This window comes from Pteropus medius, unplaced genomic scaffold (genome assembly GCF_902729225.1).
Source record: "Pteropus medius unplaced genomic scaffold, Ma_sr-lr_union100, whole genome shotgun sequence".
In the NCBI taxonomy this organism is placed as follows: domain Eukaryota; kingdom Metazoa; phylum Chordata; class Mammalia; order Chiroptera; family Pteropodidae; genus Pteropus; species Pteropus medius.
The window spans coordinates 7,177,321-7,429,368 of record NW_024343733.1 but is presented as its reverse complement, the minus strand read 5'-3'; the positions used below and the strand labels follow the sequence as shown (position 1 = coordinate 7,429,368).

Genomic DNA, 252,048 nt, shown 5'->3' with positions numbered 1-252,048 from the left:
ATTTTTAAGTGTACGATTCAGTAGTATTAAGCATATTGACATTGTTGTGCAGCCATCACCATCATTCATTTCCAGAACGTTTTCATCTTACAAAACTGAAACTCTGTCCCCATTAAACAACTCCCCATTCCTCCCTCTGCCCAGCTCCTGATAACCTGTATTCTATTTTCTCTCTCCACAAATTTGACTATTCTAGGAACCTCTTGTAAGTAGAATCATTCAGTATTTGTCCTTTTTAAAGTGCTTTTTAAAATAGGAAGTGCTCTATGCATAAAACATATAGAAGATTATTATTATTATTACTACTAATACTACTACCAGTTAGCCCACTTGACGTGGCTTGGGAAAAATCAGTAGCCATTAAGCAATAAATGAATCCCTGGTAATATTTCAACTGCCACTTTTCGAATGTTCGGTTGCAACTCATAGAGGCTGTGAAGTCGATTCAGTCAGTTGCAACCAGCGTTTTGCAATAGTTGAGTAGCCTAGGGCAGACAGGAGAATGAGAGCATCCTTTGCAATCGGAAGGACAGTGATGGTTCATGGGGTTTTGTTTCATTTATCTAGATACGTAGATATGCTCTGGATAATGACAGGAGGTGTATTTCTCACTGAAAGTTTTGATGAAAAAAATTTTGGCAAATGTCCTGAGGCACACTGGTCCAGTTGTGCATACAAGACAAAGTTCATTGTCAAATCCACCCTCGCCCTTCACAGTTGGCTGACTTGGAGTTCATGTTTGAAACCGCCCCTTGATTTATATCCTCTTTGTCCCAGTGTGTCCTGGGGCAGTGTCATCCTAATGGCTCATCCATCTCTGTGGGGCTCTCCCCAGGGTCCCCCAGAGTGAATTTCATGAACACCGCATGCCCTGGTAGAGTCGGGCCATCCCAGACATCCTGTTGGTGTCTATTTTACTATGGTCATGGGATGCTGTTACAGATAGACTGACTTCCAGATATTGCAGGGTATGAAGGAGCCCCTGGAGGGGCTTCTCCCCATTGAGGTACTTGGCCCACTCCTGCCTCTGGCCTGGGCTACTCAAACTTTGTGGGCTTGAGCAGGGTCCGTTCTGGGTGGGGGGTCCAAACTGAAACTGCTCCCTTCCAGAACCCTGTGTGGATGTGACTCTTACCTACTGCCCACGGCCTAGAAGCCGTGGTTCCTCTGGGGACTGCCCAAGGTCTTGGGGAGAAGGGGCTATCCCTAAACTCAGTGATCCCAGCTGCTCCCCCTACCTTTGCCTCTACACCTGCCACTACAGACCCCATCCTCCTGTGGTGGCCACTGTCAGAAATCCATGTCTGGCTGGATGCTAGGGACCCTGGAGGCATGGGCTAGGCCTTCCCAGCTGATGCAACTGAAGTTCTGGTCCGCTCAGGCCTGCTACCCCCAACTCCCAAACTGAAATGTGCCTAAAACTAGATTCAGGCTGAGTTAGAAAGTCTGGGTCCAGTTGTCTGGCTGTCCTGTGCCCTGCCTGCCCCAGCCCTTCTCTCTTGGAGCAGAGGGTCATGACCCTGTCCAGTCGCTTCTGCCCTGCTCCTTGTCAAAGGCGATCCTCACTTCTGCCCCCTGCTGGTCAGTCTCCCCTCCACTCTCCATCCCACATGCTCAAGAGACTGCCTGCAGCTACCGTGGACTCCTCTCTCCCAGGCCATCTTCAAAACAGGTAGATGGACCCCTTTCCTGAGGTCTCAGGTACAAATTTTCTAAAAAATCCCAGGTTCTCAGGGTCACTAGACTTGCTGTATGGCTCCAGAGCCTCCCTCTGGGATGGCTTCTGCTATTTTGGAAGATTCAAAACATTCTCCAAAGCCCAGGGGTTTCATTCAACACAAGGTGATGATATAGCTGCCTTTGTTTATTTAAGGCCATTGAGATGGTTAATTTAGTGTCAACTTGGCTGGCCACAGGGCCCAGATATTTGATCAAACATCATCTGGATGTTTCTGTGAGGGTGTTTTTGGATGATATTAACATTTAAATAGGTGGATTAACATTAAATCAATGCTTTGAATAAAGCAGATTGCTCTTCCTATGATGAGTGGGCCTCATTCAATCAGCTGAAGGCCTGGATAGAACAAAGACAGACCTCCCCTAACCTAGAAGGCATTCTGCCAGCAGATGGACTCAAACTGCAACTCATCCTGGGGGCTCTGTCCTGCCCACGTACTCTGTAGATTTTGGACTCACATCTCCACAATCATAAGCCAATTCATTAAAATAAATCTCTCTTTATCTCTCTCTCTCTATTTATATATACAGATAAATATTCTCTTGGTTCTGTTTTCTGGAGAGCCCTGACTCACACAGCTAGCTATGTCTCTTTATAATAACTCTGTGGAGTGGTCATCATGATCCCCATTTCACAGATGGGGACACTGATATTTAGGGGCTTATTTAAGTGCTGTGACTTGCCGGAGATCACAGAGTTGGGAAGGTATAGAGCCCTCTAGATCCGAGGACGGGAAGCATTTTATGGACTGCGGATATCTCTGACAATGTGGCAACAGCCACAGAATTTCTCCCCAGAAAAAGGCTCATTTTCCCAACCATATACAATGTTGACTATAATTCGTGGACCCCATGGTTAAGAATACATTCAATAGACTTGGAACACGGAGAGTGGACAGTGCTTCTCCCATTCACTATTGCATCCCTGGTGTCTAGCACTGAGCCTGGCACACTGCAGTACTCCATAAGGCTTTTGAGAGGGCGTATGAATGAATGAACAAGATTACATCCCAGGTCTGTCTACCTGCTAAGCCTCTCCTTTTCCTCTATGCCAGTGGCCCCTCTATATCAGAGCTCTCTGGGCTGGAGCGGGGCATGCCTATATGAGGGTTCTCTAGCACAGGTCCCTGGGTCTCCTGTCTTAAGGGAAAGGCAACCACAGGGTGTCAGTTCACCGTGATGTCATCCACCCCGATACAGGCCCTGAGGCCTCACATCTATGTGACAATTAGAACTTCTCTTCCTATGACTATCTCCCTTGCTGGTGTCAGGAGCTCAGCACCCAGGGGTGGCCAGAGAGGTGTGTCTTCTGTCTCTGATTCCATGGAGTCATTTTCATGACGGAGCATCTTGGATCTGGACTGAGCTCTGTGATACTGAAGCCGATCACAGCCGCCATGCTGGTTAGTCCTCATGCAGCTTTGAGGCCAGGGGTTGCTGTCCCCAGGGGACAGAGCAGAAGCTGAGGCCTAGCTGAGGATGATTAACTTGGTGAGAACTAGAATCCTCACCCAAAGCTCCGGACCCTTCTGTCCAGCATGGAGGTGGCAGGGGGAAGGACAATGAGCATCAGGCCAGGGCAGGCAGGTTTGTACCTCATGTCCCCATCTGTCTGTGCCACTATGAGTCACTGATAGCTCCTCCAAGTGCCATAGGAGATGGCACAGTTGTAGTCAGCCTCATCATCAGCCCAGGCCCCGCTAATGGTCAAGGTGGCTGTGTTCCCCGAGTTGGAGCCTGAGAATCGGTCAGGGATCCCCAAGGACTGGATGTTATCATAATAGATGACCAGCACAGGGGCCTGGCCTGGCTTCTGCTGGTACCAAGATGCATATCTATCCCTGAGGTTATCTGCAGTGCAGCTAATCCTAGCCATCTCTTCCAGGGCCTCTGCATCAGGTCATAGGAGAAGAGAGGGGACTTGAGGATGAAGGGACCATTCCCAGGGGTCTTAACCTGAAGCTGTGCCAAGGTCAAGCTCAGGGTGCATGGGGCTGAGCCTGCAGGCAGGGCGTGGAGGGCTGCACCTGTGCAGAGAGTGAGGAGGGGGAGCAGGAGAGGGTCCAGGTCATGGTGATAACACCTTGAGCTCCGCCTCCTGAGCCTGCTGCTGGGCAGGGCTCTCCCAGGACCTCTTATTGTTGGCTCCTGTCTCTTGCAGTGAGCTCCCTGTGCATCCGAGTGGCTGGTTCCAAGAAAAGCAGTTAGGAGCAGGGCCTTCTCCCGGGGCTCTCCACGCACCACAGAGCTTCTCCTGCCTCAGGGAGGGTGAGCTCTGCCTTTGGATCTTAGATGAAATCAGGACCCCAGAACTTTCATCGCCACCATAATAATGGCACTGCCTTTGGTTCCAGCTGCCCTGGCCCCAGCGCTGAGCCAAGCACTTCTGACAAGTGTTGGATTTGGCGGATCCACATACCTGCCTGCTGTGGACACCCTCTGTCAGCCAGGCTCAGAGCCATCAGAGCAGAATTAGGAACATGAGTCCTTCTCCTCTTTCAGATTGCTTGCCTTCGATGCCTCCAACACTGTCATCTGGCCCCAAATCACATTTCTTTTGGGACATTCATCCCATTTATTGAAGGTCATTTGCATTTCAGGTATTTTTTAAGCCTTGGTCTAAACAGACTAATAGGAAACAAAACCAATTTTCTTCATGTTGTCCTTGCAGCAGACAGTTTAACCAAGGAAGAGAGGTCACAGGCAGCATCACATTCCTCTCTGTGTCCCTGGGCAGCAAAGCGTAGAGTGAGGGGTGGTCCATGGGATTGAGGACACTAAGGGGGATGGCAACAGCCCAGCCAGGGGGAGATCTCCATATACGGCACTGTGCACTCACCACCAAAAGTGTAGTTTCCTTCCGTCACCATGTTTGACTCCCTTTACCCCCAAATACCTTGTAATTTAGGTGTGATGGCAGTAGGGGCAGAGGAGAGAAAGACATCCTCACCTGGTTGAGACCATGCGGATATCAGGAATACTGACTAAAGGTCCAAACCCTAAACTGAGTCAAACTAAGGTTATCACATTAATTAAAAACTGACCAGCAACAACGAAAGATGGCGATTCACAGAGCGATTTGGCAAATAACAGAAAGAAAAGCTATCCAAATTGAAAAGGAAGAAGTAAAATTATCTCTGTTCACAGAGGACGTGCTCTTATATAGAGAAAATCTTAAAGATTCCACACAAAAAAATATGTTAGAACTAATAAATTCAACAAAGGGGAGAAGGTGGGGGAATGCTTCCACCATGGCCAAGCCCTCCCCTTCCCCTCAGCTTAGGGAACAGGCTCCCTGGGTAAAGAGCCTCTCTCGTCTGCCGTCCCCTTTCTCATTGCTGCACCCTCCGCCCACTTGAAGGAGTCTGTCTGAGTCCCATATCCCTCATCCTCCCCCATTTCCAGTAGCTCTGGAAGAGCTTTTTCAGGAGGAGGACAAAGATGATTTCCCTGGAGGCCGATTGGATCCATGGGAGCAGCTCTGCAGGACTCCAGTGACCCAAAGGGTCAGAAGGGCAAACGCCCCCAGTTGACCAGCCCTGGCCACTTCTCCCGGCCCTGCCAGCACCATTAGAAAGACAAAACTGCAGCCCACTGCCCACCTAATGGCCCTTGACAGATGCTGGCTGTGACCAAAAGCACAGTACCCAAGGGACAGCCTTTGAAAAGACATCTGTGTTCAATGCGGTACAAATAAGATTCCTCCAAGATACAGATTGTGAGCAAAGCTCTTAAAAATATTTATCTCGGAAACCACTAGAACACACACAAACCTGACATGTGCATACAAAGGGGGGGGAGGGGCGGCGGTGCTTGGATTGTGCGGACTCCTCTTCCTGATTCTCTCCCTTTCCTGCACCCCAGGGGTTCTCCCCCAGGGTTGACCACCACCAAGTTCGTATAGGTAGTACCTTCAACTGGAGTGCAATTTCAATTTTAAAAAGAAAAGAAAAAATTTGAGCACTAAAAACAGAAACAAATAAACAAACAAAAAACAAAACAAAACAGCCTTGTGGTGGCCTCTCCACTCACTCCGGGAAAAGGCCAAAGTCCTTACAGGGGCTTCTCAGGCCCCTCAGCCCGCCCACCACCTCCTTCTTCCCGCTCCCAGAACTCACTGATGCTCAGAGAACATTTATGTTCTGAGTGTGCTCCCGCCTGAGGTCACGTACACTAGATACTCCTCCGCTGGTTCGCCTGGCTCACATTCGCCCTGCTGTGGCTTTAGCTTAAGTGTCATCTCCAGAAAGGCCCGTCTTGCCCTCTGTCCTGACCCTGTTATATTTCTCTGCAAAGCTTCGTCACCACCTTATTGATGATGTTAGTTGCTTAGTTGTTCAGTTTTTGTCTCCTTACACCAGAGTGTAAGATCCCCAAAGAGATACCGTTAAAATGTACAGCTGAAACTTATCGGATTTTGTCAACTGATGTCACCATAAAAAAATAAATAAATTTATTTTAAAAAAAGGTCCCCAAGGGAAATTGTATGCTGACAACTGCCGCGTCCCCAAGGCTGGACATGCTTGTCAGCCAACACTTGCTTAATGTTGAATGAAGGAGTAAAGCTCTTGTCCATTAGGGAAGATAATAAGGGGGTGGGGAGGTATGGGAAATGGGTGAAGTGGACAAAATGTGCAAACTTCCAGCTATAAGATAAATAAATCCTAGGGAGGTGCTGGACAGTATGATGACTGTAGTTAATAATATTGTGTTGTATATCCGAGAGTTGCTAAGAGAGTAGATCTTTGCAGTTCTCATCACAAGAAAAAAATTGTAATTATGTGTGGTGATAGATGTTAACTAAACTTATTACGGTGATCATTTTGTAATATATACATATATCAAGTCATCATGTCATATACCTGAAACTAATATGATGTTATATGTTAATTATCTGTCTATATGTATCTATCTTCATACTTCATGTAGAAAGTGGGAAGATATTTCAAATATTAAAAAATAAAATTCAGGATTCTGTTAATTTTTGGATATCTATATTTATCTTGATGTACAACTTCTTGGATGATAGATACATGGCTGATTTTCCCAGAACATGTGGTAATATTTTGCCCTTTAATTAAGCTGTAAGAAGTCGATACATTCTAATCTTCTTAATAGCAAAAATAACTTAAAAGTGTTTTATTTATCTCAGTCAATAAGAGATGCATATCAGATTGAACGTTAATAATGTAATTGTTTGTTTTCTAAACAAATAAGATTAGAAAAGACTCATCATTCCCTGAAAGAGTGAAATTCCAAGCACGATATGTAGTGATCACAAACATGTATGTAATTATTTTGTTATTAAGCCTTACCAGAACTTGCCACATTAAAAAAAATGCAATACCCACCTCCTCTGTATGCAAAGATATACTTCGGATATATTGAATAGATGAAAGCAAAGCAAAATAAACAGAAACAAAAAGAAGTGCATTATTAAACCTAGAGTTAGGGAGAGTTATGTAACAAGATGCAGGAGCCAAGAAAGAAATTCATCCAGGTCACCCCATCTCTTACAGCAGCGTTGGCAGAGAGCAGACATGACTCGGATGCCGGGTCTTGGGTAGCAGAAGAAACCCCTCAGGGAGAGACGGAAGTTTGGCTTGTGGCCAGCAGGGAGCGCTGTGGGCTTGCCCTGGGATGTCTGCACACGCTCAGCTCATAGCAGCCTTCTGCTCTGGGGATTGGGCTTCACATTCACCGACGCGAGACTCAGTGGCAGAGTCCGCTGCACCTGGACTTATGTATTTTCTCAACTGCTTCTTCCTCCTTGTCCCAACCAGCCTGGTATCCCGAATCAGTGCCGATTTCGACGAATGCTCCTCTGCTTCACCTTCTTCCCAGCCTACAGCTGCTGCCACCACCTATGTGTTCACATTCTTCAGATTGTTATGTTCCCATTTGACTCCCTTATATGCCTCACAACCTTGCAAAACATAAAGTGAAATAAACTTATTACCAGATTTCTCTAGAATAGTTTTCTTCTCTTCAGTCACTTTGTGGTGGTGGCATTGTAATGTTTCTGCTGAGCTCAGCTGAGCTATGTTTTCAGAATTCTCTTCCCTGCATGGTTTGGCGAGGGTGGGGCACAAGAGAACCATTATGTAAGATCTGGAAGGTGCATGTAACGCTGCAAGCCATCGTTTCTGTGCCAACTTCTTCCATTATCACCCCAGCACAGGGTTAAAGTGGGAGAGACGGGGTTTCAGTTGTCCGTGTTCTGGTCCATACCTGGCTACGAATCTGAATGGCCTAGAGTGAGTGCAGGCTCAACACCAGAAGAGAGGCAGTAGCCTGCCCAGACTGCTCCACCGGCCCACTCCACGCTGTAAGGTCCGTCCTTATAACAATCCCGTGTTCTGCACCCGCACACAGCTATGGCTCTTCTCTGGTCAGTTCTACCTGGCATTCACCTACACTAGTACCCTTGGTCTACACATCAGGACTCTCTGCCTCCCTCCAGCGTCTTTCAAATTAACATATTCTTCTTGGTCTCCATTGCTAGTGCTTTTATTCAGACTCTGGATATTGTAGGAGACGCTGTCAGAGACCCGTCCATATCTCTTCAACACTTGTATTTCCATTTGACTTTTAGGTGCTGTCACCTGGGTACCTCTGGCCACCAGCTCCATCTATGCCTGTGTGCAGGGTAGGACAAAAGTGTAAGAAACGAACTCCTCCCAGGAGCAGCTCTTGACCAATAATGGATGAGAGTTGGTGAATAAACACCCCAGTTCTCTGACCCTTCCAGAGGGATGTCGCTGAAGTGTGTGTTCTAGAATATTTGCCAGGGGTCCCCAGTGGGATTAAACTCCAGTTGGCCAAAGTGGTAACTTGTTTTCTGCCCTCCTTCCCTTCCCTCTCCATGTTTCCCTAGGATCTCCCCTCAAATGAACTACTTGCACTTGATTCAGGATTCAATTCTTAAGAAACCCAAATTAAGAAGCTGTTCCTGACAAAGAGGTCTTAAGAAGCAGAGCAGGTCTTCACCATGAGATACTGGAATTGGATGGCTCATCAGACAAATCGACGTAAGGAACCCACTGCTGGTGTTACTGAGTAGAGTGGCGATGGCTCTAGAGTGCTGGGTACTCCAAGTAATGACTTTTACCTAATACGACCTCACAGGTAATGAGCATGTTGCGTTTAAGTGGAAGGGGTTGCACAGACTAATGCAATATCTCTAGCATTTGAGTGATAGGATGGAAATCGTCATTATAAAACTGTGAAGTGTGTTAGTTGTTGCTAAATGCCAATGGAGCCCTGGAAGAAGAAAATGACAGGCTCAGGAAATCCAATTGATATGGGAGTTAGATGGCGTCCACGGCAGAACTCAGAGACCTTCATAATCTGTGGCTGGAGGGCAGACCAGGATCCTGAGGGTGAGAGTAATGGAGAAAACGAGGTGATCGACCTCACGGCCCCAGTAAGACTGACACCAAAGTCAGGGCTGTGATAGGAAGGGTGTGGGACCTGAGACTAGAGTTTGTGGGGTGACACTCGGGCACTTTTCAGATGCCCTGTAGCCCAATCACCAATCGCCCAATGGTTTTAGCATCCATATATGATCCTTGCCTTAATAATCACTATTATCACAGTGAGGGCTGCAAAAATAATAATTTTCTCATTATACTACCCTTTCTCCATATGTAAACTCTTTCTCCATTCAGTGTGCTATTAATCATTATCCTTTCAAGAATTAGCTGGTGTTTTTGCCTAAATTTTTCAAATACTGAAATCAAAATTGAATGTACTATTTTTGACACATCGACACGCTCTTGGTGAGAGACGAATTTGAACAGGTTTGTACTGGCCAAAGATAGAAAAAGTTATAATAATTGCAATGGATTTAAATACCTCAAATATGCTTATGCTCATGAACTTCTAATGATACTAACACAGTAAAGTTGGATGATGCTGGCACACTGACTTGTTATTTTTATAGTTGGTAAGTAAAGGGGAGTAAAATAAAATGTTTATTCTGCCTTTACTATACGAATAGTCCCTCAGGTGACTAAGTCATTGATAAAGGGAAGTTTCTTTCACAGAAATTTTATAGCTAATGAATGAAGAAGGAATGCTAGAATGAAGATATCCCCATTTTGCATCCCATAATGAATGAATGGATTTAGGCATTGTGCATACATTACAAAAATGCATCTTAGAATGAAATACAAGTGACTGTGTCATCATTCCACCTTCCTTTTTTATGGGGGGCCGCCTCCTCTGGTTCATCTTGCCAAATCATGTCAAAACCACACTGGCCTTATGTAGGTACAGAGAACCTTTGCATTTCACTCTGTTTAATACGGCACATTCCATCTTCCAAGACCCCTGCCTCTCCCTCAGATCCCCTCCACCAGGGTCTCAGGGTCTAATGTACGTCAGAATGTTGGGGTTCCTTCTCTTCAGTTCCACTGGTGACAAGTCCAAGCCCATTGAGATCTGTGTTTCTGTGTCAAACCTGGGAGTTACATCAAGCATTTTTATGCATGAGCCAACAGTTCTTAGCACCCCACACTCTCGTTCTATATCACCTCTGGAGCCCTGTTGGCATCTGGGGATAGGGGTGGGGGTTGAGAACTCTGCTGTACCAGGCAGCAGATCCTACGGTCTCGGAATCTCACCTTCTCCAATACCTCTCTCCTCTAGTACCAATTCAGAAAGTTTTCCAAGTGTTCCCTTCTCTACATTGGCTTATTTCAACCTTTTCTTTTCCACACAGCTCCTGGATATAATCACTGGCTTCATATGCCGGGCATCAGAAGGTGTACGTGTGTGTGTGTGTGTGTGTGTGTGTGAGAGAGAGAGACAGACAGACAGACAGACAGACAGACAGACAGACGGGTGGATGGACAGACAGACAGACAGAATGTGGCCAGTCACTAATGCGACAGAGCTTTCCCTTCTTAGAAAATCATAATGACCTCAGCTATCTAATGAGATGCTGGAATGGCAGGGTCTCTGGAACCCAAGAATTCACTCAGTCATGTATTCATTTACTCAATCATCTATTCACCCAACTCTGTTATCACCTAGTATTTATCACGCACATAAAATGAGTTGAACAGATCTTGCCCACTGAGAATTTGCAGATTAGTAGATGAGAGAGACTCGTGAAATAAATTCAGAGCTGTGTGGTAGGTGCTAAATATAGTTAGGAAAACAAGTGTTTGCACGTTGCAGGAAGTTAGTAACTGCATAAAGCAGTCGAGGAAATCTTGACCCAGGAATGAGATTTGAAATAATTGTGGAACCCTGAGTTGGTGCAGCCAGCTGGAAGATACCGCAAAGGTACAGAAAGTAGCCAGCTTGGGCAAAGGTTTGGAGGCAACAAAATGAATCAGGTGTCAGATCAATTGTAAATGGCTTAATATGACACAGACAGTGAGGGGGGGGTGTACAAGACATGGGACTTGGGACAGAGCCTAGGCCAGCCTCCAAAGAGTATGTCATAATAAGGAGTCGGAATTTTCTCCCTTCAACCTGTACTGTCTTGTCACAGTCCATAAGCAGCTGTTGCTCACTGGGAATGTGACTGGTCCAAATTGAGATGAAGCACAACAGATGTCAAAGATTTAGAAAACAAGAGTTTAAACCATTTGATAACTGATTTTTATACTGACTGCATGTTGACATGATAGTATATGGAATGAACGAGGTTAAATAAGATATATTATTGAAAATCATTTCACCTGTTTAGTTTTACCTTTTTTAAAAAAAATGTAGCCACCAGAAAATTAAAAATGACAGATTTGGCTTGCCTATGTGCCTTTGAGGGTGAGAGATAATCCAAGGTTAGAGGAGAGGCACAGGCAAGGCTGGATGTGGCAGGAATGAAGATGAGGGGTGCAGGGTACAGACTGCAGCAGGGGCACACGCAAGAGGCCAGATAATGGTCAAGATGAGAAATGACTCAAACTAAGTGAAAGGATTGGATAAGGGAGAAGGCCAGGGCAGGTGACTGATGAAGAAATAATGATACTACTATTTTGCTGAGCACCCATTACAATTAAGCGCAGGTAAGCACTTTATATAAATTAATTGGGCTCTTATTATATTCATTACATACAACGTTGGAAATGTTGGCTTAGAATTCAAGCGACCCTTCTAAGGCTGACCAGAGCTAAGACTCACACTCTGACTGGCTCGAGGCCCGAATCCAGGGTCTCACCCTCCAGGAATCTGGTGGGGCAGGGGCGTGAGGATGTTGGAGGAGCCCCGTCTGTTTCCTGCTTTCTGGGCTTCTTGTCAGAATCCCGGAATCAAGAAGGATAAAAGCAGGAGAAGGGTAGGCTATAGGCAGAAGACAGAATTCCTTTGGAAACACCTAGCTGGCCTTTAGAAACGTGGGCCTGGAGTCTCCTCTTCAGGGGCAAAGGCCTGATGCCATAAGAACTCTGTGCTTTTGAGGAAGTGGGAGCTCAGAGGGTACCTGGAACATGACATGAGCTGAGATCGTTATTTTACAAAAGAGAGGCCGCATGTGGACGGGCCATTACGAAAACGTCTCCCACTCCCGGGGGGCCCACTCGGAGTCTTTTCTGCTATGATAAATGGACATTCTCAGCCATGTTTGGTCACAGGGGAAATGGTTTGCCTGTGCTGTGGGCCAGGGTGGCAGGAATCCACCTGTTCCTTCTTCACCCAACAAACCCATTGATTGGTAAGGTCGCACCCCTCCGGCCTCCAGGTCTTTCCATGGATCCAGAGGTTTAGTATCCCTGGGCTCATCAGGCAGGAGGAGTGGAGGATGACCTTGATTAGCCCACCAAGCATGGCTTGGTTGAAACCTGGAGGCCATAACTGGGGTCTCGGAGCAGGGGTTGGCAAACTGTGGTTGGAGTGCCATATTCGGCCTAGCCTTCTCTGTTTCTGTAAATGAAGTTAAGTAGAAACAGCCATACTTATCTCTTTACATATTGTCTGTCTATGGCTGCTTTCATGCTATAAAGACAGAATTTAGTAGTTGAGAAAAAGATCATATGGCCTGGAAAAATTATTTACAATCTGGTCCTTTACAGAAAAATTATTTACAATCTGGTCCTTTACAGAAAATATAATTGCTAGTACTGCCACTCTCTTGCACAGAAGAGTATATGTATTTCTCTCACCTGGACTAGTAGTTTTCATTTAGGGGACATCGAGCAATGCCTGAAGACATTTTGATTTGTCATAATTAGGGGTGGAAATGTGCAGATACTGGCTTTTAGTGCACAGAGGCCAGGGATGCTGCTCAATGTCTTACAATGCACAGGACAGGTCCCCCAACAAAGAACTGTCTAGTTCCAAATATTAATAGTACCGAGGTAGAGCATCTGCTCTAAACAGTTACCTGGCACCCACTCTCCTCCCCAGAGGCCCAGTAAAGGCATTTCTATGCTTGTTTACCCTGTAACTCCTGCAAATAATTAGGTGACAGCAGAAGGTCCTGTCCTGGGCCAGAGCAGTCTCCCAAGGTGCTTATGTCAGCCCCATGCCTCCCATAACCCGCAAGCGCAGGGGCTCCAGTGAAGCAGACCATGACCAGCCAGTCTCCTGGGAATTTTGTTCTACATTGGTTCTTGGATACGTCCCACCCATTCTGAGCAGCTGGGGCCTACTCAGTACAATTCAGCACACCAGTCAGACGAAACACAGCAAAACAACTTCTTAAGATACAAGCAGCTTTAATCCCCCAATCTAGCCTCCAACAGGGCCTAGCTAGACAAGGAGCATCGCCTCTGCTTTGCACACCATACCACCCTTCCTCCTCCTTGCTCCCTCCACGGGGATGCGTGTCCCTTCTGTCTTTAGTTCATGGTAAGCATGTCCGGGGGTGCCTGGGACACTGAACCATCAGGCCCCTTTTCTTCTTTCCTCTCCCTCTCCATCTCCTTCTCCTTCTCTAAGCTCTGGGCCCCCACAGCACAGTAATACACAGCCTCGTCCTCAGGCTGCAGCTCAGAGATGCTCAAATACCCGGTATTCTCGGCCTCGTCTTTGAACCCAGAGAAGCGCAGGGGGATATTGGGACCCAGTTTCTTATTTGAATGGGAGAAATATCTCAGCAAGAATCTTGGAGGGTGGCCAGGCTTCTGCTGGTACCAGAAGATGCTATAAATGCTGACATCATGGTCGCTGCTCAGGGTGCAGGCCAGATGGATTGTTGTTCCGAGGGACGAGGACACGGACGGTGGCTGATTCAGCACGGGCTGAGGGCCACAACCTGGGGAGACAGAAGCACGTGGGCACTTGGAGCAGGGCAATGAAGGGCAAGGAAAGGGGTCAGGAGCTGCAAGATTTGGGGTGTTCTTACCTGTGCAGTGAACAAGAAGCACCAGCAGAACAGGAGCCCAGGACATGGTGCAGACATAGAGCTCTGCCTCCTGAATTGTGCAGTCACAGCTCCTGGAGCTCTCTCAGGGGAGAGGGGCTGGGCAGCATCCTCCTCCCCTCTCCTAGGGGTGGGGCTATAGCACACCCAGTTCCAGCCACCACCATTCTGAATTTTCTTGAGTTTACAGCATCAGTTAGGGGAACGGTCCCATGGTGGCCTTTGCGGCTCTTGCCTTGGCCCCATGGAAGTATTTGGGAGGAAGCACCTGCTGGAAGCTTGTGGGCCAGTGCCCAGGCGACCAGCCTACAGGCTCAGGTCCCAGAGGGAGAGTGACCTCAGCATCTTCCTGAGGAAGCCTAGACCCACAAAAATAAGGTTCGTGTCCAAATTTACATGTTTGGTGAACAGGAAATAGAGATACATCATGAGGGTGGTGAAAACACCTGCTTTGTGCAGCAGAGAATGTTGGGTCCCTGAGGTGAGTGGGACACTCTGTCTCCATCCATACTCCCAGTACTCCCTCCCTCTAAACCTAGAGCAGCACCCCCAGCCCTCCTGACCCCTTCTCTTCGTGGTGGTCTTCCCAGGGAATGGCTGTGGCAGAGCCCTGGGCCCACTCCTTGACTGGACTCCGCACCTGCAGAGGTTCTGTTTGCCCTGCCCCAGCCCTGCCTGGGTTTGATCCCATCAGCAAGCACTTCCAGGAGGCCCAGGGCCTGCTTTCCGCTCAGTGCTGCCCACACAGCCATGCAGGTTGTGCAGCTGGAGGCTGTCCGGGGGCTCAGACAGAGACTCCTGCATTAGTCAGGGCTTGCCAGAGAAACAGAACCAATAGGATATATATATACACTCTATGTATATACATCATATATATATATATATTATATATATATATTATATATATATTATATATATATATTATATATATATATAATATGTAGATATTATATGTAGACACACAATTTATTATGAAGAATTGTCTCACATGATTATGTGGACTGAGAAGTCTCATAAGCGGCTGTCAACAAGCTGGAGGCCCAGAAAAGCTGGTGGTGTAATTCAGCTTGAGTCCGAAGTCTGGGGAATCAGGGGAGCTGATGTTGTGAATCCCAGTCCAAGGGCAGGGGAAGATAAGAGGAGATGTCTCAGCTCAGTGGGCAGACAGAGAGCAGAAAGGGGCTAATTCCTCCTTTCTCCCAGTTTCTGTTCTACTCAGGGCCTCAGTGGATTGGATGACGCCCTCCACATAGGGGAAGGTCGATGGCTTTACTGAGTCCATTGGTCAAATGCTAATCTCATCCGGAAACACATTCACAAACATGCCCAGAAACAACATTTAATCAGGGCACCCTCTAACCCAGTCAATTTGACACAGAAAATTAACCATCACACTCCATCATCAATTCCCTCCTCTTGGCATTCTAGAACTTTCTCAGCAAAGTGCAGTCACACAGGAAAGCCCAGGAAGTGAAGTGTGCCCTCAGTTTTCAGTAGGCTCCAAGGCAAGGCCTCTCTCTAGGTAGAGGTTAAAAAAAAAAAGGGTCACATTAGGGGGATGGACCATCTGAGCTGTCATTTCTACTCATGTGGCATGAGCAGAAGTAGCCACTGAGATGAGAACACATCTTTAATCCTAGATGGGCTGCAAGGAGATCCATACCTGCAATAATTCCAGGGCAGAGGATGGGGAAACACCTGGCTGTGACTCAGTCTCCCTGTGGGGCTGGCAGACTGACAGCTGGCTTCCTCTGGTGACTGTGCTGAAGGTCCTTTGGGTCACCAATAGTGAGGACCCAATGAGCTCCCAGCCCAAGTCAAAGAAATCCTATTTCAGGAAAGGAAGGGGAGAAGGGGCTGCCCACCAGCCACATGCCCACCCGTACCCCACAATCACAGAGAAAACATCTTCCATCTGAAAGCAAGACTCCCATTGCCACCACAGGCTAGACCCTGTCCCAGGCTCCTAGGTGATGGCTGACACTTCTGAGCTACAGCAGTGACTAGTGTGGAGCCACCCTCAGTACCGTAAATGAGGTGCTGTGCAGGGAGCATGCGTGTTGTATAATAAAGAATCTGGCTGCTCTTTGTTCCTGGTTTCTGGGAGGGAGCCTCTAAATCCTTAGTATTTCCCGAGTGATAGGAGTGTCTTCGTTATCCATGGGCGGGGCCTGGACTGTATCTGAGTTTATGCTAGTGAGATGATTCAGGATAGGGGCTGGCCATGGAGAAAGACCAACCATGTGATTAGAGAATTTGGGCTTTGAACCATGTGATATCGGCCGGACCTCCAGGGAGGGGAGAGGAGCTGGAGATTGAGTTTAGTGAAACCCCAGTGAAACCCCAGTGAAAACTGTGGACACAGATTTAGGGAGACCTCCAAGGCTGGTGAACACATCCCTGTGCCAGGATGGTGATGTATCCTGAGGATACAGAAGCTTCCCACCTGAGATAACTTCCCTTCTCAGACCTCCCCTCATGCATCTCTTCATTTGACTGGTCCTGATTTGTATCCTCTATAGTAAAATTGTATAATCATAAGTATGGAGCTTTCATGAGTTCAGTGAGTAATTCTAATAAATTATTGAGCCTGAGGGGATTTTGAGGAATTCCCCCAAATTTATGGCCAGTTTATCAGAAGTACAGGTGGCCTGAGAATTTCTGAGCTTACATCTGGTGTCTGAACCAACCCTGATGGCAAATGGATCTTGAACTTCTAGCCTGTAGAACATTGAGAAAGTTAATCTTTGTTTGTTTAAGCCATTGAGTTCATGGTATTTTTAATAGTAATGTCTTTTTATTTTTTATTTTTTAATTAATTATTTTTTTAATGATGACATTGGTTAACAAAATCCAATAAATTTCAGTCTTGACCTCCATCTTCACATAGCTGTCTTCCCTTTGTGTCTGTCTGTGTCCAAATTTTTCTTATAAGAACACTAGCCATATTTGAGTAGGGGCCATCCTAATCAAGTATGACCTCATATTAATCTGATTATATCTGCAAAGACTCTATTTCCAAATTAGGTTATATTTACACGTATCGAGAATAAGGATGTCAATAAGGATATATTCTGGGGGGACACAATTCAATCCCTAACAGAAAATGTCATCTTAGCAACATAAATCTTCCAATTCATGAATGTGGGACACCTTTCTATTTCTTTAGGTCTTCTTTAATTTATTTCTGTTTTGTAATTTTGTGATTTTCAGTGTGCAGATCTGTCATCTACATGGTTTAGTTTCTTCATAAGTAATTTATTCTTTTTGATGCTTTTGTAAATGGAATTGTTGTTCTTAATTTTTTTTGGATGGTTTGTTGCTAGTGCATAGAAATACAAGTGATTTTTATTTGTTGATTTTATATCCTACAACTTTACTGAGCCTGTGTAGATTCTAAAGGGTTCCCTATATATAAGATCATGTCATTTGTGAGCAGGTATAATTTTATTTCTTCCTTTCCAATTTGGATGCCTTTTATTTCTTTTACTTGCCTAATTATTCTGCCTAGAATAAAAGTGGTGAGAGCGGACATCCTTGTCTTGTTCATGATCTTAGGGGAGAAGCTTTAACCATTGAGTACAGTGTTACCTGTGGGATTTTCTTATAGACCTTTATTATGTTGAGGTAGTTTGTTTCTATTCCTAGGCATTAACTGTTTTTTTAAATCATAAAATTGCCTTGAATTTTGTCAAATACTTTTTCGCATCAACTGAGGCGAGCAAGTGGTTTTCTTCTTCATTATACTAATGTGGTATATTATATTGATTGATTTTCAAACGTTGAATCATTCTCATTCTGGGGATAAACTCCACTTGGTTGTGATGTATAATCATTTAAAAATGCCATCGAATTGCATTTGCTAGTATTTTTTGAGGATTTTAGCATCAATAATCGTGAAGGACATTGGACTGTAGTTTTCCTTTTTCGAGTGTCTGTCTTCCATAGGTATTAGAATAGTGCTTACCTCATAGCATGTGTTAGAAAGTTCTTCCTTCTCTTCAGTTTTTTGGAAGCATTTGTGAAGCATCGGTGTTAATTCTTTAAATATTTGGTAGAATTTGCCAGTGAAGTCATTTGATCCTGGCTTTTCTGTTGCTGGAAGTTTTTCTGATTACTGTTTCAATCTTTTAGAAAGATTATAGGTCTATTCAGAATTTCAGATTCTTTGTGATTTGGTCTTGGTAGGTTTTGTGTTTCTAGGAATTTTCCCATTTCATCTAGGTTATCTAATTTGTTGTTGTATAATTGTTCATAGTAGTACTTTCTTACCACTATTTTTCTTTTTAAAAAACAGCTTTACTGAGATATTGTTGACATATAAAATTTATATATATATATATATATGGTGTACATCTTGATGTTTTGATATACGTGTATATTGTGAAATGATGACCATAATCATATTAATTAATATATTTATTACTTCTACATAGGTAACGTGTGGGTGTGTAGGTGTGGTGAGAACATTTAAGATCTATCCTCTTAGCAAATTATAAGTATAAAATACACTATTGTTAAGTATCGACACCATGAAGTACATTAGATCTCCAGAAATTATTACTTTTGTATAACGAAAAACTTTGTACCTTTGACCAACATCACCCTATTTTCCCCTTCCCCCAGTCCCTGGCAACCACCATTCTACTCTCTGCTTCAATGAATTTGACTATTTTAGATTGCACATAAGAGGGAGATCATTCAGTATATCTTTTTCTGTGTCTTGCTTATTTTGCTTAACATAGTATTCTCCAGCTCCATCCTTATTGCAAATGGCAGGATTTCCTATGTAAGCCTAATATTTCATCATATATGTATATAGCCATTGTATACGAATAAAGGAATTTTTTTATATCCATTCATCCATCAACAGACATTTATGTTATTTCTACACCTGGAATAATGCTGCGGTGAACCTGGGAGGGAAGATATCTCTTTGCTATCCTGTTTTCTTTTTTTTAATTGCAGGTGGCATGTGATATTATATTAATTTCAGGTGTACAACATAGTGATTAGACATTTATATTCCTTACAAAGATATCATCCTGATAAATCCAGTACCCATCTGACACCATACATAGTTATTACAATATTGCTGGCTGTATTCCTTATGCTATACTCTACATCCCCATAACTATTTCGTAACTGCCAATTTGTATTTCTTAATCCCTTCCCCTTATTCACCCACCCCCAAACTCTCTTCCCATCTGGAAACCATCAAAACATTTTCTGTATCTATGAGTTTGTTTCTGTCCTGCTTGTTTGTTTATTTTGTTCTTTAGATTCCACACGTAAGTGAAATTATATGGCATTTGTCTTTCTCTATCTCACCTAATCCACTCAGCACCCTCTAGGTCTATCCATGTTGCGGCAGATGGCAAGATTTCATTCTTTTTATAGCTGAGTAATATTCCATTGTACATATGTACCACCTCTTCTTTATCCATTCATCCATCGATGGACACCCAGGTATCCTCCATATCTTGACTATTGTAAATAATACTGCAATGAACATATGAATTCACATGTCCCTTTGAAGCAGTGTTTTGGATTTCTTTGGATAAATACCCAGAAGGGGGATAACCGAGTCCTTCTTTATCTCTCGTTATAGCCTTTGTTTTAAAGTCTCTTTTGTCTGGTGTAAGTATTGTTACTCTGGCTTTTTTGGCTGATGTACTTTGTGTAGTGGCAGAGACACAGAGGCATAGATAGCACCATGCGGATATTGCCAAAGGCAACCATTGTGGCCAGTGCCACAACTGGTCTACCTGAGCCACACTTGGCATGGCCAAGGAGCACAACTCTGGGCAAAGGGCATTGACTTCTTGTGGGCCTTCTTTTGATATTGTTTTGATGATCTCTGGATTGCCTTGCCGGATAGAGGAATCATGCTTCCATTGCCTGGAACAGTGGTTACTGGCTTTTGTTTAGATGGCTGAGTAATCTCTTATCAAATGGTAGTTCAGCAGCAGCCTTAAAGTTCTCTCCAGAACAGGACACTTCATTCTTTACAATATGGATAGTCTATAATTTTTCAAAATATTTAAGTTCAACTTCCTTTCTGATGAACGGTTCTGCTTCTAAGTTATTTTATTCTACTTGCATTTTAATGTAAGCAGTCAAGAGAAACCAGACCACTCCTTCAGCATTTTAGTTAGATATTTCATCAGTCAAATAACTAATTTCATTTCTCACAAGTTTTAACTTCCATAAAACACCAGGACAGGAACACAACTCAGCCACAGTCTTTGACAGTTTATAACAAGGATAGCATTTCCTCTATTGTCCAATAAAGTGTTTCTCATTTCCGTTTGAGACCTCATCAGAATGGCCTTTCCCATCCATATTTCTACCCATATTCTGTTCAGGACTACTTAAGTATTTTCTTAAAAGATTGAAGCTTTCTCTACAGCTCTCCCTTTTTTTTGGTGGGGGGGTCCTCACTAGAGTCATCATTAATGGGCCATTCACAGCAATGCAGGCTTTTTCTAGCATGAATCTAAAAACTCCTCCAGCTGCTTGCTATCCCTTCTCCAGTTCCAAAGCTGCTTCCACATTTTTAGGTATTTATGGAATACCTAAAACTTCAGGTATTTGCAGCACGCACATTTCTCTGTACTAGCATTCTTAGTTCAGGGGGCTATAATAAAGTACAGTCGTGTCACTTAACGACAGGGATATGTTCTGAGAAATGCATCATTAGGTGATTTCATGATTGTGTGAACCTGCATGGTATAGCCTACTACACACTTAGGCTGTATGGTATAACCTCTCTCCTCGGTTCTTGATACTGTCATAGAGTTGTAATCCTTTCGGAAGGGATAGTAGCTGGCAAAGGTCATCCTCAGGTAGTAGGCCTTAAAAACTGCTATAACTCCTTGATCAAAGAGGTGGTGTTTGGAGGGAGAAACACCACTTTGATCAATATCACCAATATTTTTATTGGTGAAGATCACCAATAAAAAGAGGATGTCCAGGTGAATTATCAACAATACACGAAATCTTGAAAGGTGTGTTATTCTTCAAACTACTCAATTTTGCTGGCATAACAATTCAAGAGGGCATTTTGGAAGAGGAGCTGGATCACCCTTGATTTCTTATTGTTCCTGTAGTACACTGGCAGTGTGTGCTTATTGATAGGCTTGAAGGCTCTGGGGTTATCTCTGCCAGATCACAAAGGGTTTCAATATGCAGCCTGCAGCATTGCCCCCAAGCAATATGTTTAACCTGTCCTTAAAAGCCTTGAAACCTGGCATTGACTTGGCCTCCCTTTGGATGAAAGTCCTTTTAGGACTCCATTCCCAGAATAGGGAGGTCTCGTCTGTAGTGAATATTTTCTCCGGCAAGTAATTTTCCTCCACAATCAGCTTATCTAGAGTTTCTAAAAATTCTTCAGCTGTCTTTACATCAGCAGTCACAGACTCACCACTCACTTTCAAATTATGTAATAAATAACAATTCTTGAATTATTTTAACCACAATTTATCAGTCAAGCCCTCCTTCCCCTGGAAACTGCAAGCCTTATAATAGACTTCTGAGTTCTGAAATAGTTACTTGAGACAGGTTCTGCCTACATATAATTGCCTAGGGAGAACAACTGATTCTTGTTTCTTTCTAAATTGTTGTCACCTGTTTGGTTCCTTGTTATAATTTCGATCTCTTTATTGCTATTTTCATTTTTTTCATACATTGGTTTTCTGATTTATTTTGGTTTTTGTTCATGGTTTTTCTAGCTCATTGAACATATTTGTAAACTTGAGAACTGGACATCCTAAATATTAAGCTGTGTAACTCTGGAGAACTAATTCTCCCATTTTGAGAGATTGCCAATTTTTGTTTGGGGCCGAAGCCAGCCATTTATGACTTCCAAACTGTTATTGTGAGGTGTGTATTCCATGTTACATGTAGTTACTGAAGTTCCTGTCCCATTATCTCTGGGGTCAGCCAGTGACCTGACAAAGAGTTTCATTAATGTCAAAAAAGTAAGAAAAAAATACTGTTCCTTTAAATCTCCTGATGGATGTCACTGGGGGAAGCCACTGTAGCCGAGAGATCCCCAAATAGGCAGATGGCTGCACCCATCCTTCAGGGAATTACTACCATATACAAAAATGTACATCCCCAGATTTTTGAAGGACAGGTCCCAATTGCTCAGTTGGTACTGGGCAGCCACTCTGGCAATGTAGACCACTAGCCTCACAGTGCAGTGAAGATACTTCATTATTCTTGCAGCAGTCACTGTATTTCTCTCTCATTTAAGTATTTTAAAGTATTTTTATCGTGCCCTCACATTCGTTTGAAGAAATGAGCTTTGATATAAGAAGGGCTGCTTTATCTTCTGTATAGAGTAGTATAGAGCTTTTTTCCTATCTCCTTCCCTCCTTCCCTCGCCCCCACCTCTAGGGGGCTTAAAATTCACATAACATAAAATTTACCATCTTAAACATTTTTAAGTGTACAGTTCAGTGGATTAACACACTCATATTATGCAACCAACTTTCATCTCCAGAACACTTTTTCATCTTGCAAAACTGAAACTCTATGCCTCTTAAACAACCATATTTCTTTCTCCCAACCAGCCCCTGAAAACCATCATTCTGTCTCCATAGATTTAACTCTTCTAGGCACCTCATGGAAGTGAAATCGTGCAGTATTTCTCTTTTAGTGACTGGCTTATTTCACTTAGCATAATGTCCTCAAGGTTTACCCATATTGTAAAATTTCAAAATTTCCTTCCTTTTTAAGGCTAAGTAATATTTCATCGCATGTGTGTGCCACATTTTGCTCATCCATTCACTTGAGTTGCTTCTACCTCTGGCTGTTATAAATAATGCTGCAGTGAACACAAAGTGTACAGTATCTCTTCAAAACCTTGCTTTCAAATATTTGGGGTATATACATGGGGTGGAATGCTGGATCATATGGTAACTCTTATTTTTAATTTTCAAGAAATTACCATACTAATTTCCAAAGTGGCTCCAACATTTTAAAATCCAACCAACAATTCACGAGAGTTGCAATTTTTTCCCAACCTCGCCAACAGTTATTTTCCACTTGTTTGTTTTTTTTAAAGTGGCAGTCCAAATGGATGTGAGGTCGTACCTCATTGTGGTTTTGATTAGCATTTTCCTAATGATTAATGATGTTGAACATTTTAGTATGTGCTTACAGACCATTTGTATTTCTTCTTTGGTGAAATGTCTATTCAAGTCCTCTGTCCATTTTTAACCACGTTGTTTGCTTTTTGTGGGATTTTAGGAGTTCTCCATATCTGAACATTAATCTTTTATCAGATAATGATTTATAAATATTTTCTCCCATTCTGTGGATTGCCTTTTTACTCTATCGATAGTATCTTTTGATGCACAATTTTTTTAATTTTCATGAAATCCAATTTGTCTATTTTGTGGCCTGTGCTTTAGGCGTTATATCTGAGGAGTAATTGCCAAATCGAATGTCACGGTTCTATAATTTTAGCTCTGTTTAGGTCTTTGAGTCTTACTGAGTTAATTTTTGTACATTGGGTTGGGTAAGGCTCTAACTTCATTCTTTTGCATGCAGATAACCATTTTTCCCCAGCACCATTTGTTTAAAAAACAGTCCTTTCCCCACTGAATAGTCTCGTCACCCTTGTCCAAGATCACTTGATCATATGTGTGAGAGTCTATTTCTGGGCTCAGTTCAGTTCCATTTGGTCTATATTTCTGTCTTTATGCCAGTATCACACTGTTTTTCTTATTGTAACTTTGTAGTAAGTTTTGAAAATAATAAGTGTGAGTCCTCCGATTTTATTTCTTTTTCAAGATTGTTTTGGCTACTCAAAGTCCCTTGAGATCCCATATGAATTTTGGGATGTTTTCTTCTTTTTGGGAAAAAATGTTGAGATTTTGATGGGTATTGCATTTAATCTTTAGGTTGCTTTGTGTGGTATGGGCATTTTAACAGCAGTATTAAGTCTTCCAATCCATGAGTATGAGGTATGTTTCCATTTGTTTGTTCCTTCTTTCAGCAATGTTTTGTGGTTTTCATTGTACAAGTCTATACCTCCTTGATAAAGTTTATTCCTATGTATTTTATACTTTTTGATGCTATCGTAAATGGAATTGTTTTCTTAATTTCATTTTTCTGATTGTTCATTGTTAGCATATAGAAATACAGTTGATTTTTTATGTTGGTTTTCAACCTGCAGTTTTGCTGAATTTAATTTTAACATTTTTTTGTGGAAGCTTTGGGGTTTTCTGTGTATAAAATCATACCATCCACAAATGGGTAATTTTACTTTTTCCTTTCAAATTTGCCTTTTCTTTCTTTCTTTTTTTTTTTTTCCTAATTGCTCTTGCTAAGACTTCTGGTACTATGTTGAATAGAAGTGGTGAGAGTGAGCATCCTTATCTATTCCTGATGTTAGAGGAAAAGTTTCAGTTTTTCACTCTTGATCATTATGTTAGTGGTGCAGTTTTCATATATGGTCTTATTATATTAAGGTAGTGTCTTAGTCCACTTGGCCTGCCATAACAAAATACCATAGACTGAGTGCCAAAGCAACAGAAATTTATTTTTTCATAGTGCTGGAGGCTGAAAGTATGAGATCAGGGTGCTAGTAGTCAGGTTTCTGTAAGGGCTCTTTCTTGCTTGCAGACTGCCACCTTCTCATTGTGTCCTTACATGGTAGAGACAGAGGGAGAGAGGCAAGAAGGGAGGAGGGAGAGAGTCTCTAGTCTCTTTTTATAAGGGCACTATTACTTTCAGACCAAGGTCCCATCCTCATGATTTAATTGCCTCCCTAAAGCCCCATCTCCAAGTACCATCACATTGGAGGTTAGAGATTGAACGTATGAATTTGAGACTGACACAAATATTCAGTCCAAAACATGTTGTTCCTTTGTTTTATCGTGAAAAGAAATTGTTTTGTCAAATACTTTTTCTGCAACAATTGAAATCATTGTGTCATTTTTGCACTTTTTTCCGTTAATGTATGTTACATTGATTGATTTTCATATATTTGACAATCTTTGCATTTCAGGAATAAATCCTACTTGGTCATAATGTGTAATGCTTTTCATGTCCTGTTAAATTCAACGTGCTACTATTTCAGTGAGGATTTTTGCATCAATATTCATCACAGATATTAGTCTATAATTTTCTTCTAGTGTCTGGCTTTGGTCACAGTAATGCTGTCCTCAGAGAATGAGCTTGAAAGTTATCTTTCCTCTTCATTATTGTTGAAAGATCATGAAAAGAATTGGTATTAATTCTTCAAATGTTTGTTAGAAATCTCCAATGAAGCCATGTGACTCTGGGTTTTTCTTTGTTGAAAGGTTTTTGGTTACTGGTTCAGTCTCCTTCCCAGTTATAGTTCTGTTCAAATTTTTTTATTTTTTCATGATTCAGTTTGAGTGGGTTGTATGTTTCTCTGAATAGACCCATTTCTCTTAGGTTATAAATTTTGTTGGTGTATAGTTGTTCATAGCATTCTCATATAATCCCTTTTATTTCTGTGACATCAGTTTTAATTTCTCTTTCTGATTTTAATTATCCGAGTCTTGTTTTTCTTAATCTAGCTACAGAAAATCAACTCTTACTTTCATTGCTTTTCTATTGTTTTTCAATTCTCTATTTCATTTAACTCTGCTCTAAGCTTTACTATTATCTTCCTTCTACCGTCCTTCGGTTTAATTTGTTCTTTTTCTAATTTTTTGAAGTGTGAAGATAGGTTGTTGATTTCAGTCTTCTATTTTAATGCACATTTACCATTATAAATGACTTCCCTCTTAGGACTGCTTTTTATGAATCCTGTAAGTTTTGGGCTGTTATGTTTTTCATTTTCATTTGTCTCGAGATATTTTCTGATTTCCCTTGTGATTTCTTCTTTGGCCTATTGATTGTTTAAGAGAGTGTTAACTTTCACATATTCGTAGATTTTCCAGTTTTCCTTTTACTATTGATTTCTAGTTTCTCATTCATTGTGGTAAGAAAAAAAAAACTTTGTATGATTTTAATCTTCCTAATCTTTTCAGTACTTGTTTTGAGGCCTAACATATAGTCTACGCTGGATATTATTCCACATGCACTTAAGAAGAATGTGTATTTTGTTGTTGGTTAAAGTGCTCTGTATATGTATTTTAGGTACATTTGGTTTATAGTGTTGTTCAATTTCTGTTTCCTTATTGATCTTTTTCATGGTTATTACATTTATGATTGAAAGTGGGATGTTGAAGTAACCATTGTGTTTCCATCTTTCTCTCCTTTCAATTCTGTCAATGCTTGCTTCATGTATTTGGGAATTCTGCTATTAGGTGCATATATACTTATAATTGTTATATCTTCCTGATAAATTGACCCTTTTATCATTATATCATGTCCTTTTTTTTTCCTCTGTGACAATTTTTGACTTAAAGTCTATTTTGTCCAAGTATTGTGCCATCTCTGCTCCTGTTTGGTCGCCATTTACATGGAATATCTTTTTCCATCCTTTCACTTTCAGCCGATGTGTCTCTTTAAAGTGACTCTGTTCAGACAGCATGTAGTTGGATTTTGTCGGTGCTCCAGGTCATGTGAGACAGAAACCAGTCCTTTGGGCATCTCCACAAAAAACCAGAACACTGTATCCATGATCCACTCCTCTTTCATTCCCAAGGGAGAAGCCCAGACTTGGGATTTTTCTCTCAATAGCACTGTGTTGCTCCAGGGAGGGTGAGGGGATAAGGCAGGCAAAATACAACAAATTTTCGGTCAAATAATAAAAGTAAAACAATTTAGTAACGAGTTTGATGTCCTTTATTGAAGGGAAAGAAATTCATGGATTGGGGGAGTACAATGCCTCACAAACAGTGGAGTGCTCTGGATTTGGGGCAAGAGCAAGTTTTATAGAGTATTAGATGTGGCAATATGGAAAACAGCACATGATTGGCTAGGATTGCATATCTGACCTTATTTAGAAAGATCGAAGAACAAGGAGGTAAGTATAGAGCCCAGAGTTGGTTTGGTGTTTGAGAATTGGCTGACCAGATATACTTTGTTTCTGGTCAAATGAAACATTTGCTGACATGGCACCCTAGACAGGAACAGCTCCATTTTTGGCTTAGAAATTTATTTAAACATTTTCTGCCATTTTGATGCAGCTCTTATTGGCTTTATTCACTTACATGCTTCAACCTCAGAATCTTTTTGGATTTCTTACAAAGTCAGTTTGGTTCATATATTGTTGTTAAGTTGGTTTCTCTTGGGGGAATGAAGGCCTAGAGCTTCCTATTCTACCATCTTGCAGATGTTACGTGTTGAGGATTTTGGCATCAGTGTTCATAAAGAATATTGGTCATTAGTCTCTTTGCAGTGTGTTTGTCTAGCTTTAATATCAGGGTAATATTGGCTTCTTAGAATGAACCAGTAAATACCTCGAAGATATTGCAGGTTTTGTTACAGATCACCACGATAAAGCAAGTATTGCAATAAGGAGAGTCATAATCTTTTTTCTCTACATTCAATTAGGTCATTTTGTCTATGGTATATTTACATAAGCACTTAATGCTATTAATGCCCTTCTAAGCACTGGTCTAGCTGTGTCCCATGAATGGCAATATATAGTATTTTTTTCTTTTCACTTAAAATATTTTTAAATTTTCCTTGTGACTTCTTCTGACTTTTCTTTGTTTAATCGTTAAATATTTGGAGATTTTCTAGATATCCTTTTTAAGTGATTTCTAGTTTAATTTGATTTTGTTCAAAACCTACTTTGTGTATGATTTTTAAATTTTCTTCAATTTGTTAAAGCTAGTTTTACAGCCTAAGATATAGTGTCTCTCAGTGAATGTTTCATGTACTTGGAAAGAATGTGTTATTCTACTGTTGTTGGATGGAGAGTTCTGTAAATGTCAGTTAGGTCGAATTTCTTGATATTGTATCTCTATACTTAAAGTAGATTTCTTATAGGTGGCATATAGTTGAGTCTTTTTTTAAAATACAATCTGAGAGTCTGCTTCTTAATTGATGGGTTTAAGCCATATGTATTTAATGTAATTAGTAGTAGGGTTGGATTCATGTCTGTGGTGGTATAATAAAAAAATAAATATTCAGTCTTTGGGTCCCTGGCATAGAGCTCCTAAAGCCTTTTGTACTCTTTTGTATGCTAATGAGGCAGGGGGTAGGTGCCTAGGTAACTTCAGAATGTGAGTTGGTAGTCAGAGAAACAACCAACCATAAGATTGGAAGTTTAGAGCTTTCAGCCTCACCCTAAACTCCCTGGAGGGGAGAGGGGTCAGAGATTAAATTCAAGCACCAATGGCCAATGATTTAATCGACCATGCCTGAGTAATAAAATCTCCATAAAAACCCCTAAAACAATGGTTTTAGAGAGGTTCTGTGTTAATAAACACGTCAATGTGCTGGTATACCTGGAGAGGGCAGAGAAGCTCTGCTCCCCACCCCTTTATACCTTGTCCTGTGCATCTCTTCAATTTGGCTATTACCGCATTGTATCCTCTATAACAAAATAGTTGTAATGTAGGGAGGAGGCAAGAGAACTAAAATGTCAAATCAACTATATTCAGAGACTGCAATATGCAGATCAGCCCTGTAGCTATACCAGGAGAAAACCTGTAGAACAAAGGAAGGTTTCTGCTGAGATTGCTAACAACCCATTTCCCACACCTATGAAGGAAAAACAGGAAAACAGACTTTAAGTCACGCCCTACACAAAATAAAATCATTTATTCTCTATGGCTAAAACCACAGAGAACCTATGAATCAAAGGGCGGGAGTGGAGGGGGATATTTGGGGGGGAAATTGCCAGCAGGCCTTTCAGGCTACATAGTCTTACCTTTTCATGCTGCATACTCTTATCCTTTTACTCTGTGTGCCCATATCATCAAAAGAAAATGGGCAAACAAAGTCTTTGAACTGTAATTCAAAGAAACTAAAGAATGATATATAACCTGAATTCTCCAAGCACTCAGGGTCCCTCTCAGTGTCTTCGTCTTGGTGCCTCTCAGTGTCTTTCAGTTCTCATTGTCTTTACTCTGCCCCTCTCATTGTCTGTCTGTCTGTCTCTCTGTCCTTCTGAGTCTCTCTTAAGCTCTCTCACTCTCTCCCTCTGAGAGGAGACCACACTCTGTCTATGGAGCATTTCCCCTTCTCTAATAAACTTCCCTTTAGACTTTAACTTTGGTATGTATTTAAATTCTTTCTTGCACTCAAAGAACGCTTCTCTCTCTCTCTCTCTCTCTCTCTCTCTCCCCCTCTGTCTCTCTCTCTCTCTCTCTCTCCCTCTCCTGGGGCAGGCCCACTTGGGGGAAATTTGCCCTGCCCTGCATCAGTTGTAAGTAAAGTAAAGCTGTCCTGAGTTCTGTGAGTCATTACCAAACCTGAGGGAGTTGTGGGAACCTCAAAATTTATAGGGAGTAGGAAAGAGGTGTGGGTCCCTTGGGCACCCCATTTGTGGCTGGCCTCTGAAGTGGACATTGTCTTGTGGAACAGAGCCCTTTAACTTGTGGGATCTGATGCTGACTCTAGGTAGATAGTGTCATTATTGAGTTGAATTTTGGGACACCCAGTCTGTGTCAGAGAATTGGTTGGTGCGAAAAACATACATTTTGTATCAGAGGAAAAAGACTATATATGTAGTATCAGAAAACGCCACCCATTCTTCCATTTTATTGTTTGTCTTCTGTTTGTTCCCTCCAATTTTCTATTCCTCTTTCCCTTTCCTGCCTTTTTTTCTTGTCCTGTGCTCATTGTTCCTGGCACTACCTGCCCAGGATGGGGAGAAGTCAGGAGGAGTGACTTCGGCTGAGGTCTCAGGCAGAGAATTCTGGTTTCCCTGTTCAGGTTCCTCAGATTCTGCCTCCCCACTCCCCCATCTCAAAACCCTTCTCCTTGTAGTGCTACATACTATAGACTCTTCTGTTGCATTCCTCAGACCTTCTCAGGACTCCATGCATCTTTTCATTTTGAACAGTCCCTGGACGCTTTGCCCCTCAACAGATACAGCTCAATTCAGTTGCTAGAAAGCACCTCTCCCTCTGCTGCATTAATCTAACCAACATTTTTGAGTACCTGATCTAGAAAGGCCCGTCTATCTGTGATGAATTGGGAACGTTATATCTACAGAGACCTCCCCAGCACCATGGAGGACAGATGACTCTATCTACAGTGAGCCCCATTGACCTTTGATGTTGCCACTGATCCCTCCGCCTATGCTCACTTATGTATAAGATCTAAATCTTAAGAGAGTCACTAGGAAAACATACTGGAGGCAGGCCCATCCTATTTGGGTCGATGGGTTTATTTTTTAGCTTTCTTCTCATCCTGATCTCTTGATAATGACCAATCCCCTGCATTTTATGGAATGTGGGCTCCTTATGGGGGTTGTGAAATAGGTCACCATGTAGATAGGCCTCAGCCCTCAGACTCAGAAGGGAAAGTCAATGACCACGAGTACACATTCATGTTCAATTGCTGTTCCTATGATATTATGGGATAGCATGGAACTTCAAAACAGATTTTCAATGCCATTACTTACCACTTTGATTTCAGGAGCATCTTGAGGTCAGCACATACAGAATGAGAGCAGCTGGAAACAGCACAGAACAGTTTGTAGAAGAAACAGGAAGTAGAACCATGAAAGGAGGGGATGATTCTATGAAGACAAGAGCTTAGAGGGATGTCCAGAGTGAAAGATCATGTGGCTAGGAGTAAACACTGCATTTGGTGTATAAGGAAGTACATGTGTATTGTGGATAATTGTTTCCTGAACTAGGGAGTCTCTGATCTGGCTTGTGAATTCAGTCAATCAAAAAGAACACTTTGATCTTATAAAGCCAGCTTAAAGGACCACTGCCCCTCAGTTTTTTAAGAAAAGTTGGTAATGGGTGACTCTCAGAAGATAACTAGAGTCTAGATACATAGTGCCACTGTGCCCCGACAAAGCTGAATAGTCTCTCCTGGTCTGGCACCCTGGTCCTTCATGAGACCCAGGACACAAATACATTTCATAGATCAGGGTCATCACGGTCTGCACTGTCCCTGTTTCTCTTCCGCCCTGAGCTCCTCCTTCTGACTCTCAGAGCAGCAGCAATTTCCAAGGTTTCAGTCTCCTCCCAAAGTCACTGTGGGGGTGTTTCTCTGATTCTACACAAAGCACTACTCCTGGAACACAGTGCACTGCAGCTGCTCTGAGGCAGATGTTTGGGAGCCAGGAAGGCAGCTCTCTACTTGCCTCCTCCAAGGGCAGGAGCCACCCAGTTGTGAGACTTCTCATGAGTCTCCCGCTGGAAACAGAATTTGAACCTCTGACATAGGCCAGATCTGCTGGAGACAGGACGGCTCTGTTGACTGCTTGTCACTCTCAGGAAATTGGTCTTCTCTCAAGGGACAGCTCAATGCCTCCAGTATTGGTGAGTTTTGTTTCAGTACCACAGGTACGAAAATAATGGCTCATCCCTGATTGGAGGATTCCATTTCAGGGTGCTCTTGAGAGTCAACCTTCTGGGTTCTCAAACATATTTAATGAGTACGAATTCATGTTCAATTGCTGTTCCTATGACAATTTAAAAGTTATTTTAACCAAAAGAGTCCCAGTACTCAGAACCTGTGAAGCCTAGTCCCTCTGTGTTATAATTATATTATTATTCCAGAACTGGCTGGAGTCAGATATGAGCAGATGCCTGGTACCAGCATCTTTGAGACCAAAACAGCAACTGATGACCCAGTGCCTTCTCCAGTCTCTCCCTGAGCACTGCCTTAGGCCTGAGCTGAGGGCCTGTGGAAAAGTGGTCTCAGAGGGATGTGTATGCTATTCGTTATTTGACATTTCAGAAGTACATAAATAAATGACCACTTATGACACCACTACCCAAAGAAAGTGTCAGTGCTTTGGTGGACTTTCTCCCATTCATTTTCCTGAACCCATTATATAATTGTAAATTATTTCCCATATGTAAAAAAACGTATGCCTACTGTGGGGCAAAGGAATGACTGAAGACCAGACTGAGACCCTGTCGGCTTCAATTAGCTAAAGTGGGGGAGGGGGGGAGTGGATGAACCCTAGGGTGGGAAAAACCACAGACAGTTACTTCCCACCCCAATAAATAACTACTCGGGTCTAATCTTCAGCTTTTTCCTCTGGAGAAGCAACATTAGAAGAGACTTTTATACTGTAACTACCCAGCTCTGTGTATTTGGAGGTAGAAATACAGGAAAGCAACTTCCCTGAGATCAGTCTCCACTTGTTCTCACCTCAGCACAAGCCAGGACCGAGGCAACTGCCTTGATTTTATACCTGAATATACCTAGTTCAGAGTACAGGTTTGCGAATAGTTTGTCTCAAGGCAATGAAACTCTAGCAGTTCCCTATTTTGTCCTCTAACAGGCAAACTAGAGACAATGTCGAACTTTACCTAAGCCCTGTGCTCCCAGAAAATAGCCATAGTTAGAAAATCCTCTCAACCATCAGTGTTCTGAAAAGCTGTGTTTTAGGAAACAGCTTACCTCAGAGAAGTACCTTTCTCTACATAACTTAGATAAGACTCATTGTCCCCTCCCACGGTTTACCTGTGGCAAGGCCAGACACAGACCATTTTGCCTCAACCTGCTGACAAAAGCTAGACGCAGACATTTTCAAATTCCCATTCTTTGAGTGACTGAGATTAGAAGTATTTGTCCCCTTAAACTAGCTAACTACAGAGAAAAATGTTTGCTGTTGAGATAACTGGCTGAGACTTCCCCTACTTACAAACAATCTCATCTATGACTTGTTTACCCCTCACTATAAAAGTCTAAGGCAATCTACTCTGCTGAGACACCAGATCTTTGGATGCTCTCCCTATTGCAATAGCCTGAATAAAATCTTCCCCTTAATTGTCCATTGTAATTTTCTCTTTGATACTAAGCTACCTCCTGCTCCAGCCAAAGCGACCATTTTACACCTCTTCCTTCCTTTCTTCACCCATTGCCACATTTTTCTCCATTTCCCTTCTCTAATCCTACCAGAGTTGACCTCGAGGCTAGTATCTTGATTGGTATTACTTCGAACAAACAAACAAAAATTACCATCTAGTCATAAGACTTCCTTTTGCTAAGCTAAGCCTATCATCCTGAATAAATTATTTCATCTTAGAAGAGAATCATTAAAAACAAATGCAATACCTCTCTCCTAGCCTCTCCATCTCAAGCAGAAAAAATTCCAAGAGAAAATTCCTGTTAGAAGAGACCATTGGTCAGACACGTTCAATTTTGCTCTCTGCAGAGTTTCCCCTGCTTTTTTGAAAGACTTATCCTAATGGTGGGCAGGCGAAGGGACAGTACACCAGGTACACAAATAAATATGTAATATGACAGATATTAGATATTATGAAGGAAATTGGGAAAGAGGAAGAAATAGTGTCTGAGGCAGACTAATACCAAATCTATACATTGCATTTTAAAAATTACTTTGCATTTTTAAAAGACTAAATCTATAGATTAAAAAAGATTGAAAAACTATATCACCCAATCACAATGTGAACCTTATTTGGATCCTGATTTAAATAAACAATTCGAGATGACTGGAAATTTGAGCAGACTAGCTATTTGATGGTATTTTGGAATTATTAAATACTTTATATGTGGCATAATGATGTTGGGGTTTTATTTTACACTTTGGAAATAAATGCTGAAATATTTGCAGATGGAGTAATGTGATATTGAAATTTGCTTCCAAGGTATACAGAAGGCAGGAGAAGGGTGTGGGTATGGATACAAGGAGATTGGCCAAGAGATGATGATTACTGAAGCTGAGTGATGTGTACATAGGATCTACTGAACTATTTTTTTCTACTTTTGTGTCCCCATAAAAAGAGGTTTTTTATCAAAGTAATGCTATTATGGATTGAATTGTGCCCCTCTCCAAAATTCATATGTTGAAGTCCTCACCCCCTAGTATCTCAGAATATGGCTATTTAGAGATAAGGCCTTTAGAGAGGTAATTAAGGTACAATGAGGTCATATGCGTGGGCACTTATCTCGTATCGTATGACTGGTGTCTTTATAAGAAACGGAGATTAGGGTCCACGGGGGAGCACGTATACACACAGAAAACCTATGTGAGGACACGACGAGAAGTCAGCCACCTGCGAGCCAAGAAGAGAGGCCTCTACCCTGCTGACACCTTGATCTTAGACTTCTAGCCTCCAGAACTGTGAGAAAATTCTGTTGTTTAAGCCACCTAGTCTGCGGTATTTTGTTATGTATGGCAGCCCTAATAAATTAATGCAAATGAATTCAAGAAATAAATGGATAAACTAGCAAATTTAAATTAATGCCAGGCAAGTTCACTAAGTACAGCTTTCTTATTCCATAATACAGTAGCCCCCCTTTATCTGTGGGGGATACATTACAAGACCCCCAGTCCATGCCTGAAACTGTGGATAGTACCAAACTCTATATATACTATGGTTTTCCTATACATACCTACCTTTTCACTTAAAGGATGCATTTACAGCTTCTCTTTGGCATATCCAAACTGCCAGCATCATTACTCTTATGCTTTGGGGCCATTATTTAGTACAATAATTCTTGAACCCAAGCACCGTGATAACCACAGCAGTTGATCTGATAACCAAGACAGCTACTAAATGACTAATGGGCAGGTAGTATATACAGCGTGGAGATGCTGGACAAAAGAATGTTTCTTGAGAATAACCGGCTCAATTTAAAATAATCAATATTCCAAAAATCACATTTTAGGGTGGCAAACTCTGCTTTCCCTCAGTTCTCTGGCTCATTCATGTTTGGTCCTGTGATGGATATGAAAGTCTTGAGGCTTCCATGTTGGCCTGAGAGGGATGCTGAGCAACAGCTCTTCCGAGGATTTCTACCTTATTCTGCACCGGGTTCATGGGGTTGAGCAATCTGGCCATACGCAAGCTCTTAGAACTTGCAGCCCACAGCCTGCTGAGCAATGAGGCTTCGCCCATGTTTGCTTTGGAAGAGTTCGCAGTCAACCTCTTCCCACCACTGCTCACTGCTGCATTTGCCAGGGGTCACAAGAAGGCTCTCAAAGCCCTGGTGCAGGCCTGGCCCTTCCCCTTTCTCCGTCTGGGCTCTCTGATAGTGCAGTGGCCCAACCAAGACAGCTTGCAAACTGCTGGATGGGCTGGAGGCCTTCCCTTCCCACAGAGTTTGTCTCAAGTAATGGGGATGCTGGAACCAAGGCAGGGGCACAGAGGGAAATGCTTCCTTCCAAGACAGAGAGAGAGCCAGGAGGAAAGGGAGGGAGCGTTAATAGCAGCTAGGGCAAGGAATGGAGAACCTCTAGGTTTCTAGGTTAAGTGGTTGATGATGCCCCTGAAGGGCATCAAGGAATAGGCTTCTAGGGGTTGTGGTAGAGGTCATGTGAGGAATAGGGACTGAGCAGAAGCCAAGTGAGGAGAGAAAAGCCCATTACAGAGGGGAGGACAGGTGGGCTGGTGCTGGGATCGGGGACCGAGGACCAGGCTCCGCAGTGGCCCAGGGCTGCTGCTGCTGCTCTGACCCTAGACCCTGCTCGGCTACCCAGGTGCCAGCATCTCATCACACCTCCTTCATCCCTACAGGAGGTCAGAACTGAGGGTGCTGGGTTTGACCCTGGACTTTGAGCAGGTTCAGAGTAAAGGTGCCTCTGAGGCCTTGGCCAGGTTCCCTTCTTGGTTACCATCAACAATCAAGAAGGAGATTCCCCAAGCCACAGCCAGGACTAGATCAGCAGAGGACACAAGAAAAGGACCGAGGTAGTCATGGGAGCCAGTGGAATTACACAGTGATCTTTTCCTGCGAGGCCCCTTCAAGTCAGATATGTTCCTTTCTGGCCTCGTGGAACAGAGTTATGAATCTCTATGTCTCTGCTGTAGGAAGTTGCATATTGAGGAAATGCCTTTTAACAGCCTTGAAGGATCCTAGAGCTGGAGGTATTCGACTGGTTCTGGGCACTCTCAGAGGACAGCTTGTTTGCCACCCAGCTGAGAAGGATCTGCAACCTGCACAGCCTCAAGCTGGCCTACTACCACTGGGCCTTCTCCCCAGACAGTGAGGCGTCCTCCAGCTACTTCCTCTCCCAGCTCAGCATGCTGGGCCACCTCCAGAAGCTCCACCTATCTTACTCCTACCTCTCTGGCAACCTTTGTGAAGTGCACAGGTGAGTGCCTGGGCAGGGTCCTCCAAAGAGTCCCCAGAATTCCCCCAAGTCAAGTCAGGGCACGGAGCAAGATAGGAAGTGGTGCCCGTTCTTACCTGCTTATGGTATCACAAGTGCAGTCTGAGAAGCTGGGCCTCGGCTGCAGCTGATGGCTGGGATCTGCTTCAGAAGACAAAGATCTCATGGGGATAGATACATGCTTTTGTATACGCAACCACCTTTTCGGGCACTCCTGAGTGCTGCCACTGTGCTGGGCCCAGAGAGAAGAGCCAGATGACTTAGGTCAGGCCTCTCCTCTCGGAGACTGTGCTGCCCCAGAGAGGGGTGTGCAAGGCTCCAGGGAATGACCGTGGGAAGGAAGCATTTCCCTCTGTGCATGTCCTCTAGAAATTTCTGGGTAGGGACATTCTGTTTCCCCTCCTCGGGGCCCAGCTTCTCCAAATCCAAACCCAAGTAATGGTTCATCCTGTGGATTTCTTATCACCAAATAACTCTTTCCAAATGTTTCCTATCAGCGGCCGTACTGGGGATGTATAATGTGGATCTCCACTCCATCCGAGAGACACTTAGAGTCAGAGGGGTTAGGAGAGGACTTAGTAGGTAGGTCTGTTGAGACAGAGCCAGTTCTTGGACACCAAAGAATATGCTCCTGAACCCTCCAGTAAAGAGCTGCTCAGAGGAGTTGGCCTTAGGAGGGCCTGGGTCCTCCCCTGAGAGAGCTGCACCTTCTCCCCTCAGCTGCCTGCAGACACCACTGCTCACCCTGGAGATCGGCTCCCGAGCATTTCTGGACACTGATATCACCTACTTGTCCCAGAACTTTCATGCCACCTGCCTGAAGAAGTAGGATCTGAGTGGCAACCTGTCCCACGTGGTCCCTGGGCCCTTAGAAACCCCGCTGGAAGAGGTCTCGGGGACACTGCAGCCCCTGGACCTGAACCACTGCCGGATGAAGGATGCCCACCTCAGTGCCATCCTGCCAGCCCTATGTCACTGCTCCCATCTCAGCTCCCTGGGCCTCTCTGATAACCCTGTGTCCAGACCCAGCCTGCTGAGCCTGCTGGAGCACATGGCAGGGCTGATGGAGCTGAAGCAGGTGCTCTACCTCATCCCCGTCGAGGGCTGCGTGTACCTGCATGGCCTCTTTTGGGACCCCGTCAACAAAGGGAAGCTGTACCAGATGCAAGCTGAGCTGCAGAAGCTGCTGCAGGCCATGCAGCGGACCGACAGGCACTAGAACCCCCCATTGCTCTCACCCTTGCCCATGAGGCTGATGCAGCTTAACCGAGGAGCTTAACTGTGGTCGGAGAGGGCAGCTGGAGGCACAGGTGGGGCCACAGACTTTCTGTGTCCTATGTCATTTGAAGGAGAAACATAAAGAAGATTTCCAGGGAGCTGTCTGGTGCTTTCTCTTTTCTATATCAATGTCCTTCCTCGGTCCATACATCAAGGCTCTACTGTGAGTATGCAGGTACCAACTGAGGTACTGGGGATGGAAAGACACCAGAGGCCAGGCCCTCCTTGGGGAGCACTTCCTTTACTCAGTTTACTCTTCCAGCTGGTTGCTCTCTTTCTCTTTCTTGTCTTTTGCTTCTGAGTAGAATAAAAATTGGGCCTTCGCTGATCTCCCCAACTTTGCATCCTCCTCTGTGCTGAGGGTCAGAGCAGCTCAGGGATGTGCTGGGAGACTGGAACCAGGTGCACGCACACATGGCACTCAACCCAGGAATGTGTCTATCAGCTGGCCATCACTGAGCGAGCGAATACTGGGTACCAGGGGCCTCTGTCTTCAGAGGAACATACAGAAGACGCAAGACAGTTCTCACTGATAGCAAGGACACGGCCATTCAGGAAGTCCATACAACAGGGCAAAGTCAGAGAAAAACTAGGTGGGGCTCTTTCAGCCAGTGAGGTACCTCTGGGTAAGAGACATTGAGCCAAGGCTGGAACCTGCTGAAAGATTTGGAGCAAGGCATCCTGGGAAAGGCACAACAAGTGCAGTGGCTGAGCTTTGGACCTGCACTTGGCCAGAGCGGACTAGGGGCTGGGAACGCGACGAGAGGTCAGAGGTGCCCAGACCCCCAGCACCACATGGGTAGAATGTAATGAAGGCTGATGTGGATGGAGCCCTGAGAAAAAGGCAGGGAAACTCATGAGTGCCCAAGACACGTGCAGGGGGTACACCAGATGACCTGGTCAAACTGACATGCAGGGCCAGAAAGTGCCAGAGAGTTATAGCTGGGCAGCTACACAGCCTGCTCCCCAGTATGCTGGGAAGGAATGGACCTTCGATTCATTCCTCTGGCGTGTTTGTGACTTCCTGTCTTCCTCTCCTTCATGAAGCTCCATTGTGAGCATTCTGGCACTGCCCACGCAACCCCTGGAGCCAAAGATGGATAGCAAAGAAGCCACATGCAGTGGAGAGGGTCTCAATGCATCTCTTGCTATGTGCTTCTTCCACCCAAATGAGGGAAGTTTGTCCTGGTCCCCTGTGCCCAGCTGCCCTGAACCCACTTTTTATGTTTTAAGAAATCATTTCCTACCTTAAGTCAGAAGGATATTTGTCTATGTTTTCCAATAAAAGGTTTAAAGTTTTACTTTTGGTACATCTAATTTTCTTTCATCAAAAGACAATTTTTAAAAAGTGAAGAGAAAGCTTTTGAGCAGTGGCAGTATCATAGCCAATGAGATTTATCTGAGGTGCAATTATTGCTAACTAAAAAGTGAAGAGATAAGGTAAACTACAAACTGGGAGAAGATATTAGCAATGCATAAAATTGAAAAAGGATTAGTAGCCAGAATATGAAAGCACTCCAGCAAATAAGCAAGAAAAAGACAAAATGGAAAAATGGGCAAAAGACATGAATAGACATTTCACAGAAAAGGAATTATGCATGGCCAATAAACAAGAAATGTGCAACCTCATTAATAAATAGAGAAATGTAAAATCAAGATCACAAAACAGTTAATTGACAAATCGACAGGATCTGAAGAGATCAACAGGATCTCATACATTGCTGGTTGGAAAACAGTGTGGCATTTATCTTATAAAATTAAATATTTAGATACCTTTAACTGCTCAGTTTTACTTCTACATATAAATCTGGGGCAAATTCTTGGTATATACACCAAGAAATGTACTAGTATGTTCAGAGAAGCAGTTAGTATTAACCCAAACCTGGAAACGGCCCAAAGGCACATAGATGAGAATGAATGAATGAATGTATTGTGGTATAATTCCCATGATGAAATGTTATAAAGCAGTAAAAATGAATAATACAAAGCAACAACAGATAAGAATCTTAGTAATGCAATGTTGAGTGAAAGAAGCATAAACACATCCTGATACTTTTTTTATAAAGTTCCAATATAATTAAAACTAAGCAATGAATTATGCCATTTAGGGAAACATATTGCTACAGTCTGAATGTTTGTGTCCCTCCCAAATCCATATGTTAAAATCCTAACCCCCAAAGATGATCGTGTTAGGAGGCAGGCCTTTGGGAGGTACTTGGATCATGAGGATGGAGTCTTCATGAATGCCATCAGTGCCTTGTAAAAGAGGCTCTGGAGAGATCCTAGTCCCTTCCACCATGTGAGGACAGAGTGAGAAGGTGCCAGCTATGAACCAGGAAGAGGGCTCTCACCATGATGGTGCCTTGATCTTGGACTTCCTAGCCTCCAGAACTATGAGCAAAAAATTCTGTCAGGTACACAACATAGTGATTAGACATTTATAGAATTTATGGAGTGAACACCCTGATAAATCTAGTACCCATCTGAAACCATGCATAGTTATTACAATATCATTAACTATAGTCCCTATGCTATACTTTGCAACCCCATAACTATTTTTTAACTATCAATTTGTACTTCTCAATCCCGTCCCATTTTTCACCCATTTCCCCAACGCCCCTCTGATCTGACGACCATCGAAATGTCCTCCGTATCTATGAGTTTGTTTTTGTTTTGTTTGTTCATTTATTTTGTTCTTTAGATTCCACATATAAGTGAAATCATATGGCACTTGTCTTTCTCCGACTTACTCAATGTAGTTTTGATTCGCATTTCCTTGATGACTAATGATGCCGAACATCTTTTTATGTGCTTCTATTTGTGTATCTTCTTTGGAGAAAGGTACTTTATCTTTTGTTGCTTGTACCTTTAGTATCATATCTAAGAAATCATTGTCTAATTCAAGGTCACAAAAATGTACCCCTTTTGTTTTCTTCTAAGAGTTTTATAGTTGTTACTTTTACATTTAGATCTTGATTTATTTTGAGGAAATTTTGATATGGTGAGGGTCCAACTTTATTCTTTTGTGTATAGATATCTAATTATCCCAATCATTTATTCAAAAGACTACAATCATGCACTGCTTAGCAATGAGGATACATTCTGAGAAATTTGTTGCTAGGCAATTTTGTTGCGCAAACATCATACAGTGTACTTACACAAACCTAGGTAAGCCTACTACACACATAGGCAGTATGGTAAAGCCTATCGCTCCTGGGCTATAAGCCTGTACAGCATGTTACTGTACAAAACAACACAAGATTAAATCAAGCACAAGAGAAAAGGGCGCAATCAAGAGATGCTGCTGCTGGTGTAACACAACATAATGTTTTACAATGAACTTTTTAAAAAATTTAAGTAGAAAGAGTACATTCTAACAATAAAAAGTAAATATATAGACCAGTCAGTAGTCATTTATTATCATTATCAAGTATTATGTACTTTACATAATTGTATGTGCTATACTTTTATATGACTGGCAGTGAAGTATGTTTCTTTACACCAGCATCACCACAAACACGTGAGTAATCTGTTGCACTTTGTTTCAATGGTTATGACGTCACTAGGTAATAGAAATTTTTCAGCTTCATTATAATCTTATGGGACCACTGTCATATATGCCATCTGTCATTGACAGAAACATCCTTATGCAGCACATGACTATATTAGAAAATCCATTAGGTTGCACTAAGTGAAATTGTGTTTGGTCAAAAGTGGTCGAATATCAGCAATTTTATATTGCTCTAATATCAGTGTCATTTACCAAATAAGCATATGAAAGAAGAAAGCCATATTATCATCTCATTAGAGGTAGAAAAAGCATTTGGTAAAATTCAACACCCAGTGTATCTAGTAAGAGATGTCGATCGTCCTCAAATTCATCTACGACAGAGTCAATGCAATGTCTATCTAAGTCCCAGCTGGCTTCTTTGCAGAAATTGACAAGCTGATCCTAAAATTCATATTGAAATCCAAAAAACTGAGACTAGTCAAAACAGTTTTGGAAAAGAACAATGCTGGAAGACTCACTTCCTGATTTCAAAGTTTGCTACAAAACTAGAGTAATTGAGACAGTATAGTACTGGCATAAGGATAGACATATTTAGATCAATCGATAGAATTAAGATTCCAGAAATAAATCTTCACATTTATGATCAGTTGATTTTCAACAAGGTTGCCAAGATAATTAATTCAATGGAAGAAAGAATACTATTAAAATACATTGCTAGAATGGACCTAATCTGATCATGATGTTGTCCTTTTAATACTCTTGGATTTGGTTTGTTAGTTTAGTTTCAGACTTCGTATATACCTTCATTATGTGATATACGTAATCGATACAGCTGTATTAATTGCCCACCATGATGGGGGAAGGGGATAAGTAGCAGGGCTGGGCAAGTGACTAAGCATCTGGAGAGAGGACAGGTGGTTGCATCCCCATCTGACCTGAGAAGGCTGTGGAGACTACAGGAAGTAGCTGGTACAAATACAAAGAGAAATATGAATCTTGAGCTATGAGGGCAAGCCTGGGCCAGATAAATATCTGGGAAGTCCTTACTACACTCAAGGCCATGTAAGCTGTTTCTGGACTCTGCAATTGTTTGCTTTGATTTTTTCTGTTTCTGATAAGATGATTTCTTCTTCCTGTTTGTACCTTTGGGTGTGGGACTAACATGTTCTAAGACTTCCCCCAACCTTGCCCCTGCTGTACCTAGGAAAAACCCCAGACCCCCTTCCAGGGGCTGTTTCTCCTCTTCCTTCATTTCTCAGTAGAGCCATGTCAGGAGCACAGATCAGCAACACCTTCTGCACCTTTCAGGGACATGCCAGCAGTGCCCTCTGCTGCTTCTGAGGATATATTACAGATGCTGCCCTCTTAACTCCAGCCTTCACCCAGCCTGAATCCACACTACACACACACACACACACACACACACACACACACACACACGAGGGCGAGTACACAGGCATTCAACCTTTAACAGAAGAGTTTGGGAGGGCGTAATAACTGGGAGAGCAACTAGGAAGCCTTCTGGTATGTTGGAAATGTTCCTTGTCTTGATCTGGGTGATGGTAACATGGGTGTTTGCATGTGAATGGAATCCGCAAGTGTATATTTATGATAACTGCACGTTTCTGTTTATATAAGTTTCACATCAACTTTTTTTCAGTCCACGGGTTTGTGCATGAGAAACAAAGAAAAAATTGACACTGTGGGTTCAGTTTTTTGACAATTTGGGGAGCCTTAGCTTAGAATTACTGTTATATATTATTTTGATTTAAGGGGAAAAAACTGCTAAGTAACTAGTAAAACAATAATTTTTTAGTTATAGAGGAATAAAATCATAGTTCCATTAAGGAGCCTGTCACCTAAGGAACTATCTCTCCTCATTTATGGGAAGTATAGGCAAAATAGGTATAATGGGTAAAGTAATGGATAGCAGCAGACACCAGAAGAGTATGAGGTAGAAGTTGAGGTTTATTTGTTTCAAGCACCGTTTACTGAAAAGACTTTCCTGTCTCCTATTAAATTGCCATGGTGCCTTTGTCAAAAACCAGTTGATATTATATATGCCTGTCCTTTACTCAAAGGTCTATTACATTTTCTTGATCTCTTTCTCCTTATGCCAGCACCACTCTGTTTGATGACTGCATTATAGGAAGGTTTGAGATCATGTCATCTAAGTCTTTCAACCTTTTTTTTTTCTTTCCAGTATATAAAATAAACAAAACAGTATTGAGTAAAGTTATAGGTTTAGAAGATAGGCAAAAAAATCAATACACATATAATAAGAGATCCCAAAAAGGAAAACCAAAACAAGAGAATAGTACAAATTCAAGTATAAATAGTGCAGAGGCAAGAAAACTTTCCTGAAATTAGCAAAATTTTTTTTGAAAAACTATATATTTGGAAAGAAACTATGAAATTGAGAAAATTGATCACAGTGACAAACACCAAGATGTAATGTAGTAAAATTATTAAACTTAAAAGAAAAAAAGACATACTTCGGGCATCCAGGCAAAAAAACGAATCACTCACAAAGGTAAGAAAACCAGATTATCATCAGGCTTTTTGAGGGCAATATTTTATGCCAGAAAAAGTTGGAGTGATATATTTAAGATATTCAAGGAACGAAAATGCAAGCCAGGGATTTTAGGTCCAGCCAAACTGACTTCTGAGCATAAGGGCCACAGATGAATGGTTATCAATACATCATAGTCAGCCATAAAACAAAGACATGCAGGGAGCTGATATAAATAATACGTGAGTACAAGAAACACAAAAATGCCAGAATTGATTTATAAACCATTTCAGTAACAAGAAAGAGTAAAATTTACCCAGTAGACAACGTCATAGGTGTGCTAGAGGAAACTGGGAGGTATGTGTCTCATTTCCCCTGGAGTCTGGAGTTCTGATTCATGCAGGCTTAACTGTGGTGTCATAAGAGTGACAGTAACAACTAGGCTTGTCGGGAAGGCCATGTTGTCCAACTTAGAGCCAGGGAACTGAGTCAGGACCCTTGAGTTCTTGTAGATGAGGACTTTGGAAACCTGGCAGATGCTTATACCAGTTTGGGGCATACCTGATGCTGTTGCTTCCTGTGAAGGATGTGGTGACCATAGCTCCCAGGGACCTAACACTGAGGCTGACTGAATCATCACAGACTGGACCCTGGAGCCTGGAAAGATAAAGAATGAGAAAGCAGTGAGAAGCCCTGTAGCCAGTGGTTGAGAACTTGGATTCTGGAACCAAGCTACCCAGTTTTGAAACCTGCCTCTTCCATTTACATCTGTGTGACCTGTTTTCTTATGTGTGGAATAAGGATAATAATAATAATTATAATTATTATTATTATTATTACTAAATGTTATTATTAATGTTGTAATGGGAATTAAATGTGTTAATAATAGAAAAGCACCTAGAGTGGAGTAAGCACTGAGTGGGTGATAATTATTAACAGTATTAGCAAAACCGTGGCCCAGGTTATGCCCAACCAGAGAAAAGAGAGACTCAGGAGCTCTCAGGTATCCCATCGACCACAATCAGACATCTTTGCATTAAGTGAGGATAGTCAAAGAGTTCCTCTGAAGGGTGAAGAAGTCATAGGGTTCCTCTAAATCTAGGTCATTTGTCAACCTGGTCCACAGGGGGGCCTGACCCACCACTCCTGGGTAGGTCTGTGTGGAGGGCTCAGCTGCACGGTTCTTCTGGCAGAAAGCACCAGCAGAGCTGAGAACCCTCTTTAGACCCTCAGGCCTCCAGAGTGGAGCACTCAGCACTCCCTTCTGGGCCCAAGCTTCAGGTCCTTCCTCGTATTCTGCAGAATGAACCCTTGAGCTGGATTAATTGAGCAGTAGGGTTCTGGTTCTGCCTCTCTGTCAATTGGTCACACCACCCAGATCCAGCCTTAGCTCTGGTGGCTACAACTCAAGGCTGTGTGAAGAACAGACCGTAGGGCAGCAGGATAGCGGCAAGGGAGGAGATGGGGCTTGGATCAGTGTGATGGCAGGCAAGGAGAGAAAACTGATTGGATCTTAAATATATTTTGAAGACAGTGATGGATAATGAGTGAGAGAAAGAAAGGAAGCCAGGATGCTTTCAAGGCATTGGGCTTGAGCAACCAGAAAGATAGAGTTACCATTTTGGAGATGGAGAGCCTGCCAGTGAGTGGGTTTGGAATCAGGGCTTCTATTTTGAAAATGAAATCTCACTGTGACTCTTAAGTTTTGGCTTTTCCCAGTGTTAGTTTGACCATAGAACTTTTCTATTTCCAGAGCATGGATCAGGCCTAGTATTCCAATAAAGGCAAGTTGGGAAATTGTCTACAGGGCCCAAAAGAAATGTATGCTTTTAAAAGATATTAAAATATGGTCATGAAAATTATTTTAAACCTTCCATAACCCTAATACTCTAACACAAAAAATAGTAATAAAATTACTTTTATTTTCCAATTCATCTTCCAGATATATTTTACATTTCATTCATTCCACAAATATTTTTATAGCATTGAACAAAGCCTGCTATATACACATCCGTAGTTTTAATTATTTTAATTATTACCAGCATATATGTTTTCATGCTTAACATTCAATTTTTCATAATTATTGTAATGATCATCGTCATTATTGCCTCTCCGGGGCGGAGAAGAATTGGTACCACCTGCAGATTGCGGCATGCGGGGCCGCGCTGCCGGAACGCGCGAGGTGCGGAACCTGTAGTGGGAGACGTGAGGGTGCCGGAGGGCAGACGCGGTGACAACAGCAGCTGCCGGACCCGGAAGTAGGGGTTGCCAGTGGCCGCCCCGGGAGCGGGAGCTGAAACGGGATCCTCGGTGGGGCTGCGGGTGAGAGGCAGGCGGCGGGTGTTGCGCTGGGCGGCTCAGGGATATGGGAAGGGTAGGCCTTTCTCGGGCACATTTCCAGAATGCTGACCGAGCCCCGAGGGGCTCTAGTCCCGCGACTGGGGAAGAGGGTCCCGGGCTGGGCTCTTTGCATTTTCGCCGCCTCTTCCCTGAAGGGATTGGACCCCACTCCCACCCCAACCCCCCGGCACACACACCCCCTAGGATTTGTTGTTGAGGGTTCAGGGAGGTGGAGGGAGCCAGCGCTTAGCTAAGTGTCTGGAAGTATCAGGGGCTTTAGGTAATACTCTTCATCGAATCCTCCTGCAGTTCTTTGAGATGTGGTCTGTTGTCCGGATCTGTTGTCACGGGTAGGGAAACTGAGGTTCAAGGACACCGTGCAGCGGTCGGGCCAGGGTTGGGCCCAGATTGTCGAGGCTCCACGTTAAGGCAGGTTTCACTCTCAACTGTCTGGGCGCCAGCTCAATCATGAGGGCGTCCTGGCATTTCTCTGAGTTGTTGATGTAGATGAGGGAGGCTACTTTTGTGAACAAATTAACTGGAATCCAGGCGAAGTAATTTCTTACAGAGGCAAAAAGGAAGATAATGGCCTCGTCTTTATCCCTCAGCCTTTGAGAACAGGATATGAGAAGTCAGGCCAACGTGGGGTTCCTACCTGGAGTCTTTGCAAAGGTCATCTGACACTAATCTGAACCTCAGTTTACTCATAGTTTAAAAAATTGCACCACCAGCCTTGTAGTGTTGTTGGGCAATATTAAATAGTGTTTTTAGCTTTAGCACGCCTAGTACAGAGGAAGAGCTTAAGTAATGGTTGTTTCCCTCTTTTCCTGGCTCCACAGGCGTTCGGTAAAGTTACTAAGGTGGGAAATCCTAGGGCTCTAAATGCTGATCAGACCACTGCTAGATCTCCACTGCCAAGCTAAATCCAGTATCTCCCAGAGGACACATCCTATTGTAGTATTGCTGGTGAGAGTTGACAATGTGTAACAGGCTAACCTGCTGCTCCCTTTCACTTTCAGCCCTCCTAATTACAATCTCAATTTGGAGTGTTTGCTGTCAAGGCTCCCTTATCTTGAGATAAGTGGACAAACTTCAGTGGCAGAGCTTTGGCGGGCAACAAGATCAAAGTTGATGATACACCATGTAGGTTACCAGAAAGAATCTAGTCTGGCCATTGATTACAGGCTTTCAGTTTCTATGAGACTATAAAATTTCTCCTTTTAATATGTATTTAAACTTTTTTAAAAAGCAACTCTTGAGTTGAATAACAGTGTTGGTAGGGCAAAAGCGTTAAGGTGGTATATAAATGAACTTTGCAAACCATTGCTTTCAGCTTTTATTCTCATTGGCTTCCATTTGAAATTGGAGACGTGCCTTAATGGAAAAATAGTGATTTCCTAAAGTTAATCGGAAAATTAATCACAGTTACGACTGCAGTTTTTTTAAGAGGTAGAAGGAACCTGATGCAGTTTTTTCAAAGAACGTACCCAGCTGGAAGTAAGGAAACGTGAGTTTCCTGCCCCCCACCCCCAACTCAACTGACTTCCTGGGTTGCCTTTGGAAAATCCTTTTTCTGAGTCTTCCTCCTTGAGGTGGTTGTACCAGATCACCACCAAGACTCTTTCCTTAGGATTCCATGATTCCACATGCTTAAAAGAAGCTCTTAGCACAGGGCCAGGCACCCTTGGTCATTCACTCATTCAGTAAGCATTTAATGAGTGCTGGGTGCCACATATACAACAGTGAACTAGATGCCATCCATGAGGGTGAGGGGAACACAGCAATGATGCCAGGTGTGGTTTTCAGGGAGAGGCCTGGGGGTCAGAGCCAATAGGCATCTCAGGAAAAATGATCCTGGGTGGAGACCTGAGGACAGGAATAACCATGACACACAGGGGGAGGGAAGAGGCAGCTTTTGGGAGGACGGGAGCGGGGGCATACAGCAGGGCAGTAGGTCATGTGGCCTGAGCGATTCTTGGGTTGGTAAGCTCCTCTGTAGACTGTTGGGCTGTCATTCCAGGACTTCTCAGCTTTTTGTCTCTGGGATGGTTGTTTATTTAGGAGGGGCATCCAAGTATTTCTTTTGAGAGAAAAAGGCAAATTATTCTTTCATTCGGGGCAGCTTTCTCATAAAGAATGTCAATTTCACTGAGATCATCCAGTGTCTTGCAGCAAAGGACAGCCCAAGGGGGACCCTGGGCCGCTTCCCCTGAGCAGTGTGAAGGGTGACAGAAGCCCCCACAGAGGAGGTGGTTTCCTTAACATTCTTTCTGAAGGCTGCCCTTTCAGCCCTTCTTTATTCTTCTGGTTTTATCTTATTTTGTCTTTAGTTTTAAATTCATTGTCTTAGTTCTTTTGACCAGTTACATTTGTCCACAGCACTAAATGTAAAAGGCAGAAGAGGCAATGTGGTGAGCAGGAGGTCCCCCCCACCCCAACCCCAACCTTCAGACCCTAACCCCACCCCTCTAATCATTTGCTTTAATCATTTGTTTTCCTAAATGTGTGTGTGTCCCCACAGATGGCAGCACTCTACACACCTTCATGCACCCAACTATTTTCATGTCATTTCTCTTGGTGATCTGATCCATGTTGGTATTTACCTAGTGGATGCCACCTGGTGCTCTACTGTTTAGGCACACCATACTTTTATTTAACGATTCTATCAACCTATACTAGATTGTTTCTAATTTTCTATTATGAATGATAATGCTGCAGAGAATTCCCTCAGTGTTTTCATCAGAGGTACCCCCATGTCCTGCTTCTTTGGGACTCAATGTCCACATAGACAGTCTTGCAGTGTCTGATGCTCCCTTCCATGGCCTCCTCTCCCCCTGTGACCTCACTCACCCCCATCAGGCTCCACCCCACTGCCTGAGCCCCATCAAGCACCTTGCCCTTTGACCTTGCTCCCATTGACTCCCAATTGTAGGAGCCTCTAGAGCATACCCCGTGTGGACCCTTCCCATGTCCCCACCTCCTCCTCGTCCTTCTTAGGAAGTCACTCCCCTTAACCCCAGCCCCTCTCCCTCATACGCACCCGGCAAATGCAACCCTGCTAAATCCAGCTCTCCCCTGCCATCAGCCTGTCCTCAGTGCCATCTCCTCACCACGTTCACATCCAGGGGCAGGCTTTGGCTGACCCACTGCCTCTCACCCAGAGACCTCTCACCTGCACCTTCTTTTCCCTCTACTAGACCAGTTCCATCTATGTGCAAACACACTGGCACATCTTCTATCTTAAATGAAATGAAACAGTGACCCATTCCCCTTCCTTCCTCCAAGCTTTCCTGAGTTCACTCCACTCAGGCTTCGCCTCTGTCACAGCCATCAAACAACTCCCATCAAGGACACCAGGGACCTTCATATTGCCAGACCTGTGGTCAGTCTCAACTGTCACCTCACCTAGCCTGCCGGTAGCCTTTGACAGGGCAGTGTCTCCCCCTGAAGTGCCTTTTTCCTTGGCTTTCGGGACCCGACCTCTCTTGACTCACCTCATCTCCCAGACCCCCACCTGAGTTCCTTTCCTGCTCTGCTGGCTCCATATGCCACTGCCTCCTCAGCCCTCCTGGCTTTCTAATGGGCAGCTCACACTTAACGAGCCTGAAACATGGCTCCTGCCTCCCCAACCTGAACCACTCCTTCCTTGATATTTCCCATCTCAGCAAGTGGGGATCTCATCCTTTAGCCGACTAAGCCAAGAGCCTTGACATCCTTGAGTCACCTCCCTTTCCTTCATCTCAGTCCTGTTGGCTCTGCCTTCAGAATCAGCCCAGACTCCCCTCACTGCCGCCCCTCCCTCCGCCACTGCCTCTCAGAGCCCAGTCACTCCCTTCCGCGGGGCAGCCAGAGGGTCCCTTCAACACGTGAAGTCAGATCATCCTGCTCCTGCACTGCTTCCCAGCTCTGTCAGAGCAAACCCATAGTCCATGGCTGAGGCCCGTGTTCCTGCCTCCTCCCCCCAGCTCCCCCACTTCCTCACTGTCCCTCCACTCTGCCCTGGTCCTTCAGCTGGACTCTCCCCCTAGACACCACATGTCTCACTCTTGTCCCCTGCCTTGTGCTGCTTTGCCTCATGTGGCACACAGGGCATAAATCCCAGAGGACAGGCCCGGAGTTGCCCAGTGTTATGTTCTTTGCACCCAGGACTGGGCCAAGCATGTAGTGGGTGTTCAGTAAATACCTGTGGGATAATCGAATCTATTCCTGGTAGTGCAGTTGCTGGAGATGTGCACTCATAATTTGAGAGATACCGTCAAATCACTCCATGTAGAGGTTCCATTTGAACTTGCGTCGCCCTACGTTTGAGTTTGCCTGTCCCTACTCCCTCACCCACACATGTGCTCAGTCCTACTATCATTGCTGGTGAGATAAGCACAAGCTCATTCTCGCTCTAATTTGCTTTGGTGGGCCTTGTTGGACATCATATCACAAAGGGCTAATTACCTCATTATACAAACAACTCCTAAAAATAAGGAAACAGCAATCCAGTTGACTGAAATTGATAAAACTATGAATCAACAGTTCACAGAAAAAGAAACTAAATGCTTTTAAACATGAAGAGGTGTGCTTCAGAGCTTTGAAGTACTTAGGAGTTTTTCTTTTTCTGAAAAACAGAAAAACTCATGTTTTTCTAGTATTTTTCTGATTTCATTCTTTTACTTAAATCTTAGCTAAATCTGGAATCTGTTTTGGTGGAAATTATAAAGTAAGTCTAACTTTATTTTTCTTCCCAGAAGGTTGACTAGTTGTCTCAGTACAAGTCTTTTTATATATAGTGTTATGTTTATCAATGTTGATGTCATATTTATAATGATTGAAATGACAGAAAGGGTTCGTATGTTTCTTTTACTCCGCCAGCAGGTATTAAATGTCCTGTATCAGGAACAGAACCAGCTGTTGCATTTGCCAACAGTGATTCAGACAGCAAACCACTCATGTGCTAGTGGGGACATGAGGCAGTAACTAACTGTCGCATGATGTGCAGTGTGTTATAAGGGACCTGGGACAGGAGGAAATGATCCATCCTGCCAGTGGATGTTAGGAGAGTTCTTTAAAAAAGAGTTAGCGCTTGAATTGGGCCTTCAGACAGTTGAGTAGCATGCTCCAGGCTTGGAGGAACATTGTAAGCAAAAGAAATAGAAGCTTGAAAGTGTGTTTTTTTCTTTAGATAATGGTGTCCAATTTAATCGGCCAGAGCACAGCCTGCAATGCAAGAGGTAGGGTAGGGAAGGCAAGAAACTAGATTGGAACCTGTCATGAAGGGCCTCGAGAGCTCTGCTGGGGACTGGAGGTTCTGGCCAGTGGGTTTCAGGCTAGGTTGTGGGTCCGAAGGACTTGGGGAGCCCAGCCTGGGTATCTGCATTTTGAAAATGTCTCAAAGCTCAGCCAAGGTGGAGGTGCCACTCTGAGCACCAGAGAGAACACAGAACTGTAGCCCAGAAGGAAGGCCAGGCATCCACCCTGCCCTGGCCCATCAGCCCAGGTCTAGGTCTAAAGGCCCGAGGTTCATCCTAACATAAGTTTGGGGACAAAATTCAACTGAGGTCATGGGGTCATCTCAGCTTCTCCAAACGAAGCCAAATTCTCAGTGCCATCTCTGAGTTAGATCAGTTTCCTGGGCAGTTGTTTGTCTGTCAGTTGTCTTCAAGTTTCTCTAATTTTTCTTCTTCTTTCCTGGGTTTTTTTTGGTCTTTTTAGAGTCAGTTTCCTCGCTAGCGAGCAGTCTAGGTTCCATTGGAAGCATAGTTATTTTCTTTGTGTCTTTTCTTCTTTTTAGGAGTCAGTGTTGAAAGCAGTGTTGCACTACAGAAGAACCGTTTCTGAACATCTTCATTGCCATTTCCCTGACACTGAAGCCTGAAGGGCCGAGGGCCCGGACAACTATAAGACAAGATGAAGACCGTGCTCATGGTTGCAGAAAAGCCATCCTTGGCTCAGTCCATTGCCAAAATCCTCTCTCGAGGTAGGAAAGACCAACCTGGCATCTCTCTGGCTTTGATCTGTCAGCATTGTCATGCCCATGTTACACGTCGTTTCTTTTTCTGAAGTGCAACTCCAGCCCCCTGGAGTGGACTCAGTTCAGGACAGCAAGGTGTTCATGAAGCACCTTGATAGGTCACTGTAGGATGCACTTACTGCCATAGCCAGCGTGAGCTAGGGCTGGGACTCCCAAAAGACACAGGCATTGCTCACAGCATGGTGGCAGGTGTGGACAGGCCAACATGAAAGTTCTATGCTGGTCAGGGTTGTTGGTCATAAGGAGCAGAAACCAGCCCTGGTAACTTACACAGAAAGGGAATTCACTAGAAGGAGGAAGACACAGCCAGGACCCCACCCCTGTCTAAGTTTGACGAGACCATGCTACAGGACCGAGGCCATGCCGCAGGACCCGTGCCACTGCCCTTGATCCCTGACTGCTGCAGATGCAGCCCACACGATTTGTGTTATCAAGAGCAGCCACTAGGCTGAGCCTCGGCCATGGCCGTCCTGAGACACCAGAGCACTGGGAAAGGAAACATCTGCCCCCGCCCCATTCTGGCCACTGGACTGGTTGCTGGAGTGCTGCTTCCCCTCCGGTCTCTGAATTCCCTCCAGATAGGAAGGGTACTTGGTTGCCGGGGACCCAGAAATGGCAGCAGTCTATCTTGACTTCCCCCTGGTCTCACAGCTAAGGGAGGAAGAGACCCTGAGATAGTGGGCTGAGAAGTCATGGTCCAAGGGGAGGGGAAACTCCAGAATTTCCTGATTCCCAGAGGCCAAGAAAGTTTGGTTAAGGGGCCATTAGTAGGGAACGTGAGAAGACACCACGGGATCCAATAATTAGGAGATCCCTGGGGACCTTCGCTTAAAATTTGGCAGAAGTGAGACAGAAATCAAATTCAAGCGTGAACACAGAAATGCAGAGAAAGCATGAGAGTATCTGCTCTTGAGAGAGTTCAGAGGGGGGCGCTCCTGGCCCCCCACCGACCTGAGGCTCTGCATGGCAAGCATACTACGCGGGGGTCACGGATGGTATTTTCCCTGAGAACCGTGAGACCTCTCGGCACCCAGTTCGCTGCAGTAGCCTGAGGAACGTTATCACTGACTGCCCTGGGAAAGGGAGACTCTGGCCCTCTGAGAGGCAGCACTGGGGCCTGGGGCTTCTGCCACAGCTGCAGCTCACTAGAGCAGCCATCACTGTGCTTCTTTGCAGGGAGCATGTCCTCACACAAAGGGCTGAACGGAACCTGCTCAGTGCATGAGTACACCGGAACCTTCGCTGGCCAGCCAGTCCGCTTCAAGATGACATCTGTCTGTGGTCACGTAATGACCCTAGACTTCCTGGGTGAGTCCCCCTGCCTCCTGCTCGCCCTCCACCCCACTGGGGAAGCCCTCCACGGTGCTGCCCAGGGACCAGTTGGAGCCAGGGAAGGGCTCCAGGCAGACAAGTCCAGAACCCCTGAGTCCTGAGGCCAGCAGATGTAGAAAGGTGACTGGGGGTCCCTGGGTGAGACACCCAGAACTCAAGCTTTGAAGCTCAGTACCCATGGGTCCCCATTCCAACAGCACCCTCAGGTAGAGTGCTTAGCACAGGGCCAGGCACTGTGTGCCCTGTGCACCTTCCTATACAGACTGGAGGCAGTAGTGCCCACCTCAGGAGGGCCTGGCCTGAGCAGGTGCTTGGGAGAGGGCTGCTGCTCCTGCTGAATGTCACTGTTGTCCGGCAGTCACTCAATGGCTATCATCATCATCCTCATATTGTTATCTATCATCTTGGAATGGCCAGCATTGGTGATGCACCGGGGTGAGGTGCAGGGCTGTATGGTTGATGAGAATCCAGCCCCAGCTCTGACCCACACTCCACCGGCTCACAGGCTGAGACTGGGGCAGTGACTGGACCTCACTGAGTTTCTGCCGCTCATGTATGAAATGGGTCTTATGACAGCCATCCACTTCCCAGGACGGTCTGTGGACTCAGTGTGACAGTGAAGGTAGAGTGCTTAGCATAAGGCCAGACCCACAGCAAAGCCTCAGTACTTCTTGTTGCTCGGCGATGACGGTGACATCAAGTCAGTTATGTGGCTGAGCGTTCAAACCCTGAGCTTTACTACCAGCTGGCAGGTGGGGAGCCAGGATTTGAACTTAGCTCTATCTGACCCCATTCCCCCAGGCTGCAAGAAATGGAGCATAAAAGAAAGCTAGAGCATTGAGAATGCGAGCACTGAGCTCTGAGTAGAGAAGGAGGTGGATGTGCCCGACACGATGCCGAGATTGATTTCCCAGGGGTATCAACAGAACATCTGTTGTGTACCCGGTCAAGTGCTAGGTCGAGGGGAGAGGGTTACAGAATTCAGGGAAGAAAACAAAGGCATGAGTGGCATGATTCAGTGCTGCGGCAAAGTGAGCCAGCCCAGGGGTGGTGCTTCCAGCCACAGGGACTGTTCTGGAAGCAAGGCTAGAGCTGCATCCTTGCCCATTGGTGGCTCCCATGGGAGGCTGAGGTATAGGGTCAGCTCAGTAGCCAGGAGGAGGAACGCTGCTGAGGGAGGGCTCTGCCTCCAACTGTTGGGGTTACCTTGGGCCAATCATTCTCCAAGCCTTCCTCTCCCTATTTATGAGATGAGACCACCACTGTCCTCCCGGGGCTATGACAGTCACAGAGGCCAAGCTCTGAAATGTGATTCAGCTGTATTGTGCCTGTGGTTTGTAGGAAAGTACAACAAATGGGATAAGGTGGACCCCGCAGAGCTGTTCAGCCAAGCCCCAACGGAGAAGAAGGAAGCTAACCCCAAGCTGAACATGGTGAAGTTCCTGCAGGTGCGCAAGGCACAGGCAGTCAGGAAGAGTGCTTAGCACAGGGCCAGGCACTGCGTGCCCTGTGCACCTTCCTATACAGACTGCCCGCCCCCATCCCAGGAGGTATTTGCCCCCAGCCTGGGCTGGCCTCACAGCTCTTTCTGTGAGCGCCCCACCCTGCTTGCCCAGGAGGCCCCTTTCAGGCTTGTTCCTCCCCCACTACACAGTCAGCCACCTGAATTCTGCTTTTAAAATTGTATAGTCATGATGGTGGTTTTTCTAATTTTAAAACAAATGCCGAACTATGTGCAGTGAACTCACAATGCAAAATATATATGAATTACTGTCATATTACACACTTGAAACTTACTGGCTTTCGTTAACCAGTGTCACCACAAAAAATAAATTTACCATCTTAACCATTTTTAAGTTAAAAAAAAAATAAATGCGTACACATTATGTAAAACTGCACTATATAAATAGAAAGAAGAAAAAATTATTTATAATCACACTACCCATGAAAACCACTATTAACATTTAGGGTTATTTTATTTCAGTTCTTTTTCTACACATTTTTAGGGGTTAAGATCTTATTGCATTAACATTTTTTGTCCACAAAACAACAGTTCTGAAGAAAATTATTTTCTGAGTGGCTAAGCCAGTCTAACTAACTAGCTCCTCTACTTAGGTTATGGGGAGCATGGGGAGACACGGGTTTTCCTAAACAGCTGCGGGGAGGGGGTGGGTCTGCTCCCAAGCATGGTGGAAACACCATGGGTGGGCACTTCAGTGGGGGACCAGGCTGTGACAGGTACAAGTCACTGTATCCTGTGTGGCAGGTGGAAGGCAAAGGCTGTGACTACATCGTGCTGTGGCTGGACTGCGACAAAGAAGGGGAGAACATCTGCTTTGAGGTGAGGCTAGACCCCACTGTGATCCTCATTCTTGGACTTCCCGGCACTTGCCCCAGCCATTTCTGGGGCCACAGTAGGGAGTCAGCTACTTTGCTGACTCCGTACTCAAAACGCCTTTCGTTCGCCTTTATTTTGGAAATTCTCTAGACACTTTACAATGCATAGACTCTGCTAAAGGTAATAGAGTGTTACTTCACCTGCTGGGGCACATTGTGTGAGCGAAGGTAAAGGCAGAATTTGCTAGATGGATTGGGTTTCAAAATGGGGCAGTCTTGAAGAGAGAGGAGGTTTTCAGCATCCCAGCCCACTCAACACCTTTCAGGGACATTAGATGCATGCCAATTGACACCCAGCCATCTTCTTCACTCCTTTCACTTGCCTCATTTTTCTTCTGCCCTCAGGAATCCTCTCCCCACCCAGGATACCCTCCCATGACTCCCTCACTGTAGTGTCCTAGGACTGGTGTGACTATAGGTTTCACCTGGTGCCCCTCAGGCTGTGACTCCGTACAGGTCACTTTCCTGACTCTGTACCTCTAGCCCTCATCAGGGCCTGGCACACCTCAGGGCTCAGGAAATGCTTCCAACACTACAGGGGAACTCAGGGCACCCCGCATTCTAGTGCAGCAGCCTAGCAAAGTCGATCTCACTCTATCCCTTCCCAGACAAACCTCTCCTGTCCCCTCCCCTACAAGGCTGTTCCTCCCCAGGGGGGCCTTTGTGGCTGGGGGTAGAGAACAGTGGCAGCTCATGGGGTTCTCTCCCTTCAAAGCCGCTTCTTCCTGTGGAGAAGCTGCATGGCTAGGCTCCAGCAAGGCTCCCCTCCCACTTCGCGGCCTTCTCAGTGACCTTGGCTCCAGGACACCCACTGGGCTTTAGCCCTGAGCTGCACAGTTCCCCCAGAGTGGGGGTCGCCCAGGCCTTCTCACTGCTGCCCATTCTTCATTCTTTTCCTCTTCGCTCTTTTTCTCTCCTCTCTTTTTTCCAGCCTCTCAAAAGTTCTACCCCTCCCCTTCCTAACACTCCCCCCTCTAGAAGAAGGAGAAATGGGTCAAGTGGGGTGGATCTGGGGACTCTGAGTTCCTGTGTATCCATGGCAGTATCATTTCCTGTTTTGGTGGGGATGGAAGAAGTTAAGAGAGAGGGTGACAGCCTGCAGGACGGTAGTAAGAAGATGGTGTTTGAATAAATTTGTAGACAGAAGGAAAAAAAGCCATGTGGAGAGACTGAGGCTTCCGGAAGGGAAGGGAGATGGAGGAGGGTCCGGCAAGAGACAGCCAGCTGCCTCCCCCAGGTCCTGGATGCTGTACTGCCCGTCATGAATCCGGCCCACGGCAGCGAGAAGACAGTGTTCCGGGCCAGGTTCAGCTCCATCACGGACACAGACATCTGCAACGCCATGGCCCACCTGGGCGAGCCTGACCACAATGAGGCGCTCTCGGTGGATGCCCGGCAGGAGCTGGACCTGCGCATCGGCTGCGCCTTCACCAGGTGCTGGTCGCCCTACCTTTAGCCAGACCCCCTGCCCTTACTGATCTCCATCTGTGGCCTCTGGGCCCAATCAGCACCCCCTGATTGCCAACATTTTAAAAACCCTGAAGAAACTGTCTTTTCAGCTAAAATAGACTACATAGGCCACCTCTTGAAAACCTGTGTTCGTCCACATTGTGCAGGTCTTGAGGAGAGAGTGGAGGGGACGGAATATCATAAAAGGTCTTCCTGGCCCAGCATGGTCCGAACCTCTGCTCCTCTCTCGCACTCTCTCTATTACGAGCACACACCCCCTCCCTGCTGAGCACATCCTCTTACCCTGTCTTCTGAGCGGGGAGCAGCTGCCTTGGCCTCCTCGCTGCACTCACCTGCTAGCCCATCCCGGATTCCCAGAGGTGGTTAATGGTGCTATCTTGAGCAAATGCATGACCGAAATATCTTTCTCTCCCCCACCGCAACCCCACCCCTCCTTGTAGGTTTCAGACTAAGTATTTCCAGGGGAAATACGGTGATTTAGACAGCTCCCTCATCTCCTTTGGGCCGTGTCAAACCCCTACCCTGGGGTTCTGCGTGGAGAGACATGACAAAATCCAGTCCTTCAAACCAGAGACCTACTGGGTGCTGCAGGCCAAGGTTTGCTTTCCCTTCTCTATTCCCACTGGGTGTTTCTTGGTTGGGGCATGGATTCTGAGAGTTTCTCATCATCATAGTGCTGCAGGCCTCCGAAGCCAAGGGCACAAGTGTGGCCACTGGTAGAGAGGAGGGAGGCCAGAGAGGGATCTGCAGGGTACCCAGGGAAGGCACCTCAGACTTCATGGAGAGGCAGAATAAGGCTTGATCTGGATGCATCGAATTTGGATAAGCGGGAATGAACTCAGCTTTGGTAGTGTGGGGTGAGGTCACCCCTTGGGGCCAGCAGCTGCCAGTCAGGTCCAAGGACTGACTTTAAAACTTTTTTAAGGTCTTGGAACCCTTTCTCCAAATAAAAGCCTCCATAGAAGCTTCTCCTAAGATTTAGAACATAGTAGCAAGCTGCTCCAGTCAACACAGGGCATTAAGGGGTGGGCAGAGATGGCATGAGAGGTGGAGGCTCTGATGCTCCTTAAGAACACATCAGTTTTGGCTTTCAGCACCCCTTATGAGACCATCTGCCTCATTTCGGGGAGGACAGCTGTCAGAACAGCCCTAGCTTGAGGAGGGGCTGTATATCTGCACATCTGGTATCTACATACCTATGTACCCTCACAGGTACAGCTACGAGACTTTAGAGCTGGAACTATTTTGCTCACAGACAAGGATAAGCTTCATCTGCCCCACTTCTCTTCCCTGGCAACAGGCTCACCTGGATACATTCTCTCCTGTGTTCTCCTTTTGTTCTTCCTGCAGGTTAACACCGATAAAGACAGATCTCTCCTTTTGGACTGGGACCGAGTGCGAGTGTTTGACCGGGAAATAGCACAGATGTTTTTAAACATGACCAAGATGGAGAAGGAAGCCCAGGTGGGCCTACTGTATCCACATCTGTCATCTTTTCTTGTGTGGGGGTAGGCATGGGAAGCCTCTGGCTAGAGGAATAGCTTTTGATCCTGATTCATGTCTTTCTCCCCGTTTCTGAAACACAGATATCTTTTGGAAAGAAGAATAGTTACTCATACATCTGCTCCTACTGAGATAGTTCCGCCCATCATAGTAACTGCAGCATGTTGCATATCTGCTCTGTCTCAGGCACCATCCCACTTCCATGACCCACCAGACCCCTTCCATGCTCCTTTTTCCACGGTACCCCGTGCATGAACCTGCCCAAGGTCACACAGCTAGCACAGATGGGTCTGGGATCCCAAGTTCAGTCAGCTTTCATGGCCTTTGTGATGCTGTATTTCTTATTCAGGGTTTTATGAATTGGAAGGACATGCTGCTCAGCCATTACTGAGAAGGTGTGCAACCTGGCAAGGGGCTGACTGCCTGGGGTAGGGGAGCCCTGAGGCCATCGCAGCAAATGCACTGAAGCTGTGACAGCTACCAGAGGCACTGAGGCACCTTCGGTTATCTTTCTCGAGTCTTCCTTGGGCGCCCTCTTGCCCACCGTGCAGTTAACTCAGGCTTCCAGAACTTCTTCTAAAACTGCTCCATGCTTTTATACTTGATCACATTCCTGCAGAGATGCCATCACTGCTATCCCCTGATTCTTCCCCATTCCTCCAGTTTTTCTCTTTCCCTAGAAAATGATTTTCTTGTTTTTTCCTTCCTGGCCCTGAATCAATATTACTTTAAATCTGGAGACCATTGCAAGGAATGAATTTGCGAAGCAGGGAGCCCAAATGACTGAAACCAGACCCTTTGCCCACACATCGTGATTCTGTTATGGTATCTTTCCCGCCATGCCCCCACCCCCCAAATCACTGAATCTGTCTGTCTTCTAGGTGGAGGCCACAAGCAAGAAAGAGAAAGCCAAGCAGAGGCCTCTGGCCCTGAACACTGTGGAGATGCTGCGTGTGGCAAGCTCTTCTCTGGGTATGAGGGGCTTTTCTCTAAACCCTCCAAAAGATTTCTTGCGGCAGGCATGCAGCAACCTCGTTCAACCCCATTGTAGCACCTGGGGGTACAGGGCAGTGCCAATGTTCTTACCTCTACAAGCATTCTCCCTGCATGCTCACCTGTGCTATGCACCCCCTTGCATGCTCACCTCTGCCAGCACCCACCCCCGTGCTCACCTGTACCAGTACATCCCCAGCCCATGCTCACCTGTGCTGCATACCCCCCTTTCATTCTAACCTTTCCCAACACTCACTCTTGATTACCTTTGCCAGTACCCCCTTTTTGTGCTCACCTGTGCCATGCACCCCCTGTCCATACCTGAGGCTTAGAGGAAATCTGAGCCTCATGCAGATTTCATTTCTCTTAAATTATAGAGTGGAAACAAGTAAAAACAAACAGGAGGGGCGATTCCATGTCATGGGGTTGTTGGTTGGTACTCAACAGCTTCTTTGAATGTATGTGGTGGAAATGCAGACCATTGTGTATTACTGTCTGAGCAACCCCTGCCAGGACTGAACACATGGAAGGCTGTTGGCAGGGCCCACCCACAAGACAGGCCCTCTCAGAGGCATTTAACTGTGGAGTTGAAGCTCTAAAGCCAAAGTCTGCTTTAAATCCCAGCTCAGCCACTTCCTTCCTTGTCCGAGAGCCTTGGTTTCCTCATGAGAAAAGACGGGGATAATAGTACCCATCTCTCTGGGTTGTAAGGATTATCTGATTGAAACTACGCATCCTAACAATAGCAATGGAAATGATTGCCCCTGCCTGAGAGAGACAGCCTGACATTAGTGCTCCGGAGCAGCTTCCTTGGTGCAGGGGAGAGCTCAAGGCCCATATCTCCTGCCCAGGACAGATATGACATAGCCCCTCTGAGCCTTGTTTTCACAGAGGCAAGAGGAGGTTGGGCTGGAAAGTTGGCAGTCTCTGATGATATTGGCCTCTAGGCATTGGTGGCCCCTTCGGTGGCCTTGGAGAATCAAGGGCTTTGTCCTCTCGGAGCAGCACATCCAGGGATCCTCGGAGGGCAACAATGACATTGAGTGACCAGTAGCTGAGTGCCAGCCTATGCTGGGTCAGAGAGAAACAGGAAGATGAGCCCTCCCTCAGTGGTCCTGAAGCATTGTGAGGACAGAAACACCCAAGGGGCTCAGAACAGAGGGCATGTGCTAATTCTGCTGTCATAGTGGAGTGTCAGCAGACTCTAAGGCATGATTATGGCTCCATGCCAGAGAATGAGAGGCAGGCGCTCTGAAGGCCACATTTAGTCAATACAGTTACCAAGGTCATAAGGGTGACACTGGAGCATCCCTATCCTGGGTCCACCCTCATAGATTGAGGACCTCAGCCTTGGATAAGGCTGTGTGGGCACAAGCACCTGGCCAGCAGCTCTTCTTTGGGCCATGCCTACTCAGAGTCACCATCACCCACCTCAGAAGGCCTCATCCACCTTTGAGGGAGCCTAAGTGTCAGTGCCCGTGAGCAAGCACCTGGCCGTCCCTGGCATTCCGGGCCAGCTGAGCCTCATGTCTCTCACAGGCATGGGGCCACAGCATGCCATGCAGACTGCCGAGCGGCTCTATACACAAGGCTACATCAGCTACCCACGGACCGAGACCACCCACTATCCCGAGAACTTTGACCTGAAGGGCCTTCTGCGGCAGCAGGCCAACCACCCCTACTGGGCCGACACGGTAAGCAGAGCTGGGCCCTTGTGGCCAAGGCCTAGGGAACAGCTCAGGCACTGGCCAAATCTAGGACCAGCAGTGCCTCCCTCCAGATGAGAGCACAACCAGGCTCAAACTCACACCGTTTTGTCTTCTCTCCCTCAGGTGAAGCAGTTGTTATCAGAAGGTATCAACCGCCCACGGAAAGGTCACGATGCTGGTGACCATCCGCCCATCACCCCCATGAGGTCTGCCACAGAGGCTGAATTAGGTATCAGGTGCTTCCCCTACCTTTCTCTCTCTCTCTCTCTCTCTCTCTCTCACACACACACACACACACACACACACTTACACACATGTACATACACCTCATGCTTCCCTAGAGGGAAGGGCGAGAAGCAACAGCAATGTGGCACCTTTGCATGATGTCCCCACTGGCAGTATGGGGCCTCCCTCCTGCCCCTGGCTTTGGCAAAGGTCACCTGAAAGTTGCGCTCCCTCACCATGGGACGAGACAGGAGTGAAGTGGTGATGACAGATGTGTGATGGTGTGCCGTAGTGCAGGGTGCAGGCAGCTGCTCATGGGAAGCCATATATACAATAGAGAAGGCCAGACAGGAGGTGGGAGGGTAAGGAGAGTGAGCAGGTGGCCATGGACAGACGGAACGAGACTGAGACAGAGAGCGACAGGCTCAATCATAGGGCGCATCTCCTACCTGGTCCGGGTGGTACCAGTGACCGCATGCTGGGAGAAGGCAGAGGAAGGGAGAACCGTGCGGGTGGAGACGGGCTGCTTGTGCACAGCCCATCTGGAGTGATGGTGGCATGTCACTAGACAAGGACAGACCGGGCACCTGATGAGCAGTCTCACCTGGAAGCAGGGTGGGAGATGGGAGCCGTAGCTGTGAAGGAGCCATCAGGGTGCAGGAGACTTGCTTTCCTTGCTGTGCATTTCCTCCTCGGACTTGGAGTAGGCCAGCCTGGGCATTCTGTGGCCCTGCTGCTTGAGCAGGAATGCCAGGGGGGCCTTCGAGCCAGAGTCCCCGGCTGGTGACCAGAGTCTGTGCCTGCTGCAGGAGGCGAGGCCTGGTGGCTCTATGAGTACATCACCAGGCACTTCATCGCCACGGTTAGCTACGACTGCAAGTACCTCCAGAGCACCATTTCCTTCAGGATTGGGCCTGAGCACTTCACCTGCACAGGGAAGACTGTCATCTCACCAGGTAAAATTTTGGGGCCCAGCTTTGCTCTTCTCCTCACCTTATAGATGGATGGAACATTCTGCACTGGACCTGGGGACAGGAGGCCCAGGGTCTCAGGTGACGCCTTGTCTCTCCAGGCTTCACGGAGATCATGCCCTGGCAGAGCATACCCCTGGAGGAGAGCCTGCCTACCTGCCAGAGGGGTGACACCTTCCCCGTGGGTGAGATGAAGATGCTGGAGAAGCAGACAAGCCCACCCGACTACCTGACAGAGGCTGAGCTCATCACACTCATGGAGAAGCATGGCATTGGTAGGTGCACCTGCCAGCTGCCCTTGGGTTCCCATCCTGGGACTGGGCACCAAGAGGCAGTGCTTCCAGAGCTGCCCAGTGACCCTTCCATGCCCAGCACCTGGTAACTGGGGCCCAGGGTGTGGCCAGCTGAGCCAGACAGGGTGGCAGTGGGCTGCACCTTGCCAAGGTGTCCACGTCAGGACTTGCCCTTGCCCGTAAAGGCCGAGATGTTCCCTCGTGTACACTAACACCCAGGATGCCGAATGATGCATTTATAGGAAAAACACAAAAGTCAGATCAGAGTCGTCCCGAAGGCTAACCGGGGATTGTCCTGGAATCAGGTGATGGGGAATTCGCAAGCGCTGCTTCCCTGTGAGGGACGCAGAGAGCCCAAACAGGGTCCGAAGCTCCTGCACAATAACCAGAGGTTTCCAGTGAGAGTGGGCAGCCCAGGGCAGCTTGCCAACTCAGAAGTATAGTCGCTGATGCATGTACCTCACAGGCAAGATGGTATTGCCCAGTCCCCAGGCTCAGGGGCTGTGACCAATGTCCTCACTTTTGGGATTGGCCTCACTGTTGGAGCCTTCTCCCCAGGCACTGTTTGCTCTAATGGCTGCTGCATGGTCCCTGATGCACTGTCCTGGCCAACCAGCCCCCTCCTGGTTGACAGGCTCTGGTGGGCCATGGGACAGACCAGGTCACTGACTATACCTGGGCTCGGCTCCATCTCTGACAGTCCTACAGGTGACCGCCAGGGAGCAGCTCACCTGAGTCTGGGGTCCTGGTGACAGTAGTGACCTCAGCAAGAGAGCTGAGCCTGCTTCTGAGGACCTATGGCAGGTCCTGCCATGGTGGTCCTCAGCCTGCTCTGCAGTGCAGGCACTGCCCACCCGGGATCCTCTGCTCCTTCCTGTCGATGGGACACCCATGGCTTCTGGCAGCCATACACTGGACAGCAGCCCAGACCCCATGATCAAATTGGATTTGCAGCAGTGGAGAGGGCTTTTGTGACCTGAATGAGACAGCAGTCAGGGGCAGCCCTATCACTAGGGGCCCCCAGTACTATATAAAGGGCCTGGCGAGAGCTACCGCTCAGACTGTGGTGAGAATGCATCAGGGAGCATACTGGGATCCCTGCTCAGCCCCCATGGGTGCCTAGCAGGCACAAGCAGCAGTAGGCACAGTACCACTCAGAGTCTGCCACATGAGATTCAGATCCTGTTCTCGGCCTCATCCTGCAAGTGTGGGACCTCAGCGGGCTTCTTAGCCTCCAAACACCAGCTAAGGAGGCTTCTTAGCACAGAGGAACCGTAATGACAGCATCTGGCAGTGCCAAATGACCTTGAAGTGCCTTGGGGCTGTCTGTTCCGGAACCAGGAGTCTGCTCTGGAGACACATAACCAAGAAGTGGGCAAAATAGGATAGGTTTTAGAGGGGCAATTTGTCAGTGAGCATGTTCAGGGGTCTGCGGCTCAGGGAGCTGGGACTCTGGCTCTGGAATGGGATGGGTTCCACAGGATGGAGACAGGAGAGTCCAAGGAGGTCGCACTTACCAGCTGTGAGGGACAGGTTGAACAAGTTCTGTGACCCTGACAGAGTTCCTTAACCCCTCTGAGCCTCTGTCAAATAGGAATAAACACCCAGCACTGAGAGCATCATCCTCAGGTTCACAAGACGGTGCATGAACAGCCCCTAGTATGGTGCCTACATAGTGCTGGCTGGGAGCAGCACCAGAAGGGCCAAGAACCAGGTGCCCATGATAGGTGGGGGTGAAGGGGAGCCCACAGTCTGATGAGAAGTGTCAGGCAGGCCAAGGGACACCAGGGCCTTGTGCATTGCAGGGACAGATGCCAGTATTCCTGTGCATATAAATAACATCTGCCAGCGCAACTATGTTGTCGTGGAGAGCGGGCGCCGGCTCAAGCCCACCAACCTTGGCATTGTCCTGGTGCATGGCTACTACAAGATCGGTAAGGCCAGCTGACCAGCACTCCCTGCCACTGTCACCTCCAACAGGCCCTGCAGTGAGCCCCCAGCTCCCATTGCAAGGGTAATCAGTGGCAACCCCAGGACCTGCCCCAGCAGAGGTTCGGCATGGTGTATCATGAACCAACAAGTGCAAAGGATCCAAAAGGGGAGGTGAGGGCTCTCCACACACCAGCTCTCTGCCAGGCCTGGGTCCTGTCTTCAGTGCTATTTTGTCCCTTTGAGGTCCTGAGGAGCATAGACATGGCCCAAGGACTGCCAGGAACCCATCTGTGATGCAGCCCTAGACACAGATGTCTCTGGCAGCTCCACACGGGATTTTCTGGATGGGAGATCAGAAAGGACTGGGTGTGTGGGAGCCAGCCTAGGGCCTTCCAACTCTGGCCAGAGCTGCCCCAGTGACCAAAGCCCCTCGGGTACGAGTACTCACAGCAGCATCCCCGCGCCCATAGATGCGGAGCTGGTGCTTCCCACTATCCGCAGCGCCGTGGAGAAGCAGCTGAACCTGATTGCCCAGGGCAAGGCTGACTACCGCCAAGTCCTGGGCCACACCCTGGATGTCTTCAAGAGGAAGTTCCACTACTTTGTTGACTCCATCGCTGGTAAGGTCTGCCTCTACCCTATTCTTAGGTCAGGACTGCCACCGCTCAGGGCGCCAGAGGCCCCATGTGAGACCAGCCCCCAGATCTGGGCTTCAGGCTCCAGGCCTCTGTTGGGAGGATGGGGTGACGGTAGGTCATCACTGGGCCATTTACTCTCAGGGCACACGGCTTGTCTGACAAATGGGGCTGCAGCTGTGTTCCCCTTGCTGGCTTGGAAGCCCCACCACCCTTGGGGTGAGGGATGTATTCACTCACAGATCTCCTACCTCGTGTGGTAGCCTCCCCTCCAGCCCTCCTGGTTACACTGTCCACGTGCCAGGGAGGTGGACTGCTGCATGCCATGACTCTCCTACACCGCTTGCTTTCAGGCATGGACGAATTGATGGAGGTGTCATTTTCACCTCTGGCGGCCACAGGCAAGCCCCTCTCCCGCTGTGGGAAGTGCCACCGGTTCATGAAGTACATCCAGGTAATTGGGGGTTGAAGGGCTAACACTGCCCCTTCTGACCCATAGAGCCTTTGTGCACAGATTCAGGCAAGTCTTATCACCTCTATAGGCTTCCACCTTGTCCTCAGTCATACAGGAATATATTCTTTGTCCCAGTTGTTATAGAAGAATAACAGAAGCCTGAAGCAGCCTTGCCAACAAACACCCAGTGTCCGCATGACCCCAGGAACACATAAACTGTTAGGCCACTTAAACACATGTCGTCCACTGTTTCCAGCAGCACATTCCTTGCTATCGTGAGCGTTAAGGTATATGCCAGGATTTTAGAATTGCCTTTCTTCATGCATGGAGCAAGTGTCCTAAGACTCATGGCAGGATCCTTACCTGAGAGGTCCTTGCCCGGCACCATATTACCTATTATATGTTATATGTCATATATTATGTATCGCATATTATGTATTACATGTTACATATTCTTTACATGTATTAAATATGATGTACTGCATATTACAGATGTATTTACATATTCTGTACACATGTAAGCATATGTATTAGTATTATACAATATATATTACATGTTACATATTATGTATTACATAGGACTTATTGTGTGTTATATATCACGTATTACATGTTATGTACTAAAACTTACATGTTATGTATTCTGTGTTATGGGGAGAATGAGGGCAGGCGAGTCAGGTGGCCCTAGCAACTCTGTGCCTCTCCCCTGGCATTGCTACAGGCCAAGCCAAGCCGCCTGCACTGCTCCCACTGTGATGAGACCTACACACTCCCCCAGAATGGCACCATCAAGCTCTACAAGGAACTCCGGTGCCCACTGGATGACTTCGAGCTGGTCCTGTGGTCATCAGGCTCTCGAGGCAAGAGCTACCCGCTGTGCCCCTATTGCTACAACCACCCGCCCTTCCGGGACATGAAGAAAGGTGAGCACCTTCTCCCTGGACTTCGGCTGTTCCATCCCAAGCTGGGCTGCCTTCATCCCCTCTGGGTATCTGTGGTCTCTGTTCAGCACTAGCCCCTGCCCAACACCACGCTGGACTCTGAAGGGATCCCTCCCCCAGCCCTTCCCGTGCTGCTGCTACTAACATAGGAGACCCTATGTTAGTACCTAAGTGTACTTGGGCACTGCGTAGGTGTCGGCTGGCCTGTCTGACACTTTGTCCGGTCATATTTGGACGGGTGACTATAGTCAGGTCACTCGGGATCTGGGCAATAGCTGTGCTACACTCCTTCCTGGGGTGGGGTGAGTGAGAGGGGCAGCAGCTAGGGGCGTGCCCTCAGCGTCCACTGCCATTCTCCGTCCTCCTGTTTATTACTGGAGAACATATGAGGCTGAGAAACGTAACTAGGAGTTTGAAGAGGGCCAGGGCCCAGAGTGCTCACCTTCAGCTATGCTGTCTCCTTTGTACCCAGCAGAGCCCCTGGGGTGTCATCACCCCATATTACAAACAGGAACGAGATGCAGCAAGAGTGAGGCATCTGCCCACATTCCCAGGGGACCTGGGGAGCCCTCAAGGGTCTCGGTTTACCCCTCCTGATTCAAGCCTTTCCCTTGAGCAGATAGTCTGCACTGTGCTTCCAGGGGCATTGAGGTCCATCCCTGCCCTGCAGCAGCTTCCAGGGTAGCCAGTGGCCAATGTGGCCCACTGGAATGAGGGCCACACAGAGCTGCCTATAACAAGGTGTGGAAGCAAAGTGAAGGCCTTATGGACTTGGCTGGAGGCCACCAAGAAGGCCTTCTGGAAATGATGTGCGCTCAGGGAGAGGGTGCCTCAAAGCATGAGGAGGTTTCAGATGAGCAGAGAATGGGGACTCCAGAGCCAAGGGCCAATGCACACAAAGCAGAGGAGCACTTTCTGCTGGGACGAGGGACCCTTGACTGTGAGGCACTGGAAGAGGCCCCAGGAGTGGGGTGGAAGATGCTGCACTGGGTGGGTGGGACAGGTGTGCCTCATGGGTTGCCCCCCCCTTACCAGGTATGGGCTGCAACGAGTGCACGCACCCCACCTGCCAGCACTCGCTGAGCATGCTGGGCATCGGTCAGTGTGTGGAATGCGAGAATGGGGTGCTGGTGCTGGACCCCACCTCGGGCCCCAAGTGGAAGATGGCCTGTAACAAGTGCAACGTGGTGGCACACTGCTTCGAGAATGCCCATCGTGTGCGGGTGTCCTCTGAGACCTGCAGCTCCTGTGAGGCTGCCCTGCTCGATGTGGACTTCAACAAGGCCAAGTCCCCACTCCCAGGTGACGAGACGCAGCACACGGGCTGTGTCTTTTGTGACCCTGTCTTCCAGGAGCTGGTGGAGCTGAAGCACGCAGCCTCCTGCCACCCCATGCACCGCAATGGGCCGGGGAGGCGGCAGGGCCGAGGGCGGGCCCGGGGCCGGCGGCCTGCAGGGAAGCCCAATGCCAGGCGGCCGAAGGACAAGATGTCAGCGCTGGCTGCCTACTTTGTATGATGGCCCTGCCATCCTCACCTTGGCTCCAGGTGGTTGTCCTTTGGGCCATGGAAATCATTAAAACATATTTTGTCTCCTCCAGAGCAAGTATCTGGGGACCTTTTGCTGGTGTCAGAGGGTTACTGTGTCCTCCCCACCCATTTCCTCATTGCACCTCCCGTCCCTATCTCCCTACATCTCCCTTCATTCTACACACACCTAAATGCCTGCTCTCCCCACACCCCAGTGGTGCCTGCAGGGAGCCCACCAAGTGTGAAAGTGGTAGCTGTGTCACCCCAGGCACCAAGTGTGAAAGTGGTAGCTGTGTCACCCAGGCAGATGTCACAGGAGGGAGGCCTGGTGGAGGGAGTGGGGCTGAGAGAAGTGCTTTCTGTCCCCAGTGCTCACTGCAGCTCACCATTCAGGGTCAGACCCCACACTCCCCACTCAGCGTCTCTGAGCAGGTCCGCGCCACTGGCAGCCTCCCAGGGCCTGTTCTGATTGTCGTTCCCAGACAAGCCCTTATCGTCTCATACAGAGACAGCCCATACCTTACAGCAGGGAGCTCAACGAGGGTGCCATAGTAAGCCGTTCACATGCCAGGTTTAGAAAATAGCCTTTCAGCCACAGCAGCCTGTGGTGGCGGGGTGTAAGCCATGGCTGCCTGCCCACCTGTCCTTCCTGAATTCTATCCGGCCTGGAGGAGCATCCACCTTAGGCAGCCATATGTTGTCTGAGCTTTGGAAACTCCACCCCCAGTAAAGCAGCTTTCCAGGCTATTCAGTGGAACACTTGTACGAGGAGCCGATCAGAGATGTTGTGCACCGGGACCCCCCTATCTTGACAATAGATTCACAGTGTGCACTAGAACATAGAAGGCTCTGAGAAGAGCCACCATCAATAAACCCATGGCTTCACCTGGCATTCCACATAGGCACTGCACCCACCAGGCTCCCACTTCCTGGAGGCCCCATGTTCCCTGGAACACGGTTTGGGAAACTTCTCTGGAAGCTTTTAAAAGGCTTCTCCTGAGAACAGGCTCCCTGGGGAGCTGTGCTGCAGCGGCTTGGAAGATGTCTCAGAGGAGGGGGCATTCTCAGGTTCGTGCTCCTTTCCCACTCCCTGCCTGCTCTGGTCAGATTCTGGGGCACTGACAAAGCCACATCTGGTAGTGGGTCAGGTCCGAGGCACGGGGTCACCACGATGGCCCAATCACATATTGAGCAAACCCAGAGCCTTCTCACCTTATGTTCTAGGACCTCTCCAGTGAGGCAGCAAAGGTAGAGGCTCAGTTTGGGCTTTGAGGGCAGAGACTACATTTCTTACCAGGGTTCTGCACTGTGTTCTCAGCCTCAAACAAGGCTAATAAAGGATTCATTTCTTTTTTTCTGCAATTGTCCTTTGTTCATGAATCTTAAGGCTCTTGGCTTTCAAAGCTGAACTCTGTTCTGGGTCCCTTCACTTCATCTATCCAACTGCATCCAAATGCCGCTGTTACTTGCAACATAGCTACAAGGGCAAGGAAGAGTAGAGGCCCACTTTAAGCCAGAACTGTCTGCTGTGCTCCTTGGCACTGCACCTTCTGCCCTTGAGGCAGATGAGGTGAATGGCTGCAGGCTGGCCTGCTCTGAGGAGGGCACAGGGCAGGACCCCTGCAGACCAGACCTCCCATCTTTGCAAATGGCTCACAGCAACAAGGCCTGATTGTCCCGCTGAATTGGCTGGACATACTGTTGTCCTTGACAAACCCCATCCCTATCACCTTGAGACCCTGGCACACATTGATACTGTGTGTCCCAGGTGTGTTTGCTCAGATGAGTGTAGCAGCCCTTTCCAGGGCTGCTGAACAGAAGGTACCACAGACCTGCAGATATGAACCCATTCCCTCTCCACCTGCATGGGTCAGATTCTTGAAGACCTGAAGATACCAGTAGCCAAGGGAGATCCCAGGGCCCCCTTTAGAAGGCAGCACTGCTATAGACAGGAAGCCAGGTGGATGCCCCATTGTAAGTGGCCTGGAAAGTCAGAGGCGAGGGTTCGCACTTCCTTTCCAAGGTCACAGCATCAATGATGGTTTGAAAGCTCAAGACCAATATGAAACCCTCTCTATGATAAGTCCAGCAATGTGTGAAGGCATGGGGACAGGAAGAGCTGAGGAGGGAGGTGTTATAACCATCTGCATGGTAGGGGAGCAGAGGGCTCAGAGGGGGGGTTCCAAAACAGGAGGCATTTGGGGACCAGGAGAGAGTTCAGTCAGAGGGGGGCAGAGATGGGAAGAAAACCCAGGCTGAGCTCTTTGGGAGCCCTTGGTGCTCCTCCACCTCGACGGGGGCACAGCCTTGTGACAGAAGCAGAGTCTCTAGCTGGGCGACATTAAGAAATTCCTTTTACAGGAGTGAAAGCCAAAGCCAGGCTGAGACATGATAGAATGCAGACAGGGAAGGGTTGACAGAAGCCACAGGACACTAGTAATCTCACAGGCATGTCCTTGGCCCAGTGCCCATGAGAGACAAGCTCCTGGCCAAGTAGAAGTACCTCACTTTGCCGTCATTTCCTTGAATGGAATCAGTGCTCCAAAAAATGTGGGCCCCAACTGCGGAAGCCTCAGCTCTCACGGACACTCCACTTTACAGTATGGGAAGTCCTGTCTCATGCACCACCTCATCTTCACTGTGATTCTCAAACTTCACCCACGGTCATTCTGATACAGGTGGTCCCAGACACACTTTGAAAAATACTGACACAGCTTCTCACAACAATCCTATGAGATAGATCGGTTACTACTGTCACCATTTTCCAGGTAGGGAGACTGAGGCTTGCAGGGGCTAAAGAACTTCTCCAAAGTCATAGGTTATAAGAAGTAGCCTCAGGCCTTGCTCGGATCACCACATTGACAAGGGGTTTCAGGATCTAGGAAGGCATGAGTAGGAGAATGAGATGAGTCACCACCCTTTCCACCCTGCTTTCTCTGCCCAGACACCCCCTGCTTTCCAGACCCACTCCCACCGCTAATGTGTGTTTTTTGTTTTTTGGTTTTTTTTATTCAGGCAACTGCTAGTTCTCCAGGTTCCCAAACCCTCCTGTTAGTGAAGCACCTCAGAGCCTTAATTCCTAGGAAGGAAGGACACAGGTGGGCAGGGCCACACAGGACTTTTGAGGGTTCCTTCCTCCATAAAATAGATTTTTTAAAATTATACTTTACAACTACACTGATATAAAGATAAGTATACTAATATTATACATGAAAACATTTTCTTTGACCTAAAACTTCATTTATTTTTTCTGACATTAAAAGAAAACATTTTTGTGGGCCTCTATGGTGGCAGAAAAATGGTCACCAAAGATGTCTACATCCTCCTGGCCCCTGTGCCAACACTGGATTACTTTGCAAAGGGTAATCGGGGCTGCAGATGGAATTAAGATCGCTCATCATCTGAATTTAAAATACGGAGATTATCCTGAATTATCTGGATCATCCAATGTCATCACAAGAGTCTTTATGTTTCTGGCTTTGAAGATGGAAAGGGCCACAAGCAAGGAGTGGGGCAGTCTTTAGAACCTGGAAAAGACAAGGGAACAGATTCCTGCTAGAGGCCCCAGAAAGGAACACACCTGCTGACACCTTGAATTTAGTCCATTGAGACCTTGGGGACTCACAACTATTAATAAATTTGTGTAAGTATATAGTCCCTAAAAGTATGGTGGCCCTGGCACTGTGCCTCCTTGCCTGATGGGTGGTGAGACCTTGGCATTCTGGGTGTGCATCCCTGCTCTGCCATTTAACAGTTGACTGCACAAGTTGCTTAATTTCTGGGCGCTGCTAGATGGGGGATTGCTTTCCCCCATCTACCCACCCACCCGAGGCTGAGAAATGAAGCGAGTCGCGGGTGAGCGGCTCCAGACCCAGGATGAAGGCCGCGTGTGAGCCGTGACCCTCCAGGTTAAGCGCAGCTCTCTTCGCCACCTGAAAGAGTCTCAGTCACCAGTCGGGAGGCCGCCAGGGGGCAACAGAAGCCCGACCGCACCCGACGGGAGCCCGGCTGCGCCTGCGCGGAGCCCGCGGAGGCTGGGGACGGGAAGTGGGCGGGGCCGGCCAGGAGCCGCTCACCCCGAGCCAAGCGGCAGAGTGGCAGGTGAGGCCCTCCGGGACCTGGTGGTGAGGAAGCCCGAGCAGCGGGACCGGAGAACGGACGGCGCCGGGGTGAAGCTCAGGTGAAGGCCCAAAGTGTGCAGGGGTGAAACGGGGCGCTGAGGATCCGGAGAGGGTGTAATATGTGGGCTGAGGAGGCAGGGAGGCCGAGGTGCGGCTACTCAAGGGGTTCGGGGGCCGAGTGGGAGCCGAATAACGGGGAGAGAACCTAGGGACATGAGGAACCTGATACTGGGATTTGGGGGGCTGGAGAGCCATGGGTGTAGAGCTAGGGGGCCGTTGGCCCGGCGGGGGTGTGGCCCGGCCAAGGCCAGATGCGGACCGAGGGTTCTGTGAAGTGGAATAGGGTACTGAGGGGTGACGGGCCCCCATTTGCTCCAGGTTTGGCCCCTCCCCATCCCATCCCCAGCGGCATCTGGCAGGGCCCACTGCCTGACCCCTACCCCACCAGCCACTGCGCCTTTGCAGGACTGCCCGAGTGCCCCCACCCCATGGCCTGCTTCCACCCTGAAGAATACTTAAGGTGAGAGTTTTAAAGCAAGTGCTTGGGCTACAGCAGCTTTAGCAGGACATATATGAGATAGAACCTCAGGCAGGAAGGCCATGGGCTACACCACTTGCTTGATTGAGCTGTGCGACCTCAGGCAAGACCCTTAACCTCTGTGGAATAGAGAGAAATGGCACCTTGAGTGTAGGGATTTTAAAGCAGGGCCTAGCACATAGTGGGGCCTGGTGGCTGGTGATGGACTCCTCCCTTGAAGCTTTCCACCCAGCCGGACATATGTCCTAGGTGACATGCCCTCATGGCATTCCCTGGGGCAAGTTCTGTGGGCTGAGCTATGCTCCCACGGTGGGAGATAGACTCTGAAATCTGCACTCTGAGGTCATCTCCAGCTCACTTCTGGCCTTTATGTTCATATCCAGCCTGTTGTCAGATTTCACTCTTTTTGTCCTGCAACTGAGGTAGAACTGACAAAAGCATCCCAAGATCCTGTTTGACTCCGGCTTTGCCATTTCCTACCTTTGTGACGTTAGGCAGGTTGCTTACTGTCCCCAAGCCTAGTTCTTCATCTGCAGTGTGACCTAGTAGCACGTAGTAGTGAGAGGTAAACAAAAGGAATACCACTTTGAAAGCTGAAAACTTCCACACAAGTGCATTTGCAGAATTCCTTTGAGATATCACCTAAAGCCAACCCTGTCTTTAAAACCTTTCTCTGCTGTCCAGTGTGCTCCACAGAGTGTCTTAGCTTCCTCATTCAAGGTCCAGTCCAGGTGGTGGGAGGAAGCTGGCCCCTTCCCTCTGCCATCACAGTTGCCAGCTGCCTTGCACAAAGGCCCGTGTTATACCCGTGAGGACAGGGATAGGCTCCCTGACCTCAGGGAACTTATAATCTAGTGAGAAAGTCAAGCCTGCAAAAACTGGTGATTGTACAACAATATGACTGTGCTTAATGCCAGAGAACTGTACACTTAAAAATGGGTGGAATGATAAATTGTATGTTACATATATTTTACCATACATTTTTTAAAAGAAAAAAATACATATGTAGAAAGAGAACTGGATGGATTTACAAACTCTTTCCAGTGCTTATTCACAAATAACTAAGATTCTCCATTTGTAGGAAAAAAAATTAATATAATACTTTTGTAATAATGACACAGTTTCCTTTTCTAAAGATTGCTATTTTTTTTCTTCACCCAGAATCTGAAGTGAGCAGGACTCAACAAGTATTTTGTCCAGACTTAGAAAAATGCAGTTGTACAAATATGCGTTAGTTGAGCTTATGAGTCAAAACTGGTAAACTAGAGGAACATAAATATTTTAAATGGAATAAAATGGACTTTTTACCAATCAGGTATCAGTAAAAGTGCTCTAGAGCCGTGGAAGGCCGAGAGCTGGACCCCAAAGCTGTGACAATTTTAGCAGAGCTTGGATCAGAGAGGTTTCAAGGCAAAATGGAATGCCATAAGCAAGGCACAAGGGCACGGAGATGAGGGGCTGTGCCAGGGCAGGGGGCACAGAGAGGAGGAATCCAGGGTTAGTGACTCATGCAGGGTGAGCGGGTTTCCATCACAGGAGCCAGACATGAACCTCACTGAGGGACAGTGGGCAAATTACTTGGCCCTTATGCTGCAGTCCCCCTCTGTAAAGTGAGGATAACAACAGGTTTTGGGGAGGTGAAAAGAGGTGATCCAGGAAGAGTGCTCAGAGTGGTGATGGCACCCATGGGCCTCTGGTGCATGTTAGCTGGCAGCACCATCTTTCCTGCCACTTTGGCTGCCTGCTGATGAGCAGCTCATTCCAGGAGCCAAGAGGATGTGGAGGCCACGTTTAGCCGGACTGGTCAAGTCAGGTAGCGAGGGGGGCTGGGGCCCACTGTCCCTCAGGTCCTTGGTTATTTGCACAGACTCATGCATAAGTCCCTCTTAAGCCCTTCACCAGCATCACCAGTCAGTACACCCCTGCATTAGGCTCAGCTCCACCTCATCTCACACTCCCTGGGTCCTGCTGCCCGCCTGCTGGCCACCACATTGCTTCTGAGACACCTCAGTCAGCCCTGTGAGAGCTCAGGGCCACAGCATTGCCACCTGTCCCTCCTGACACTCCCAGGGCCGCCTCTGGGCCCCTCTTTGCGTTAGGATTCCTTCCTCCCTCAGTCTTTGTACCTTTATCTCTAGGCCCAGGCTTCTGAGAGTAAGGATTGTCTTGCTCATATCCGTGTGGCTCCATCACAGAGTTGGGAGTTTGTTGAAAAAAGGAAGGGCAGGGAAGGAAATTACTCGTATGTCATAAACTAGCTAGGCCTCAGAGAACGGAAGCCATGACATGGTTCCTCTCCTCACCCCTCGCCTCCTCTAGGTAATGCAGAAACAAGCCCAGCTGGTCCTCAGCACACAGGGTGGCTCTGGGCCACTGGCTGGTCTAGCGAAGGAGGGCGGCTGGCACGGGCCCTGAGAGTAAGCCAGCCCACACCCCAGGATGCAAGCTGAGCCTGTGCAAGAGCGCTGTCACACCTGTGCTGCCTCACCCCCCAGACCCCCTCAGCGTACGTTGCAGGCTGCCAGACCCTGGGCTTGGGCCAGTGGGCATAGGGCACATGACCACTGCTTGGTGAGCAGGGGCATAGCAGAGACTGGGTCTGCAGTGCAGAGAGGAGGATCCCCCAACCCCCAGGGAAACAGACCCCAGGCACAGGAAATAGCACCCCAAGGCCGGGAGGCAAGAAGAAGGCTCCTGCATTCCAAAATGTCCAATAGCGCCACCATTAGCAATTGATGTTGAAAGTGAAGGACCTTGAACTCTGGCCAGGGTTCTCAAACTGGGACCCTCCTATATATTCTGGGGCGTTCAGGGAGTACACTGTTCTCTCATCGGATCCTAACCACTCATGTACATGAGGCCGAGATTTCAATGCCTGTAGGAGTATCTGTTTCTGGGCTCAGCATTCCCCAACCCCGAGGCCGCCCACCGTTGCTTGGGGCAGCTCTGCATTACTCACATTTCTCTCCTGTAAGCAACAGGGGGCCTGAGCGTTTGAATGCAGAGGAGGGGAAAGCAGAGGAGGCCTCTTTCTCTGCTCAAGGGTGTCCAGGCCTGCTGGGAAATTCTCACTGTCTTGTTGTTTTCATTGGCTTGATTCTTGTATCTTCAGGAGCTGGTGTGGCCTGGCTGGCCTCTGCCCCAGCTGATCCTCACCACCCCCATGGGGTTCCCAGCCTTTCCTGATCACCCCATTTCACAGTCTCACCCTGGTGGTTAGAGTGCAGTTGTCCATCCTGCTCACATTCTGGTCTCCCTTCTTTATTTTACATTCTTGACTTGTTTACCTGTTTGCCTTTGTAACCGGAGCCGCATGGTGTTTACTTCTAGTGATGAGTAAATGAAAAGATAACAACGAACTAAGTCTGTTCCGTAACCTACCATCACAAGGGACCGACCCCGTTTCCAGATTATTTCTGCATGTCTACTTTAAAAATTAACTTTCAATTCCTGCCTCTGGAAGAAGAGCGTGGTTTTGTGTGTTTTCTTTTTCTAATTGACCACCATTTGCCCTTTGCCCTCTGAATCCTTTGCTGATTAGACATTTAACTCTCCCTCTCCCCTCTACCTCCGTATCGCCTTCTATTTTCCTGTTTTCTTATTCTTCCAGAGGTCTTGTACTAAGTTAGTTCTTGATAAAGACAGCTCTTCCCCCAGCTGTGTTCTTCAGTGGGCTGTGAGCTGCCTTCATCCTCCAGCTTCGAACCCCTGCCCACAGCTGCCTTTTGGTAAAATTTGCAGATGTGGCCTGTAAATATTCTAAGACTGATGATTCCTGTGCTCCTGCCTTCTCCATTCACTCGTCAGAACCTGGAAGGCTTCGGGAAGGAGATGGACTATGAACTGCTCCCCAGATTCTCTTCCTAGAACTTGGGGTGCTGTTTGGACTCTCAAGTCAATTTGTTACCATCAAGGAACACTGTCTATTTCCCTGGGGGATAAGCTTGTGGGATTCATTCCCGAAGAAGGTTTCCCAGCCCGGATGCTATGGAGAGTAAGAGAGAAAGGGGCAAGAACAAGGGGCTGGTGCTGAGCAGGTGGTGGGGAGGTGACATACTCAGGTGTGTGTGTAGAAAGTGGGGCCTGGAGAGGGCAGGGCTACAGCCCCCGAATGGGATTGGGGGAGGGTGGGGGCAGAGGCTAACTCTTAGGGTGATAGAAGGAAGTTGCTATGGGACCGTTTGGGTCTGGAGGGCTATGAGTGGGAGGCCGGAGCCCAGTGGGCCCTTGGGGCCATCAAGGTGTCTGATAGATGGGGCCTTCACTAGTACATGAACAGAAGAGGTGAGCAGGCTGGGGAAAAGGGGATGGGTGTGAGGCAGAGAGGGTGGGCTGGCAGTACCTCAGTGGTCCTGAGCTACGGGAGAGGAGCCGGAGGCCCACCTTGGGTTATAGGATGGGGGGTGAGTGACACTTTCCAGGCGTAAGAGGAGTTGGGTAAAGAAAAGGAGATGACAAGCTTGGGCTCCAAAGTCCCTCCAAAGTCCATTTTCAGGCAAAGGACTGCCCTTCTCCAGTCCTCAATGTTCCCATCTGCGAAATGGGGGCTCATCATGGCTCCCAGGGGTGTTTCGGGTAATGCACAGGGCCTGGCAGCTACTAAGCCCTCCACCTCCCTAAGGTTGTAGGGAGGAAGAGCCCTCAATGCTGGGCAGTAGGGTTGGTGACCTGTGCGTCCACAGCGCCTCTCCTCCAGTCAGGCCTTAGGAGGCCCTGGACTCCTGTCGGAGAGGCTTGACTATGTTTCAGATGCCTCTGTCCTGGGTTAACCCTCTCTTCCCTCCTGCCCACACCCTGGGGCGCCCCACAGCCTCTAGGGAGACCTTCCCGCTCCCCCTCTGGTCAGTCTCCAAACAGCCCAGGGCACTGCATGTGGGCCCTGGTGCTGTCCCGTCCAGGCCCTTCTCTTCCTTCCCCCAATAGGTGTCCCTTCTCCCCTCTGGGTACCACTTCAAGGCTCACAGACCTGGTGGCATCACTTCCTCACCTCCTAGCTGCCCAGGTCCCAGGTCACCTGCCACATTTACCTACCCCAGTGGCCTGGTCCTGGGGTCCCTCTCCTGCCTGCTTCTGGCCACTCCAACCATCTCTGCCAGGCACATGCCTTCCTTCTCCTTCAGGACATCTGTGCAGCAACTGCCCCGGCTCTGTCTCTTGAAGTGGCTTCTCTAGGCTCCTTTGTGTCCCCTCTCAGACCTGCATTGAGACATCAGGGTTGTCCCTCCCAATTCAGGGGCCCCCTGAACAACAAACTGTGTATTAGGCCAGGCGATCCTGTCCATCTGCCTTGAGCCCTAGGCTTGGTTCAGCACCTGCCGTGTGAAGCTTGGAGGTGCAGGAGAGAGCAGGGCACTGGACACTTAGCACTGCAGGGCGAGGGTGCAGTGACCCCAGAGAAGGGCACTGAGCGCCCTATGTTTTTGCTAACCCTCACGTCTCTCTCCAGAGTGAAGCCTGACTGGAGCCCCGGCAGCAGGCCCCCCGGGATGCTCTGGGCATGGCCTCTAGAGCCCCACAGCAGAGCAGCCAGATGGCAGAGGAGACCCCCGGCTTCCTGGATGCCCTCCTCCACGACTTCCCAGCCCCGCTGAACCCGGAGAGCCCTTTGCCGTGGAAGGTCCCAGGGACAGTGCTGAGCCAAGAGGAAGTAGAGGGCGAGCTGATCGAGCTGGCGATGGGCTTCCTGAGCAGCAGGTAGGCCATACACCCACTGAGAGGGGACAGCATGGGACGGAAGTAAGGGGCACGGCATGGGCTACATTCCAACCTTGACTCTGGCGACCCTTAACACATCCTGCCCTGTGCTGGTTATATTCCCTGCATGAATCCCTGTGACAGTGCTGTTTGTTTCCCAGGGTAGCTGTAACAAAGCACCACAGGCTGGGTGGCTTAGGGCAACAGAATTGTATTGTCTCAGCTCTGGAGGCTGGAAGTCGGAGATCAATGTGTCAGCAGGGCCGTGCTCTCAGACAAAGGCTGTCGAGGAGAATCTGTTCCAGGCCCTTCTCTCAGCTTCTGGTATCGTCAGCAGTCCTTAGTGTGCCTGGGCCTGGAGACGCACCCCTCCAATCTGGCCTTCCTTGTCACATGGCGTCCTCCCACTGTTTTTCTTCACATCTCCCGTTGTCTTTCTTCACGTGGCGTTTCTTCCCTCTGTGTCTCTTCTCTTGTAAGGATGCCGGTCCTATTGGATATGGGTCCCACCCTGTTACACTATGAATTCATTTTATACCAAATAAGGTCACATTCTGAGCCACTACAGGTTAGGACTTCAACGTATCTTTTGGAGGAACATAATTCAACCTATGATAGGCGCTTAGCAGAAGGTCCCATTTCTGTCTCGTTTCACACATGGGAGGCAGAAGCCAAGGGGTTAGGAGACTGGCCAAGGCCTCAACGCTGGGCCAGGGCAGAGCCTGGCTACGTGCCTAGTATGCAGGCCGTGCTGTCCCCGCCACTGCCCCTGGCCACCACGACCTAAGAGGTGATGGTACTTTCCTTGTTTCACAGATGAAGAAGTGGAGGCACAGAGAGGGGACACAACCAACTTAGCAGGTTTTGAGGGAGATAGAAAGTTTGTGCCTGCCAGTAGCCCACCTGAGGAGGCTCATAGCATGTGGGCTGGGGCCACGCCCATGGTTCTTAGTCACTGCATCACCCCTAAAATCAGACAGCCCTGGTCTCAGTGTGCTTCCTTTGCAGTAGGTCAGCTCCATTCCCACATATCCACCGAGGGCCTGCTTGGAAGAACCCCGAGGCCCCAGCAGAGTCACCGACTCTTGCATGCGCAGCTGCAGTGTGGGAGCCTGTGTCACTGAGCACAAAGGCTGCTGGTTGTGGGCCTGCTCCAGGGCCATGTCCACCCCAGCATCCCCCATGGCCCCACAGCGCTCGGGAGGAAATGCCTAGTGTCTGTGTCTCTCAGGGTGTGGCATGTGTAGAGGGGGTTTGTTTGGCTTTGAGGAAATATTTTAGAGACAGGTGGGGCAGAGTGGGCCTGTGGCCTGATGATGCCATGTCAGGGATGCTGGATGGGTGCTGAGGGGTGCAGGAGGAGAGGATGAGGGAGGGCTCTCAGAGTTCTGCCTCCCTTAACCTAGAGCACGAAGGATGGGAGGAGAGAGAACTGGCCAGGTATAGAGGCCACACTCAGGGGAGAAAGGAAGTTGAGGGGCACGACGTTGCCGGGTCCATCCTCCCAGCAGCCACTGGGCTTCTGTGGGGGCTCAGGGACTATGAGAGGAAAGGCAGGCCCAGGAAGGTTGGCACCCCTGCCGCCCAGGGCTTAAGAAAAGCAAAAGGACCCCCAGCACACTGCCATGCAAAGGATGATGTATCCATGGGACAGAGAGGAAGAGCTGGGGACCGAGGTGGGAAAGCTGGCCTGGGTGACAGCAGAGCCCCAGGTTAATCAGGCCTCTGGGCAAGCGGCACAGCATCAGAGGAGGGACAAGCCACAGCTTGGGGTCTGTGAGGGGCACCAGCTTGAGGGTCAGTCCCCAGGTTGGGGGAAGGCTCCAGGACAGTGGGGCTGGTTTTGCTTCACAGCAGTGGAAGTGGGAGGAGGTGGTAGAGAGGAGGGTGGCCAGGTAGGAGTAGGTGACTGCCTTCCTGCCTAGGGGAACCTGAGCTGGAGAAGTCAGGGGTCAGTTGGAAGAATCTGTGGGGCGCAGGGCCTTGGGGGAGGAGTTTTATGGGGGAGTTTTATGGGGGAGGGCAGGTGTCTCAAGCTAAAGTAGGGAAAAGCAGGACTTGTTTGAGGTGGAGCGGAGCTCTGCAAGGCCCTGGCTCAGCTGTTAATTGGGCACCCCACCTTAATTAGCAGGATGACAGAGCAAGCCTGAGACCATTAGTGATAGGAGAGGCCAGGGTTCATAGCCCCCTGGCCTGAGGCTGGAGGGGGCAATGCAGGCCTCTGCAGAGCTTCCCGCCAGCCACCTCAGCCCCGCCCACTGCCATGAACCCACCTTAAAGCACTTTAAAATGTAATGTGTTTAAAGTTTTACATTTTCCAGCCATCTTAATGGACCTATTTTTAGTTATTTTTATCCTTTTTTAGTAGTTCTTTTCTATGTAGACGCAGTTGTTCACACGTTGTCTGCACCATAACTGACTGTTGAAAGCGCCCCACGCAGGTTCCCACCAGGTGGGTGCACATCCCTGGAGCTCAAGCTTGAGGGCTCTCGGGTGTAAGGGGTGCAGAGCATATTGGTCCATGGAGTTTTGTCAGATTATAAATGGTACCTTTTACGAGGCCGTCCAGAAGTCAGATCGCTGAGTTCAAGGGTATGATGATTTATGTCCTGTCTTCCTCCTTGTTGTTAGCAGTTCCGTGTCACATCTATGGTCCCCAAGCAGTGTACACCTTACGCTATGTTTTTATGTGTATTTTCATCTCTGCTACTTAACTGGAAACTCCTCGGAAAGCCCTGAGGTGGATGGGACTGGAGTGTTTCTCGGGTCCCTGTGTCTTATACACACACCTTTTCTCATTCATTGCAGCGTCTTCTGGTCATGTTAGGAGCCCCAATGATGCAGGTCCTGAGTACCTTGAGGGTGTGTCAGGTGGGAACCCTGGGCGAGGCGGGAAGGGCGTCCAGGAAGCATGCCTGTGGCCCACAGCCAGGCATTGTGTGGGTCCCTGCAGCCGGAAGCTGCCTTCCTGCCCTCAGTGGCCTCAGCAGCAGGGTTTCAGAGGGCCTGCAGGAAACCACAGCGCAACCTCACCACTGGGATTAAGGAGAACAGGCGCCCCTTCTCCCTGCTGTGACAAAGGAAAACTCAGCAGTTGGCAGGATATCCCCAAATGACAGAGGAACTCATTTCTCATGTCTTGGCTGGTTGTTTTTCAAAGGCAGGTCCAGAGGCTTCTCCCCTGAGTCACCCTCTCATTCATCCTAGTAGATTCCTAAGATCCGTCTATCGACATACCACAAATGCTCAGCCCCAAAGGGCCGTGACCCATCATCCGCCAGGCTGGTGGGAGGTACTTTCCCTCAGGGTGAAGCCGAATGTGTCAGCCCAGCAGAGAAGCACAGACTTGCCGGCCCTGGGCCTTGGTGCCCGCCTTCAGGGAAAATCACATGTGGATGAATACTGCGAGGGGATCTCCCACTGGTGGGAAGGCAGATTATGGGGTCAGAATGCATCCTAGAAGCTGTAGGGGCACCAAGAGGGGTGACCCCTATGTCTGGGGGAGCCAGGGAGGGCTTCCCAGGGACATGGTACAGGAGCCGGCCCCAAGGCTGGGGACTGGGCAGGCAGGCCTGGGAGCCCATGGCAAAATGCATGTGTGGCAGAATTTCCACTAGTTCTTCCCCCTGGCCTCACTTTCTCCATCCCCAGGACTTCTTGGGAGCTACCCTTCACCCCTCTTCTCCTGCCTTCAAAGTTCCTGTTCCCTCCCTCTTCTCCTGCCTTCAAAGTTCCTGTTCCCTCGCTCCATTTGCTTTCCTACTCCTGCCTATGCCGACCCCAGCTCTGTTCTGGGCAGCTATGACCTTCGAATCTCACTTCCTGGAATTGTTCCTCCCCGGCCCTGTGCGGCCACTTCTGCAGTCATCTCACTTCTTCCATCACTGCTGACCCCTGGGCTGTAGGCCCCACCCCCATTCATTCTAGGCCCCATCTTCAATCCAGACCACACACCCATTGGCCCCAGGCCTTTAGACCTAAGCAGAACCTGAGACTCACCGTGGACCATTCAGTCCCCTGCCCAGCACCTTCTCTGTCCCCTCCTGTCCACCTCCAGGCTTTGGCCTCCCCACAGCATGTAACCTTTTGTCCACTCTCCATGGTGAAGCCAGAGAGAGACTGATCCCATCATGTCACATCCCTCTTCAGAATACACCAGGGGCATGGCTCCCCATTGCCCTGACACTTGCCACCCTCCGCCCAGCATCCCTTTATATCAGCTGTCCCAATAGACCAGAGTCCCCATTGGCCCTGCACAGCCCAGCCTTCCAGATGTAGCCTAGGGGTCCTTTGCTCCCTAGATTTGTTTCTTGAGGGGGCTGTGACAGGCTGGGTGCCTTAAACAACAGAAATGTATTGTCTCAGAGCTCTGGAAGCTGGCAGTCTGAGATTAAGGTATCAGAAGGGCTGCTTCCCTCTGGTGGTTGCTGGTGTCTTTAGCTTATAGGCTCATTACTCCAGCCTCTGCCTTCATCTGTCATCACTCATCACTCGTTCCTTCTGTGTGTGTCTGTGTCTGAATTCCCCCTTTCAATAAGGACACCAGTGTTATTGGATTAGGGGACCAACCTACTCCAGAGTGACCAATTTTTAACTAATTAAATCTGCAACCACTCTATTTTCAAATAAGGTCACATCTGAAGCATTGGAGGTTAGAACTTCAACATATGAATTTGTAGAGGACACAATTCAACCCATAAGACTCCCCAACACCCAGGGGTCCCCAGCCAGTGTTGGTGACCAGGTGCTGTCATCAGACTGGGCACTTGGCAGCTTGTCTGGCCATAGCTCACATACCTGTGACACCCCCTCCCCACCAGCCCCAGCCCACGTCTGGTGCAGTGTAGGCCCCAGTAAATGTCGTTGTGTAGACATTTGTCCAGCTCCTCAAGGACCAGAGGCCAGCTCCTCAAGGACCTCACTCATCATGGCCCCATGTTAGGGTGTGAGCAGTCATCACTACCTCCAGACAGGCCTGCCTAGGTGGAAGGGGGCCTGAAGTCTCCCTCTGGAGGGTTTGGGCAGGTGCAAGGCGCTTCTGCTGAGGAGCTGTCCCCAATTCATTTCTTGTTCCTGTCCCAGGAACGCTCTGCCACCACTTGCTTCATCTCTGGCTCATGAAGCAGTTTCCCAGCTGCTGCAGACAGACCTTTCTGAGTTCAGGAAGCTGCCCAGGCAGGAGGTGGAGGACAACGAGGAAGAGGAGGAGAAGACCCCCGTGACCCGTGAGTTCTCCCTCTCTGGGCCCCAGACTTAGTAGGTGACAGACTTGGCAGCCAGACAAGGGACAGGTTGCTAGGGAGCGCCAGTGTGGGAGAAGGCAGGGCTCACCTGGCCTCCACCTCCTTTCCCATTTTGCTGGTGGAAGGATGGTTATGGCAGCATGTGGCTGATGGCTGCGAAGGGGCAGTGCCGGGCGCACATGCTCTTGACAGGGTGGCAGGACCAGGATGCGGAGAAAGCGCTCGCAGCAGGAAGGCAGCAGGGGGAGCACAGCAGCTGCCCACTGGGCTTCAGAACAGCCAGGGAATGAATAGCGTGCATTTCATTTTACACGGTAGGACACCAAGGTGCTCTCAGCCTCACTCTTGCTCTTCTGCCTCAACTGACATCACCCCATGGTGACATCACCCTGTAGTGAAGTGGGAGTTGGGAGAGTGATATGGGATGAGTTCCCAGAGGTGGCCTTGATGTCCAGCTGGTAGAAAATGCGAGAGCTCAGCCCTTGGCCTGGGCTGACCCGACCCCGTCAGGTGGAGACTCAGTAGTGTCCATGAGAGCTTGGGCACGCAATATGCTCCTGGGACAGCAGAGTGGTCCCAAGCTGTGCCACCAGAGAAACCCAGAAACAGGGAGTGAGCCTCACCCTAAAAAGGCAGGTCTCTTATTTTGTATGTCTTCCTTTCACTTTCCTAGTAATTCCTTTCTCTCATATTTCACCCAAGCGTCGGTTCGTATCATCCCAGAGCTACAGTGAGCAACAGCCTCTCGGCCGTGGCCCATGGCAGAGTGTGCAGTGGGCCCAGGCCGGCAGCTGGCGCTCATTCGCTCCATGTTCTCTGGTGAAAGGTGCTCCCCAGGCCACAGGCGGGGCTGCAGGTCAGTCAGGATGCAGAGGGCAGAATGGGTCCTGGGAGCCTCAGCAGATTCTCCTGCCTTTGCGATTTTCTTTCTGACTACATTACTTTATTCTTATTTTTTAATTGAGATATAATTGACGTGATATTGTGTAAGTTAAAGGTGTACAATTTGTTGATTTAGTTCATTTATATATTACATATCATTTCCACCTTAGTGTTCCCTAACACCTCCCTCATGTCCCTTAATTACAGGCATACCTCAGAGTATTGTAGGTTTGGTTCCAGGCCACCCAGTAAAGCAAGTGGTAATCTTTTTGCAGGGGGTGGGGGAGCGGCTGGGAGGAGTCTTGCCTTCGGTTTGTAAGAAAACACATCTGTCAAGCACAATAAATCAAAACATAATAAATGAGGTATGCCTGTTTTATCTGACTGTCTCAGCATTAGTGCAAGCATTGAGGGTAAAGTGAGAAACAGGTGGGGAGAAGAGAAGAAAAACATGCAGCCTCTCCTTGTAGGAGGTTCCCGGCCCCTGCCCTTTTCCCCAGTTCCCTGCCTGCGTTCCATCCCAACACAGCCTCATGTCCCCAAAGCCTGGGAGGTGCAGGAAACAGGGGCTCAGTGACAGGCAGCCATCGTCCTCTGCAAAACCCACACGCTGGCAGCCCTGCCAAGGAAGTGCCCACTAGCCCCACCTGGCCTGCCTTCCCAACAGGAGATTGGCGCCACCTGCTGGCGGGAAGAAGCAGTGCAGCAAATGACAGTGGCAGAGCCCTCCACTTGGCTCCCTGCTGAGAAGGGAAAGACCCAGGCAAGAGAAAGTCGCAGCCTGCCCCTGTCCTCCGTGCAGGCCCGGGCTCCCAGCCTGGTTCAGCTCGCCCCTGTCATGGGAGTGGAGCGTAGTAAGGGCCATCGGTTGGTGTTATGAGAATCACTGCCCAAGGGCAGAGATGTGACTAAGACCTCTATGCCACTCGGCAGCTCCCCGACCAGTGAGCAGTTTCCGTGGGTGCCAGGAAAGCAGGCGTGTCATATGAGTTGTATCAAGAGTGTGTGGGCCAGGTGATCCTCCCACAGCTTATTCTCACTGGTAATTGCCCTTTGCTGGAGCCGAGATTCAAGTTTAAACACATTGACAAAAACAATACTCTCTTAAGGCAAGAGAGTAAATGGTGCCATGTGCTTCCCTGGGTGTTTCAGGCCAGATAAAACCCAGTTCTTGCCAAATGTCTGAAGGGCCACTGAATCCTGGATGTGATAGCAGCAGCCAATTCTAGACACCCCACCTTGATGCGTGAATGCCCTCGGACGTGTCTTTCCAGGGCCACTTGTGCTTACAGACAAAGGAGCTCTTCCTTCTCCAACTCCCCAAGCCCTTCGAGTGTGGCCTCTGACACTTCTGAGTCTGTTCTGTTTCCAGTTACTTGCCCTGGGGCCCCACTCTTAGGTGACCAGCCTGTACCTGCCTTCTGCACCTGGGCCAGCAGGGGTCCCGGGAGGGGTTTGTGCATCGAAATGAACTGAGTCTCTGAGGTGCAGCCTCAGAGGTTTCCTTGGGACCAGTTCTTCATTAATCTTTTCTTTAGAGCCAGGTTTAGGTAGGTTTTCAGTTTTTCTTTTAAAATCCATGTTGTTGGGTGGTATTACCTATTGCTGCATAGTAAATTGCCCTGAATTTTAGTGGCTTAAAACAGTAAACATTTATTATCCCACAGTTTCTGTGAGTCTGGAATTTGGGAGCAGCTGAGCTGGCGGTTCTGGCCCAGGGTCTCTCATGAGGTCAGACAAAGGCCAGGGGGGCAGAGGCTCCACTTCCAAGATGGTTCAATCGCATGGCTGTTGGCAAGAGGCCTCAGTTCCACACCATGTGGACTCTCCCCAGGCTGCTTGAGCATCTTCATGGCATGGTAACTGGCATCCCTCAGAGCCAGTGATTCAGAGGGAGAGACAGAGACAGTGAGAAAGACAGAGAGCACATAAGGTAGAAGCCACAGCACCTCTTAGGACCTAGTGTCTGAAGCCACTCATGGTCACTTCCATTTTATTCTGTTTATCAGAAGCAGGTTACTAAGGCTACTAAGTTGCACAGACAAGGGAGGGAATTGAGCTCCCGCCCTTGAAAGGAGAAGTATCAAAGAATTTATGGATGTATTTTAAAACCATCACCTGGGACTAACACTTATAATAGAAAATTAGGAAAGCACTAAAAAAGTATACTTGAGAAAAAAACATCACCTATAAACCACCACCTGTAAACACCCACTGCTGACATTGTGGTTTCATGCCTTCCCTGCCTTTTATTTCCTGGGTCCAGGTGGTTGAAAGCTTTATCATGTACTCCTGATTAAACCATATGTGGAATTTCCATCCTCCTTTTTTCATGACATTTTTTTTTTTAATATCAGTGTTTTTCCTTAATATCATGACATAAGTGTTTCACGTGCTTGCCAACTCTGTAAAAGATCATTTCTGTTTTACCCTTTAGTTTTCTTAATTAAACTCTATTTTGAGAGAACCATAGCCTCACATACAGTTATTATAACACATCAGAATCCCGGGCATTTTTAAACCAATTCCCTTACGAAACTATAGTGAAATATCACAACCAAGATCCTGACATAGCCAAGATACAGAACCATTTCATCCCACAAGGTTCCCTCATGTTCCTCTGTATGGCCACTCCAGCACCACCCCCAACCCCTGACAACCACTAATCTCTATTTCTATAATTTTGTCATTTCAAGAATGCACATAAATGGAATCACACAGCATGTAACTTTTGGAGATTAGCTTTTTCCACTCAGCGTAATTCCCTGGAGATTCACCAGATTTCTGCACGTGTCAGTAGATACTTCCTTTCTCTTGCTAAGTGATGTTTATGGCACAATGTACCCATGTTTGTTTAACTGTTTGTGTGTTGAAGGATGTCTGGGCCAATTCTGGTTTTCGTCTATTACAGATTAAGCTACCGTGAGCATTCTGGCACAGGTTTTTATATGAACGTAGTCTGAATTCCTATGCCTGGGGATGCAGTTGCCAGGCTATATGACAGTTACATGTTAAGTTCCGAAAATGATTTTAATAGCAGCTTAATTCTTCATCAAGAGAATAGACCATAATTTACTGTATTATGGATATGTATTATTTCTAATTACTGCATAATTATAAGTGATTCTGTAGTTTGTCCTCAAATCATCTTTACATTTCCAGCTTTCTTTGGGGTGGGCTGCCGTGAGTGGAGGTCCCTGGTTCATATTGCCAAACTGGACATTTCTCAAGCTGATGACACAGCCTGTCACACATAGTTTATTAGGCCGGTGTGCCCCGGGGAGTGACGGGCTGATGGCGCCTGTGCAGGCCTGTGATGGGACCGTCTGGAGAGCTGCAGAGGCCACAGGAAGTGGGGACAGGGAGAGTGAGCGGAGCGTCAGCTGGCTGGCATTGGTGCTTCCCTAACAGCCCTCGATCTTGCCCAGCAGTGCTGGATGCCAAGGGCCTGGCGCGGAGCTTCTTTAACCAGCTCTGGGAAGTGTGCAGCCAGTGGCAGAAGCAGGTGCCCTTGGCTGCCCGAGTGCCACAGCGGCAGTGGCTGGTCTCCATCCACGCCATCCGGAACACTCGCCGCAAGATGGAGGACCGGCACGTGTGCCTTCCCACCTTCAACCAGCTCTTCGGCTTGTCCGTGAGTGCTCCACCTCCCCGTTCCCGGGGCATGAAGCCAGTGTCCCCAATCAGGACAGTCTAGGAGGGCTTGCACAAATGGTGGGGGTTACCCTGGGTGCCAAGCAGAGCTTTCAGCCAGAGCCAAAATAGGGGTGATGCCTATAGCTGCTGTCTGAAGGCCGAGGTGCTGGACAGCTCTCAAAGCACTTCCTTCCCAGAGGTTTAGGAGGCCCAACTCATTGTCCTTGTGTTTCTAGACCAGGGCAGCCACTAGCCGCCTCCTCTTCCAGCTGAGGGACTGGGGCAAGGGATGGTTTCCCCAAGTCTGTAGTAAGCAGAGGCCCCGGGCACCACGTTCAGCCGGAGTCATGACTGCTGAGCCCTGCTCTGTCTCAAGTACTGGGAGCCACCTGATACATCTTCCTCATCTTCTGACTCCAGCAACTCAGTAAAGAAGGTGAAACAGAAGGTCGTCTGATGGGGAAGGCCATGCTGAATCTTCCAGACCCTTCCTGACCCTTCTAGTCAGCCCCCGGGCTCCACCCACAGACAAGAGCCTCTGGCCGGTTCACAGCCTCTGTCAGGCATGAGACCAGCAGGGCGGTGACCCCCACTGCATTCCCCACCAGGACGCTGTGGACCGCGCCTACTTTGCCGTGTTCGACGGTCATGGAGGTGTGGACGCTGCGAGGTATGCCGCTGTGCACGTACACGCCAACACTGCCCGCCAGCCAGAGCTGCCCACAGACCCCGCGGGAGCCCTAAGAGAAGCCTTCCGGCGCACCGATGAGATGTTCCTCTGGAAAGCCAAGCGAGAGGTGAGAACCTGCACACAGGCCTCCCGTGCAGTTTGGGGGCCAGGAACCATTAGCAGAAGGATAGAAATTGAAGTGGTTGGTAGTATCAGAAGGTCTTCACTAAAGGCTGCTGGCAGTCATGTCATTTCATTCTTACAAAGGGGGCTTGTTTCTCATTTAAATGGAAGCAGCATAAAACTCGCCCCTGATCCAGCATGCCTGGTCCTGCAGCAGCATGGACCTGCCCTGTAGCAGAGGGTGTGCAGGCCTCACAGGAGGGGGCAGACTGTGTTAAGATGTGCCCAGGGTTTTGTTTTAGTCAAGCATGGTAGGATGACAGATGCAGAGACAGCCGCCCTGAAAAAGGAGTTTATTACTTATAGTTCCCAAGCAGAGCCACACAGGGAAGCACCAGGTCCCTCAGGAGGCAGAGGGAGAGAGGAAGCCATGGCCAGAGCGTTCACTGTGGCCTCCACAGGAAGGCGCGGGTGAGGCAGGACCAGCAAGTCACAGCAAATTTAGGATTGGATGGTGAGAATCACCTCTATGGGCTCTGAGCTACAGGGGTGATCCCCAGCCATCCAGTCCAGGGGGAGCACTGGAGATGGTCAAGAACATGGGCTCCTGACCAGCTAGCTTGTGCATGAAAGGTGCTCGTAGGGGAGATGTTTGCTCTCTTTAGGAATTAACTGGCCCTGGGGGAGAGGGAGGGGCATTCTTTCTAGGATTAGCAAGGCCCCCAATTTGTCAAAACATCATAAATACAGAAAAGAAAACTCATGATCAGTACACAGCCCCATTTGCCCTTGCTCTCCTGGGCAGGGTCTCAGCAGGTGCTGGTGTTCACTGGGAGTCAGAGCCACAGAGGGAGGAGGCATCTGTTCCTGAAAGAAGGATGAATGTACCCCTCGCCCCCCGCAAGAACCTTCCTCCACTGAACTTCACCTGTGTTCTCTTCAGTGGGTCCTCCCACAGCCCTGCGGGCTAGATACTAAGTTTGTGTCCATTTTATACATTGGGAAACTGAGGCTCAGAGAGTAAAAGACATGCACCAGGCAACATGGCTGGTGAGGAGACTTGGGGTGAGGGCTACACTGTCATCAGACGCTCTGAGCACTCAACGCAAATCAGCAATGCTGGACTTAACAGGAAACCATACAGCATCTAAAACTATAAGGTGGGAACCAGTGAAAAGCTGACATGCTTCAGCCCTCCTGGCCACTGTCACCCCGAGGAGATAAAAAAGGTCTCCAAGCTCAGGGCTGCCTCTCAGAGACGAGAAACGATTCTCTGGGGCAGGTGTTTAGTTTGGTATTATTTTTAAACAGCTTTATTGAGATATAACTGACACATAATTAATTGCACATATTTAAAGTGTACTGTTTGATAGGTTTGGACATGTCTACACCTGTGAAACTCTTACAACAACAGACATATTCATCACCCCCAGAAGTTTCTTCTGCCCTGTCGTCCCGTCCTCCTGCCCACCTGCCTCCCAGACAACCACTTGTCTGCTTTCTGACACAACAGACGATTGCGTGTGCGTTTTCCAGTTTCATATAAATGGGCTCACACAGGACGTGCTCTCTTTCCACGTAGCATAATCCTGTGACATTCACAGGGCCTGATGTGCATCAGCAGTCCGTTCCTTTTTCTGGCTGAGCGCTTTGCCAGCAGTTGTTCAGTCTGGATCGTGTGTGCCTGTGGGGCAGGCGCCCACCCTCACCCTCACCCTCACCCTCACGGTCTTCTCTCCCTGCAGCGGCTGCAGAGTGGCAGCACAGGTGTATGCGCACTCATCGCGGGAAAGACGCTGCACATCGCCTGGCTCGGGGACTCCCAGGTCATCCTGGTGCAGCAGGGGCAGGTGGTGAAGCTGATGGAGCCTCACAAACCTGAGCGACAGGTAAGGGGCTCCCTCTACCCACAGGGGACATCCCAGGCCCAATCATGCTGGGCCCATCAGGGAAGCGGATGGTCAGAGAGTCCTGGCCGGGGTTGGTGGGGCAAATTAGGAAGTAATAGGGGCCTTGGACCATCTTCCAGGAAACTTCTGGTGCTCCTCCACAGAGGGGGCTCCCTTGCCTGACTCAAGTGGCTAGAGAGTCCCCTAATGTTTGGGATATTAACAGCCAGAGGTCCCAAGTAAATTCAGTAAATGGGGTCAACATTCAGGGTCCTGTCCTGCCCACAGCAAGGAGCAGCCGAACACCTGGGCTGTGGGGGAGGAGGGCTGCATGGAGGAGGTGACACTGGGCCCGGAGGAAGCAGGCTTGGGGCTTCATTGGGTGGAGGCTACGTTGGGACCCTGAGGTCACTCGCCTGTCTGATCCTCGGGGTACTGACCTGGACAGGAGGATGACATTCCTCCCTGGACCACATCTCACAGAAGCGTCCAGTCTATCTCCTGCAGGGCTAATGGAGTTCCATTATTCCTGTCTCTCCGCTGAGATCTTTTCAGTCTTTTTGGCACTAAAAACAAGATAGCAATAAATAACTTAGTTCGGCATTTCATTGTTCAGGGTCAGGTATCGTTGAAACACTGGGGCACACTCCTAGAAGTGCGAAAGCTGGTCAGGGTGCATAGCTTTGCCAAACTGTCCCCTCAGGTCATGCGGGGGCCCTGCCCTCTGAGAGGTGAGAAGGCCTTGGTTCAATTCGCATTTCTCTTACAGAGCAAGCTTGAGCATCTTTTCAAAAGCTAAAGCTCATTTGTCCCCCTTCCTGAGAACACTCCAATCCTGTCCTTTGCCCATTTTTCTCCTAAGCTGTTGCTATTTTTCTTATCAGTCTATAGGCATCTTATATACTGTTAGGAAGCTTGGCTCCCTGTGATTTGCAAATTCTCTTTTGTCTTTATGGGCTTTTCCATGTGGAAGTGTTGGTTTTATGTAATTGTTTGGAACTGCCTGCTTTTGTGGCTTCTAGAAAACACGGCAGAAAGTATCAGGCACTGATGGCATAACAGCCAAGAATGACAGCGTCCTGGCTCCACCCCTGCTAAGCCTCAGGCTCATCATCTGTGAAATAGCAGGGCTGTTGTTGTCACCCTTCAGGCAGTGGACTCGTGGCTGGAAACCTCTCCTTCAGGGGAATGTATAGGACCAAAGAGATTTTTAGGACTCATGGCTGGACTGGGCCTCTGTCCTGTCCTCTCAGGCCTGGAGCACCACAGTCCTCTGGGGAGCCGGGTGGTTCCTGGGTGGAGGAAAAGAACGAGGACGCAGGGGCACAGGGCTCATCCAAGGCCTGATTCAGGTTTCATCCAGTCCTGCCAGGTGGCCACATGTAGCACTCGCTTGGTCTCATTGTCCCAGCAGCAGCTTAGAAGGAAGGGACAGTGTCTTGTGTGAAATGTGAGGCAGCTGAGGGTCCTGCCATCTGTCTAGGGCTTGTGCTCTTTCTGCTGCCTCGTGAGCATCTCCCTGATCCTGAGATGCTACTCAGGGACTGGCTGTTGGTTGGTGGCTGTAGGCAACCTGTCTGTATTTGCACCATAACCTATTTAGCCCTTCTTGCAAATGAAATACAATTAGGAAATTATAAATAATTTCTCGCTCCGTTACCGATGCCTCATTTAAGCATCATTCAAGAACTGTGGCTCCCAGTGTTGTCTCAGAAACCAGCTTGTCTCTACCCAAGTGGCAGCACTGGTCACCCTGCCCCACCAGTGTGCCCAGGCCCCTACTCTGGCTGTTTCCCACAGGACGAGAAGGAGCGCATTGAAGCGCTGGGTGGCTTCGTGTCTCATATGGACTGCTGGAGAGTCAACGGGACCCTAGCTGTCTCCAGAGCCATAGGTAAGGGTGGTGGGTAGGGCAAGAAAGAAAGGCTGCCCAAGGCCAAGGCCTCTGGACCCCTCAAGGCCCACAGGCTCACTCGGCTGTTGGGAACAGCAGTATCATGTGCTGAAAAGGTACCTGTGGTCTGTAGGGTTGTGTTATCAGTCAGACTGTGGAGGGACTGGGGACTTTAGAGAGTACAGCCACAGACGCCTGAGAAACTTCCATCTCACACAAATAATTTCAGTTTAAGTTATGTCATTATCTAATTGTTGAAACACTTCCTCAAAAAAGTAGGAAACGCTTGGCTACCTGGAAGATAATTTTTAAATATTCCATACGTGAAGTTTATTTCCCCCTACCCCGTCGTGTTGATGATTGTTGTTCTGTCTTAAAATCTGAAGTAAAAGCCACCCCCCGACACACTCCCCACACCCTGTCCTATTTTCTCAGCATCCCAAGCCTCAGTCTGGGGCTCAGCAGCCACACCTCCCCTCCAAGTACTTAGAAATCGCTCACTTCCTGCAGGGGCATCAGTCCCTCCAGCCTCCTGAAACATCTGTCCCTCTCGCCAAACGTGCTGCCTTCCTTATAGCCCTTCTCCTTGTGGTCTCTGCTGTTCTGTCTCTGGACACCCCAGGGCATGGAGGCCAGGGGGCCAGGCTCCCTCCCAAGGAGTGAGGAGCTCTGGGTGTTTCTGGGTAATAGATGACGTGGTCTAGTTCACGCCTCGTGGAGAAGTGGCTGTCAGGGTAAACGCAGAAGAAGGGGGACCAGCTGGAAGCTCTGTGGGTTCTGGGTGAGGTGTGAGCTGTGGAAACAAGAAGGGGAGGTGGGTTCTAGCTGCATTTTGAAGGTAAAGCAAATAGGACTCGCTAACAGATTGGATGTGGGACGTGCGAGAGAATTAGAGGGGACCCCCAGGTTTGGGCATAAGGACCTGGGGATTATGGCGCCGGTTTCCATGATAGGGAGACTGGGAGAGCGGGCGTGATAGAGAAAAAGTGAGCATTTGGACACGCTTAGTTGAGTGCCTCTCAGGTGTCCAAGGGGAGCCATCAGGAGCCCAGGAGGGCCAGGCCTAGGGCCACAGCCCATGCAGTGTCCTGGGCCGCTCACTCTGGGCCCTGCTCCACAGGGAATAAGAAAACGACTTTGTGGAGCTGAGCTCTGGCCCTGCTAGATTTTGATTCTGTCCTCAAGAACACCAGAATGAACCTGTCACCTCACCCTCCATGTGAAGTTATCTTTTTACACTGTGTCCTCGCCTGTGAGCACAGGTGTTGGAGGGGGGTGGCCTCAGTGAGCCTGGGCCTGATGGGATGGGACGGGACAGAACAGCAGACAGAACGATCCTCTAACACCAGACACTTCTTTCCTGTGCCCAGGGGATGTCTTCCAGAAGCCCTACGTGTCTGGGGAGGCAGACTCAGCCTCCCGGGAGCTGACCGGCTCCGAGGACTACCTGCTGCTGGCCTGTGATGGTTTCTTCGATGTTGTCCCCCACCAGGAAGTGGCTGGCCTTGTCCAGAGCCACCTGGTCAGGCAGCAGGGCAGTGGGCTGCACGTCGCCGAGTTGCTGGTGGCTGCAGCCCGGGAGCGAGGCTCCCATGACAACATCACAGTCATGGTAGTCTTCCTCAGGGATCCCCAACAGCTGCTGGAGAGTGGGGCCCAGGGAGCAGGGGACTCCCCAGTAGATGAGAGAAGCCGAGGCTTGCCCTCTGACCTCTCAGAGCCAATGAACCAAACTCCACGGAGAAGCTAGGAGGTCTAGGCCCCCGGCCCCCACCCTGCGACCCTCCCCTTCAGATGCCTTAGGACCTGACAGGCAGCGGTGGGCAGGCAGGTGCAGCCCGAGCAGCACTTTCCCCTGGGACCCCTGAGCGCCTTGTGCTGCTTACGTCAGCCCACCCTGGTGGCTGCAGAACTACATTGGGCAGTGGGTGCCACACTTTGCCTGTAACAGGCAGTTCGGATAGCTGGGTGCTCTGAAGGAAGCCTCACCAAAGAGAAGATGACTTGGAAACTGGACTGGCTCTTGCTCCCACGGGCACTGGCTACAGCCAGACCAAAGATGGTGGCCATGTGCATGGGGCAGCAGGACAGACTTAGGAGCCACGGCATTTGCAGGCACGTCCTGGGCACCCAGCACAGGTTTCTCATCTATTCCTCACAGGCCACATCTGGGAGGGCTCTTAGCCACAGATGTGCCTCAAGGGGCCTGGCTGGCTGAGTCCACTTCCCATAGAGGAGAGAGAATCTGAGATCTGGCCCGCAGAGGTCACCTGCCTGCTTCATGGCAGCTGTGACATGTGTGGCCCTGGCCTCCCTGGACCCTTGTCCCCCAAGTACCCAGGGAGAGGAAGCTCAGAGGCACCACGCTTGTCTTTTGTTTGTGGTCTTTTTTTTTTCCCAGGGAAAAGTCTAATTCAGAAGCAGTATTTCAGGTTTTGTCTTTGTTCTGTCAGTGCCAAGGTGACCTGTTGTGTCATATAACTTAAGCAGAGCTTAGCATTTATTTTATTTCTTAGAAAACTTAAGTATTGATTTTTTTTTTAATGGGAAACTTCTTTTGCAGTATTACTAAGTTTTTTTTCCTTAAGATTGAAACAAAAACCTTTTCAGGTAGTGTTAATAAGCCATTCAAGTGCCTTACACAGCTTTAGAGAAGGCTAGATCAGCCAGGCATATAATGGGTTCTAATAGGCATGTTTAAGTTTTCACAAAAGCAAGATTTATTTTGTTGCAGTGGCATGACTCCGGCTATGATTCTTCCTAGAAGAGTATTTTTTGTCTCTTTGTGATGCGCTGCTGACAGTTAGCAGAGTGGCCCCTGAGAGCATGGACTGTGCTGTGCGGCCCGACCTCAGGGCTCTCGGAGCTCAGGGTGACTGTGGCACCTGCCGCCTTGCCACCCACCTTGACCCTGCTGCTTGGTATCTGGCTGGACCCCAGGGCGAGGGCCCAAGCTCTGTGAGCAGACAGGTCCTTGCTGCTGTTTAGAATGTTCCAGAATGTCTTGTGTGTTGGTAGTTGAATTGGTTTCATTGGGAAACACATAAGAGGCTCTGGCAAGCCCAGTGTAGCTTGTGGGTCTGTTTGGAGGCAGCGGGGATGCGACGGGGAGTCTCTCCCACCCACTGGGCTGCAGCCCCTCTTTCTGCCCATGGCTGGCGGCCTCTGATGCCTCGTTCTGCCCCTAGCCTGAAAGCTTGTGAAAGAGCTTGTGTCCCCTCCTGCCCCGGGAAGGTGAAGCTCAGGTGACTTCATTTGCTCTTATCAAGTGGGGCAGATAAAAATCCCATGTGGAGTTGGCTAGACAAGGGCTCTAGGTAGAAGTTAAGCCCTGGGGTAGGTCAGGTCTCTGGTAGGAGCCCCGGGGCTCGCAGTGGTGGGCAATGTTGCTGTAGGCAGAGGCTGGCAGGTCTGAGAAGGGAGTGGCTGCAGGATAATGTCTGGGGGTGTGGGGCTGGGCAGTGGGAGGAAGCTTAGTGCAAGGTCCCTGAGGCCAGGAGGTCCTATGGAGACATTCAGAGTCCACCCACAATAGCAGGGCCCCAGGAAAGCCTGCACAGGGAGCCCCCTGATCCCAGTGGCACTGAGAGGAGCCCCGGGAAAGGAGTGGCTGGTAAAATCCACCTCTCCTGAGGCTGGTGGGCTGTCCAGCAGGAAGGGAGGGAACCATGGGCCACCACTTGTAGGCTCCACATTAACCCCACTCCCACAGCAGGATGAAGATGCTGAGGCCATGTGGTCAATGCCTTTCTCAAGACCTCATGATAAAAAGCATCTTAAACATGGTCACTGTAATTTAGAGAATGTTTGGCAGCCAACACGTCCAGGTGTTACCCCATTTCACTTCAAGGCCCTGCTGCCTTCTGGGGGCCAGAGGCCCTTCTCATCGGCCCCGCCCTTCTCTACCATGGGCATGACCTTAGTGGAGGGAGGGAGCAACAGGCTTCTGTTTTTCTCTTTTCTTTGCTAATCTTATTCTGTTGATTGCTACCAAGAGAGGAGCTTCACCTTGTGGAGTCTGGATCACACCACTTGGTGACCTGATTCATGCCCCGGCCCAAGGCTCCACCAGGATATCTCTCCAGGTTTGTCTTGGCATCTCCCCCACCCCTAGCCAAGGTCAAAGCCCCCTCCCCCTCCACAGCAGAGGCCTTTGCTATCTGGTGACCCTGGCAGCTGAGGGAACCTTTGTTCTCCTGCTGCACTGGGTCCGGCCTGTGTAAGCACCAAGGCACAGAGTCAGTCTCTTCCATCCTGACTTGGCTGCACTGAGAGCCTTGGGCAGTCTTCAGCCTCCCAGCATTCTGGTCCATGTCCTCTTCAGGCCACAGTCCCAACAGGGCCCCTAGCTGGGACGCTGGTCTGGACACCTCAGTCTCCTTCTCGAGTCCCAGGTCTGCCACTAGCTCATTAGTGAGCTGAGTAAGTTGTCATCCCTCCCTGTGCCTCATTTTCCACTTTGTAGGGCACAGGGTTGCACTGAGTCTGTGTAGTAGCTTCTGGAAATCTGGAGGTGCAGAGGTCACTTGGGGCAAACCCAGCCACGTCCTGGGGTGATGCTACCAGTGCTGCGGGCTCATCCCGCACCACCAACGGGGAGGGGTGATTAAGTATTATTAGTGTCTATTCTTAAAATTAAGTGGGTTGGAAAAGAATCAAGCTACTAATGCTAGCGCCTTATATGGAATACAAAAGCTGGAGAAATCCAACCCTGCTTTTACAGGTAGGGCTGATACCCAGCCAGCAGGGGTGGGAGAGGCGCAGGCAGCCACTGGAAGAGGGGCTGGCACAGCTGGGGTGGTTAGTCCAGATCCCAACCCGCTGAAATCCTGGAGGTGAATGAATGCATGGGCTCCTGACACAGCCCATCCTCAGCATCCAGGACTAGGAAATGGCTGTGTTTTGGGGAGAGAGCAATAGGGGTGGGCCCCAGAGAGGAGCACAGGCTCTCTGAGGTCCTGGGTCAGCTTTGGACCAGCCCTGCCTTTGGCAGCAGTCCTGTCCCCTTCCACCCTCCCCAGGCCAGCACGTAGTCCCTGGCCTCACTCCTTCCCCAGCTACTTCAGCAGTATTCCTGGGGCCAAGGGCACAGTTCTGACAGCTCATAAGCCTGGCCCCCGTCCCAGCTAAACTGAAACCAGGTGGGTCTGTGTAAAATAAGCTCTTTTGATTTGATTCTGGCCGTTGTCCAAAGGGAGCAGCCCCAGGGGCTTGCACTTTTCCAAGGCTCCACAGCTTTGCCAAATTTGCCAAGCTTGCCATTCACATGCCGTGCTGGCCTTGCCAAGGGTTTATCTGTGTACTTCTCAGTGGGGTTCCTGGGAGTGATGTTCTGTGATGGGGGGTCTTGTTCCAAGACAGGATGGCTGTTTTTCCATGTCTGTAGGGACAAGTCCTAGGGTGAAAGGCCAGAAAGGCGTTCTCCTCCCAGGGCCTTTATGCTCAAGTGTCAATAAATCCTGAGTTTTGAAACCTGTCTCAAGTCCTGAGTCCTGCTTTTTCTCACCTCTGAGCTCCCGGTTCCCCTGATGTCCAGGGTGGCTGGAAACTGCTGGGGTACAGGGGGGTCATCTGCAAATATCTTTGCAAGAAGAGCAGCCAAATTTTGGAGGGATTTTGCCCCTCCAAACCAGCCTGCCTGGCCTGGTTCTCATTCTTGTGCTCCCAGCCCACCCACACCAGCAGCTGTGAGCCTTTGCAGGGGTCATGGGATAGTAGGGAGGCCCCTGGGGAGCCCGCAGGAGTCCTTAGTGTCCTTAGGCCATCAAGGAGTAGGTCTCCTCCTACTCCTCCCTTCCCGTACAACACTCAGCCAGGGGGCCGTTCCTTGTGCTCCTGGCTAAACTCAGACCTCAAGGGAATAGAGACATCAAAAATGCCTCCATGCAGAAGCTGCTGAGCCATGGCCACAAAATGCTACCTGAACTTCTCCCAAAAACATGGAATATGGTAGCTTGTGCTTTCAGTTAGTTGAGGCCAGCTAGCTGGGGATTGCTGCGCCCCACCTCCATCCCCACCAGACCCTGCCCCCAGAAGCCCTCCCTTTGCCCACTCCCCTTGCCTGTGGGACCCTCTTGCCCACTCTCGAGCCTTGCCAGCCTAATTTCTCCTACTCCTTACCAAATCATCCCTGAGAGCTTTCAGTGCCCTCTCTTGTTCCACGCAGCCCCGGACAGCGGACTCCCACCCTCCAGGCCACATTGTAAGGGAGGCAGCTTGATTTCTCTCCATCCTGTCACTGAGGGGAAGGCTGGGGCTTCCAACCAGACCCTGCCCCCCCAGCCCCACCTACGCACCCATCTGCTTTCCCCTCCCCTGCCCCCTCCGCCCCCTCCGCCCCCTCTGCCTCCTCCTAAGCTCCCGCTGAATCTGCTCAGCAGATTTTTGGTCTTAAGTATATGCTGTCTTGATTGTTCCCTAATGAGTTGCCTCACGTGTCTGAATCTCATCACTACAGCCAGATGGTGGCTCCGCACTACCCCCACCACCACAGGGGAGCTTGGCACCTGGGAGACCATTCTCCCTGGGGCTACTGGGTAGGGGCAGAGGGAGGCCTGCGGAACCAGGCACACAGGGCAGGCAGAGGCTGAGTGGCCCCTGCCAGACAAGGCCATAGTGATGGCAAGTGGGGCTGGGGACCAGGCCCTCAGCCAGCAAGGGGACAAAACTGGACCCAGATGTCAAGTCTGGCACAGACAACTGAGGGCACAGGGTCTGCCTGGGGGAGGGGCCATGGGGACTGGGTCTCATGCCCACTAGGTGCCTAGGGAAGCAGCCATCCAGGTTCCCAAGGCCAGGACTACAGGGAAGAGGAAACAGAGCTGGGGAAACAGAGGTATGAAGCCTGCCTGGGAAAGATGATGGCTAGCCCATCCCGAGTTCCCCTCAGAGGGTCCCAGGCCCCACCACCACCACCCCAGCTGCTCCTTCTGGTCCTGCATGGCCCTCCCATCCTCATCAGGCTGGTCTGGGGCAGAGGCAGGTTCTGAACTAGTCAAGGACAGGGCCTCACTAGGTCCGCACATGAAGCCACACTTCATCTTGGGTCTGCTTCCTGGGATTGCACTGGGGGAGTCCAGGACACCTGGGTACCCAAGGCCAAGGAGTGGGCATGGCCTCCTTAGAGCAGCTTTGAGGATTGCTCCAACCCCAGGAGATGGTCCTAGGCAGGTGCCAGCTCCGGGTGCAGTGCAGGGGGCTGTGGGGGCTCCACTGCCCACCCCAGGCAGGCCTCTTCTCAGACCACTGTCTCCATTAGTCATTCTGGCTATGGCAAGGGAGACCACCTCTTTCTCCCTCACCTCCTCCCCCACTTCTCCCCCACCCTCCTCACCCCCTCTACCTCCTTTCTTAAATTAGGAAAGCAATATGACAATGTGACAAAATTTGGAAAAGAGAGGAGAGGAAAAACAATTTGATTTCAGGTGTGGAACAAAATAACCAAGGTAAGTGTTTAGAAATGCAGCTTAAAAAAGAAAACCTCTTGAAATAAAAGGCACCTTTTTGCCCAGAGAGACTAAAACAATGTAAAGTCACTGAAGACGAAACAAATTATATATAAAAGCTATACATTTTAAAGTCAGAACTATATGTACTTATTTCCTTGGCAAAAATGAGCTGCAATTTGGTACATTTAATGTCTGTCTGCATCATCATGTTCGAGAATTGAAACCTCGCTTCATGAAGCCGGTTCTTAGCAACAACTGCTGAAGTTCAGGAGGGCTGGACCTCAGCAGAAGAACGCTTCCCTTTCACAGCAGCTTCTTATCAGCCTCCCAGCTCAGCCAGGGTGACAGACGCAGGCTGCCCAGCCCTGCTTTGTGCCATCCATCTCTCCATGTCTGATCCTGACAGTGTGGCACACCTGGGCGGATTCTTCTATTTTTAAAATATGAAGTATCTGACATAAAACACATTGAGAATCAATATCATAGGTCAGATGTGAAGCATAATAATTACCAACCAACCAACCTCAAAACAGCACTTGGCCAACAACATCGAAGCTTTCTGTGTGTGCCTTTGAGAACCCACCTTCCACGTCATCTTTAAAGGTGATTTCTTTATGATTTACCACATATGTATATCTCCTTACACACCATTATTTCATCTTGCTTATCTTTTAAAGAAAAGATATGAAAGTAAAATGAAAATGAAAAGACTATTTTTTGCTGTATGTATTCTACTTCATATTTTCATCACTTAACATTGTTTTTCGGATTCATCCATGCCATGTGAGTTTCTGGCTTTTTGTAGAAACAGCTCCTATGAACATTCTCAGCAGGGCTTCCAGCACCCAGATACAAGAGTTTCTTGGGAATATACCAAGGAGTGAAACCACTGGAAGGAACTGGCTGTGGAATTTACAAGGCTCAGTGCAAATCAAAACATGGGCCCCTTGATAAATTATTAGGAATTTCAGGACAGCTGTGGTAGAGTACTGTGCTAGGTGCAGGCCCCTGTGACTGCACAGGTGCACAGCCAGGAGGCCAGCTGCCACTGCGTCCTTACCCACCCGACTGGGTCATACAAAGGGCTTATGCCTTGCGGATGGCAGTGCAGAGTGTCCGCTATTCTCCATCCTCGCCAACACTTGCTTCCTTTAGACTTTTTAATTTTTAATTTTAATTTTTGTCAATGTAATTCAGTTTGCATTTGGTCATTCAAGAGAGTGAGCAATTTAGGTGATGCTGACTTTGGGTGACCTTTTTTTTCCAAGGAAGAGGGAACAGTGGGCTTGGGTAAGTCACTCCCCTCCTGGGGCCTCATTTTTCTCATCTGAACAATAGAGACATGCTGCTTTGTAGTTCTGCCATTAGGTTATAACCCCTTAGGTCTGGGGCCATGTTCTCTTCAACTTTCTATCTTCAGCCCATGGTCTGTTCCCAAGATGGTGTCATCATGTGTCTGTCACATTTACTGAATGAAGGCTGTAATTCACCAGGTGGTTCTATAAAAGTGTCAACAAAGGGGCATAGGAGGGGGACTTCCCTCTGAAGTAGGCAATGTGGTAGGCAGAGGAGCAGAAAGCAAAGACCTGAATTAAAGTTGGCCTCTGCCAACCTCTGTGACCTTGGGCAAAGGAACGTCACCTCTCTCTGAGCTTCTGTTTTCTCATCTGCAAATGGGAAGGATGACATCTCCCTCCTAGGGTTACCATGAGGATAGATTTGGAATTGGTGGTTATTCTTTCTACTCTTGAATTCTAGGATGTATTCCTTAGACCTGACCTTGACCTTCAAGGGTAGCTCCTCTCTGGGCCCCAGATCCTTCCTCTATCAGTGAGAGTGGGCCCGTCACTCATTCTCCACAGATGGGCCCCAGAGCTACTGACTGAGACAGAGGTTTGAGGTTAGAAAAGGTAAACTCTGTCAAGCTGGAGCTTCAGCTGAGATGGTTACCATGCACCTCCTGTCCCCCAGCACCACCACTTTTGAACTGAGGTACAATTTGCAACAGCACTGCATTTCATTGTTGACCATCTGAGACCTGTGTGTGTGATAAGCTTAGGGGGGCAAGATCATGAAAAATTGTCAGAAACTGTGGTCCCTCCCCCTCCTCCCCACCGGTTCACTGATGCCTTAACATAGGCATTGCTGAAATGCTTGGATGACTTCACCCTTCCACCAAGCTGCTGAGTGACCCCAGGAAAGCAAGAGCGGGAGTCACCAGCACCTCTTCACACACCAAGTAACCTCTGGTGTCAAGGACTGCATCTCCAGATACCTCCCAGATGATGTCCCTGGAAAGTGACATGGACACTTCTGATTCAATGTGTCCAAAACTCGCTGCATTCCCACTAAGCTCGACCTTGTCCTAGGGATTGGCGTTGTCATCCTTCACCCAGGTGCCCACAACAGAATCCAGGAGCCACCTCCACCCTCCTCTCCCACACCCTGACAACCACTTATCATCTCCGGGTACCTCTGAGCCCTCTTAAGGAGGGTCAATGTAATCTATTGTTCAACAATAACCTTTGAGAGTAAGCAAGGGCCAAAACAGTTCCTTAATGATTGACCTGGGACAACAAGCAAACACCAGGACATCTGGTCACTGTACATAACAAGAAGCATGGACAATGAATAAGGAAGGTGGTTATCCTGGAATAACCATGGTAGTCAACAACAGAATAGAGCCTAGATCTCCACCAGCTGGAGTCATTCATGGGCTGGAATCTTACTCAACATTTGCAAATGCTGTTCCCAAATAATTTTAGGAAGTTTAAATAGAAATAGAAAGAAAAATTAGGAAATATAAATAATTAGAAAATATAAAAATCAGAGGAAAAACTTAAGATAAATGATGTTAAATGACAAAAGCAAAATATGAAAGCATAAATGTATAAATATGCAAAGAAATGCATATATTCTACACAGACAGGAAAAGCTGAAAGGAATCACTATAATTGGAATCATAATTATCTCTGGGTGGTTGGATTTTTATTTTGGTTTTTACATTTTTATAATTTTTGTTTTTTCCAAAATTTCAATAATGATTGTTTTACTTTTAAAATCAGGATTAAACAAAAAAAGGCTTTAATATCATTTCAAGACAGCAAATGCTTGCTAGCCCACTTTTCTGGACTTTGGAGTGGGGAGCTGGCGGACCGAGGCCCCTTCTCCAGGGAGCTCTGCTGCTGGCAAGGCAAGGCATCTGTAGTGAGTGGGAGGACCAAGCAGGTGGGCAGAGGCCTAGAGGCCTGGCTATTTGGTGACACCTTCTGATTAGAGGGAGGCAGGCCTGAGGAGACCTGGAGATGGGGTGGGAGGGTTGTGGATTGGGGACAATGGCCAGGTGGCCACAGAGGGAGGAATCAGACAGACCACAAGGCTTGGTGACCTATGACATTCCGAGTGCAGCTGGAAGTTGCTGGATGGGTCTAGGCCCAGCACTGGCTAGATTGATGCTTTTCAGAGCTCTCTTTGGTTTCTATTGGAGAACAGGAGGGGAAGCCATGAACCAGGGTCCTCAGGAGCCAGAGTGGCCCACTCCCAGAGAGGGATTCCTGGAGCCTGGAGCTGGGGGTGGCAGGGAGATAGCAGGGAGAAGGCAGGTGCTTTTAGGAGTCCTGGGTGTACTAGTGCTGGTAACTGTCTCTTCTACCCACACTTTTAACAAATGTCTATTTGTACTGAGTCTATAGATAAGACTTGAGATAGATGGGCATGGAAACTAAGGAATTCTGGGCAGAACAAGGGGTGGGAACATCTTAGATGGCTTAAACACTTGCAAAGAGTACATAGTGTCTCATGGTTGGAAAGGGGAGAAACAGCCTTCCAGGCAGAGGGAAAGCTAAGCCAAACTTTATTGTAGGGTAGGTCTACAGGTAATGAACTCCCTCTGCTTAAGTTTATCTTGAAGTATCTTATTTTCTCCTTCATTCTTTAAGAATAATTTTGCTGTATATAGAATTCTTAGTTGGCAGGGTATTTTTTTCTTTTAGGGCTTTAAATTTGTCATTCCATTGCCTTCTGGCCTCGATGATTTCTGACAAGAAATCAGCTGTTGATATTATTGAGAATTCCTTGTAAATAACAAGTCATTTCTCTCTTGCTTTCAAAAAACTTTTTTTTGTCTTTGAGTTTCCACAATTTGAATTTAATATATCTCTGTGAATTTCTTCAAGCTTATCCTGCTTAGAATTCCTTGAGCTTCTTGGATATGTTTTTCATCAGATATGGGACATTTTCAGCCATTATTCCTCAAATAGTTTTTTACTGCCCCTTTCTCTCTTCTCCTTGGATTCCTATGATGGATATGTTGGTATGCTTGATGGTATCCTCTAGATCTCTAGGTCTATTTATTTTTCTTCATTCTTTTTTCTTTCTGCTCTTCAGACTAGATACTTTCAAGTATCTTATCTTCATGTTCATTGATCCTTTCTCCTGCCTACTCAAATGTTCCTTTTATAATTTCTCTTTATTGATATTACTATTTTGTTCAGACATTATTTTCCTGATTTCCTTTACTTCTTTTCCATGGTTTCCTTTAGTTCATTGAACATATTTAAGGTAGCTAATTTAATGTCTTTGAGTTATAATTCCAAGGTCTGAGCTTCCTTAGGGATGGTTTCTGTCAAATTATTTTTTTCTTGTGAATTGGCCATTTTCCTGTTTCTTTGTATGTTTTATAATTTTTTGTTCAGAACTGGACATTCGGAATATCATGTTGTGGTAGCTCCAAAGATCTAATTCTCCCACTCTTTAGAGATAGTTAGTTTTTGCTTGCCGATGGCTAAAGCCATCTTTTTGTGACTTTTCCAAACAATTTTTGCAAAATGTGTTTTCCTTGTTGTGTATGTTCACTGAAGTTTCTCTTCCATTGTTTCTAAGGTCAGCTAGTGACATGATGAAATTTCCTTAAGTGTCTGGCTCCCAAGAGAGAAAAATACATCCTAAATAAATAAATAGGTTTTAAATAAAAAGTTAAATCCTCTTATGGCTAGAAAGCTGCTTCTCCCTGTGAGGCTGAAACAATGGCCAATCTCTGTGCCCAGTGATGGAAAGCAGCAACCAGCAATCAGAAGCTACCACCTTGATTTTGGGAGGACAAGGTCCTTGTTGCTCATTCTGAGCCCAAAAAGCAGTGCCAGCATGTGGGCTGCAGTCCCAATAGGTGCCTGCCACCAGGATGGAGAATAAAGATAGTAGCTACTACCACATTAAAACCAATTGACCATCTTCTTCACTGAACCCTCCACTTGTTGCTGCAAGTGTTCTATAAGACTCCAAAATAGTTGCTTCAGGCAGTTCCTGACAGTTCAACTGTTGTTTCCAGTGATGGCTGGAGTCCTAGACCTTTCCACTCTGTTTATTCCTTGATGTAACCTCTTTTCAATTGTTTTTTGACAAAGCTGCGGACGCAATTTAATGGAGAAAGGATAATCTTTTCAACAATTGGAACAATTGAACCTCCGTAGGCAAAAAACAAAACAAACAAAAAACTCAATCTAAGTCTCACACCTTATGCAAAAATTAACTCAAAAGCAGCAGTTAGCAACCAGAACCCACAACCTTGATTTTGGGAGGACAAGATCCTTGTCCTCCAGATCTAAATGTAAAACTATAAAACTTTTAGAAGAAAACATAAAAGATACCCCTACACATCTATTAGAATGGCCAAAATAAAAAATATTTAACATACATATGCTGGCAAGGATGTAAAGTAACTGAACATCTCCTAAGAAGGAGACACGCAAAGAGGCAAACCCTTTCTGTCTTTGAATGGTGTGGCGCCATGTGTGGTCTGAACTGCTGCAGCCATCTTCCTACTTGCCTGAGCATAATGCCCAGAAAAGGGCAGAGCCTAGAAAAGGGCAGAGAAGAAGAGCAAGAGATTTACCTGTGGGGTTATTGTTAGGTGAGAAAGCATGAGTCTTAACTGCTTGCAGGGCCAGGGCTAAGGTGAGGCAATTCAGACACTTAGGATGCAATATTTAAGGAGGTGCTCACTCTCAGATGTTGATGCTGCAGTTGCATGACCCTGAGAGTGACTGTTTTCTTAAATGTTGCACCCTAGGTGCCTCACTTGCCTTATCCTACTCCTGGCCCTGTTTGATTCAAGGTTTTCTGGACTTAAGCTGAAAGTTTCTAACTGGCAAGTGGAGAACACTGAAATTTAAGGTATAGAAAAGAGGAACCCAGAAAAGGAGGTGAGAATCAGCTGCTCTGTTTGGGTCAGAGCGATGGTATGTAATAATGGTGCCAACAGCCAGCCCAGCTTTCAATCTAATATTAAAGAAATTGCCTTTCAAGTGTTCAGCAGTAGTCATCTTATTTTCAAGATTTTCTAGAGCATTTTACTGTGTTCATATTTCCTTCCTGACTGGAATATTATTTAATAGAGTGTTTGTTAATTTCCCACTGGTTGGGGATTTTTGAAATCTAAATTTGTGTGATTTGTTAAATTGTTCTGTGATCAGATTTGACCTGAACAATACTTGCCTGAATTTATCAAAACTGTGGTCCACTATAGCATACCTTTTTGTATTTTATGTAAATGTAGAACTCAACTGTATTTTTATGCCTTATTCTGTTAACTAATGTTTATTTTTGTTTATTTTATATATCACAGTCTGATAGTGGTATGTAATATATTTTACTATAACTGTTTCTATTGATTGTATTTCTAAAGGTTTTTGTTTCCAGGTTTGTGTTGCTATATCATTTGGTACATTTGATTTCACAATGCCTTTTTATACTACATGTATTTTTGGCACATCTTTTTTTTAACAAGAGTATACATTCAGAGTTTGCCCTTTGATCTGATCTGAGATTTTCATATTTTTATATAGAAATTATAGTTTACATTTTCTTCCTTATTTACATTTTCCTTGTTACACCTAGTCTTACTTTCTATTATGAAATTTTCTGGTGCTTTGATACTGTTTTTATGATTCTTTGTGATTTCTTTTCCATTTACAATGTGAAGAAAGTGTCTAGTACACTTCTTGACACAGGACTGTTGATTTTTTGCTGTGTAAATTATATTTTCTCCTTTGCCTCCTGTAATAATTTATAACGTAGACATAAAGCTTTTTATGCCACAAAAAGCTTCTTACAATGAAAAAATACATAACATTATACTATTTTTAAAATAACTTTTATCTCTATTTTATGTAAAACAAGACCTAGTGCCTGGCATTTTCTACCCTCTCTCTCCCTTTCTGGTTTTCATTGCGTTAATCCGAAGTTAAAAACCCTGCTATTTTAAAAAATCCTCCTTCTCTTCTTTTGCATTTTGTGTTACCATAGTAACAATTATTTCAACTTATCAGCATCAAACAGTCTATACTGAGTGGTGTTTTTATTCAGTTACCTCTCTATCTTTAGCTAGTTTCAAGGCTCATTGCCAGTTCTTTTCTCTCATTTCATCATTCATGAGTTTCTGATTCATGTCTTGGTGATTTATTATACAATTCTGAGCAATTTTTGCAGAAAAGAGAGTTAATTGGGTAGGGTATTAGTCAGAAACTCTGTGGTTTCAAGTGACAGAAATCTAACTCAAATTGACTTCAGTAAAAAAAAAAAAAATAGAGAGACTATATTAGCTCATGAACTTGTAATGTCCAGGCTGAGCTGAATACGGCCTCAAACTATGTCATAGGAAATCATCTCCAAATCTGGACTCTGCTTTTCCTGTATCACTTTCATTTTCAGAGAGTATTTCTCACATCATGGCATGTTTGGTCCTAGACTTGTACTCACTGCCCTACCACACCAGCGGAAAGGGAGCACTGTCCTGGATCAGGTCATGTACTCATCCTTTGAACTAACATCTGTGACTCTGATTGGGGAGCCCTGGGTCACATGCTTACTCATGAGTGCAGAAGAGACAGTTTACCAATGGAAAATTAGGTTGTGCTACCAGGAGGAGTTGATGTAAGCAAAAATGACAGATGTCCATTGTTTTCTAAGACTACAGATATGTGAACTGTTAGCACTCTAGAGTGACAATAAGAAAGACATTCAGGCGGACTGTTAGTCATTTGAGTAGGGTCTTATGCTTTAATAGTGGCTTAGTTTGGTTTTAGTGTTCCAGAGTCTAGTTCTCAGCTTTGTGTTTCCAGAAGTTTGTTGTTGTCACTGTGGCTAGATCAAGAGTCCCCAACTCCCAGGCTGCAGATCAGTACAGGTCCAGGCCACACAGCAGGAGGTGAGCAGCCAGCCAGCGAGCAAAGCCTCCTCTGTATTTGCAGCCGCTACCAAGTCCTAGCATTACCACCTCAGCTCCACCTCAAATCATCAGGCATTACATTCTCATAGGAGCACCACTGCTTGGTGTCTAAAAGGCTGGGGACCGCTGGATAATTTTTCCCTGTGGACTTGGTTCATGCTAATCTGACTCAGCAGAGACTGATATATAACTAAACCCCACCTTAGAATGAATAGTAATTACGACAGGACCTGAATAGTGCTGTCCTCTGGTCAGTGCACTCTACCTGTCAGAAAACCACAAGTGAAGCCAAGCCAGTCTCTAATCGTAAGACTGCTTAGTGCCCATGGAACCAGGCAAAAGTTCTCTGGAGAATATCAGTGATGGAATACATCATGCCATGATAGTGTGGTGGCTTTAAAAAGTCCACAAATGGGGTGGTTCCACAGAGTAATGGTTAGCACGTCTGCTTTACATGCAGAAGATCCTGGGTTTGAGACCCAGCAGAGCCACGGCCCATACCACGGGTGCGCCAGGCCCTGGGCGCACCAGGCCCCCTGGGTGTGCCAGGCCCCAGGTGTGTGCCGTGAGTGTGTGGGAGGAGACGCCCCACCTTCAGAGATCCAGTTCTTAAGGGGAGACAGCAACCTCCGTAGGTCAGGGGTGGAAGTGGGGGTGAGGGGAGGAATTAAAAAAAAAAGTCCACAAATATTGGAAAAGTGGAGAGATCAGTACAGGCTAAGACTCAAAGACAAGAGAGAACTGAGGGTAGTCCAGTCTGTCTGGAACATGGAAGGTAAAGGAGGACGGAGTAAAAAGAGTTGGGGTAGAGGGATAGTCAGCATAGACCTTGCTCTGAGTGCAATGGGGAGCCACTGATTTGTTTTGAGAAGGGGAGTGACATGGTCAATTTTGTTATGGAAAGACTGACTGGGTATAAAAGAAGCCATTGGAGATGGGTGACACTGACAGCAGAAGAATTTATGCTACTGTACTAGCCTAGGTGAGAGAGTTGAAACAGTAGGCTTTAAGCAATAGAATGGCAGTGGGAATAAAGTAGATACATTTAAAATAGAGCTTTTCAAAGTTGAATATGCCTATGAATCACCTGGATCTTATTAAAATGGAGATCGTGATTCAGTAGGTCTGAAGTAGGGCCTGAGATGCTGCATTTCTAACAAATTCCCATTTAATGCTGATGCTGCTCGTCTGAAGACATTCTGAGTAGCGACGACTGCCGAAATATTAAAGAAATAAGATTTACAGGTGTTTGTGATCGGTTGACTGGGAGGAGGGGTTGGGGCGGAGGTAAAATGAGTTGTTAAAGATCATACCCAATATTCCAGCTTGAGTATCTGGGTGAAGGTGATGCTATGCAGATACAAGATGAACAGGTTTGGGTGTGGTAGATAATAACAACAGATAGCATGTATTGGATACTTACTATGTGCCAGGTGCTTTATATATGTCGTCTTACTTACTCTGTACAACAAACTTATGAGGTAGGTACTACTGTGATCTTCATCTGAAGAGTTAGGAAACTGAGGCCAAGGTCATACAGGTAGTAGGTGGAACAGCCAAGATTCAAACCCTCGGGCAGCAAGAGTGCAGAACACGTGCAGTTGACTATTGGCAGTTTGGATATGTGGAGTTGAAGCACCTATGGGATGTCATTTGCAGCTTTCCAGGGGACATGCTTACTTGGAGTTCAAGAGAGATATTCTGAGTGATGGTTAAAGATCTGGGAGGAATAAAGTCATCGGAGGGAATGAAACCATCCAAGGAGGATTACAACCTATCCTCTCAGAGTGCTGTCAATCTCGTTCCATTTTCCTTTAGGCATTAAATTATTATAGAGGAGGAATCTGAAGAAAACCAGTTGTTAACTTTTTTGTAAATAATCTTTTTCTTTCTGACCAGATACTGTTAGTGCTTGATCTTTATCCTTGAAATTTAAGAATTTTTCTAGATTAAGTCTTGAAGTTGGTTTCTGTTTATTAATTTTTCTAGATCCCAGTGAACTCACTCCACCTCCACCTCAGATCTTTTTAGACCTAAGGAAAGTTTTCTTTTATTATAACTTTAATTATTGCCTCTAATTGATCTGCTCTGTCTCCTCTTGGAGGATGCCTATAGTTTGAATCTGCATGATGTTTCTCCTATCCATTTTTCTCTCTCTTAAAGAATTCCATCACTTTGAATTTTCCTTATGTTTATCTTCTATATTGCTTATTTGCTCTTTTGCAATGTCTAATCTGCTTTTTACTGCTTTGACCAATGAATTTTACTTGTTATTGTGGTTTTAATTTCATATTACCTTCCATTATTCTTGGTCTATTTTTAAAAGATGCAATGACCTCTTATAACTGAGAATAAGAATTAGGTGTTTTGTAAACTGGATTCTGCTTCATGGACTAAATATACTTCAAAAAAGTAATTTTTGGCTCTAGTATCTTCTTTTCTCATGCACCACATATGTTTTCCCCACAGGGCTTTTTAAAAAGTTGCTTATTCACCTTTGAGATTGACTAGTTGATCTTTGCTGATGTCTGGAAGTTAAGAGTTGGCTGCTTTCAAGATCACAGTGTTGGACAACCAGGACTTTCGCCTTTTCTCCCCTTCCAAAGATGGTATAGGAAATGGTTGAGAAGCAGTGGCTGGATCGTTTTATCTTGTCTTAGCTATTCTTGGCATTCAACTGCTTTCAGATTCATTTTTATTTTTCAACCTCTGTTGTCTGTGACTATTTTTTAGCTTCAGTGTTTATGTCTCATTTTCCCGAGATCTTGACGCTTTGGTTTAGCGTTTCCATCTTTGCATTTATATTTCAGTATGTCCTCTAAGTTTGTCCCTCTGTACCAATCCAGGTCTCAGTCTCTGAATCTCAGTGTCTTTCTCTAGTATCTCAACCTACTTCAGCAGGTCCTCAAATAACACGGATTATAAAGGTTGATAAGCTGCCATATGAATTTAACTTATTTATATTAATTAGCCTGTGGTAAATTGGTTTCCTTATACCTTCTTTCACTTTCAGAATCTTTCCACGAGAGTGAGGACTTACTGTACTCCCTAACCCATACTCTGCTTTAAATATAATGATTTGTCCATCTCCTCTCTCTAGAATGTAAATTCTGTGAGGGTGGATGCCTACGAAATTTGGAGGTGGTCAACAAACACTTGTTGAGTGAACCTCTGTCTGATTAGCTGATCCTCCCATCTTTGTGTTTCACACTTTCTCAGTATGCAAATGTCTTTCTCAGTCTCGGTCATGCCTTTTGGTTTCTGTCCTGGTATCGAGGCCTCTTAAGTTTGTGTGCGGGCCACAGTCTCACAAAGGCCCAGGCTGGCAGCCAGTTTGTGGCGGGTCGTCGCCCCTCACGCGCTGTCCCGGGTCGCTCTCAGGCTTGATCGGGACCCGCTCAGGGGCTTTACCTACCTCTTGCCGTTTCCCATTATCAGTCCTGTGGGTTCTGTCCCGAAGCCTCGGAGACCTCCCGCCTTTCAAACACCACCTCCCGCGCAGACTCCTGCCAGTGCACGTGACCGTACAGGGCGGTGCCGCGGGGCTTGGCGCCGCCGCCGCCGCCGCCGCCGCCGCCGCCGCCGTCGCCGCCGCCGCCGCCGCCGCCGCCGTCGCCTCTCTCTGCCCAGAGCTCACCGCTTCCTCCAGCCCCGCAACTCCGCCCTTAGGCCTCAGAGAGCCAATCCGCGTGCACGCCTGCTTGGCCCCGCCTCGGCGCCCTCCTCGGCGCGCGCCCCTCCCTCCGCCTGCCGGCCCGCCCGTCAGTCAGTCAGGCAGACAGTCGGTCCGAGAAGCACTCTGCTCTCCAGCTCTTCTGAGCGGTGTCCTTGCTCCTTCCCGGTCAGCGGCGGCAGCTGCAGCAGCGGCGGCGCGATCCCTCCCGGAGGCGCGGCATAAGCCAAGCGGCGGCCGCGGAGCGTCGAGCTCAGCCCAGCGCGGCAGAGGCGGCGGCGGCGGCGGCCCGGCAGCCAACATGGCGGCGGCGGCGGCGGGCGCGGGCCCGGAGATGGTCCGCGGGCAGGTGTTCGACGTGGGGCCGCGCTACACCAACCTCTCATACATCGGCGAGGGCGCTTACGGCATGGTGTGGTGAGTGTCCGCGCCCGCCCGCAGGCCCGGCCGCGCCCGCCCACCCCATCTTTCGGGGCCGCAGCGGACGCAAACGCGGCCTCTTCTGCGTCTGGGCCTCCCGCGCTGCCGCGCCCCCGACCCCAGGCTTCATCGCGACCAGCGCGCCTGGGGCTTCGGGCGGGGCCCCGGGGCTGGTCGAGGTTTGAATGTAGCTCGCTGCACTTCGCTGGCGGGCCCTTGCAAGCTGCGGGGAGGGGCGCGGGGGGCGGAGGCCAGGACTCAAGGTTCCCCGGACCCGGGCGCACCGCGGATTTTAGATCCAGGACCCCCCGGAAGGGAACGAAAACTCTCCCCTCCCGCCCCTCCCCCCCAATTTACCAGCATGGTGGTCTTCTTTTTGACATCTGATGATAAAGCCGGAATTCCTTCGGATGCCTGTCGTTGGTGGCGATAGCTGTGATCGTCTGCGCGGTTCGCTTCATCTTGTATGTAGAACAGCGAAATGATAATGTTTTCCTCCTCTTGCCTGTTTTCCACAAACGGCTTTCATTAAACATCTCGGTGCTAATGGTACTCTCCTGAGCAGGCTTTCTAAAAAGCATTAGTGACACCAGTGTTAGTTGTGGAATATTTCAATCTTGAAGTCTTTAAATGGATTTTAATATCCTACTGTTTGAGTTTCATGAAGGATAATCCAGCATCGCTCTCCTGATTTATTAAAGAGTCGTTTGGAGTTGGGCCTAATTTGACATTTTTTTTTCTTTACCCCGAGTGAGCTCTCTTACCAGCGTAAATGTGTCCAGACGTTATATAGCAGAATTACTGTGGTCTTTTCCTGTTAATGTATTAGTTGTCAATATATATGCAGCCTCAGTGGGGGTCTTGCTAGGTCCACTTTCTCATTTTATTTGAACAGCCACTTGGAGGGAGGGGAGGGAAAGGTGGTGATATCCCTCTTTCAGGTGAGAAGGTATTTTGAGGTGGAGCCATTTCCTAGGTCAAACAGCTAAAGAGTCAGACTTGAGATTGTAGAATGAAATCCTAATTCAAATGCTGCAGCTCTTTCCATTACACCCTACTATGGAATAGTGTTACTAATAATTTTAGATTTTAGCACATTTTACTATTGTAAGCAAATCTATTTCAGACATATATTAAAATTTAAATGGTCATATTTTTAGAAATATCATAGAGGGCATATTTTACCAAGTGTATTAGCTAGATAGACTACTTAGAATTCTTTTTTTAAAAAAAAGACTACTTGAATCTTGAGTTTTCTCATTCTCTTCAGGAGCAAACGCTTCACAGCATACAACTGTGAAAATTAACGTGAACACAGAGGCTTAGGAGCCAACAGAGAAATTATGTCAGGCCTAAAAGAAATAAAAGTCCTAGAAAGTAACAGAGAAAGTACTGCTTGCAGTATCACTTCTCTTACATACATCCGATTGCTGTTGCACCTTATGGTTAAATATGCCAGTAAACATATCTTCCAGTTGCCCTCACATCCTTCGGGTCTTTTAAAAAAATTAACATCTAAAATATGGACTGAAAAAATCTTAGGTTTAGGACATTTCATTTGAAGATTTTTTTCCTTATCTGATAGGATTTTTACTAGTCTGAAGATGATTTAGATCTGATAACTATTTCTATCATTGCTTTAGACTTTCTAAGTCTCTATCAGGTGAAATGCCAAAGTAATTTTCCTTTCCTAAATGAATCCAAATTATAGATACAATTGGAATTAGAATCCTGGGTCTAGATTATCGTTTTCTATCTTCAGGTTGATGATATACTCTAGTAAGAATTTAAGGTAGCTGAAGGAAAACTGGACTTTGGGTGATGAACACACAATAGAATATACAGATGTCAAATGATAATGTACACCTGAAAATTATATGATTATATTAACCAACGTTACCCCAGTAAACTTAATTAAAAAAATAATGATTTAATGCTACATTGTACATTAGCATTTAATAGATATTGATTAACAGTGCTGGTTTCATGGAGGGCTTCTTCATGGAAATGTTAATATTTGAATAGCAACATTTTTTAAAACGTGATGCTTCCAGAAAGATTTAAGGATATTCAGGCATTGTTTTTTCATTTCCTGAATTAGTTCATTAGGAATTTTGCCTTTTCTGTGCACAGTTCTTTCCTAATCATTATGTGGATGATATGAAAGATGAAGAATGGAGTTTGAATTAGGCCTTTAAGAGTGGGTGTGAATTTGATAGACAGATAATAGGCACAAGAGACAGTGTGAGCTGTGGAATCTAATCCTGGATAAGTACTTAGGTGCCAAACTAGAGGACTCTAAAGGCAAAATTGAGTTTCATTGTATATTTGTGCAGTGGAGAAACATCAGTGTTTGTGAAAAGGCAGTCATCTGGTTAGTTTTGAAATGTTGGAGGATAATAACATGGTGAAAATGATAAAAAAAACTGAGGTAGGGGAATCAAGCTGTTGTAACTAGAGGTGAAGTAATATAGTGGCAGTGGAAGGTAGCAAATGGAGGCTTTATAGAGCTAGAATTAGTAATGGACTCTTGTTAGAAAAGTAATAGAAGACTTAATAATCATGGTAAGTATGGGAAGAAGGAAATGATGTGATCTTAAAGAGTAAGGAGGCTGAGAGGTGGGATTTGAATTCTAGAGGGATTTCTGAGACAGGGTTTTGTGGTTGATTGGGTGTGAGCATAATTGTTAATTCCAGGGCTTGTAGCTTAGGAGCCTGGAAGATTGTGCCATTATCGAGGAGGAATACTGTAGGCAGAGCAGATTTGTTAGGGAGAAATAGTGAACTGTGTTTCGTATTAAGTTTGTGGTGCCTGTAGGCCATTTAAGCTATAACCAGAAGGCATCTTGAAATTTATAACAGGGAAGTAGAACCTGGAGATGGAAATTTGTGTAAGTGGTAGTCTTGCATGGATGAGCACAGATTCTTATTTGAGATTATAGGTTAGGTGAAATTGCAAGCAGATGTTTATGTCCATCTGTTTAGTAGACAATCCATAGCATTCAGTAGATTTTCAAAGGGTTCATTATCCCAAAAAAGTTAAGAGCCACTGAAGTAGAATAAATAGACCAAAGCGGTAACTCTGGCAAATATTTTAAGAGGTAGGCAAAGGAAGAGGAACCTGAGGACTAGTGAGATGTAAAAGAATCAGGAAAAAAGAAATAAGGACATGAGAGGAGAAATTAAAACTGTATGTTGATCATTGGATAAGTTTGAAACACTTTTTGAATGTAACTTAGAGGTTATAATGTCATCTCCCTAGAGATACTAATTGAAGTGGACAAGTGAGAAAACATATGTCAGAACAGAGCCAAGGAATGTCTGACTATATGTCAATAGTGGGCAAGCAACTGAAGACAACAGAGGAAGTGTGGTCAGAGACTAGAGAACAGGAGTACATATTATCAAAGGAGCCAAGGGAGATAGTGGTCACTAAGGGATTGGTACTGAATATTAGACAAGCTATTGTATTTGTTGATTTTCAACTCCTAAAAAACAGATGGTTCCAACCAAAATTTTATTGTGATCATATTCCTCATGGTACAGTATCCTGTCTTATTAAGGTTTTTGTGATTATGACAGGCTAGTAGAACTATCATTTAGTCAGCATTTTCTGTTGTGTGTTTTTTTTTTTTTAACATACATTAGTTAATCCTCATAACCACACTCCCAAGGTGGTTACTTTGTAAGTGAGGAAACAAGATAAAGAGAGGTTATTTAACCTTCCCAAGGACACACAGCTAGGAAGTGAGAGCGTCCCAGTCTGTCTGGTTCCTGAGTGACACTCAACCAAAGAGTTGAGTTGAAAAAATATATGCTTTCAATAAGAGAAAATAGCCGTTGTCTGCTTATGCTTCTATCACTCTTTAGTCTTTTTAAAAACTAAGTCATTCACTCAGAAGACATTTATTAAGCACCTTTTATGTGCCAGGATTCACATGATCCCTTAGAACAAATTGTGGGATGGAGTTGGGTAATATCAGTGCTGTACAGAAGGAATATGTGAAATGCTGTGAGGAAAAAAAGAGACCTGAGTGCCGTGGGGCTGTCTTTGTATGATTTCACAGACTTTTGAACTGAGGATTGATGTATGACTAGGAGTTTGCTTTGAGAAGTACATTCTAGGTAGAGCAAAATGGACATGCAAAGGCACAGAAATTTGAAAACAGCACATCAGATCAGGAGTATAGAGTGCCTTAAGGAGGAAGCTGTAGTTGAGACAGCTGGGATGAACAGGGCCAAATACTGAATCACATTGTTTACTAAGGAGTTCGGACTTGATTTTGTAGGTGAGAGTCATTGAAGGATGGCACTCTATGCCATCTCATCAAATTTTGTGAATTGTGTTCTCCTTTTTGTCTCATGTTTTCTACTCATTGTGCTTACTCCTTTTCTTTCTGCTTATCTAGGAGTACTCTGGGTGTGTTTTTTAAAAGCGTATGTGGCCTTTTTGTTGTTGTTACATTGATTGGGGGTTGTTATTGGCCTTTGAGGGGAGTATGTCTGGTGGAGGCAGGCATGCTATACAACTTACAGTGCATGGTACAGTCCCTCCACTGGAGAATCATCCTGTCAAGATGCTAGTAAAACATCCCTCCAATCTATGCCCCACCCCCAACCCCAGAAACACTGGGCCCTATTCAAGTCCTGCCTTCTTTCCTCTAAGGCTCATCTCCTCCATAAACTTGCCCTCATTACTCTCTGCCGTAGCACTCCCTCCCTCCTTGGAACTCTGCTAGGTTATTTGTACCACTTGTTTGAAAGGCAGGACCAGCAGTAGTATGTCTCATCTATAAAAGCTCCAGACCTGGGAACAGATCTGGATTCAGAGTCTTAATTTTGCTTGTTAACTGTTAATTCAGTTTTTACTAAAGTAGTCCCTTGTACACTTTTTGGAGCTCAAAGATGTGAGGAGACCGACTTATGTGAGCAACAGAAAATCCAGTGCTTCCAAGCAGAGTTTTGCGTGCAAATAAAACTCAGAAAAGAATTAATTTTGATATTTATAACATCCCTGATAATGTGCTCCTGGTGCTTAGCTATAACTGATACACCATTCCCATGAATTTAATTTGCATATTCTCAATTCTCAAGTATTTATAAAAAGATTTTTATGAAAAGCATCTGAGTTGAGTCTACCAAGGAACCATATATAATTTATTTCTCACCTTGCTCATATTAATGTACATTAATGTACCAAGTAAAAAAAAGGGGGAGGGGATTCTCCAGTAAACACCCAGAGCTACTTCACACTGCATCCAGCCTACTCCATCCACCCACCCGCCTAACTCTTGAGATGCTTTTTCTCCCTTTTAGCTTCTCTTTTCTCATTCACTTCTTGGGGTTCCTGCATATTGGAAAGCCAACAGGATGGATGTTTTCCAAGGTCCCGCTCAGATTTTCTTAGTCTTAGAGTGGAATTTGGATTCTAAACCCAGGAGGAGCTGGCAAAGTGGTGTGTAAAGGTAGGAGTCTGCATAAAATATGCCATGACTGACTGACATTTGTTGCAAACCTGCCTTGCTTTAGGTGCTATGGTGTAAAATTCATTCTCATCCTCGTCCTTAATATATTATTTTTTTCACCTTACAGAAAAGGAAACCAGATCTTAGGTAACTTGGTCAAGGTTCATAACCAATAAATACATAGGAGAACAGATTTGTCTAGACCCCAAAACCTATGATTTTTTTAAACTACTATAGACTTTTCTCTGTTAAACCAAGCTACCTTGAAACATAGTTCCTACAGCCTGAGTTCCTCAATTGGCACCAAATTATAAAATGATGATTATTATAGGCAGCTTGGGCCTGTGGAAGAAGGAAAAACTTGAAGGTGTGAGGGTCAAAACAATTTAGTTTTTGCAGGAAGGTAATGTTGATTTCTTCTCATTTCTCTTCCTTACCTCTACTAAGTTTCTTGATATTCATTCGTTTACTAATGTTATTAAGCATGGACCTGACCTATGTGCTAAGTGGTAGGATCGAATAAGTGGTTTTGAACTGAGTAAGTGGTTTTTACTCTGGTATTTACAGTCTAACAGGAAAAGTAATAACACTTACTGAGTATAATGAGGTGCAGGGTGCTACCAGAGGGTATAAAAGGCAGACTAAGATAGTTTGAGGAGTAGTCTAAGAGGATTTCCTGGAGGAAGTGGTGCTTAAGTTGGGACCTGGAGAATGACTTGGAGCTAATTGAGTGAAAGGGAGAGTGTTGGAGTGTTTCAGGCACAACCTTGTGGAAAATGGATTGTAGATATTGAGGAGTTTATGATAAAGATCAAGGGATCTTTCTCATGGCACCACAGGGATAGAAAGTGCAGTTAAAGCTTCAGATATGGTTGCAACCAGGAACCAGAAAATAGATCAAGACATCTACCTTTCTCCCTCGTTACATTTACAAAATCTTGCACCCTACATCCCTACAGAGCTGGGGTTTTTTTCTTTGCTCTTTCACCACTTCCCCATGCACTTGGCACAAGAGAGCTGACCCTAACTTCCCCAAGGTATTTGTCTTCAGTTTATTGACAACCAGAGGCTGAGAGCACTATGAATCCAATTTTTGGAGGAGAATCAAGATTCGCGTGGGATAGTGTCCACCTCTGGTCCGGTCAGCTGAGGCCTAAGGTGGGGTCATTTGATAAGGCCGGACATCTCTAAGGTATGAGCAGTGGAGTTGGGGGTGTGGTCAAAAGATGTCTCTTGTTTACAACTGACTTGCCAAGTTAAAGTTCTTGATGCTGGTCTAGAAAGAGAAATGTCAAGGTTCCCTGGTCTTTTCCAGGCTGGGACTGTCCCCTGTGGGGAAGGAGGGGAGGAGAGGAGAAGGAGAAGTAGTTGAGGCAGGAGAAGGGCTTTGGGCTGCTTTTAGGGCTCTTCTGCCTTCCTGTCTCTGGCAGTATGGTGGTGACAGGTAAACTGGATGGCATCTTTAAAATTTAGTATTTGATACATATATAATGTGACATATATGTGAGTTATGTAACCTAACAGTAAACACCTAAGAACCCACAACTCACTAAGTGACTTTTTGACCAGATTGTCTGAGGCCAGCATTCTGCAACCTGGCCACAGGGCTCACTCCAGAGTTGTATATTCTTTTTATGAGTGTGTACAATGGAATGGGTCTGAGCATGGACTTTGACCACTTATATGTGACTTGAACCTCGTTTTCCTCACCTGTAGAAAGGGAATAGTGGTACACACCTCAATGTTGTAAGGATTAAGTGAGATATGTAGGGGAAATGCTGAGAGCACCAATATCTGGTCAATGCTCTAATTGTTGTTATTCCCTTGAATTAAATGGGCCTGGCACAACCTGATCCTCCCTTACCTCAGTCTCTCAGAATATCTTCTTGGAGTGTAAAGCACAACATGCAGAAATAAAAATAATTAGACTTGGGTCACACAAGTTGTATGTCGAGTTCTAATTGTGTGATCTTGGGTAACTCATTCTCCCATATTTTGACTTAACAGTCAGAGAGCTGCTTCTGTGCCAGGCCCTGGGCCATGTTCCTGCCCTCCCTCACGAATGTCGTGGTGTGGTATTGGGGACAGGCTGATAAGGAAATAAATTACTGTGTAACATGGTGAGAACACTTATGAGATCATTCTGGACAGAGCAGCTAACTCCACTGGGCTTTCCAGTCACTAATTAATTCAACAAGTAGCATGTGTACTAGGCACATTCTAGTTGTGCCGAGATACATAAGTGAACAAAACACCTTAGGGACCTTACTGTCTGAATGGGAGTGGCCTGAGAGGATTAGAAAGGCTTCCTCAGGACTCTGGCTTTAAGTTATTTCTCTTTATAACACTTATCACAAATACAGGTCTAAAATACTTTTTCAATCTATTGATATGTCATTTCATTTTAAATGGCCCTCCCAGTTTTTTTTTTTTTCATTTAGGAAATTTAAAAAGGCAGTTTATGCACAAAACTTTAAGTGGATTATTCTTTATATTATAAGCAATTTCTGTAGTAAGCAGGTGATATTTGTTTTATTTTTTCTTATATATATCCCCTAAAATAATTACTGAGAATTTGAAGCCATATCCTAATTGTTCCCCCATTTAAGAATTCTATTGTAAGAAATAAAACTGGTTCACAAATTAAAAAGTTGATGGGGCTTACTAACCAAGAAAGTCAGTAGTTTCTCAGCCAGTCAGTATCCTTTACACAGATTCAAACTTTGTTGCTCTAATTTGCAATGCTATTTTAATTCCTAGCATTGATGTGTATGGTTTCCAAGCCCAGGTCCAAGTGCTGCAGGAATGGCTTATGTAGAGTCTAATGCAGATTCCGAAAAATCTCTTTTAGGCCAAGTTGAGGGGCCAGGCAAATGTAGAGAATTGCAGGAAGCAGCTCCTACCAGTTATCAGAATCCCACATTTTGCAGTTCGGACCTTAATTTGGTTTGACAAGCCATTTTAAAATGCCCATTCCCCTTATAAAGTAAAGGCTCCTTCGCTCCTTTATACTATAATACTGATTTTTGTTTAAAAAAATTAAACAGCAAACAAAAAGAGGCTGTCTTTAGCTTTCTGCCTTTTATTTTAAAACAGCCCTATTGACAAAGTATAAAACTCATAACATTTTAAGTGTTCAGTTTAATGATATTTAGTAAATTTACAAAGTTGTGCAGCCATCACCACAGTCAAGTTTTAGAACATCAACATCATTCCAAAAAGTTTCCTCTATCATTTGCAGTCAATTCCCACTCCTACTCCCACCCTCAGGCAACCCCTAATCTGTTTTCTATTTTGCCTGTTCTGGAACTTTCATGAAAATGGAATCATGGCAGATACAGTTTTTTGTATCTGGTGTTTTCTTCACTTATGTTTTGAGATCCATCCATGTTGTTGCCAAGATCTGTAGTTTGTTGCTTTTTGTCATTAAATAGTAATTGTTGGATGGCTATACCAGATTATGGACATTTGGAATTTTTCCAATTTTTGTCTATTATGAAGAATACTGCTAGTTCTGAACATTCATCTTTAAATTCTTGTGTGGATATATGTTTTCATTTTTCTTGGGTACTTAGGACTAGAGTTTCTGGGTCATAATATAAGTGATATGTGTGTGTTTTGCGGGGAGGGGATGGTAGAATTTTATTTTAAACCGTAACCAATTTTTTGAACAAATATAAATACCCTATGTACTAGCCACTATTTTAGGAACTGAGTGTGATGAACATAGTCTCTGTCCTTTAGGAGCTTACTTTTCAGTGGAGAAAGTAGACTATCACACGCACTTAACATTTCATTTACTGATAAGTCTATTAAGAAAATTAAAATGGAGTAAGAGTTTTAGAGTAGAAAGGGGAGTGCTTTTTACTGTAACAAAACATTTTTAATGCTACACATTTAACACATTTTTTTAAACGTGTGGGAATATTGCAAGGACCATGCAAAGTTTTTTTGCTGAATTATTTAAGAGTAAATTTGGCTTATAACCATGCCTCATAGCACCAAAACACGTCAGTGTATATTTTTACCAAACAGGAACTCTCTGAAGCAGCTCTTCAGACTCTCTTTGGCTTTAATGCCTTGACACTTTTGAAAATTGGTGTTTTAACTTTTTAAGAAACCAGAAACTATTTTCCAAAGTAGTTGCACCATGTTACATTTCTATCAGCATTGTATGAACCATTCCGTTCTTCACCTTCTTACCAAACATTTGGTTTAGTCAGTCTTTTTAATTATATCTCATCCAGTGAGTTTCCCTTTGCATTTGCTTCATGACTAATGATGATGAGCATCTTTTTATGTGCTTATTAACCAGTTGTATATCTTGTCTGGTGAAGTGTCTGTTCATATCTTTTGCTCATTTAAAAAATTCATTCAATTTTGATATATATATATAGTTCAGCATTCTCTAGGTTTTCCTTTAGAATAGGGACAGTCAAGAATTTGAAGCATAAACCAAATCTAATCATGAGGCAACACCAGACAAACCCAAGTTTAGGGATATTCTACAAAATAACTAGCCTGTGATCTTCAAAAATGTCAAGGTCATGAAAGTTAGGAAAAGACTGAGAAATTGTTCCAGACTGAAAGAGTCTAAAGAGATGCGACTATTAAATGCAATCCATGATTCTGAATTGGCACAATAGAATGGAGTTTGAAGATTAGATGTAGTAATGTATCGATGATAACAATTTTGATGGCTGCGTTTTGATTATATAAGAGAATGGTTTTGTTTGTAGGAAATAAACTCTGAAGTTTTAAAGGGTAATGAGGCATCATACTGGTGAACTTAGACTCTAAGATACTTCAGAGAGTAAAAGTTTGATGACCTGTGTTTACAATTTTTCTGTAGTTTGAGATTTGGTTCTTTTTTACTAAAGAGTGAGTCTCAGGAAGATACTTGTGTGTAGAAGTTTGGGGGAAGCTGTGAGAGATCTTTCAGCCAAGTGAAAGAGCACTGGCCTGGGAGTCAGGGGACCTGAGTCTTGGTCCCTGCCATCATTGATACATTGTATGGGTTTGCGCTAGTCACTTTGCTTCTGCAGGTTTTAGTTTTTCTCATCTGTAAAATTAGGATATTAGAATAATCTCTACGGTCCCTTGCAGCTCTGATGGCACTGCTCTCAGTAACATTACATGAAATTAGCACACTTATATACATACATATATGAAGAGAACTTATGTATGGATTGTTTCCCACGTTACTAGCAAACTGTCTATTTTAGTGTAGTTTACCTGAGAAACCTCTGAATGATCATAACTGAGATATAACAAAATCGGAAAACTTCCTGTTAAAAACTGATTTACTTTAATGTTAAAATGATTTACTTTAATGTTAAAAGCCCAAAAGTAAACCCTTGAAGAAAATGACTATTTTTTATGCTCTAAAAGGTAAGGTTGAGACTAATATACTATATGAGAGTACTTACTAATTTACCTTGAGCGATTATATTATTCACATAAGGTTTTAACTTAGTGACTGAAATTAATATTAATCTGTCATATTGTCATTGGGAACAAAAGTGTAATGAAAATGTAGAGTTGCAGAGATGTGGAAATACTTAAAAATGATTAAAAGTAATTCTGAAAAAAAAAAACTTGGTGTAATCTTATTTATAGAAGAAATAGTTTTAGCTCTACAGCTCAAGAAAAGAAGGCAAAAACAAAACACTTCCCCAGTTAATATCTGAATTGCCACTGAACACAGGTCAGGTTTCCGAAGTAAAGAATAAAACCTACAGAATTTAACTTGGTCACAAAAATTTATCTTGAGTCAGTACCTAAGTTCAAGATACTGTAGTTTATTGCTTTAATAGAAATGTGAAAATGTTTAGTTTTGGAGTTTATTTGAAATTTTTGTTTCCTTTTCAGTTTAGCCATGCTGAATCCTCAAATAAACTTATATTTCTCTCATTAAATCATTATTGTTTCTGTTCATGATTGAAGCAGATGCCTTTTTTTTTTTTTTTAGGATCAGTGTAATCCTTTCCCATAAGTTAATTTTTACTGCAAGATAAATATTTATATAGGCATATAAAAATATTTAATGTTATGTTTCAGACCAGTGAAAAACCAGTCAGTAGTAATGCTAGATAAATCTAACATTGTCTTTCATCCCCTCATTGAGCCATTCTGGCTGTCATATTGTTTTGCTGATGTTCTCAAGCATTCTTTCAGGGCACCTCTGATCCTTTACCATTCAAGTGATGACAAAAGTGATATTCTTTAGGACTCTTGTAAATTCTTTTTTTAATACATAGAGAGCTGGAAAAAAGACATTTGTGATTCCCTGTCCACTCTGTCATAACTGCTAGGAAGAGCCATTTATTTCCTGCCACGAAAACAGTCTAAGACAGAATTAGTCGTAAGAAGGCCAAAGTTTTATAGAAACTTTTAAGAATGCTTCTAGATACTCAGCAGGCAGAATGTAGCGTTCGAGAACTGGTAAATGTCTAGCATCCTAGGATTTAATACTTACCTATAAAAATGTAAATTGGAAAATATTTTGGCCTCACATGGTTTCTGACTTCAGCAGGAAAGCTTCTAGTGTTTCCCTATTAGGTAAAATTCTGACATTGGGCTGAGGTATATTTTATTTACTCTAGGAAATTTTCATCCCTTCTATTTTGTTTGTTTTTAACATAAAAGAGTGAATTTTGTCAAATGTCCTTTCTATTTCCATGGAGATGATCATATGATTTTTCTCTCAGCATTATTATGAGGATCACATTAATGGAATTTCTTATTGAACTCCTTTACATTCTTGAAATAAATTCTGCTTGGTTATGTTGTATTCTTTTTTATAATGTGCTGTTGGATTCTCAGCTAATATTTGAAGATTTTTTTGTTGGTATTCACAAGTGATAGTAATCTATAGTATATTGTTTTGTGCAGTCTTTGTCAGATTTTGGGTTAACTGTTAAACTTACTTTATAAAGTGAATTTGGAAGTTTTTTTCTTTTTCTGTGTTCTGCAATAGCATTGGGACTACGTTATCGTAAGTGGTAGAACTTCCCCATGACACCGTTGGCTTGATGCTTTTTTTGTGTTTCCTTCCACTTTGGTTTCTATCTGGTCTCTGTGCCATCATTTTCTTGCCCCTCCAGATTGTTCTCCACAATCACTATAACTACTATTTCTTTGAGATCTTATTATCTATTAGGCACCTTCACGCGTATTCCCTTATGTGATTATTCTTAATATAGTACTTAGTGTTTCCTGGTTTTGGATTTTGTATAAGTGGAATGTATTCAACTAGCTTTTTTTATTCATCATTATTATGTTTTTGAATATAGTTATTTTCACTGCTTTATAAATATCATGTATAAATATACCACAGTTTATTCATTCTAGTATTAATAGACATTTGCGTCGTTTCTAGTTATTACGCTGTTTTCCGAGAATAACCTTTTACATCTCTCCTGATATACAAGAGTTTCTTTATACCCATCCCCTGTAGTAGAATTGCTGGGTAGTAGGGCATATGCATGTTCACTAGGTAGTTCCACATTGTTTCCTAGTTTTTCCAGTGAAGTTTTGTGTTGTTATAATTGTACATCTTTTATTAAATTTATTCCTTGATATCTTACATTTGTTGTTGCTGTTATAATTTTCATTTCTTTGTAGCTGGTTTACAGAATGCATTTGACTTTTATTGATTTTATGTCTCAACCTCAATAAACTTATTTCAGTAATTTATGTTTAAATTCTTTTTGGACAAGTCTAATTGAAAATCATGACCATTTTATTTCTTTGTGTTACTAGATTTCTTTTATTTTGCTGACTGATGTTAAAAGGAAATCTCTGACTGAATGAGAGGGCTATCAGTTTTAGTGTAGTTTTCCTTATTCTGTTTTACTTTTCAAGTTTTTTCAGAGATGTCAAAAAAATAATAAATGGAGCCACTTTAAAATGGAACCATAGCTGCCATGCCAGAGGACCTGCCTTGCGTGTCTGATGCCTCAAATCTTTGGAATGTTAAACAGGGCAAAATAACCTTTGGACTGAGACTAAAGCAACCTTATGCTTCAAAGAACTTTTCAAAGATAAAAAGAAAGCAGATATTATGGCTACTAGACTGACACGACTATGGGACTGAAAATTAAAAACATTGTTTAAAATTAGCATCACTGTGTTACATTACCAGCACCAATAGAAATGCCTTCCTTCTATTGATGTTAATTGTTCCTCTTCCCTTTTTCATTAATTATCATCGCCTTTGTCTCCTAATTGTAACACTGTGATTCTGCCTGAATCAGTGCATCTTGAATAACTATTCTTATTGATCTCAAATAAATGCTTGTTGCCTCTCACTTTGAAAGGACTTTTATTTTTAGGTTAGACAGGTTTGTTTGTTTTTTTAATCCTGAATGATTATTGAATTTCCACAGATGATTTTTACTGCATCTGTAGAAGTTTTATGTGCTTTTTCTCCTTTCATCTGATATAAATTTCAGATTACATTAATAGATTTTTCTAATGCCAAACCAATTTTTCATTTCTGGGATTAAACCCAACTGGGTCATGATGTATTATTATTATATATTGCTGGATTTGGTTTGCTAATAACTAGGGTTTTCTCATCGTGTCCATAAGTGAAATTGGCCTGTAATTTTTCCTTTCTCATACTCTTCACTGATTTTAGTGTCAAAATTAGACCACCTTTATAAAATTAATTAGGAAGTGTTCCTTCTTTTTCTGTTTTTCTAATTCTGTAAAATTGGAATGATTGATTCCTTTAAAGTTTGGTCAAACTTTCCTGTAAAGCAGTCTGGACCTGGGTGCTTTTATATTTTGCTTCGTTTAGGTGTTTCTTTGTTTTTGTTTTTATTGGGAAATATGTTATTCAAAATTCTTTTAAAAATGGTTATATGACTTTCCATTTTCTATTTCTTGATAGTTTTTAGGAATTTTACTCGTTTCTACATTTATTGGAGTATTATATTTTCTTGCCTCTTATTTTTATTCTGAAGTATTCAAACATATGTAAAACACGCACTGTTTTAAAAATAACGTTAAATACATGTAATCATTGCACAAATTGTCTAGCGCCTGCATTGTCTGAAGCAGTTGTACATATCACGAGATTACAGATAGGAAGATTAGAGGAGGTGTCTTCCCCCTTAGCTCAAGAGAAGAAAGTAGGGTGCTTTAGGCACAGATGTCATGCCAAACTGAGTGTATGGATTTTTTTTGCCCAGTGACCTTAGCTTCTGAGTCAAGTAGAAGGTAAGATCAAGCATCTTCCAGGAGTGCATTAAATGAAGGATCAGAGGCCTGGAAAGTATAAACAAAGTTTGGGATAGCTATTATGTGCTTGAAGTCCAAGGACTGGCCCTACTTCTGGAGAACAAGGTCTTTGTTCCTCGCCATATCCCCAGCACCTAGTACACTCCTTTCATGTTGTAAGCAGGTTCTCAGCAAATGTTTGTCAAATCAGCCAGATATAATAGTATCAGTTATGGTACATTGAGCCAGGCTAGCTCTGTGCTATCCTTCATAGTTTTCACTTTCTCCTCACATTTACATTCACTTTCCTGTATTATTAGAATACCTGAATGAAGGAAGAAAAAAGTTCCTCACTAAACTATAAGCCTCTTTAAGAGCAGCAGGGAACATGTCTCATTTACCAATTTAGAAACTGCATTTAAAATCTCAGCTCTGGCACTAATAGCTGTGTGACTTAGAGCATGTCATTTAACTTCTCAGAGTCTCATTTCACTCTTTGAAACAGAGATCATGCCTTTTGAATATTGAAATGACTATCGACTAAATCATTATGGAATCCTGAGAGCAATTTTTCTTGCATTCCAATATGGGGCTAGAGAATAAAGCATTGAAATTAATGACTCGGGAGTACAATCTGGACACCTGTGTAAGTAGGTAATTCGTGGAGCTTGTTTTGAGGTTTTAAAATTATTTTTTAATGGCAATAAAATGCACATGGCATAAAATTACTATCTTAACCATTTTTGAGTGTACAGTTCAGTAAAATATATTCACATTATTGTGGAACTTTTTCATCCTGCAAAACTGAAACTCTGCCCATTAAACAGCTCTCCATTCTCTCCTCCTCTCAGCCCCTGGCAACCAGCATTCTGCTTTTTACCTCTGAATTTGACTATTCTAGCTACCTCAAATAAGTGAGCATAATGTCCTCAGGTTTATCTATGTTGCAAATGGCAGGATGGATAGATACTAGGATTGCTTCCACCTCTTGGCTATTGTTAATGATGTTGCTGTAAACATAGATGTACAAATATCTCTCTAAGACCCTGCTTTCAGTTCTTTTAGATAGATACCCAAAAGTGTAATTACTAGATCAGATGGTAATTTTATGTTTAATTTTTTTGAGGAACAACCATACTGTTTTTCAAAGCAGCTGCACCATTTTATGTTCACACTAGCAGTGCACAAAGCTTTCAGTTTCTCCATATCCTTGCCAACACATTTTCTGGGCTTTTTAAATAGTAGGCATCCTAATGGGAATAAGAAGGAAAGCTTGTTTTGATGGGTCTTGTGCCCTGTATGATGTGCTGTCAGTCAGCCATGAACATTTGGCAGCTAAAGTGGGAGTGACTCTTTCAATAAATAGTGTGTTGAATAAATAAATAGTGCTTCCTAACAGAAAAATATAAGTAAGACCACAACTCGTACCTCAGAGGAGCCTGTAATAAGTACTGTGGGGAGTTTACAACTTAGCATCTGTGTATATGTGCGGGTGTGTTTTCCCAAGTATGCCCTTTGTTCTAGATAATTATAAAAGAACTTTCTAAATCAAATGATCATATAGTTTTAATATCATTAGTGAATTAATGATAACATTGAAAGTTAAGGAACATTTTATTTTTATTTCCTAGATTTTTAATGGAATTTTAAAAGTCCTCACGAGTCTACGGCCATGGTACCCTGAACAAGCCCAATCCCATCTGATCTCAGAGGCTAAGCAGGGTCGGGCCTGGTTAGTACTTGGATGGGAGATGACCTAGGAAGACCAGGTGCTTTTAGGCTTAAAAAATAAGGGATTGTAAGCTGACAAGGTCCTTGCAATCTGTGAGGTCAACCAAGGGTTGCCTCGCTTAAAAATAAATAAAAAGTCCTCAAGATAAAATTTCCAATTATTCAGATTAGACTTTATAAATACTCAGATACTCATAAACCCACAGATTGAGAGAGTTTCCATTTTCCTTAGCCTTGTGATGGGACCTTTAGCAGCTGTCCCATAGTTGTACTTAACTCAGGTATAAGTCTCACAGATGACAGGGCTTATAGCCTCCCTGAGGGTAGAGAACGTGAACATTGCCGTCAAGTTCTCCATTATCACTTAGTGGAGCAGAGGGTAGGAGAAAGTCCAGCCTGCTTTATCTGTGGGTGGAGAGTGGAGGTAGAGAGGTACATTCTTTCCTATGTGATCTCAAAAGAGAATATTCTAGATAGAAAGCATTCTTCTCTTTGTTCCTGGAGTTAGTATGAACTTGATATTTTTTTAATGGTTTTAATGCATTTGATAAAACTACCAAATTGCTTTGTGGTAGTCAAAAAAAATTTTTTGTTAATGAGAGGCCTGTAGCTGAAGAAAATTATAGGTCCAGTTATTATGTCTAATAGCAATAATAAATAACATTTTATCTGTTTTAAAAAATGTTTTATTGAAATATACATACAGCTAAGTGCACACATCTTAATTGTTCAGCCTAGTGGTTTTTGCAAACTGAACATACCTAAGTAATTAGTGCCCAGATCAAGAAACATGGTTGGCATTCTAGAAGCCCACCTTGTGCTTCCCTTTCTGTCACTACCCACCCCTTACCCACCAGAGTAGCCAATATCCTGACTTCTCACATGTAGATTAGTTTGCCTGGTTTTGTACTTTATATAAAAGGAATCATAGTGTATGCATTCTTTTATGTCTGGTTACTTTTATTCAACATTGTGAGAGCCATCTACATTGCGCATGTTTGTAATTTAAAATTAGTTTAGTTTTTAACGCATACTGCTAACAACCTAGAAAAGGATTTTCCCCATTGTTCTATAACTGATCCTGTTGCTTTGCAATGCCGTTAATGCTCCAGTTCTGGAAGGAAGAAGTTTTTAAGTAGTCTTCGTACTCTCGTCGTTCCTTTTCCAGACCAAATAACGTCTACAGGTTTCCATTATCTTGTTTTACCTCATTCCATTGCTGTATTACTAATCTGTTGCTATGTAATAAATGCCCTACAACTTAATGACTTAAAATAACAATAAACATTTGTTATCTCACACTTTTTGTGGGTCAAGAATTGAGGAGTGGGCCTAGTTGGGCAGTTCTGGCTCAGGGTCTCATGAAGTTGCAGCCAAGATTTCAGCCAGACTGCAGACATCTGAAGGCTTGCTTGAGGCTGGGGTACTTGCTTCCAGAACATCCTACTCAAATGTCTGGCAGGCTGGTGCTGATTTTTGCTGGGGGTGAGGTTAGGGATGGTGCTGGGCCTCTCTTTTTCTCCCCACGAAGGCCTCTTCGTAGGCTGCTTGAGTAACTTCACTACATCATGGCTGGCCAGGGTCTCCCCAGAGAAAGCACCTTTTCATGACCTAGCCTCAGAAGACATACAGCATCACTTTCACCCCATTTTATTTGTGAAAAGTAAGTCAGTAAGTCTGGATTGTATTTCAGGGGAAAGGGAATTAGGCTTTTGGATGTTAGGGAAGGCATCTGCTCTATCTCTGTCCTTATGTCAGTACTATACTGTCTTGATTACTTGCTTAGCAATATGTTTTGAAATCAGACAGTATGAGTCCTGTAACCTTGTTCTTCCTTTGTTTTTCTGGTTCCCTTGAGTTTCCATATGAATTTTAGGATCATCTTGCCAGCTTCTACAAAGCACCCAGCTGGGATTGTGATAGAGTGTTGACTCTTTAGATCTATTTGAGAATTATTGCTGTTTTAATACTATTACGTCTCCTGATCAGAACTAGGATGTTTTTCCAATAATTTAAATCCTTAATTTTTTTCAATATTTTACAGTTTTTAGAGTTTGTTTTACACTTCTATTGTTAAATTTATTCCTAAGTATTTTATGTATTTGATGGTATTTTTTTTATTTTGTTTTTAGATTGTTCATTGGAAATACATACAATTGATTTTATATATTGTATTTTATATAGTAACCTTGTATTCTGCTACTTTACTGAACTCATTTGTTCTGGTAGTTTTTAATTGGATTCCTTAGGATTTTCTATATACAAGATCATGTCATCTGCAAATACAGATATTTTTACTACTACTTTTCCACTGGATGCCTTTTCTTTCTTTTTCTTGCCTTATTGCTCTTGTAACCTCAAGTATAATGCTGAAGAGAAATGGTGAGATCAGACATCCTTTTCTTATTTCTGATCTTAGAGGCTTCCTAAGTTACTGGGGATTTGTACAGTATTTTTTTTATTTAAAATATTTAAAAATCATATTTTTATTTTTCTGACGTTGTTAGCCAGTTTTATGAAGAAAGATTTTTTAAATCAACAAAACAGGCCTTTTGCTGTAAAACACCTATTGAAAACATCATTTCTGTTACTCTATCCAATACTTTTTCATTGTGTTAGTCTTGAAGTTTTCTGTGCTCTGCCTCAGATTCTGAAAGAGGGAACAAGAACCGTTTGCTCCTCTCCGTACAGCCAGATTCTCTCTGGAGTGGTCTGTACTGCTCCTTTGCTTTCTGACACTCCTGAGCTTGCCTTTTGTGCTCACTGCAGCCAGACTTCAGACCCAGCACTTCCCTCAGAGCTGATGCTGTGCACATTTCTTAATGTGCACAGTCTTTCTCAATTTTGATCCTTCTGGGTTGGCAGATTTTTCTTGAAGGTCCCCACAGGTGTTCCTACTCACCTAAGATTTTGATCTTTCTGGAGATTTGATGTTATCAACCATTTTCTTTTTAAAAAGTTTCATCTACTTTGCTGAAACATACCTGGTTTTCCAAGTCTTTGACCCTTTGTTCTTAGTTCTTGGGCTCTCTCACATTCCACGCAATTTCTCTGGGTGACCTCATTCAAATTCCTACCTCCTAAAAAAAAAGAAAAAAAAGACCAGTCCTCCAGTACTCTTCCAGGCACTGACATTTCTTCTGTCTTCTGCAGTTCTTGCCCACTATTTTGCCCTTCAGCTCCCTCTGCTCTTCTGGACCTGCTCTCAGCAAGGCCTTTTTTCTCCCTTAAACCTATTTAATGTTTGTACCATACTATTGTGTCCTATTTTCCCCCTTTTCCATGTATCTATGAATCAAACATGGAATGTCAACATAACATTAAATTTTATTAAAATCTGGTAGTTTTTATAACTTTGCCATTCGATGGGCATTTGGATTGCTTCAGTTTTCACTATTTTTAAGTTATGCAGCTATAAACCTTTTCAGTGTAAACAGGCTCCCCACCCCACCCCCTTTGAATAATTTTCTTGGAAACTATTATTCAAGAATGAGATGACCAGGTCAAAAGTATAACTTTTGTAGTATGTGGCCAGATTGCTCTCCAGAAACAGCATTTGAATTTATGCTGCTACTGTTAATCTTTAAAAGTCCTTCTTTGCTCAGCCCCTTCCCTCTTGCTATGATAACAAGGTATTATTCTTTTACTAATAATTGAATAGAATGAGATAGACCCTTATAGGTGCCTTGTTTTTGGTTTATTTGTAAGGCTAAACTTTTTTCTAAGTTTTACTCACTTATCTGGTGTTTGAACTATATTCAAATTATTGGACCATTTATGCACTAGAAGCTGGATATTAATGTTTATTTTCTGAAAGCTTTAAAAATGTGATCAAATTCATAAACTAGTTATTTGCTATATTCTTTTATTGCTTCAGAATTGGTGAAATACACGAAGGCTTTTAACCTTTAAATGTTGCCTTTTAAGCTGCGTGGAAATTATTGTGAAGAGCACTGGATGTAGATGCTTTATTTTATCTTATTCCATATTAATAATTTAGGTTTTGTCAATATTTTAATTGTTTTGTCTAATTTCACATGAGTTTTCATATTAAACTTACAGTTATTTACTTAGGTCTTTCTGGAACTAGTTATTCCATTAGTCTAGCTTATTTTTAACTTTACCTGGCATTAATACAGATTTACTCTTCTTTTCCCCAGACGTGTACTTTTTAATTTCTTAGCAGGGCTTCTGCCATAAGTTCTTGTTAAAGTCTCTACTCTGGTGAAGTGGATTGACTAAGATAAAAAGTATCATCAAGGTGTCTTTTCTCTCCTTCCCTACCCCCAAAACTGAGAGCTAGTTTGTCTCTTTGCCCCAGGCTCTTGTGCCCTGTCTTGGTTGCTGTTAGCTCTCCAGAGTGAAGGGAATCTCTAATATCAGGTTATTACCTAAAATAGTGATCTGTAAAAAGAAGAATTTATTAAAAAATGAGATTGTGCTTGTCCACCCCCTCCCCTTTTTTTGAGAAATCTAATTCCAGGACATTTTCAGCATCCCAAAAAGAAACCCTGCACCCATTTAGCAGTCACTTCCCAGTTCTCTCCTAGCAGCCAACTGCTACCGATGTGGAGCTCTGTCTGAGTGTGCATATACCCTTTGTAGTCTTCTTATCCTTTCCACATGCATTTTACTATTTTGTTAAGTTGTCAGGGTTTACTTTTCAGAGTCATTAGTTACTTTTGGCATTGATTTCATAAAGTCAACTTGGAGAATGATCATGTTTGTTTATTTTTAATTTTCTTAGTTGTGCCCAAATGTGTGTCATCTTCTAGTTCTCTTTCTCTAAGATTTTTTTTTTTTTAATCCTTGCTATTTAACTTTGTTATTCTTCCCTTTTCAGAGCCTGTTATCTTAGGTTTAACTCTGGTAGACATACTCTTGTCTTTTTATTCTTGCCAATGATGTATTTTGATTTTTGTTTTATTTCAAATTAGAAAAATATTATTTGATTATTTTCTTTGTAATTTCTAGACAGTTTAACTCATTCCTTGAGCCTCTATTACTATAGATTCTTTTTTTATCTGTTTTCCAGCTCTAATAATTTCACCTTCATTGTCTTCTGTCTATTTAACTGCTTGATTTCTGTCATTATTATCTTATAAATTATCATCTTATAATTTACATTTTATGGCTCATTTTTTTTTTTAATCCTGTTTCTGCTGTTTGCAAAATTCTTTTTTTGTTTTAAATTCTTTTAATATGTCATGGTTCTGTGGTATGTATTCTGGTCTATTCTTATTTAGCATTCCACTTATATGTAGCACTTTAAATGTTGTTAATAAGATGCATTCTGTCTTCATCTCTATTCTTGTAAACTTGACTCTGCCAAGCCTGCTCCTTTTCTCCTGGGCCTTTATGATTTGTACTTAGTAACCACTCCCAGCTCCTGGGTTGCCCTTTAAATTTTGCTTGCTGTGTTCTTCAGTTGAGCCTTATCTTTGTTCTTTGTTTATAACATGTTTATTTTGTTGGGTTTTGAAAAAGGAGGCATTCTGTATCATTTCTCATTTAAAATTTCCCAAAGTTCTATTGTGAAAGACTTTTTGGGCACATTTTTATGTAATGGAAAGAACACAAAATTCAGAGAAAAGATCAAGGGTTGATCCTAGCCCTCTCATTGGGTGGCTTTAGCTAAGTCACTTAGACTCTATGGTAGAGCTTTAACTCCTTTAAAGTTTCATATAGTTGTGTCTTAAAAATCAGCATAATTTTTATATTTAATTAAACTATAAGGAGTATTAAAATAATGCAGCATTTACATTAAGAAAAATTAATACTGTTAAATGATTTGATGATTTTTAAATGATAAGATTGTTGGGGCTAAGACTCGCAAAATTATTGTCTTCTAGCTGGTAATGATATTGTTTGCATTTGCATTAGATTTATGATGTGAGTTTGCACATACTTATTCTTCCACATAACCCTATATGTGAGAAATAAGTGGTAATCTTTACATTTTACAGAGGAATACTGAGGTACAGCAAGCTTAAGAGAGTTGCACAAGGTTATAAGCACAGAGTTGTGACAGTGCAAGAACTTGAATTCAGATATCAGGATTTCCAAGACTCAAGATTAGGCCTTTGTAAAACTTGATTGAAAATAAAACTTGAGTAGTTTTAAGGTTATTTCTTCAAACACTATGTCACTATCACTTCAGTAGGTCTTCTGGAATAAGTAAAAAAAACATTAATTTCATCAGCGATTGTCCTGGAGGTCATCTGTTATTCTGAATGTGCTATTGGTCAGTGTTGTGAGTTATCTGTGGGCAGCCACTGTCTCTGACAGTATTTCTCTGTCTAGGTTTTTTACTGTATTTGGGAACAGATATATTTATTGCTCAAGGGCAAGATTGAGGAGAAAAGAAAAGGAACTGATTTCAGAAATAAGATTTCCACAGTAACTTGAGCTGTGAAATTTTTGAGTAATTTCACGCAAAAAAAAAAATATATATATGTATGTATATATGTATATATATATACATATATACATACATATATATATATACATACACACATACATATATATATATATATATATATATATATGTATATATATATATATATAATTCTATTGACCAGTGGCCTACGGAATTCTTGTAGGTCTCTGAAGTCCTTTGGGGATTCTTTGTATACACTCTCAGATTATTGAAACACAGAAACTCTGGCCATGACCTGAAGGATAGAAGTACAGGGAAGTCATCAAGAATCAAGGCAGAGCCTCTGTCATTTCTGGAACAGCAGGCCCAGTTTCTGCAGCTCTCTCTGCTTCATACTCCTCTGTATAATGAACTGTGGATATATGGCCCCTTTCAGCATTCTCAGCCCTCCAGACATCCGTGTACTAGCTTGGCCCCACCTCAGGTGTCTGAGAGTCTTTGTATCCCAGGTCCAGGTTCTCTGAAAAGACAGTTGCTCTAGTTCAGCCTTTGGATGGATGCTCCTTGTGCTGAGTGTTAGCTCATCAGCTATGGCCAAGAGCAGTACTCTCAAAGGGCACAGGACAAGGAGATGGGGCAGTCTGTGGGGGTAAGGGCGATGTGGGCTGGGCAAGTACCTAAAAGATATCTGTCACAGAAAGTCACCTGGGGAACTTCTTAAAAAGAGTTCCAGGCTCTGCTCCCCAGAGGTTTTGTACAGTCAATAGGTAGAGGATGGAAACTAGGTGCCCACACTTTTAAAAGCTTCCATGATGATTCTCATGCCTCAGCTTGGGAAATCACTTTACTCTAGTACATGTAAATCAGTATGTATTTGCATAAGGAAATAATGGAAGGATAAGTAAGAAACTAAAAACGTTTATGGGGAAGGAGTGATTGAAGACAGATGAGAGCAAGATGTATCTCTTTTAAAAATAATTTTTAACCCTCTTAAAAGTGTAAATAAATTCTTTAGCCTAACAATTAGAAAACAAACCACACATTTTAAAAAATTGAAGATACTGAGGAGTCGCCCTGATTCTGTGGCCAGGTTTCTCATCTGCGAAGTAATTCCAATTCTTGGTATTAATTTTTTAAATGTAATTCATTTTTCCTCATCAGCATAATTCCGTAGAAGTCAACATTTACAGGCAGGAAGAGATGTGATAGACTATGAAGGGACAGTGAAGAATTTGTGTTCTCTTGCCTAGTTCTGTTCTGTAGGGAGAGCTCTTCCATGGTAGACCTAAAACCATGACATACCAGCCCAGGACATAGTGGGCTGGGAAGGGTTGGAACAATGATTTTTCAACCTTAGTTATACTTTAGAATCACCTGGAGTCCCTTAAAAAAAAAAAATCTCAGTGCCCAGACTGCACCCTAGACCAATTCAATTTCTAGGTGTGAGACCAGGCATTTTTTAAAAAGCTGATTGGTTGTCCCAGTGAGTAGCCAAGGTTGAGTGACACTGATCTAGAGCAACAAGAAACATCTACATGGCTTTGGGTTTCCCTTTTATTTCATCTTTTTAATGTGTGAATAAAAAACATTTGTTGAACATTTACTTTGTGCCATACACTATCCTGAGTATTTTATGTCCTTTATTTAATTAATCCTCCACATTTTCTCTCATTGTTACCTCTTTTTATCACCAGTTAACTTTGTTCCTTTTAAGTCTAATCTAGTTTCCCTCTTTTCACATCCTTCTCATTCTTCTTTCTTTTTAAAACCTTTTGTTCTGCATTTGTGCAAACACATATACATATTATTTTCAACATAAGCATATAATTTTTTAACTATTTTGAGATCATTTTAGACTTACAAAAAGTTGCAAAATAGTCTAGAGTTTTCACATACCCACCTTTTCCTAATGCTAACATATATATATAGTAAGATTATCAAAACTTGGAAACCGAAACTGGTACAATACTATTAACTAGATGCAGGCCTTATTTGGACTTCCCCATTTCCCCATTAATGTCATTTTTTTTCTTCCAGGATCCCATGTTACATTGAATTGCTTTAGTTTCCTCCAACTGTGACATTCTTCAGTCTCTCCCTGTCTTTCATGACCATAACACTTTCAAAAAGTAGTGAACTGTTATTTTATAGACTGTCCCTCAGCTTAGGTTTGTGTGATGAGTGGAATGAGATGATGCATTTTTGACAAGATTGCCACAGAAGTGATGTGCCTTTCTTGATGTAGCATATCAGAGAATTCATGATGTCAGTATGTCTTATTTCTAGAGATGTTAACTTCAGTCACTTGGTTAAGATGGTGTCCACTTATTTATCTCTTCATAATTAGTAAACATTTTGGGGGATATAATTTGAGGCTGTACAGATATCCTGGTTCTTCTGAGATTTTCACTCACTAATTTGAGCATCCATCCAAGGATCTTGTCTGAAAAAATTATTGTGGTATTTGCCTAATGATGATTTTTCTATTTCTTACCTTCCATGTTTATTAATTGAAGTGCTTCTGTGAGAAATAGCTGTCCCTTCTCCCTCATTTATTTATTCAGTTATTTATAGCAATATGTATTTATTCTGTGGATTACAGCCCAATATTGTTATTATTTTGTTGCATAAATTGTTGTACCTTCAACCTTTGTTTGCTCCTTCAAATTGACTCCTAGGTTCTTTCAACAAACTCCACCCTTTTTTGAGTATCTTAATTGCAAAATGTACTTATTGCTACTGGGATGTTGTTGCTTCTAGGTCTTCTCAGCAAACAGAGCTAAGGAACTGTGTGTATACCAACCCACACTTACACACATCTGTTATATTTATTTCTGTATCTACCTATGTATGTTAAAAACTATGAGTTCATACTGATATTTCTGATTCTAATCCAACACCATGTTGTTTATTTAGCCTTTCTCCCTGCCTCTAATTCTTTCACCAACCTGGCTCTCATTATCTTCCATTTGTTTACTTATTTGTTCAGTCCCTTCTATACATAAAGTAGTTTCAGAATTGCTCACCAAATATCCCTGCGAGAAACAAATTTACGATCTATACTATAGGATTTATCTACAGTTCTTAATGAATTTAGCTCTACAGTATCCAGTTAAGATACTGTTTTCCAAAGTTTAGACTAGTTTCTTCCTCATGTCTTTTAGTATGGTTATGTTATTCATTTGTAGTAAATATAGTCATGTTCATTTGTTACTGTTTGTGTTCCATTTTGAAGTCTTCTCATACCTTGGTTGGTTTTAATTGTTTCATTTTTAAGTATGTGATACATTACTATGATTCTAAGAGTCAGAGCTATATACACAGGTATACTCAGAAAAGCATTACTGCCTCCTCATCCCTACCACCCTGTTCCCATTCTCCCCATCACCCTTTCCCTACCCACTCCCCATAGGTAGTCAGTCTCTTTAGTTTCTAGTTAATCCTTTCTGTATTTGTTATACAAATAAGCAGATACATGTATATTTTCTTACTACCCCTTTTTATATGAAGAATAGCATATTATGAACCTCTTTTATATCTTGCTTTTTTTTTTCACTTAACAGTATATCTTGGAAATCACTCCACAGCAGTTCATAGAGATCTTTCTCATTCATTTTTACAGCTGCTTAGTACTCCATCATATGGATGTACCATAGCTTATTCAATTACCCTCCAATGTATGCCATTTAGGTTATTTCCAGTATTTTGCAGTTGCAAATAATGCTGCCGTGAATAACTCTATGCATGTGTATTTTCATGTCGTTGGAAGTTTTTTTTCAAGTGGATTTCCTGGGAGTGGGATTGCTGGATCAAAAACTAGGTACACAGATATCTAATTTTGTTAGGTATTGTCAAATTCCCCTCCAGAAGGGTTGTATAATTTGCACTCCCGCCAGCAATATTATGAAAGTTCCTTGTATATATTTTATAACTTCACATACATATGAATGATTATCTTTTGTTGAGGGTCTTCCTTTCCTTGTCTACTTCCTCTTCTGTCATGCTGGGTTGCAAAAACAAAAACAAAACTTTAACTACAGAAACTTTTTTAATAGAAAGAAGCAAAAATAGTTTTCCATAGCTGACTGGATATTTTCTTACTGGCATTTTAGAGTTATAATTATATGTTACATTTTCCTACTTTACCTAGTTTAGCATCTGTTATGTAATACCTCACCACCTGCTTAGTTGTGCAGACAACTCTTTCAAGTTTAGATAATAATACTGTGTGCCCGAAGTTTAACCATTTTCCCTATCTTAGTCATTTTCCACATGTCTGAGACAGGTATTTAATATTTCTGATAAAGGGAGTTCATAAGAGACTTGAATTTCTCAACTCCTTTATGTTTCAGTAACAGGGACAGTCATCTGAATCTCTCCCCCTTGACCTGTTAGGGTACAGCTTACACTGGTCAGCTTTGTGAAGTAGATCATCCTCTTTTTAGACTGTAGCTCCTTACCCTCCTGCCCTTTCTCCCCTGTCTTGAGACCCTCACCTTTATGGTTTTCCCAGTCTACTGGTCCTATCTGGCCTTGGTCTGGATTCTGTCTGCCGTCCTCTCTTCTGACCAGATTCTCACTTCTCTTGATCTCTCTGCTCCCATTTTACAAGAACCCAACTGTTTATTTTGTCTGATCTTATTCACAGCCTGATTATATATACTGGAGAAAATTAGTTGTCATGATTAGCATTTTTAGCATTACTAAAAATCTCTGGATTCTAATTTCTGCTGGTCTTCAACATGATCTTTTTCCTTGTACTCATTCAGGTCACTTCCTTACCTCCCTTGTGTCTGGTTTGCTTTCACATCTTCTGCATTCAGATCTACTCTCCTACATTCAGTTCTGCTCTCCTACACCTCATTTACAGCACATATTTGCCTCTTGTTTTAGGGGAGACAGATTTTGGTTCATCTGAGGTAGAAGATCTAAATAGCCAGTGCCTTCTTTGGGAAGCAGAACATTTTCTGTATCATGATTATTATGATTATTTTTATTTTTGTCCTCACCGTCTGCATTCAGCTTCTTTTCATTCGACCTCTCAGAATCTGGCTCAGTTAGGAGCCTAATCTTGGTTCATCACCACCAACTGGGCATGGCCAACAGAAGACTTTTGGCCTGATAATAATGTCGTGGATAGGAACATGAGTTTTGAAGGTCAGCACACCTGGGTTTGAATCTCAGTTCTGTCAGCTACTAGTTATGTAATCATAGACAAGTTAATTGACTCCTCTCTGCCTCAGTTTTTTCATCAATAAAATAGGGATTATACTTCATAGCACCGTGGTGAAAACAATACCCTCTTAACAATATGCTTTTTAAAGCTCTTAACACTGTGCTAAGTGCTCAGCAAACTGTGGTCATTGTGATTAATGAGGTCTTTTCTCATTTCTTACTCTACTTCCAGTCCAGAGGTACATGGAGCTGCCTGTACTGCTATCCTTGAATGCTTGACATTAGTGGAAACTTGATGCTCTTAGTCTTTGTTGATTACTTCTAGCTGTTATAGGTCACTGCTAGCCAGCCTGATCTGGACCATTCTAAAATTCTTGCCAGTGAAAGTGGGAGGAAATAACTGAAGAGGAAGGAAATATAAAAGAATGATCAAAAAGTGAGTAACCCATCTCCTTCATCCTGGTCTCTGTCATGACAAGTTCAGAGCACAGTTGAATTACAAAGGTCACTTCAAAGTAGTACTGCCTTGGATTAGAGAGTATCTTTTGCAGAGAATACTAACTATGACTTTGTGGCTACCCTAGCGTTCTTCAGATAAAACAAAGTCTCTTGGTTATGGGTTTTTAGGATGATGATAGTCCCAGCACTAAATCTTGATAGGGTATCTTAGCTCTAGTGACATAGACTAATTTTTTCTATCCATAAAGAAAAAAAGTTAGGTTTTTTAAATACTTTTTCCTTTACTAATTCATGTACTTCAGTCCACCAAAAATTTATGGAACTTTTACTGAGTGTAAGTTAGTACAAGTCTTTATCTTTCTTTGTTTATATCTGTGCATACATATGTGTCCATCCAGCCACATAACTGGATGTGCGGGGTTTTTCCCCATTCTCTTGTGTAACATGTTAAGTTTTGTTTGTTTGTTTTATTTTGTACTTCTAATGTTTAGAAGAAGCTTCACACATAATAATGGAATCTTCTCCTTTTTGTAGCTTGGCCAGTCCTATCAGAGCAGACATATAGGGCATAGCTGAGTTAGGACTAAAACTCGACCTCCTGAATTGAAGTCTGATACTCTTTTCAGATGTTACTTCCTTATAGGGTATCATGTGATAAATTCAATTAATAATAATAATAATGTAATAAAAATGGCTATGCCACTTATTTGGAGGACCTAATAGCTTTCAGGCTTTGCATCTGCTATCTCTACACTCTTTACAATCCTTGAGCTTTCCTCTTTTTTGAGCTTTCCTCATTTTTGAGCCAAGCAAATGGTTGGTCAGAGATGTTAGGTAACTCAGCGATGTCTCAGCTAGTAAGGGGTAGGTTCAGAATTGGAATTCATCTGACTCTTTGGCCTCTGTGTCATTACTGAAGAAATTAAAAAATGCATATATAGACAGCCAAATTTGTCCAAGCTCTGAGCCGTCCAGAGCACCTTTTCAAGAGAGGTTGCATGCATGTTAATGATGATGTCAGATTTTAAGCTGTTATGTCTATATAGCAAAGTAGAGCATTGATTCTTAAAATAATGTAAAATAATATTGGTTTTATAGCTAAAATGACCTTAGACTAGCTTTTATTTGCTCACTTAACAGTTCACACCCTCTATAAAAACCTTTGCACTGGCTTCCTTGGTTAGTAAATTATGAGAGAATCTAACTAAAGTAAGGAATACATTTTCTTTTAAAGCTGTCATTAGTATTATCTACCTACTTATTTTTGGAACATTAATTTGGATCATCCAACTTACTTAGCATCTGAAGACAAGTTAATTTTTATCTGTGAAACGAAGTACTGTAGTTTTGTGTTCAGATAATTAAAGTTCACCAAAATGGGTAGCTTAGAGAACAGCTTAATAGCCTTCTCTAAAAATAACCCATTCACAGTTGATAGGTAGCATTTTAGTTGCTTAACACCGTGTACAGTTTGTGGTCCTTATGCATGATAAGATATCTATTTAGACAAACTTTATTATCCACAAATATTATTGAGTCTCTGTCACGAAATGACTGTAATGACAGAGGACTGGGGAGGATGGGGAGAAAATCTGAACACACCAGAAATTTATATTTATATCAAAGCCTTACAAATGACTGTGGAATGATACTGTCATTGCTCAAAACCCGTTTGGAACATTTCCTTTGGCGTTGCCTTCATTATGAATGTATGAATCATGAAAGAAAATCAACCCCATAATTTTATGGCACAGTTCAATTTTTTAAATCACCTTTTGAGATATAATTTATATACAGTAAACCTAGGTGCTGGGTAGTTCAGTGAATCTTGGCAAATGTATATACTTGTGTAACTACCACCACAGTGAAGATACAGAATGTTGCGTAACTCCAGAAAGCACCCCTGTGCCCCTTTGCAGTCAGTCTTCACCTCAGGTAACCATGGATCAGCTGTCGCTGTAGATCAGCATTCAACTTTTCTAGAATGCCATATAAATAGAATAAAAAAGTCTACTCTGTGTCTGGTTTCTTTCACTTAGCATAGCGGTTTTGCAGATTCATCCTTGTTGCATATATCAGTTGTTTCTTTTTTATTGCTGAGTACTCTTCTATTGTTTTGATGGAGTACAGTTTGTTTGCCCTTTCTTTGTTGATATTTGGGTTCCAGGTTTTTGCTATTATGAATAAAGTGTCGAAAAACATTTATATACAATTCTCTGTGGATATAGATTTTCATTTCTCTTGAGTAAATACTTAGGAGTAGAATTGCCAGATTGTATGGTGTGTGTTTACCTTTTCAGAAATAGCCGAACAATTTTCCATAGTGGTTGTACCATTTTCAGTTCCACCTACAGAGTATGAGAGTTCAAGCTTTTCTACATCCTCATCAACCCTTGGTATAGTCAGTCTTTTTTTATTTTAGCTGTTGTAATGGGTATGTGGTTTTAATTTACATTTCCCTTATGACTCACCAGTCACACAGAAGTGTCTGTTATCTTTTGCCTATTTTAAATATTGTGTTGGTTAGTCTTATTTTGAAATTGTAAGAGTTCTTTATATATTCTAAATACAAGTCATATATTGCACAGCTCATTTTCACCTTGATGGTATTATCTGGCTCATTTACTCATCTCATTCATAAGATTCTACTCAGCACCTTTCCTTTTCAGTTGCCACTGTCATCATTCTTGTTTACTCCAGGGGCTTTACTACTCCCTTCAGAGGTATGGTTGTTTTTCCTTTCCTTTTTAAAATTGTTTTACTGACTTGAGAGTGCTGCTAGTTCATTGTGCCCTTGGCCCTGGAATGCTAAATGTCCTGCAGTGGGTGGCTCAGTTTCACACAATGAACTGATCTGCTTAAAATGCCAGTTATGTGCTTGTTGCTTAGTCCAAGCCACTGTCATCTCTCACTGGTACTTTTACAGTGCTTCAAATGGTTTCCTTTTTTTACTTTTTACTTTTTACAATTCATTCTTCATATCACAGTTGGAGAGATCATTTAAAAATATAAATCGGGCACTTTTTGTCCCCAACTTAAAGCAGAAGTGCACTTAAGATAATTCTTAAATCTCTAGCACAACTGCCAAGTCACTGTCTGTTTCTTCAGCCTCATCCTGAGCCATTCTCTCTCTGCTTCGTACATTCCAGCCAAAGTGACCTCCTTTTGGGTCCACAAATAACTCACACCTAACCTCCTCCCTGCTCAGTAGAATACTTACCTTTTCTTCCACCTGTCACCCAGGCTAATTCCTGTTCATCCTTCAGGTCTCTATTTTAAATGCCACTTCCTTAGAGAAGAAGAGCCTTCCCTAAGCCCGTAATTTAAACTGAGCTCTCTGGTTACCCATAATGACAGTAAATAATGTAATTTACATTTTTTCTTAGCATTTATCATAAATTTATATATGCGTAAAATAGTCATATATTACTATATAAGGTGTATTAATATATGTCTCTTTATATTCCCCCATATTATATAAGTTCATGAGAGCAGGGAGCTTTCTATTTTTACACTGCTGTATCCATAACACTTAATACAATATAGATGATTAATAAATACTTGATAAATAAAATTTATTTTAACATTTAAATGTTTTTAAAGTTACTCAGTATGCCTCCTTCAAGATCTCAAACATATTTCTTTCTCTTGAATACAAAATTCTGTACTAGTTTTTTGTCTGCCATTTCTACCAAATCTATAAACTGCCAACAAAATAAGAGTTCTTAATCTTTTTTGTGCCTTGGATCATTTAGGCAGTCGGTGAAACCTGTGGCTCCTTCTTCGATAAATGTTTTTAAATGAATAAATTATGAATGATTACCAAGGAAATCAGTTACATTGAAATACCACTTCTTAAATATTGAGAAAATACAGCTTTAATGTATGTGCTACTTTATTAATGCCTTAAATAACAAGATCAAGCAGCAGATCTAACAACTATTATAATTTCAAAGTAGTGAGGAGTATAAATATTTCAAGAATTACAACTGTAGTCTCACTAGTCTTAACTATTTCTAATTTTAGCCTCCTTCAGTCTGCAGAAATACCTGTGTTCTGATAGTGTCACTTTCATGGTCCAGGGATTCTATTATCAGAATAAAGTATAGATTTCTCAGCTTTCTCAGTCTGACATCAGCTTTTTTGCTTTTCCCCTGGATGGGCTCTAAACTCCAGCCGTATTGAATTACCCAGCACTTGTACTCAACCTTCCATGCTTTAGCTCCTGCAGCTTCTCCTTTCTATAGGTCTTTCTTATAGACTGCCTATTTTTAAATCTTACCTGCACTATTAAAATACCACCTTCTGAAAGATGTCCACTGATGTTAACATAGAGCAGTGCCTGATATATAATAAGCACTCAATAAATTGTAGCTAGTATTAAATAAGAATTATTCATAAAACTTTGTTTCATTATCACCACCACTTAGTTCCCAATAGTAAACTATAAACATTTTGAGTGATGTACATATATGAAACAAGGCAAAGCATTATATCAGTAAGTGTAAGCAAGCATAATATAAAGCGAACGCATAAATGATTAATGTTTAGAATTTCATTTTGATCTCAGTTTGAATGTTTATCAGTTTTATATCAGAATTCAGTGAGAAAATGATTTAATAAACGTGGACATTTCTTATCCTTTGTACTAAGTCCCCGCAAAAACCACCAGTAATCCTTATAGTAGGTATGTTAGATTTGGAGTGCGAACAGTCATTTTTTATTTAAAAAAAGAAAAAAAACCTTCAAGCTTCTAAGAATTCTGTTTTTTATATTTTAATGTACTTTGTTACTGAGTACTCAATCTGCCTCATATATAATACACCAAAAACAGAAGTCTTGATGCGGGGAACAAGACTTGAAAGTATAACATCGACTATATTAACTGTTGTTGATTTTTACAGTATAGCTAATTAGACCTTGAAAAGATATGTGATCAGGAGTAGATGGTATTAAAAGTTCACAACATAAGCCAGCTGTGTAGAGCTCCTCAAACCCCAGCACTGACAGCTTGTGTAAGAATGCAGTATCTCAAATGGAAGTGTAGCTGTAGGGATCAAGTTGGCTTCCTGAGCTTGTGTGGGCACGACCAGCACTGGAGAGTGGCAGAAGTGCTGAGCACCCTACTTTCAAGGCCACAGACCCAAATGTACCCAGAAAAAGCAAGTATATTCAGCATGGTGGGGGGAATAATGAGACACGATCAAAGAAATATCAGCAAAAGGAACTATACCACAAAAGTAAAGCTAGTCAAATGAATTAAGTCTTAAGAATAAAGTCTAGTTCCTAAACTCTAATAGCCAAATAACTAGAAATCCTGAGATTTTGAAATAATACTTTTTTGAAGTATAAAAGGTACAGTTTTCATACAGCAATTTGAAGAAGGCCTTTTCTTCACATTTTTTCCCCCACACAAATCTGTTACTGTCAGTCCTAACTGGCAAACAGTAGTAGATTTGAAATGGCTCTTCTGTTTCTCAGAGACCAAAATATGTAAAAGTGTTCCTACCTGTCCAAGTGAGAATCTGAAAATAATTACTTACTTTTATAATATAAGAGATGAATCTTGTAAGTTTCTAACTGCAACTGTTCTAAGCTAATACTTGGGCATCAGAATAGGTTTCACTCTGTTGTAATAACAATCCCAGCTATTAAGTTGTGCCTATTGCTTAGTTTTAAAACTAACTTACCAGTGTTGAGAGAGTACTTGTTTCTTTTTTTCCTTGACATTAATGCCTTTATAGAAGTAATTTCTTTCCTTCAGATTTTGTATATGTGAAGATGTTAGATTGCAATTAAATGTATGTTAAACTACTTAATCTTATTCCACAGTTCACTGGATGTTCTGTTTTCCCCCCACACACCCAGTCTTTTTTCTTATTATATTTTGGCTAGTTTCTATTGCTATATCTTCTAGGTCACCAGATTTTTCTTAACTGCATAATCTGTTGCTAATTTCAACCATTGTATTTTTTTCCATCTCTAGAAGTTTGAGTCTTATACCTTCTATTTCTCTATGCTTTACTTTCTTGAACATATGGAATATATTTATAATAGCTATTTTAACATTCTTGTCTACTAATTCTATCATCTGTAATTTCTGGATCTGTGTTTTTAAATTGGCTTTTCTCTTCATTATGGATAGTATTTTTGTGCTTTTTTGGATATCAGTAAGTTTCAATTGCATGTATGACATTGTGGATTCTACAATATAAAATCCTAGATTTTTTGATATTCCTTTAAATATTTGGGGCCTTTCCTCCCCCCCCCCCCGTGATGCATTTAAGTTACCTGGAACAATTTGATCCTTTTGAAGTTTGTTTTTTTTTAAGTGTTTTTAGGCAGGTCCAGAATAACCTTTAGTCAAAAATTAATTTGGCCCCAGTACTGAGTCAGTACTCTTTTGAGGACTCAATTTTTTGCCCATGTGTAAAGAGGTTTTTCCCCTATGGATGATAGGACAGGAAATATTATTCCAGATGGACTAATCCTTCTGCTCCTTTCTAGAGTAGTTCCTTTCCCAGCCTTGGATTTTATCATGCACATGTTCTGGTCATTGCTCAGCTGAAGACTCAAAAGAAAACCAACAATTTGCAGATCGTCCCAACCTTCTATGAAGTCTTCTACTCTCCCGTACTCTTCCCTACAAATTCTGACTGGCGTGGACTCCCTAAACCCTGAATTTTGTCCTCAACTCAGGGAGACTGCCAGGCTCCATTTGAGTTTCCCTTCTCTGCATAGCAGCCTGGAAACTCCAGGCAGTAAGCTCACTTGCTGACCTGTGCTGCCTGTTGTTAGATGTCAGAAAACTATTGTTTCATGCATATTGTCTATAGTTTCTTTAATTATTTAAGGTAGGAGAGTAAATCAGTTCCTATTCTTTCCTCGTGGCTAGAAGCAAAAGCCTGTGAAGGTATTTAGAACTCATTTGAAAACTCAAATTATTTTCTTATTTTAAGCTGTCTTGTCTTATATAACCTACATACACTTCATTGGTTATTTTTGTCTCGCAATGGAATAGACAAATGATAAGACAAAAGACAATTTAAATTATGTCTTAAATTATTCATGATCCCATCATCTAAATAGTTTTATAAATCGCTTCCTCTAGAGAAATATTTTTAAGCTGCAGTCTGATTTTATTTTGAGTCTTACCTTTAGTTAATATGATCTTCATACTTAGTTTAATGGCTGCACATGACCTATTAATATTCCAACATGTAATCCATATGTTTGGCAATTCAGGCTTTGCTCTATTAGGTAGTGATACAGTAAATTTCTTCATATATCATCCCTATTTTTAAGGATGCTCAAAGGGAGAAAGGCAGGTGGGATTTTTTTTTTCCCAGTCTGCAATGAATATTTAGGCTTTGTTAGGTATTTACTAAAAGTTTGTCAAACGATTGAGGTGGCATTTAACTTATGAAGTTCATTTAGGTAAAGTTTATTTAACCTTTTTAGGAATACTTTTATTTCATCAAGCATTCATCTTTATTTTTATGGGAGAGTAAAATAACTAATTATGAAATGTTTTGTTTTCTTCTACTTATTAAATTTAAGCCTGTATTATCTACATTATTTCATCAGATAAACTTTTATGTTGGAATAATCTTAGGTTTACAGAAAAGTTGCAAAGATGGTACAAGAGGTTTCTGTATGCCTTCTACCCAGTTTGTTTCCCCTATGTTAATTATCATCTTACATTACTGTAGTACATTTATCAAAACTAAGAAACCACCATTGACGTGTTATAACTCCAGACTTTATTCAGACTTTGCTTTTCCACTGATTTCCTTTTTCTGTTCCACAGCCCAATCCAGGATGTCAAATGCATTTAGGTGTCGTGTCTCCTTCGTCTCTGGTCTGTGACTGTTTCTTACTCTTTGTTTTTATGACCTTGACTGTTTTAGAGAGTACTGGTCAAGTATTTTATAGAATGTCCCTTAATTGGGTTTGTTGAATGTTCTTCTCATTATTAGAGTAGAATTGTAGGTTTGGGGAAAGAATATCACAGAGATGAAATGCCCTTCTCCTTTCATCTCATCAGGGCTCACAATCACGTGACATCACTGGTGATGTTAACTGTGATCACTTGGTTGAGATGGTATCTGCCAGGTTCCATCACAATAAAGTTACTGTTTTTCCCTTTATAAATTCTATTCTTTGGAAACAAGTCACTAAATTTAGCCCACCCAAAAGGTGTGGGGCATGGGGGAGATTAATTTCCATCACCTGGTGGGGAGAGTATCTGTACATATTATTTGGAATTCTTTCAAGATTTGTCTCTTCTCCCCATTTAATCAACCATTCATGTTAATATAGACTTGATGTATTTTTTTTTATACTTTGGATTATTACCTAATACTGCACTATTTTGTTGCTCAAATTGTTCCACTTTTGGCTATTGGGAGCTCTTTTAGGTTGGTTTTTGTTGTTGTTCCTTCGACATGCCCCCATTTTGGTTTTTGAGCGCTTTTTGGCACTACACCATGCTCTTGGCTCATTTTGTGTTTTTCCTGCCCTCACTCCTAGAACCAGCTATTTTTTTTAAGGAGTTCAGGTTCCTTTTATTGGAGGAAGATATTGAGAAGCTAAGATCTGGGCACTGGATATAGTTGAATACTCTCAACTTTCTGATATTAAATATCAGAAATATATTAATAGTTAACTTGATCAGAAGTGTAATAAGTAGCCAATTAGTTGTCAAAACCTTTTGAACGCAAAACAAAACTAGCCTTTTCAGTCAAATGACATCCTTCACTTGGCAAACTTTAAATGCATATTTGGTCTATAGTTCAGTATCAAACAGTGTAGGGCAGGGAACCCGAACTGGTCTGTGTTGCCGCTTATGCCATATTCCTTCCTGGCTTTGAAGTCTGGTTCAGGACTACATTTGAAATACCCTTGGGCCGCTAGGAAGGATGGTTGGCCTGCAGTTCATTGGTATTCCAGGCATCTTGGGGATAGGGAGCTAAGACAGGGAGAAACTGGATTGTCAAGACCCAAAGAATTTGTGGCTTATCTACAGAATTTTCATTAGCAAGTCTGACTTTGGGAGGCATCAGATAAGCATAATATTTTGTTTCTCCACTCAAATTGGATTGAAATGCTATAAAGAAGACATGAGTAATTCAGAACAGATAGTTCTACCTTTGAAAAATTTAGTCTAATTGAACGAGAGCATTTGAACAGGATGGAGCTAGGAAACATGAGGTTTGTGAAATAGGCACCCAGTCCCCCTGAGTCTGCCTATGGCCACTTTTCCAGAGCTATGGCTCTCACCATCGTCGTAAGTTGGCTGTAAGGGCGCCTGCCTGGTGCACTGCCCTCCCCAATACATTCTTTTGGCTATAAGGGCGCCTGCCTGGTGTACTGCCCTCCCCAATACATTCTTTCAGCAATCTGCTACTTGAGGGACTATTATAAAAATATCAATGATGCCATGCTTAAACTCTCTGCATAACATCCTTTGATGGCTTCCCAGGATTAAATTGTAGATGTCTAAATATGGCCTGGCTCCTGCTTATACCTCCAGCTTTAACCCCACCATGTCCCTGTGTGCCCCATGCTCCATTGCCCCCAGGTTCCTGCAGGCCTCTGCATCTTTGCCTATGCTGTCTGCTTTGCCTGAAGTGCATTCTGCCTTCTCATAGCCATACACCCACAGTTTATCATGCAGAGGAATATAAAGCAGACAGAGCTGCAGAAACTGGGCCTGCTGTTCCAGAGAACTACAGAGGCACTGCCTTGATTCTTGATGACTTCCCAATTCTTCCCTCCCTCAGGTCCTCACCCAAGTTTCTGTGTTTCAGTAATCTTAGGAGCCTTCTCTTCCACCTGCCCCTCACCCCTCAGCCTTCAACCAACCCATTGCTTTCATAACATCCTGTGCCTCAGTTCACCTGGATTTACCAGCCATTCTATTCTCTTCCTCCTTGCCTTCTTAAAAATTTGCCACCTGTATTTTGCCCTCTGCTGTCCCCATTCCCCTCCTTTTACTGAACTTATACCCAGGTTACCACAGATCATCTTATTGCAGATTCAGTAAATGCTTTCTAGTTTTTATCTTAATCTCTCCTGTTTAGAACATTTTCTTTCTTTGGCTTCTGAAGCACCACTTTCTTCTGCTTCTACATAGTTTATATCAGGGGTCCCCAACCCCCAGGCCATGGACTGATACTGATCCATGGCCTGTTAGGAACTGGGCCGCACAGCAGGAGGTGAGCAGCAGGGGATCAAGTGAAGCTTCATCCATATTTGCAGCTGCTCCCCAGAGCTTACATCACCGCCTCAGCTCAACCTCAGATCAGGCACTGGATTCTCATAGGAGCACCTGTCCCTGATGCCAAAAAGGTTGAGGACCACTCATTTATAGTACATGGGCTGCATAGTTGGACAACCAGAGTTTTCCTTCCATTATTAGTTGTTATTTTCTCAGTCTTCAGCCGGTTCCTCTTCCTCTGACTGCTCCTGAGTTCTGTCTTCAGACTTCTTTTCTCAACATCTCCCCTCAGCAATGCTACCACTATGGCTTCTGTTAAAGATTCCTTTATATCTTATTCCCAACCTTGATCTCACTCTCCTTAGTGATGCTGGAAACACAGGACCTTCATTTCTTCCATCTGAATCACCCACAAGCATCCTTAGATTTTTAAATCAGAAAGTTCAAGACTGTCCTTGTTGTCCTCTGCCCCCATTTTCATTTGTACCAACAAAACCCAGGCCTTCGTTAATGTTTGCAAGGCCTCAGTCAAGAATGCAAATGGAGCCCTCATATACCATATAAATCAAACTAAGAAACATCAGATAAAATATATTCTCTCGTACCATGACTGATAAATCTTAAAGACCTAGAAGGTCAGGTTCAAATTAAATTCTTGGGCTTTTTAAAGTTCAGTGCCAGAAGTTCAAGGAGAGCAGGCCTCCAGCATAGTCCTCTGTGAGCTTGAGCTTGTGTGCTTCGATACCCAGCCTGATATTCCAGATTCCAGGTGCAGTGCACACCCTGCAAACGCTGCCCCTTGGCCAGCCCTTGTGTACATAGTGGAGGAGCAGTCTGCTCTTAGCAGAGCTACCATTCAAAAGACCCACAAGCCTTGGAAGCAGACTCAGGAGATGGGATTCTGGGGCTCCTGATGTGCATGTTCCCAGACCCCATGAACTTCATGAGGAGGGGCATGGCTGGGTGATGACCACTGGTCCCCATAGATGTCCTCATTTTCCTCTCCACGTGTTGGCACTTGCTTTTCTTTGTAGCCTTGCTCTTCTTTCAAAAGCCTGCTCATCCTTCGGGATATGGTTTCTGTAGGCCTCATCTTTTAATCCTCTCCTTAATACCTTTATTTGGATTTAATCTACCCAGCTTCTTGTGTTTCAGATGTGTTTTATTTTGATAGAGGCAGTGTATGTTGTCTGTTCCTGTTTCCTTCACTCATTAAATTGCAAGCTTCTCAAAAGCAGGATCATTATTTGGTTTTGCCACCAGTCCTAACATGAAGTCTCACAAATGGGAAGTGCTTAACAAGTGTGGCTTGAAGCTACCACAACTCTGGCATCACTCTTGTGTTGTTGTGGTAACCATATCAAAACAGGAAATGAAGTTAGTTTAGCATGACTTGTTCATAATTGACTCATGCTGGTTCCCTTTTCTTCCCTAAGTGATCACAAAACATCTGTTAAATAATCTACTCCAGAATGTTGTGGACTTTTGCTTCCATATTACTAGTCAGATATGTTTCTGGAATCTGTTCCTACCCACCCTAGAATCAACCATGTAACCAAGGAACCTTGGTTCCTTTCATTTTAAACTGCTCTTTTAAGAAGTAATTGATACACAATATACTACACATATTTAAAGTGTACAGCTTGATAAATTTTGACATATACTCATGAAACTATCAGTACAATCAGGATAATAACCATTCATCACCTCCAAAAGTTATCTGGTTTCCATTTGTGTAGTCCTCCCTCTCACTAGCCCACCAACCCAACTGATCTGCTATCTGTTTAGATTAGTTTGCATTTTATATGAATCAAAGTGCTTTGCTTTTAGTCTGGCTTCATTCAGCATAATTATTTTAAGATTCATGTGTTGTTTATATCAATAATTTATTCCCTTTTATTGATGAATAGTAGGAATCTGTTTTGAGAATTGAGTATGTTCACCTTGACCCCTTTCCATTCCCCACAATTTATGGACTCAATAGAATTTATCTGGGACTTGAGGCTGCATTTATGTAAGATGACTGAGTGATATCAATAGCTTGAGCTCCTGAAAGGACGGAGTATTATTTATAATCTTTGTATCCTGTTAGAATAATCTTCAGTACATAGACGATACTATCTCAATGCTGGGCAAAAGTTTCTCCCTTAAATCAGGTGTGTGTGTTTGTGTGTATCTGTGTGTGTCTGTTTTAAATAATGTATCCGATTTCATTTTTAAAGATTATTCTCTTAGGTGGGAATGAGGTTAAATTAAGATTTTTTAATATCTTTTCCCAATAATTATTTTTCAGGTATTTTTGTATTGGGCAAGAACACTTTCTCCTTTAAAGAGTATCCTAGCATTCCACTAGTATTTTCCTGTGTTTTGTTTTTGTTTTAGTTTTTTTTTTTCCTAATTAAAAAAAATTTTTTAGAACGCCTACAGCACCTGGTCTTCCTCGGTGGTCTCCCATCGAAGTACTAACCAAGCCCGACCCTGCTTAGCTTCCAAGATCAGATGGTATCGGGCTTGTTCAGGGTAGCATGGCCGTAGGCCTAATTAAAATTTTTTAAATATATTTTAAAGAGGTTCACATCACTCTTCAATCAAACAATATAAAGAGCTATACAATGAAGGTTTTTGTTCCTCTATCTGTCCAATTCCAGCCTGGTATTCTGTCTCTCCCTCCACCACTACCCATCTTACTTTCTTGTGTATCCTTCCAGACTTTATGCAAACACAAGCAAATGTTAATATATATTTTACTTTCATTTTTTATCAGGAAAAAAAAGATAACGTATTATCTACTGCTAGACCTTGCTTTTTTTCACTTTATACATCTCGAAGATCTTTGCATGTCATTCCTTTTCAGCTGCATATAATTCCACTGTATAGATACCCATTTTCCTATTGATGGACCTCTTTTTAAATCAGTTTTTTTATAGAGTCACATGCAGTTGTAAGAAATAATACAGAGAGATCCCAGTTTCCCCCAATGGTAACATCTTGCATAACTATATTATGATACTGTGCATAGATTGACATTAATAAAATTTATATAGCTCGTTCATATGTCACTAGTTTTCTATGCTCTCATTTGTGTGTGTGCTTGTTCTATGCAGTTTTATCAGATGTAGGTTTCTGTAATTACTACCATTTTGGGGGTGTCTATTGAAATGTTTGATTTTTTTTTTCCCCTTTGAAAAAATTTAAAATTTTCTAATCATAGTAAAAAACATTGTGAAATTTACCATTTTTAAGTATATAGTGAGTAGTTCTAAGTACATTCACATTATTGTGCAACAGATCTGTAGAACTTTTCATCTCGAAAGACTAAAACTGTACCCTTGAACGCCATCTCCTCATTTCTCCCTTCCCTCAGCCTTTAGTAACCATCATTCTACTTTCTGATTCTGTGAGTTTGACAGCTTTAGATGCCACATATGAGTGGAATCATGCAGTATTTTCTGTTTGTGACTGGCTTATGTCACTTAGCATAATGTCCTTGAAGTTAATCTATGATGTAGCATGCGATAGAATGTCCTTCTTTTTTGTGTATAGCACATTTTCTTTATCCATTCATCCATCATTGAACATTTGTGCTATGGCCACCTCTTGACTATTATGAATAGTGAACATGGATGTACCAGTATCTCTTTGAGATCCTGTTTTGGATGCTTTTTGGTTTATACCCGGAAGTGGGATTGCTGAGTCATATGATAATTTTATGTTTAATTTTTTCAGGAACTTCCGTAGTGTTTTCCAGTGGCTGGACCATTTTACATTCACAGCAGTGCACAAGGGTTCCAGTTTTTCCACATCCTCTCTGACACTTTCTGAATTTTTGGTGGGGTTGGTTGGTTTGTTTTTTGATAGTGGCAATACTTACAGGTGTGAAGTGATAGCTTGTTGTGGTTTTGATTTTCGTTAAATTAGTGATGATCAGCTTTTTCTATGTTTATTGGCCGTTTATCTTTGGCAAAATTTATTCAACATGTCTTATTTTTAATGTGTTTATTTTTAATTGAACCATTCCTGAAGAATTCCTAAGATTAAATATTACTTGAACATAATAGATTATTATTTTAATGTATTATCAAATTATATTTACTCATTTACTTTTTGTTGATTTTAAAGCTTATGCTTATAAATAAAATTGGTCTTTAGTTTTGATTCTTGTTCTTTATCATCATCAATTATTCTTTTTGATTTATTTTTAATTATAGTTGACATACAATATTATATTAGTGTCAGGTATACAACATACTGCTTCAACATTTATATACCTTACATAGTGATCACCACAATAAACCTAGTAACCGTCTGTCACCATACATAGTTAATACGATAGATTATACATAAAAGCGAAATCATATGATATTTGTCTTTCTCTGTCCAACTTACTTCACTAAACATGATAGGTCCATTCCTGGCAAGATTTCATTCTTTTTTATAACTGAGTAACTTCTATTGCATATATGTATCATTTCTTTATTCATCCATCCATCAATAGGCACCTAGGTTGTTTCCATATCCTGGCTATTGTAAACAATGCTGCAGCGAAAATAGTGGTGCATATATCTTTATGAATTATTGTTTTCGTTTCTTTGGATAAATACCCAGATGTGGAATTCCTGGGTCATACAGTAGTTCTGTTTTTGGTTTTTTGAGGACTCGCTATACCATTTTCCATAGTGACTGTATTAATTTGCTGTCCTACCAACAGTGCACTATGGTACCCTTTTCTCCACATCCTCGCCAACACTTACTTGTTGTCTTTGGATAATAGCCATTTTGACAGATGTGTGGTGATAACCTCATTGTGGTTTTGATTTGCATTACCCGATAATTAGTGATATTGAACATCTTTTCATGTGTTTGTTGGCCATTTGTGTATCTTTGGAAAATGTATATTCACGTCCTCTGCCCATTTTTTAATTGGATTGTTTGTTTTTTTGATGTTGAGTTGTATGAGTTCTTTATATATTTTGGATAGTAAACCCCTTATTGGATATATCATTTGCACATATCCCATTCAGTAGGTTGCAGTTTCGTGTTGTTGATGGTTTCCTTCACTGTGCAAAAAACTTTTTAGTTTGATGTAGTCTCGTGTTTATTTTTGCTTCTGTTGCCTTTGCCCAAGGAGATATATCCAAAAATATATATATATTGCTCACTCCAATGTCAGACAGTTTACTGCCTGTTTTTTTTTTCCCCCTAGGAATTTTATAGTTTCAGGTTTTATGTTTAAATCTTTAATCCAATTTGAGTTTATTTTTATATATGGTGTAAAAGTATGGTCTTATAGTTCCCCTCCCATTTGGCAGATGCCCTAGGGGTTAGTAAATGGATTGCTTTCTGATAGCCTAGGTGCTCTTTAAACCACTGTTTTTTAATTGTACCCCAGGGTGGGCAAGTCTGTGTGCAGGCCTTTCATTGATCCCTCCCTTTATCAGGTCAGTGCTTTGAGGATGGGATCCCTTTGGTACCTTGTCTCCATCTCTCCTACCCATTCCTATGTGGTCTCTCTTGTTGATTGCATGGAAGCTATTCAGTCAGCCCTCATTTCTTCTTCAGGGGGAATTGCTCTGTCTGTAGGTATAAATTTGATGTGTTTGTGGGAGGGGGTGAGTTTAGACTTCCTACACTGTCGTTTTGGACTGGAAGTCCTTATTTATTTATTTTTAATTATAATTCAGCCATATAGGAATGAGAAGAAATTCTTTATTCATTTAACCTTGAACAGTTTATTTAATCTTGAATTTTTATTTTTGAAAAGAACAAGTTTATCAGTTAAAAGAAAAATATGAATATCTAAAATTAACCCATCTAAAGACTGTAGTCACAGATTGGTTTAAGATCCCAAACTGCAACCATAAGTTGTTTACAGGAGACACATTTAAAGCAAAAGCTGTAGTGGCATAGCAGTAGTTGGGAGAAGGGAATGAGCAAAGATTAACTTCTGAGAGGGGGGAAAAAAACAGTTGATAATGCCAAAATGATTTTAAAACAAACACTAAGAGTCACCAGAAATAATCCATGGTAAAAGGTATACTGAAAAAAATAAAAATAAAACAAAACAGATTGAATGAGAAGTGAGCAAATATAGCGTTATTGTGAAAGTGTAAACTCTTCATGATCAGTTCTTTGGCAGATAGTGTAAACCAGAAAAGCAGCAGAATGGAGAAGAACAGACAGGAGTAGACCTAACTCCATAGACAGGGTCACACCTTCTTTTCAAGTGGGAACCAGTGAAGATGATCTCATGCCTTCTCACTTAAAACAGGCTAGTTTGTTATTTATTTCATCTCTGAGTGTTGATACAGTTAGAGGGGTACACTGACCATAAACCCCTTCCCCCAACAGTCTTGTTCTTGAAAGCAAATTTATGGCCATGTTTGACTACCATGTTTCAGTAAAACTAGAAATTTTAGTGTAGAGTTTAAACCAGTAATTTACAGCCATTTTAACCTATGTTCCCTTTGTTTGTTTGTTTGTTTGTTGTTTTTTTTTTGTAACTCAGGGACTAGCTATGATTTGAATTACTCAAAAAGTTAATTTCTGAAAATATTCCTAATATTGAATAAGCTTGCTTAAACAACATGTACATATCCCTTTGTTTGGTTTAGGCCTTCATTCAGCAAACCAAAGCAAAATAAGATTTGAATAATGATTGTTTTATTTAAGAACATATTTTTAATTTTAAAGGATTGGGGGATATCTGTGTACAGTGTATTAATGGTATTGTGGGCGAATTGAGGCTGAGTGAGATAAGGTCTCTCCTGCAGCATAGTTTTTTGATGGAGTCAGGCAAATGCATCAAATAAGTCTCAAAATAAGTAGACTGATAAATATCATTGTAGAAGCACAGACTTGAGAATAAACTTTACTGTTTTATATTTCTAGCATTTCCCTCAGGAAACAAGAAATAATGTCTTATTGCCTGTCAATTTTATTTCATTGCCCCAGTCAGTGGACCAGACATTGGTATTTATTGTTATAAAAAGCTTTTATAGAGAAGATTCAATAGAATACTGATAAAAATATAGTAATAATATTTAAGATTCAAATTCATCATAAAATTAAAGATAGAATTATTACTTCTGCTTGGAATTCAGACCTTAAGGACAACTTAGAAATAACTGGGCCTTTGTTATGGCTATGAAAGTATTTTTTGAAGAATACTTTTAGGTTTTGTTATAAGACTACTCAAACACCTTGGTTAAATATTTTTGGGCGAAGGGTGAGGAGAAAGAGTGATGTAATTTTGCAAGTAAGACAAAGTTGATATAAGTATTCAAGGTGTCTTCTCGGGTCCATTTTTGTTAGGGATGAAGATGTGGTTGATGGTCGTTTGAATGTTTCTGCTGAATTAGGGGAATCTAATACAACAGCAGGAAGTTGTTTTGGAGGCAGAAATGATTACTCTCACCAGAATGCTGTTGCTGTTAAAAACAGTGGGAAAATGTTTTTGTGTATATATGTGGCATAAACCCATGTTGCTGGGTTTATGAAAATGGCCATCCACAGTTACCAGGGCCAGGCCAGGCCCTCGGTTAGGTCTGAGATTCAGTATGTGCTCTATACTGTGCCAGCTGCATCCTCTAGCTGCATGATAGCTTGAGGCCTTTTTGTGGATAATATACATGCTGCCTTCATGTGTATGAAACAAATATTTACCCAGAGTGCTAAACATTTAATACTTTACCAGTTTGCATTCTTTCTGCCAAGATGTTCTGAAAACAGTTCTTAATGCCATCTCTTCCCTCCCCCATCTCCTTTTTTTTTTTTAGCTCTGCTTATGATAATGTCAACAAAGTTCGAGTAGCTATCAAGAAAATCAGCCCTTTTGAGCACCAGACCTACTGCCAGAGAACCCTGAGGGAGATAAAAATCTTACTGCGCTTCAGACACGAGAACATCATTGGAATCAATGATATTATTCGAGCGCCAACCATCGAGCAAATGAAAGATGTGTATCCTTTTCAGACAGCTGACTCCACTGCTTGATCACCTTGTCAAGTAAATGTAACTTGAAATGTCCTGGACTTACAGAGTAAAAGAAAAGTATATAAAGCACATTTAAGGGGAAATTGTAATCTGCTTGCCATTTACTATAACACTTGCATAATATAAAGTTTTTCTCTGATTTATTTTATCAGTTGTATCTATTTTTAGTGCCTTTGGCAAGTCTGATGTTTTTTCTTGTTAGCTTCAGTAAAGATTTCCTTTAAGTGTAGTTATGGGAAATCTTGGTTAGTAACCATTTCCAGTCACGCTTTCTCCATTCAGGATATGGTTTGTTATGATGATGAAAAGGAAAAGAAGAGCCGTGGACTAAGAAAGAGGATACCCTGGATATCACCTAGTCAAATCTACTGTCCTGATCTTAGACAAAGTCATTTTATCTCTAGATCTCAGTTTTCTTATTTTTAAAATCAAGGTACTAGCCCTCAAGATCTTTAAGGCTAATCAGCTCTGAAATTATGTTACTAATTATGACCAACATTTGGAAATCTGGACTAAACAGGTCCTGAGGATGCAACCTGGGTAAAGACTACACTTGAAAGAATAGAAGCATTAAGTATACGGAAGAGTATCTGCCAGAAGAAAGTTAGAGTTTCAGCTAGTACTGCATTCCTACCAGTTTGCTTAATTAGCATTCCGCCCCTCCCTGAAGAGGCAGCTCACTGTCTCTAGGCAGCCCTTTCCATTTTTAAACAGCTCCGTTACTAAGTTGTAGTGATATTTTAAGTGAAATGCCTCCTGCTGCTATCACCTGTTGTCCTGCTTTACCTTTTGGGTAAAAATTAAGTCTCTTTCAGATGACAAGTTTTCGAGTTGGTTTCCTTTGAATCCCATACTATGTCTCATCTATCATGAATATGTAGGAGACGTACAATAATATTTACACAGAAATTAATAAGAAATGCAAAAACATTGCTAATGAAATAATATTATAAAATTAAAAGCTAAAGGCTTTTATAATTTAATTTCTATAAGAAAAAAGTTAGCCATAGCTAAAATTCTGAATGCTTAGTTACATAGATTGGCAAGAAAGCAAGAGGAGCACGCTAGCATGAGCCCCTTCTAAGCCTGATTTCACCAGATCTTAATATTAATTAATTGAAGGATCAAGCAAATAAATAAGGGTCGAATTTAGTAGCAGTGTATTTTAGGCCTATATTTCCAAAAATTTTATGGTAGATTTTTGAGGAGAATGAGAGAACTAAAAGCAAGGTAAAAGAACAGTGACATTACAAGTTGCCGAGACAAAGAGAAGAGGATGTGTATAATGTTTGCTCGTCCACCACCCTCTCCCAGTCCCTTCCAACAAAAACTTCTTAGAGGGGCTTTGTGATGGTGGACAACTTGGAGAACAGGGATAACCCACAATAGCCTGTTTGAGGTTTCATTCTAAGCCCATAATCGGTCACATCAGGCAGATATAATGCCTGTTGTCTCACAGGACCTAAAAAGGAGTTAACTACTTCATATTCCTTCCATAAAGATATATAAGTTGTCATCAGTTTCTCATTTCCATAGGGGCCTCATGATGTAATAATGGACTGTTTGGGGAGAGGGTTCGTTTTGTCTTCAGTGCTCTGCTGAGTGTGACCAGCTATTTGGTGTGTTACCTTAACCCCGTCCAAACAGATATATAGTGCAGGACCTCATGGAAACAGATCTCTACAAGCTCTTGAAGACACAACACCTCAGCAACGACCATATCTGCTATTTTCTTTACCAGATCCTCAGAGGGTTAAAGTATATCCATTCAGCTAATGTGCTGCACCGTGACCTCAAACCTTCCAACCTGCTGCTCAACACCACCTGTGATCTCAAGGTCAGCCAGATTATTTACTCTTAGGACGCTATATATTGAAAAAACTCTTTTACACGGTGGCATTTCTATTATTAAAATTATACCAGAAATACACGAAAACATTTTTATGGCAAAAAAAAAAAAAAATGCAAGAATGCTAGTTTTCTTCTTTTATCTCATTGCACCTTCCTCTCCAGAGATAACCACTAAAACAGATTTGTGTATGTTCTTCCAAAGTTTTTTCTATACTATTGCATACATTTGTACATATATATATATATATATATATATATATATATATATATAGGATCACATGCATTATGCGTAAGTTAAAAAGTGATCTGTTTCATTGGTGACATTTTTCTTCAATAAATTTTATGCAGAGAACACTCAGAAAACCTCACTGACAATAACACCTAAATAAGCCATTCTCAGTAAATAGGTAAGCTCTAGATACTTTACTGTCCTGAGAATTCTCTTGAAAATGGGCAATGCGTGTGTATATATTTCTATTTTATTAGGTAGCAGAGCTAAATAAATAGGGAGATCTACAAATGTCTTAAATATGATGAAGGGATGTAGATTCAGTCTGATAAAAATACATGTGAATTCAAGAAGACCTAGCTAAATGGAAAGACATCCCATATTCATAGAATGGAGGACTTAGTATTATTAAGATAGTAGTACTCCCCAAATTGATCTATAGATTCAATGCAGTTCCTGTCAAAGCCTCAGGTAGGCTTTTTTTGCAGAAATGGATAGGCTGTTCCTGAAATGCATATGGAAATTCAAGAGACGCAGAAAAGCCAAAATAATCTTACAGAAGAATAAAGTTGGAGGACTCACACTTTCTGATTTCAAAATGTACTACAAAGCTCTGGTAATCAAGACAGTGGGATATTGGCATAAGAGTATTCATGTAGATCAATGGAATAGAATTGAGAATCAGTAAATCTATGTGTTTGTGATTGGCTGATTTTCAATAAGTGCCAAGATCATTGGGGAAAGAATAGTCTTTTCAACAATGGTGCTGGACCAATTGGATAGGCACATGCAGAAGAATATAATATTGGACCCACCTCATGTACAAAAATTCACTCAAAATGAATCAAAGACCTAAATTTAAGACCTAAAACTAGAATACACTTAGAAAACAGGAGTAAATTTTTGCAGTCTTGCGTTAGGCAGAGCCTTAGACATAACATCAAAAGTACAAGCAACAAAAGAAAAAAAAAATTAGATTTCATCAAGCTTAGAAACTTGTGCTACAAAGTAAACCATCAAAAAAAAAGTGAAGACAACCCACAGAATGGGAGACAATATTTGTAAATCGTATATCTGATAAGAGACATCTGGAATATATGAAAAACAACTCAACAATTAAAAGATAATAAATAGTCCAATTTAAAAATGGACAAAAGACCTGAATAGATATTGATCTAAAGAAGATATACAAATGACCAATAAGTATATCATTAGTCAGTAGGGAAATGCAAATCAAAACCAAAATGAGAAAACACTTCATACAAACTAGGATGGCTGTAATCAAAAAGTCAGATGATTAGTGTTAGTTAGCAAAGATTCCACTCCTATGTGTATATCCGAGTAAAATTAAAACATGTATCCACATAAAAAGTAACACAAATATTCATAGTAGCAAAATAACCCAAAAGTGGAATGAATGTCCAGATGATGGATAAATGTGGTAGATTTCATATAAATAAAAGAAGCCCATCATAAGAGACTACATATTGTATAGTTTCATTTATATGAAATGACCAGAACAGACAAATCTATAGTGACAAAAAGTAGATTAGTGGTTGCCTAAAGCCAGTGAGATTGAGAATAGACTGCTAATGGGTATAAGGTTTCTTTTTGCAGTTACAGAAATGTTCTAATATTGGATGGTGATAATGGTTGTATAACTCTGTGATTATTATACCAAAACCGTTGAATTGTGTACTTTACGTGGGTTAGTTGAATGGTATGTGAATTATACTTTAATAAAACTGTTTAAAAAGTACATTTAGATGTATAGCAGTGATTGTTTCTTGGACTGAAGTTCAGCAGACATTCCTGTGAGAAGCCCTGTAAGATGTACCTGGCAAGGGAGATAGATAAGTGTCTGTTCCTGAAATAGGTCAGAAATTTGAAACAATGGATGATTGTAATAATATCTGCTATGACAGAGATATTGAAAAGAATGATATACAAATACAAAGGAGAGAGGTGGGTTAGTTCTGGCTGGAGCTATGAGAGGCATCAGGAAGAAGATTGTATCTCTCTAAGGATGGGAAGGCTTTCAGTAGACAAGTGGCTGTGTTGGGCATAGGGTATTGTAGGCAGAAGGAACAACAGAAATAAAAGTAAATAGTAAGGGCCTAGTACACAAACAGAGACCTGCTCCATGCAGCTACAGCTTTGGGTAAGTAAAAAGGAATCATTGATACTAAAGCTGGAGAAGTTGGTTGGAGGTAAATCACGGAGAGTCTTCTGGAACTGTCTATAAAAGGCAGTGGTTTCTGTCATTAGATGGTCTGCTTGTCTGCTGTCATTGGGAGTCTAAAACAGAGTGGCTGACATCCCGTGAGGTGTTATGGAAGACAGATTACTACATAAGAAATGGTTGGATTGGACTCTTGTTACCTCTTAAGATACTTCCAAGTTAGATGCATGTACTTTCCACATGGGATGTAACTAGATCCTTTCCCATGGATCTATGCAATTAAAAACCAGGTGGGTATAAAAGGAATGAAGCCCTTTTAGGAATGGCCACGCTTCGTTGGCTCTTAGTGGTTTTCTCAGAAAATTACAGTGAATATTTTTGTGTCTCCTAGTGTTTTCTCTTTCTGTTTCTTTCTGCCACAATACTGTTACTGCAGATTGCTTTTGTTTTTGGCGAGACACTCCCAATCAATATTTTATGTAATATTTCTGGGAAAAGTTGACTTTTGTTTGAAAATGCCTCATCCTTAAGAATACAAACAGAATCATACTACTTTGTCTGTTGTCTCTTCACTGTTAGCAGACTTGTCTTTACCTAGGGCCATTTTATTCACTACTCACTCAAATTTACAACCACACTGATATATGTGTATTGTTAGCCATCTGCACTATCCAGGCATTGTTTTTAAAACCCAATTTAACACAGAGACTCAAAAACACAATAGGATGGTTTAGATATTTACACAGTATAATTCACCCACATTTTTTAAAATGTATATATGGGCTGTGCATCATTCACATGGGCATAAATATTCAGAAGAGACTCTCATTCCAAAGACAAGTTTGGTATACATCATTACTGATTTGTCATGGCGAGTACGTCTGAAAGGCAGATTGGGGGGTATGGTGGCAGTTCAGGTACATATATCTTGGGAGAGAGCACTGATAGGGAGAATAGTCTTTTCTGATTGAGCTCTAGAGTCACTACAACAATCACATCCTCAGTACCTTGGAGTAATCCCACTGCTCATCCCAGTGGCCCCTGTGTCTAGAAAGTTTGTAACCTGTGACATTACTCACCTCTTGTTATTTAGATCTCTTTGAATTTTCAAGTAGGTGATTATGTCATTTCTCCTTTTTCCATTGGCTTCTGTGTTACTGAAGTGTTTCCTACTCTTGAGCCCTCAAGATGTCAGCTCTTGTCAGTGTCTTAGTCCTTTAACTTTTGACTCTGATACCAGTTAAGGCCAACAGCAATCAGATTCCTTTTTGGTTTCCATAAACATACTTTGCACTTGCTGTCTGAAGCCCTGGGACCCAACAGAGGCTGGCTTCTGGGGACCATTCTGGGACTCAGTTTTGACTCTTTTTATTTCCCAGGGCCATAGAAACGCAAAGAATTGGAGATTCTGCTAGCATATTTTTAATGGAACTACCAGGAGGTCGTGGTCTCTAGCAGTCTGTATCTTTGCTTTTTGCTAGACTGAGTCCACAGAAATCCCATTAGGAGTCCTGGGATGCTGGGATCACAGCACGTGTGGTTCTGGACGTACTGGACTCTAGAAGATAGGAAATGAAACCTGTCTTTGGAGCTTCCTTTGTTTTATGAATATTTGAATTTACATAGCCCAAAAAGTAGGCAGGTAGAAGGTGCTATAGGTTATTTTATGTTTATTGTACCATATGCTAGTTGTCTATCTTCCTTCATAAAGAATTATCTTAAATATGATTGCTTCTTTATTTTATAGCCTTGGCAGTTTTTTGGCTAATGCCATATAAATTTAGTCAGTCTTCAGTATTGTAGTGTTTTAAGGGAACTTTTTTTTTTAATCACATGAGCTTTCCACTGATCACTGTGAATGGAGTTTTAAAGGTCTTAAGTCTTTTAAAGGTCTAAACCCCACATCTTTTTCTTTGTTAAATTATGACCAATAAGTTTTGAGAACCTGCTGGTTCTGTACCCTGTACTAGGCATGGGGGATACAAATAATAAAATATGGTCCCCCTTATACCAGCTCACTGTTCTGAAAATTGGTAACTAAAGAGAAAGGATGACACCTCTTCTTTAAAAGAATGCCAGCCAGTAAATTAGAATAATAAAATTAGAAAAGTCACCATTTTACAAACTCCAGTGAAATAACTGATTTGTACAATGTAATCCGTGGGCCCTCTGCTCACTTTGCTCAGACTCTAACCCCTTGCGTGTGCTGCTCCTGCCACATGGACTCTCTTCACCTCACCTAGATCATGTTCCCATCTGGAGCCCACTCTTAACTCAAGTTGGATGCTACCTACCCCTCTGGGATACTGTGGTTTTCCCCACCCAACAGTGACCCTTAGGTTGCATGACCACACCTAATGACTTTTGGACTGGATTTCTTGGAGAGAAAGGAGGAAGAGCAACTGCCCATTTGTTTTTAACTTTAAAGAAATAGATGTATTGCAGCATTCAGAGTGATAAGTTGTCTTTCCTAGTGAAGGAATGCTAATAATTCTAATTTTTAGTTATCCCTTCTTCCTTAATATTGCCACTTTGAACAATATAATTTTATTAACATCATCATTAATGTAAGAGTTCAACCTGGTAACTTTATATCCTGATTTTTATTTTTAAGATCTTATCAGTAATTCAAATATTATGAAAATAGTCAATATAATAAGTCTTCACTTAATGTTGTTGATAGGTTCTGCAACTTTAAGCAGACATGTAATGAAACCAGTTTTACATGGGCTAATTGATATAAATAAAAGTTAAGTTTTTAAACATTATAACAAAATGACATTGGACCAAACAATGTTATTCAAGGACCTGCTGTACTAGAATCCCTGCCAATTAATTCACCCCAGTTGTGTTTCCTATAAACATTTAAAGTAAGGCATCTATTCATCAGATGTTGAGTACCCACTATGTATAGGACACTTAGAAATAAAAAGTAAGTCAAATATTGCCTTTCTCTGGAGACTTAAATTCTAGTTGGAGAGACAGGCAAATGCATAGCTAACTGTCATGGATTGTGATTGTGTACTTACATTAATATGCATCAAACAAAGGAGTAGAGGAGTTCAGAAAAGTGAGCAATTCTTGGAAGTGGTATTGATTCCTAGGAAACCTCTCAGAAGTGATAACTTTCAAATTGGGTATTTAGAATAAGGAATGGCATGGATACGGCACACAGTTGAGAAGGCATTGCATAGTAAGAGAAGCAGATATAGTCTGGGGTAAATAGAAGCAGATGTGGGACAGAGATGGTGGTCGGAGAGATGAGATCAGGAAGGTGGCTTGTTGGCAGTTTGTAAATGGTCTTGAAAGTCATGTGTAAAGAACATGGACTTCATTCAGTGTACACAAGGGATTAGTTAAAAAATTTTTGAGCCAGAGAGGTGACTTATGTTTTAGAAAAAGCACTTAGGCAACAATTTAGCTTTTGTCTAAGTCCAAGGGAGTATGGAAACATCAGCATCAATAAGTGGCCTCATTGATCTGTGAATTTCTTTTATTTTGATTTTTAAAAATCTGGGATTTGTTTTGTGATTCAGCTGACCCACAAAAAGCTGTGTATCAAATTTCGATCTATCTAGTCTTTGTGACGCCATGCATAGAGGATGGTGAAGGATCTGTGGTCATGATCTGGGGCTTCTGGCTTTTCTCTGCTGACAAGATGCAGTATTTCTTCTATGCAGATTCGGAACGTGACTTCAATTGTCCGTTTACACTACAGAAGGCACATAGAGTAACAAGTTCTGTTTGAACTTGAATCTAAAAATACAGTGTTAGTCCTGAAAAAAAAGAGAAACTGTGGGTCACAGACACTGAAAAGTTCAAACCACACAGAACCGAAATGGGTCGGTCAGTGGTAGTCCAACATGGCACGTGAGGATTCTCAGTGGCATAGAGGACTCCCCTACAGACAAAGGAATCAATCATTCATTGCTTCTCTAAGTTGGAAATCATGCCTAATGGGATGATGTTGCTAGTGAATATCCTGGGCACAAGTACTGAGAAGGCTTCCTGCAGTTTATTATACAGGCAAGAAGGCTATAAAGAAACAAATAGGATGCAGGTACATAAAAGCCTCAAGATAAGGCAAGCCAAAGTTAGAACTTACTATGATCCCTATTAAAAGCTTATGGTCATATATCAACCAGATTCTCTGACAGGCCCATGGTGTCGGGGTTATAGTGGTATTGGCAAGCAAGCCAGCTTTGAAAGGTGAGACCAGTGCCTATGGTAGAGGTTATGTAGACTGAGAGAGGACAGTGGCTGGAGGTAGCTATGGAACAGGACCTAGAATTTCTTCACTGTGAAAGTACACATGGAAAGTGGCCTTTGGAGTAGTAACTGGAGAAGGAGGTTTGCTCTTTGCTCCTTTTGAAGATACAGTGACCGTATGTCAAGAGACAGAAAATATGCAACACAGATATATAACTCTTCTTGAATACTACAATTGAAGCAAGCAGCAGGGCCTGTAGGATCAGAGGTGGTATGTGTAGATGCTAGTGTCTGAGGCTAGAGGAAGACATTTGTCAGGTGGATAGGACATTCCTGAATCTTTCTGAATTATTGAGGCTCTCAACTATGGGATATCTAAGCAGAGATTGATGTCCATTTAAATCTTATGAATATTTCCAAGGTATGTCCCTTCCTCTTGTCTCCATTTTATGGCCTGAGTTCAGGGCCTTATCATTTCTTAGCTCAGTTAAAGCAATAAGCCTCCAAATTTGTCTGTCTTCTAGGCCACCTTTTATACTCTGGCTGGTCTTTATTAACATACCTCTCTCTCAGGTTTGTTCCCAAGGGACCAAGGACTTACAGTGTCCTGCAACTGTATTACCTAATATATTATAGTTATATTTTATATATGTTGGAGCCTGGAGTAGAACCAAAGTATTGGATAGCCAGATGATGAAAGGCCAGCAGTGAGTCAGGAGAAATTAGAGGCTGGATATTTTTTTAAAATAGTCTTAGTATATGAAACACCTTGTAAAATTTTGAGAGTAGATTTGACTACAAGGAAGGGAAGGAAAGTGGAAAGAATCTTTGGAAATACCTACATTCATGGAACAGGCAGAAGAACAGCAGGAAGTGAAATCTGAGAAGCAGAAATACAAGGTGAAGAGTTTATCCTAGCAGTGATGATCGGGGGAGTGCCAGCAGGTGAGGGCCCTAGAAAGGATCCTGGGCGGTTTTTGATGACTTTATTTTTATACAGAACAGTTTTTGTCAGGTGACCTAGAAGAAATTGATATGAGATAAGCAGATAATGAAAGGTGGGATACCTCTTAAAATGTATCTTGTTACAGACTCCTCCAGCCTTTCCTTGTCTCTGACATGTAGATTGTCATCACTGCGATTCAGGTTTGCGAGGATTAAATAAGGATGAGTATGTAGAATTCCCAACAAAGAGCCTGCCATATAGTAATAGTAGCAGCTACTTATTACCATAAAAATTGCTGTTGTCTTATTTTTATGATGTTTTGATATTAAATTGGTTAGAATCTCTAAGGTGTTGCATTCTTTTCTCTCTTAGATCTGTGATTTTGGCTTGGCCCGTGTTGCAGATCCAGACCATGATCACACAGGGTTCCTGACGGAGTATGTAGCCACACGTTGGTACAGGGCTCCAGAAATTATGTTGAATTCCAAGGTAAGGACCAAGTTTGCATGAAAAGAAAACCAAGAAACCAAAGAACTTTGGATGTTGCAGTAAACCTCCCTCTCAGTAAGCCTCTTTCTACCTGGATCGAGTCTTTGCCTATCTGGCCAGCCTGTGTTTGGCCAGAACCAAGGTGCTGCTGTAATCTCCTGTTCAGCATTGAACTTTCAAAATTATGTTAATCCAAGTGACATGTGTTCCTCTAGGCTCCAAATGGATGGGAAGAGTACATCTAGGTCCCAGGCAAACTCTTCTAACAAGATCTGTGTCTTGATCAGAAGAAATGATGGAATAAATATATAAAAGCAAGAAAAAGTGAAATATGTCATCTGTGTTACACTTATGAAACAGGTGGCAAGCATTGAGGGCGTCTATGGAGATTGAGACTCAGTATTTTTAGTATATAATTTGCAAATAGTGTATGAATAAGGTGTTAGATTCAGAGGAGTTAAGTTGGCCTGACATACTTCCTGTATCTAATAACTCAAGATTATGAGATTCTTGAATTTAATTCCATTTACTGTAATGTAACGTTAAGATACATGGAGAAAAGCAGTGAAAATAGACATTAGACCTTGTGTCTCAGGTCTAGGAACCAGAAATTGCATTATCTTCCTCCATCTATTACTAGTAGAAGGGCTTGGGATGAACATTAGATTGTTTTTGTGAGGAGATGGAATTTGTTTAAAACAGTTATTCTTGATATCATACATTTGTTCAATTCAGTTACAGAAGTAAAATTTCATTAAAGTAAATTCCATTGTAAAGGATTCAGTGTAGCAGATGTTTCAAAGAAGAAAATGCTCTGTTGATTCTCTTATTCTGTATTACAAATAATCCCACACACCAGGTTTTTTCTTTAGACTGGCCCATGTGACAGCCACTCCAAACCAGAGGCATTCACTTGCACGCGTTTGGTGTGTGCTGGTTGTAAAGGAGAGCTGTCGGTGTGCTTTTTATCCTGGCAGCTTCATGACCTTGTAGCCTCCATCACAACTTGAGATGCCACCACTGTCTTCATTTCTCAGTCACCCTCCAGAGGACAGTAGCCAGGAGAGTGGCCTCTGTGTTCTGCAAAGTGCCCAGCTCTCCCTTCTCCTCGCAGAGTTAACTATAGTGAAAATCTTTTTTATTTGCAGCCTGAGAATATTACTTCTAGCAATGTATTCATGTTTTTATTTTTATTAATTTAGAACATTTTCAAATGTAGAAGAATTGAGAGTACAGTGAACACCCATATACCTCTTACCTAGGTTCACCACCTATTAACATCTTACCACTTTCTGCCTGTCTGTCTTTGCCTCCCTCCCTTCCTCTACTTTTTTGTCAAACCCTCTGACACTTCACCAACATAAACTAACACTATTCCTAGACCTTTGGGGCATACTACTACTAGGGAGAGTACTCTCTCCACAGTCACAATACCCTTAGCACACCTAAGATAATCAGCATTAATTCAGTAACATCCCAGTTGCTTGCCCCCTCCCCAAATTCTTTACAGATATTTTTGTTTTGTTTCAGTCCATGATTTAATCAAGTTCCATGGATTGTGCTCGGACTAGAACAGTCGTCCCACCCTTTCTTCTTTATGATACCAAAATACTGTGGAGAGTATAGATGAGTTGTTTTGCAGAATGGTTCACATTCTTAGTTCTTCTGATTAGTTCCTCATGATTAGGCTTAGGTCACACCTTTCCAGCACAAACTCCACAGATTCTTGGAAACCATATATGTAGATCTTCTGTTTCCTAGCAGCCTTTCCCCCGGTGGTTTACCCCTTGATGACCCTTGCCTCTATTAGTCACCGTATTAGAGTTTGCAAAAACGGTGATTTTCTAAATTTATTGTTCCTTTTACATTTATTAGCTGGCATTCTTTTATGAAAAAGAGCTTTCCCTTTTTTCTCTTTCACTTCCTTTGTCACCCACCTTTGTTTTTAAAACATTTTTATAGACTCATGGATTCTTTTTAATGTGCTTCTTGTTATCTTTTTTTTTAATACTCGAATTGTCCCAGTTTGAGCAAACCTAGAGTAATGTGTGCATGTATATGAATTTGTAACATTTTATTTTGATAGAATTTTCAACTTGCAGAAATGTTTCAAGAAAAGTATTAGGCAGTGGTTCTCAAACATTCTAGCCTCAAGACCCCTTCAATCTCTTAAAAGTTATCAAAGACTCCAACCAGGTTTTGTTTATGTGAGTTAGATCTATCAATATGTACTATATAGAAAATAAAACTGAAACTTTTAAAATATTAATTTTTAAATAACAATAAACCTCTCCTGTATATTAACATAAATTAGATATTTTATTTAAAATGTCTGTTTTCCACAAAAATATTTTAGTGAGAAGAATAGCATTTTCATTTTTGCAAATCTCTATTGTCTGGTTTAATAGAATACTGCTGGATTCTCATCTTGGTCTGCATTCTGTCAAATATGTTGTTTTGATGTAAGTTAATGAAGAAGTCTTCACATGGATACTTATTTGAGAAAGGGACTATATTAGCTACTTGTGGCTATTCTGATACCACAACTCAACAAATGAAAGGTTGATTGTAACATGGAATCCGAAACCATGTCAGTGAACTTTTTGTGCTGTTTTATTAAAATCCATTGGTCTACCTTACACTCAGACCCATGCATGATTTTGTAATATTAAGCATTTGGAAAATACTGGGTCACTGAATTATGTAGGTTTTCTGAATATTATCACATTTCATGTATAATATCACATGTCATGTTGCCTCTGGAAAAATCTCCTGTAAGAAATTTGACTTGCGAGAGATGGGTGAAAAGACAGCAACAGTAGTAGTATAAATAGAGCGTCACCTCTCAGAGCCTTAGGGAAAGCTGGATGGGCCTCGGCACCACCCTTAGAGAACTGCTGGATAGAACTCCTGCACACCCTTCTCTCCAAATTCAGACTCACCGATTCTTTATCCTTTTTCCCATTTGCTTTTCATTCTATGCGTGTGTGTGTGTGTGTGTGTGTGTGTGTGTGTGTTTTCGTCATTTGAGAATAACTGGTAGGTGTGCTCTTTTACCACTAAACCTTTCAGTGTTTATTTTCTTAAAACAGTGGTTCAGTGTTCCCTGAGGACACTTGGTAGTGTTTGGAAACATTTTTGGTTTTCACAGCTGAGAGGGGAGTGCTACTGGCATCAAGTGGTTAGAGGTCAGAGATGCTGCTAAACGTCCTACAGTACACCAGACAGCCCCACAACAGACTTATTGAGCCCAAAAAGTCATTAGTGCCAAAGGAGAGAAACTTTGCCTTAGAAGAAGGATATTCTCTAACATGACCGTAGTATAGTAATCAAAAGTAGGAAATTTAATACAACTTCGGATGTGTTTTCTGTAATAATCTTTATACCTTTTCTTCTTTTTGTCCCTCGCCCTGTCCCAGTCCAGGCTCACACATTGCACTGTTTCTTTAGTTTCCTCTAATCTGAAATAGCTCTTCAGCCTTTCTTGACCTTGACATTTTGGAAGGGTACAAGTCAGCTGTTTTGTAGAATGCACCTTAGTTTTGTGTCATGCATTTGGGGCATGAATACCACAGAAACAATATTTTCTTCTTCTTAGTGCATCATATCAGGGGCATATCTGATTTATGTCAATATCAATACAGTGTATGTTGATCGTTTGCTTAAGATGATGTCTTCCAGGTCTCCACCATAATTATGATTAATTACAGTAATAATTATTACGGTAGTAATTAATAGGAATTTGTTGAGAAATACTTTAAGACTATGTAAGTTACCTTCATCAAACTTTCACAAAGTTTTACCATCCATTGATAAGTCTTATCATTGCTTCTATATTTTAGTTCTATTTATTAATTCATGATTATTTTATTCAGTAGTTTATAATCTATATATACCATTCTGAATTTTGATGTTCATATTATCCCAGATTTTCCAGTGGGAACTACTTTTGACATGTCCCCGCTACACTATCCTTGCTTTTTGGCACTAATGGTCTAAGTTTACTTTATAGTACTTTCCCTGTCCCAGACTTGGAGCAGCCATTTCTCCAGGGAGCCCTGATTCCTTTTATTTACTTTTTGTGTTCTTTAAATGCTCTTTATTTAGTTTTGGCCCAAAGCAAAAGTTATTTTGGATTACAAGAATTTTGGGAAGAATTATTTTAAAATTCAACCTCATTTTATCATGGCTATAGATCTGATTGTTAATTCTTTATTTGATTTTCCAAAAAATGTTGCTGTTTCCCTAAACTTTAATATTGAGCTGATTTTTTTTTTTTTTCTCTCTAGCTGTTCTCTACATTTCTTTTTCCATTTATCACTACACCTGTTATTTTGTCCCGTTTGCTTTTCATTCTGAAATTCGGCTTCGGTCCTTTGGAGAAACATCTTTTTTTGCACTGTTGTATGATATAGATAACTCTTCTGTGTCTTTTCACAGAATTCTTTTAAAAGAAAAATTATACCTGAAAAATCAATAGAAAAAGAAGAAAAGAAATAGGGATTGGTAAAATATTGGGAAAATATGTTAAAGCCAGCACACACTTTTTTTTTTTTTTTTGCAGAGATCAAGAGTTTTCAGCTTGACTTTTTTGAAAATGATTTGCAAAATGGATAAAGATATTCTGGGAGTATAACAGTGCCCCTTCTTTTTGAGTTGGTTTCCAGGTTTCCAAAATGAGTGAGTGGGCCACAAACGTTCTAAAGCAGTGGGTGTTACTGCTTTTTCCATTTTCCAGCTTTACCCTAAAAGAATTCTAATTCTTTTCCTCAAATCATTTGGGAAAAAAAGAATGAAGTATACTTTGGAAATTCTAATTTAATAATAAATCAACTTTGAAGAAAAATAAAATTGAGTAATCTTGGTTGTTCAACATCTTTTAAGAAAGCCAAATTATTATTCGTTTCTTCATGCTCTTTTCATTTATTTCTGAATTATAGAACCAAAAGAGAAGCTAAAACTCCTGTCAGCCATATGCCTGTTTGTGTAGGAAGATCTTGTGTCATATAACACCAGATATCATTCTTCATTTTTTCTTCCTTTCTACTGCAGGGCTATACCAAGTCCATTGATATTTGGTCTGTAGGCTGCATTCTGGCAGAGATGCTCTCCAACAGGCCTATCTTCCCTGGGAAGCACTATCTCGACCAGCTGAACCACATTCTGGGTAAGGTTCCTGAGCACATTAGGGGCTAGATTTACTCAGCTCACTGCCCACAGTTTACATCAGAGTCACTTCATGAAATTAAGAGTTCTAACAACTCTAACCTTTGACAGACATGAGTTTTTAATCTTCCTTGGTTTAAAATGTTAAGGACCCTTAGCTTAATAAGAAAATAAGCATTGAGAGGTGGTATGAGAAGACATTAATTATCAGGATCCATTCTGTCCTACGGCTGATGGTGTATGTGGTCAGTTTACCCTGGTCTTAATAATTAACAGCTAATTATTTTATCTGATAGGTATTCTTGGATCCCCATCACAGGAAGACCTGAATTGCATAATCAATTTAAAAGCTAGAAACTATTTGCTTTCTCTTCCACACAAAAATAAGGTGCCATGGAACAGGTTGTTCCCAAATGCTGACTCCAAAGGTAAATATGATTTTGTTCACTATTTTTCTTTGGCTTAGCTTTCTTTTGTTTGTTTGTTTGTTTGTTTGTTTGTTTTGTTAAATTATTAGGTCACTAGCCTGAAAAGTTAGCCAGCCTGTGGCTACTGGATAATGCCTATTTATTACGTTCTTCCCTTTTTATTTGGGAGCAGTGGTAGTAGGTAAGGGAGTCGGGGAGTGTCTACCTTTTAGTTTCTTTGTTACTTTTTAATCTGGATTAAGTCCACATATTTATGGTTCAGAAAGTTGAGGATCCTGCAAAATAAATTATACCTTATTTCATCTCATCATTTGATAATTTTTAAAGTCAGGTTTATTAAAGAATAATTTATTTAGAGTAAAATTCACCCTTTTTAGTTGTGCACATCTTTGAATTTTGACAAATGTATAAAGACAGTCATGTAACTACCACTACAATCAAGATAATAGAGTATTTCCATCAACCCCAAAGGTCACCTCATGTTCCTTTGTACTCAGTTCCTTCCCTCTAGTCCCTAGCAATCTCTAATCTAGTTTCTGTCCCTATAGTTTTGCCTTTTCTGGAATGTTATATAAATGCGATTATGCACTATATAGCATTTTATGTCTGGATTCTTCCACTTGAGATTTATCTGTATTGTTGCTTGTATCAGTCTCTTCAATGAATGATGCTGAAATAATTAGGCATCCATATGCAAAAAAAGAAAAAGGAACAAAGACCTGAATATACAACCCAAAACTATTAAATTTTGAAAAGAAAATAGGACAAAATCTTTGTGACCTTAGGTTCAGTGAAGAATTTCTTAGATGAGACACCAAGAGCATGATCTATAAAAGAAAAAAGGTGATATTTTAGATTTTATTCTTTGATATTTTAAGTTAACTGTTTAATAATTGTCCTTTATTCCCATTTAACCTGTATCTGTTAAATATATTAGGCAACTATTTTTTTTTTTAACTTCGTGCTATTATATGAAGCTGTGGTTGACAGAATAATGACCCCACCCCCACAAGTATCCATGTTCATGTCCTAATTCCCAGATTCTGAATATGTTTTATTACCTGACAAAAGGGAATTAAGATTGCTTAAAGTCAGCTGATTTTAAGATAGGGAAATTATTCTGGATTATCTAGGTGGACCGGGTGTCTGTTGGCAGGGTCCTTAAAAATGGGAAAGGGATTTAGAATAGGGGATGAGAGAGAGAGAAGCTTGCCAGCACCTTGGTGCTTATTCTTCTGTATTTTTCTGTATCTCCATACATAGGTTTATTTTTACCTAAATTTTAATTTTTAGAAATAATTATTATAAAAGTTAACATTTTTGTAAAAATTAAAAAATTATCGGAATATTTTATTGAGAAAGTAAAATTCTTTTATAATTATTCCCTAATAGTCACTTTTAATAGAATTGAGTATATTTGCATACATCTGGTTTATCTTTAATGATTCTATGATAAATATTTTTATCCAATCTTCTGTTGAAAGTTTAGCTTTATCTAATTTTTGCTATTTTATGTGTGTATTTTTTTAACCTTAATAACTATCTACTTAGATGTTGAATTTGTTTCATGTATTGACCTGAGTCAAGGTTCAGCACTACTTGGTGGTTTAAAATTGAATTTTGGGGGGGTATAGGAGGAATTATCTTTTAAAATCTCTGATATAAATATGTATATTATCATGGTAGACAGTTTGGAAGAATAGAAAGAATAGGTAAAAGAATAAGAAATATTCTTAATTATTTAATTACCAGAATCCCAAAATAACCTTTAATGTTTTGCTGTACCAATCGATGTGTGCGCAACTTCTGCTTATTTACATAATTATATAATGTATTCTAATTGTAGAATTTTTAAAATTTAGAACTTCACTTGCATTGTACATGTTACTGATTAGATTGGCTTGTATTATAGTCATGCATTAATGAATGACGGGGCTACATTCTGAGATATGCATTGTTAGGCAAGTTCATCATTATGCAAACTTCACAGAGTGCACTTACACAAGCCTAGATGGTCTAGCCTACTATGCACCTGGGCTGTATGGTTAGGTGTACCACCGTGGTATATGTGGTGCATCAGGAAATGTCCTGCTGCACACAACTGTATTATATTGTCCCAAGCATGTTACCTAAAACCTGTTTACTGAGTTGCCTTTTTATAGAGGTATATGTATAGCAAAACTGCTAATTAAGACTTTATGATATAAACAGACCTTCCAGACTTTTCTCCTGTTTGTCTCCTTACTCTTTGCCATAGTTATGAGTTTTGAATCAAATTATTTCTGACTTTTTTTTTTTTTTACTTTTTTCCTTATGTTAAGGTTATGAACTTTGAGATTAACCTATTCAGATAATAATTAACACCTCCAAAATCCAGAAAGTTAATTTTTAAACGTAGGTTTTGGATGACTGTAATGAAGAAGCAGAGAAGGACTATAAATAGAACAAAGTGGAGAAATGGAATTGGCGGAAGTAGAGTGAGCAGTACAGCATTGTGTTAGGAGCATAGACTTTGCAGCCCAGACCTCTTGGGTTCAATTCACAGCACCAGGGACTTACTAGTTTGTGAAATTTGGACAAACTACTTACTTAACCTTTCTGGGCCTCAGTGTTCTCGTTTGTAAAATAGTGTTAGTAATAGTACCTGCATCACAGGGTTGTGTGAATGTCCAGACCGCTAGTGTTTGTATGTCTAGATTCTGAGATCTTATGACCAAAACTTTTTCATTTATATGCAGTCAAAAAAGAGTGCTTACATAGTGTTCCCTGGTAGGAATGACCCATAGTGTCTTTAGTTAGTCTCACATTGGACTTTGACATTTATATCAGCTATCTATTGCTGCATAACAAACGACTCCACAACTCGTGGCCTTAAGACAACCACCACATATTTGTTTATAAGACCATTGGGCGAGGTGCAGCTGGGTGGGTCTCCTTGGCTCCCCTCAAGTTGTATAGTCTAAGGTAGCCTTACAACAGCTTACATTTGGTTCTGTATGTTGTTGCCTTTCCTACAGTAGACCAGACTGTGCTTCTCGTGATGACAGAAATATTCCAAAGGAGCCAGAGCAGAAGCTGCAGCATTTCTAAAGGCTAGGTCTTAGAACAGTAGACACTTCTGCCACAGAGCAAATGGCCCAAATTCAAGAGGTGGAGAAATAAATCCACTCATTGATGGGAAGCTCTGAAGAATTTGTGGCCATATGTAATCTGCCACCTGGTTGTTTCTAGTTTTCAACTATAACATACATAAATACATTCACTTAATAACTAGATCTCAGTGTCTGTTCTGTGCCCTCAAGGATTCCCAGGCCTTGGACATAGAACAGCAGTAACACAGATTAAGAGCCTGCCTACAGGGAACTGAATAGTCCAGATTTATACTTATATGACAAAGAAATGAGTGGAAAACCTCGGGGAACTCAAGAGATTAAAACTTTAAAGCTGAAACATAAGTGCTTTTAAGTCTGGTTAATGATTATTCACAGAAAAGGAAATGTAAATGTCTCTTAAATATAGGGAAAGGTACTCATTTTTATTCAATGTGAGATATGAACATTGATTAATGTCAGTAATTCCATTTTTTTGCCACTCATCACAGTAACAAACATCAAAAAGTTTGAAAACCCACTGTGTGGTCAAGGCTATGGGGAAACAGATGTTCTCAGAGACAGCTGGTAGAATATAGATTGGTTGAGTCTCTTTGGGGGACAGTTTGGCAGTTCTGTCACATGCCTTTTGTTCCAGCAGTTCTGACTATTGAACTTTTGGGTCTGCCAACCGAATGGGAGAGAAGTGGCATTTTAATTGTTTTTCTTCAATTAAGAGTGAGACTGAATATTTTTGTACATGTTTGTTGGAAATTTCTGATTACTGAGTCCCTTGAACTAGTAGTATTATAGATTTTTTCAGAGGAGCCTAGCTTAAGTTTCTTTCCAAAATTATTCCAGTGAGGGGGAAGAAATGATTATTACTCAGCAGATGGTGCTGGACTAGTCGAGTAGCTATTTGGAAGAAGATCAATTTAAATCATTATTCACATCAAAGTATATTCCAGTGAATTAACAATTAAATACTTTTTAAAAATCATACCTTTAAAAACTAACAATATTTAGAGTATTTGATGTTTTTTTCTGATCTCTATGTGGAGAATGACTATCACTGTAAGCTTTAAAAATAAACCAAGAAAACAAACATAAAAGAAAGGTAGTAGATTTGTTTACATAAGAGTTTAAAACAATATAGATTAGACAGATCAGGTGTGGGCAATAAGTATAAAATGTTCTAAATTAAATAAACTTAAAGGATCCCTATCCTGTCACATTGAGGGCAGCACAGCGAAGTGGCTAAGCTGTGTGCTCTGGAATTGGGCTCCTGAGTTCAAGTGGACTCCACCATCTCAGGGCTTTCCTTTTCGACAAGTTATTTAACTCTCTGTTTCACAATGTCTTCATCTCAAATTAGAATTCATTTCCCACTTCATAGGGTAATTTGGAAAGGTAAAGAAAGGTGAATTATTAGCTATTAATGTTACACTCATCATTAATGTATAAAAAGCAAAGAGAAACCTAAGACCTCAATGGATAAATAAATGAGCAAAAGACAAGAACACATATTTTACAGAAATTATACAATTAAGAAATTTACAGAATCACAAGAAATTCTGAGATGAAGAAAACGATAGGAAGAGCAGTTTGGGGCATAGCGTTTGATAATTTCGTTTGTGCTATGTTAAATTTAAGACACCTGGTAGGCAATAAAAACAACATAAATGCCAAACATTTATTGAAAGGTTGAGTAAATTATATATCTACTTAAATATTAAAAGTCACTAAAAATGTTTTTTTTGTAAAATGTTTTATAGCATGTGCTGGGGTGAGGGATCTTGGGTGAGTGGTTCACACAGGATAGGGCGTCAGCTGTTTGAGGCCTCATTTACACCTAACAAAAACCTACTGCCCACTGGCTTAGGCCTAAAGAAGGATTTTACTGGCTCTCATAACTGAAAAGCTCAGTCGTGTTGGGATTCCTGGGCAACGTCACTTTGACTGGAATCTGGACTTCTTTTTCTTTCAATGTTGCCTTCCTCTGTGCTCTTTTCATCTTGTGGTGATAAGATGGCCACTAGCAGCTCCAGGCTCACACTGGCCAGTTTCCTGATAGTTTCAGCCCGAGTATGAAGCTGACACTCATTGCCACTTTGTACCCACCCCTGACCAGTCATTGTAGCCAAGGGAACCCACCTACGTGACTGTGGCCAAGCCAGTGTCGTCATTCCCACAGCACAGGCAAGGAGTGTGGGCAAGTTTAAGACCTCCCCTGTGGCAAGTGCAGCTCCATGTGATTAAAGGGCAGTGGACACTGGGAAGTAAAACCAACAGACGAAAAAAGATGAAGAATTCTGCATGAAAAAAAAAATGAGTTATGCTGTTCTTTCTCACTTTCGTTTATGTTTTAAATTTTTTTTAAATGTACTTTTGTAGGAAATCTGTCTGCATTTCTCAGATAGCCCACTATTTGAAAAGCTTGTAGACTTTGTTGTCCCTCTAAATACATGTATTAGTTGTAAATGGGATCGTAAGCTATATCCTTTTTTATTACCTACAGAAAGTTATATACATTAATCTGAAGTTTGGGTGAGAATTCTAGGCTAGAGAGATAGATGTAGGAGTTATTTAATACGGGGCATTTGAAATCATGCAAGAAATTGAGAAGGTAGAAGAATGGGATGTATAAGAAACTGGAGAATGTGAACCTTCAACGATCACTGGAGAAGGAACTCCTGAAGACTGTAGAAAGAATGGACAAAGAAAATAGAGCAATATTTCACAGAAGCAGAAGATGGCATTATAAAAAAGAGAGCACATTCAGCAGCTCCATACAGCAGAGACTTCCAGTTAAGGGCCGTTGGTGACTGACGACATAAGAGTAGAGTAGTTAAGACATTGAGTGTGAGAGTAAAGTTTGAAATGGAAAGTGGATATAGATGACTATAGGGGGAGCTGGTTGTGATCAGGCCACATGTCAGAGACAGTTGGCTTTAAATTAGGGAGAGGTTCTTCTCTATACAGTAAGGATGTGTATGAATCTGGGTGGAGGGACATCCAGGAAAGTCATTCCTGGGGATCTGTTTTCTCAGTAGTACCCTCAGTAATACCTGCTGAGAGTACTGAAGGTCATTTGACAGAAAGGCTATATGATTCAAGTTGTGCAAGTTGAAAAGAATCTTAGAGAAAGGACTAGCCAGAGATTTCCCAGAGCTTTTGGGGGCCTGGGGATAAGATTTTTTTTTTAATCTTGAGTTTTTGTGCTACAACAGTTCTCAATAGCGTGTGCTCTTTAGATGTCTGAGGTCCCAAGGCTCTTTCAGAGTGTCCGTGAAAATAGAATTATTTTCATAAGAACACTAAGGCATTCTTTAGTAAACCCTTTTCTCTGCGCTGCAACCTGTAGTCTTGGTGGAGAAGCAGTGGTGAGCAAGACTGCCAGAACCTCACAGAGGACTAGGCAGTAACAGTGCCATGCCCTCACAGCTAAAAATCAGCGCCAACTGCAGTAAGAACGTCCTTGTTGAAGCACTCACTTTATTAAATCTCACCCTTCATACATGTCTTTCTAATGTTCTCTGTGGCAGAATGGGAAGTACACGTAGAACTTGTCTGCTGCATACTGAATAGAACGTGGTTTTCTCAAGGAAAAGCGCTTGCACAGTTGCTTGAATTATGAGCTGAATTAGCTGCTTTTTTTTTTTTTTTTTTGAAATTGATCCTTAATAGTTTTTAAGAGTAGGGTTCTGGTGCCAGAAAGTTTTTGAGATACACTGTTATGGCACCGTTTGCACAATTAAGTCTTTTTCTCTGGACCTGCTCAGACACTCAGGTTGAGGGTGGAAGTGACAGAGTGCAAACTTAGCCTAAGATCAGAGTTTTGCTAGGTAGATGAGATGGACCCGAAGTGATGCTATGGAGAGCCAGTCAGATGACCCACCCTGGGGTCTGGGCTAGGAGAGGAAGGAAAAAAGGCTGATGGACCAGAGGGTGGGGTTATGTTGCTAAGCACCCACTGACGCTGAGGAGTAAGTGTGAGCTCTGGGAGGGCCCCAGAGAGTCCACAATCATGATCAGCCTTGGAGGGATTTCAGTCTTTTCGGGGAATAAAACCTGTATCCAAGGAAGCATATGCACAGGCAGCGTGATTCATGCCATCCGAGTGGTGCCAGTGGATTGCTGCGTGGTGTAGGAGGAAGGAGGCCACACACTCTGACTATGGGATCAGCACCTGCCAGCTGCTTCCCATTTCTCTCCTTTTCCCCTTCTGTAGCTGTGAATAATGCAGAAATAGCACTTGCAGTAAAAAGAGGCTAGAGATCCAGTTATTTTTCAAGCAATAACAGCAACAACAAAAACCTATCTTCCTTTAAAATTGTTACCTGGAAGATTAAGGGCCTAGGATTTTTTGTTTTGAAGAAACAAACAGATCTGTTTTAGAAATAGTTAAGCTACAAAGCATCTGGATGCTTTGAAGTGCTTTTCTATTTAATGCCAACAAAATTTGGAAGGGGGAAGTATCCCCCAACGATTTAGAAATAATACTGTTAGAATCAGACCTCCGGGACTTTTCCTAACACAGACAGTATCTAATTGGGCAAAAGGCCAAATGACTTTTAATCTTAAGAAAGTTCTTAGGGAAATGTGTATGAGCTCTTTTGGGGGAGACATGGTTCCGGGAGCAGGAAATGAGGTAGGTTTTCTTACCTGTGTTACTGATAAGACTTTGAAACACACTCAGCAAAGGGTGTGTCGCATGTTCATACAGCTGCCAGGTATTCCATGGGACTTGGATTTGAGCCAGAGGTGCCTGAGTTTTTGACTGTCCTGCTACACTGCCCTGACCCTTGAGAGAGCCTCCTCTGAAACCAAGCCCATTTGTGGGCCCAACACTGTGGGTCACAGCTGCAGTAATAAATGCCTTTTCTGCTGCCTAGACAGTGCTTTGGTCAAAGCCCAATGTGTCTGGATTTCTCAGAGCTGCTTCTGCTCTGAAAAGTCCTCTAGCCTGTAAAGCAAAATGGCACTGTTCCCTAATTTCCTAAGGTACACTTGTGTGTATTAAAAAGATTGTCGATACAGGCAAAAATAAATTTGAAAGTGTACTATTTGTAGAAATTCATTATGTGTGCTTTTAAAAAAATTTTTACAGTTTACTTTATGAGCATGAGAAAAGTTCTTTATGTTGAATTTAACATGTAGTTTATGACATTTATTATCTCTTAATTGTCTTGAAGATCAAGATGAGTGGCATGCAACAAGAGAAGTCACAAGTGGGAGTCAGAGCTGAGCATGCAAACTCATGCATGCACACACACACCCCCCCCCCTTTTAGCGACCTCAGGCAGTAAGGTGCCTCCTTAGCCTCCATCTGCACTCTAGGTTACCTTCTGGCACACAAACAGTCACTTCAGAAGGTATACTGGCCTGCTGTTCTCAAGAGTTGAAAACATTTTTTAATGATTAAATGACTCAAATCATTTTCCTTTACTATCCTATTCTTAGGGGGTAGTAGCATATGCTGATTTGCAAATGAATGAGATTGATATCCTAATGAATAGCTGCTTCATTAAGTAGATGCTAGTGTTTTTCTTTTTTTTAATTATTGTTTACTTTAATGTCACTGTGTTCTTTTTTTGGACTTGCAATAGATTTTCAGACTGGTTCCTTGGGATCTTTGGATTTCTTAGGGGCGGCTCATGAGCTAGAACTTATAGAACTGAGGTAGCTTTTTATCTGTCTTGAGGCTCCTCTTAGGACTTAATATGAAGAAAGGACCAGCTACTTAAATTAAAAACCACTGGTCTGAGCATGACTAAATGAAACGAGACATTTTAAAATGAAGTCCCTTTTGCTACCTCTTTAATATCTTTTCTAACCTGTATTGTTTCTCATTGAAACCTAATCCTGATACTAAATACAGGAAGTATTCCATCACATTTCCCTTAACCCTCGTCCCAGCCACAGTTAGCCATGCCCTTTGGCTATCCTCGTGGCTTGAGGTGATGCCTGGACACTAGCCACGGAGTCCAGCAGGGTAAGCTATTCATTAGCCGCCCCTCTGTCTCATCCCTGTTGATCCTACATTCACTTTTTACTTACTGCACTCTCAACATAAGTGTCCAGCTGCTGACTTCTGGCTAGGTTGAGAAAATACCTTTAGTTTTGGGCCTTGGAGAAAGATACCAAGCTGCAGAGTAGACTGGGGTGCCTGTGCTTCACACATGACTCTCAGCCAGGACTTGGAAGGAACAGGCTGAAACCATGTAGGAGGACAAGTAACCATTTTCTTCTATGACCTTGGAGGCCTTCTCTGTATGTTGAAAAATAAATTAACCATTGAAGAAATCACTTTGGAGTTAAGAGAAGTACATAAAACCTTTGCTTTTGACACCTGCAAAGCAGAGTGGTAGGAAAAGTCCAGGTGTAGCAGGCAGACTTGGGTTTGAATTCTGGTCTTCCACTTTCAGTCTTTGGCTGATCACATCACCTTTCTGGATCTGGGTCTGTGATTGTCAGATGGTCACAGTCTCAAGAAGCTGAGACAATGGGCAGTGTATTGGCTCTTCTCCCCAAGGTGATGCTTATTAGTTCCATTATTTTTTGGTCACTTTACTTAAACAGGAAATGGAAAGTATTTCAGTGACTATTCTTTCGGCTTCTCACCACTGCAAAACCTTTCTCTTTGTAGCTCTGGATTTACTGGACAAAATGTTGACTTTCAACCCTCACAAGAGGATTGAAGTGGAACAGGCGCTGGCCCACCCATATCTGGAGCAGTATTATGACCCAAGTGATGAGGTAAGAGCCCATGCTCTTGGCTGCTTTCCAGGGATGTCTGTCAGTCAGCAGCAGGCCCAACCAGGAGGGGCCCAGTTGTCGTACTTAGATTGTCCTCAGAGGTACATGGTGCCATACTTGGTCTTCCCACCAAGCCCACATTGTCCACCTCAAGGACTGGTGGTATCAGCACAGCTTGAAAACCCTCCCCCTCCATCTCCCTAAGCTCCTTGTCTCAGAAAACTTTCTCCAGGCCACCTGCAGTAGGGGTAGGACTAAGGAAATGGATGGATAAAGGGGAGCACAGATAAGGAAGGCCTCCAAGGCTGGAGACCATTATCATGGTCTGGCAGGAAGAGACACCTGAACCAAGGTGCCTACTCTGCGAATGGAGAGGAGGTTGACTGCCTGCTTTGGGAGAGGTGTCGCAGAGTGATGGGGAGAGGTCAGCCCGACAGTTCCCACTTTGGCTTGGTAACTTTACATTTGGTATGCCTCCCTGAAGATGGAGACACAAGAGCCTATTGTGAGAAATGATGAGTCCAGAGGTAGATGTGGCAGGTCTCCAGAGAATTCTGAACATTCAAGTAAAGAGAACAAAGAAAAATGTCATATGAACCAAAGTTGGGATCTTTCTAGTTGAGGCTCATATGTGTAGAAAACAAGCCTTCACACTCTGTTTTAAAAAGAGGGAAAGCCAAGCGGAGTGTATTTAAGGGGAAAATGGAAGAGGAGAAAAACTATAAAAGTTTATAAAGAGGAAGAAGAAATCAAAAAGAGGAAGTATTTATTAATCAGCTTCCTGTTCTACCCTCTATCCCTTCCTCTAGAAACAGTTGAGGTATCTTACAAAGATGCCTACAACATAGTGCACAACAGGGAACTAAGTGAAAGCATAAGGTTTGTGGCCCTTACTAGCCCAGTGAGCTACAGATTTCCAAGGCCTCTGCATCTTATTCACAAGCTAGGATGTTACCCCATACCCAATAGGTGGTTGGGAGAATTAGAAGAAAAGCACAGGTAGGACACCTCATATGATCCCACACAGAGCCATTCTTCAGGAAGGGCTAGCTACTTGTTTTTGTCTTGTGGACACAAATCTGTTTCCCTCTTTCAAGAGACCAAAGCTCAGTGTAAAGTTCGGGATCCATGTTTCCATCTCTTAAAGGCCCAGTATGAGGATGTGGATAAGATCTGGGAGTGTCTGGTAACTACTAGGCATCCAGTGATTGACAGCTGGTATCATCATTACATTCTATAACATTGCATTAGCTGGGGGTACTTTAAAATATAAATAATATTAACTAATTTCATTTTTTGTCTTTGAGAATGTCTGAGGGTTTTTTGACAAATAATTTAAGAATATACTTAAATAGCTTTCTGATTGTTTATAGACTGTGTGCTAAAGAATAAAAACGAAAACTTGCAGGAAAAATACAAGATCACTTTTTGTAGTATTTTTACACAGCTATTAAAATTTTAGAGTTTTCTTTTCCAGTCTTAATATTTCTATATATAAATTTTAAAAATAAAATAAGGTTCCTTCTGTATAACACAAACATGGGCATTTCCCCCATGATATTAATCTTTCTTGCAGCTTCATTTTTAACAGCTTCATAATATTTCTTTTAAAGATACTGTGCTGTATTTAATCAAATGCATTTATTTGAATATCATAGGTTTTAATCGTATAAACATAACCACTACTACCTCTACAAAAACAAGTTTCTGTGATTTCAACTTGTAGTGCTTTAAAACATTGGAAAAATTGTTCTGAAATAAGTTCAGATGAACACTCAAAATGGATTCAGTTGCTCCCAGTTTGTTTATTACGTACTCATAAAAAATGCACCTTCAGGAATGTGGGGCACAAATACATACTTACTCACTTTTTAGTTGACATCTGTCTTGTGTAAATTTCAGATTCTAAGTCATAGTCATTTTATGAATCAGTAAGCAATTGCCTTGACCGTAACAACTATTGTCTACTAAATGTTTTGTTTTCTCTTAAAGCCCATTGCTGAAGCACCGTTCAAGTTTGACATGGAATTGGATGACTTGCCTAAGGAGAAGCTCAAAGAACTCATTTTTGAAGAGACTGCTAGATTCCAGCCAGGATACAGATCTTAAATTTGTCAGGTACCTGGAGCTTTAACCATACAGTAAACAAACCTTAGCGAGGGAGAGAGAATATAAATTAAAGTTATTTGAAAGAAAGAAGGCTTGCACTGGAACTCCATAGAAATGAACAGTGAAGAATTACAACTAAGGCTTGAAGCATTTGCTTGGGAAATGCTTTGGGCAGACCGGCATGGTGGGGCTGGAGATGTCTTTCAGCAGGCAGCGGTTTCTTACACAGAGTAGACAAGTGGCCAAGAGGGTGCTATGCTTGTATTGGAATAGAAGGCTACCTTGGTGGCATTATGGAAAAGCAGATTACTCAGTAGTGCACATTTGGGGGTTTCTTACATGGATCTCTATTCCATTCTCATACCCTGTCTTTTTTATTTTCATGTATTGGGGCCTAGGGGCAGTGGCTTAAGCTGAGCATTGGTCTCTGATTGACCCTATTGGGCAGCATCCAGGCTCAAAAGCAGAAGCTGTTCTGTTTCATACAGTGGACATGTGATCTGTCAGAAGGCCTTAGAAGAGCTGGAGAACAAAAAGGGGGAGGCGGAATCATCTGCATATTGGTAACTGCAGGAAGCTGCCCCAGTCTCAGGCAAAAGGAACAAAAGGGAAAATGGTATTAACCAGGGTCATTGATCACCACACAAGGGAGGGCACTTGCAGCCGTTAGAGCATCACCGTCACTGAGGAGGGGTGAGGAGCCTGTACTGCCACTGACATCGGGGATCTCAAGGGCCTGAAACCACCATCGCTGTCCAGTGCTTCTGAAACACAGGAGCCACCCTCCTCCTGAAAACCCATGTATGACTAGAAGCAGAAATAGGAAGTACAGCAGTGCAGTTGACAGGTCTTCGGCCTTGTCATTGAGAACAGACATGGCCAGCTCAGCCTTAGAGCCAGGCGGAGTAAGAGAGCGGTGCTTTCAGAAGTCTGACACCAAAGCAGGAAGGGTTGGAGGAGAAGCCTGGGTAGGAGACAAGCTCAAAACAAATCTAAAAGCTTCCAGACTAAAGGACTGTGGGTTTGGACTAGGGCTGTATGATGAGAAGCAGTGAATAGAGGAAAGAGGAAATAGAGGAAAGGCAGTCTGAAAGACTCCAGATTTTCTAAACCTAGCAACTAGGGGTCAGAGGGAGTGATGCGGGCACTGTTAGCCCTTGCTTAGCCTGATGTTGACACTGGACACACCCTCAAAGGCAAATCAAAGCAAGTGAAGTGTTGAGGAGGCCTGTGCTTGCAGGATGTTAGGTATGCTCTGATAAATCAGCCCTTGAGAAGAGTCTGAATGAGAAAGAGGGCGCGAGGCCAGCAGGGGGCCGAGGAGGACAGAGTCTAGTGAGAATTGGATTCATTTATCTTTTCACACCTCACAGGCATGATAATCTGTTGAAGTATTCGTTGTGTACAACAGTCTGCACGGTTAGTCGGTGATAGAATGTCAGTGCTCAAGACCCAACCATGTTCATACCTTAGCCTAGGTCCCTGTGGGGCTTCCTTCCTGGTCCCTCTGCTTAGTGTTCACAGTTGGAAGGATTGTCTCCCTCTCCCAAAAACTTGCTCTTCCCTCTTTGTATCTGTACAACATCAGGTTGCATTTGCCCAGTTGGCTGCCACCGGGTTTTGTAAGTAAAGTTTTATCTGGCCCTTTACAGAACAGATTAGTTGACCCTGGCCTAGAAGACTGAGCTGAGCAATGTTTGTTGTTTTTCTTCAGTCCCTTTAATCAGTCATTTTTCTGAAGCTGACTGGCGGCCTCCATTTTTCCTCGTCTTGTTTTAATGCACACATGCTTTGTGCTTACTCTGGGCCAGGCTTATGTTAGACACCCAGGTGAGCAGAACAAACAGAACCTGAATGTAGCCTCAAAAGAGCACACCGTCTGCTAGAAGACAGAGACACACAGACAGAACTGTCAAGCACGTTTTTAGTGTAAAACTAGCGACATATTTATCAGTAGTTGTCATCATTCATTTAATCATCGTTGAGCACTTTTCGTGCCAGGTCAGAGAGAAACGAATAAGACCCAAGCTTTGTTTTCCTGCAGCTTGACAGCTGGACAGAGGAGATAACAAGGAGCTGGGTGTAGTATCACGAGTGCTGTATTAGGGGTGGGTACGGGCCCCAAAGATCGAGGAGGGCCAACATCACAGTGCTGGGAAGGGGCACTCTGGCGAAGGAGGGACATGACAGTGCAGGGAATCAGGCCCGCATGGGAGCCCCAGGAGAGCCAGGCTTGTGAAAAGCCCGAAGCTCAGGCTTGCCAAGGAGCCTTTTTCTCCCTCGAAAGTAGTTTCAAGTCTTGAAGCACTGGGGCAGGTGACTTGGGGCAGTGAGGATGTTGGGAAACCTTAGGTGAGCGGGGCCCATGGGAAAACTGGCCAGGCCACCGGGTGAGAAAAGGGCAGTGCAGTGACCACAGGGAGCGAGACAAAGGTGAGAGTACTCCTGGGGCCGCAGGACATGACTGCTAGCTAAATGACCCCTGAAGTCCGAGTTAGCAGATGGGGGACCAAGGCCTCTCCCAGGGTCATCCCCAATTCCAAGAGTCCAGGACTGAGCGTTGTTACCGTTGGAGAGGGGTGGCAAAGACAGTTGCTCTGTGTTTAATTCACTTCTTCCAGAGGCACAGAAGGCACAGTACATGCTTATAGCCTGATTTTTTTAAGGTGTTTTTTAGAATTTGTTTTTTCTCCTACAGCATCTGGTATTACTAGGTGGTCTCCCTTCCAAGTACTAACCAGGCCCGACCCTGCAGTGTTTTTTAAATGACAGTTTTCAACTATTTTAAAAAGTTGAGAGTTTTACAGTGGACACTCATATTCCCACCACCTAGATTCTAGGATTAACGTTTTACTATCCTTGCTTTCTCATGTTTTTGTCCACCCATTCCTCCGTATACTCATCAGTCCATCTTATTTTTTTCATGCATTTCAAAGCAAGTTGCCAAGATCTCAGCTGACTTATATTTAGTCAGTAGGTTTGGCTGCAGTTCAAAATGGCATACCTCTAGATGAAGGTCGTTTACCATCTCCTGTCACACAGTTGAACCATTACACCCATCCTCCTGCCCGGACTCTTGAGTGGTAGGTGAAAGCCACCCATGTGAAGGTGACATTCTGCTACATTATCATACTAGCAAACATTTCACAGCAGTAAGGGCCTCCAAGAAGATCTATTTTGTTTGCATTTTGGCACACTTGGTTACCCTCCTCTCCATCTTAACCAGGCTTCCCCATCAGAACAGAACATGATTTGAGTGGCAGTGTTTTTCATTTCTCCCAAAGATGATACAAAATTAATAGAGGCCTAGGGGTGAAGTTAATTCATTCCATAAAGTAGATGCCTTAGGCAGTGGTTCCCCAAAGTGTGGTCTAACTGTCCCACCCCCAGCATTCTGTGTTTTAACAAGCCCTCCAGTGGATTCTGATGTTCACGTTTGAAAACTACTAGCCTATGAATGGTTAGAGTAGATTTGACTAAGATTGTAATTTCTCCAAGTAAAATAGAGACAGAATAATGAAGAAAGTTCTTCTTGTACTTTTACAGTGTGACACTCCTGGTAGACCTCTGGAGGTGGCCCATTTGCAAACATCCAGAGAGCCAGGTGAACCCTGTCAGGTGTAGAAAATAAATAAAGGCTATTAGCATGTTACCACCTGCTGCCTTTCAAAGTGCTATCTTGGAGGCCTGGTGGGAAAATCGTCAGGCTACCACTGACCTGGGTAATCAGAATCATCTCCTGCCCTTGGGAACCATATCCTTTCCAGAATCCAGGCCCACCAGCCTCACACTTCCAACTAGCACTTTGTCTTGCCGTTCTCTGTCACCATCAGAGAAAACTTGAGCGTTGATAACAACACGCTTTCTGCTGCCTGTGTAGTTGATTTTGTCCTACTTGATCATCTAGAGAAAAAGAGGCTAAAAATAGGAGGAAGGAGAAGAGTTTTTTGCATATACATGTATTATTTTACAAAGACCCTCAGGCTCTGTTTTTTGATCATTGGAGTGGTAGGGATTGTGTGATTAATAAAAGGCATCTTGGGAACACTGAAGTGAGCCAGCCTGTGAGTGTGTGTGTGCACGTGTGTGTGTCTTCCCTGTGAGTGTTATGATGGAAACATCCTCTGAAAAATGTGAGAAGAGGTGCCTACAAGGTGAAGGCAGAGCCCCGCCCCTCAGAACTGCCTTGCTTTATGTGTGCCCAAGTGGTTCCAAGTGAAATGACCATTTTGTGGGAGTCTTTTTTTTTCTTTTTCACTTTTCTGTTGTTCACGATGTTGCTGTTGATGTTTTAATGTGGTTTATTTTTTTCGCTTTAACATTTTCCTGATGCTGCTGCTGATATTGTTTTAATGTGATTCGTTCTTAACTCATAGGTTTTATTTGTTTATTTTTCAATAGGACAAGGGCTCAGAGGACTGGACGTGCTCAGACATCTGTGTTCTTCTTCCCAGTTCTTGACCCTGGTCCTGTCTCCAGCCCGTCTTGGCTTATCCACACTGACTCCTTTGAGCCGTTCGGAGGGGCGGTTTCTGGTAGTTGTGGCTTTTATGCTTTCAAAGAATTCCTTCAGTCCAGAGAACTGTTCCTGGCACCCTTGTGTGTGTCACCCACTGGTGACCTGTGGCAGTATGTACTTTCAGTGCACCTACTGCTTACCGTTGCTTTAGTCACTAATCGCTTTCTGGTTTGAAAGATGCAGTGGTTCCTCCCTCTCCTGAATCCTTTCTTACATGATGCCCCGCTGACCCATGCAGTCATACCAGAGATAGTGCTTTCCAAATTGGCTCTCGTCACTGGCATCTCACTTAATGATAAGGGAAGGCTACTACCTAGGGCACTTTAAGTCAGTGACAGCCCCTTATTTGCACTTCACCTTTTCACCATAACTGTTTCCCCAGAGCAGGAACTCGTGGAAACACCTGCAATGATGTTGCAGCCTACAGCAAGTGCTCCCATCCTGGGAATCTTTGGGGGGCACTTGTCAATGTCTTTTCTGATATCATGTTAGTCATTAACATATTTAAGGTATGTGCTATTTGCCCAGCTTTTAGAAAACTCAATCATTTTTCTAAATAAAAGAAAGATGTACTGCACTCAGTAGATTTACTATGGCTACTTGTACCATTTATAGAGATATAACACTTGCCAAAATGTGTTATATGCAGTACTGAGTATTTGCAAGACTTATGCAAAAAGCTTTAAAGTGGCAGCTTCACTCGGGATTTTGTGAGAGATATACAGAGGTCACAGCAGGGTGCTGAGGTTAAGTATCTGGAGAAGTAGCCAGCAGGCTGCCTGATGTCACGGGGCAGAGCTCTAGCCACCAGGGTACGTATACCCCGAGCTACTTCACATGGTGTGCCACATTTAGTGTAACCACATTCAATGCCTGAGGATTTAACAGAGAGGATAAACACTGCGTCTTTAAATGAGAAAGTGTACAACTTTTTCCTCCTACAGCATGTCAGCATCTCAAGTTCATTTTTCAACCTACAATATAACAGTTTGTAATAAAGCCTTCATGAGCTCATGACATGCAGCACTGTTCTGTCGTCAAGTACTCTCAGACGTTTCTCATACTGCTGAGCTGAGACCATCAGAAAAAGCTAGCACTAAGTCATGTTTGGAGCGCTATCCCATATTTCCCTGATCTCTTTAAGTATTCGTTCCTGCCACTGTGCACTGTGGCGTTGACTCGGTGTTCTGTCCCAGTGCAGTGCCTCCTCTTGACTCCCCCACTGCTCTCTGTGGTGAGAAATTTGCCTTGTTCAATAATTACTGTATCCTCGCATGACTGTTAACAGCTTTCTGTGCAGAGATGACTGTCCAAGTGCCACATGCCTATGATTGAAACGAAAAATCTATTGTTACCTCTGAGTTTTGTTCCATAGAAAATGCTATCCAGCAGATCACTTAGGAAAAATTCTATTTTTAGCTTTTCATTTCTCAGCTGTCTTTTTTTTTTCGTTTGATTTTTGACAGCAATGGAGAATGGGTTATATAAAGACTGCCTGCTAATATGAACAGAAATGCACTTGTAATTCATGGAAATAAATGTACATCTTCTATCTTCATATTCATGTAAGATTCAGTGTTGATTTCCTCTGGATCAGCATGTCCGAATGGACAGCCAGGTTCAGTTTGTGCTTAGAACAGAAATGCTTACAGGCCTCAGCTTCCCACCCGGGCACCACACCAGCACGGTGGTTTACATAAAATGATTTAGAAAGCATTTCCATAGGGCCTTTTTTACCCTCTGCACAGCAGAGAAATCAATTCTGACATGTTCCTTTATTCAAATCATAGGTTTAAAATATTATGTCAAACTCTGATGGAGCCCAGACATCTCAGGTTGGATTCTCTGGTTCTTTCTGAAAGAGGGCCTGCCTGTGTGCCCCAGAGCTGCTGCTGGGCGCAGCTCAGTGCTGAGAAGGGCTGTCCCGCATCACCTGGCCCAGGGTGCTGATGTCCACACCTCATGGGGTAAAGAAGGATGGCTGACTCTTCCTCAGTAATTGGAACCACATCTATCTAGATTCTTGCCCTAAAATACATGATCTTCACCTCCGTTCCCAGAGCGGCCATGTCAAGGTCCACATAGCATTGGCAGGATACAGGTTTGACTGTTACTTGATACATTGATAAGTCAGTTTTCATTTTAAAAGGAGCATTGACAGATTTATTGCTCATTTCTTTGTACTTTTTAAATGGAATGTTAGTATTATTATGAGGTTAATTTGCAGTCCTCTGAATAGAAAGCCATAGCCTTGGTTACTAATCCCTGGGGACTGTGGGCTCTTTCCCATCCTCTGTGATGGTACCATGGAGTCAGATTGGCATGAAACCACTAACTGCATTCTAGAATCACTGTAGCCATAAGTTGTGTGCTTTTTATTAATCATGCCAAACTTGGTTTAACAAGTCAGAGAATTGTCATAACCAAGGTACCTGTGAAAAGGACTGGCTATTATGTGTTATCGGCTTATCATTTGGATCTTCTCACATCTCTCAAAATGTACAGATTAGGTCATAAATTCATGGTGGTGGTACCAAATGCCACCATTATTAGTACACTCACATAAGCTTTCAGACTAATGGCTTTTTTGGTGTCTAAAATGTAAGCAAAAAATTCTTGTTGGAAACATTCCAAGCCTTTCATTTAGTGTGAAACAAAATACCTAACAAGCCGGTGGGATGGATTTCGGAGAACTCATGATGACTGTGCTGACACAAGTCTTCAAAGCTGATAGAGACACACAGACCGTTTTGATGCATGGGTTGAAGAATATCACTGTATTTGTGTGCAGTACCCAGTGAGTGGTGTGTTCACAGTGATCCCTTCTGCTGCAGGCATAGGTGATGGGTGTGGAGGTACCTGTAGTTTTCAGGAGCCACACGTGGCTTGTCAGTGGTTGTCTCTAAGAGTCAGACAGGTATACTGCCCATGCCGCGTGCCACATAATATTCAGACCATTCAGAGGAGACTGTTTTACCTTATTTGCTTATATGTTAATACGGTTTTTAAATTGGTAACTTTTATATAGTATGGTAACAGTATGTTAATACACACATACATATGCACACATGCTTTGGGTCCTTCCATAATACTTTTATATTTGTAAATCAATGTTTTGGAGCAATCCCAAGTTTAAGAGAAATATTTTTGTAAATGTAGTGGTTTTGAAAATCTGAGCAATCCTTTTGCTTATACATTTTTAAAGCATTTGTGCTTTAAAATTGTTATGCTGGTATTTGAAATATGATACTCCCATAGTACAGATGAGAAGCATGTTAACAGTAAAGTAACTGTAACCCAGATTGACAGAATGGATCAGAAAGGACTGGGAATCTAGAGGGAATTCTCTAGGGTTGCACCAGTTTTACCTAAAGCTTGTTGCCTTTTTTTGTGCTGTTTATCTGTGTAGAGCACTCAAGAAAGTTCTGAAATTGCTTTGTATCTGCTTTGTACTGTTGGTGCCTTCTTGGTATTGTACCCCAAAACTCCGCATAGATTATTTAGTATAATGGTAAGTTAAAAAAAAGTTAAAGAAAGATTTTATTAAGAATCTGAATGTTTATTCATTATATTGTTACAATTTAACATTTATTTGTGGTATCTGTGATTTGGTTAATCTGTATAAAAATTGTAAGTAGAAAGGTTTATATTTCATCTTAATTCTTTTGATGTTGTAAACGTACTTTTTAAAAGATGGATTATTTGAATGTTTATGGCACCTGACTTGTAAAAAAGAAAAACTACAAAAAAATTAGAATCATTAAATTGTGTCCCTGTGTTACCAAAATAACATAGTACTGTGCATGTAGTTTAATTGGAATTTCATATGTGAAAATATGAACTCGTCTAGTCCATTATTGGAATGTTGCCCAAATAAGTGTGTTTTCCTAATTTGACTTTGCTTATAGTAGTTAATGTTAGAACCATAAGCTGGTGCTCTGGAGTTGATTGGGATTTTGGTGCTCCATCGGGTTTTCGAGATTATTCTTCAGACCTTTGGCTGTAAAGGGGGAAGAAGGCAGCGCCGGGAACCCTAACACAGTCAGTACCCGTGTGCATCTCTTCTCACCTTCCTGAACGTCAGCACCTCTGCCACCAGGGTAGGTGTCATTGGCAGCCTTTTGTCAGACCAAGTCGTGAATGTATTAGGGACTCTTGGACATTTGATTCTTGTCAATACTGGGCACCATGTAGAGACATATTTACAAGACAAAGAAAGTATTGGAAATGTTTCTTGTGTGGTGATACAGAAAGAGCTTGGGGCCCATCAAACAGGGTTCGAAGCCTGCCCTCTGCTGATAACCACAGCAGGCTCTGGGCTGCTCGCTGTGCTGCCTTGCTCTTCAGACCCTCAGCTGTGAAGTGGAACTGCTGCCCTCCCTCGCATGCGGTAAAGGTTATGAAAGTATATTCCGACTGTCTAGTATAAAACCTCAGAACAGGTACTCAGTAAGTATCAAATCTTCCTAATGCCTTTTCATTTCTTTAAATTGTGTTGTGACACTAAAATGTCTGCTAACCGAACTAACTGCTTTCTGTTAATCTGAGACGGGGAACCTGTCCAGAACTTTCTCCAGGAACATGAGCTGATCCCACCTAACCTGGGAGTTTGATGGGTATTTGAAACACTCGTGGGAGTCCAGCATTTGCTTGCCCTTTGAGAGGATAACATTCTTTGTCGTCCAGATCATATAGAAAATAATTAAAATAATCATCTTTCTTATTCAACCCAAGGAGTCTAATAATCATAATCTTTTCCACTTTAATTATGATGAGTTCTTGCCTTAGCAGTAATGCAGCCATTCCAGCTGGCAGTATAAGACCAGCATCTTGAATGGCCCAATTTGCTGTATTTAATCAGAACCGGAGTGTTCAGAGCTGACCAGTGACCACACAGCAGTCCTCTGTGTGGAACAGAAACCAAACCCTGGTCATGGGGTTTACAGAGTTTGGGAGTGGCAAGATGCAGACCCCTGAAGACCTGAGTGGCAGTGGGAAGAGAGAGAGTAGGCATGTCCACAGAGAAGCAGTAAAGGGATGAGTTTTCATGGGGGGACAGCCTTTGAGTCTAAGTGAGGTGGGAGAGATGGAGAGGGGATGGTGGAGGTGGGTCATGGTGGACGTGAGATGTGGGGGGCTTTCTCTGAATCCAGCACCAAGGACAGCTACAGACAGATCATTTTCTAGGTAGAAAGGAAATGGCATGAGCTTGTGCTCCACAACATCTTTTTCAGGTGAAATGGGAAACAGAAGTAGACCTGTGGCACTCGAATGTTTATCTCTTGCAGTGATGTCATTTGTTGAGTAAAGCAGAGACCCGAGCAGACTAGGGAGAGACTGCGAGGTGACTGACCACAAGGGCTGACATACAGGTGTGGAAAGGAAGCCTGGCATGCAGGCACCTGCCACTGCTATGTGGATGCCGTGGGAGATGTGGAAACGTAGAAGTCAGATTCTTGTCATGTCCAGGTTCTTTGAAAATGGAGCTGTGAGGGTTCTGATACCCAAATTTCCACTGTCGATGGGATGAGGTTTTCCATACACCAAGGAGCTCTTGGAATAACAATTGGCTGTGCAAGAATTCAACTCCATTATGGCACTGTCTACCTGGAGATAGCATCAGATCCCACAGCTTAAGAGTTCAGTCCCACAAAACTGCTCCCTGTTTCCCACTTTAGATGCCAGTCACAAGCCCAGGTTGTCACCTTTGCTAACCAACTAACTATAGATCAAGGGTTCCAATAACCCCCTCCTTGAATTCAATTAATTTGCTAGAGTGGCTCAGAACACAAAGAAACACATTTACCAATTTATTAAAGGATACGATAAAGGATACAGATGAGATACGTAAGGTGAGGTCTGGGAGGATCCCAAGCGTAGAAGCTTCTGTCCCCATGGAGTTGGGATGTGGAAGCTCCCTGAACCCCATATTTTTTGGATTTTATGGAGGCTTCCTCATGTGGGCATGATCGATCATTAACCCTATTCTCGGCCCTTCTCAAAGCATCGGGGGCAGGGCTGAAAATTCCAAGCTTCTAATCCTGGCCTGGTGTTTCTATGGACCAGCCTTCATTCAGGAGCCCACCCAGAGTCCCCACATTAGAACAGAAGACACAGCTATCACCCAGGAAATTACAAGATTTGTAGAAAGAAGCCTTGTGTCAGAACCGGGTTCAAAGACCAAATTTTAGAACAAAAGACACTCTTAGTCCTCTTATCACCCAGGAAATTACAGATTTCAAGAGCCCTGTGTCAGGAACGAGGGGCAAAAACAATATGTATTTTTCTTTTATCCCACAGGCACTCCCCCAGCATGACAGAGCCTGGGGTGTCTGTAGAGAGCAGAGAGTCATCAGAGTAGGATTATTAAGAGAACTGTGCAGCCAACGCTGGGCCTTGTCACCCTGAGGGGTGTTGATGTGTTGTGAGGTGGTCAGTGGTTAGCAGGGAAGGAAGAGGCCCTCTTCACAACTGCAAGTGGAAGAAACCAGTTGTATGGATTTCCTTTTGCTTGACTTCATGCTGATTTACCAATCTCAAATCAGCTCAATGGACAGTACCTGCAATGTACCTGATGCAAAGACAGTGCTGAGCTGTGTCAAGGACAGCCCCTGTCTTCAAGGAAATCACTAACGTTGGAGATCTCTGAAGGAAGGGAGGAAACCTTTCAGCTACAAAAGACCAAGAAGACCTGTGTCCAGCAGCTTTGTGATAGTATTTCTGTGAGCTCCACAAGTGTATGGATTCAAAGGCTAACTAATTGATTACAACACGAATGTGAAAAACTTTCTAGAAGCAAAGTTTTGTTTCTGAAACCAGAAGACCTTCTGGGTCATCATAGGCACTTCTCTCACATGGGTCTTGAGAGCCACCACAGTGCCGTGGGCACGCACAGGAAATAGGCAGGGGCCTCCTCAATTTGAAGTGAAAGGCATTTTTAATCAGAATTCTTCCTGTATCCTTGCCTTTCATCCTCCTAATTTCTTTCTAAAAATGAGTCTCTATATAATAATGTTCTACATTCACACATTGGGTATAGGGATGCTTTCCGCTGAACCAACCGAAGCATGGTGCCGTGTGTGTCCTGACTCGAAGCTGGTTCAGAACAGCAGCCTGGGATGTGCTGGGCTGTCCAGAGACAGCGAGCCTCGCTGTTTCAGCTCTGACTCCGAACAACCATGCTGTGCCCTGCTGGCTTGGGAGAGAGACTTTGGGGAATAAAAATGATAGGAAAGGGGAGCACCTAGTTGGGTTGAGAGTGAGGAAAGTTTACTCTTGAATTTCTTGGCCAGAGTAGTAGGGGAGCCGGCACCTTTTTTTAGTAAGGCCAAAGGTAGCAAGCCTACTGTCAGTTGTGGAAATGGGACCAGGGAGAGCACATCTGTGTGCCGGGAAGGGAATGTGCAATGTGGGGCACCAGGGCCAAAGGTTTCCAGCCTGATTCTGGAGGGAGGCCTGCCGACCGCTGGTGCAGACACATAAGCTGGCTGGCTGCTTGCAAAGGGCCACTGAGCTGACGCCGAGGCGAGTTTGGAGAATCAGGCAAGGACCGGTGGCCACATCACCACCTCCCGGAATCGCTGCCCTTTTTTTATTCTGCAGCCCCAGAGAGCACTTTCACTTCCTTCCCAAAGTTACTGCTTCCACACCAAAGTAGTCCCGTGCCATGAGCATGGGGAGCTGGCTGACTGTGGGCTAGAAAATGGGAGTTTTCTGAGTTTGAACCAACTACCCCAAGAGGAGGAGGGAACCGGTGCAAGACCACAGGAAGAGACCTATGATGGGGACATGTGACGATGGCACCTAGAAGCCAATACTGATTTAAAGAATTGTGTTTTTCAATTGCCTTTGAAAGTCTTTGCTGCACTTACACATCCCACACAGCAGTGGTTTTGAAATTCTCAAATGTTTTCATCACCGGTGCGTTTTCATGAAATGAAATTAGTAGAAGTTCACCTGCTCTGAGTAAACAACAGGTGGGAGAAGTCACGCAAATAAAGGTTGGGGAGCAATAGATGGTAAGAAAGATGGACCAGTAAGGCAGCGGAGAAGGAAGCATCCAGTATTGGTGCTTGTCCCAGGCAAATGCCAGGCAGCAGCCACTGTGTGCTGTGAGCAATTCCATGAAATGAAACACCTGTGCTCGTGGCAGTGCTAACCTAGCAGGGAAGACAGGCATTAAATGAATAGTTATACAGAAGTAAAACTACAGATGTGCTGAGTGCTTAATGGAGATCAAACGCAGACATGAGACAGAGGCACCAACTTGTGCACCATTCAAAAAGGCACCCCCACCAGTCTCTTCCCACAGAATAGCATAAGGCACTGCTAGACTGAAAAATCTCTAAGTCTACAAAGGCAGCTGTATCAGCTGTGTGTCTTGGTTAAAAAGGAAATGCTGGGCCAAAGCAGGTTTTGAAAGGAGAATGTTGAAGTCTCAGTGATGCCTCTCCTGGCTAGAAGGCACTGGGAAATAAAACTGTGGGGACGGTGTGTGTGTGTTCAGTCCCTGGAAGACCTGGACAGTAGCCTGCAGCAGGGCACACAGGATGAGGATGAGTTACAGGAGGGGCCAGGCTGGCAAAATTCATTCTCTAAAAAAGTAAGTACCTACTTCCTGTGATGTGCAAAGTATTTTAGTGAAATTAGACAAAAAAGGCAGATGATATGACAGAAAACAGGATGCCTTAGCCCATCTTCCCTGTTCGCTCTCACAAATGAAGGCACCGGCACACTGCATTCAGCTCTGCCCCCAGGACCATCAGCCAGGGTTCAGGGTGGAAGGGCTCAGGCTCAGCCACGTAACTTCTCTCCAAAGGGACAGGAGGTCCTGGAATCAACCGAAACCTGAGGGCTCTGTAAGACCAAGTCAGACCCAAGACATGTCTTCCCCGTTTTCAGACATGGTGGATTAGATTGTCCTGCCAATAGATCCTGGAGATCCTATTTGATGGGTGACGGTTCACGGCAGCTGACTCCCTCCACAGGGTGGCATGTGACTGCTCTGGCTGAGGTGGGGAGCACACCAAGCTGGCACATAAGTCTTCACCCTACTTGTTGCTCACATTTCCCACAACGATGTGCCGTAGGGCTACGTGTCTGCACAAGCTCCCCAGTCTTAAGAACATGCTGCCATCGAGGATGCTCCACCTGAGATCAAAGCACACCAGGTTCTGCGAGCAAAGGAGTTCCACGAGGAAGGCAGATGCAGCCCCCGCCACCCTGAGAGGCCACTGGCTGTGCCTTGGTCCGAGTGCCAGGTTTGTTTAATATGCTGCTTCAGCGAGATGCACAGAAGAGTCCGGGGTCAAGTAGAGACCGAGGCCTAATCTTGACCTCTCTGCTGAGTAGCTGAGAGACTTCAGACAAAACCATCTCAGCCCTTCGTGTCTGCTGGTGAATTTGGGATGACAGCTCCTGCCTCCCAGTGGCTCCCAGGGTTCATGAGGACAGGTGTGTCCTCCACCTGCAGCAGGTTCCACACCCGCACCCCCCTTCCCCTTTCATTTGTTTTGATTTTTGTTGGTTTGGCTTTGCATTTTGTTTTTCCTCGGAGGTAACAGGTGTACATTTCTGGTTATGGAAGTCACATCAGGTCCCTAAGGGAGCACCCCACCCTGCCATCACTCTCTAGTCCTCAGCACCACATCCCCACCTTTGCGCCACCTCAACAGCAGTCACAGGGATTCAGATCACCAGGTCACAGTGATCTCACTGTGAAACACCTCCTGTGGATGGCCCTGACCTGGCCCCCTACCCACTGCTCCCCTGCCCAGTGAGCCCTTGCCCTTCTTGGCCCTCCACACCCAGCCCTGGGGATGAATTTGCTCCTGGTGTTCTGGCTCCAGTATCAGAACAAACTGGATGGCAGAGGAAAAGCCCAAGACCACAGGTCCACGGCCAGGCCAGGAGCAGATTCCCCACTTCCTACCATGGCAGCCCTGTCCCTTGGGTTGTCTTGAAAGGGGCCGTCCCAGTGTTCCCAGGAGCAGGTAGCATCCTGGTACTCTAGAGAACTTCTATAAAGTACAGTTAAGAGAAAGATCTGACAAGAGGTTTAATTATTTTGGTAAAGGAATCATTAGAACTAGAGAATAGTTCATGGAAGATGCTATATCACATAGTAGGGAAGCTGCATAGTAGGCCTGAGAATTCCAGGACATTGTGTCCACAGAAATCTTTCATTTTACCTTTTCCCATTGATGCCTCCTTCTGTTTACCCTGTGCAAAAAGTAGACTTTGGGCTGTATGTACAACTGCATTCTGCTCCCCAGGACTCTAATATATGCATTAAATCTGGAAAGCCTTTAATGTTCCTTTGGATCATGGAGAGCCTGCTTCTCTCACTGGTAGTGGTTCTCAAATCCTCTCAGTCACTTCTTGATCTCCATGTCCCCCAAGAGCTCCTCTCCACCAAATCTGGCTACTCAGCCACTCTTGTATATATCCTTTTTTATTTTTTAGTAGACTTATTATTAGTACAGTTTTAGAATTATAGAGTAATCGAGCGGATAACACAAAATGTTCCATATACCTCCTCTCCCCTCAAAACACCTATTCACCCTCTCCCTAACCTCCAGCAACCACAGATCTTTTTACAGTCTCCATAGTTTTGCCTTTTCCAGACTGTCATGTAGTTGTAAATATACAGAATGTAGCCTTTTCAGACTGCCTTCTTTCATATAGTGATGTGCGGTTAAGGTTACTCTGTGTCTGTTCATGGCTTAATAGTTCATTCCCCCCAGCAAGGTTTATTGAACTAGCATTAACAAATAAAATTGTATAGATTTAAAGTGTACAACATGATGGTTAGATATACATGTGCTTTGTGAAATGATCACTGCTGTCAGGTGATTAACATATCCATCGCCTCACACAGTGAGCTTTTGTGTGTGTGGCAAGAACGCTTAGAATCTACTGTCTTAGCAAATTTCAAGTACACAGTACAGTATCAACTAGAGTCACCAGGCTGTACATTAAATCCCCAAAACTTATTTATCTCATAACCGAAGGTTTGTACCCTTTGACCAGCATCTCCCCATTTCCCCCACCCTCCAGCCCCTGGTAACCACCACTCTACTGTCTGTTTACGACAGCTCATTTCTTTTCACCACTTAATAATAGTCCATTGTGTGGATACACCACAGTTTGTTTATCCATTCACCTATTGAAGAACATCTCGGTTGCTTTCCATTTCTGGCAATTATGAATAAAGCTGCTATAAACATTCACCTGCAAGTTTTTGTGTAGACAATAACTTCAACTCATTAAGGTAAATACCTAGGAGCATGATTGTACCAGGTACAGACATTTTAAGGAAGACATATGACATCCCCAAAATTTCTTCCAGAAAATAAAAGAAGAAACACCTCATTTTATGAGGCCAGCATTACCCTAATATCAAAACCAGACAAAGTCATTACAAGAAAAGGAACTACAAACCAGTATCATTCATGAACAGATGCAGAAATACTCAACAAAATATTAGAAAATCAAATCCGATAATTGTGTAAAAATAATTATACAGCATGCCCGGGTGGGATTTATTTCAGGCATGCAAGGGCTGGTTCAACATTTGGAAATCAGTTAATGTAATTCTCCACATCAACAGGCTAACGAAGAAAAATCACATGATCATCAATAGATACAGAAGCATTTGACAAGATCTAATACCCATTCATCATAAAAACTCTCAAGAAACTGAGAATGGAGGGGAACATCCTCAACTTGATAAAGAGCATCTACAAACAACCTACAGCTAACATACTTAATGATGAGAAACTACACGCTTTCCCCCTACGATTGGAAACCGGCAAGAATGGCATCGCTCCCCACTCTTGTTAAACATCATATTGAAAGAGGAAAACCTAGCAATCTAGTATTTTGTATCCAATGAAATTATCCTTCAAAAATGGAGAAGAATGAGTTTCATTCCTCTTTCTCTTTGCATTTCAATTTGAGAAGCTCCCAGTGACATATTTCTAGCTCACTGATTTTTATCTCAGTGGTGGTGTCCAGTCTGCTGAATGCCAAAGGCATTCTCCATTTCTGTTAGTTTCTTTAGCATTTTCTTTTGATTCTTTTTTAAAATTTCCATATCTCTGCTTACATTATTCATCTGTTCTTGCATGTTGTCCATTTTTTCCACTAGAGCCGTTAGCATATTAATCATAGTTGTTTTAAATCTCCAATACAAATAGTTCTAAAATCTCTGCCATATCTGAGTCCGGTTCTAATGCTTGCTTTGCTCTTAAACTGTGTTTCTTCTTTTCTTTTAGCATGCTTATAATTTTTTTTGTTGAAAGCCAGACATGATATATTAGATAATAGAACTGAGGTAGATGGGCCATCAGTGTGAAGTTATGTTTTTCTGGCTAGAGTCAGGCTATATGTACTGTTAACTCAGCTGTAGGTGTCCCAGGCTGAAATTTCCTTCGGTGTCCTTGCTTTTGTTCTCCCGGTCGTGTTGGGTTTCCTTAGTGACTCCTTCTTAAAGAGAATCTGAGCCTTGCCTTTCTTTCAGCTATAAACTTCTGTAAGTGTACAGGAGCCCTGTTGATGGGGCGATAAGGTCAGGAGGAATGGGAAGTGTTCCATAATCATATGATTATGTCTCAGTCTTGTAGCGGGCCTATGACCCTGGGCTGTGGCCTTCCCAAGTGCTTCTCAGGGTCTTTTTGCCCCCTTAGATAAGACAGAGAAGTTAGAAGGGCTGAGGTTAGGTGTATCCCTTCCCTCGTGGTGTTTGAGGCTCCGAGGATGTCATCTCCCTCGATGGCTGGCCTTTGTTACAGAGAATAAACAAGCTGGCCGTATTTCACATGGTTACTTTTCCTCTCCAGCTAGTCAAAACCAAGGGGATTTTGTTCCAGTCTTCACTGTGAGAACCTGGTGGGGATCCTTGGAGGTCAAACCCAAGAAAGTGTTGGGCCCCCTTAGACTGGGTCCCTATGAGTTTTTAATTCTCAAGCTAGTCCACACTCAGCCTCCAGATTTCATCAGTGTTATCATATAAGGGGTCATTTGCGTGTTCCTACCAGTTCCTGGCTCCAGTGGCTTCTGGTGAACTGTAAATTTTCTGTCTTTGCCTGTTTCTACAGTTTTGGGTGGTGGAGTTGGGTGTGTGTTTTCCTGTGACCTCAATTCTCTGATGGATCTCAGAAAAGTCATTGGTTTTCAGTTTATTTAGCTTTTTTCTTGTTTTGAGGGCAGAAATTATGACTTTGAAACTCTTTACATGTTAAAGCTTAAACAAAATCACCCTAGTTTTTATTCTTGCTACCCATGCCTTTTTTTAATAAATGCATCTGGAAGGGTAGTGTGTTCACTTGGCAGATGTGGTTGGAGAAAACTAGTAAATCCAATATCTTGGACGAACTAAAGGACTGGAGAATAATATCTCCACATCTGATTTCAACCCAGACCAATATGGACAATAATTGCGGGGACAGAGACCACAGAAGCTGGGGGCCACATCTGCCACGGGTGACCAATAATAAAAGTCTATTTTCCAAAACAAAATGAATCACAAAAATACAAACACTATATACCTCATTTCCAGCTGATAATCAATCGCAGAATATTGTTTGCTTACATGAGGAAAAGCATCAAAGACCATTAATAAATAGGGAAATGCAAATTAAAGATGAAGTGTCATTTTGTGCATACCTTACCTTCTGGTTTTTCAGCAAAAACAAATCTGTAAAAGCCAAACGTCGTGAAGTTGTGAAGACATATGTACCCTCGGTATTGCTAACAGTGCTGTAAGTGAATACAGTGGAGTCTGGCAGATGTGACTCCAGCCAATCAGAAGATGTGTTTTGACTTAGTCATTCCATTACCAGGAATTTTTTCCCAGACGATAATTGTAGAGAGAACAGCTACATGTATGAAGGCATTTGCAGCAGCATTATTTATTTATAATGACAAAAAAGAAAAAGAAAAAATAAGCAGCCTCCATGCTCAGCATTTGGGAAGTGTCTGTTAAACTTCCAAGTCAATATTGCAATGACAGAATTTTAAGTGTCTTCTCATTACCTCTTCCAGGCTTTGATCCTCCAACATGCAAATCCCAGCCACACTTCTGAATCGGCCAGCTATCTGTCCACTCCTCTGAAGTGACATTGTCCTTTCCTTTGTCCACTGGTCAGGAGATTCCCGGAAAGCACACTGTGTGGCTGACTCATTTAGATGCCCCTGCTTCTTACCTCGGGCTCTGGTACAAAGGAAGGCTCCTTAAAGCCCAATTTGCAAAACGCGGGCCACATACCCGCTGCATTGCAGTCCATCTCCTGGAGCCCATTAAAAACACCGCATCTCTGGTTTAAGATGGTAAAATTTATGTTCTGTATATTGTGCCATAATTAGAAGTTAAAATGCAGAATCTCTGGCCCCACCTCAGACGTACTACATTTCAGCATCAGCATTTTAACAAGATTCCAGGTGCTGTGTCTAAATTTTGAGAAACCCTGTATGTTGGATATATAGTTACTCTTAAAATATAAATTCCAATTATGAGTTGCTGTTTCTAACTAAGACATATACTTTATTTTTCTCCCTCTTTATTTTTCTTCTCTTGGACTCCTTCATTTTCAGGAAGGAGGGAAAAATTACAGTGGCAGCTGGCAGGCTCCAAGGACAGCATGATGCCATGGCAACCACTTCCATTAGTAACTTAATTTCATCTCTGCTTTTACATCTTTCTCTCCTCAGTCCTGAAGCTGGGAAATTTTTAATTTGGAAAGAACATAAGATGGCTTGTGGTTGCCATATCGACGGTAACCGCATACTTGCTAATGGACTTGACTATCATAAAGGAAACTAGCAGCAAATCTGGGGCTGCTGAGGAACTTCATCTCACTTGGCCAAAGAGAGCCCGAGGCCAAAGGCAAGGTTCCTCTCTGCCGCCTGGTAACATGCCAGCCTGCACTGAAGTCACACCTAAGCAGGCTACCTGGTATAGCCAATCTGAGGGTTTCAGGCAGAATTTTGGGACAGAAGGCAGACTGGAAGACTCTGTAGGAAAATTGTTTTAGGTATTTTTTCCCCTAAAACCCAGTGTATTATTAGCTTGCTAGGGCGGCCATAACAAAGTAATACAGGCTGGGTGGCGTAATAGCGATTTTTTCCCTCGCAGTTCTGGAGGCTGAAAGTCTGAGATCAAGGTGTCAGCAGGTTCAGTTTCTCCTGTGGCCTCTTCCCTTGGTCTACAGATGGCTCTCTTCTTCCTGTCCTCACGTGGTTACCCCTCAGTGTGTCTATGTCCTAATGCCATCATAAGGACACCAGTCAGACTGGATTAGGGCCTACCATAATAGCCTCACTTTAACTTAATTACCTTTTAAAAGACCTCATCTCCAAATATAGTCACATTTGGGGGGACACAATTGAGTCTGTACCAGCCACACAGACTTGGCCACACTCTGTGCGTGTCATCCTCTGGGACTGCTGACTGCCCTAGCCCTCAGCCATCTCTGTGTGTGAGCCCTGTGCAGGTCTGGCAACAGCATGCATCAGCCAGCACGTGCTATGGTGCTGCATGGGGCTAGAATGCCTCCGAAGTTTCCTGGACTGGCTCTGGGCCAACATCTTGGAGCGCATTGAATCCGCCATCATCCTGCAAGAGTCAGTCCTTCAGCAAATGTTTTAAACGCTGGAGATACAATTGAGAACAAACCAATTTCCTGCCCTCAGGGGCTCATGTCCTAGTGAGGGGAGACAGACAATAAACAAATCAAAGAAGAAAATGCAGACTCTGGGGTGGGGAGGTGAGTGAGGAGGAAAAACAAAGCTGGGTGAGAAGAGAGAAAGAGTAGTGGGTGAGGGCGAGGGCCAATGGTCCCAGAGCCTAGAAAGGATGGCTTCTCTGATGGGGACACAGTCAAGCAGAATCCTGAATCAAAACGGGCCTTCCAAGGAAGGGACAGCAAGTGCGTAGTCCCTGAGAAGGAGCAGTCAGGAGGGGATGTGTAAGCAAGGCCACTGCATAGAAAAAATATACCCCGCACCCCAAAAAAAAATAAATAGATAAACAGTCTGGACTTTGCCCTATGTGCGGAGGTAATCAGTAAGCCCTGACAGGAGTGTCTGTGTGCCTAGGGGCCTGGGTCCTTTGGGATAGTCTAAAGGTGTGATTTAAGGTGGGGATACTATACCAGATAGTATCAGGGTGGGACCGAGTACAAGAAAGACCAAATAAATACATGATTCAGAGCGGGTGCTTTTGGTCATGCTCACCCCAGACTGGAGACTGAGATCAGCCACATGAGCAATCAATTGTGCCCGTATGATGGAGCCCCAATAAAAACTCTGAAGCCCCAGGCTCTGTGAGCTCCCCTGCTTGGCCACACTCTGTGCGTGTCATCACTCATCCATGTCAGGAGAGGAGGCTGTCATGACTCCACGGGGAGAGGACACTGGAAGCTCCGTGTTTGGCATTTTCCTATACTCTCCAGTGTGCGCTTTTTTCCCCACGACTGATTTTACTCTGCATCCTTTCTCTGTTGTAAACTGTAACCATAAGTAGAACCGCTTTCTGTGAGTACTTCTAGAAAACTCCTGAACCTAAGAGCCGCCATGAAGAGCCCCAAAGTCTGCAGTTGGTGTCAGAGTGAGGGTGGTCCTGTGTGGACAGTTCCCTCTAAATGTCAGTTCCCTGCCTGCAGGGATGCGGGAGAAAAGGAGAGACAGGGAGGAGTGAAGTCCTGTGGGGCCATCGGAGGGCTCCTGCTTTTAGTCTGAGTGAGATAGAAGGCTGCTAGAGGCCTTGAGGAGTGACAGATCTGGCTTTTGTTCTAAAAGAGTCAATCTGTGAGGAATAGAGTTACGAAAGAGAAGTCTGCTGCTCAGAGACCACTTTTGGCTACTGCAATAATCTAAGCAAGAGATGAGAGTGGCACAGGCCCTTGGTGCTGGAGGCAAGAGTGGGAGCTGAAGGACTTTCCAAGGGATCGGCCGTGGGCTGTGACAGGAGGAGAGGAGGTGAGGGGAGCTCTGAGGCTTTGGCCTGTGGTGGAAGGAAATGGTGCCTTTTGCCAAGATGGGAAAGACTGTAGGCTTGATTTAGGGCGTGTAGAGTTTGAGGTGTGTTGGAGATGTCCAAAGGAGACTCTGAGTGGGCAGTGGGATGTGTAAGCCTGAAGTTCTAGAGGAAGGGGCCGCGGCTGAGGTGGGAGGTGTCGAGCTACGGGTGGTATGCAAAGCCACGAGCTCAGCGGAGCCGCCTATCACAAGTGTAGGGGAGAGTAAAGGCCCAAAGACTGAGCCTCAGGAGGCTGGAGAAAGATGGCGAAGGGGTGGCTAATGAGGAAGAGAGAGTGGGGCCCTAGAACCAAAGTGAAGAAAGGGTTTAAAGAAAGCACCCACCTGTATTAAATGCTGATTGGACCATCCAGTAAGATGCGACTGAGCCCAGACATGAGATTTGGCGACATGCAGGTAGAGTGGTTGTGAGGGAAACCTGGTAATAAGGGGGAGCCTGGTCCCACTGCTCCTGAGTAATCTTGCTCTAAAGAGTTGCAGGGAGCATGACAATGAAAGGGGGATATGGAGTTGACAGCGTGCCTCATTCTGATGGGACAACCCAGTGAAGATGGGATAGAGAATGCAGCAGAGGACAACCTCATAATTAAAGTGACCCTCCAGCATGCACGGGGTGGGGGGCGGCGGGGAACGGCATGGATTAGTGACATGCGGACCTTGGAGAGAACATGAGCAATGTACTCGTGGGGGGCAGGCAGGGAGGTAAGCTGGTGGAATGCTGGTGGTGGGAGCAGGAGGTATTCTCTCTTGTTGACATGGATGTTTTCAGTAAAATAGGACACAGAGCTAGCGGGTGAAGGAGGCGTGGGATCATCTTCCAGGAAAGTGGGAACATAAATGGATACAAGAGATGGAGCAGGTATAGGGTTGCCAGGGCGACTGAACTACCCTAGAAACTAGTCTCCCCAAGGTAAAGTGTTCCTCCAGCCACAGCACGGTCTCATTTACCGAGGACGGGTATCTGCCAGGCAAGTATGTGGTATGAGAAAGGGGCCAAGAGAGGAGGTGAACACACGAGAGGACAGCCAGCAGCCATCTGGTAGGTGGAGGGGACAGTGTGTTGTGGCTCCTAGCATAGGTGGAGGTGGCTGTGGTCAGGTCACTAACAGGAGGGAGCCAGAGACCACCGTGGTGTCCCAGAGTGGGCTGACACAGTGAGGCTGTGGAGCGTGATGAGGACAGGGACCAAGCAGTGGTGGCAGACTGCAGGCCATGGCTGGTGAGCGCCTCGTGAAATCATGTAGTCATATGCAGGAGGTCGTTAATAAAAATAAAACAAAAGGACAGAATGAAGAATATATCGATTTTTTTTACTATTTTTTATTGCGATAAAATACAGTAACATACAATTTGTCATTTTAATCATTTTTCAGTGTATAATTCAGTGGCACTAAGTATATTCACACTGTTGTGCAACCATCATCATCTATTCCCCAAATTTTTCATTAAACGAAAACTTCATACCCATAAAATGTATGTTTTATTGTTAAAAACATTTGAAAGGCACTGGTCAGTGATCAACAAGGGGGTTTGTATCTGGGGCCATGCAGAGGGCAAGATCTTTGCAGGAGAGAGGCCAGTGAGCTGACAGGCCAGGGCGATGGAAGGATCGTCTATGATTCACATACATACTGCAATCACTTAGATTCTAAGGGAAAGCTGTGTCTCCACAAATAAAGCTGGGAACCATAATGCAAAGAACAATAGTAGTCTGGTGCTAAAATTTTCAAAGAATAAAGGGGTCTGTCTGCAGAAATATAGCAGAAATAATCGAAGTGCCCAACCAACACACAGTTTTGTAGGTCGGCCTATGTTGTTTAATATTGTGCAGCCACTAAAAGTATTTATATTAAAAAACTACAAAAACAAAAAAATGCCCCTTCAAAAAGCAGAATACAAAATTATATAAACTTTGGCTCACATCAAAATTAGGATTTTTTTTTTTCAACAAAGGACTGGCTGAGAAAAGATATTTGCAATAGCAAAACAAAAGCTTAATATTTAAGACAAAGTAATCTTGACAAGTCACAAGAAAAAGGAAACCCAGTTGAAAACTGAAGGAGACCCGAAAGGCTTAACAGGTAACAAAGAGACGTTAACACTTATCTGAAAAACGCATTTTAAAACAATCCAGCTGCTTTCTAAGTAATAGGTACACACCCAAAGGCACACAGAGATCTTTACAGATACACTACGTTGAAAAAAAGATCTAAAGGATGCTAACATGTATTAAAATGTTATATACATTGTGGCTTCAACAGTGTGGGGTTTTAAAAAAATTATTATGTAATCTAAAAACCAATCTATAGAGAAAGGCTGTGGGACCAACGAAATGACATGAGAGGCGTCGGGGGACGAAATGTGGACACCGAGAAAGGGGCGGGCTGCCTGGGGGACTAGGAGCGCTGCCCCTAGGAATGGGCTTTCTGTCAGGTCTTATTTGGGGGTTCCAGAGCAGAGCTAATGGCCAGGTGCAGATACAAAGGTAGAAAAGCTTAGAGAGTTCAGAGAGGGTGGTCGGAGATGGCGAGCCCGCAAGACCCCGTACTCTCGGGACCAGGAGGGTCTGGCCAGGAAAACCGCGGCCCCGCGCATACTGCCTCGGTCTCGGAGCTGAGGACCCAACGTGTCCTCGGCCAATCCAGGCGGGTGACCCACCGGCTTCGGGGACACGGGTTCCATCCACATCACTAGAGAACAAGTCAGGCCGAGAGCCCGAGCCGGGGCCAGCCGGCGCCTGCGCGCTGCGCTCCTCGCGGCGCTCGCCCCGCCCCCGCGGCCCCGCCCCCGCGCCCCTCGGCCTTCACAGGCTGGTGCGAGGCCGCGCTCGGAGGGCCGGCCAATGGGAGCGCGGCGCGCGCCGCGGCACGTGCGCCCAGCCCCACCCCGCCGAGTGCGAGCCGGCCGACCTCCCGGGCTCGGAGCGCGCAGGGCGGGGGCGCGCGGGCGGGGCGGGGCGCGGGGCGGGATGCGGGTGGGGCGCGGGCGTTGCGGCGAGCTGATTGGCTAGCGCCGCGTTCCGAGGCCGTTAACGGCGGCGCGGCGGGGCCGTGGCTCCAAAACAAAGGGCAGGCGGCCCGCGGGGCGGCGGCGGGAGGATGTCTCGCACCCTGCGGTGGCGCCAACGGCCGCAGCGCGTCCCGGGCCGAGCCTGGACCGCCTGAGAGCCGAGCCCGCGCTCACCGAGACCCGGGCCGGATGGGCGCTGCGGGCCGGGGCGCGGACCGCGGAGCGGCCGTGAGTACGGGCGGGCCTCGACACTGTTGCTCGGGCGGCTACTTTGTGGCGACCTAAGGAGCCTGCAGCTGCGGGCGGGGCCCGGAGACACCTGTTGGACGTCCGGGCGGGCGGGCGGGACGCGAGTGGGTCGCACCTGTCGCTGTTTTCCTTCTGATTTGATTATTTGGTTTGTTGATATTTGGTTCACTCCGTTTTGGAGCAGACCACAAAGCCTATTTGCTTCCCCCCACCCTCTTCTTCCCTCTTCCCGGCCACCTTCCCAACCCGTCCATGAGAAATGTGCAGAGAGAATGAACTACATGATAATGGGCTTTTTCCTCTTTTTAAAAAACTCACTATTGGGGAGGGAAATGAGGACAAAAGAGGTCTCCTAGGAATGATTAGAAAAGGGAGAAACGGTTTTCAAGTTGCCCTCACGAAAATCGTGACTAAAATGAATTGTCCTCACCACTTGTGGCACTAGGCTCTATTAAACAGAGCTTGCAAAAGCCTTAGCTTCAGGAACCTGCTAAGTAGGGTCCTCCTCCCCAAGGCCTGCCTCTGGCATATTCGATGTCCAGATTATGTGCTGAGTTCTAGTATGGAAAGAAGGCTGAATTCCGTTTTAGATAGGTAATGGCCTTGAAAGACATTCGTTTTCCCCACCCCCCAAGTTTTTTCTGTTCAGTTGCATTTCTTTTTTCTTCTTTGTATCCAAAATGTAACACCTTAATCTATTGTTTCCTTTGCCAAGAATGTTACTTTTTCCACCAACCAGTCCCTTGCTTTCCTAAACTACCCAAGCCTCAAGACAAGGCTTGTCTCCTCTGGGGAACGTTTCAGGTGCTTCACCTGAGCAAGCTGCCCCTCCCCCATTGTCTGCGCACCCTCTAGCCTCTGCTCCGTTCTAGTGTAATGGACAGGTTTGCTGAGCCCCTGCCCTGTGCCAGGCACTGGGCTTGAGCTCAGTATTATTGTTTCCTAATCTGCACTGGTTCCCCCTACCCCTAGCCTGGGCTCTTGGGCGACAGTAGTGGCATGTCTGAGGAATGCTAATGCTGAGGCTCTGCTGGACCCTCATGCTCCCTCCCCTTGCATCTCACAGGGTAAGAGTGTCTTCCATTTGTGGGAACTCCTCCTCAGAGCTAAGGCCAGAGAAAATTCATGACTTACCACGGCCATGTAGCATAGGGTCTGGCCCTGTATTGGGTGCTTTAAAAAAATTACTAAATGATCTTAATTACTAATATGAGCAGTAGTCTTTCTGCTTTTTAAGTGAACTTCTTATTTTGGAATAACTTTAGATTTATTCCAAAAATTGCAAAGGTGGTACAGACAGTCCCAAATGCTCCACACCCAGTGTTCCCCTGTTGCTGCCATCTTATACTGCCATGGTGCACGTGCCAAAATTAACAACTGACATGTATATTCCTTTAACTAACTTCCAGACATTAAGTCATTCCGTTTTTGTAAAATTCCGTTTACCAAAATTTGTAAAGCTCTTTATGTTGAGAGTAGCGTACCAATAACGTCTGTCTTTGATTCTACCTGTCCTCACCGAGTTCCACGAGGACCCTTTGTCAAGGGACAGGCGTGGTAGTGCAGAGGGCAGGGGTTGCCATGTATTTTTATTGTATTTTTCTCCCTGGAAGACTAATAAAAGGAAAATAATGTAGATTATGAAGTGGCAACAGAAGTCCTCCTGCTTTAAAACCATTTTCTGACACTTGATTCGAGATTCATTTTGTTTTAAATTTTTAGAAAAGGAGTTAGATCTGCTAACCAGCAAAGGTTCTAGGGAGTGGGAATTTTGATGAGATGTCAGCGGAGGTTGGAGAAAGTTCTGAACAGCCAGGTCACTGGAGGGCTAAAGGTTCTGGGGAGGGCATTGTGAGTAGGTTTCGGTAAAGAAGTCAAGAGGATGAGATGTACACGGCCTGCTGGGTGACACTGTGACACAGACAAGGACACTATGAAAGAACTTGTCTACTGCCAAGAGTAAAATGGAAATCCTGGAGCCAACCCACTGTCGTCCATGCCTGGGAGGGGACCCCTGCTCGGGCACCTACCAAGCCTCAGAACCAGGACCTGAATTCCCTCTTGGGTTTGTGCGGTGTTGAGCCGAGCTCGCTAACCCTCCGCCATACTGTACCAATGACATGACCTCTTGTGTGATTCTCCGGGCCGCCTTATGAATTGCACATTACCCCCATTTTACATATAGGGTAACATCTTAGCCACCAAATTCATGGCACAGTTTGAGTTGAGCCTTCTTTCAGCCTCATCCATACCCCCATCCCGGCAGCCTGTTTCTTGCCAAACCTCATGATGCCTCCTCTCTTACCAGCATCAGCGTCAGCACACTGCCCGCAAGCGCTGGCCCCTTTCTGATTCCTCTTGTTTCGGGTTTTTCCTTCCCTTGCCCCAGCACAGGATTTCGAGTACTTGCTTTAGTTAGGGTGTGATTAATAGTTTAAGATACCCAACCTCTTTCCTCCTGTTTCAATCCAGTCTCCTAGGTCTAGTCCCATCCTCCCAACTGGAAAGAAGGGCAGCATTGCATGTTGCATGCGTAGTTCCTGCGTTGACAAGGAAGCAAGCGAACTGCTAGGATGTGTCCCCGGGCTATGCTGGGAAACTTCCTGATGGTAGAAATAAAGAAGAAAGTTTCTTGTAAAAGAAAGTCTCAGTGCAAACTCATTGATCAGTAGTCTAATGGGAGATGCAAAAGCAGGACCTGAGCTCAGGCGGGGAAAAAAAGTTGAGGATGACAGCCTGGAGGGCAGAGGCCAACCTGGCCACTGCGCGATGCAAGAGCCCAGACCCCCTCTGGTTCCCTAGAGAGGCAGGGGCAGTGGAGTCTGCAGAGGGCTGAGGGGACTTTATCTGAGGACAGCTGTGTAGGCGGTAAGACTGAAGGAGTCTTCTTGCTCTACTGGTGGATCCATCAAGGCTGCAGTTCCTGAAATGTGGAGAAAAACTTTTCATCCTGTAATTCAAATAAGATGGAAGTCCGTATGTGCGTGAAGGGAATCTGGCACTGCCAAAGGCGAATTGTCCTCCTGCAGTCACCCTTTGATGTAAATCCTTCCAGGCCTTTCCATGCCTGTGTGTGCATGTATGAGTGTGAATCGTCAGTGCATAGACTTGGTGCCTAAATCAAAAGTTGCAAAAAGAAGCAGACAGTGAAGAGGAAGTCACTTCCCCTGCCCTTCCTGTTCCCAGCCCGAGGTCCCCTCCTTGGAACTATTTCTTATTCATGTTTAGTGTTTGGCCAGTCTCTGGGTTAGACTTGTGGTTTCTAATCTTTTGTTATAGGCAACATTGTAACAATTGTTACCTGGTTTATTTTGCACATGTGCAAGTCAATAGGAGGTAAGCCTGGGATGGGCCTTCTGTCCAGGGGTCCAGGGGTCCAGGGGTATGTGCCTCACAGCACCGATGGGTGCTACCAGATGGCTACATCTTGCCAGTGGTATTATCAACATTCTGAAAATCTTCGCCAACCTGCTGCGTTGTGAGGCAGATATCAGTGTGCTTTTAATTTTCATCAATGAGCAAAGTTCATATCTGTCCACCTGTCTACAGGTGTAGTGGTCCAGGATATAGACTCTCTGGCTTTGAATCCAGCACCTCTGTTTACTTACTGTGCAACCTTGACAGATTGCTTGACCTCTCCAGGCTTCAGTTGCTCTGTCTGCACAGTGGGACTGATAAGAATACCCATTTCTTAGAGCTGCTGTTAATTCCTTTGATTTTCGTAGGGTCAGCTACTTAAAATAGTACTAGCCTTGGCCGTGAGGCTGTTTGGGAGCAGCTGCATTTCCTTTTCCAGGATGGATGTTGTCCCTGCACGTGCCACCCACCCGGGGATCTGCTTTCTCCATGAACTCTGGCCAGACACGGCAGGCCGCATGAGCACGCACTGCATCTTTTTGAGCTGTTTTCTTCCCTTGCTCCCCTGGAGCTCTGTCCATCAGCACACCAGCGACAGGGGGACCCCAGTTCCCTCTGACACTGATGAGCCTGCTTCTTTGTCTGTCTGATGCCTCCCTTCCTCCCCGTGGATGACATGGAGAACTGGAACTCGAGCGTACCTGCCAGGTAGTGTTTACACTGGGAGGAAAAGTAAATGACATGGGGAATAGAGAATGGGGTGTCTCGGGGTATGGTTCCCTGTGGGTGTAAGGACCCGGTGGCGTGGTTTAGAGAGAGGGAAGGGAGCCCTCTGCCCCAGGACAGCCTCTGCTCCATCCTGTAAGTGTCAGAGCTGCCTGGTTGGGGTTTATTTCTCAATGTTTTTGCTTTTAGAAGTGTGGTAACGGCACCATATGGACATGGGCCTGATTCATGTTCTCTTAAAATAATTATATGTGCCTATTTTAGGAGAGGAAACTTCTGGAATCCAGAATATTGTTTTTGCTTTAAAAAATTACCCACACTAATATCTTTTGTGAGGATGGTCCAGGGGTCCAGGGGTCCATGGGTATGTGCCTGACAGCACCGATGGGTGCTACCAGATGGCTACATCTTGCCAGTGGTGTTATCAACTTTCTGAAAATCTTGTAGCTGCCCTCCAAACCCAGAAACACAATGTCCTGTAGTGGACATGGTTCACCTGATACATTGTCTTTCAGTTATTTCAGGATGATTCCTAACTTGCCAACAGGTCTTGTTATAAAAGCCTGTTTGTACACTGGTTACTTGAAAACTGCAACTGTAGCTATCCAGTTTAAAAGCCTCGTTAACACACAACAGGACACACTTCCCAGTGACTGCAAACCCAAGTCTGGCCACTGCTCTGCCAGGACCCCATTCGAGGGATGGCAACAAGGGGTAGAGGTCAGGACTGAGATGACAACACGTGTGAGGGCTGACCGTGAGCACTGAGAATGGACCAGGCTCATAGAGGTGACAGGGCCACTAGCAGGGCCGGCCCAAGGAAAGGAGCCTTCAGGACAGCTGATGGAGGGGTGGTTTAGAGAGAGGGAAGGGAGTCCTCAGGCTCCTCAGGTAGAGGGTGCCTTGGGGCAGGGGCTGTCGGGTGGAGGCCTCAGTGGACTGACAGGCATTCATGGCATTGAGAAGTAAACAGAAAACCCTTGACAAGTTGCTACTTTTAAAGGTATCCCATTCAAAAGTTAAAAATGAGGGCTGGCCCCCATCCTAATTATGAATATAATTATATAATTATGAATATCACTTGTTTAACAGTGTAAATAAAGGCAGGGCACTTTCCATAGTTCTCCATTCTGGTCACTGGGAGCAGTGTTTTTTGCCAGTAAAGGGTTCCTAGAACTCAAGAGACCTGAATAACCAGCCTTTGAGTAATCCGTTTCCTGTCTCTCTGCCCTTCACATTATGCTGTAAAAAGAGTTTCGAGGAAAAGAGAGAAGGGTGAAAACAAGTTTATTAATTTAAGTTTCCTTTCAAGAAAAAGAGAAAAACTCAGGTGAAGGTATTAAAACAGTCAACATGAGTTCAATAAGAAGTGAAGTCAGAACAAGTTCACTCCTCGTTGGTCATGACTGATTAGTGGAGCGAATGTGGTTTTGGATGTGTCACGTGGACAGCGTGGGACACGTGAGCGGGGAGTAGAGACGCATCTGGGAGGACTTTGCCAGCTGGGCTGGTGTAGGTGCTGTCCGAGTTGATGCTCTGTGACCTCCCTGGGACATGTCGGTGAGCTCGTCAAAGATGGAAGGGATGCCAGGGTTCATTCCTAAAGGGTCCAGTGGGTTGAAACAGCAGATAAAATCTGATCAAATATATTGGAGCTAATGTTACATCTTGTCCTTGATTCTAAAGAAACCCAAGGGAAAATTTTAGGATGGGCACATGACATAATGGCAGCTAATGGGGAGAAAAGTTTGTTTTGGGACTCGCTAATTGGGAATATCCAGTATAATCAGGCTTATTCAGAAATACCAGAACACTTGGTTGTGAAGGCCACATGTTGGAGAAGGAAACAGGCTGCGTTTTAGATGTCTGGATGTGGTGGTGTAGACCTAGTGTAGAAATCTCCTCCGCAGTAGTCTTGCTAGCTGGTTTTCACCATTGGGAAGTGTGATAAGCTGTTAATTTTTGTTTATGGTATGAAATAGGATCCAACTTTGCTTTTCCTAGATACACAATTCTCCACCACCATTTGGGAAAAATCTGTTTTTTCCCAGTGAGCCACAGTGCCGCTTTTGCTATATCGGGTGTTCACCTATGCGTAGGTCTGTTTCTGGGCTCTCTGTCATGTCACATTGACCTGTTTTCTGTCCTGAGCCAGTGCCACACCGTCTTGATGCCTCCGGTGGAAAATGACGGGACTTGCTTTCTGGCAGACTCCAGCAGAGAACATGTGCACACCTTGCTCTTCTCCAGTTTTGGGCTTTTGACATGATGGGGTTCAGGACACACTACCACAACATGTTCACTGGCGTATTGAATATCTTAAGCTGATGGAGTTTGAGAAAACGGCAGAAGCGGGAAGGTTGCTCTGACCTCTCTGCCTTGCCCTTGTACCCTGAAGCAGGCCATAAAGCTCATGTGAAAGGTGCTCTCCCTCTACTAGGAGGCGTGAAGACGTTTTTACCTCCAGAGACAGGGAATTTGGGGCCAAGAAACCTGTACACCCAGACCTTGTTAAACCCTTATCTTTTTAGTGACCTCCTCACCATGGAATATACCCCTAGTCCAAACCTCTCTGCCTTGTCAGTTCTTCACAAATTGATTGACGCTTTGTCTAAAAGGTATAAAAGGTTCCTGCTCTGGTCACTTCTTTGAATCTTCATTCTCTCGTGAAGGCTACCATGTTAAAAACTCTCCTGTTAATCTGTCTTTGTCAGTTTAACTTTTAGACCCAGCCAAAGACCCTAAGAGGATTAAGGAAAGCTTTTTCCTCCCTACAGATACTTCTAGGATAAGTTTTAGAACCGAGTCTCTCTGGCTCTCTGGCTTGCACGCACACGCACCAACACACCTTCCTGAATTTTAATTTGAATTGTATTTAATTTAAAGGTAACTTTGGGGAGGATTCATGTATTTATCGTGTCTTCCAGTCCCAATCATTTATTTCTCCATTTATGTAGATTTTCTGTAATACCCCTCAGATTTTTATAATATTCTCTGTAAAAGCATTTCATGTCATTGAATTTATTCTTAAATACATTGTATTGTTACACTGTTGTATATTTTCCCTTCTAATATTTCTGTCTTATTTTTTTCTCACCTTACTGAGCCGGCTGGGGCTTGTGGTAGTGTTGGATAAAAGCAATGGTGTAGAGCAGCCGTCCCCAACCTTTTTGGCATCAGGGACCGGTGCTCCTTTGAGAATCTGATGCCTGATGATCTGAGGTGGAGCTGAGGCGGTGATGCTAGCGCTGGGGAGCGGCTTCAAATACAGACAAGGCTTTGCCGGCCTGCCACTCCACTCACCTCCTGCTGTGCAGGTTCCTAACAGGTCTGTGGCCCAGGGTTGGAGACCCCTGGTGTAGAGAGGACATCCTGGTTTTATTCCTGATCTCAAAAAGAATGTTTCCTTAAGTGTTACCATTAAGCGTGATGTTTGCTGTGGGCTTTTTAGTGGATGTCTCTGAACAGATAAGAAAATTCACTTATATTCTTAGTCTGCATAGAACGTTTTTTAATTTGCGCATGGATGTTACATTTTGTCATGCTTTTTCTGCATCTATTGAGATAAACAGATTAAGAGAACAATAGATGGTAAATTTATTAACTATATTTTCTAATATTAAATCATCTTATATTCCTGTGATAACATCAACTTAATTGTATTATCCTTTTAAAATGATATTAGATTCTGTTTGGTAGTATTATTTAGGATGTTTGCATCTCGGTTCCTAAGAAGAAAATTATAAAGAGTTTTTCATTCTTGTCTTGCTCCAATCGAGGTGTGGTATCAGATTAAGCTGGCTGCATTGGATGGTTGGAGAGTGCTCCTTCTTTTTCTTTTCTGGAAGAGTTTGTGTCATATTGGAATTATTCCTTCCTTGATGTTTAGTAGAATTTACCAGTGATGCTCTCTGGGCCTTTCGGTTTGTTTAAGTTTTGTGTGTGTGTATATTTGGGGAGGAAACGTTTTCCTAGTGATTCCATTTCTTGTTAATAAGATTATTCAAGTTTTCTGTTTCTTCTTGAGTCAGTTTTGAAAAGTTATACTTTTTTCTAGGAAATTATCTGTGGGGTTTCCATTTTGAAATACATCAACTTAAATTGATCACAGTATCCTCTTATCCATGACTCTTATCCAAAAAGGGTGATATCCCAATTTCATTTCTGACAGCTATTTCTGCCCTGATCAGTCTTACTAGAGGTTTGTCAATTTTATTCATCTTTTGCATGAACAAACTTTTGGCTTTGTTAGGCCTCTCTAGTGTATTCATGCTTTTCTTTTCTGTTTCATTATATTTTTCCTATTTATTCCTTTCTTATATTTTATTTGGGTTGTTTTTCTGTTACCTTTCTAACTTCTTTTTTCCCCCAGCTTTATTGAAGTATATAGACAGTTAGTTGCTTAATTTACATTGTACAATCCAATGAGTTTTTTTTTTTTAATTATGGTTGGCACACAGTAATATATTGGTTTCAGTTGTACAGCATAACGATTAGAGATCTGTATAACTCACAAAAAGGTCACGCCACTAAACGTAGTACCCTTTTTCCCCCTTACGTGTTTTTTACAGCATTGTTCACTATTTTTCTTAAGCTACACTTTATGTCTCCATGACTAGTTTGTATCTGTCCTTTTGTACTTGTTAATCCCTTTGCCCTTTTTCACAAAAAAACTATGGTTAGATGCCACAAAGTAGGTGGCAGTGTCCTAACCGTGTGTGTGTCATCAGGCCTGAGGGCCTCTTCCATCCCTGTCTCTCCTTTTATACAACACTCTCACTTCTTAGAGATGAGTATTTAGTTCCTTAATTCCACCTGTCTTATTTCCTAATATACATCCTTTAAGATTATACATTTCCCTGTAAGTACTGGTAAGTAGTTATTTTATTATTTTATTAGATCTTTAACTTCTAGTCCTGTCCACCCGCCGCCCCGCCATGCTTCAAAATAAATGCATCCTAAACACATCTTCTTGATGTATTTCATTCTCTCTGCAACTCACTGTATATCTTGATTCATTGACAGGTTGTGACATTTTTCTCCTGTCCCAGCTGTGTGGACAGTGCCACACGCCCTCTGAACAACAACGGCTCTTGCGTGTATATTCCAGTGTTTCTTCTGTCAGAGAGCCCAGCAGAGCCCCAGTTCTTCCAGTGCCAGCCCTGAGCTGAGCGAGGAGTGCCCAGCAGAGATGGTGAAGATGACAAAATCCAAAACTTTCCAAGCTTATTTGCCAAACTGCCACCGAACATACAGCTGTGTCCATTGCAGAGCCCACCTGGCCAATCATGATGAGCTGATCTCCAAGGCAAGTGATTTGTGTCTAGCAATGAACAAGACACCCTTGACAATGATTATCATACCTAATTAGTAGATGAATACTGAACCATCACATGGCTTCCTGGTTTTGCTGTGTCGTAAAAGTCTAGAGCCTCCGGGCAGCGTTGATGAAAGTTTGTGCATGATCAGGTGTGGCTACACCACGATTTTAGTCATGATCTCGACCCATGGGTGAGTTTGGAGGGCTGGGCAACTGAGACTCCCAGAGATCACGAAAAGCAAGATGAATCAGTTATTTGTCAGAGCAGTAAAATTAGTGTGAAACCAGAGACACTGAAGGAACAAAGGAAGTCCAGAAAATCTGTGGAAATAGTTTAATAATAAAGGAATTAAGAACTTTTTAAAACTCAGAATGGTTAAGAGGAAAAGAGGCTATCTTAGGGGACATGGGGTGTTTCAGGAAAATGCCCAGGAGGGAAGCTGCGGGCACTCTGCAGGATTGGGAACGGTCTGGTACATGTGAAAAGAACAGCCTGATTCTTCCTTATTAAGTTGAACTCTGTTAGTGGTATGAAATGTTTATAATCAACCACTGTGAACATTTAGAACAATCCAAACAGTGGATAAGTGAATGATCCCTCGGGGAACAGTGACAGCCCTCTCGCACCCATCCTCACAGGTCTTGACCCTCCCCCATCCTCGCAGGTCTGCCTTCCTGGGCTACATGAACCCTGTTTTCCTCCTAAAGCAAAGTCCGTCAGGAAGTTGTGCCTTTCAGGAATCTTTGCTTAGTCTTCTTGTTTCATTCAATTAGAACATTTATCTAATTGTCTTTTGATTAGGTAATAACGAGAGGTTTTCTCGTTTCTGTTCATCATCTAAAATAAAAACTGTTAAACAAGGCAGAGTTTCTCTTCTCTCATTGCTTCTGTGGCTCGTTTATCCATTCAGAAGTTTCAGGTCAGAAGTAGGAGTACCTCGGGCACCTGGTTTCCTGGTTGCTTTCCAGGGCAGAGCCACTCTGGGGCCTCCACATCGGGGCTTTGCGGCTTAGCGACCTTGCCGAGCCTGTGACACCTGAGCAGGTGTCAGAGTCAGGCACCATTATGGCTGGTGGATCCATCATGAGGTGAGCCAAAAGGAGTTTGAGCTGCTTCTTTCAAAGAACCCTAAAGCCATTAAGCTGTTTTTAAAATCACATCAAGAGCAGAGGCCTGCTAGGCGGAAACAGCCATGACATCGAATGAGCATTTCAGGATGAAAAGGTGCTGAGAACCTAACCTCTCCTGGCACACAGGCTGCCAAAAGGTGTTAGACGTGTGTTTCGGCTGGTGATAAACTGCTCTCTCACCCTTATATTGTTCTGCCATAATACTTATCACATAGACGAGAACCCAGTACTGTCCTGATCGGTTCACCAGCCTCTGGGTCCATCTTTGCAACAAGCTGTCCCCTAGCCCAGGAGTCCCCAACCCCTGGTCTGTGGCCTGTTAGGAACTGGGCTGCACAGCAGTAGGTGAGAGGCAGAGTTGAGCGAGCAAAACTTCATCTGTATTTGCAGCCACTCCCTAGCACTAGCATCACCACCTCACCTCCACCTCAAATCATCAGGCATTAGATTCTCATAGGAGCACTGGTCCCTGGTGCCAAAAAGGTTGGGAACCACTGCTCTAGCCCAAGGGGGCCTTTTTGGTCTAGGTAGGTCTAGTTGTTAGAAGGCTCTGTCTAGTTTGCAAACTGTCTGCAGGCCACATCTGGCACACCACCTGTTTTTGTAAAGTGTTATGTATCACCACAACGGAGTACTTGGCAACAGTGGCTGTATGGCCCCCAAAACCTAAAATAGTTATCACCTGACCTTTATAGAAGTTTGCAGAGCCCTGCTGAAGTCATACTGTGGCTTGAATCTGAACCACAGATCTAATCACATATTTATCCAAACTTTGTGTAAAAAATAAGGACTTGAAGAATAGGCGAGAATTAGGAAAATCATTCTAGAAAATTGAAGGCTGATAGGGATATTTGAAAAGTCCATTAAGATGATTCTTTGTTAAATGGGACAAAATAATATTCCTTATTCTAGGAAGCTATGTAAGGGAAGACCCCTTTTTAAGTCTGAAAATTGTATATTTAAATCAAAACACTGCTAGTCTCAGGCTAGGTTTCCTGCAATAACAAAGAGCCCCAAATCTCAGTGGCTTAAAACAAAAGTTTATTTCTTGCTCAGGTGAAATGTCCATCATGGGTTGGTTGGGGCTCTGTTTTCTTTAATTATAGAAGAAACTTGCTTATAATTACACATTAAAGTGATGAGAATGTATAAAGTAAAAAATGAGAATTTTTTTTCCTCCTTCTTTATCCCAACTCCATTCCTTAGAGTTATCACTTAGTAGTTTGGTGTATATGTTGTCTGTTTTCTTGTTTTGTTTTTTGTGTGTGTTGTTTTTTTGCTCATAGGAACACATTTTCACTTTAAATAAGGGGCTCACAAGGCATGTCATTTTACAGCTAGCTTTTTGTCACTTAACAGTATTCTATTACTTTTTTTCCACGCCCACTCACAACAATCTGTTTCCGTCCCCCTTTTAATGTCTACGCGAGTCCCGGATGTGAACACTCTTCTTTGCTTGCTTGTTGGTGGTATCTGTCACCCATTTTTTGGGGGGGATTACAAACACCTTATGGTAACCATTTTTGTCACATTTCCTCATGTACTCCAGCCGATTCACTCTTTATAGTCAATTCTTAGAAGTAAAAATGCAGGGCCATTCAGTATGTGCCTTTTACTTTTTGATAGTCAACTCGTATGCCAGTCAACATTCTTCACAGTCTTTTGAATTTGTGATAAGCAAAGAAACCAAAAGAAGTGTTCTTGATACGGTTTGCATTTCATTGATTAGTTTTGCGATCTGTCTGTTCTGTTTGGTCATTTGAGCCTGGCACTAGGGCAGAGGAGCCTCCAGCTGGTGTTCCCGCTTGCTCCCTGAGAGTACAGGTTGTGGGAGCTAAGTCCCGGGACTGACCTGATACTATGAGGGAGGTACAAATACCCTCATCTGCCTCCTTGGTCGTCTTAGAACACATGAATATGCTCCAAGCTATTTCTCAGCTTGTAACATTTTCCTGAGATGAGCTGTCACTGGAACGTACTTTCCTTTAAGTAAGGAGCCATCTTGTGCTGTGAACTTTATTTTTTTAATGTCAGTGGAAAAACCTGGAAATGTCCCTTTGCCCTTAATATTTCACAGGCGTGTATCACGCCCTGGTGGAGTGAACGACAGCATCCGGGCAGCCCTCTGGGGCTCTAGAAGTGTCCTGACCCCCCGGGCTCTCCTGTCGGGACCATACTTGTCCTGCTTGGGGCCCTGAGTGCAAGCCTCTCGTGCTCTGCAAGGCGGCCCTTCGATTCACGTTGCGGTTCGTGGCCTGAAACACAGCTTCTCCACTTTGATTCCAAAGTGCCACACTCACTGTCACTTTTTGTCTTATCACAACGAATCTTTTAAAACTTTATTCTTTTTTGCAGTCCTTTCAGGGAAGTCAGGGACGCGCCTACCTCTTCAATTCTGTGTGAGTATCGCTGCATCAGCCTTGCAGACCTGCCATGTTCGCTGTCATCACATTTATTGTATCACATCCATTTAACTCCTCAAAGCTGGAATACATAGCACTCACCAGTGGTCTAGAATGACCCAGTGCCTCTTACATGATCTTAAAGAATTTTCTCTCTAGTCTGAGTTTCGGGAAAGCGTAATGTTCTTAACCAAGGAATTAGCCCCCGCGCACAGGCTGTGCTTTGTTTCCCATTTGTGGTGGGTTTTCAGTTTTGCTTCAGAACTGTAGTCACCTCCCCACAGCCTGTCCCGTCCTGGAGAAATAAAAAGTTTTCTCTCCTAAGAGGTGGTGGTAGGTAGGGGTTTGGGGAGGTGGGGAGTTAAGCCGCAGCACTGCTGCATCTCCGGTACCCAAAGGTGGGGACCAGGGTAGGAGCTGGGTACCCCTTCCAGGTGGGGGTGGGAATGCCCCGCTGAGGGAGGGCATCTCCAGCATCTCCTGCCTCCTTCCCTTCAGGGTGAATGTAGGCTGTGGCCCCGCGGAAGAGAGAGTCCTTCTCACTGGCCTACACGCTGTCGCAGACATCTATTGTGAAAACTGCAAAACCACGCTCGGGTGGAAATATGTGAGTGACCACCTTGTTCTGACATCAGAGAATGTGGATTTACTGTAATAAATAAAACATTTACAAATGGAAACAAAATTTGCAAAGGAGTAAGACCTTCTCCTGGACGAGTAATCCTATCAGACTTGTTTACAAAGAATACGTTTTAAATAGAATTTCTTTCAAGCCGGTTAAAGATGTATGGGTGCACAGCCCTACTCCACGGACCCTGCTCCCTCTGAGGGTCCCATGGAACAAGGGGAAGGAGGCTGTTCTCTCCTGTCTGGGGGACAATCACTGCCTGGCCAGGTCCCAGGGTGGCTGGTGACATTAATTTGCAGTAGAGGTCACAGCAGACCATCTGCAGGGCTTGTCGCCTCATAGGCCCCGGATGCCCTCCGCCCGGGGACTGTCACTCCTAGTTCCTTCTTCCTCCCTGCACCTGAGCTGACTGTTGCCATCCTACCCCATCTGCAGCCTTCGCCACTGTGGCTCTTTCCCCATCCCACCCCGAGCGTGCTACAGATGCAGGCCGGGCCCCGCTGCCCTCACCAAGGCCTGGCCCTCCCCTGCTTGCTGAGCATCGGTGGTGAGAGGTCCCCTCCTCCTCGACACTCTGCTTATTCTTCTTCCCACCTCTCTGCTGACCGTCCTCTGATATCAGCCTGTTTTGACGTCCTGTCTGTTGACTGCTCCCAAACTTGTCCCTCTACCCCAGCTTCTGTCCTGTATACCTAGAGCCTCTGGCCATCTCATGCATACCCCCCGGCTCAGCATGCGAGGTCCATCTAGAGCGGCACCTCCTGGAAGTTGTCTTCCACAGCCATTCTGGTTTTCTTCGTCAAGGCCACCTGCTCTCCCTCCTTCTGGAATTCCTGATTGTTGCTGGTATCCCATATCCCCATCAGATACGAGGGGATACAGTCTCCAGCACGGAGATGGGCTCAGCGAGGCCTGCATGCTCCCCTAGCCGTTACACCTGCTCGCCTGTTCCATTCCACCCCTGGCTGCCCCCCGACAAAGGGCCTTCTCTCCCACCAGTGTCTGCTCGGCGCTGTCCCTTCCACTCTCCTTTTACTTGGAGTCCCCGGAAGGAGCATCTTGCTCCTCTTCCTACCTCCCAAATTGCCCTGCACATGATAAGTGCCCAGGAACAAATCTGAATTCATATTGCCCTACAAGTTTGGCCGTAACTTGATGACAGTATATAGTAGGCCTGCGCTGCCCTCGATGAGCTCATTATCTGAAACAGACTCCTCCCAGCCACCAGCCTGGCACAGGGAATATCTGGGGAGCCATACTATAGACTTTTCTCTGCTTAGAGTATAATGTAGCTGAAAAATGAAAGTCTGTCCTGAAACCTCTTCTCTCTCTTTTTTTTAAAGGAACATGCCTTTGAGAGCAGTCAGAAATATAAGGAAGGAAAATTTATTATTGAGCTTGCCCACATGATCAAAGACAATGGTTGGGAGTAAAGTGAAGACTTTCTGTTCTCTTTTGAATACTGTTTTATGAGACTGTAATGTAATGGAAACATAGGAGCATCCTGGATGACAATATTTCTTGAACCTTGCAGGCCGGCCTCTCCTTGCTGTTCCTGTGGGTAAGGCTCCATCCGGTCTATATCCTCTTCACGTATGTGGTCATTTCTGAAATGTTTCGATGACCTTTTCCTAACGTCTCAAGTTCTAGAGAAAGAATTAACCAACTGATGACTTATCCGTCTAGTTAATACCTTCTTTAACCTCTGCCTTTAAGATAAAGTTGGGCTATGCTCTTTCATCTTTCATGTTTGATGGAAACCAAACCGAATCTCTACAGACCGCAGGGACAGGGTCTCCTTAGAGAACAGCTTCACCCCTGTTGTTTAGAGTGAAGGTATTGTAGCCTACTTTTTACTTAATTTGCAAAATTACAAATTGATTATTCCTCTTGCAAATGAGCTGTTAAGTCATAGTGCTCATTTTGCTTCTTGATAAGCAATCAACAACAAATCTATACACCAAGGGTGTTTTTTTAGTCATGTTCAAAAACAGAGGACACCACTGATAATATTTTAGATAAGCTGTAAATAAAGAAAATGTGTCTAATGGATCATCTTGCTCATTTAAGATAATATCTTCCTTAGCTAGAAAGCGAACTAGCCATTAGCAAGGACTGTTCCAGCGGCCTGAGGGCACCTGTGCAGAAGCCACAGTCCCTGTCCCAGGGCCTGGAGGTGGGGCTTCTGTGTTGGTCAGTCGCTGAGTCGCTGGACCATGGAGCAATAGTTTAACACACTGGACCGAGTAAATCGGATTTCCTTTTCTACTCTGATGTACTTGAAGAAAATAATTATTTTTACATACAAAAGATGCCAAGACTAACAGGATTAACTTCTAAACTTGAGATTTGCTAGATTGTTTTAATGTTTTCAGAAAAGGTTAAAGTTGCAAGACAGGTTTCCACTTTGTAAATGAGATGTTTGGTTTACTGAACGGGTCACCCTGTCCCGCCTGGTTCTGTCCCATGGGCTGACACAGAAGGGACCTGGACAGTCTCCTAAGTCTTGAGTTTCTACCACGTATTTTAAGTTCCAATCCACCTGTGCTTCTGCAGAGAGTAGGCACTACGCAGGGATTTTGGCCAATTTGCAGAGAATGGAGGCCAAAAAACATTCCCAAAGAAGTTTTGGTGTTTACTGTTCCAACCCGACTCCAGCCAGTGGGCCTGGCCTACTACGCCAGACATCTGGAGAGGCCTTCGCTCTGGTCACCATGGCATGAGTCTCATGGGACCCCTGCATCTACGGGCAAGAAAAGGGCCCGGGGGAGGCAGGGAGAGAGCAGTGTACCTAGATGTTTCTCAGCCTGTGGGATGGCCCTGAGACTGCCTTTAGACAGGGTTAGTCCGGTGGCAACAAGCGTGAACTGGCTGGGGACACCTCCAGCCTCTGCTAAGCCTAGAACCCGTGGCCCGTGCAGGCACTGGGCCCCCTGCTACTCACCTAGAGCTCCCTCCTGGTATTGTCTCTGCCTGACTCAGACCCTCGGAGTGTGGGAAACGTCACAGCCATGGGCACTGGGACACCAGGGCGTGTTAGCGCACGGAGGAGCCCTGATGCTCACCTCGACTATAGCGGGGAGAGCTTCGTAAGCTGTGGGTGCTCTGGCCAGCTGCTGCTTCCCTGAGCTGATGTCCCCGCAGATCTAGGCTGTCCCAGCACATCCCCGTGTGTCTAAGTCAGTGTTCGGCTGCGCAGCCTTCAAGCCTCCGGGACAGAGTCACTCACACGGTGCTCTCACTGCCGTGGTCCGAAATCTGAAGACGCTTCCCTCGCACGCTGGCACGTGAAACAGTCAATGTCTGCGGCTCGGTCCTTAGTGCAAACGTGGAAGGGACTGAAAGACACCTTCCGTGAGAAGTGAGTACAAATTGAAAACTTGGCCTAAACTGACATTTCCCTTCTCATCTCGATCCCTCTACAAACCGCAGTACTGCATCTGGAGGCAAGGACCAGGGAAACGGGGGGCCATGTGACGGACTGCGGGGCTGAGGACAGTGGCTCTTGAGCCTCTCCATAAGGTCTTTACTTAAATCGAAGAATCTAAAGTTATTCTGACCGATTTTTGTATATACTAAACTTATATTTAAAGCTTTTATATGTTCTGGGCAAGTTTACTGCTCCTTCAATTTGAGCACTTTGGTTTTTGTATCGTCTTTTGTGATGGCCTTGAAAATTTTTTCCTCGTGGTCCTATGACTTATTTGTATTTTTTTGTAATTGATGCCAACACTCTTACTACTTTTTTGTTGGTCTTTTGCAAAATCCAAGCTCCTTTTGAAACCAAATGAACTGACCGTGAGCTGGCTTCAGGGAAGGACGTCAACAAGACCATGATGTGCTGGTAAAGTGCTAGAATGTTCCACCCTCTTAAATTCCTAAACAGTAAATAACATCCCCTGACTTTTATTTAAATTATTTAAAGTATCTTTTCCTTGAGAGAAGCGAGAGGTAATGCCAGGATTATAAATGCATTTAATTTTAAACGACACCATGTCCTCTGGCATAATACATTTGCTTTAGAAATGCGGTTTAGTTTTGTTGCCATTTTATATATACATATATATATATGTATAGTATTTTTATACCTTAACACTTTTTCTTGATGGCATCTGTCAGATATTAGCAAGGATCAGAAATGGAAATTTTTCAAAAGTCCTTTAATTTACCCAGTGACCTCACCAGGTACTTACAAAATCCAAGTGGTTTTACTATCTGGAAAACTGTGACTTAAGCTACAAACAACCTATGGAAATGTAAACCCTCATTGTCAAAGGCTCTGGACCAGCCTGTCCTCCCGCAGCTCCGTTGGGGCTGCATCCTGGGCCAGCCTATAGTTTCGCCCCGTGGAGCAGGACCGCCAAGCCCGAGCGCACAAGCCTCTCTCGGCCTCCCTGTGTCCAGCCCTTGGTCATCTTGTGTCTGTGTGAGGTTTAAAAATAAAGCTTCCATGTCTGATGTCTCTTTTTTCAGTAGCACACCTGTCTCGAGCACTCTGCCCTGACGCTGAGGGGTGAGATCCTGGTGCCCCGCAGCTCCCACTGGGAGCAAAGGGGTCCAGGGTCTCCTCTCCCTAGGCTGCTTCGGTCCTGTTCTGTCATACACGGCCACCACCGCAGAAGCACTCTCTGGAGCTCCGGCCACTGGGCTCCCCATCTGTTTGCGGCCTGTGAGCCTGGCCTGAGGAAAGCCTACCTGTGCAGGTAGAGGACTGCGGCTAAGCCACACTCACCTCCTGCTTCTGAACTGCTAAAGGGTGAGGCCCCCACTCCCAAGAAGCTCAGGAGCCCTTGGTATGTTGTACCCACCCCCCAGGGCCTTCACCCTCCTTCCAACCCAGCCTTCACCCGTGATAGAGTGTGGGTGCAAATGGCAAGTAAGCCTTTCACAAGTGGGTTCTCAGAGCTGTAGCTGGGAGGGTGGCATGAAGGGGCTGTGAAGAAGTGAGAGACCAGGACCTGGCTAAAGGTGCAGAGGGGCTAGGAAGTCCCTCTGTAGAGCTCAGGTCCCTGGCTGACAGTCATGGGCAAGGGGGACAGGCTGTAGGTGGGGTACAGACCTTGTTCTCAGCAGAGTGGAAAGCCAGTGATTGGCCTGAAGCAAGATGACAAAGGGCTGGTAAGCTCTGAGAAGGTGACATGGCAACTGTGTGGGCATGCAGGAGGGGCATGGACAGAGGTAGATTACAGACAAAGGGCTTGGGCCTGGGATTCAGTATCAGAGGGGAAAATAAGAGCCAAAATAATACGCTCAAGAAGGGTGATGGACAAGGTTTTTGAGAAAAAAAAAAAAAGGATGGAGCCGAGTTAGAATTTCAGTTTGCCGAGCGGGAAGGCGTGGTGGCCTGTGCCCACCTCAGGACCACAGGCACTGAGGGAGGGTGTCAGGGGTGGGCAGTAACCCTTTCAGCGCCCCCGGGCTGGAGGAGATGGAAGTCCTGGGAGGATACGGCTGTCCTCACGCTTCTGCCAAGGCACTTTGGGAAAGCTGAGGTAGTGGTGTTACGGTTGAGAAGGGAAGCCGAGCTGGCATGGGCTGCAGAATGAATGGAAAACAAGGACAGGCAGGCAAGAGTAGGTTTTTAAAAGACATTTATAGAAAAATAGGGATCTTTTAGGAATGCTGGTGCGGCTGGCCTGAAAGACCGCCAAGAGCTGGGGCTGAGGGTAGTGTCTGAGCACAAGGGTGGGGACAAGGGGGACACGCCAGCTCGCCGGGGCCTTCTGCACGTCCCATCAGGAGAGCAGGAGCCAGCTGGCTTCACCCACATGTGGTCTCATCACCATCCTGAGAAAGAAAGGTAGGCAGTCCTGGGGTAGAACCCAGATCCAGGCTGGCCAAAGCAGGCATGCAGTGGGCATGGCTGTGACCGCCCATGGTCCTTGATGGGTAGGCTGGATTCAGTGAACCCAAGCAAAATGCAGCAGAAAAGGTTTTTGGAAATAAACATAAAGGTTCTATCCAGGGTCCTCAAACCCCTGAGGTCTGTCAAAACCCGACCTTGGTGCCCCACCCCTAGTCTCCAGATAGGAAGGTCTGGGGTCTGACAATCTAACAAGAAAGATCTCCCGTGCCTGGTGGTCCAAGACGTGGGCTCTGGCTGGGCCCAGGCCTAGAAACGGGGCCCGGCCATTCTGTACCGGGTGAGAGATGAGGAGGCATGGGCTCCCGGAGCCAAGAAAGAGGACCCAGGTAACAAGCAAGAGCTTCACTGAGTCACAGCCCAAAGGGCAGGCGTTATGAGGGCAGAAAATTCAGAGGTGTGGACACAAGTACCACCCTGGCATCCCTACCAGTGTCCAGAGCAGCAGGCCTGCTGCTACCATGAGCTGAAGTCCCCAAAACCTCGGCTGGGCTTTTTCTTGGCCACGGGGACAGCCGCACTGGTTGATGGTTCTTCCTCTGCTACACGTTTCCTGGGAAGAAGAGCCAGACTCCAGCTGCCATGGGGTACCAGGCCCCAAGCTGGGAGCCATGTGTGTCTACACACGCAACCCTCACCCCAAGTCTCACTTCAGCCTGCACTGAGACCCCTCCCCCAGCACATGCACACAGCTCAACCCTGGTACTCATTGCTTCCCCTTGCCATGAGCAGGCTCCGACCTGTGGGCGTCCGTAAGCACGTGGGGCATGTTATGGAAACAGACGCCAGCCCCCACCCCACTTACGTGGCTGCCGGGTTGATGTACTTGCCCACACCCTGGCGGTATGTTGGGGGGCCCAGGCTCCCTGACTTGGGCTGGCTTTTCTTCGCTGTGCTCTCAGGGGCCACCACCTCAAGCTGCGTCTTCTTCCGCTCCTCAGCGATCTGTGGTGGAGCAGAGCAGTGCTGTCCCACAGCCCCTGGAGCTGGGTGGGACTCCCCCAAGCCCCTTCCCAGGTGGCAGCCGCAACCCCCTCACCTGAGCATCGGCTTCCTCATAGGGGTCCACAAACACCGTGGTGGAGTCGATGCGAATCTCCTCCTACAGCAGGGGGCAGGCGAGTGAGCATGGCGGCAGAGGCAGCAGGCCCCACCCAGTGCCAAGCCAGAAGAGCAGCCCATGTTCTGGGACACAAACCTTAGGGCGGTCGGTTTTGGGGTCACTCTCCACATTCTCCATGGCTGTCAGTGTGTCAAAGCCCCCAACAACCCTGCAGCAGAGAGACAAGGGGCGCCTCTGAATGTGCCCAGCCCGAGGCACCCCAAAGGCCAAGTCCCCACGGCACGCCAAGAAGCAAGGCTAAGAACAGGCCCGGGCTGCGGGCCCAGGAAGGCCCCACACGGGGTGCGAGGGTGAAGGGCGCAGACAGACGGGAGGCAGAAAGACTGCAGGGCCGGGAGGGGAGGGGCCCAAGCGATTCTAGCCAGCCGCCTGGCTCTCAGTAAAGTTTTATGGGAGAACACAGTGCACCCACTGCCCCCACACGCCTGTGGCTGCTCTGGCGCTACAACCAACTGAGGAGTGTGATAGAGACCATGAAGCCACAAAGCTGGAAATGCCACCTGGGCCTTCACAGGAAAAGTCTGCTGACCCCTGGATGAGAGGATAAAGAGAACGACAGGAGGTGGCCTAGATGCGTGATCCGGGCCCATCCTAAGGAGAGCCCGAGAGGTAGCTCTGGGCAGGACAGCCAACAGGCGGGGCTGGAGTTGGCCTCCCCTCCACTCAACAGGGAAGCCCCAAGTCCCCACTTCTGCACAGCCACGACTACGGGTAGGGCCAGTCACGAGGGCAGAGTAGCGCAGGTCCAGGCCTGGGAAAAGGCAGTGAGAGGAAGGAGCCCACACTCGCCAACACCCCAGACCTCACGCAGCAGGTTCTCTTACCGCCCGAAGATGGTGTGCTTCTTGTCGAGGTAAGCGCAGGAGCGAAAGGTGATAAAGCTGGGGAGGAGGACACGAGGGTCAGGAAGAGCATGAGAGCTCGCTGGCCTGGCTGGCCTTGGCCCTCAAGGCCACAAACCCACATGCATACCCCCCGCCCCGAGCCTGCTCTGGGAAACTACTCGCTCATGTGCTGGTCCCCCATGCCCTGCCTGTCAAGGACAGGCTGTCAGCCAAAGCTGCCCAGGGGACCTGGGCCTCTGGCCCCCAGAAGAAGGCCCAGGGCATGGCTGCTGCTAACTTCCTGTCAGGCAGACACTGTGTCAAGCCTTGAGGCACAGGCTGCTCTGGAGTGGGCGCAAGTAGAAGACAAGCACCCATCCTATTGAGAGACCGACTAAAATACCAAGGACTCTGAACACGTGAAAGGAGGCAGGGACACCCGGGCAGGAACACTGACCTAGAGAGTTTTCACTTCTGATTTGGTATAAAAAAGTGGAATTAAAATCCCTGACTACACTAATGTGTGGATGGTTGGGGGTGACGAGGGGTCTTGTCTGGGAGAGAGGCAGAGATCTGAACTAGTAACTTCAGACTTTAAGTAGATGTACTTAAGGCCAAAAGTGAAACTTCCAACTTCCAAACTGGAACAAAGAGGAAAGGAGGAAACAAAAAATATTTTAAAAGGGAACTCGGAAAGCACAAATTAAGATAGTAGCAGTATACTGACTAGAAAGTTAAGTATGCACAAGATTGTCAGGTTGAACTAAACCAAAATCTAGCTGTGTGCCATTAAAAAGACAGCCCCAAAACTTCGAGAATCTGAAAGGCTAAAAATAAAAGGATAGAGAAGACAGGAGATGAAGGCAAAAACCGTTCCAGGGTCAGTTACCATGCATGAAGCCATTTCCCAGAAAACGGCAGGGCAGCCCTGTTGTGACACAGTGCAATGTCTCCCATATCTTGACAACCCGCAGCCAGTGAGGGATGGAGGTCTCTATCCCTGAGCTTTATCAACGCGCATCACCACGTTCATCAAGAGATGGCTCTCCTCCCGAGCCCGCCAGGTCCCACCAGATGAGGCCAGTGGACAAGTCTCCACAGCCATGAAAACCTGCACCTGTGCACACCTGAACTGTGGCCACCAAGCAGGTATGTGTTGCTAATTTCTAACACAGTTAAGGAAGCTTAAAAGAAAATAGTCCTGAAGAAAAAGGCAGGAAATAGAAAAATGAAAGAAAACAAAGACATGACAGAAAGTTAAATGTCTAAAATTAGTTCTTTGAACTAAGAAGAAATGGAAACTACCAAGGACCAGCAAGCAGTGAGAAGGGAAACGCACACCTTCCCTGTGTACAGGCTCGGACGTCCTTAATGGCAGAGAATAAGACATGAAAGAAAGGAGAGAAAGAGAAAAGAAACCAGGAAGAAGTTAAAGATGGAAACAAAATATTAGAAAGTAAAGACGGACGAGCCCTTCACAAACCACTAAGGAATAAAGGAGCATAGATGTGTTGAGAGATAAGAAAGGAGATGTGAGCACAGAGATGAGATGCCAGGGACACAAGTCTGGAAATCTAGAGAAGGATGAACTAAATTGTGGCAAAACAGAAAGTGCTGAGTTGGCTCATGAAATGAAATCTGACTAAAGGATCAGCCTGAATGATTTGCAATCTGTCCTTGACCAACTAACTTAACAAGCAGCTGACTCCAGCATAAGTTAAACTACCCCAGGCCATAAAGTCACAGCTGGCTCACAGTACGTGGGCTGCACCCCGCTCACACCCGGCCCTGACCAGACCAGACCGGGCTGCCATGTGGAGAGAGTGGCACACAGTCGAAAACAGTATCCAGTGGAAACCACAGCACAGCAAGAACCAGCCTGGGTTTATTCCAGGACAAAACAGTGACAGAAAGGCTGGTCAACCCAGTGGTTACATCCACAAATTCCAAGAGGAAAAGTAATACATGTTTAGGAGAATAGCATCTGGAAATTCCGCAACTTCTCCTAGAAAAGCTGGCTCAACGACAAATTTAATCAGATGGCAAAACAACACATCACTTAGCAGGACACCCACATCCTCTCTCGCAGGCCTGACAGAGAGGTGACTGGTGTTCACACTAGAAAATCAGAGAGGATACCACATTGTGCTAACAAATGTGAGTATCTAGAGAACCCAAAACACGCTTAATAGAAACTATTTGAATTATAGGAGGATTTCATAAAGTGGCTAAACATAAATAGGTGTTCTCTACCTAAGCAATAGAATCAGAAGAAAATTCCATTTACACAAATATCTCAAGTTATAAAATCCTTAAGGAGTAGGTTTATCTGGGAAGGCAGGGGACCCACGTGAAGAAAATTATAAAGTCACACTAGAAGACATAAAACATATCTACAGGGAAAGTCAAGCCAAATTCTTAGATGGAAGATGTCATACATCTATTCTTCCAAAATAGACATTACATCATTCCAGTTAGACTCCAAACAGAATTTTCAAAGCTCTAGATAAAGTGATCTTAAAGTTCATATTAGAGAATAAACAACTAAGTAAAGCCAAAAAATAATGTGAAAACAGTAAGAATGGACCTGCCTACACGACTTCCTACAGAGAGAGCCAACATAATCAAACAGGTGTAATATTGGTGCAGGAATAACAAACAGCAGTGAACAGAATAAAGTCCAGAATAAGATACTGATTTACACAGAAATGTAGTATACAACTGAAGAGGAAAGGAGCCAGGAAGCCAGGAGCCTCTCGTGGAGCATGTGAGGACGTCTCCTCTGGAGGGCGCTCTCAGCAGGAGGGCTCTTATTAAGGATGTACAGGGTTTATGGAAAAATCCTCTGGAATTAGTCACTTCTAAGCTAAGGAACCATGGGAGTATAAAAGGGCAATGTTCCATCTTGTGGGGGCTCCCCATGGGAGAGGCCCGAGTCCCAAGTGGTCCCAGCCCCTTCCTGCTCCACCTGTGCCTGTGAGGCCTGGGCCAACCAGTCACACTTGACAGGTAAGAGCTTGGATAGGTAATCGCACTCCACGTTAGTCAACGGCAAGGCTGCAATTAAACTGGGAAAAGGAGAGATCTGAGTGATGCTAGGATAATAGAAGGAAATAGAAAGGCTTTGTTCACATCTGTATACAAATATAATGTATAAATAAGTAATACAAAAATAAAACCTTCCCACTTCCACAAAATTAAAGCCTTCCAAAAATTCCAGGAGACCCCACATACAATTGAGGAAGGGAAGACCTCCTTAAGTGCAATGAAATCTAGAGAGATACATACTGGAATATGTATTTTAGAATATTATGTGGTATCGTTCCGATAAAAAAAAAATATCTGGAAAAAATATTTGGAATACAGGTGACTTGTCTAAAGAGCTCTTAGCAAGAAAGATACAAACCACCCAACAAAAAGTGGGCAAAGATTAAAGAGTTCACAAAAGTACAAGTAGGAATTGAGGATTTTTAAAAAACTGTAAATAAGGAAACTTAGATGAAATCATAAAGCTCCTAGAGAAGGATGACTAGAGCTGACTGAGAAACAGCTCCAACTAGATGGACCCTCCCGCCCCGCCGCAAATTCCTTCAACCCAGATGGTTCTGTAGGTGAATCCTAAGAAAGCCTCCACTGCAAACCACTCTCACCGGCCTCCATCACCAGCCTCCGCATTGCCCAAACCAATCTCTCCTGCCCTGCCCTGGTCCACGGCCTGTGGCTCCTTTGGAAAATACTCTTGTCTCGCAGACTCACAGACACCCTCCGCTTCTGCCAGACTGGGTCCAGCCGCTCCTCTCCCCACACTTGCTCCTGATGGGCCTCTCCCCCTCCATCTTTACATCCAGACACAGCGATGCCCACATCTGTACTTCCTTCCAGCTTATCCACACCCACTAACACCAAGTTGGGTGCGGCATTAATTGTCCAAGGCAGAATCCTCAACTTCTCACCAAGTCCTCCCATTTCCAAACGCACCACATCCAAAGGTTGCTCAAGCCGGTCCTCGATTCCAGCCCCTCCTGTGTAGCTACCCCTCCCTGCCTCTCCCCAGTCCGGGCACCCGTGGCCACACCCACATCTGCTTTCCGCGGCACCTTTTCCAGGAGGCCTTTCTGGATCTCTTGGGAACTCTCAACATGTGCTCCTTCACAGGCACATGCCCCAAGGCACAATGCTGCCTGCTGACTTGCTCTGCGTGTAGGTGCACATGCCTGCACTCGGGCAGGTCTGGGCTGTATTGTGTGAGTGTGTGAATCCGCCATCACCCCAGGGGGTGCTGCACACCTGGACCAGATTCAGGTCGAGCATGACCTTCGGGGCAAGGATGAGGGTGAACCTGCGGAGCCCCGGGCTTCCTCCCTAGGGCCAGCCTGTAGCCACCCGGCAACTCACAACTGAGACTTGTTGGTGTTGGGCCCCGAGTTGGCCATGCTGAGGATGCCCCGGCCTGTGTGCGAGAGGTTGGGCCGGAACTCATCTTTGAAGGGTTTTCCCCAGTACGACTCCCCACCTGGAAGAGAAAGGAGCACGGCTGGCAGCAAGAATGACTGGGTACTAGCCAACTGCAGCCAGCAGGACACAGCTCAGCTCCAGAAATCTGTGCTGAGTCCCAAGGGGCACTGGGCATTGCTGGGGTACTGTCTTGGGCAGAAGCACCTTGGAGGGCAGCCCTGACCCTAAGAAATCCTCATCAACAGCCCCCGGGCCCCTCAGAGCCCCTGAATGGGGCTGTCCCTCGAGGACAGGGAGTAAAGGGTAAAGGCCACACATCACTCAGACCACACAGGTGAGGTTGTGGGCCCGAGCTCAACCAACTGACAGGCTGAGGGGGACTTTGAGAGGCAGGAGGGCAGCTTGACATCTGAGGTGGGGCGAAACCTCCCTGTGTGCTCCCGGCAGCCTCCCTTGGTCTGCTGACAAAGGTGGGTGCCCCAGAGGCCTGTGGAGGAGGCAACATGCTCCCACTTCCATCTATCAGTATGCCCTACGACCAGCTCAAAACAAGAAAATGGACACGCCTGCGGTCGAACAGCTCATTGGTGGCTGGTCTGTTGAATTCCACGTCTGGAGCTTGGCATGGCCCTCACCCACCTACCCACTCGCAGCCAACAGGGCAGCCGAAGCTGCCCAGGGAGCCCCAGCACCAATATGTACCTGTGCCTGTGCCAGTAGGGTCACCGCCTTGGATCTGCAAGAACAAAAGCCAGTAAGCAAGGCATTCCCCGTGACTCCACAGCTCTGCTCGGCCCTCACAGCATATCCACCACGCACTGCCCAGTGACAGAAGCAATTCCCCACCTGCCACATGGGCTCAAGGAATTCTGAGGACTGAGGCCCTCCCAGGCCACCTTTCTATATAAGCCCCGCCCCATGCGACCGAGCCAGGGACTAAAGACATGAGCCTTGGTGGTCTCTGCCCCTGAGGAGAAGGGGCTCCTGGCTACAAAAGGAGTCACCTCCAGGACTGACCTGGCCCTGTGTAGCCAGTGCTGACCCACATCACTCACCACAAAGTTCCTGATGGATCTGTGGAAGATAGTGCCATCATAATACTGCTTCTTGCAGAGCTTGATGAAGTTTTCACAGGTTCTTGGTGTCTGCAAAATAGCCCAGATACTTCTGTGAGGCATGTAAGCCAATGGGAGGGCCACAAATGCCACCCAAACCCTGATCATGCAATAGGAGGGTCAGCTGCCCAGCCTGGACACGGTGAGGGAAGACCCATGACCCTAAACAACAGGACACTTGCAGCCACCAAGCCCCAGAGCTACGAGGTACTTGAGCAGAGTGGCAGGGGGAGCCCGAGTCCTTGTGTGCCGCGTGTGTCCCCCCGCCCAGCCTCAGGCAAAGGGAGCTAATGTATGGCCAACAAGGTCCACCACGTGGACCTTAGGGAGGGAAGTGGGGACATGACACCTAGAAGACAGAATTTTCTACTGAGCACATCCGAAGTGCAGCTCATGTTTAGGACCCCAGAAACAACCCCAAGCAGGGGGAGGAGACAGCTGCCACACCCACCATGTCGCAGTGCAGCTCCAGGTTAAGGTCGCCCCTGTTGGTGTGCAGCCGCACGTAGCCTTTCTTCTTCACAAACTGGTAGCGCAGCACGTCCTCGTCAATGGCAGCTGCAAGCAGAGGCCTAAGCTATGTGCCTGCCCCAACATGGTGGCAGCCATACTGCATGCCAGGCACAAAAGCCTGGAACACGGCCCAGCTCCAGGGAGAGGCAAAAGGCCTGCCTGGCTGAGCACAGGAGCATGGGGCAAGGAAGGGCTCAGCAGTTAATAGGGGGATGCTGGAAAAGCCTGGACCCACGTGGGAGGGGAAAGAGGAAGGGTGGGAGCGGAGGGTCAAGGGCTCAGGGCATGAGGTTTCTGACGAGCCAAAAATACAAAAGGCAGCCTTGGGGGAGGGCTAAGAAGCCGGTGGGTAGCCTGGGCAGAGGCCAAGATGGAAGAGCCCTAGCAGGCAGGACACAGCAGGAGAAAGGCCTAGTGCTCACTATAGCCTCCCCCATCCCAGACACACACACAGTTTCAAAAGGGCCTGTTCCCCTCAACCACCACCACAGCTCTGGAGCTGCCTAAGAGGATGCAAAGCCCAGACATGACGAAGTGATGAGGAGGCAGAGAGGCAGGGCGCCCTTCCCCAGCCACTACTAAGCAGCACCGCTGGTGATGGAGAAGCAAAGACAGCTACCTGCTTCGTGTGTGGTCTCTGGAACCATGGCTGTGGAGGTGAAGGAGGCGCTAACCTTCCCGGTGGAATAGTGAGCCTGCCAAGAAAACCACATCGGCACATCAGTGGTGCCTTAGGGGACCAGCGGGCCTGGGACGCGGAAGCCATCTGTCCCCAGTGCTCAGGCCCTCCTGGGCACCTCTCCTCCAGGAAGGAGTCCCTGGCCTCCACCCACAGACACCACTAGGAACCTCCCAGGGGACAGGACAGTTAGGCCCTCATTGGCCTCTCTAAGGGCCCAAGGGGCAAGGGACTCTAGTTCCTTTTAAAAGGTTTTAAGTTTCTACAATAAACACATATTTTAATCAGGAAAACATAAGCCCCAATATTTTTTTTATGCTAGGCAGAGAGAAAAACTAAGAGAGATTTCTCCCCATAAGTAGGAAGCATACCAAAATGCGAAGAGCTACTTACTGTGTTAGGAGTGGGATTATGAACAACAAACTTTTTCTTACATTTGAAAATTTTCCTCAATACTTCTTTAAGGAGGGAGCCCTACCCCCAACCCCACAGCCCCAGGTCACTAAGCCCTGCCTGAAGACGGGGGAAAAGCAGCTTTGGAAACCAACAGGCCAGGGAGCTATCACTGCCAACTAAGGGCCCTGGGGCCAACTACTGGGTGCTTTGAGAAGCGAATGTGACTGGCCAGGAGGGGCAGGTACCGAGCAGACCCCAGCAGCACTTGTTCCCTACCCTTAGCACCACAACACCCTTAAAATGCCCCCGCCATCTCTCCCTGGGTTTGCTCTAGGCACCAAGTAACCAGCTCTGTAGGTGTGACTCTGTACCTCAAGGGACATCCCCTCCCTGCCACCCACAGACCCGAATGCCTCAGGCTACTGTGTCATATGGTACCACCAGAGCCAGTAGGCAGCTGTCCACCTAGTCTGTCTGATCTGGGCTGCCCAGCTTGGGCCAGAGCACAATGCAGACCCTTCATGGCTGGGGGCCACCTTCCCTGTGTAGCCCCCAGCACACCTGTCTGTCACCCCCAGCCTCCTCAGTGCAGCCATCCTCTGGGCCCCCAGGGACACCTCAGCTCTGGGGGTCCCAGCCGCTTCCCCTCCAAATGTATCCCAGAACCACTCCAAGGGGCTTTCACTGGCAGGGTGGCTGAGCTGGCAGCTGTGTAGCCCTCTGAGCCCTCTGCCTACTCACGGCATTCAGTTTGTCCACCTTCTTCTTCTCTGGGACTTTCATGGTGGCCGCCAGGACCTCATCCCCTTTGAACTCCTTGTAGAGTTCCTGCAGCGTCTCTCTGGTCTCAGCATTTGTATTTTTCAAATAATAAGATGGATCTTGTTTGGCCTTTTCTTCATCTACAAAACAGCATGGTGGCCCTGAGCAGCTGAACCCCAGGAATTGTCCCCAGATGTGTGTGATGGGGACAAGAGGCCAAAGCCGGCCACAAAAGCAGAAGCCCTAGGACAAGGACACTGACCAAGCCTCCATCACAGTGACACCTTCATAGGTGCTACAAACTCAAGGAGGCACGTGTGGAGGGAGAGAGTGAGGGAACAGCCCCGAAAGGGAGCAGTCTACCTGCCACGGCTCCCACTGGAGTCAGCTTCCGTTATCTGTTCCCCACTCAGCCTTGGCCCCAACAACACTCAGAAACAGCCCTGCACCACATGACCCCAGTGGTGTTGACAGGCTAGCTGAGCAGTACCCACACTCACCACCCCACCCCACCTAACTGCCTGCTCCTGTAGTGGAAACAGAGACGATTTCTAAGGAGTGACAACAGGGCCCCATCCAGGCACTTGAGGGCCTGGGCAAGGAACCAAGTCTTGAGTGGAAAAACAGAGGCCATGCCCCCTCACATGAAGCTGTGGGCACCAAGGCATGAAGGCCCAGCTGGCACCCACCACATCAGGCAGGTGTGGGCCAGGGTGGTCCTGCCAACCTCAGCACAGGAGGTAAAAATGAGCTCAGGAAATTCCAAGCCTGTCTAGGCCTGAGTGAGGCTCTGGCCCCAGGAAGGTGGGGGCTTCACACAGAGACAATGACCTACTTCCCCCAACACCTGGCACCCGGACCAGCCCTGACTATATGTACCTGGGTCTGTCATTTTCATGTTATTCTTAACATGAAAGAAGTTGGAGACGTTGAATTTGTCCAAATTGGTGGGGTCCTGTAGCAAAAAGAACACACATAGCTGGGTGAGCCCAGCATTACAGCTGGGTCCTGGGCTGTGGACACATGGCTGCCCCAGGAGGCAGAGGATGAGCTGGTGGCATGAGGGTCCTTGGGCCAGGAGGGGAGGCCTGCAGCTGCTCAGAGGTCTGGGGGCCAAACAGGGAACAGGAGCACCAGAGGTTAGGAGAGTTCTCTGCCCCAGGGCAGAGGTGTGATAGGTACAGGTACACAAATGATCAGCTGCTCACCAAACTGCATCCGCTTCTCTCTCACACAAAGCTGACAAGCATCCCTTGCTGTCAGGCAGCCACAGGATAGATGGAGTCTTCTTGAGGGTACGTGGGCAGACATGAGGTGCCCACCTCCAGGCCTCCCACATACCGCCTCACATTCTCTTCAGCCTGACTGCGAGACACAGACCCCACAGTGCTCAGGCCCTGGGAACAGCAAGCCCACCCCTTTGGAGGGACCATGTACTGACCTCCAATTAGAATAGGACAAGCCACAGAAGAGAACAGCCCTATCTAGTTTAGCCCCAGATTTTCTAAGTCCATGTCTTTCATTAACGCACCCAGGGTTCTGACACCCACAGGGGTGCCCTGTGCCCAATGCTGGGGTGCAGATCACACACCAGCCTCTGCTCTCAGCGGGGCAGGAGAGCGAGGCCTACGAAGGGGCCACTTGTATGTCGAGATGGTGCCAGGGGCAGAGATGAGGGGCCCTGACAAAGTGGGCAGAGTCACTGAAGGGGCAGGTGTGAGAGACAGACTGAGGAACTGGCACATGCGAAAGCCCACGTGACCGAGCATAGGGAAGGCAGGAGGTGGGGCAGTGCCAGCAGCAGCTGGGGAACCGCAACCAGGCAGGTGGCAAAGAGGAGGCCACTGGGCCTGGGTGGAGAGGTGAGGTTGCCAGAGGGGAGCCATGCCCAGGTTCTCAGGGTAGTCCCCCAAAAAACAACAGTGGGAAGGGATACTCACCTGGAGAGTGATGATGTCCTGCCGAGAAAAGGGCTCATCAGTCAGCAGGTCTCGGAAGTTCTTGGCCTTGATATTTAGCTGCTCCACGGCCTGCCCAGATGACAGTACCATTCCAGCAGTGAGGAAGAGGAAAAGGAAAAGGAAAAGGACAAGGACAAGGACAAGGAAAAGGAAAAGGATGGGACAACCATGTACCCACCACAGCTTACAATGATGGCCCAGCCACTGAGGGTAGAACTTGCTGAGCCACAAAGACTCCAATTCAGCCCTCCGGACAAGGCTCCTCACAGGACACACTCGTAACACGTCTTACATATCAGCGAACAGGCTCAACGCGGCCACCCACTTCTGCCAGCCCCCAACCCATGCATCCTCCAGGCAAGCCCAGAGCACCTAGGGCAGCACTGGCTACCCACGCCTTGCTACCCACAGCCCCGGACAGGAACGAAAACAGCTTGCGAAGGGCTTCCCCCAAATGTGGCACCCACGTCCCTGCTGTCCATAGCCTCCGCCAGCACGCCAAGAACAGGAGGACTGCTGTGAAAACCGGGGCCTCCTCTTCCCCACACCCACCACCAGCCTGCATCCACTCCTCCTGGGGACTCTGTCAGGAACTGGGGGACTCAGCACTCCCCTCGAAGTCCTGGGGCTTGCCCTCAGAGCACGGGTTCCCTCCCAGGGCTGGGGAAGTAGGAGTCTTTGCTAACGATGACAGTGGGGAGGACCCCTGGGGACAAAAGAACTGCTTGGGTTTCAGGTCTGGAGGCCGCAGGAAGGCTCCGCCTTCTCTGGACTGTGCTGGTGGCTCTCAGAATATTGGCTCCACACGGACAGGCTGTGACCGGTGCCTGGCCTTGGATACCTCAGAGCACACACATGAAGAGCCTAGACACCACACTGTTCCTGAGAACCTACCTCATAGGCATAGACATTGCCGGTGGGCCTGACGGCTACGATGTGGGTGTTGTTGGTGAACACGGTAAAGAGCACTGGGCAGTGATACTTCCCTAGCGAGAAGGCACACACAGAGGCCAGTCAGAGAAAGGCCCGAGGTCAGCTAAACGGAGGAGGCCGAACCCCGCATCAGCACACCCAGAGCAGGGGCCCTGAGGGACAGCCAGCTGGCTGCTCAAGCCCCCTCTTCTAATACCACTAGGAAACTCCTATTCGTTCTGCAAGACCCAACCCCACATGCCCTTCCTCAGAGGCATCTGTTCCATCAGCCCCCAGCCTGTCGCTGACAACCACTGCCCTGGCCTCTTCCTTCACCTCGGACCCTGACACGTCCCTCACCTTGTCACATGGATTACTGCAACAAACTCCTGCTGCTCCCTGCTCCCTCCCAAACTCCTCACAGGAAGCCAGGAGCCTATTCAAATAAGTCCCAACAAATAAAGTGCAGAAAAAGGGGGAGATAGATTAAGAGACTTAGAGACACCAACCACATATATTTGTGTGGACCTTTTAAAAATTCCAATTTGAAAACTATATAAAAATAATTAGGAGAGCATTCTAAAAATCTGACCACTAGCTGGATATTTGATGATACTAAGGAATTCCTGTTAATTTTTTACGTGTGATAGTAGTATTGTCACTATTATTTGTTTAGTCTTTATCTTTTAGGGATACACAATGAAGTATTTAAGGACCAAATGATACGATGTCTGGAATTTGCTCCAAGATCACCTAAGCAGGTACAGAGGGGGAGCACAGATAAAACATGACAGGCTGCGAACAGATGAGAACTCATGCTGCACTAATTCTTTCTATTCTCACGTGTCTGAAATTTTCAGTTAAAAACAAAGCAGAAAAAAAAGTGACTGCTAGCTCAAACTTGGTAAGAGGTAAAAGTTAGGACAGATATCATTTCTCCTCTGGCTCGAATCTGAGTCCTCCTGTGGGCCCCCGGGCCCTGCAGGACTGTTCAGCATCTGGTCCCCACCCCTTACCACGCCAGCAGCAGCCCCTGCTTCCACCCCTCGCTCACACTGTTCCAGCAACACTGGACTCCTGGCTGTGCCCAGACATGCCCCAGGGCCTTTGTACTGACTATGCTCTCTGCCTGGAGAGCTCTTCCCCATATTCGCACAGAGCTCCCTCTCTCCTTCTCGTCAGATTTCCACTCAAATCCTCTCCATGAGTCTCCCTACGACCCTTACTCTGCTTTACTTCTGTCCCTGGCAGAAGTAGCATCTGACACACTACTATGGTTTGTTTTCCAGTTTCCTCCTTCACCATAATGTAAGCTTTCATTCCAGGAGAGAGCTGGCCTACTCGGCTCTCTGCACATGGCAAGCACATTCAGTAAATATTTGCTGAACGAGATACACTGTGGGCCTCCCTAAATCAGTTGATCTCTGAGCAAGGAGGTCCACAACACTAGGCCACCAGGGTGGAGCTCCCTGACCCCCAGGGACTGTCTCTGAATTACTGTGCTTCTGTTTCACTGAGGCCCACTCACTCATCACTGAACCAGCACTTATTGTGGGCCAGACTCTGGGGTCAAACCCAAATATCAGGTAGGCCCTGGCCGCAGGTGCTTCAGCATCTTTCCAGAATGCGCATGCCCAGTGAGCACAGACACTAGCCTCAACAATGGCATCTACGCAGACCAAGAGAACTGTGCCAATCCACAAAGCACCAACAACAAGGTCAGTGCCCTCAAGGGTTGCCTCAGCTAGGGCGTCTGGCCAGTGAGAGGACATGTAGGGCCATTCAGTAGGAGGACCCCCAGGCAGGCCTGGGACTTTACGACCAGTGGTAAGCAGCCCCACCCTAGAACTGCCAACAAATCTGTCAGACTGCCACCCCACCCAGCTGCCTGCCCTGGGCCTCAGCCTGCGCAGCTTCTACCTTCAGTCATGATCAGGCCAAAGCCACCAGGGCCCACCTGTGCCCACAAAGGCCACCAGAGGCACACAGGCTCAACTGCTTTTGTAGGAAGAAGAGCCTAAAACCCAAGGTTTTGCCCCTCACTCTTACCTTTAAAAACTACCTGGACTTTTAAGAAAAAATTCTGTTGCAACCTTGAGAAAGTAAAAGCAAGTATCCAGCCTCATCAGAAAGGAATGACTGGTTCTGAAGAGAATGTGGGGGAGGCAGTATCAGGGTTCTGCAGGCCAGTCTTTGAGTCAGCTGTAAAAGAGATGCCTTACCTTCGCTGTTCGTTGCAAAGTTCAGCTTGATCAGGGACCGCCCGTCCAGTTTCTGGAAGAAGTAAAATAAATAAGTAGTAATAATGAATAAGTGGCTGATACGAAGAACTTCTGAGGCTGGGTGACACAAACTGGAAAAGTCTCTGACCGTCCAATCCCTCACAGCTGGAGGAAAAAGGCAAAGGCGCTGGTGCTGACCTGGAGGCCCCCAGGATACAGCAATTAACCCAAATAAGGGGGCTGCACAATGGAACTCCAGCTTCTGAGCCAGCAAACCGACCCCCACACAGAGGCAATATCTAGGCAGAAGGCTACAGATAAGAGGAAGGTTTGTTTATACTCTGTGATGTTTAGACAGTTTTGTGGCAGACACTGATTACTTCTGAAATTAAAACCCCATGTACTTCTTCAGCTGGGTGGTATTCACATTATTCTTTTGTTATGTGACTATTTTTTTAAAAAAAAGACAAAATATTAAACAGTGGGAGAATAGGAATAAATACTTCCAAATGCTAAGAACAGTTACGATGGGATCCTCTATTTTCCAGTGTTTCTATAATGTGTCTACGATTCATCTCTTCTATAGGGAAAGTCACAATAAAACAAAGTCCAGGCAGCCAGAGGAAAGAAGCTGCCCCAGTGTGGAGGCCTCAGCTGGAAGAAGTGAAGGGGACTATGGACAGACTCTGGATAGCGGGGGCAAAGTTGCCCCCTTGGGAGTACCTGACTCGGAGCCCACATCCCTGTAGCTGCTGCCACCCGGGTAAGGTGGGCCTGGCCCTGCCTATCCAAGGCCCAGAGGAGACACTGGGTGGGTATCAAGGGCTGGGTCCCTGAGCCAAGCTCCAACCCCGCATCCTCCCTCACCTATAGTGGCCAATCCACCAGCCCCACACCTGGCTTCATTACGTCATCATTCAGCTATCCTTGCCCACCTATGCAGTGAGCATCAGACTCCAGGACAGATGATGGGTCCTTGTCCCAAGGCTACTTCTACCAGACAGCCCTTCTTCAGTTCAAGGTTCCCTGGGCCACATGACAACTCAGAGAGACCCCACATGTCACACACTCCTCCTGGGGGGGCCGAGAGGTGATATGGGGCCAAGCCAGCCCTGTGTTAACTGCCCTTGGTCAGCTGCCCCATTAGACCTGGCAAGGGGCCGAGCCTAGGGTAATCTACAAGTCTTGAAGCCCTGAAGAGCACCTGTGGAAAGAAACCCAAAGTAACAAAAAGTGCCCCAGATACAAATAAATGACAAAGTCCACTGGGGAAGAGACAGAGGACCCAAGGACAGGTGTGGACAAGAAAACATGAGGGGGCCTTTGGGGCCCAGCAGGGCCTGAAAACACAGCGAAGCACAGACCCTCCGCAGCATGGGAGCCCCAGCCTCAACACCGGCTGCCCCGCTGAAGGCAGACACAGCCTTGATGCCAGGAAAGGCAACACACTCCGAAAATAGGCCAATCACACAGGGCACAGGAAGGCAGCATGCACCCTGCTGGAAGTCCCTGGAAGCCCACAGTGGCTCCTAGCAGATCTCACAAGAAAGTGATTGGCATTCACACTTTCGATGATAAAAACGGGAAGGACACAGACATCAGAAAGAGTGTGCTCTCCTTAGGGATGAGCACTTAACCTCGACCATCTGACAGGGAAAACCCCATCGGCTTTCAGCAGCCGGTCCCAGAACGCACACCAGCAGCCCAGCTCCTTTTCTTCCAAGAGCCTCAGACCTGACCCAAAGGGGCCACAGAACCCTACACCTCCCTAGAATGTCACAGGGCCATAGAAGCCCAGGCAGCACGAAGAGGTCTCCAGAAATTAAGTAACAAGACTACAGCTAAGTAAAGACCAAACCAGTGACATTTCACAAGTCCTAGGCTGACAATCAGCACACTGTTCACATCACTCATCTGCTTCATTTCCGCCCCCTCAAGCCTCACAGCACCCAGGTCCTCTTGGGCCTCCCTGATGACAAAGAGGATGAAAACGATGGCCTCCAGGGTGTCTGTCACAGAGCTGACTAGGCCTCACCCAATTCACTGTCTTCCCGGTCAAGTCAGGGCGTTAACCTGGCACACAGGGCTCTAAGATCTGGCCCAGCTCCCAGCCCCACAGTGCCAGTCCCCACACTACCCACCTTACCCTGTACGCCATTCCTCCGCACACTGGCCGCACTCTCTCATCAGGCTAACCTCTCAGCCTCGAACACTGCCCCCAAACACCCTGGAGGAGCCTACTTGTCCTCCAAAGTCCTGCAGAAGTCCCCAAGCTCCCTGCATGCCCTCTTCATCCCATCTCCAGCCCAAATGCCTGCCCCCACTCCACGCCCAAACCTCTCTCCTGCCACCTGTGGCTCTGGTTCTGAGAGATCCATCTTCCTACCGAAGGCCCACTAACCTGGAATCCAAGCACAGGCTGCATCACCCGGTTCTACCTGCCTGTCCCTGGCAAAGGACATGCTAAGTGGCCCAGTCCTCCTAAGATGCGACTGCACTAGAAGGTTAGCACCGAGCTCTCCCCGACCCACAAAAACATGGACCCTGGCACGGTATCTCAGCAAGTCCCACTGGTCCACTCTCCACAGTGACCTTGGGTCCAGCCTCTATGTTCCACTGCCATGGCCTGCACCCTGGTCCAAGTTCGCCTAGCACCTCTTGCCCAGACAAGTGCATAGCCCCCTGGCTGCTTCCCCAGCCTTCACCCTCACCTCCTTCCAGTTTGCTCCCCACATAGCAGTCAGAGCGAGCCTTTAAAACAGAGGCCAGACCACAATATCCTCCTGCTTAAAACCCTGCCCAGCTTCCAGTCCACCCAGAACAAGCCCAAGCTCCCTTCAGAGCCTTCAGGGCCCTGCTGAGGTATCCCTGACTCAGATCTTCAACACACTGCAGGATGAGAAAGAAAGGTACAGAGGGGTTCACGCATGTGACCACACCCGTGGCTCAAGGAAAGAAGATGTACACCTGTACACGTGTGCACACATAGGGAACATTTCTGGAAAGAAAACGGAGAGGGGAGGACAGCCCTCACTGTGCCCCATGAATGGTCCTCTACTGCGCTTGTGTGTACATGAAAACCACAGAACAAAAGGACCAGCGAGAGAACAGCATTCACCAGCATCACTTAAACTCCTGCACAGCCCCTACCTCGCCATTGCTGGGGTTGGTCCCGTACTTCTTAAGCCAAGGGACGATGTTCCTGAAGAGAAGAGAACAGAACAGACAGCATCAGCATAGTGGGCAGGTGCAGCCTAGTGACGACAGCACAGTCCAGAAGGCTGCTTCCATGTGACAGCTATTAAGGGGCTTTGCTCTATTTCACTTCTGTTAGCAAAAGCCAAGAAGAGGACACCTTACCTTGTCAAAGGAAGTGGGGGATATTTCTGGATCCATAGGTTTCAAAGTATGTTCATAGTTTTAATTACAGTTATGTATAAACAACACAAACTAATGAAAAAAGATGTACGTAAATGTTGATAAGTCCATACAATGAGATTCTGGGTCACCATCAAAATTATAACTTCCAGAGAATTCTAGATTATATGGGGGGAAAAGCTCTAATCATGACTGAGTAGAGAATGGATCAAGAACTATCTTCATGGTATTATCTCAACCATGTTCCCACAAATAAACTCAGAAAAAGATAAGTAAAAATATTGACAGTGTTTATCCCACATAGTGTGATTATAATAAAATTTTCCTTTTCCTTTGAAGTATTTTCTAATTTTTCTAAAATAAGTATAAAACATAAGAGAATTATAGAAGCCGGCTTATGTTAGAACATAAAACTGAGCACAATGCTTCAAAATACAGCACTGGAAAGTATACACCCTAATTATGAGGAGCATGGGCCACCTCTTCATCTCTGAGGACATGCCAGTCCCTCTTGAGTTCTCAAAAGGCCCACCCAGGGCTGCTGGGACCTCAGCATGGTCTGGCTTGATACCACCTGGAACCACAAACCCTCTACCTGGCCCCACCTCCCCTCCCTGAGTAGGTGTCAACAATCTCATCCATTTGTTAACTCAAAAGTCAAGGGAGAACTCACAGTAAGTCAAACACGACGCCTTCAGGAGTGCAGACAGGGTAGGTGAAGGGCTGCAGAGAGAGACTGAGAGAGGACACGGTCACTCACGGGTACACAGTGGGCTAGCCAGGCCACTCCCATGTGGCTCCTGTGGCTTCTCCCTTTGCCCCTCCCTCCTTCAGTCATTCCTCCAACGATTCCAGTGTTCGTCTACTCAGGCTGGGGGAGGGTGCCAGCACAGAGGTGACCTCCACATCCCTGCCCCTCAGAAGATCCCAGTACAAACAAGTATAGACGAGGCAAGGGTTCCAGGAGGGGGCTTTGAAACAGCAGCAGGCTGATCCTCTCCATACCTTCTGCTGTAGCATGTAACACACATGATCATGTTTAAGCCCAAAAGAGGTCCCTAGAGGTGGCCTGGGTGAGGGAGGATGAGAATTCACTCCCCAAAACTTCACATAGCAGGCACAGCCAGGCTACACTGTTCTACTGAGAACTGCCCTCTCCCATCCCAAGAGACTCCCATGGGGCTCTTATGGTCTAAGGGAGCCCTGTCTGCTCCTGACCACAGAGTGTACACATAGCTCTCCACGCATTCCCAAGGGGTGGACATGTGACTCAGGCGAAACCCAAGGCCCCAGGGGCCCTGGTTAATTCTGGTAAGTGGATGTGGGGGTAGAGGGGCCTACAGAGACCCGGACTGCAACAGGCCATTTGCTACCTCGAGATGGGTCTCCTTAGAAAAGGCAGAGCCCACAGATGAAGTGAGACTGTATCTGGTGGACTTTCTTGAGCCAATAACCTTTTTTCTTGCATGGGGTTACTGTAACTAGCCATCAAGAGCCCTCGCTGACCTGGCTTGTTTATACATCCATTGGTCACTTATATACATTTGGTAAACACAGGTCAGTCCCCAAGACCTGGACAGCCTGGCAACATAGGGGTCACCTCCCAACGCTGCCCCAAGAAGCCCTCATGGGGCAACCTCACCACCTCCCTCTCTGGTCTACTCTAACCTTGTAGTGTTGCTGGTGCTGCTAGGGCCTGACCAGAGTAGGACCCTGAACCAAATCGAGCTCAAAGCAGCAAGAAATGTACATGCACCTTCTCCCAAACGGGACCTAAAGGGCACATTCTCAAAGCCCAAGACCATTTTTACCCAGAACCCAAGGTAGTTAAAAAATGAGCGAGACCCAGAATGGAGACCCCTTGGAGGAACTGGGAACCAAGGATGGAAGTTATTTCCATAAAACCAATTCATACCCAATCCAAATAAGACATTCTCATGATGTGATGACAAAACTTGGTGGGGTAGAGAGAAATCCAGCCAATGACACCAGGGCCTCATTTGTTCACTCTCTCTGAGCAAGCGGTATGAGCAGGAAAAGCCCTCACGCAACACTGTGTGGGAGCCTCTTGGGGGCTCCTGGGCAGGTCCAATGGCTCCATCCCCCAGCCTTCCCTGCACCCTCATCACCCTGTGGCATCTGGCTCACCTGACCCAACCAAGGTGCTAGGATCACCAGGAGAGCTTTGTCAGCTCTCAAGGCTCACCCTGACCTATGGAATCAGAACTCGTGGGGCAGTGGGGAATGCTTTGCAGACATGCATGTGTCCAAGGAAGAAATGACCATGACTGGAGCTTGGAGAAACTCAGGCCCAAGGGGACCACAAAAGCTGCCCGCCCCTACAACACCCAATGTGTTAGGGTTCACTAGTCCTAGTCCCACTTTCCCAGTAGACCTGTCTTCTGTTCATATACATACCACCTGGGGTGAGAAGCATTTGAGTGGCTCTGCAATGAGGGTGGGAAGAAGCATTTGAGTGGCTCCCCACTCCCACCCCCACCCCCACTGGTGAACTATGCTCCCAGGGAAGAAGGAAGAGGATCATGGTATCATGACTGTTGCCTCCGCTGTTACTACTTAGATTCTGGATGAAAAGTAAAGGGTGAAAGGCACTGGCCAGGAGTAGACCACTGGGTTCAAGCC

General features: G+C 44.7%; 7 protein-coding genes, 1 long non-coding RNA gene and 2 pseudogenes across 20 annotated transcripts in view; 4 read left to right on the top strand and 6 right to left on the bottom strand.

The window, feature by feature from the left end:
* LOC120606714 (immunoglobulin lambda-1 light chain-like) overlaps positions 1-3,613 on the bottom strand; it is an 8,720-nt gene extending 5,107 nt beyond the window's left edge. Inside the window, exon 1 of the mRNA XM_039868155.1 lies at positions 3,369-3,613. Within this exon, the coding sequence (XP_039724089.1) occupies positions 3,369-3,613 (245 nt within the window). The remainder of the gene's footprint in view (positions 1-3,368) is intronic.
* A 9,279-nt stretch (positions 3,614-12,892) lies between these two features.
* VPREB1 (V-set pre-B cell surrogate light chain 1) lies at positions 12,893-14,367 on the bottom strand. 2 transcript variants are annotated; one of them, XM_039868148.1, is made up of 2 exons: positions 14,036-14,367; positions 12,893-13,931 (listed from the first exon to the last, which is right to left on the bottom strand). In XM_039868148.1, exons 1-2 carry the CDS (start codon positions 14,090-14,092, stop codon positions 13,530-13,532), a joined length of 459 nt encoding a protein of 152 aa, XP_039724082.1. In that variant the 5' UTR covers positions 14,093-14,367; the 3' UTR covers positions 12,893-13,529. The 2 variants fall into 2 exon arrangements, with proteins under 2 accessions (XP_039724082.1, XP_039724081.1); XM_039868147.1 differs by having other exon boundaries at positions 13,100-13,945; positions 14,036-14,360.
* A 31,359-nt stretch (positions 14,368-45,726) lies between these two features.
* On the top strand, positions 45,727-69,620 carry TOP3B (DNA topoisomerase III beta). Of its 8 annotated transcripts, none has more exons than XM_039868448.1 (19): positions 45,727-45,838; positions 51,636-51,821; positions 53,052-53,183; positions 54,549-54,655; positions 55,474-55,548; positions 56,842-57,038; positions 57,515-57,671; positions 58,425-58,538; positions 59,459-59,549; positions 61,110-61,264; positions 61,403-61,508; positions 62,314-62,460; positions 62,577-62,750; positions 64,574-64,702; positions 65,171-65,320; positions 65,689-65,789; positions 66,511-66,712; positions 68,083-68,508; positions 68,545-69,620. In XM_039868448.1, exons 2-19 carry the CDS (start codon positions 51,752-51,754, stop codon positions 68,808-68,810), a joined length of 2,799 nt encoding a protein of 932 aa, XP_039724382.1. In that variant the 5' UTR covers positions 45,727-45,838; positions 51,636-51,751; the 3' UTR covers positions 68,811-69,620. The 8 variants fall into 8 exon arrangements, with proteins under 8 accessions (XP_039724382.1, XP_039724385.1, XP_039724379.1 ...); XM_039868451.1 differs by having other exon boundaries at positions 68,083-68,526; positions 68,562-68,727; XM_039868453.1 differs by adding an exon at positions 50,530-50,564 and having other exon boundaries at positions 45,804-45,838; positions 56,745-57,038; positions 68,083-69,620.
* A 2,666-nt stretch (positions 69,621-72,286) lies between these two features.
* PPM1F (protein phosphatase, Mg2+/Mn2+ dependent 1F) lies at positions 72,287-98,425 on the top strand. The gene is made up of 8 exons (XM_039868454.1): positions 72,287-72,438; positions 78,364-78,611; positions 83,694-83,836; positions 88,168-88,370; positions 88,981-89,169; positions 90,911-91,054; positions 92,855-92,948; positions 94,319-98,425. The coding sequence occupies exons 2-8, from the start codon at positions 78,415-78,417 to the stop codon at positions 94,696-94,698; spliced, it is 1,350 nt and encodes a 449-aa protein (XP_039724388.1). The 5' UTR covers positions 72,287-72,438; positions 78,364-78,414; the 3' UTR covers positions 94,699-98,425.
* Positions 98,426-100,333: 1,908 nt separating this feature from the next.
* Positions 100,334-112,203, bottom strand: LOC120606852 (uncharacterized). The gene is made up of 2 exons (XR_005654006.1): positions 112,036-112,203; positions 100,334-100,848 (listed from the first exon to the last, which is right to left on the bottom strand). It is a non-coding gene; the product is annotated as an uncharacterized LOC120606852 (long non-coding RNA).
* A 155-nt stretch (positions 112,204-112,358) lies between these two features.
* MAPK1 (mitogen-activated protein kinase 1) lies at positions 112,359-195,130 on the top strand. 2 transcript variants are annotated; one of them, XM_039868443.1, is made up of 10 exons: positions 112,370-112,710; positions 113,109-113,177; positions 159,148-159,330; positions 161,012-161,201; positions 169,154-169,270; positions 174,323-174,437; positions 174,733-174,864; positions 184,603-184,712; positions 186,705-186,830; positions 191,223-195,130. In XM_039868443.1, exons 1-9 carry the CDS (start codon positions 112,595-112,597, stop codon positions 186,819-186,821), a joined length of 1,149 nt encoding a protein of 382 aa, XP_039724377.1. In that variant the 5' UTR covers positions 112,370-112,594; the 3' UTR covers positions 186,822-186,830; positions 191,223-195,130. The 2 variants fall into 2 exon arrangements, with proteins under 2 accessions (XP_039724378.1, XP_039724377.1); XM_039868444.1 differs by lacking the exon at positions 113,109-113,177 and having other exon boundaries at positions 112,359-112,710.
* LOC120606907 (uncharacterized) lies at positions 153,791-153,909 on the bottom strand (annotated as a pseudogene).
* A 16,297-nt stretch (positions 195,131-211,427) lies between the features above and the next one.
* Positions 211,428-229,660, top strand: YPEL1 (yippee like 1). Of its 2 annotated transcripts, XM_039868442.1 has the most exons (6): positions 211,428-211,617; positions 215,435-215,703; positions 220,747-221,029; positions 224,528-224,571; positions 225,073-225,181; positions 226,546-229,660. In XM_039868442.1, the coding sequence occupies exons 3-6, from the start codon at positions 220,913-220,915 to the stop codon at positions 226,633-226,635; spliced, it is 360 nt and encodes a 119-aa protein (XP_039724376.1). In that variant the 5' UTR covers positions 211,428-211,617; positions 215,435-215,703; positions 220,747-220,912; the 3' UTR covers positions 226,636-229,660. The 2 variants fall into 2 exon arrangements, with proteins under 2 accessions (XP_039724376.1, XP_039724375.1); XM_039868441.1 differs by lacking the exon at positions 215,435-215,703.
* On the bottom strand, positions 220,389-220,495 carry LOC120606891 (uncharacterized; annotated as a pseudogene).
* PPIL2 (peptidylprolyl isomerase like 2) overlaps positions 226,573-252,048 on the bottom strand; it is a 30,223-nt gene continuing 4,747 nt past the window's right edge. The window contains exons 4-22 of one of the 3 annotated variants that reach the window (XR_005654005.1): positions 250,079-250,141; positions 249,178-249,229; positions 246,028-246,079; positions 243,788-243,879; positions 242,873-242,962; positions 241,812-241,887; positions 240,912-241,072; positions 239,715-239,790; positions 239,034-239,140; positions 238,523-238,612; positions 238,170-238,203; positions 237,408-237,525; positions 233,013-233,069; positions 232,264-232,336; positions 232,105-232,167; positions 231,871-232,010; positions 231,496-231,618; positions 228,268-228,540; positions 226,573-226,848 (exon numbers count right to left, since the gene is read on the bottom strand). Coding sequence is in view for 2 of the 3 variants with exons in the window: in XM_039868432.1 (XP_039724366.1) it covers positions 231,522-231,618; positions 231,871-232,010; positions 232,105-232,167; positions 232,264-232,336; positions 233,013-233,069; positions 237,408-237,525; positions 238,170-238,203; positions 238,523-238,612; positions 239,034-239,140; positions 239,715-239,790; positions 240,912-241,072; positions 241,812-241,887; positions 242,873-242,962; positions 243,788-243,879; positions 246,028-246,079; positions 249,178-249,229; positions 250,079-250,141 (1,441 nt within the window). In the remaining variant the exon portion in view is untranslated. Of the gene's footprint in view, positions 228,541-230,776; positions 230,990-231,495; positions 231,619-231,870; positions 232,011-232,104; positions 232,168-232,263; positions 232,337-233,012; positions 233,070-237,407; positions 237,526-238,169; positions 238,204-238,522; positions 238,613-239,033; positions 239,141-239,714; positions 239,791-240,911; positions 241,073-241,811; positions 241,888-242,872; positions 242,963-243,787; positions 243,880-246,027; positions 246,080-249,177; positions 249,230-250,078; positions 250,142-252,048 lie in introns of those variants that run through there. The other 2 variants (XM_039868432.1, XM_039868431.1) reach the window with 2 other exon arrangements.

Bases quoted from the DNA above. Each gene is read 5' to 3' on its own strand.
- PPM1F (XM_039868454.1), top strand. From the start codon at position 78,415: ATGGCCTCTAGAGCCCCACAGCAGAGCAGCCAGATGGCAGAGGAGACC. The intron at 83,837-88,167 runs GTGAGTTCTCCC...CTTGCCCAGCAG, and splicing joins GGAGAAGACCCCCGTGACCC to TGCTGGATGCCAAGGGCCTG. The intron at 91,055-92,854 runs GTAAGGGGCTCC...TGTTTCCCACAG, and splicing joins CTCACAAACCTGAGCGACAG to GACGAGAAGGAGCGCATTGA.
- TOP3B (XM_039868445.1), top strand. From the start codon at position 51,752: ATGAAGACCGTGCTCATGGTTGCAGAAAAGCCATCCTTGGCTCAGTCC. The intron at 55,549-56,841 runs GTGAGGCTAGAC...TGCCTCCCCCAG, and splicing joins GGGAGAACATCTGCTTTGAG to GTCCTGGATGCTGTACTGCC. The intron at 58,539-59,458 runs GTGGGCCTACTG...TCTGTCTTCTAG, and splicing joins AGATGGAGAAGGAAGCCCAG to GTGGAGGCCACAAGCAAGAA.
- MAPK1 (XM_039868443.1), top strand. From the start codon at position 112,595: ATGGCGGCGGCGGCGGCGGGCGCGGGCCCGGAGATGGTCCGCGGGCAG. The intron at 113,178-159,147 runs GTATGTAGAACA...TTTTTTTTTTAG, and splicing joins TGCGCGGTTCGCTTCATCTT to CTCTGCTTATGATAATGTCA. The intron at 184,713-186,704 runs GTAAGAGCCCAT...TTTCTCTTAAAG, and splicing joins ATTATGACCCAAGTGATGAG to CCCATTGCTGAAGCACCGTT.
- VPREB1 (XM_039868147.1), bottom strand. From the start codon at position 14,081: ATGTCCTGGGCTCCTGTTCTGCTGGTGCTTCTTGTTCACTGCACAG. The intron at 13,946-14,035 runs GTAAGAACACCC...CTGTCTCCCCAG, and splicing joins GCTTCTTGTTCACTGCACAG to GTTGTGGCCCTCAGCCCGTG.
- YPEL1 (XM_039868441.1), top strand. From the start codon at position 220,913: ATGGTGAAGATGACAAAATCCAAAACTTTCCAAGCTTATTTGCCAAAC. The intron at 221,030-224,527 runs GCAAGTGATTTG...TCTTTTTTGCAG, and splicing joins ATGATGAGCTGATCTCCAAG to TCCTTTCAGGGAAGTCAGGG. The intron at 225,182-226,545 runs GTGAGTGACCAC...TTTTTTTTAAAG, and splicing joins CCACGCTCGGGTGGAAATAT to GAACATGCCTTTGAGAGCAG.